This window comes from Pseudonaja textilis, chromosome 2 (genome assembly GCF_049901715.1).
Source record: "Pseudonaja textilis isolate UNSWEBS1 chromosome 2, rPseTex1.2, whole genome shotgun sequence".
Lineage (NCBI taxonomy): Eukaryota > Metazoa > Chordata > Lepidosauria > Squamata > Elapidae > Pseudonaja > Pseudonaja textilis.
Genome location: NC_141991.1, coordinates 80,848,390 through 81,115,042, shown reverse-complemented (window position 1 = coordinate 81,115,042; position 266,653 = coordinate 80,848,390). Strand labels below are relative to the sequence as shown.

The window sequence follows — 266,653 nt, the reverse complement described above, 5'->3', positions numbered from 1 at the left end:
ACTTTGGAGAAACAGCTTTGAATAAGTAAATCTAATTCAACCTGAATCCTACTCAATATGTGTGTGTGTGTGTGTGTGTGTGTGTGTGTGTGTGTGTGTGTATGTATGTATGTATGTATGTATGTATGTATGTATGGTATTCAGCTCTGTTCGGGTATTTTCCCACGTCATTATAGTTGTGCTTTTAAAGTTGTAGCAACGTTTCGGCAGAATCTCATTTGCCATCATCAGGATTGTGTATTGTGTTCATCTGTGAGTCAGGCTTTCACAGCCCTTTCTGTTTTAAATTTGGTGCTGTGTCAGAATGGTTTTATTTTACTCAGTAGGTGGCACCACCTGGCCAGTCTTGTCTGAATTCAGAGAATACACATAAAGCTGAATCAGATCAATGTTCAGAAGGTAGACCTAGAGAAAATATCCTGTGCAAACGATGGCCAAGTACAATTTTTTAAACAACTTCCACTTCACCCTATGAAACAGGGGCTAAGGGTCTGCTTGAACAGTGGCTCTCTGTGGCATTTGGACTCTGAATCCCACAATACCAGAGAAATTTCAACAAAACTGCCCTTCCTCACTTTAACCTTGCCAAAGATTCTGAGCCAAATTTAACAAGTTCAGGATAAAAGGCCAGGGAAATAAAGTGATCTTTAAAGTTGAATTTGCATCATAGTCATTGCCATATCCATGATTTTTCAGGACACAGGCCAGAAGTAATTTGGCTCTGCTGATCTGCCATTCCTGTGGCCCAGTTGCGAACAACTCAAGGCCTACTAGTGGAGCATAGCCCAGAAGTTGGGCACTCTGTTTTAGAGATCTCCCATCCAGAGGTGGTATTCGGCAGGTTCTGACCAATTCTGGAGAATCGATAGCGGAAATTTTGAGTAGTTTGGAATACCACCTCTGACTGGCCCTGCCCCCATCTATTCTCTGCCTCCCAAGTCCCAGCTGATTGGCTGGGTCTTCTTTTGTTGCCCTGCACAGGAGAACGGAGCTGGAAAGCAGGTTAGTGTGATGGGGAGGGAATGAGGATTTTGCAGTAACTTTCCCCCAGGAGTGGGGAAGGAATGGAGATTTTACAGTATCCTTTCCCTGTCACACCCACCAAGCCACGCCCACCAAACAAGTAGTAAAACAAATTTAAACCCACCACTGCTCCCATCTAAAGTGATTCTGCTTAGCTTCTGATCCCAGACAAGGTCACCCAGGCACTACTACCTGATGAGATATTATGCATCAGTAGATCAGCAGCAGGAACAACAATTTAAAAATCCAATTTGGTATACAGATAATCCTCAACATGTGACAGTAATACTTGTCCATGTAGTCATATGTTGTCAATCTCATATGCAGTATCTGTGAAAATGGCAAACTTCACCACAGAAATAATGCAATTATTATGCGGATATGCTCTACATTAGAAATTCTGTTCTGGGACTACGATATACAAAAGCTGTCTTAATTTATTGTACGGTAACATCCCAAGGAGTCTGGCAGCAACTTTGCTGACTAAGACACTTCGTTAAAAGATGTAATCTTTTCTGAGTTTCAGCTACATGAAATGCATAAAATGACCAGATTGATATAGGATTTAACTGGGGTGAGATAGGGGAGAAAAGGTGAGGAGAAAGGAAATGCAGATGCACGTTCCACAGTAATAGTTGTTGTTTTTTTAATCATTCAATTGGGTCCAATTGTCGGAGTCTACCTGCACAAGTTCCTGAAGTTTTCTTGGCAAGGTTTTTGAGAAGTAACTTGCCATTACATCCTTCCTAGGGCTGAGAGAAAATGACTGGCCCAAATTCACCTAGCTGGCTTTTGGCCTAAGGCAGCACTCGAACACTATCCCTGTTTCTAACCTGCTGCCTTAACCACTACATCAAATATGAAACAGAATAACAAACACGTTAATAATTAACCACTGATGTATTACACCAAATTAAGTTCAATTTACTCATTAACATTAACAATTGCAATGTGTTAAACACAATGTATTTAGAAGTCATTACATAATCTCCATCTGCGTAACTGTCTTCCTCTGCCTTCCCACCTATCTTGTCTCAATTAAATCCTACATCAACTTACCCACTTTACCTCTGGCTAGGTTGATGTAGGATTTAATTTACTTTTACCTAGCTACTTTATCTGATGAAATGAATTTCAATTCACACACGCGCACACATGCATAATTGGGAAAGAAATTTTTAAGTAGCAACACACAATCTAGGTGTGGTTTCCTCAAGTCTTGAAATTGATAGTCCGATTATCATTCCAAGTAAAAAAGTACACTTTACAAACATTACGTACAGGATCATATCTCCCTATAGTTGTGATGGGCAAAGCAGCCGATTGTTTACATTTCAGAGAAGTTGGGTGGGCTGATGCTCAGAAGGGTTGTTTTTCAGTGGTGGCACTGACCCTGTGGAACAGTTTCCCATTTGAGCTTAGATCTGCTCCTTTCTTGGCCACTTTTTGGAATTAGCAGAAGTAGTTAAAGACTGAGCTCTTACAGAGGGCAGTTGGATCCTGACCTCTTGGTTTGGCATTGCACTTGAATGTTCATCATTTTTCATTCTTTTATGTATTTCTTCTTTATAATATTGAAAGCTGCAGAATTTCAACCAAGAAAAGATCAGGTTGTTATCTGAAAATAGTCCTCACCATAAAAATAAGATTAAAAAAAAGTAAGGCTGTTACTTCATGGGCATGTCCATACAGTGCAGCTGTTATAATCATGGCTTAGTATTTTTGCCTTCCAAAATGTTTTTCAACTTCAAAGAGTTGCTGAAGTAGCTCTGGACCTCTGTTTTGGCAATTGCTGGGTCAGGTTGATCTTTGTGGCTATTATTTTCAACAATGAACAGGAAAAATAGCAACATACTTATGTAAGAGTGGTGTTTCCTGCCCTTGTTTTGCAACCTCTGGGGCTTTCCCAAGAAGTCATCTTCACCTCAAAAGCTTAGAAAAATGAAATGGAGACAACGCTGCCCAGGGTGATAACAACTGAAGCATCATAATGTTAAGAGTTATAGTAAGTGGTAAAAAAGTGACTGATTCTGATTAACTCGTGAAACTAAAAAGAGATATAATTTACTGTAGGAATCAAAATTAACTTTATCAACTGAAAAGATTCAGGTCCCAGAGCTGCCTCTAGATGGCACTCGGCTTCAATTTAACTCATTTGGAGAATTTTGAAATTTTTTGACTGCCCACTATAGCAAAGGCTATGCCAGATCTTTTTCTTTTGTTACATTCCTTTTTATCTCAGCATGCTGAGTTTTTCATTCTATTTTTGTTGATCTTTTAGCTAAGACAGAAAAATGACCAAACAACATGGGATAGTAGGTGTTTTTCAGAAAGGATTTGTCCCAAACTGATGGATTTTCCCCTTGACTTTGGAACTTCCAGCTGCTTTCTGTCACACCCCATGGATCCATGCCCAACACTGACTCACCGCAACCACAAATAGGCAGTGCAGTTAGACCTGTAGCCGTTGGCAAGAGGGATCTCTGGAGCACTGAGCTTATCCATAAGCCCTAGCCACTGTTTTTTTATGGCATTGTTCATTAGGTTCAGCCCATAGGTAAGGCCACTTGAAATTGTCTTGTTGTATCAGCTTTAAAGTACCATTGTTCTGCTAAACTCTACCCAATTATTGATGCTGATGCAAATGTGGCACCTTCATCTACACCAGGAATCTCCAAACTTGGCAACTTTAAGACTTGTGCTTGCTGGGGAATTCTGGGAGTTGAAGTCCACAGGTCTTAAAATTATCAAGTGTGGAGACCCCTGATTTATGCCATAGGTAGATGTAGGGACACTTCATTTCTTCTATTGGGATCTTCAACTATGGAATAATTAGGGGATTGGCTCAGCTCCTCCTGGTCGCTTTGGTTCTCACCTCCTGTCATTGAGTAGTGGCCCTTATGGTCTTTCTGGGTTGACCTACAGAGGAGATCAAATACTTGGCTTCCACAGAGGCATCTGTGCACATAAAGCCTGGACATTGCTTTCTAATGTCTTTTCAAGCTTCTCCAGTACTCAGGAAATGGAGTTACGGTAGCTACATACATCTACAAGCATATGATTTAGTGCTGTTTTGAAAGAATACTAGATCTATGATAAACAAATGGACTTAAAATGGGCATGAGGATGAGGTCCACTAGCTGTGTGTTTCTGGTTAACAGATAATCCAGAGTTGGAAGGGACCTTATATGTCATCTAGTCCAACCACCTGCCCAAGTGGGAGACCCTACACCATTTCTGACAAATGGCAGTCCAATCTTTTCTTGAAGGTCTCAAGTGATAGCGCTCTCACAACTTCTGAGGGCAAGCTCTTCCATGGTTGATTGGTTCTGTCACCAATGAGCGCATTACATATTTCCTGCTGTATCTACCACCAAGGAGCTTTTCATAATCATAATTGTTACTCTCCTTATGGCATTGTTGCGTATGCAATGGAGAGACGTGATTGCCTACTTCTACACTATTTTTACCTACACCATGGAGCATCGATGTTGTTTTCAGAAGGAGCTACTTCTTATCAATTTGGCTTATGGTTGCAAACAAAATTTGATACTTTGATATTTTTAAGTATTCTTAGTCAAAACTGCCATTCTCTTGCAACATTTGAGACAGGACAGACTTGTCTCTGTTGTCCTTGGCAAAAGGCTTTCTATGTCTATATTATTTTTGTTATTTCTGAGGATTCACGTACAAATTGTTGCCTTAGCTAGCCAACTATCTCACAACGAGTATATTGCGGTTCCCGTTGCTATTTTGTGTAATGCAACATACTTTCCAATGATGTCTAGGATGAAAGGGGTTAGGGGCAGTGTTTCTCAATTTTGGCAACTTTAAGATGTGTGGACTTGGAAGTTCACAAATCTTATAAATGCCAAAGTTGAGAAAACAGTAGGTTAGGAGGAAGTGCTGCTTCTTTTCCCAATTCCTTCTTTGCAGCACAAGCTTCCATAACAATAAATGTTATTACTTAGGTGTAGACCTATCAAAACTGCAACTTCTTCCTGGCCATCCAGTGGCCATTTCCAGGCACTGATGCCCACAAGGTCAGAACTGCAACTGGTCTGCTTGGTCTCATGCAACCATTCTCTTGCAACAGCAATCATGGGGGGAACGAGACAGGACGAGACTTTACTAGTTACTGATGGCTTCATGATCCCAGCCCTCCTTTTCTGCCCCCAATTAGTCCCTGCCATGTCTTAAATCAGGCAGCTCAATTAGAAGAGCTTTGCAACCTGGAGAGGTTGCAAATACTTGAGAAGGGGGTTGGGCTAGATGACCTCTAAGGTTCCTTCCAACTCTATGACTCTTTGAGGAGCTTTCACTAGGGTAACCTCCCCCAAGCCCATCCGTTAGGGTAGGGGGCTTTCAAACTTGGCAACTTTAAGACTTGTGGATTTCAACTCCCAGAATTCCCCAGCCAGCTGGCTGGAAGACCCCTGCCTTAGGGCTTGCCACGTTTTAGTTAGTTAGGAACTTGATAAGTTGCCATTCCAAGAATCTGCCTTCCCTGCCCAGCAGGCAGTTTCTTGGGAAGGAAAATGAAGGCTCCCTCCCCTCTAAAAAAAATCACAGGTCCTTTTTCCCTTGACTGGTGACTGGAGCTTGTTAAGAGACTGGACCACCGTTCGTCCAGATCTCCTGCTTGAGCAAGTTCAAACCTTTTATTGATTGAGCCTCCCTTGGTGCAGCCCACCCAAGAACACAGAATACGGGACACAGAAGGTTGGACTAAAAGACCTCCAAGATCCTGTTGAAAGAAATATCCTTCTGGGTTCAGTTCCAAGTGGGGAAAAAGACACTGGAAACATGGAGGCTGTTTGGAAAGATGGTTCAGTGGTGGACAGCAGGACCACATGGCTTGAAGCTCCAGAGTGAAAAGGATGATCGCTTGCTTCAAGGTGAGAAGAGAAGGTCAAGAAGGGCTGATATGCTGAGCTTGCCTGGGTTTTATAACCTTTGTTGGGATTTGAATTGAAGCTTGTTTCTAATTGCTTGTCAGATTCCCATGGGGCCATGGGGGGGGGCGGCAATTCTGTAGGCTGTCCTGAGTTCCAGGCTTGGTTGAGCCTTGCTGGATGATGATGCACTGAAAAGGGCTTTTAGCAATTCCTATACCTTTACCTGGAGATCTTTGTTATGTAAAATATTCTGGCCCAGGCCTTAATGGCCCAGCCATGAACAAAGGCGGGGGTGAGCTTCTGCTTGTGAGGTGAGTTTCTGCTTCTGAGTTTCTACTCTTTTTAGAGGAAATATTCTGCCTTTTTAATATTTCCTAGGATATTTCAATTTTCTAGGAGAGGGGTGGGTGCTAACTTCCTACAGTCCCTCGGTAGGGCTCTGTTTATTCTGCATTCTCCAATGACTGCTCTGTTAGCCCTTAGAACCGGCGGAGAATTACGGCAAGATCGCCGCCTCGAAGAACCCTTCGAGCGTTTTCCCTTCCACACGTAAAAATCCCCTACTCCACCTCACTCACCCCACCCCACCCCAAGGAATCCCAAGTTCTTTTAATCATTGCCCTCTCAGGAAATTCCCTCTTCCTGAGCCTTTTTTTTTTTTTTTTTGCTACGCGCATTTCTCTCTGTGTGGCGCTACTGTCCTCTAGTAAGCCGAACAACGACGTCGTCGGCGATTCCGGGAATATCCTCGATTTCATTTGAGGCCACGCTCCCTTTGCAAGAAAGCGAAACTTAAAACGCCTGCCTTGCCGGAGAGGGAAAGATAGCGCCGCCCCCTCGCTCCTCCCATTCCTCCCGCTTTGGGATTCCCTGCCTGCCTGCCTGCCTGCCTCTGAAGCGGGAGCCGCCAATCGTGACTGCCGCTCGTTGGGGGACTTCCTGTAAATCAGCCGACTTGTAACCAGCGGAGAGAGGGCGGGCGGGGCCGCCAACGCGGAAGTCCCGAAAGTAGCCCGGTTTCTCTGCTCTGCAATAAATCGCCCGCGCTGCATCCAGAGCCCTTTCCACGAAATCGGGGTGGGGAGTGTGGCGGGAAGAAACCGAGGGGACGCAGTGCTCCGGCAGCCACTTTAGGGTTGTTTACTTCAAGCAGGAGGAGAAACTCTGAAGGTGGCTGAAGTGGGGAGGGAAGAAGGAGGAAGGGAATGAAAGAGAGGGCGAAGAGAGATGATCATGATCATGATCATGATCATGATCATGATGATGATAGCATCCATTCAGTCGTGTCCCCGACTGTTGGCAATTTTATGGGCTAGGTCAGAGGTCTCCCACCTTGGCAACTTTTAAGACTTGTGGACTTCAATTATGCTGGCTGAAGAATTCTGGGAGTTGAAGTCCACAAGTCTTAAAGTTGCCAAGGTTGGGGACCCCTGGCCTAGGTCCTTCCACATCTTCCAGTTGTTCAACTGCTTCTTTGAGTTTTTTTTATGTTGTGGCTGGTGTCAGGTTTGAAGGTGTCCAGTCACCATGTTTTTGGGGGGGCCTGGTTTCCATTTATTTATTTATTTATTTTTGATTTGATTTGTCAATCGCTTACAAGATAATAGGTATAAGTATAAACGTAAGAAAGAATACAGGGAATAGGTATGAAAAAATGGGGACAATAAGACAGGGACGGTAGGCACGATTGTACACTTATGCACAATTTTACTGCTAACTGTTCCCAACATAATTATTTTCTCCACATGGCCAAAATAAGTGAGACACAGTTTTGTTTTATTTTTCCTTCCAGTGAAGAGAGGGAGGGAGAGTGGGAGAGAGCATGCATGCACACACAATGAATTGATTTATGGTGTTTATATTTTCCTAACCCCTTGAATCAGATGCTCAAAGTATCTCCAAAGCACACTTTTTAAAATGAAATGGCTCTGCCTCATTCATGTACTTTTAGTGCTGCTTCTGTCCAAGACGAGACTGCTTTAACATTTAACCTTCTTCCTTCCCTCCAGCTTTTCAGGTAATTTCCTAATCTTTTAAGAAGGGGAGGATGGACTGGTATGTACCATGGGTGGGCTTGTGCAGATAGATACCATGTCTCGCTGGTTGGATCCCATGCTGGTTACAGGAATGTTTGGGACCTTGCTGAGTTGTCAAGATCAACAGACAAATTTCAGCCCAAGCCAATGTTTTTAACTTCAGTAAACTTCACAACCCAACTCACAGGGTGGTAGTTGTGGGGAAAATTGGAGGAGAAAGGAGTATTAGGTATGAGTTAACTATAAAAACAATAAAGGTGGGGGAAAAAGTGCTCAGCCTTAATAAGTTTAAAATGTTCATTCTCTTATTCCACAGCATATTTTCTTTCCTCATATTGTGCTTTTCACACACACCCCCATTCCAGAGCAGGTAATTCCCATTTTACTACCCTCTAAAATGCCTTTTTGGGGTGCTGTAATTGCTGCTATGGCATGAGGAGAATTGTCTTTTGCCATTTGTACCTTATGCAAATATGGTTGATTTGCCTATCAGAAATTATCATTGTAGATTATAGCCAGCCAGCCCAATACTGTGGTTTGGCAATGCCATAGTTTACCAAAAGACACCCTCCCATTCCCTTCTTTTCTACCAGGTGTACCTCTATTATTATTCCTTGCAATCAAAGCATCACAGCAAAAAAAAAAAAATCCCTAGGAAAAGAAATTTAATCATTTCAATACTCCAGATGGTCACCTCTTTGCACTTTTTCTTGACTGTTTTATAACTGATAACTGGGCTTATGATTCAAGGGGTTAGAAAAATCCCAAATGAGAGCCACAAAGGTGTGACTAGAACTTTAGGCCAGTCTCTCAGCCCTGAGAATGAAATAATGGCAAACCACTTCTGAAAAGTTTGCCAAGAAAACTGCAGACTGTTCCAGATAATCTGAGAATTGGACATGAATGGAAAGGAGGGGTGGAATCCCAAATACATTGGCAGGCCATTTCATTGGAGGTAGCTATTTACACACGCACACACATTTCGGTTTACTGTTATAAAACCTGTAATGCTTATAAAAAAACCATTTGTTTTGCATTTTTTTTAAAAAAAGAACAATCCATTAGAGGAAGAAATATTGCACATACATTGTTTCATACATTAAAAGTAACAGCTGGGAAACATAATATTTAAGAACGAACTAGATCGGTATTATTGTTATATGCCAATAGTTTTCCAATCAGAACAATTCCTTTCAGCCTTATATGGCAGTCAGTCTCATTCATATACAATAAATGTTAATGGCTTAATGTGGATTACTTCAGGTCACACTGCTTCCGATTAATCTGTGTGAACCTCCATAAAAGCAACATTAGATAACTATAAGCAAGGCTGTTTTTATGAACTTTTTATGACCCTGGAAATGATGTCCAGAGCAGATGAGAATCACATTGTAATCTTTTAGCAAAGTCTTTCCATTTGTTGACTTACTACTGAATACTCATTATATCTTCAGGACAATAAGTTATAAGTATGAAACTACTGAATACAATCCCCTAGTAGTGGCATAAATAAGGGATCTGCTGTTTGAAAGCAAAATTCTAGAGGAATTAGCTGAATACATCCTTTTAATGAAATACACAATTTAGCTTTTATTAAATGTATTCTGTTTTTATCCCTCGTTTCAAGCCTGAACTACAAATAGTGTCCTTTATTGGTTTGATCATTGCTAGTAACTACTCTGTTTTCTGATTCATTAACACTCTACTGTACTCTTTTCCCCAAAAGAGGCATTTTTAGGTTCCCAAGAGAAAATTATTTTAATTTAATTGTATTCTGCAAATTGCTAGTCTTTACTGTTCTTCAATATATCATTAATTACTTGTGAATAATAAATATATTGGTTTAAAAGTCCAAGAATTACTGTTAAGTTTTCAAATAAGAATAAATATGATCAACAAAGTATAAATCACCATCTGAAATTATGTTCCCCAAACTCTTGTCATTACTACTGGTTGAGAAAAATAGTGCATAGTAGGGCAACAATTTAGAACCAAGGTACCTCAAAGGTACAAAATATATCTGAAATCTGGGACCCATGATTCCCAAGGGAATGAAATTTTGGAGAGTTGAGGCTGTTTTGGGCTCCTCCCATGATCAGGATGCTGTTGCAGTCAAGTAATGATCATTTTGAGCATTCTGTGACAGTTTCCTAGCCAGTTTTCCAATCCCTCACTCTCACACCAGCGACAAGGAGTTGTCTTAGCATGCATTGCTTAAAGAAGCAGCAACTGTAAAGGATACTTGCATTGCTTTACGTGCCTCCTCTCTTACACACAAACATGCACATGTGTTTATATTGCATCTTGGTTCAAGAACTCAAGGCACATGCATAATGTTCCATTCTCCTGGATTTCTTCCCAACAACCTTGTAAGGTGGATTGTGATGAAAGTCACCAAGTGAGCCAAACATTAGAGTGCGGCAAGGAGGAAAGATGAAGAAACAGAATAAAAAGACTGCACATCTACTGAACTGCAAGGAAAGATATAGGTAGAGACTAAGGAGACAAGGTAAGATAGAGGAGGAAAGGGAAGATCAACTTATGAACAAATGGTAAATGAATTTCTGTGAGAGTTCCTTCAACCACAAGTTGTCAATGGAGAAAGGGCAGGGCAAAATGCACGACCTGCACAATATAGTGTATGGTAAGAGACATTCACCACATAAAAGACTTTCCAAGCCTAGTGCCCTCCAGAAGTGTTGGACTGTGATTTCCAGTATGCTTAGCCAGCAAAGACCATGTGTAACGTTTTGGGCAATTCTAGTATAATTCTGAAGTACATCAGATCATAGAAGACTGCTCTAGTCTAGACCTTGTTGGCCAAGCTTCCTTTGTTGAAAGTCAACAAAAAAAGACAGCAATAACCAGAAAAGCATGTTGCCACCCACTGACTTCTCAGAATCCTCAGAAATTAATAACTCAACTTATCTAAACAAATATAACCAGAAAAACACTAGTCAAAGATTGACAATGAAATAGTCATCCAAATTAGAACAATATCAATGTTAAACAAACATACCACTTTAGATCATCTGCAGTGAAATCTTTCTTAATTTGTGGCATAGAGTATGACAACCAGATTTAGGCTTGAAAAATCTGCATGACAGTTAAATGCAACAAAGAGTCAGAGAACTAGGAACCCTTTGTTGCAATCCAATAAACAAACAAATAAATCCTGTGGTTATCCAGATTTTTTACAGCTATAATCGGATAGCCTTCACACAGATGTAAACATTCTCGAACTCCTTGGACAGGCAGCTATGTATGAAGCAGATCATAGATATGTATAGTTTATTTGCTATTATCATCTCCACAAAGCAAGCTTTATAATGGGCTCAATCCTTATTCGGGTAATTTGATTTACAATACATCAATGTAATCTAGCTGCATTCCAAACACATTGAATTGCAATGGTGATTTCATGCTAACTTGGAATAAGTGGAAGTGTGTTTCAAAATATGTGGAAGCCACAAGGTGAGAGAAAGGTGGCTTTAAAAAGGCCACACCGACATATGCCATTGCTTCTGGACTACTTGGAATACCAAGGGGAAAAAAGGAACATTTCTTTTTAAGAGTTTGCTCTTAAAGATTACTGAGTAAAGATAGTATGAGTAAAGATACTGTGCAGAATCAAAAGCAGTGTAACTTTAGGGCAGACCAAAAAAAAATCACTCCAAAAGGGGTTGCTTCCCAAAATGCACAACCAATTTATATTAAGGAGCTGTGCAAGGGTTAGATTCATGGACTTGGATAGCATAGATCCAAAGATCGAACCATTTTCACTGAGGGACTCTGGACCAGCTACTCTCCTTCAGCAATCCCTATTTCACAGGGCATTAGAAAGAACCGTAGTATGTGGCACTATATTCACTCTTTAGAGCTCCTGGACGGCAAACAGGATAGATACCTAATGTAAGGACTGGCAGTACACTTAAGCTAAAAAAGTGAGCCAAAACAAAGACTTAAACGGAGGCTTGCAAATTAAAGAAAGCAGATTTTTATTCTTTGATCAAAGTTAAAGAATCTGGGAAGAAGTTCCTAGCACATCACAAGGGACATGGGAGGAAAATTCTACAAAATACAGAATGATGTCTTGTCCTACTTATACACGGAAAAGTCTTTGTTCTTAGTTCTCTAATTACCTTGTAAATTTCTAGTCATGTAATCTAACTAAGATTTATGTCTTCCTGCAACAGACAGATCCCAGTTAGGCAGTATTTACCTTTCTTCATTAAGGAAAACAGATGGATTCAGATTGATTTTGATGGGACAATCTTGTATCATGAGTTATAATTGTTTTACAAGTGAAAGGTTAAAGGAATATTTTTCACAACAGCAAGATACGAAATGCCTATAGAGATAAATACTTCTACATATATAAGAAAACAACTGCCTAACATCAAGACATGCCTATAGAGTAACTCTCTACTTAATGCTATATTTTATTTATTTATTATCCTTCATTCCTGTTTTATTTTAAAGGATAGAATCCTTTCTATCAGAGTGAATGAGGAAAAATAAAGGCATTGTTAAGAGGCAACAGAAAAAGATTCCTTCAATGGCTCCCAAAAGCTTTCAACCATGAAGGTCTAGCAGTCAGGGGAAAAAAGTTCTGGAAAGAAATTTACAGTATCCAATTTTGCATGCCAATTATTTTCAGATGTTTATATCACTGTCTGTGAGTTTCCAAACAGGTGTTACACAAGCACAAACCCCGAAAATTCTTCACAGCCATGGTTCTTGAAATTACAGGCTGCCCATTTTCACGGGATGATTACTGTACCTGTCCTAACTCTTAGTCATTGTGCAGTCCGGGCTATTTAGTATTTATTTATTTTTTACACACAATGAGCCCTCGGACTTCTACTCATGAGACCATCAGTGCAACATCTGGGCAACTGGGCAGCATCATTTGTGAGTTATAGTCAGGGCTTTGGATTTGGAGATCTCTTTTCTGCTGTCTCTTCAAATGAGGGAATTGCCTGAGGGGGGTGCTCCTCCCCCATGGAGATATGACTTCTTGTGCCTTAGTGCAAAAATCAACCCTAGGAGCAGCTTCATGTGGAGGTACTAGGAGAAACTTTGCCGAATTCTGAATGGTGTCTCTCTCTCTATATATATGTGTGTGTGTGTGTGTGTATGTGTATGCAGCTACTTTTCAATACAAACATGTTGAACAAATTTCCCACCCATCAGACAGAAGTCCAAAGTGTTCAAGACCAAGGTGTTCAAAAGTTGCTGTGGCAACCATTCTCAAATACACAATCCTTACATGAGTACATTAAACTGGTTGCAATATAAATGAGACAACAAAGAAAACATTACACTGAATTTCCCCCAATAATTTTTCCAGTTGTCTTTGGGGAATTGAAAAAGAGTCTTTTACTGGTCCATCAGCTTCACTTGGGATCTTCAGCTGGAATAACATAAGATGACACTCGGGCAGGAAAAATAAAAAAAACTGGTACTCCTGCAATGAGGAAAAAAAATCACAAAGTCTATTCATACCACCAAGACCACATCAGCTTTTGGTAATTTTTATTCTCAGCCAGTCTTCTCCAGGAAACACTTTCCACTCTTTTAAGTTCATCACCCTTTGTCTTTTGTTCAGACTGCTGCTTCAGTGGTCAGCAAGATTTGGTAGGACCTGTCCCAGGCTTTTATCAGGACCCAATCACCAGCCTGGAACTTATGGACAGCAAATTCGAGAGGTAGGGTTTGAGCTAGAAGTCCTTTGCTTCTGAAGTGAGATAAAGAAGAGTAGAGGCCAAGTGTACAGCTCTTTACAGACATATCTTTAGTTTCACATTGTGTGATTTCCCCCATTCTGTTCAAGTGTAGTAATCCAAACATCATTTCAGAAGGTAAAGTATCCCTTTTTGTACAGGTTCAAATTCAGAGCCAGGCCATGGGTAAAGAGTTGGTCCATGGCATAGTTGAATTTGCATTCCACAGAACGTGACATTCCCACCGAATCCGCACACTCCATGATTGATTGAAGCGCTTTTGCAGAAAAATGAGTTGCTGTCTATAGCTCCTACTATCCCATATCTAAGTATTATCTGTTCCAGTATAATTTTAGCTCTCGTGGCTGGATAAGCCTCAACCCAACCCAGTCAAGTGATCCACTATCTTAAAAAAATAATTAAATCTTTCCACTTTTAGCTATTCCCCCAAGGGAATATAATTTAAATCAAGTCTAACCTAGGCTATAATATAAGTACCCCAACCCAATAATGTTCAAAATCCAAACCTCCCTATAAATATCTTTTATCCTTGACAGGTAGGGTCTGACATTTCAGAGAAAAATGCCACTTCAGTGTTGAAAAACCCTCAAAAGCCATTCCCTAATTTGTGTAACACTAGGCTCTTCTTCTAGTAGTTTAGCATTAAGTCTTCATTCAAAATAAGTGTAATTATCCACCCATTCACAGCTTACAAAATCCAGCCAATACTCATCCCTGTAACAACTCCTAAAAAGGGCAACAACTTGTATTGCTGACAAACAAATAAACATGCCACAGGATGGAGCACCTTGATTCCTAAGTATGTAAAATCAGTGTGTCAGACTCAGATTCCATTCACATGGAAGCAAATTCTCATTAAGTCGAAGACATTTACAAATGTAAGCAAAATATTTCAAAATCATTTCTTTTTAGATAGGTTTAATTAAGCATTTTTAAACCTCAAAAATTTTCAGAAGAAAAAAAATCAAAATTGTATATAGAAAAGAAGAATATATTTGCATAGCTTTCAATATGCAAGCCAAAAATAGTGTAGACTGCAAAAGGCAGGGATCAGATGTCACTCTTTTCAGAAGAGATTGGGTAACCATTTGTCTAAAAGGGTATAGGTTTCCTGCCTAAGCAGGGGGTTGGACTAGAAGACCTCCAAGGTTCCTTCCAGTACTGTTATTCTAAAACTTCTAAAAACCTTTACCCCGCCTTTCTCAGGCTGGCTCTGCAGAAAGGGAGAAGTGGGGGATAGTTAAAAGGAGAAGGGGGGTTGTTCCCCTTCTGCTTCTCTCTTCAACCTCCAAGGTAAAAAGAAAAAAAATCCCTGTGCAAAAGAAGGGGGGTTAAATTACACAGAATTCTCACCTTCCTTCTCCACTCAGTCTTTCTCTCTCTTCAACTAATCACACATTTCTCTCTCTCTCTCTCTCTCTCTCTCTCTCTCTCTCTCTCTCTCTCTCACACACACACACACACACACACACACACACACAATTCACTCCCAAATCCTTCATGGGATCTTTCTCACTTCTCTTTCTTGCAAAATCTTGCAACTGTAAAAGGGAATTTCTCTGAAGGGGGGGGGCAGACACATACATATACCATTAAATATCACTCCAGACTTGTGGAGGTTTTATCCTTTAAAATTTTCACTCTTCTTTCCATGGGCAACCTGTAGCTCATTCTTGAAGCAATGGAAAACTCAGCAGTTTCAGTCATCCATCCATCATCCACTACCCTAAGCCCAAGCTGAAAAGCTCATCACAATCAATTCAATTTCATTCAGTTCTATATGTTATTATGCATATAGGTTCACTCTACCCACTTCAAGTTCTGCCTTCTTGGCTTGTACACAGAGGGGGCAGAAGTCAATGCTGAGAGAATATACTTTCATAAAGAGAGGGGGCAGGATGCAGTTCATTGACTCTAAGCCTTACAAGGAAAATGGAGCTACTGCAGAAGCAGAGTCTCCTCTCTTAGAACTTAGATCTTAGAGACCTGTGGTGTGCCTTTCCTTGCCCGATGTTAAAAGAAAGGAGACACTCATTGTAATGATGTATGGAAGCACATACATCATAAAAAACAAAACGTAATAACCCACATTGGAAGGAGGGAAAAGAATTGGATGTCAACGAGGACATTGTTGCTGCAACGAACGTCAGAAGAGTATGCCTGCTAACGCTTATCCTAGCATTGGTGCAGCTTGCTTTACTAGCCAGGTGCCAAGAGGAGGAAAAAGAGGGACTGAAAAAGAGATCAGAAACGGAGGCTTCAGCGAAGCAAATGAACGCAAAGCATTCCTTTTACATTCAGCTAAAAATCAGGTGAAATCTTAAAAGCCCCAACACCTCTTTGTTTAGGAAATTGAGAGATAAAGACACAAAGCATCCAACTAGAAAAGGTTAGCCTTTACACTGTCACAAAAATAAAATCCCACTGTTGCTACTGCTTGTGATGAGTAGGGAGTCAATGTGAAGGAAAAAACTTGATATAAGGAACACAAACATTTCAAAGTAGTGATCGTATTTTCTCCCAAAAACATTTAGCATCTTACCCTTAAGCACACAGAAATGAAAAGAAGCAACAGGGGAAAAATAATGCAAGACTTTTCTAGCTTTGGAAGTTGTGATTCACCTTTCTCTAGGAAAAGGAAAGATTTAAAAATTTTTTAATAGGGGCAGGAAAATTCCTCTAAAAAGGAGAAGTGGAGGCTCAGGCAGCCCCCACCCTGTCAATAGGCCCATTAAAGCTGAAGCCAATCTATTTCCACAACAAACGAAGGATAAAATTACAGCAACATCCAACCACACATGGGATACAGAGGAAAAAAGCCTACAACTTAGCTAAGACCCCCCCTCCCCTGGAAATCAAATAGATGGCAAAATATAAAACTTGTGAAAAACAGCAAAAGCAAACACCCAAAGGAAAAGAAATCAACAAAATGCAACCTGATTAATTATAGGGAACGAGCAGCTACAAAGGGCCAGGAAAAACAGAGATTGGACTATAAAACAATTACTTCCTTGCCTTCTGCCCAGATCCCAGGATGGAAGAACTCAATCTCAAGAGGCAGGGTTTAGACACCATAAAAAACAATCACACATGCACACAAATCCAAAGGGTTCACATACAAATCAGAGGACTTGGAGGTAAAAAAAGGAGTTTGACTTACAATTCAGGGAGGCTAGCTTCAGGAACATCACCCGGATCTCTCTTTTATTATTATTATTAGTATTAATTTTTTTTTAAAACTTGTCTTAGTGAACTTCTCATGTTTACTCAAAGTTAGATTGTTATTACCTGTCTCTGTCCTGGGGATGTTCTGTCTCTTCTCTTTCTAGTTTTGGATCTCCCAGCAGGCTTATTTTTTAAAGATCCAAGATGTATAGAGACCTTCATTCACACATCATTTGCCAGGGCCCTCATGAGCAAGTTTGAACTCTACTTTTCTTTTTCTTTTCTTTAAAAAAACAACTTAGATTGTTTCAATAGGTTTTAACGTGTCCCAATGAGCTAATACATAGTTCAGAGGGGAACACGGTTTCTTCATTCCAAGCAGGCTAGCAGTATGGTTGCCCATTTTTTCTGATGAGATGTTTCAGGCTTGTAGATTTGGAGTCTGACCAAAACTCTTCCTGGGGAATCTCTCCCTAAGGAATTTCTCGGAGTGTGGCAGAGCTCACCTTTCTCCTGGGGTTTTCTTGGACCTTTTCAAGCTTGTTAAAGAGATCTCTCAGTGGGGGGAATTTCTCAGGCTATTCCTTTGCTCAGGCTCTGACCAACTCTTCCTCTTTCTCTAAGGAATTTCTCGGACCCTCCCCTCAGGCTCAGAGTTTGAGTCAGGCCTCCCCTCAAAATCTCAAACTTCTATTTTATTCCACCAGTCACACTCCTTTCAAAGCGATCCTCTCTGGCTGATTTTCTCCCGAATAATCAGAAACACAAATTAGATCTCCACTCTCAGGTCACAGGCAAAACTCTGGTAGGAATTTCCTGCATTCACTCACACACATACAAGGAATACTCCCCTCCTCCCCTCTAAAGAAATTTTCTATTCACTTGGAAGAGCTCAGTTCCACAACCCCTGGTGCAAGCCTCTTTGGTTAGGCATTCGGGGTAGGCAAAATCAGAGTCTGCCAGCAAATGACCAGGTCAAAGTCACTGAATAAAATTTTCCAGGGGCACTTTTGACTTCACCACTGGTCCCAGCTGGTTCCTTCCGTCTGCCACAGTGAAGGCCACTGAGCCTAAAAGCAGCTCAGTTGAGGTGAGGGGCTGAATGCAGCCACCTTGAAGGAACATGCCTTCGAGCCCCATGGTTGGGCGCCAGGATGTAAGGTCTGGCAGTACGCTTAAACCAAAAAATGAGCTGAAGCAAAGACTTAAACGGAGGTTTGAAAATTAAAGAAAGCAGATTTTTATTCTTTGATCAAAGTTAAAGAATCTGGGAAGAAGTTCCTAGCACATCACAAGGGACATGGGAGGAAAATTCTACAGAATACAGAATGATGTCTTGTCCTACTTATACACGGAAAAGTCTTTGTTCTTAGTTCTCTAATTACCTTGTAAATCTCTAGTCATGTAATCTAACTAAAATTTAAGTCTTCCTGAAACAGACAGATCCCAGTTAGGCGGTATTTACCTTTCCTCATTAAGGAAAACAGATGGATTCAGTTTGATTTAGATGGGACAATCATGTATCATGAATTATAATTGTTTTACAACAAGTGAAAGGTTAAAGGAATATTTTCCACAACAGCAAGATAAGAAGTGCCTATAGAGATAAATCCTTTTACATATATAAGAAAACAACTGCCTAACATCAAGATAAGATATGCCTATAGAGTAACTCTCTACTTAATGCTATATTTTCTTTATTTATTATCCTTCACTAACAAAATAAAATTCGAAATCTATACATTGTTTTGTAAGAAATATCACTGATCAATGGACTAGAACAGGGGTGTCAAACTCTTGGCCTGTGGGCCAGATGTGCCAGGCACGGGCCCTGCCCATGCCTGGTTTAGCAAAGGGGGAAAAGGTCAGGATACATCATGTGATGATGCCATGACAACATGAGTTTGACTCCCCAGTACTAGAATGAATATGCTTGAGCCCAGCTAAATTCTGTTTTCCAAGATCATCTCTGGGTGCTAATACTATTTTTAAGAAATTAAAATAGTTCAGAAAGTTAAGGTACAATGGAAGGTGGTCACATCATCCTAATAAAGTAGAAAACGACTGCATATTTTATCTTTCCGGTAAATGAATGTTTTCTGACTTGTGACATATGGAAACTATTTTGTGAGAGTGCTCCCAAGAGCCACGATTTGTTGTTCAAAACTCCAAATCTTGGCATCCGTCTCACAAAAATGTGAAGATTCCTCACTACAAAATCATTTCTGTGCGTATAAACCTATGTAGGTTTATGTTAAAGTTTGTGTCCTAATATCATAGCATGATATTAATGTTCCACATGTTTGAAGTAGGCTTTATTTTGATTTCCTTTTGAATGCTGCTACAATTTTCTTTCATAAACGTTTATACTTTTATTGGTGGCTTGTTAAATCTAGCGAAGTTCATGGATCCTCAGTAGGTTGCATCTATAGGCTCCTGCACACTTCTTCTGAAGTTAATTGGATGATTTACTTCTGAGGAATCATGCTTAGGCTTGAAAGGCAAAGTTGTCTTTCTTTTTAAATGTTTGGATGTTTATAATTTCTGCAATGGAAGACAAAACAGCAGAAGAGCATAAATTACCATTCTGGCAGTTGTGGTTTCCTTTTCTTTACAGTGTGTCATGATGGAGAATGCATGACCTGCCAAAGCCTTTCTTTCAGTGAAGCTACAGAGCAAGGGAGGTGTCCTTGATCTGTCCTTTATGAATGTAGCAATCTAGATAAAAAGCTTGATCACCCATGTTGGAAGACCATCTTCTCTTTTATAGGCCATCATGATCTGTGCAATCAACTGATAGTGCTTTTCGTTTTCATTAGCTTCGCACAATACTTATTCACTGACTGCAATCTTACAATGCTTTAAAAGAAAAAAAAGGAATGTGAATGATCCATGTTTGGGCTTGCAATCCATCCATTTTCACACAGTTGACCTTACATGGAAGAGGCATCCATTTTTGAGATGTCTACTTATTCCCGACATGGAAATTTTCATTTTCTCCCCTTGGTCTTGGTGAAATTTAGTGGTGATACAGAATTCTTGTTAAGCAAGTAAAATTCAGTGGAAATGTTGCTTTTATTTTAGTTATGTGCTACTTAACTTCTTTAAAAGAAAATCCCTGTAATTGAGCAATGGTTTTCAAAGAGTAGGTACAATTCTGACAAATTAATTACTGTTTAGTTGCAGTTTTCTGAACAATTGAGGTGTAAGCCCTCAGTCATACTGATCAATGTCAGACTTCCAATTTAACATTGAGAAAAATCCTATGGACAGTAGGAATAATCACTGTGTAACTTTAGAATTGCTGATAAGTGTGCACATTGCAACTAGTTTTCTTGGGGCAATTTTCCTTCAAAAAATAATCATATTATTAAATAATTTATTTATTGGAAAGCTTGTTCTTCTTTATCAGTGGGGAGAATTGACCATAAATTATAAAAAAGATAAGAACTTGGGAGTTTTGTGGCATCTGAAGACTAATTTATTGTTATATGGTATGTTACTCAGTCCACACTGATCCAATAAATTAACTTTTCAGATGCTACACTTTATTTTTCTCAAATTCCAGAAAAAGAAGAAAGGTTGTTTGATAAATTCCAGACATTCTGTACAACTCTGTTCCCCCAAATGTCAAATTGTTATCTGATTCCTTTGGCTAAAACAACTACCTTGGTATTCTTTCAAAACATTTTTTCTAAAAAAAATATATCCTGAAATGGAAACCCCAATAATTCAGCAAAGTAGAAACTGTCATGCATACTTCACCTTCTCCTCATCTTCATCTTCATCATATCTTCATTGATTGCAATATATTATGCAATATAATAAACTTGCACAATAAACAACGTGCAAAGGAGTGTACAAATGGATCTTGTCTTGCTACTAAAGTTAATCAATCCCAAACTTATTGGGATAATTGGGATAAACATTTTTATAACGTTCTTCCACCAGGCTTCACAGCAAAAAAGAGAAATAGTTTGACACAACAATTCATTATTAGGGTAGGGAAAAAACAGTAAGACAATAGAATGGCAAATTGAATTATTTTGCTCATTTATCTAAGTTGATGAAGATATTTAGCCATTTGATATATGAATTTGGGCTTAGCATCCCATAAAAAATAATAAAGATAAAATCAGACCTTAGTGCCACTCATATTTGGAAATGAAACAAAAGAAGCAAAAAAATAAAAAATAAAATGACAAGACAAGGGAAATATTTAAATTCCTCTGGAAAGAGCATTCTGTAGTCTAGGATCATCAAGTAAAAGGCCCTTTTATTGTTCCCCAATAGTCCAACTTCTATGGGGTGTGGGGGGCATGAGTAACAATACCACAAAGGGCTCAGAAGGAGAACAAACTTTTGGAGCTCAGAATCCAGCGAATCCTTAGACTCAACTGGAACTCAGGTTTAATGATTCACCTTATATTAAATCTGATAACCAAATCTCAGCCTGGAAGAATGATCTAAAGCTGGTGCAATGATCATTCATGTTTTAGACAGATAGTCTTGATGGAGAGTTCCATCTCTCCTCAAAGATAGTTACACCTGGAAATCATAATTAGTATAGGAATGGCCAAAGACAGACCCAAGGGTTTCAAGAAAAGACACAACTGATGGAAACAATTATCATCGCTGTTGTCAGAGAGGGCAGTAAAGCACTATGGGGCAGAACATAAGTGCTATTGCTACTGCCATTGGTATAGGAATAATCCAGAACATTCATATAACATTCTTGTATTAACCATTCCCAACATTTATTTATATGGCATTATTTTTTAATATTGTAAGCCATCCAGAGTGATAAAATGGGTGGCCAATATATTGGATGGATTGGTTTGGTGGGTGTCAAAACATCAGACAATGCCTTTGATTCTTCAGATGTGCCCCCCTCTGAAAAAAAAAAGCAATTCTCTATGTCTCCCCCCTCCCCCATCTAGGCCCACCTGAACAGTGGCACTCTGCAGCAGTGCCAAGACTGGGCCTGAAGTAATTGACTGGGTCTCAACTTCAGCCCGAAAACCACCACTGCAGCTCAAAAGGGATGCCTTGTGGCATTTTCCATGGTGCGCAAACCTTGGGAAATCATGCAATTACCTCTGTGGCCCAACGGTTCCCCCGAATCTGCCCTGCGCCACTTACTTTCTGGCAGTGTTTTCTTTCTATTAACAGGCCCTTGTGGTTTACCAGAGACTGCCATGGTCACATGCGGCCTTCACTCTCGAAGCTGCTTTGGACAATGCTCATCTTCAACCATCAAAAACTGTGTAAAACATATCCTGTTCTCACACGATTTCTGTATTTTTGCATGGCTTCCAGAGTGTCTGAAAACTGCACAAGAACTATGGCATATCACCAAGAACATTGTGGCATGTCCCCTTTGATATGTATTCACCATTTAAGCTTAACTTAGAATGTTCAAAAGCATATGGAAAAAGGTAGCGCTTGGAATAAATAAATAACCTTGTAGCGCTTGGAATATGAAAGGCCACAAGGAAAAGCATTAAAACAGCTTTGCCTTTAGACACTCTAAGGCCTCCAAGGTCTCCAACCTTGGCAACTTTAAGACTTGTGGACTTCAACTCCCAGAATTCCTCAGCCAGCTTTCCAGTGGTCCCCAAAGCCTCCTTTCCCAGCTTTTGCAATGTACTTCAGTTCTTACAATTTGAAGGAAGAACATCACAATTCCCTTGGGTATAAACCCAAATGTCAGTCACAAGTGGATATTTTAATTTGCTCCTTTCAAAACTAGCATGATTTGATTGCTTATTGTACCCTATGACTATTATTAAGTGTTGTACCTGATGATTCTTGACTCTTGACAAATGTATCTTTTCTTTTATGTACACTGAGAGCACATGCACCAAAGACAAATTCTTTGTGTGCCCAATCACACTTGGCCAATCAAGAATTCTCTTCTATTCTAAACAAAGGGAATGGATATACTTAACAATCAGCATGAGAATCATCCCTTCATTTAGGAAAGAGAGATTCCAGGAAAGATTCACCGGCTCATTTTTGGATCAGACCGATTTCCTCCCAGTCTCTCTAACAGATCATTTCATGCCAGGCAAGCAAAACTTCCCCAGAGTTCACATAATTTATCTCACAATGCTGCAATCAAGCTCCTTCCTCATTGCTTCCTCTTAGCAGTGCTGTTTATAAGAAATGGAAACAGCTTTGAGCTGACTGGGGTGAGGGAGGGAGGGAGGGAGAAGGGCGGGAGAGACATAAATAACAACGCTTCTCATAGCTGGAGCTTTAGGATATTTCTTATGCTGAGTCATTTGTAGGCAGGCGTTTTTTTATTCTCATGGCCGATACAAGCCCGTATCTTACCCCTGCAGTTTTTGGCAGGAAACAGATCTACACAGCAGTGAGGAGGGATGTCGGCGTTGTTGAGAACACATTCCTCATTGCTGTTTTAGCTTCTCTCTAGTGTGTCTCATTAGTTGTTTCTGGAATCAAACTCAACACACCAAAGAAGCAAAGATGTTATTGATGAGAAGAAAGAGGAGAGGAGACTCCACCCCCACACCCCCACAAGATCTTCGTTAGGCCAACCTGAACTACACCAAATGGTGTACAAACTTTTCTAAGGAAGGAAGAGAGAAATTAGGAGCGGTGTTTAGGTCATATAGCTTAGAAATCTACATGGAGCATGTGAATAATTAATTCATTAAAGTTCTAATATATAGTTCTCCAACTATATATCCAGGCAGCATGGCCATTGATACTCAATTTTAGGAAGCTGGTTTAATGGCATGTTTAATGACTGAATCATATCTGCTAAATGTCTCGATACCTTGCAATTAATTTGCTTATCACAAATCAGAATCCTCGAATTTCTATCAGCATGATTTTCAACCAAGGGACAAAATTTCATGGGACTGGAAGAGAGAAAAACTCCCTGTCTATTTTCTCCATGCAGAGTGGGATTTTATGCTCTAAAATATATTCGTTATTAGTTATACATTCATTATTTTGCTTTATCCTGGCAATCCTTTTAGATCTTGTTAGCTGGTTTTGTTTACTGAGACTAGTTTTAGGAGAGTCCTTTAGGTCCTTGTCTGACCCTGGCAGTTTATTTATTGATTAAAATTTCACAAAACAAAAAGCACAAATGGCAGAGATAACAAACCCAAATGGGAACAAAGAAAAAAAAGAATGGGGTATGTGTTTCAATTATGGTTGCCAAAACCTTGGCCAAAGAGCCAGGGCTTCGGGGCCCTTTGGAATACCAGTAGGGTGGGTTCTTCAAATCTTAGGGAGAAACTCATTCAACAGACCAAGTGCTGTTACAGAGTAGGCAAACTTCTAGGATTGTAACAAGTGACAATGTTTAATTGAAGGAACTGGGAGTGCACCAGCCCTGCCAGATCAAATTGGACAGACGGGTACAATGGACAGTCCCTCAAGTAACCAGGCCCCATGCCACATAGGCTTTCATAGGTACTGACCAGCATGTGGAATTGCACCCAGAAGCAAACTGGCAACATGTGCAGTTTGTAAAGCAGAGTTGTCTCATGGAAATACTGAATCACGGCTATCATAGCCCATGCTGGAAAGGAAGGAAGGAAGGAAGAAAGAAAGAAAGAAAGAAAGAAGGAAGGAAGGAAGGAAGGAAGGAAGGAAGGAAGGAAGAAAGAAAGAAAGAAAGAAAGAAAGAAAGAAAGAAAGAAAGAAAGAAAGAAAGAAAGAAAGAAAGAAAGAAAGAAAGAAAGAAAGAAAGAAAGAAAGAAAGAAAGAAAGAAAGAAAGAAAGAAAGAAAGAAAAAGATGAACTGGTGCACATATCACTACACCAACATAGATCAAGTAAAATGTTTCAAATTTCTAGACATTGTTCTTCAAGCTTCTTGACAGGAAAACCATATATGTTAATTACACTTCCTCTAAGATATAATATAATTTACAACAATTTTAAATTTCATTGGATGTATGGGATATTTTTAATCTGTCCATCTTCAAATTATTTGTGCTGAAATTCACCACACAATGCATATATGAGATGCAATTACACCTTTATTGTAACTTTAGATCCCTTGAAAAAGTACAATTAGCTTTTTTAAAAAAAAAATGTCACTAAAAACTCCTCTGAGATTGGAAGCTGGACTACTGATAGCAGCACCTGTGAGAGATGGGTGGGGTGCTGAAGCTGGTAGAATAAAGGATGACAGGGTAATGCAAACAGAATTGCAGCATTGTGATGCAAGCCCAAGTCAAGCCTAGGTTTTCATGTGCATGCCCCAAAGCAGGAAGGGCTTGGCAATACCACTCTCTTCTGAGAATCAAAGCCAAAGTTTTATTGTAAATAAATAACATAATTAATTAACAAAGCAATATTGTTTGTTTAGTTGTTTCATTTGGTGGAAGCTTAACTTCTCTAAGTAGTGTGTCACTAATAGCATTGGGGCAATGACAGGTCAAAGTGATGGAAGAAAAATTACAGGCAAACTGTTCTCCTATTGCTTTTTGCATGACCATCTATCATTGTCAGGATGTGATAAAGCAGGGGTATCAAACTCAAGGCCGGGGCCGAATCCAGCCCAGGGCAGGGGTGGGATTCAGTTTTTTTAACAACCGGTTCTGTGGGCGTGGCTTAGTTGCTTAGTCGTGTGAGTGGGTGGGCATGGCCAACTCGATATCACTCACATCGAGGGGCGCATCTCCTCGCCTGGCCACTCATGACAGTGGGGATGTTGCAACGGTCATAAGTGTGAAAAATGGTCATAAGCCACTTTCTTCAGTACCATTGTAACTTTGAATGGTCACTACATGAACTGCTGTAACTCAAGGATTACCTGTACAAAAATACAAAAAGCTTCTTTGCTTGCAAAAAGTTGTCCTAAATACCAATCATTAGATTAAAAATACCTGCAAGCTGGAGTTACAAATCAGGCAGGGTGCCAGAGCACCTTGAGGAATGAAAATAGTTAAAATGCAGTGATAACTATCAAGCAGCCAACTTTTGCTCATAAAGTGAAACCCTGTAGCAGAGAGGTCATTTAAGCTCTCTAGAAAAAGCACACCCAGGAAAAGCAATCCTTAGATCCATTTGCACCACTTAAAGATACCAGCTGGTCTCACTCATCTCACAAGATATCCTAAGGAAATCATCCAGATTTAAGGAAAGGTTATATGCCCCCCAGAAAGACAGTAAAAAAAAAATCAGTGCCAAGTTTGCATACTGCCTATTAGAAGTATACCCCAAAAGGACAGTGCCAGATAGTATTAAAACAATGAGGAAAACCCCCTCCCCAGATAGAAAAAGAAACCACAAGGCAAGAAAAAATTCAAACACAATACAAATAATTAAATCACAACAGTAGCTGTTGCTTGTTGAAGCTGAATAGGGAAAATTATCCCATCAATTAACACAGGATTAAATGTCACCAAGCACAGAATTAACCTTCACCAAACACCAGTTTTAGACCAAAACTCAGAAAGGGTATGTAAACTCATGTTTGAATGTTAATCTTTCTAGCTAGCCAAGAAGCCTTGCTGAATGTCACTCATCTTGGTTCCCTGTCATTAAAAGCTTTGCTTCATTAGTCAATTATTTCTTCAAAGTGCTGATTGTCCAGGGAAGTATTTCCTCCCAACAGTGTAAAAATCTGAAAACAACCCTTCCCCTTTAAGAAAGCCAAGCCTGACAAGCTCCGGAGACAGCAAGTCTAGGCTGTCTGCCAAGAATGTAATAAGGGTAGCTAAAAACAAAACAAAAGGAGATTGCTTCTAACTACTGGTTCTCCAAACTGCTTAGAAAGTTAACAAGGGGTTCTATAGAACCGGATAGAACTGGTAGAATCCCACCCCTGCTGCAGGGTGCTTAGATCTGGTGTGCGGCGCCATCCTGGAAACAGAGGAGGACTGGCCCACGGTGCCTCTGCCAGCAAAAATGGAGGTTTGGAGGACTGCAGGCTCGGTTTTCACTGGCAGAGTATTGCAGGAGACTCTCCTAGTTGAAAACAGAGCTCGCAAGCCCCCACCCCCACCCCCGGCTCCATTTTTGCTGGCAGAGGCTGTTGCAGGAGGTTGTTACAACTGAAAAAGGAGCTTGGGAGCCTGTTTTCACTGCCAGAGCTCTTGGGCCACTACAGGCACTTCCGACACGAGTGATGTCAAGCTGGTCATGCCTACCCTGGCTATGCCACCCCCCTCTCCCCCAAGGTCAAACACAATTCTGATCTGGCACTCAATGAAATCAAGTTTGTGATAAGGCAAAACATGTAATCAAATAGTAGATTTGGGATATATTCACATTCGAAAGACATTTGAAGATTTATTAACAAGAATCTCAGAGGTGTTGTCCTGAAATCTATGCCCCAAGTCTTGTTAGGTATTTTCTACAGCTCACTTTAATGTTCAACCCTGGGAACATCCAAATCAATTGCACTCTGAGAGCAAAGATACATCCCCCTGCCCAAGTGGCTTCAAGGGCTCTCACAGAGTGCTAACTGAGGAGATGACTGCAAAGAAATACAATCCTTCCATTTCTTCCCCCCCACCTGCAAAATCCAGTCAGAACTTATTCTTCCATCCCTCCACCACACAGTCTCAACTGTCAGTACTTATCCTCCCCACCCACCCAAATCATTGATGAAGTTTCTTGGATGAGAAAGGAAATATTTTGTTCTTCTTCCTCAAGGAAAAAACAGTCAAATTGCCTTTTGAAAAAGTATTTTTGAGTTCCATTCCTGGTTATTTTTAGAGGATTAGATGCAGTAATCAGCCACCCTCACTCAGGATCTGTTTGTGCAAATCAGGTTAAACTAGAACAGTTTTATATCATTTTTTAATGTTGGGAATATTGTTTTCAATTTTGGTAAAGGTTAATCTTTATTTTAAAAGTGCCCAAGCCAGACATGGAGTATAAAATGTGGACATAGCATAGATTTGACATTATTGCAATCATTATTCATTTTATAGCCTTTGCTTAAAATCTCTGACATGGATCTTGTCTTTTTTCTGGTTAGAGACAGACTATTTCCCATGTTATGTAAAGTTAGGGTTGAGGGATTTTTATTTTAATACTGCATAACTGGCTTACATTTGTACTTCCTTCAACTGAATTACATTTGCCACTGGTTGATCGCTCACCCTGTGATCAACCTTCTAAAACTCTTCACAGACACATTAATCTTTTAATCATCCTGAATAGTTCGTCTTTTTGAAAACAGTGAAACTGCAAACAACCACCTTCTGTGGTTGCTGAACTAGGAATCTGGTTTCAGAAGCTCCAAAATAATTTATACATGAGGTAGAGAATTCAAACAACCAGCAAATAATTGTATCTTCATCTAAAATTGAGTTCTAAATATCTTCCATGCTGCAATTTATGTTATTCATGTTTAATGTTTTTAAGACAATTGGAGGTTTCAGTCCAAGTGACAACTCTCTCTTCCTGTCACCTTCACAGACATCTAATTACTCACTTACTCCCCTCCCCCGTGTGTGTGTGTGTGTGTATGTGTGTGTGTTTATCTATGTATGTTTTGGTGGATATCACAAAGCAATGGTTTTCAGTGCTTCCGAACAGAAACTTGAGAATTAGATTAGAATATCCATAAACCAGGAGACCGTGAGGTCTTGTCCCACCTTAACCATGAAAGCTAGCTGGGTGATTTTGGGCCAGTCACTATTTCTCAGCCCTACCCACCTTCCAGGGTTGTTGTGGAGAAAATAGGAGGAAGGAGGAGCATTAAGTGTGTTTGCTGCCTTGAGTTACTTATAAACTAATCAAGGCAGGATAAAATCTAATAAATGAACCGGGTGAAGGAAAAACATGACTTTCCGCATTTCTACCCACACTTATGAAATGAATGACAGCACTGTAAATATGGCTCTACAGTAAATATGGCTCTGTAAATATGGCCCACAGTATAACACTTTTGATGCAGAACTTCTTCACAACTATACCGCCCTTTGCAGTATAACAGCAAAGTCCTTTTTGAACTGAGTTCAGCTGTTTTCATAATAGAAATGATTAGTATTGGTAATAGATAAATAAATAAAGGTGCTATTCTTATTCTTATAGTAATGTTGATAATAACAATAACCGTATTCACACCATTGCAACATAGTACCTGTCTGGGGGAGAAGGGTACTTTGGTTTTTATTTATTTTTTTAGGGATTGTTGTGAGCTGCCTAGAACTCATTGAATGGTAGAAGTCCTGCAAATAAAGAAATAAACTGTGATGCACCAAAAACTATTTCTCAACAGCCACCAAAAACAGAGCTAATTTCTAGGCTATCTCCTGTAGAATGCAAAGCCGCCAATCCATTGTGCTCAGAGGAAGGCTATGATGCTTCAAAAGAAGAAATGCAAACAAAGCAAAGCAAGAAATGAGGCTAACTTCCTTTCCTATCTGCCACAAGTGAAATGTTAAGTTACAGTTAATCAGGTGATATGCAGCCTTAACCAAGCAGACTTGATGAAAGTATTACTTTTTGACCTCCTTCTTGGGATGCCTCGGCCGTCATTTTAACGGTGCTGTGGTTTGTGCCACGTGACCTTTATTTTTATTTCTGTATTTAACATGTATGACTGCCCATCTCAAGCCAGGGATTCTGGATTGTGAACAATTATGAAATCACTAAAACCAATTTACAGGACCAGTACAAATAAATAAATAAATAGAGCAGCAGCTGAGAAATTTGATAATCCAGCATAGGTTTTTGTTCTGGACAAGCCTTTTCTTTCTTTCTTTCTTTTCTTTCCTTTTCTTTCTATTAAATATGAATACTGCCCAACTCCTAGCCACTCTGGGTGATTCATTAAGTAAAAAACACAGAGAGAAATAGCAATAAAACCCTAAAGACGAGGGAACAAAAAGTTAACAAAAGCGAGTAGCAATGAGAACATGCATACACTACTTAGAAGAGTCTTCAATCAGCCTAGCCAAAAGGCAGGGCAGAATAGCCAAGGCTTAAGGCTCTGCAAAATGTCAGTATGGTGGGGCTGCCTGAATTTAATACCAAATCATACGAAGGAACAATGTCTACTTAAGATGTACATTTACAAGGATTCAAGACAGCTGACAGCAGCTTAGGAATGAATGAAAGACAGACTGTTTTCCTAGTTCTCCACACCCCTACTCTACAAGAAAGTGAAAAAAAAAAGAGAGAACATGTTTATTTAATTATGATGAGCCGGCCTAGATAGAAAAGAACACTTGGGGGTATAAAACAGTTCATCTTGCCCTATAATATGAATCTTCTGGGTTAGACAGTAGATCTGTGGATGTGAATGAATTTTTAAAAATATAGCTAAACTAAGCAAACTGTATAATTATTAAAATAAGATCCTACTGCTTCTAGACAAGTCTTGAAGGTATATTTTATTACACATGCTTTAAACTTGTACTTCCTCTTCAGTCACTTTTCATATGCACCGTGAATCCAGTAAGTTACAAATTCATGTTCCCAGCTTTGCTTGACAGGTGTGTATTAAGGACGAAAGGGTTCTACAAAAATTATATCAATTAAACATAACAATGACAGAAAGTACTAAATCCATTCCAGTAAAAAAGGTAGTTTGCTTTTGCCAATCTTTTCTATCATGACAGTCAAGTGATTTCCTGGAATGGGACACCACACTATAGAGCTGTGAGTAACATATAGTCCATAGTCCAGTATCTCTGACAGTTGCTGTGGTTAGATATTTTGTCACCATTCCCTAACCTTCACCCTTCAAGATATGTTTGGACTAATGCCCTACATTTCTTACATTTTGCTGACATATTATATCATTGTCGTGTGTGTGTGTGTGTGTGTGTGTGTGTGTGTGTGTGTGTGTAGGACTCCAACATGAAACGGAGATAGGATCAACCAGCTTCCCCAAATCTGGATTCATTCCAAGTTCATATTGAGGGCATCCTAGAGAAAGGATAATGGAGTGCTGGAGGTTCAGATACATATGCCTTCCCTACCTTGCCATCCTCTGAGCACGCTGCAATGCTCAGGACCCCAACAGAGTCCCAGAAGTTTGGAAGGAACACTGGATTAGGAAGGGTAATATGTGCATGTGGGAGTGGGGTGAGGAGTGGCATTCTAGGATTCCTTCTTGGAACTTGTTAGGAAAGGCATATGGTCTGATTGGATCCTGCAGGTTTTGATTGAAGAACTGGATCCCCCTAGTCTGGTTCTCCCTCCTCCCATTATACTTCTGCCCCCCGCCCCTTTTTTTTTTAACCTAGTATTTTTCCTTTTCCTCCTCGCCCGGTGCTGTCTGCTTATAGCCCATATCTTTCCTGTTCCACTGAACCCTGAGGAGTTCCATACATTGCTCTACTAAGGGCACCCCTGAGCCAAAGCTAAGCAAGCTCCATACCCTTGGAGAAATAAACCTATTTCATGAAATGTTAATCCTCGTTTCTTGCAGGAATCCAAATAAAAGTGTCCTGGGCTTTGGAGGGTATTCCAGTGTCTGCTTAAAGGCAACCAGCAAAGGGAAAGGCTGCTCTGCTTCCAGCACTGGTGATCCACTTCTGAGCCAAAGTGACCTGATCCTAAAGAAAAAAATTGTGCATGTTTAGGAAAAGGGTTTTTGGAATTGGGGGGGGGGGCTTCTTAGTTTTCTGTATATGGCTGTGTTTTCTGTATATGGCTGTCTTTTCCCAAGATAAGGCAGCCATATGAGGAAAATAAAGACAAGAGAACCCACGTATATTCTACTAAGAGAATGCATATTCTGTTACATACAGGAAGGTCAGCTTTCCCCAAACTGGTGCTTTTCTGCTTGGGTTGCAACACACGAGATCCTGAGTTAGAGATTATGGGCTTTGTAGTCTGGCATATCTGAGGGTAGGAATTGGTTTTGAGATGATGGGAGGCATGAAACATTCTTAAGGCAGCTTCCGATGTTCCAGCTGCGTCCCAGGATGAAGTTCAGCTCCGGCATTGGACTGTTATCCTGGAGGTCCATTAAAATGAAATAATAATAATAATAGTTGTTGTTATTTACGAGGTCCTCCCCAAATAAAAAGAATAACTTCGCTTAGCTCAAGGTCTGGGAATATGCAAATATGCCACTTTGTTTTCATAGTTTTGAAGCTATAAATGATAGGTTTTATCAGTCACTTGGCGGGCTTTGACCCCGAAAATTTGTACGGTCCAAACGTTTGCGCAAGCCCTATCCTCTCCGACTGCTCACCCTCCTGGATGGGGTGGGTGGTGGTGAGTGGGCTGAGACCCACCCAGCTCGAAAACCACGAGGTCGTCACCCTCATCTGAGCACGATTCAATCCCGCCCCCACCCGACTTCAAGGCAGGCCGAGTCGCAGCCCAGGCAGGGGCAGTTCGGGTGGTTACGTGCGCGTGGGTGTCGGGGGCAAGCAGGAAAAAGATTAGCGAATCCCTGAGAAAACGATCCACGTGCCCCAGCGTTTTGCATTCCAAAATAAGAACCAAGTGTTTCCTTCCCTCCGTGCAACGCAAGCCAAGGCGCCGCCAGAGTTTGAGAAAGGGGCGGGGAAGAGAAGTCGGACTTCCCCTCCCGCCGCTGGTTTTCAATAGCCTGATTTCTCAGAAATCAGGCTCCTCTAAACAGCGGGCTGCCTGAAGCGCTGATTGGCCGCGGCGAGAGCCCTTTCAGGGCGCTGATTGGCTAAGCCGGCCGCGCTTGTGTCTCTCTTTCTCTCTCTCTCTCTCTCTCTCTCTCTCTCCCCCCCCGTCCCACCTCCGACGGGGCGGGGGGGGGATTCCCGGTGACTTGTAGAATAATACAGGCTGCTCCTGGACAGTCGCCTGCAGAAACGGGGAGTCTCTTGAACTGAGCGGAGCTGGAGCTCGCAGAGGAAGACGCTGTCGATCGCTCGGGTGCTGCCGAAGGGTGTGATCCTCGATCAAGTCCTGCAAGGTGGGTCGCGCCTTAAAACCCCGAGGCAGGCATCGCGCAGTTCGGGGCAAGTTCCATTGGGCAACGCTCCCCTGAATAACTTTCATCCACCGGAGCGGCATGAAGAAACGAGGCGGGTGGGGTGGCGGGAGCGCTCTTAAGACCCACCGGGGCTGGGATCGGAGGTTCAAGTGGATCCGACGGGGTTTATTTGATTATTTATTTATTTTAGCGCCGCGATGATCTGCAGGTCCCCTTCCCGCTTAGCCCGAAATCTAGCCTGGGGACATCCGAATCCGTTAGTCATTTGCAGTAAGAATTTCTTTTTAAAAACTTCCTGGCCAGTTGGGACCTATACTCCAGAGCCGAGAGATTCCCCCCGTTACAAAGCGCGTTAAAAGGGCGGAAATGTTCTCAAAGTACACGGGGTGAGTGGGTGTCCCGCCACAGGCTTAGAAAAGTCGGCTTGGGTGACTTTGGGCCAGTCAGTCTGTCTCAGCCCAATTTTGTTCGGGGGAAAATAGGAGGAGGAAGGAGTATTCAGTATTTTCGTTCGCCTTCACTTATTATTATTATTATTATTATTATTATTATTATTATTATTATTATTATTATTATTATTATTATTATTATTATTATTATATACTAATACTGATGATGATGATGATGATGATGATGATATGTAACCTCGCCGTTTGTAAGCGAGAGGAGTCAGGTGTTTGCAGAAGCGCGCACGCACGGCGGCTTCAGCAGAATTGGTGCAACTATGCAGTCGGCGCTCCGGCTACTCAGTAAGGGAACTCTTGCGAAGTGAGAAAGGCGCGTGCGTTGTATTGATTTTAAATTGCAACAGTAATAGTTTGATTTGCAAAGTTGCAAAAAAAAGTTAGTGGCTTGGTTGACTGTATCCGAGTTTTACCAAAGAGAGAATTGTGTGGCCGTGATTTCCAGTAATGGGTGGTGTTGCTTCTTTTGTTCTTTGGATCAGGAAGTAGAGCTTTGGCAAGAGAAGAGAAAAGAAAGGGGCCGAGTGAGGAGAGACAGTTCTGGGTATATCCTTGAGTGCAGTCCAGAAGTTCCAACAGGAGAATAAATTTTAAAACAAACCAGAATCTTGGAAATAATTTTGGAAAAGACTGGATAAAGGAGTAGAGATATCCATTGATTGCTTGTTGTATCTTATGATTATTACTAAGTGTTGTTATCTTATGATTCTTGAATGTATCTTTTCTTTTATATACACTGAGAGCATTTGCACCAAGACAAATTCCTTGTGTGTCCAATCACACTTGGCCAATAAAGATTCTATTCTATTCTATTCTATTCTATTCTATTCTATTCTATTCTATTCTATTCTACTCTATTCATTAGGTTGTTCTCTTGAAACCCTTGCAGGGATGAATACATGTGAGACAAACTCGTGGAACAGGAGAATCATAACACACCTGGCAAGAAAGGATCATGCTTCAAACCTAAACATTTCAATTTGACCATTCCAACTTTACGGATAACCCCCATTGAATTCAGCATGGAAGTTTTTCCATGGAAATAAATATATGATTTGCAGGTGTCTCCTTAAGCATCCTAGGGCAAATGCATGCAGTGCAGAGTTTTGCTCCTGTAGCAGGTGCATGAAAATGCAAAATTCACCCTTTGGAATACCTTAGAGATCAATGTCACACACATGGAATATGCTTTGCCAGAAGGAATCAGACACCAGCCAGAGCTGAATTAAAAATCTTGAATTGGCTTGGAGTAGGGACCTTAGTAAGTCCATGCTATATCCTTACTATTACCGGTAGTTGAAACAGGATTCAAAAGGCCAATTGTAAACCTCTAGAAAGCAGTTGATAATTCTTGACCTTTTTCTTCATAAATGCTCTTGTTAAGGATTTAAACAATAAAGATGAGATCCTTTTTATTAAAGTTGAATTAATTGTGTCTCCCCCCCCCCCCATGAGCTTGTGCAGTCTGAAACCACCTGGTCCCGATCCAAATCTTGCAAACAGGAAATCATCAAGCCTTGTGTTTGCTTGTGTGCCAAATGACAACATTCATGCTGTTTTATAAAATTTCCCCTAACTGTAAGGGATCTTTTCAGTCCTGATTCTTACTACCATGCGTAAAGGGCACTTTGCATCTGTCAGGCATTTCAGGGAAAGTTCACTAGCTAGAACTATCATTAAACTTAAAAAGAGTTGTCCAAACTGAATATTAGGAGGTAATATTAGGAGGTAATTAGGAGGCTGCATTGAGAGGCCAGAGGCCAATGTGATAAAAGCTGGACTGAGGTGTGAGGTGTGGCGGTCTAAGCCCCATTCTTTTTATAGATGAGTGGAACTTTTGGTGCATTTTAGTTATTTTGACAAAAGAAGAAAACTTCTGTGGATACCTACATGCAAGCAGTGCATGTATATACATATACGTGTGTGTGTGTGTGTGTGTGTGTGTGTGTGTGTGTGTGAAACCCTAACCCTGCAGCCTTTTCCTCCCTCCCTCCCTCAACCAGGATATAGCATAAGGAGCTATATTGGAGCTGGGGAGACTCATTGGAGACTGGGCAACAGTTCCTGGAGGGAAATTGGGTGCCTGCATTCTTAAGTATTATATGGGGCTTGATCCGGATATTTGATGAGCTGATTCTGCAATTTATTGCATCCTAGAAAGCCTGCTGATGCATCCATGAAGGGAAAAAACCCCTCATTTGTAAAAGTTTTGCTAAAGCTGTTTGGAAATCACAGGGGGGAGAGAGGGGCAAGATAGAGAAAAGCCATTTCCATTTTACCTTTGGAAGACGAAAATTGCTTTCCTTTGTAGCTTTTTATTTTTAAAAACTACCTGTAGGAATTTAAGGGGTAAAACAAAACACAGGTAGGAGATTCTCTCCCCTTAACCCTGCCTGCTGTTAATAACCCTGAGCCATTGTTTGATGACTCAAAGCTCTTCTCTGAGAGCTCTCCCCTACATATCTTGGTTTATACATGCCACCAGTGCTAATAATGATACATTTCTGATATCTTCACATAGCCCTTCCTGCTATTTTGATCAATTATATATTAAATTCTGCAGCAGAGGAGCAGAAGCAGCCTGGTGGCATTTTCTGGATGGACAACTGTCTTTTTGCAAGTCTATGCTGAAAGAGGAAAAATAAGAGACCAGGTGTATGCAAAGGCATTGGAGGAGGTGTTTCAGAACAGCAGAAGGAGCACCTCCTCACAAATAATCAAAGCATCTTTTCCCAGATTCGTATGGTTGTTTTGGAAGATGCTTTTGGCTGACCGGATGTTTCAGTGGGAGAATAGGAAGCACGGGATAGAATTCCAAGTTTCATTTGACCTAACATTAGTAATTAGGGAGCAGTCATTTCTAACTTTTGTTAAATATCAAAAAAAGGCTTGTTAGTGGCTTTCAAAGCATTTGTCAACTGAATTATTATGGTTGGTCACACAGTCAGCCAGATGTCTGATTTGGCATTTTTATTTAAACTGAGGCCTTATCAAAAACCTGGGATAGGCAGATGTTTTATTACTATTATTAGATTTATACCTAATTTATATTTAAATCACATTAATATATCCCATTACCTCATTTTATTATGTAAGTGGCTCTGGGCAGTTTACAGATTAAAAATCATAAAACCATATAAAAAAATACAACCAAAATAGAATGAGAAACAAATAAAAGCAAAGTAAAAGATAAAAGGCAGAGAGAATGCCTTCAAGGTACCATCCACTCCAAGGGTTCATGGTCTGAATTATATATAATTCAAAGAGGGGAACTTACCTAGACTCCTGTTTCCTATTTTCTCACAACAATCCCGTGAAGTGGGTTGAGCTGAGAGAGAGGGACTGGCCCCAAACCACCCAGATCACACCTAAAGTGGGACTAGAATTCAGTTTCCTGGCTTCTAGGCCAGCATCATGACTGCTAACCAGATTGCCCTTTTATATTATCGATGTAAAAGTATCATAACAGTCTAATTTAATATTCATGATGTGACAATACTCTTAAACTTTTTCTTAGGATCTTGTATTTTGTGAAGCACTGCACACGCAGATAGTGTTATATGAATAAAAGCACTGGTTTCTTTATTAGGGGAAATAGATTTAAATAAATAGTTTTTGGGAAAATACATTGTCCATTACAATATGAACCACTGGTCTCCATGATATTTCTAGAAGTTAGAGATTTTCGCTTGTGTTTATAATTCCTGACTTTTTCTTTTTTAGAGCCAGAATGCCACAAACCAGGATGCGCATGAGACCTTGGCTGGAACAGCAGATTAATTCAGATAAAATTCCTGGGCTTTGTTGGCTCAATAAGGTATAGTAGAAAACTTACATTTTTGTACTATTTTTAAAAAGGCTAGCTTTGTGTACTTTCCTTGTTTCAAGTTTAATGCAAAGTTATTATAGAACACGAAACATTATTGTGAGGAAAGTAGTAAGGCTTCAGTGCAATAATTTGTTGTTTAAGAATAACTACCCATAGGGGGAAAAATGCCAAGATCAAAGGAGCAAAAATATTGAAAAGAAATTGAGAATGCAAATTAAATAAATATTTAATGTATTTGATGTTATGTTTAAAATTATTTTTAACATCAGTCTGAGCTCTACAACTGAGATAACTTGATAATATGCTCTTGTACTTTTCTAGCTTTTTAAAATGCCAAATAGTTGAGATATGTAAGAAGTTCAGGCAGAGCTAATAGGCTTACTTCTCTGTGGTTAAGAACATTTACATATGTTATAGTAAACAGTAGGGAAATAAATCAATATATCTTTGTTTATTTTGTTTTATACAACACCTGGTTATGAAATGCTATGCTATTGAATTGAAAGTTATACAAGACAAATGCTAAACCAAATAAATTATCAGAAATGTAGGTTTGTTTATTACTTGGTTAATTTGGGGGTTGTTCTTCATTTTCAGTTTTCTACCGTTTTCTTGATTTTGTTTTCTCTGTGCAATTCAGTGACGCTTACTCAGAATTGTATTTTTTTTTTCAATTTCAGAAAGATAAAATATTCCAGATCCCTTGGAAACATGCAGCTAAGCACGGGTGGGAACTGGAAAAAGATGCCTGCCTGTTCAAAAATTGGGCTATTCATACTGGTAGGTGCTGTTTTGTCCTGGTGATAGCGAAACATTTCTAGAGATTTTCTAGAGGCTCATATGGCTACTGTATTTGAGGGAGGAATCATATTAACATTAGCCAGAGGGATCCCTTTCCTTGCCCTGCCTCTTTAGGTTAAGAGCTTGTGGTTTCTTCTTGAGTATTTGTGGTCAGTATACTCATAGGGAGTTGTATGCTGTAAAAGTTTTGGGTTTCAGAATGCACTGGAGCCCAAAGGCAGTGCCTTCTTAAAGCCTGCAACCTTTTTAAAGCTTGCATGAAAGTCTGACAAACAGATCTTGCCTCTGTTGGAAGTTATGATTCCCCTCTCTTCTAGGAAAAGAAAAGAAATCTTAAAACATTAGAAGGGGAAGGAAAATCCCCCTAAAAAAAAGGAGAGGTGAAAACACAAGCAGTTCCATTAGCCCCCACCTTTGCATGGGATACAGAAAAAGCCTACAAACTAGCTAAGATCCTTTCCCATAGAAATCAAATAGATGGCAAGCTATAAAAACTTGTGAAAAGCAAATCAAAAGGCATGACAGGAAACTCAGGATATTGCAACCTAATGCAACAAGCAGCTACTATAAAACAATTACTCCTACCAAGATCCCAGGAAGAGATCCCAATCTCAAGAGACAGGAACTCGTCACGCACACACAAATCAAAGACTTCAAGGGTTCACACTTAAAAATCAAAGGATCTGAAGGGTATAAGAAAGGGGGTTCTCTACTCACAAGATTAGATTAATCCCAGGAATGCTGTAGGACTTCTTACTTGCCTTCTTCCTATTAATAAACTGATGCTGACTTCCAGCGCAGCTGACCAATCATTTTGCAGTAACATCTCCCAGCCGGGAAATTTGAATCCACAAAAGGAAAGAGCTTTGCCTTTTCCTTAAAGAGCAAGGCTTCCTTTTCCTTTCCACACCTCTGGACATTCCAAAACATCCCCTCTAAATAGTTTTTGAAGCAAGTACAACAGCAGCATTTACTAGTTAAAACAACTGGAAAGACATTTAGGATCCCGCTGGCTGAATATAGCTTTTACTTTGTTTATTGCATACCTAGTTTTATGCCATCTGTCTTTTTACAGGGAGGTACAAAGAAGGTGATGTAGAACCTGATCCAAAAACATGGAAGGCAAATTTCCGATGTGCCATGAATTCTTTGCCTGACATTCAAGAAGTGAAGGATCAAAGCATTAGCAAAGGACCCAGTGCTGTTCGAGTTTATAAGATGCTGAATCCCCCAGTAAAAGCAGAGAAAAAAGGTATTACTCAAAACATATGAAGGATGGGTATTATTCCCAATACTTGTAATATAGCATTTGATTCCAGTTTTACCTAAAAGGCAGCCAGGCTGTCAGTTTTATGGTAACAACTGAAATCCATAGGAAAAATTTCCAAGAATGGCTATGGCTTTGTGGCCAACAGAATTTTGCACTATTGCAAACTTGGAGAAGAAAATGTTATAAGATGGATTACGCCTGAATTGTCTGGCTGTTGCATTGTCTGTCATCCACTCTCTCTTAAAATGTGTTTATTCTAAGCCTGTGTTTTTGTTTTGTTTTTTCCAACAGAAAAAAAATCAAAGTCTCCAAAAAGCAAGAGCCCAAGAAAGGTATGTGTTTAAAAGATTTGTATGACTACCCACCGAAAAACACAACTCTAGTTAGCTGACCACAACAATAATATCTAGAACTATAAAAATCATAAAACGTATCTTAGAAAAACATAAACTATGTAAAACCTTACATACAACGTATGTCTTTTCTTGAATAGCTTAAGTAAAACATGCATGTGAAATATTAAAAGGGCACAAATTTGTGGGTATTTGCAAGGTAGAAGTCAAAATCTGCAAAGTGACTGGCCCAACCATGATAGAAAGTGTGCCTACCATCTTGTAGATTTGAACCCTACTCTTCCCTGAAGATGCCACTGTTCAGCTTTCATACAAGGGGTACTTCCTGTGTCTCTACATCCCTTGAAAATTTTCTTACTGAGAATAAGTTGTGGAAGAGAGAACAAGATGGCTTTTGGCATTCCTGTTGAAGGAAATGCACGTAGTTCTCGATTTACAGCCATTCATTTAGTGATGTTTCAAAGTTCCAATGATGCTGAAAAAAAGTGATTTATGACTGTTTTTCACACTTAAAATGGTTGTAGTTTCTCTGGATCATGGGATCAAAATTCAGACACTTGACAACTTGGCACCTATTTATGATGGTTTGCAGCTTCGTGGGGTTTATGTGATCCCTTTGTGTGACTTTCTAATAAGCAAAGTCAACGGGGAAGCAAGATTCACTTAACCAACTGTGTTACTAACTTAACAACTGCAGTGATGCACTTAACAGGTGTGGCAAGAAAGGTTGTAAAAGTCATTTAACGGCTGTTTTGCCCAGCAACTGAAATTTTGGCCTGAATAGTGGTTGTAAGTCGAGGACTACCTGTAGAAAAGCATTTTGGGACTCGGTTGACATATTTTTAGTTTCTTGATCCCTTTTTATCAGTTATCTAATTCTTTAAGAAATGACTTCCATCCCTTCTGCCTAATTTTATTGCCAGTGTTGAATCTTTCAAAATAAAAATCTATTTGGACTCCCAGCTTGCTCACTGTCCCACTCTCATATCTTAGCTATAGACAATTGCCATCTAAAGGCCACTTCATTGCATGAAAATTTATGCAAGAAAAGAAAAGCTCTCAACAATTTACTTCTGCCAAAAGCTGTGCAAGGGGATAATACTGATTACAATGAAATAAACACATTCACATGTCTTGACCTTAAAATGGGTCCCCAACCCCTGGTCCACACTGGGCCACGACATATGAAAAAACAGGCTGTGCAAGTGAAGTCCTATCCGCGGGATGCAGGCAGCCTGTGAAACCACGCCCCTTCCGGTCTGTGGAAAAACTCTACTCCACAGAACTGGTCCCTGGTGCCCAAAAGGTTGGAGGCTGCTGCCTTAAAAGACATAAAGTTGACATTTTGCCATAATCCAGTCCTTCATCTTTTGCAGTCAGTGGACGATATTAAGGAAGAGACAGTCGAAGCAACAAACAGCATTCAGTTGCATGATGACCACAGTGGCTATGTGCTTCCTAGCTATGCAGCAGAGGATATGGAAGTGGGGAGCACATTTGGTAAGAAACAATTTTAATCGGTTGTGTGGGTCTCACAAGGAAAAAACGGACCTGCTGAGTCCATTTTTCAGCTTGCTTGAGTAGAGAAAAGCTAGGCTGTCAGGGATGTTAAGGAATTAAGACATTTTTCTTTATTTATTCTATATTGACAAATTCCCAATAAACTATTGGACTTCTCAAAACTAAAGAAAATGAAATGGTGGGATTTATATGACTGGTTGAAATGGGGTTGATTAGGTTTGTGTCTGAGTATGTTGTAGGAACTCAGACATTGAATCAGCATTTGTGTAAAGTTGTGATCATCGGCTTAAGGTGCAATATCAGTTATTTGTCTGGTCATAGCATCTCATGTTTTGTTCAGGATGGTGCTGTTGTTAATTACTTTGTTTGTTTGTGTGAAATATATATTTCTTGCATTATAAATATCATACTTTCAATGGACGTTTTTAGGTCTTCCCTGTGACTTGAACAATGGTGCCTGCTCATTGGATATTCAGGCCCCTGACAGCACAAACAACATATACAGACTTCAGGTTTCACCCGCTTCTTCTTCTTCTGAAGGTTAGCATTTAATTGTTCATAACCAGCTGATTGATCATAATTGGATTGAGGAACCAGAGCCAAGAAAACAGCAGGGTTTAGGTCAACTGCCCACGTGGATTGGACTTTCAGCTCCAGTAATCCCTTAGATAATACAATTTTCAGCTTCTTGGAGCTGAGATTCTGATTAAGGAAGGATGTTTAGGTTGTCTGTCTACTCTCTACCTTCTTTTAAAAAAGTCAAAGCTGCTTACATAGTCTCATATTGGATGCATTCTTGGTTAGAAATAGGTTTTATGAGGGTGATGTAACGATATAAAAGGGTTTTTTATTTAGTTTATTACAGGCCTGACCCAGTGAAAGTTAAGCCCATGTAAATCTCATTAATGTTATTAAGAGAATGGAAATATATACCTAAATCTTTCCCGTTGAAATAAAGGGCTTATAAATACTTAATTACAACCTGCCTTTTGCAGTAAAAGAATTCTAGATATCAAACCAGTGTGAACCGAAGACAGGCATTACTTGCATGAGCATAAATTATCCAATGCTTTATTTTAATTTTGTCATTGACTAGGAAGGTGTTATTGTTGATAATAGAAAACTGGAAAATAAATATTTAGGAAACAAGATTTTCTAAGATTCATTGGGTATGTTTCTTTTCTCTCCCCTTCCCTTCCTTGATGACTTCGTATAACCTTACAATAACTGATGAAGAGGAGGATATTCCACTGTATGATGTAAGATTCTCTCTCTTTTTAAATGATTTTGGCTTTGTAAATAATTTTGGCATTGGGACAATACATGAAGTCTAAGGGCAGTAGGGGGTATGTGGGCATGCAATGTGTACAAGAATTCCCATTTGTCTTAGTTGGGAAGGGATACTTTAGGGCAGGGGTGTCAAACTCGCGGGCTGTAGGCCGGATATGTCATGCACTGGCCATGCCCATGCCTGGTTTAGTGAAGAGGAAAAAAAAGTCCTGATACGTCATGTGATGCCATGACAACGCGAGTTTGACACCCCTGGTTTAGGGTGTCTTTCTTTGCTTCTGAACCACATTAGATCGTAAGAATCCACGAAACTTAGAAATATGGCTGCAATCTTTGTTTTGTAATCTGCATCTTAGAAAGGTGTTTTTGAATTGAACTAGAAAAAAGTTCAGTTTGTTGATCTCTTTTATCTTTCTTCTTGGGCAGATCTTCAACAGCTCTGAGTGGCAACAAAACAGCATTGGTGGAAAAGGGTTCCTGTTAAATGAAGCTGGAATCGGAAAAGGGTTCCTATTAAGTGAAACTGGAATGCAGAATCTCTCCTTGGACTTTAATTTGCAAGAGCAAGATACTGCCTTTGAGATACCAAAGCTAGGTATAAACATTTCACCTACATCTTCGGATTACTGAAATGTATAATGTCTTTCTTTATCTCATTAGACTATTATTGAATAACAAATCTATGTCATATAGGAGACAACTGAGCCCAAAATTTCTGCTGATAACAAGCAAGGCAATTGTTAAATAAGTCATGCCCCATTTTATGATCTTAACATGGTTGTTAGGCGAATAGCTACAGTTGTTACACGAATCATGAGATGATTAAGCGAATCTGGCTTAATCATCCCTATTGATTTTCCTTGCAAATGAATTCAGTTCCAAGACTCCAGAATGGCTGCAACCATTATAAATACATGCTGGTTGCCCAGCAACCGAAATTTGATCACGTGATTCTGGGGACGCTGCATTGGTCACAAGTGTGAGAACTGCTCATAATTCACTCTTTTTTCATTGCTCTTGTAACTTTTAATGAATGGTTAAAAGTTTAATTAAATGAATGGTTGTAAGTTGTGGACTACTTTTATAGGCCCTTCAACTCTGATGGTTCTATTCATTAATATCTTTAGGCCAGCATTATAAAAGTCATACATGGTCTATTGTCATATTGCCCGATCATAACAAGGGTTCTGGAAGCTACATGTATTGCATTTCATAGAAATAGTGCTGGTTGGAATTATGATTATACTGTATAGGTTAAGATCTTCTACCCATACTTAGTTTTAGACCTCTATCCACCTTTTCCAATTTAACAAGAGCTCTTTTGGGGGAAGAGAAGATCATCACACACATACGTGATTTTTGGTAGTTTCACTGAACTTGTGATAGATTCTCTAGTACATTTACTAGTGAAACCACATTCTAAATCTTGATTTCTCCCTTTTTCCACAGAATTAATTTCATACGAGACAAAATCCAGTGGAGAATGCGCTTTGTTGGACATTCGAACACACTTTGTACCCTCTATATCCTGTGGCATTTAAACCTATTTGTCACTAGGCTTGTATTGTTTTATTTTGAATCAGTTCTATGTGTTTAAAATGGAAAGGTGCAAGCACTGGGTGTACAGTATATATGTATGTATCTTTGTGAATGAAACTAGGTTTATGCCTAACTTGCCCTATGAGCCAATTAAGGCTTGAGCCAATTGAGGCTTGTTTGCTGCTTCTTTCACTCTGTTCATCCATTAGTAGGATTAGATTATAAATAATTTTAAACATGGAAAAAAGTAAAGAAACAGAAGCTTTTCACTGTTGGTAAATTGATATCTATTTAAAGCCCATTCAGAGTATAAGCTGAAAACTATTATCTGGGAAATTAGTGATGCCCTGGGGGCAGGGAAAGTGAGCCTCCAACCAGATATTTCTTGGTTATATTTTTCTTCTTCAAATTTATCTTGGCTTTTAGTCCTATCTTAGCATGTTAAACTGTGAAAAACAGATAATGTTTTTTATAACACATTCCACTGGTTATTTTGGACTTGTTTTATACTATTGCTATTTTCTCCAGTAAAAAAATATGCTTTGAAGTTGATAGGCGAATGTATGGATTATTTGCACTGTGCTTTTCAAGATGTCAACTGAATAGGTATTATGAAGAGTGCAAACATGCATCATAGGGTTATATCAACTAAACCAGAAGATAAAGAAAAGGATTTGTCAGAGTGCTAGGCTGCAGCTTAAATTCTTGTACATTATTTTCCTTGTACATTGTTGTATATAGATTGTCTTAATTAAAGATTATTATATATGAAGATATGTTTAATTTTTTTATTACCGGTTGCTGACAAAGAAATTAGAAAAATATTTTCTTAGCTTGACTAGAGTTTCGATATACAAGACTTTTTAGCGCTGCTAAGACACTGAAGAAAATAAAGACATTTTGTTCAATGAAAAGAAATACTCATTTTATCTCAAACAATAGGGTATATTTACCCATTCCTTTTATACTTCCTTGAACTTCTGAAGAATGGTGTATACAAATAAATTGATTTTCAACTAAAGAAATCTCAAAAAAGGTTTATTCCAGTTTCGTTACTCTTAAGATTAAATCACATAAATCGTTAAAAAAGATCTTGAGAATCAGATTTGGGAACCAAATATGGATTGGAAAAAGGTATGTCTATTTTGATCAGTTCCTTAAAAGTGTGTAAACAACAACCATATTATGCCTGTCCATTTGCGTTGAATTAATGAAGTCTTCAATTTGCCACAATTGAGCCCAAAATCTCTGTTGGGAAGCAAGAGGGTTTTGAAGTGAGTGTTTTGGCTTCATTTTGGGACCTTGCCACAGTTGCTAAATGAATCACCACAGTTGTTAAAATAGTAACGGTTGTTAAGTGAATCTGGCTTCTCTGTTGACTTTGCTTGTCAGAAATTCACAAAAGGTGATCACATGACCCCGGGGGACACTGCAACCTTCAGTAAGTATGAACCAGATGCCAAGCATCTGAATTTTAATCATATGACCATGGGTATGATGCTACTATACAGGTGTGAAAAATGGTCATAAGTCATCTTTTTTTCAGTGCCATTGTAGCAAGTCAAAGACTACCTGTACATTGAAAAGAATGTGTAGGCTGAATATCCAAGGTTCTTTTTCCTTCTGGGTTAGTGTAGTATATATACTGAAATTTCTAAAATTACATACATATCAGTAATGACTGGATTTCCTACAATTCATTAAAGATACTCTCTTCCATAATAGAAAGCTTGTTTTGTCCTTGGCAGTTAGTATGTGTGTAAAGTAGAGGCTTCAAACAATGACAGGTTCTATTCACAATGTATCTAATAGCTTATATGATGAGTTTATGTTAACTCATCCATAACAGTTCTTCCCTCTTTAGTTGACTGTCTTGGGGGAAAAAAATCTGTCTAAATATTGAGGTTTGTTATTTGTGTTTTTAAGAGTGATTTTCATTTTGTAATTTAAGATTTCCTACTTAACCTTTTAGATTAAATAAAATAGAAAGACACATTTTTCTACCGATGGCTCCTCTTCTGATGTTTACTTAAAATAAACTTGACTCAACAACAAAATTTTATTATATAAACTTTATACTTTATTATGCACATGTTATTACATAGAATATGATTTGCAAGCTCGGATGGCTCTATTGCTTCCTGCTAATTGTAACAAGTTTATCTCATATATACTATACAATAAACTACAGAAAAATTGTATTGCTATCAAGTCAGTGGCTGCTTATAATCTGGTAGATTTTCAAAATATAAGTTTTCACACTTCCTTCAACATTTGAATCTCTGGATTCTGCTGAGGTTTTTATCACGTGTATTGCTATTACAGAGTACAGGAAAAAATGTAACATTTTTGTTCTTTATGATGTAAAAACCACCCAGAGTTACTTAGTGAAATGGACAGGATATAAATTTAAGAAATAAAAAAAAAATTACAGACAAGGTTAAGGTTATTTCTGTTTAGATTGGGTGCAGATCTCACTATCCATTCAAACTACGATTATACCTAAATCCATCCAATGCATACTTCTAAGTTGATGATTCCATACCATCTCAAACAAGTAAACATGACAAGTAAATCACATAATATCTAATATACCTGTCAAGGTTAGAAAGTTGTAACAATCAGCTGTCAGTTTTTCAATATAGGATTTTGCAGGCCATCTACTGCAAGGATGTCAAACTTGCGTTCTGTGGGCCAGGTGCATCATGCGCTTGCCATGCCCATGCCTGGTTTAGTGAAGAGGGAAAACGTCATGATATATCATGTGACACCGCCGTGATGATGCGAGTTTGACAGCACTGATCTACTGTTTGGGCCCATTGGAAAGGACTAAGAAAATAGAAATGGATAGAAATGGACCCAGAGTATAGAACTAAAAAAAACAATAGCTGATTTTTTTCAGTAAATGTTTATTTTGATCTGCCCATCACTCTGATGTTCTGCAGAACTTGGGTAAAACCTTCCTGGAAACCTCAAATTCCATTGCAGATCCTCAGTCTCAGTTTGAGAAATGCTGCCTCAGTAACTCTTCAGATGTTTGCTAGGAAATACATCTGAAAAATCCATCTTTCTCTTGGAATCCGTGAACTGCAGAGCTACAGCCAATTTATTTCAGAGTCAATGGTCAACTATGGGGAACTCCCAGCCTACTGATTACTCAAGCTTTCCACTCTTACATTTAAAAAAAAGCACTTGGGAGAGCTAGTTTATTTATATGCCACCCAATCTCGCTATCCAAAGTGACTCTGGATGGCTCATGGTTTAGAACATTCACCAGAAAACTAATGACTGATCATAATTTACCAATCCTTCCAGAGATGCCTCGGTTTTATGTTTTAATCATGTATAAATAAAACCTGGACTTCTGGTGGTTTCCAGCACAAAGCATGCTGTGAAACAAGAATAAAAGAGGGAAACACAATAAAGCCCCAGAAGCAACACAGAGACAACCACTCCAGTGATGGGATTCAAAAATGTTTACTACTGGTGTGGCTTAGCGGGCATGGTGTGGCTTGATGGGAGTTGCTTGGTGGGCATGGCAGGGGAAGGATACTGTAAAATCCCCATTCCCTTCCCACTCCTGGGGGAAGGCTACTGCAAAATCTCCATTCCGTCCCCACCCCATTAACCTGATTTCCAGCTCTGTTCTCCTGTGCAGGGTAACAAAAGAAGACCCAGCCAATCAGCTGGGACTCGGGAGGCAGCGAATAGATGAGAGCGGGGCCAGTTGGTATTTGCCAGTTCTCCGAACTATTCAAAATTTCTGCTACCAGTTCTCCAGAACTGGTCAGAAGCTGCTGAATACCACCTCTGAACTGCTCAGTTGGTACCCATCAAGAAAGAAGGGCTTTTTTCTAACACTTTTGTTTCACTCACAAAATCAAAAACCATTTCTACTCCATAAAGAAAAAAGTAAGAATTAGATTTATCTTCATTGTGAGAACCGATTAAATCACTTTCTTTACTCTGTAACTGAGCCTTTAATTAGGTGGTGATGCCCAGCTTGAACTACCAGAACTGAGCCCCATTTAGTGAATGAAAAACTATCCAGTTCAAGCTAGAAAAATGAAATATCACATCTACAGCAATACTCCCTGCTTGTTTCCTGTTTGAAACAAAAATATTCCTACAATGCCAGAGGATTCATGTAAAGTAATTAGTAATTAGGCAGTAATGCAGTGTTTATTATTGGGTTGTCATTCTCATTTAGAAGTCCCCACAGAGGAACTTCAAAGTCTTACTATTGCTTTAAAATAATTCTGGATATGCCTAGAACAGGGGTATCAAACTGGCGGCACCCAGTCCAGATGGGTCACATGCAGCCACGCCCACTCCACATCCACAAAGGGAAACATGTCGGGATATGTCATGTGATGGAAATGTGATGTGGCAAGTTTGACACCCGTGGCCTAGAACAAGACCGCAAAAGGTAAGTATGCATCAGTGAAGTACTTGTTGTCTACAACAAACCAGCAAGAATTTCAAGCTCTTTATGATTTAATACTACCAAACAAACACAATCAAGAACAAAGAAGTACTGCAAGATTGGAGGATGTGAAGAAATCTGGCCCATAGAGTTGCCAAGAGTTGGACACGACTGAATGGATAACATCATTGTCATCATTGTCATCATGCACAACAGGATTTGAGTGCAAGCTTAAGCTCTCTGCCCATTTTTTTTTAAGTTTATGTGCCCGACTGAATCACTATTTTGCTGGTGGGAAGTTAATAAACCTCAGAATTCCAGTGAAAAAGTAAAATAGAACCCACAAGCTTAATGTCTACCCACAACTCTGTTTTAAGACAAAATTCCTCGCTTGCTATTGTCTGTACAAAGAAACTTATTTTCTCATTAAGGAAAACAATGAGTCATGGAAAGCTTATATGCCATGACTCACTGATTTCTACACTGAGGAATCCATTATTTTCCCTGCAAAATTTCACAGTTCCTCAGGATATGGATATGGATATAGATATGGATATATATATATATACATATACATATACATATACATATACATATACATATACATACACATACACATACACATACATACATACATACATACATACATACATATACATACATATATATATTCTTAAGTTTTCATGGGTATTTATATGTATGGTATTCAGTTTTGTTTGGATATTTTCCCACGTCATTATAGTTGTGCTTTTAAAATTGTAGTGATGTTTCCAAAGATAAAATTGACCTAGAAAACCAAGGCATATATGAAGTCCCCTGCGCATCATGCCCTGCCACATAATTGGATAGACCAATAGAAGAATAAGTACCCGCCTGGATGAACACAAACATGCAGTAAAAAAGCTGGAACACACTTCCTTACTAGTCCAACACTGAAACACTGAATAACTGAAAAACTTAATCACAAGCAATTAGTACAAAAGAGATATCCAAAATTTCCATATACCTTTGCAATACACAATGGAAAAATGATATTGTGCTCATTAACTTAAATTTTAGTGTCTGGAAATCTTTAGAGTATCTTTTAAAAGGCAGCATATGAATATATAACTATGTCTTGCCATTTGGAAACAATAGGTGAAGGAGGTAGGGAGAAAGAGAGAGTCCAGGGAGGCAGGGAGGGAGAGAGAGAAAGAGAGAATTATTATATATGTTTTACAGTAGATGTATACAACTTCTGCCTCCCGAAGCTTTGTACAAGTGATACATCCCAAAGTGGAGGATGTCAGGCCCTGTATATTGGTGATTTCAGGGGTTTTAAGAAATAAAATTTATGTCTGAATTCTGGAAAAAAATTAAAATAAACATTTTGCCCTTTACCGTGAAATGTAAAAAATTAAACAGATAAGAACATATACTATATTTGATCTTAGCCAAAAGGCCGAGAGAAGTGTCGAGGAAGCCTGGTGGTTCAGTGGTTAGAATGCAGTGTTGCAGGCTAACTCTGCCCAGAGCTTGGAGTTCAATCCTGACTGGCTCAAGGTTGACTGAGTCTTCCATCCTTCTGAGGTCAGTAAAATGAGGACTCATTGTTGGGGGCAATATGCTGATACAGTAAACCACTTAGAGAGGGCTGTAAAGCCATGTGAAGCAGTATATAAGTGCTATTACTATTGCTATTTGTAAACTGCTCAGATATTGCTTTAAAGCACTGTGGTGCAGTATATAAGTCTAAGTGCTATTGCTATTGGTTAAAATGCAAAAAGGAGGAGAAATGTATTGGCCACACATACACTGGAAGACTGTGGCAATATTGCCAATTTTTCTGAATTCCTGGTCTAGAGTCAGGGATCATCCAGGATATGAGGTGTAAGTGGACATTGAGAAACTTTTTCTCAAAACAATAGGAAAAATGACCATCTGAAAATTGATTGGAAGATCTAGGAAACAAAAGGACATTTTTCACACAACATGTAATTATTCTGTAGAGCTGTTGGCCATTTATCTGGAAGCAGTGGTGGGATTCAAATGTTTTTACTACCAGTTTTGTGGGTGTGGCTTGGGCCTGGCAGGGGAAGGAGACTATAAAATCTCCAGTCAGAGGTGGTATTTGCTGGTTCTGCAAACTACTCAAAATTTCCGCTACCGGCTCTCCAGAACTGGTGAGAACCTGCTGAATACCACCTCTGCCTGGAAGGCTTTAAAACAGGATAGGATAAACTGATGAAGGATAGGTTCTTCCAGAGTCTCAAAAATCAGTCTTGCTACTAGGACAAAAGCAGTATGATTTCTGACACCAATTGCAAAGAAACAATGGTGGAAAAGGACACATTTCCATGCAGTGAGCCCCTGAGAAGCATCAATTTGGTCACTGTGAAGATAAAAGTGCTGGATTACATACTCTTCCTCACTGTCTAGTTGTAGTTCTCTTATGTTTAAATTAGCAGAAAGGCATGACAGCATAATTCTCTCAGTCTGATAGCTAAGCTTTGTTCAACCTTATTTGAGAGGCTTGTGATTGGTATTCTCATTATATTAAGGTGGAACAATTAAAGGACAGTGATTAGTGCATTCCCCTCTATGAGTTTCTCCTACCACCCAGCTTTATTTGCTGGGAGATGAATAACCACTAATCACTGTCCTTCGTGCTTGAAGGGCCAGACATACACAGAGACTGGAGCAGAAGTTTCAGCAAATATTATCTATTCTACACTGTGACATCTCACTTGGCTATTTCTGTCTTTCACGCCCACTGACATCTTGTTCTAGTCTTCTCCAACCTGATGTCCTCCAGATGTGATTGTTTAATGTTCCAAGAATTCCCAGCCAGTATGGCCAATAGACAATGGCCAATACAATTGAAGAACAGTAGATGGAGAAATGATCATTTATTCAGTGGTGGCCATGTGTTGCATGAAAGCTGGCTGGGTGACTTTGGGCCAGTCATTTTCTCCCAGCCCAATTCACTTCACAGGGCTGTTTTTGAAGGGAAATAGGAGGAGGAAGGACTATTAGTTAGGTTTGCTGCCTTGAGTTATTTATAAAAATAATGAAAAGCGGATAAAATATCCAAAAAAAAAAATAATTAAGTGGATTTGAATACTACACATTCACTTTCATTCTTCTTCTTTCTACAACCTGCTTATCCCAAATGAATTTTGTCCTGAAGAATCCTCTCAATTTTCCAAGACAACCTTTGAGAGGTCCTGATCCTTCCCACTAATGGAAGCCAAATGGGACAATTCTTATAGTAAACTCTGCTCAGGGTTGAAATTCAAAATTTTTCCCTACCAGCTCTGTGGGCATGGCTTGGTGGGCGTGGCTTGGTGGGACTCAGTCTCTAAAAGGCGGGCAGGCATGGGGTGGGTGGGATTCAGTCTCTAAAAGGTGTGGGGGCGTGGGGGGTGGGACTCAATCTGTAAAAGGCGGGCAGGTGTTGCGGGTGGGACTCGGTCTCTAAAAGGAAGAAGACGAGCAAACATGGACATGGCCAACTGATTCAAATTGTCCCTACCACCTCTCCCAAGGTGGCATGAGGTGGTGTGAGGTGGTTGAATTTCACCCCTGACTCAGCTACTGAAAATTTCTATGTTTCCAGGCAAGCTTAGCTGTCCCAGGGCATTTCTGTACACTTATCTTCTGCACTGGCTTGCATTGCCATACTATTCTCATTGTTCCTTAGAAGAATAAAGTAGTCTGAAAGGCCATCCCACTATTAATGGGTAATAGAAAACTCACTGCTCTGACAGTATCTGCTCCACCCTTCATAATTTCTTGTTCAATTTGTTGCAAATAATTTCCTTGCTGAGTCTCTTTCTGAGGACTATATGCCAGATACGGCAAAGCTTCCTCTAGAGAATAACTCCAAAATAAGAAGGAATGGGGAGGTGGTTCCAGAAAGAAGTGAAAATATCCCAGGATGCAAGAAGTAAGATGAGGGGGAGAAACTACAATTAAGGGACTGACCGGTTATGAAAGTATTTTCTTCTCAATCTGTTAAGTGCCTTGAAAGAAAAATATGTGTCAGCACTAACTGACTAACAATAACTAACACTATCAAGACAAACAGACCAATATGTCTGCATTACACAATCCACCCCCTGAATAATACAATTAAAAATTCATAGAATTTCTTTTGAAATGATTCATCAAGGAACTTTAAATAACATAAAAAAAAACCCAGTTGTCATGTCAGGACAGAAACACTTCCCAAATTTTGCATACTTGGCTTCCTGGTTAGTTTTATGTATGAATCTTCAGGAGTAAACTGCAGATTTTGCAAGCCCTATCAGATCACAGAGAAAATGCAGCATAGATAAGAAATTGTATCTACAGTATATTTCCAGATGTTGTATAATTCAGAACCATAATTCAGTTTCTGACATCTACTACAACTAGATTTCCAAACCAGCCCACTTTGTGGGAACATGGTCACACAGACATTGAAATGTAACCAGAGATCCATGGGAGCTACATCTATGTTCCGAAGGTCTCAACAGCAAAACATATGAGAACCATTTGGAGAACATTCAAATATCTAAATATGAGCTGTGTGAAAAATAGGAACAGAGAAATTGTAAAAGTTTAGAGACCTAACCATGTATGAGAAATGGTTCTCTGCTTAACAATAGCAATAGCACTTAGTCTTATATACTGCTTCATTGTGCTTTACAGCTCTCTCTAAGCGGTTTACAGAATCAGCCTATGGCCCCCAACAATCTGGGTCCTCATTTTACGAACCTCGGAAGGATGGAAGGTTGAGTCAACCTTGAGCATGGTGAGAATCGAACTGTTGGCAGTCAGCAGAATTAGCCTGCAATTCTGCATTCTAACCACTGAGCCACCAAGGCTCTTAAGCTGTGTTGTACTAAAGAACCAGTCAACACTTCCAAAGTGATTACAAATAAAACAAGGTCCGCCAACTTTTTAGATGTTTATTACATAAATATCACTTGCAGAACTGTTAGTAGTATTTTTAAGAACACAGTATATCCATATAATTTTAAGTCAGAGAAATATCTTCAATGCTGCATCAACTATCACAGGCTCTCATGAAAGACTTGAAAACTATAGAATGAAGAGTTGGGCTCTGCAGCTAAAAGTCAGATTGAAAGACTGCATAGTAGAGCTGGGAAGGACAACTCAGGCTCCCAACCACTGAGAAGACCACAGGAGGAACCTGAAGACATGGACCTCTTCAGAAAGGGCAAGTGAGTCCAATATAAGGGTTTTGTTTGGTTTGTTTTTTAGATTCTAAAGGAAGGAAGATTTAGATTCTGCAGGAAGCATCCATTTAAAAGGTAAACTGCTCCTCTTTTTATACTCGCTCCACCACCAATAAGATGGAAACACAATGGGACTGACTTGAGGCTATTTTTGACAGTTTGAGAACATTGATGGAAAAATGAGTTGATTTCCACAGAAAACTTTCACCCCTTTCCTTCTTAATTCTACAAAAAAAGGAAAAAGAGAGAGAAAGGGAAAAATAACCCTTCCCCAAAGATTGATTTTAAGTTTTTTGGGGGGAGATGTGAGGGTGGGTATAAAAAGGAGCATGGGGGTAGGGCTTTGAGGAATTCCCCATATATAGCAGAAAAAAAGATCCAGATGAATTGATCTCAGAGTTTAGTTATCCAGAATGTATTATAAAAATAATTCATAAATAGTACTATATCCTTGGAAAATGGCATTACATTAGTTTAAATTTTCTAGAATTCACTGGTTGATACATTTCATTTGTAGTATCATTCTGATAGCAATGGCCACTTAGTTATTGATGTTGGTGAAAACTATTTTGGAAAATTGGGGGAAAAAATACTTAGCAATTGTTGGTAATTAATTCTACGTAAGTTCATCATTTAGCGTTATCAAGACCTAAACTGTTGTGCTATGAGAAATTCATGTTACTCCCCAAAATATTATTACCAAACACTCAAAAATGGAAATAGAACTTTCTTTGGAACACTGATTGACAGATGAATACAACAGCAAAGAGCAGCAAAATCAGGGAATATAAGGGTTGGAAGGGACCCTGAGATCATCTAACCCAACCCCCTGCCCAGTGCAGGAAAAGCCACTATGTCATCCCCTAAGAGTCTCTGCTTAAACATTCTCTTATCAAGGAAACCACACCTTTTCTACAGTAAGTTTGTTCCATTGTTCAACAGCTGTTAGGATTTGTTTTTCAAATCAAATCTCTCCTTAAATTGACAAGTTGCTTTTTTTTAATGTTTACTTTTATGCCGTAGGTTCATTGCTTTTCTTTATCGCAAATTCCTTTTAAGGTGGGTGATCTATCATTCCACTAATAAACAAGGAAGTACAATAAAAAATAAATCAATAGGAATAGATACATGTACTTCCCTATCATTAATCCAATGTCTCCACATCTACAGGTAGTCCTCAATTTACAAACACAATTGGGACTGCAACGTCAGTCACTAAACGATGTGGTTGTTAAGTCATTAGGGGACACTGCCTGATTTTACAACCTCTGCCATTTCCCGGAAGCCAGCTGGTTGCAAATGGTGATAATCATGTGACAACAGGATGCTGCAACCATCGTAAATAGATAACAGTTGTCACGTGTCCAAATTGTGATCACATGACTGCAGGGATGCTGCAATGATTTAACATTCTTTATTGATTGATTGATTAGCCCTTGGGCCATATCAAAGTGCAAAGTTCCAGAAACAAATTATTACTAAAATTTGATAAAGCAATTTAAAATGGAATTGGATAAAATACAGTCTAAAATGAAATAAAATACGATTTAAAATGAAATTGGAATAAAATACAGTCTAAAATGAAATTGGAATAGAATACAATAGTTTAAGATATAGATAAAATATGATAAAATTATATTTCAGTGTTACCCCACAGTCCCACATATGCAGATCTCAACTGAACCAATGGTTATAAGTCTGAGGGCTGGTCATAAATAATTTTTTTCAGTGCCATTGCAACTTCGAACAGTGAGTCAAGGACTACCTGTCATTACTAATATTTAGTTATTAGAAGAAGTTAAGAATTTAGTTCTCAACTCTAGTCACACAATATGATAGCTATTGTGTGTTATCATTAAGTTTTATTGTACAGATAAGGAAAATTATATTTGGGGTGCAAATAATGCTTATAGTTTATTTTAAAATAATATTTTAAAACCTTGGTTTTGCAGGTGCTGAAAAGTGCACCCAGGTATCAAATAAATGACAAGAGGACATAATAAGAAATAAAATATATAGCCTAGATAGAATAAATTAATGTTAATAAATAGAAATCTTTGGAGATACAGGGAAACCCAATTATATTTGCAGATTTTTTTCCCTGAAATAAACTCTTTCTAGTGTTATGATAATATACTTCCTTATTTTCATTAAAAGGATGTCACTTACGTGGTCAAACACTAAAATAAACATTTCAAGCAAATTTTCATGTTTCCAACATGATAATGCATTATTCATGGCCCCTGTGCAGAAATGTGATACTGCTGCCTTTTTACCACTTCATTCAGCACATGATAGTTATTTTTAATTAGTTGCAGCTTAAAATGCCTCTATGAATTAATGCGTTTGGATGTAATTGAAAGAATATATAAGACAATTCAATGGTGTTTTCTAGCAACTTATTTTTCACTTGAATTATTCATCCAAATATTAAAATTCATGGGCCATTTCTACCATACAAGATAAACAATATTAGAAATCCAACAAAGGTATTATATATTATGTAGTATTATGGTATAATAACTTTCTCAAATATTTCTCAAATGTTCATATGAATAAGTCTAAAGCAGATCTATTAGCCACTACAGTTATTCCCATTCCCATCATTATTCCAGGCACTTGAATGTACTTGTGATGGTTTCCAGCAACAGCTGGATTAATGCTTGACCACACTTTGAATACTGCATCCAGTTTTAGTTGCTACAATGTAAAAAAAGATGTGGAGACTCTAGAAAGAGTACAGAGAAGAGCAACAAAGATGATTAGGGGACTGGAGGCTAAAACATATAAAGAACGGTTGCTGGAATTGGATATGTCTACTCTAATGAAAAGAAGGACTAGGGGTGACATGATAGCAGTGTTCCAATGTCTTAAGGAGCTGCCACAAAGAAGAGGGAGTCAAGCTATTCTCCAATGCATTTGAAGGCAGAACTAGAAGCAACGAATGAAAACTAATCAAGGAGAGAATCAACCTAGAACTAAGGAGATATTTCCTGACAGGGTTGGACTAGAACACCTCCAAGGTGCCTTCCAACTCTGTTATTCTGTTAATGCCACATATGCATAGAGGCCTGTCCATAATTTTTTGGCTTAAGGAATGTTATACAAATTGAAGAAAGGAGCAAGAAATAGCGAACTACAGAAATTAAAGCATGTGGGAAGCAAAATGCATGTAACAAAATATATTCTATACCCAGGTTTGCCTGTTTACTTACCTTGCCTTTTGTCTTTGAGACTACTTATCTTTTCTTTTTTTAAGGATCTTATCAATTCCTCACAACCACAACATATCCAATTTTTCCCCCTCTTCTACACCAGACTTGAGAGGAAAGGGCTACATTAATAACTGAAAAATCATCATGGGCTGCAAAGAAATAACTGTTGTACCAAAAAGTTGGAGTTGACAGCAGCAGTGAAAGCCGGGAGACATTGGAGGTTTTCAATTGCGGATATTTTGGATACTAGCACATTTATTGACTTTTCAAAAAAAAAAATATGCCATTGGGCTGTGCAAGGCTGTTTGGCAGAGCACACATGGCCCACAAAACATCTGTTGTGCAGACCTACTTTAAACCATTCTTATTTTCTACATTTGATTCACACTTAATTTTTCTGTTATGGTCAAATTCCTTCAGTCTATTCCCTTGGAACTAACCACACACTTTTGTACTCAACTCAGTGTAACTCATCCATTATTCATTCTTGATCCTAACCTGTCTTGTTTTACCCTTTTCACTCTTAAATAACTCTTTCCCACTGCATTCGGCTGTTCGGTTTCTTCTGAGAGACCCAACTCTTATTTCTGTAAATGTGCAGAGAAACGTTCATTTACATATACAATTACCATACATCCTTCATTATATAGGACAGTCCCTTTATTTCAGAAAGCTAATTTTTAGAGTTGTAGTCCCACCTGAAGTGTAATGCCAGCTGGGTGACCTCGGGCGGGCAGTGTCTCTCAGCTGTAGGAAGGAGGCAATGGCTAAACCATTTCTGAAATCTTGCTGAGAAAACTACAGGAACTAATCTAGACAATCAACACTTAGTGAAGGACACCCTTTCCCTCAATTTCTGCGTTTTTGCAAAGTTTTTGCATAGTTTTACTCTTGATTTTTTTTTCCTTTGTGAAGCAAAGTTATTGATTGCTTTGATTAAGGGAAAGAACACAATTTGTTTTGTTTCTACTTGGAAGCTGCTTTTGCACATTGTCTTTGAGGTGGAGAAAATTGAAACTTTGAGTTTTGCTGATTGGATAGGTTTGTTGTTATAGAAATGACTAGTATATCTTTTCTTTTAGGTACCCTGACAGCATTTGCACCAAGACAAATTCCTTGTGTGTCCAACCACACTTGGCCAATAGAGAATTCTATTCTATTCTATATTATATAAAAATAGAAAGTTGATGTTTTATGCTATTACCTTATTTTATTCCACCAAAAGGAATCAAAAGTCAATGCGTTTCTTTTTCTTTTTCCCTTTCCCCTGCATTTTTGTCTTCCCCTTTTCCTCCCTTATTTTCTCATTATTTTCATTTTTCTTTGTATTTCTGTATTTTATATTTTGATCAATTGATAAAATATTTGAAGTTGTAAAGCAAAGTTAAAAATAAATATTTTTTATCCCTGAACCTCTTTCAGATTTTCCATTTTTAGGTTTGTCCTTTATTTTTTCCAAGAAAATATGGTCACCGTATTTATTCAGGTAATCCTCGACTTACGACCACGATTGAGCCCAAAATTTATGTTGTTAAGTGAGACACTGGTTAAGTGAGTTTTGTTCCATTTGATGATTTTTTTTTGCCATAGTTGTTAAGTGAAACCGATAATTTAGTAACCCGGTTGTTAAGTGAACCTGGCTTCCCCATTGACTTTGCTTGTCAGAGGGTCGCAAAAGGTGATCACATGACCCTGGGACACGGCATTGGTCATCAGTAGGAATCAGTTGTCAAGCATCTGAATTTTGATCACAAGATCATGGAGATGCTGCAAAGGTCGTCAGGGTGAAAAATGGTCATAAATCATGTTTTCTAGTGCTGTTATAACTTTGAACAGTCACTAAATGAACTGTTGTAAGATGAAGACTACTTGTATACAACCATTTTGTCTTCTGATACTTTTCCTCACAACAGCTGATGGACAGGCAGCTGCCTTCTACTTGCTGTCTGTCCATCAGCTGTTGCATGCCTTAATATTTCTCCAATTATTTTTCTACCTTTAACAAATCTTCTAACAAAACACCCAAATTTTCAGCAATCACACACACACACACAGAGTAATTATTCATATTAGTTTTATTTTCCCTGTCAACTACAACCATTTTGCTTTTGAAACATTAATTTTCAGGTCCTTACTACAGTATATTGTTGGCTATTTTTGTTTTGGGCTGATGGGGTGGAGGGACAGATCTCTGGCTCCGTGACCCCTGAGAGCATTACTGGTTTTTTGCCACTTCTTGCCAACATGTGGGTTTTCATGGCTATACTCTTTGCTGTTTTCATTAGTGGGAGGGGAGCAGAATTGGCAGCGCTCCACATGCTGTTTCTGGGCACTACCAAGCCAGCAACTCTCACCCTCCAGTGACAGTCACTTGCACCACTAAGCAAGGATAGAGTTCCTACTTCACCCAGCTCCCCCTCACCCAGGCCTGCTACTAGCCTGACTATGCAAAGAAAAGGCATAGGATCAGTGGTGGGATTTCAAAAAAAATACTACTGGTTCTGTGGGCGTGGCTTGGTGGGCATGGCAGTGGAAGGATACTGTAAAATCTCCAGTCAGAGGTGATATTTGCCAGTTCTCTGAACTACTCAAAATTTCCACTACTGGTTCTCCAGAACTGGTCAGAACCTGCTGAATACCCACCTCTGCATGGGATGAAGCTGAAGGAACATCCCAAGTATGGCTCACAACCTATCCTCCATATCTGTGATCCATCAGTTGGGCTCTTTCTAAGCACAAGTTGAGTGAGCTTTGAAAAAATGCTCGATCCATGTCCAAAAATAGCTCTGTGGTGAGCTTGGAGGAAGAGCCTCGAATATAGTGAGACAAAAGTTCCCTTTGGCTTAAAAATGCAGTGTCTTTAGAGAACATATCCTGTTGTTCTGTTGGCACCAATTCAGGCAAAGCAACAGTTATTAAAAGGAAATTAACTAGAATGTGTGGCCAAAATCCAGCTCAAAGGGGTTTTTGGCAAGGGGGTAGTGTATTAATTTTTTAAAAAATGCCTCTAAGGGGTCACTATTGATGTTACCTAGTGTGGGTAATGAAAACGTATGCAAGAAAACAATCAAGCTCAGAGAGCACCAAGGACCTCTAAATTAGATGTGATTCCTGTCCTAGCAACCTACTTCTACTTTCAGAAGTAGTTTGCTGTAGCCTTCTTCCTAAGACAGGGAGAAAATGACTGGCTCAAAGTCACCCAAATGCCATGGCTAAAGCAGGACCAGAATTCAGGTTTTCTTATTCCTAATCTAATGCCTTAACTATTAGACAAAATTAGCCTTCATGGGTGCCACGAAGCTCATCAATTTGGACTGGCAATACTCAAGAGTGCTTTGATAGAATATATTACAGTAATACTGTTTGGCACTGTACAGTATTCACCTTTGTTCAGATGATGCCATTATGCTATTAAGTAATATATTAATTAATGAGGTGGATTAAGTGAGGACTTTGCACTGAAAGTTTTTGTTTACTAGCTCAGATAAGATTCTCATGTACAGAGCAGAGGTGGTATTCAGCAGGTTCTGACCAGTTCTGGAGAACCAGTAGTGGAAATTTTGAGTAGTTTGGAGAACCGGCAAATACTACCTCTGACTGGCCCCGCCCCCATCTATTCTCTGCCTCCTGAGTCCCAGCTGATCGGCTGGGTTTTCTTTGGTTGCCCTGCACAGGAGAACGAGTTGGAAAGCAGGTTAGTGGGGTGGGGAGGCAATGGGATTTTGCAGTATCCTTCCCCTGCCATGCCCACCAAACCATGCCCACCAAGCCTAGCCATATCCACCAAGTCACACCCACAGAATTGGTAGTTTAAAAAAAATGATCCCCCCCCCCCCACTGGTCATGTAAGACTCTAAGATAGTTAGATATCAAAGGTTGCAATCTTTTCAACTTACTTGGAATAAATCCCATGGAATTGCTACTACTAAATAGCAGTCATACGTATGTAGGACAATATTGGAGGTTCTTTTGCCTTGCACATTTTAAAGAACATATTCTATGCTAGGTAAGCAAACATTGGAATTTCCCCTGCCTTTCCCAATCTTAGTTATTTGCTAACTCTCTCTTCCTCCACCAGGGTGACATATAGGACAATCTCCCTTCATTCTATCAATTGAAACAACTTTGTAAAGTGTTTTTGGCTGAGGCAGATTGGCTGGTTCAAAGTCATCCAGGGATCCTTCATCGCTAAGGGAAGATTTGTACTTTAATCCATAGTTAGCAACTATATCATCCTGGCTGTTTACCCTTCAATCTCTGTGTGTATCCAGATCTGCTTCAGAGATTCTTTTAATCTAATGGGGCAGATTTGGAGGATGTTCAAAAATGGGGGGAGAGAAAGGAATTCTTCCTCAAATCCTATCAATGGACAGGGGGTACATTGACAATTGGATTGCAACCCCCAAGTCATAAATTTAATAGAGAGATACTTTTAGGTGTAGAACCTCTGTTTTTAAGTGGAATGTTAAGGCTCATGCTGAGATTTGGACAAACAACAGACCCATATTTCATTTCATTTAAATGCCATTAAAACCACAATAAGTTATCCTCATGTAGTTCATCATTTTACACCTTACAATTTGATGTGATTTCAGAAAAGTTCTTGGATTGGGAATCTGCATGAAATTCTCGTCCTCAAGCTGCATTCTGTCTACTTGCTCAGGTAAGTTTATTAATAAAATAAATTTCACTAAACAGTCTCTCTCTCCAGGTCAACACTCAATGAACCTCCAACAGATGTGGTAGCTCAAGAAGGCATCCTTACTAGACATTAGCTGAATGGCAGATACTCATGGGAGAAGAACAAATTTTTGATCATGAATATATATTTCTAGAAATTGAAGTTTACAAATGACTTTAAATAAAAGAATTCCTGGAGGATGAACATATGCCAAATAAAACAGACTATAGAAGTATAGATACATGAATTATGTTATGTTATGTTATGTTATGTTATATAACATGTTGTGTCGTGTCGTGCCGTGCCGTGCCGTGCCATGCTATGCTATGCCATGCCATGCCATGCCATGCTATGTTATGCTATGCTATGCTATGCTATGCTATGCTATGCTATGCTATGCTATGCTATGTTATAAAAAAGATGAGACTCTGGAAAGAGTGAAGAAAAGAGTAACAAAGATGATTAGGGATCTGGAGACTACAACATATGAAGAATGGTTGCAGGGATTGAGTATGTCTAGTCTAGTAAAAAGAAGGACTAGGGGTGACATGACAGCACTGTTCCTATATTTGAGGAGCTGTCACAAAGAATAGAGGACAACCTATTTTCCAAAGCATCAGAAGGCAAGGCAAGAAACAATGGAGGGAAACTAGTCAGGGAGAGAAACAACCTAGAACTAAGGAGAAATTTCCTGACAGTTAGAACAATTAACCAGTGGAACAGCTTGCCTTCAGAAGTTGTAAATGCTCCATCACTTTTAAGGAGACTTTTAAGAAGAGACTGAACAGCCACTTGTCTGGAATAGGGTCTCCTGCTTCAACAGGGGGTTGGACTAGAAGAACTCCAAGGTCCCTTCTGTTATTCTGTTATTATTATTCTGAATTTTGCATACTATGTGACCTGGCTATAAAAGTCTATACACCATACTTTTGAGTTGCATGAATTTAGTCAATTTGGTTTATTCCAACTTGGTTTAAATCATAGTTGTTATAGGCAACTTGGTTTAAGTCATTTTGGTTTAGCCAAGTTGGTTTAAAAATCAAGGGTCTTCAAACTTGGCAAGTTTAAGACTTATGGACTTCAACTCCCAGAATTCCTCATATTAATTGAAATATACCAATGCAGAAAATACAGAACCCAAATTGGTAACTGCTTATGTCAGACTTATAACTAAGAGAGAAAATACCTCAGTTTTCCACTTTATTTAGTCCCTGGTTTCTTGCATTAAAGAAATGACAATTTGGCTTTATTTTTCTAAATACTTTATTATATTTTGTATAATGGCAGATACAGTGGGAGGATGACATAAGACTAACATTAGTTATAGATCTTTAAGTAGTTAATATTCAAATAGGTAATGTCTTGTGTTCTCTAGTTGTTCATCTCATGGTGAGATTCTTTATAGCGGTTCCAAAGGTCTGTCAAGAAGCTCAAATAGTTATAGAATTTATGTCTTTGGTGAAATGAACAGATTGCAAGGATGTGTCATGACTGCTTTTTTATCTCTTCTCCTTCCCCAATTAAGTGCAAGAGCAGCTTGTTAAAATAACAATTAGGGTTGGGGCACCTCTTACAAATCAAAGTTACTATACGGCATTTCAAAGAAAGATGCTATAGAGTGTCTCTCCATTTTGAATGATATTTCAGCATCCCTTTCTTTCTCTTACCTCATATTCTTATCAGTTGTAAAATAATCCCCTCTTTGTCCACATGGTCCAATCCTCTCTAATTAACATTCTTCATGAGATCTTTCTAAGCATGAGGCTCATCTGGGTGCAAGAAACTAATGATTCCTGTAACCCTTTAGCTTCAGAAATAAGAAAACACTATTATTTCCTCTCTAATTACTAGAATGTTTGTGTTTTAAAAAAATCAAATGCAACATGCCCTAGGGCACATTAAACATCTCTCCCTAATTCTGGCCCAAAGATGGCTTGCTTGACCATTCTTCAATGGCATGTCTGGTTAACATAGCCTTCATTTCGTCCTCAGCCTATAATCAAGGTCAGTTAATTTTGGATTTGTCTGATCGGATATGACAATGTGCCGTCCTCTCCTGAGAGAAGTTTTATTATATTCACAATTTGCATCGTATTTAATGAAACTATGGTAAAAATGCAGAAGAGGCTGGAATCTGCTCAGATCTATTGGTTGCTTTCAGGCCATGTAGGAATTTATCCCTCTAGCTTCTCCCTCAGGCCATTAGGAGAAGCAGCTTCGAGATCTCTAAAAAAAAGTTATAGACCAGAATCTCTCTAAAGCAGCTGTCTTGAATATGCTGGTCATCTTAGAGAGGTCCTGGTCTACCACATTCCCTAATGAGCTTGTTGCTACAATAGTGATAGTAGGTAGACCAGACTTTTTCTTAATGGTAGACCAGGACTTCATACAGTGACCTGCCTATTAGCCCCACATCCAAAAGCAAGTTGCTCTGTAATGTCACATGTTTGGTATCCGACAGGCAGGTCACATCTAGTCACTAGAATTGCAATGTTATTTAATCGTTCTGACAAATGGCATGGTTAAACACACCGTACCATCCATCCATCCGAACTCACTTCACAGCCCACAGCCCATAAGAGGTAGAGCAATCTCTGGATGTTTTCCCCCAATTGGGTAGGGGGGGAGTTCATTTGTCTCTGCACCATAATGTGCCCTGCACTAATTTATTAGAACATGTTCACTCTCCTTACTGAGACAAAGTTGAGACTGGTTACATAGATTGATCAAACGATGCTAGCATATTCTTCTGCTACTCCACAGACTAGAGAAAAGCACATTAAACTGACTGTCTAGATGTGCCCCTAAGCAGCAGATTTAGGTAACAAAAAATATTCTCCCTTGGTTTGATTTTGTGAGGAGGAACTACAAGCAGATAGACCAAGATGGAGTAAGACTTTTTATGTTTGTCTGGTGAATACAAACTTTGAGCAAATATCTGAATTAGTAAACTTAACAACATTTCTTAATTTATCAGGCATTTCCCTTGATTTGTGAACTTCCTCCAGTCCCACATTTTGACAAAAAGACCTGAAGAAGGTACTTCACAAAGCATGTTAGTGTGAATGAAGTATTTCTCTGAAGTACAGAGAAGGCTCAACCAGGCTATTTCAAAGTCCTTCCCAGATTAGTTCCATAAGTGTGCATGGCCACTACATTAAATATTTTTAAAAAAAGTTTTTTAGGCTTTTTAGGCTTCCAGGAGAGCGGTTTTTGTTCACACCAACCCACACTGCTTTGCAAAGCACAAACCTTTAAATGCTTTGCAAAGCCCCATTTAGATATAATCTTTGTTTAAAAGATATACAAGCCATGATCCCATTCATCTAGCATTGAAGATGAATGAATGAATGAATGCATAATTCTTAACATTGACCGAGAAGGCTGGAGAAGATAGATAATTTAAAAGGGGATGTGATATCTCTGACTTCCATGACACAAACTAGTAGACATAAAGTTGAAATATTTTTAAGTATTCAGCTGATTATTTAATCAGTTAACTATTTTTTTCTCTCTTGGAAGTAAATTAAGTAAAAACATGGTCAAACAACATGGTCCAAAGCATGGGTGTCAAACTCACCTTGTCAAGTGATGTTTCACAACATTTCCACACTTCGCAGAGCTGGGGTGGGCATGGCCTGCGTGTATGATGCATCCAGCCTGCGGGCAGCTAGTTTGACATCCCTGTTCCAAACGATGGTATATTTTTATTGGTAAGAAACAGCTTTAGAAAAGGGCTTGATTTTATGTCAGCTTTCAATCTTCATATAATTCACACCTATCCATAATCAGGCAAAGCTATTTTGGCAAGGTGGTTTCACAATTAATATGTTGTGGTTTATCTGACTAGCAATTTCAAAAGAACTCCAACTAACATTTTCTAAATCTAAGTACTTGTGATGCTCAATATTTTATTCAATCAGTGAACATTTGTCACATACTTTTAAACAATGCTAAATGAATTATTGAGCAATATTTATGCAGTTGTTTCAATACGTTCTCCTAGAACCCTTGATCCACTACTTTAAAGAAGATAGTAGTGCACAAAAATGAGATAGAAATAATATACACAAAAGAGAAATTTTGACAAGTGTATTTCTATTTGATAAACTATATTTGCTGTGGAAAACAGTAGAAAAGGTGTAAAGGGGGGAGGAGATACTTAGCTTGCTATTTGTATCACTGAAGCCCCTTTCATTTTACCTAAAGATGAAGCTAGCTCTAGTACAGGCAATCCTTAGTTAACCACTTCATTCAGCAATGATTTGAAGTTATGACAACACTGAATGAGGAAGTTACTGATTCTTGAAGTTGTGGTCATTGCAGCAATCCTGCAGTATTTTGTAACCTTCAGCACAGGTTTCCAACAAGCAAAATTAGCGAGAGCAGCTGGCAAGAGGTCCCAAATGGCGATCACTGAACTGTGCAGTATTCATTTAACAACCACAGTGACAACTGCCTTTGTAAATATCATGTGATATTGCACTTTATGATGGGGTTGCTTAATGGTGGGAGTTGCCAATCCCAAGTGCCATCGGTAAGCAAGGTCACTCATAGTAGCCCATCAGTAAAGAATCATAGAATTGTAGAACCAGAAAAGATCACAAACATCACCTGGTCAACCTTCTGCAGTATGCAAGAAAAATCATTTAAAACCATCTGGAGAGGTAGTTTGTCCAGCCCCTTCTTAAAAACTTCCAGAATGGAAAATCCATAACCCCCTAAGTAGTTTATTTCACTATTGCACAGATCTTACCAGTTTTTTTTCTCTTACATTTCATTTTTCATTACTATTCATTTATCTTTCAGTTCAGAACCAGTGTGGTCTAGTGCTTAAGGCACCAGGCTAGAAAGCAGGAGAGTTCTAGTACTGTCTTAGGCATGAAAGCCAGCTGGGTGAACTTGGGCTAGTCAACGGGTGTCAAACTCAATCATGTCACGTGACATATCATGACCATTTTTTGCTATTGAGGAGCCAGGGTGGACATGGCCTGCATGTGAAGCATCCTGCCTGCAGGCCGCCAGTTTGACAGGCCCAGGCTAGTTACTCTCTCTCTTAGCCCAACTCATCTCACAGGGTTTTTTATTTATTTGTCTGTTGGTTTATTTGTTTATTTAATTTATATTGCTGCCTATTCGCTCGTGACTTGAGGCAGTTTACACAATGTAAAACCATATTTAAAACAAAAAATAAAAATAAAAAACAATAAAAACTAACAAAAAGAATCAAATTAGTAAAGTACAGTAGAACAAAATTTGGATTTTTTTTAAAAAAATTATGGAGATAATAGGAGGAGGAAATAGTATTAGATATGTTCGTTGCCTTAAGTTATTTATAAAACTAATAAATGTGGAAAATAAATAGATGGATAAATAAATAAATTCAAATTCAATATAGGTTACTGTAATATACACCTATTATTTCTTGGCCTAGTTCCTGAGGCCACTGGAAAAATGTTTTTTGTCATTTTCCTATGGTTCTCCTCACTGACATATCTTTTCCTTGGTCATTTTTTTTTCCTCCTGATTAAACATCCCAAGTTCCTTCGGACTTCTCAAGGCATGTCCTGAAGTCTCTGTATCACTTTTCTTGCCACTTTTCTTGTATATATGTGGAAGGCCATCTTGAAAAGACTTGATTCTTTTTACAAATAAGTTAAGGAGGAAGAGATAAAATCTGAAGGTGGGGAATTGAATTGAAGAAAGGCTCATGATGAAAAAAAATTGAAAATTAAGTCTTAAGGTCAAATTTCCACAACCCATCAACATAGCCTGATTCAAAAGCATGTAATCCTATTGTACAATTTTCTTAAGCACAGTTCAGTATTTTTTTAAAGCAACCTTGAAGAGGAGTCATGAGGAAAAAAAGGGGGGAGGCAGAACGTTGCTAACATTAACATCCTCTCTTTTTTTAAAAAAAACACCACTATTTCCTGAACCACAGAACACAGCATTGCCTGATAGAAAGGTGATATAACACTTTTTTTCATTAAAAAAACATACAAACATACCCATACATTATTCACTTTTGAAGTAAGTAAAGAACAAAAAATATGAATCCAAAGAAATTAAATACAAAAAGGATATAAGAAACACAAGAAATTAGGAAATTAAATATAGCTGAATCTTGATTTTGTCCTATTCTCTAGAGCTCTCCAGACCTTTTTATCTATGCTTCCAACATGTCCATAGATCGTTATGTATGTTGGCTTTTGAAGCTTCTCATCTCTCTGCTTTTATGGTTCTCCAGGGGTCTCCAATCCTGGCAACTTTAAGACTTGTGGATTTTGATCTTCTGGGTTGAGCCCTCCTCGCTGACAGACCGTAGATCACGACTGTCTGCGGCTATGGTCCGTGCTCTTTCTTTGGAGAGCTCCGATCATTGTGATTAGGGGCTGAAGCTGCCTTGGAGGGGTGGTGGAGTAATGGGAAGCTGCAAGCCAGGTTGAGAGGAGCTGCATCTCCCCTCCTGGGCTTGGTCTTTTTCCCCACAAAGACAACTGAAGTGGTGGTCCAAAATGGCCACCCCGAAGAGGAGGACTCAGCCTGTTTAAGATTTGTGCAGGAATAAAGAAAGAGGTAGATAACATCTGAGCTGGGACAATTGGGTGAAACAACTAACCAAAAGTACCCCAGGATTAAGGTAACATTGAACTTTTAAGAAAAGAAAAGTGAGCAGCGGAAATATAAAGGGACAGGAAAAAAATAAGAAAATAATTTTGACAGCTAAGCGGGGCTTCGAACTGGGAAAGGAAGAAGCCAGAACTAAAGACTTAATTAAATTGGACTAAAATATTTTGGCAATAAACAGGCATAAAATAAAGCTGGACTTAAGATTGTCAAAAAATAATAATAGTAAAATTTACAAATTGGAGACTGGATTATGTTGGAATATTGAGGTTCGAAAAACCCTAAATAATAAAATAGGGGAAAAAAGGTGAAGACTTTGCATAACGGAGAGTGCCACTTTTGACAAAAACTTAAACTCAAACAAAAGGGAAATCATCCTGTTTCTGTATGAACTTATGTTGATATAATGTTAAAGAAATATTGAAACAAAGTAAGAATATTAGAAAGTGAAAATGGAACCAGAATAAAGAAAGAAGCAAGGAGAGACTGACTGTGGGATTGATTGATGTTTTTGGTATACACCCTAGGTTGGACCAATTGAGAACTTTAGAAAACTTAAAGAAGAAAGAAAGAAAGTAAAAGTGTTTTTTTGTGGACTTCAATGATTATAAAATATAAGAGTGTGTAATGATAATATCTCTTTGGGAATTAAAATTGAACTTTAAAAATATGACAGAATTACTACAGGAAAGAGGCAAATCACTTTGCTCTGTGTTAGAAGAAATGAAAATGGTGATTGAAGAACAAGAAGAAAGAACTTCAGAGGAGGAGGAGGAGTCTCAAAGAAAAGCCGTCTTAAACAGACAATAAACACAGAAAAAACTACAAAGATGAGGGGAAAGAAGGATGGCTAAAAAGTTGAGATTTAAGAAGATAATCAAAAAGGGGAATACCTGTGAAATCAGGAAAGATAGAAAGGTGGAGCAGAAAAGGGGAAAGGAAGATATCAAGAAAGAGAGGGATATAAACCGGAATGAGAAAAGATATAGGAAAAAGAGGGGGAGGAGAGGTAGTAAGAAACAGGTGCAGGAAATAAAGAGACATGGAAATAGTAAAATGTTGAAAAGAAATTGTTTTTTCAGAGATAATGGTTGATGAATTAAAAAGGGGATTCTGTAGAGTGACAAGGGGTAACAAGAATATATTTGGTATTAAAAATATTTAGAAAATAGGGTAATATAGATTATTAAAGGAGGGATAGACACTGATAAATCCTTATTAGATGAATATACATTTTTATTTTTATCCTTAAAAGAAAAGTTAAGGTCTATTGAAGAAATTGTAATAATTGAAATGAATGTGAAGATGTTTAAAAATGAGGTCAATATCAGTGACCAGGAATTAAATAGTCAATCTTTCCCTTTTACCTCTTTGAAATTAGAAATAAAATTAGGGGGAGGGGGAAATATAATGCGGAATCCAAATGAAAAGATGTAATGATTATTATTGTAATTACTTAAAAATAAAGGTTTATTGGGAATTAAGATGAGGGAATAAAGGTATATTTTAACTACTGAGGTGTCACACTCAAAGCAGTAAAAGGGGGAAAACCTATGCTTGTTTCTTTTTCTTTTGTGTTAAAACTTGTATTAATCTAGAATTTATAGAAAGAATGTGTGATAGAAAGAAAATATGACAAATTAAAGAACTATTTAAATTAATAAACTAATACAGACTATTAAAAGGAAGGAGAGACATTGGTAACTTTTTTTTTAAATTAGGCAAACATATATTGTTATTTTTGTTTTTAAAATAAATATCAAAGGATTATATTTGAAATAATTGAAATGAAATGAAAGGATGTTTGGATTGTGATCAATGTAAGAGACTAGGATTAATTTGCTTGTTTCTCTCCTTTCTGAAAGTTTGGAATGGAAAAGGTAATGATAGGATTAAGTATGCATATATGAATTTATAACTATTGTCATATTTGTATGCAAAAGTGATGACCCGGAAATTTGTTGTCCACTAAAATGAGCTTTTTGTTTTTATGTGAAAAATTGAATAAAATTTGTTTAAAAAAAAAAAAAAGACTTGTGGCAGGGAAAATCTGGGAGTTGAAGTTCACTAATCTTAAAGTTGCCCAAAAGGTTGATACTCTTTTGCCCCTGGGCAAAATCATATTCTGGTGCCTCCTATAGTTCGGTTGATCTTCCAATTTTGTTAGGAATTTTTAAAAGGCGCTCTCTTGTTTCTTTTTTCCCCCCCTTCCCCCCACTTTTTTTAGCTTTGTGCCTCTGATTTTTAGCCCTGGACAATTTTTTTTCTTTTCTCAGAAATTTCCACCCTATTTACTGTGAATCGCAGTAAATATCTTTAATCACCTCAGCACCCATTAGTGCAAAATTATATTTAACCTTCAAGCAGGCACAATGACACACAACATACTACTGTTTACTTTATTCTGTTTTTCAGAAATCTTTTCAGTTTGAGTGTCATCTACAGTTTGAAACCTCTAAACCGAGAATTGGCCCCGGAGGATGTCTTGTGTTCTACCTAACCAAGGCTTTCTCAGTTTTCTCCTTCTTTCAGATGGTTTGAGATTTATTCCTCATTCATTCTCTTTATAGGATTTAACTACTTTACCTCAATATATTTCTTTCATTCTGATTACTCACTTCTGTGTCCATTCATTCAGGACTCATTCATTCTTGCTGCCTGGTTGAATGTGCACACTACTGAATAACCTCATTACCCCTGTGTTCATTTAACTTTAGTATTTTTCCTGTCATACCAAATCATCACAATCATATAACAAAGTGGGCAGAAGTATAATTATACACATTTTCACTTAGTAACTCCTTATGATGGACCACAAACTATTCACTAATCTTTCATCCAAGATTTGTGCACCTTAATCTTTCTCCATCCGTTAACCTATAATGAATGAATGAATGAATGAATGAATGAATGAATGAATGAATGAATTCTTTATTGGCCAAGTGTGATTAGACACACAAGGAATTTGTCTTGGTGCACATGCTCTCAGTGTACATAAAAAGAAAAGATACATTCATCAAGAATCTTAAGGTACAGCACTGAATAAAGTCATAGGGTACAAATAAGCAATCACATCATACAAGGAAACAGTCAATATAAATCATAAGGACACAAGCAACAAAGTTACAGTCATACAGTCACAAGTGGGAGAGGATGGTGATAGGAGTGATAAGAGTAATAGTAATAGTAATGCAGACTTAGTAAATAGTTGGACAGTGTTGAGGGAATTATTTGTTTAGCAGAGTGATGGCATTTGGGAAAAAGCTGTTCTTGTATCTAATTGTTCTGGTGTGCAGTGCTCGATAGCAGCGATCGCCACCAGTGGGCCACTAGAAAATTTGAGTGGGCCACAGAGAAATCTCACCTCCAGAGCACTTCCTCAAAGCAATTAATCCAGGCTGCGCAGAAACACAAGGCTGTGCTGCCCACATGGCCACCCATGTGGAAACCCTCCCCGCCCACTCACTCCTTACCTGGCAAACTTACTTGCTAAATTGCTATTTTGCCTTTTTCCGACCATCAGCTATTCTACTGTACTGGGAGATTTAGATTAGCTAGGAAGCAGGAAATGGTTGGATTCCTTGCTTTCTAGCTAGTCTTTAGATCTTTGGCTCTGCTTTTAAGCACAGCCGAACCTCCCTTAGGACTGAAGGTTCTATTATTCAGTGCAGACTCACGGCAAGCAAATTTTATGTGACAGCTTCAACTGCAACAATACAAGAGCACACAACAGATACAAACTCAATGTTAACCACTCCAAACTTGATTGCAGAAAGTACAGCTTCAGCAATAGAGTGGTCAATGCCTGGAATGCACTACCTGACTCTGTAGTTACATCCTCAAACCCCCACTCCTTTAACCTCAAACTAACCTCTATTGACCTCACCCCATTCCTAAGAGGTCTGTAAGGGGCGTGCATAAGTGCATCATCGTGCCTCACGTCCCTATTCTAATGTCCCCATTTAATCGTACCTATTTTCTGTATTCTTACTCAAGTTTATACTTATACCTATTATCTTGTAAGTGATTGACAAATCAAATCAATCAATCAATAAATAATAAATAGATTCAGGTAGCTGATGGCAGATAGATAGATCACTGAATGATTCAGTGAGCAACTCAATCTGCCTGCCTGCTTTGCCTAATTTTGGGTAAAAGTTGTTCTTTTTTATATAAAAAAATTCAATATTGACATACATGGTGTGTTGTGATTTAATTTTATGAGTTTGCTTGCAAGCAAATTTTATGTGACAGACTGAGCTAGCCGATGGCATACAGATAGATTTATGAATGAATCTGTGATTCTGTGAGCAACTCAATCTGCCTGCCTGATTTGCCTGATTTTGGGTAAAAGTTGCTCTTTTTATATAAAACATTCAATATTTATAAAAATATTTATAATATTTACAGAAAAGCCATGCCCAGCCAGTCACATGACCACCTAATCACACCCACAAATTAGGCCATACCCACAGAATCAGTTAGTGATTTAAAATTATGAGTTTGGTGGTCCCTGAGGTCCAAAAGGTTGGCAATCCCTGCTCTATAGCATTGTTTTGAGGGTAGGAGATGAAACAGTTTATGCAGGATGTGAGGGGTCTGTAAATATTTTCCCAGCTCTCTTTTTGACTCGTGCAGTATACAGGTCCTTGATTGAAGGTAGGTTGGTAGTAATTGTTTTTTCTGCAATCCTAATTATCCTCTGAAGTCTGTGTCTGTCTCATTGGGTTGCAGAACCAAACCAGACAGTTATAGAGGTGCAGATGACAGACTCAATAATTCCTCTGTAGAACTGTATCAGCAGCTCCTTGGGAAGTTTGAGCTTTCTGAGTTGGTGCAGAAAGAACATTCTTTGTTGTGCTTTTTTGATGACGTTTTTGATGTTAGGTTTCCATTTTAGGTCTTGCGCAGGGGTGGGATTCTACTGGTTCGGCTCAGTTCTATAGAACCGGTAGCTCTGAAGAGCAGTTGACACTGAACCGATTCTCTCCGAAGATCTTATTTTCTTTGATTGGGCCCACCCGCCCACCTGGGCTCTAGGCTGCCCTTTATTCTTACCTTAGTTGCTTTGCATGGCACAGCTGAGAGACGCGCGTCAGCAGGAGATGGCGATTGCTTGCAGGAGAAGTTGTTTTGCAAGTACTGTGCATGCAGGGGAAGCGTGCGCATGTGGGCTAAGGAATTCTGGGAGTTGAAGTCCACAAGTCTTCAAGTTGCCAAGATTGGAGACTTCTGGTCTAATATTTATACATGGGTCTTTTTTTAAGTGCAATTTTTAAAAATATATTGTTGTAAAACCTATACCTATATTATTACTTTAATACAGTGGTATTTATACAGGCTTGGTTAAATATTAGGTCTACTATTTAAATAATTTAGACAATTGCAGATATTGTACAAAAAGGATTTATCAATCTTAATTATGCTGTAAATGTTGGCATTAATGAGTATAATGTTATAACCCTTCAGAACTGAATATAACATTAAAAAAAACAGTTCAAGTTGGCATTGAAGTATTTGTTGTACAATAATGCATTTTGGCCTTAAATTTTGATATTAAGTAATATACATGGAGGAGGAGGAGTTTAATTAGGAGAAGGAATGAAAGAGAAACTCCCTAATGGTGAGAACAATTAACCCGTGGAACAGCAAGGAGGAGGAGGAGGAGAAGGGGAAGAAAGACTTTGAGATCTCAGGAAAAAATGCCAGAATATATACTGCATGGAGCACTGAATGAATATTGAACAGAAGCTCTCTAAAACATGGTTATAAATGCATCAGTGAGAACAATCGAAGTGAAGCCTTTTCTGGCAATGAACAGTTAGCCAAAAGCCAGACTAATACAAACATTATTTAATGTAGTAGGATGGAGGAATTGTTGCCAATTATAGTTATACTCCCCCACTCTATTCCCACAAACTATTATGTCCTCATCTTATGACTAATATTTTTACCCCTATGGCAAATATTCTCCCTATTTGTATTCAGTTTTGTGGTGTCTTTAATGAGTAAGAATCTCTTATTGCTTTTTAATTGCTGCCAAATGTTTTGATACATAATGCCTCCACAGCTGCATGCTTCCTAGATGAAGCACATGGCTCACTTCAGTTCAAATAGCTGGACTCCTTTCAAAAGTAAATGTTGGCTTTATCCAGACTTAATATAAAACCAGTCTACTACATTTCCAGGTTGCATAATATGCTTTAGTGGAAGCATTGCTACTGCTAACTGTATTGCTAAACAGTGTCATCAATTTTTTTATTGGAATTCCAGTTGTTATTCAGCTAATAAACGCCAATGAATGCAATAGCAATTCTATTACGACTTTGAAGTTAACATTTATTAAACTTTATTTTGCATGAATAAATAGGCTTTCTTCCTCTATTTCTCTTCTATACTGTCAATAAAATAAGAATGTTTACTGAAATAATAAACTAGTTGACAAGCTTTATTTTTTTTCACAGTTTTATTGAACACTTGATGTCTTTGTAGGATGTTATCTGAGTATATACCATGATTGCTCAACGTGTTTAAACCAATACCTTAACAAGACTTTACTCAAATCTTCCAGTGTTCTAGGTTACATGCCATGCTGACTCATAAACTACAAAATGGGTTAGGTACCTGTCAGACTAAACAATGTTGGCTACTTTACAGTACAATATGTCATGTGACTAGGTTATTAGGAATTTCATGTAAACTTGCCTCTCATTTCAATTGTGAGGGCTTTCAGCATAGGAGTCATCAATTAAAGTACAAGAATAAAATATTAAGCTGTCCTCCTTTCTTGAAGTATTACAATGGATGGAATGCACATTAATTAAGACCTGATGTTTCACAGCAATGGATTGGGAATGAGAACAGGATAATAGAAAGAGTAGACCTTTGGGGAAAGAGAAGTCTTGCTCCTGGAGAGAAATATCTCCAATATCAATGGTCTTCTGTTTGCAAAATACAGTATGTCACATCTCTCTCTCTCCTTCTGCAACCAGAAAAGGAAAGGATGGATTCTAGTCATTGCTGTTATTCCAGCAGAAGTATTAGTCAATGTAGGCTCTGGGTAGCCTCAGCCAACCAGGGTATGTCTCCTAGGAAAGTTAGCTTTTGTCTGATTTTTATTAACTGGATTTTAGCATAATGCCAGATTCGTTGCTCTTCTCTTCTTTCAAGATAAAAACTGGCTTAGTTTGACATAGTGAAATGGCTTTGCCTCCAGAAGTTGTGGGTGCTGCATCACCAGAGTGTTTAAGATGATTTTGGACAACGGTTTGTCTGAAATGATACTGTTTAAGGTTTCTTGCTTGAGCTTGGACTAGGAGTTGGACTAGGCAGTTTGATTGACAGACTTGAATATTGGGCACTATCTAACAAAATGAATATTGGGCACTATCTAACTTGAATACTGGGCACTATCTAACAAAATGAAGTTGAAATGAACTATCTAACATTGGAAGTTTTTAAAAAGAGATTGGACAACCATTTGTCTGAAGTGATGTAGGGTTTCCTGCCTGGGCAGGGGATTAGACTAGAAGACCTCCAAGGTCCCTTCCTTCTATTCTATTCTGTTCTGTGTTCTATTATGTTCTATGTTCTATTCTATTCTCCTCCACGGTTCCTCTACTATTCAATTACATTTGAGTGCAGCTGGGTTTACACATTACATTAAGGTTACAACCTGAGTAAGTTACAACCTTGTGTTCATTCAAACATACAAGACAACTCTCTTTCCATCCAACATTTTAGTGTTTGTGGCTTACTTCAATTTCAATCTTGAATTCTGGATAGACTAAGTTGGTCAGTTTTTTTTGTGTGTGTGTGATGCTGATACTCAAGAGTTTCTGAACTCAGTCAATTTTAACACATACTGTATGGACTTCTGCCCAACCATCCCTTCTCATCTTCTGCAGAGAAGATTAAAGATCATGATAAAAAGAGAAATATTTTTTTCTATTGCTTAGATTATAATGAAAATCTGTGCCACTAAGTCAGTGGGACTTTGATGCCTGTCATCTTTTCTGCCTGGGCTCGACCCCCACCCCCTCCAAGCAGAATTATTTTACAAGTTGACACAATAAAGAATGAGCAAGCAAAATAGCAGGTTGGAACACAGGCAGCACAGATCAGGGCTATAAATTTATAGTAGCTGCCTCCAAATTTTATCTGGAATGGCCCGGATGTAAATTCCATAAAACAAAGATCCCTGGAGGTTTGTTTGTTTTTTTTCCTGAGAACTCCCTATTTGCCAGAGCAACAGCTGCTATGATCTGTCTTATCCCTTCACTAAAAATATGGACAGAGCAACCTTGACTTTAAGGACCTTATGTGCCTTTGTGTGTGTTCTTGTGTTTGCTCATGTGTATTAAATCACACAGATAGAAAGGATAGAAGATAAAAGACAGGCCTTCTGCAAGCTATCAGATGAATGACTACTTTCTGATTTGATGCTCTCTGGGTTTCTGACCCGATGCCTTCCACATGCCAAAGATAGGCAATTGACAGCTCTGGATCTTTGAAGTGATTACTTCCAGAAGTCCTTTCCAGCATGGCCTGGGGTATGGGAATTTTAGTCCAAAGCATTTAGAAGCCACAAGGTATCTAGTCATGTTTGACCACGTTAACCAGTTACTGCCTTAAAACAAAATGTGAAGCGGCATCTTTTGGTGGTAGTGGAGTTTCCAGTGGTTTCTATCGCAAAGTAACCACATCAATAGATGTAAAGAACTGAAGAAGTTGGAAGAGAAATGAAATGTTTTCCAGGAAAAAAAGAAGAAAACTCAACTGTTTTTTAAAAAGCATCTTTGGGACAACCATGATCTGGATGATTGAGACTCTCCATACATGTAACCATATCAGTACCATTTCTGAATACAGCAAGGTAAACAGCCTTAAGTAGTAAAACTGCAACATTTTCAATGCACTCCAGGATCTCTAATGATACAATACAATAGAATAAAAACTTTATTGTCATTTTAAATGTACACTAATCAGCATACATTAAAATGAAATTTCATTGCATCCAGCTGTCAAAAGATAACCATTATGCATACGCCCACACACGTACACATATATGACACAGAGAAACACCACAGTCTAGTTTGAATGAATACATATACATGGCGAAAAAATGAACCTGCAAGTATACCAGATTGATGACATAGGGAACAAAGCTGTTACAGAATCTGATAGTCCTGCTATAGCTACTTTGAAACTTTTTTCCAGAGGGGAACAACAGAAACAGACCGTGAAGTGGGTGTGTGGGGTCTCTAACAATGCTTTGAGTTCTAAGCACCTAGTGCTTATAAACAGTATTCACATTGTTAGAGATAATGCTTCTCAGTTGTCCTTACCAATTACCACTCTCTATATGGACTTTCTATCTGAGGCACTGCTGCCACCAAACCAAACAGTGATGCAATTTGTTAAAATAATCTCAATTGTGCCTCTGTGAAAACGTGGCCAGGACAAAAGGAGAAAGATGTGCTCTCCTCATCTGATGCAGGAAATGCAAGCATTGGTTTGCACACTTCACTGAAGATAACTTACAAAGAGACCAAGTCAGATTGTTAGTTATCTGCACCCCACAAATACTTAATAATATGATCACCTCCACAGCTGCAGCCTTGATACAAGTTAAATATAAGTTCAATAGTTGCAGAGGAACAAATGTCCTTTTTGGTGAAACAAGGACATTATGGCAAAAAAAAAAAAAAAGCTTATAAGCATGAGATGTATTCTGACCATGCATTAAAAACATGTACCTTAAATACAGAATTCTCTTCTAGATAATTTAACTAAGCTCAGAGCCTTTCAAATGTCATAAGTTTCTGTTTCTTTGGTTAAAGGAAGAGGTGACATGACAGTGGCTTTTGAGTGATGGAAAAACCTATGTAGATTTTTTTTTCCTCCCCTTCATATGCGGTAGTCACGGTAATGAGTTACTTTTGTCCTGTACAGCTTCTCAAAGGTTTATGCAGAGTTCAACTTCTGCTTTTCAAACCAGAGGATTATTCTTCTGATACTTCCTCAGGAAGTAAAAGTGCAGACAGAGGTGCCATTTATTTTCATTCTGTTCAACACAACACTTTTATTAGGGCTAAGCCTATCTTTTACTTCCTGGACTACAGTTTCCATAACACCTTAAGATAATGGAAACATAGTCTTCTAAAAGGCGGCAGGCTGAGTGAGTTGGATTGTCAAGTCACATGGATTCTTTTCATATTTGCCACATCTCTTTTACAGTCTCTGTATTAAGCACCTGCACGTACCCTGGTTGCTGCTTGGGGCTGATGAAAAGGCTCTATTTGCATTGTATCACAGGTTCTTTTTCATGGTTAAGATGTCAAAAAGTGGTATCTATCTTCAGTATACAGGGCACAGCTCTGTTGCTTTGCTTTCTCCTCTTCCACTAGCATCCATTAGCTGGCAGGAAAACATCCTTCAGTTAGTTTTCTGTCTCTGCACAGAGGTGGATTTATAAACTGTACAGATGCAGATAGATAACTCAACAAGACGTCCATAACAAATTACATTTATTGGTTCATCAGGTATCCTCATAACTCATGTTTGTGACGAAGTTCTTCTTTAATGACCAATCCTTTGTATATCTGCCTTGTAGTAAAAGATGGTTATCTCCTAACCCATCTCGTAGCGATAGAAAGAAGCTGCCATGAGTTAGAGAGTTCAGGCAAAGAATGAGGAAAACTCCCCCAACCCATCGAGGGTCAAACTAATGACCAATCAGGATTACAGATGTGGCCATGTGACATGAACTACATTTCCCAGGATACCTTTAACTACATTTACCATGATGCATTCCCTTAAGGGGGCAGTTCATAATTCCTAAGTAACTGTCCAATTCCCATAGACTGGCTGGGACAGCACAGTCAGTGTTCTTAACACAGGTAGGGCTTGAAGGAATAAGAAAGCTTTGATAGACAATTCGAGACTTTGAAGACTGCAAACTCTGAAATTCAGAGCCAACCAGCCTTCCCACCACTCAGGTTCAGACGGAATCTGCATCCATGAATGAGGCGTGGCTCTTGGTAACATATAGAGGCAAAATACACTGAGGCAAAAGATACAGAGAATCTGCTATTTGAGATACAGATTTTGGAGTTCTTTTAAAATGAAGGATACAAGCTCAGCAGAAATCTGTAGATTTAATAATAGTCATAGGGTACAATAAGCAATCAAATCATCCTAAGAAACAGTCAATATAGATCGTAAGGATACAAGCGACAAAGTTATAGTCCTACAGTCACAAGTGGGAGGGGATGGGTGATAAGGAATGATGAGAAGGTTAATAGTAATAGTAGTGCAGACTTTGTAAATAGTTGGACAGTGTTGAGGGAATTATTTGTTTAGCAGAGTGATGGCTTTTGGGGGAAAAACTGTCCTTGTGTCTAGTTGTTCTGGTGTGCAATAGCGTCATTTTGAGGGAAGGAGTTGAAATAGTTTATGTCCGGGATGTGAGGGGTCTGTAAATATTTTCACAGCCCTCTTTTTAACTCGTGCAGTATACAGGTCCTCGATGGAAGGCAAGTTGGTAGCAATTGTTTTTTCTGCAGTCCTAATTCTGCAGTTTTTTCTGCAGTCCTAATTACTCTCTGAACTCTCTCTCTGTGTCTGTCCTGTTGGGTTGCAGAACCAAACCAGACAGCTATAGAGATGCAGATGCTGAGCGTATTGGTGCTACCATATAATGCAAGTGAAGAAAAAGCATTATGGACTTTTGCTGATCAGGACTGAACAATGACGCTTTAAGGATTTATTTATAAATAAGAGATAGAATATTAAAATTGTAACAAGGGTGGAAGTCCTTTCTTTATATCTTTTATTTTTCTTTATTATTTTTTCTATTTTTTTAATTTTCTGAACTTTTTAGGTTTTTATATTTCCTATTTTTATTTTTTTTATTATTATAATTGTTAAAAACATGACTATTAAAAACAGAAAGGAAATCTGGCAGCTTTTCCTGTTGCAGATAAAATTGTTACTATATTCAGAGAGCCTTGGATTCCTCCCCCCTTCCCCTGCCACCATGTAACGAAGCAGAGACTGAAGCAGAGATGTAGCTCAATGTCTGCCTGAAATGTTTCTCACAGTTGCTACCCTTAGAAACAAAGTGGGGGAGAGTTCTCCAACTTGATATTGCCTCAAAGGATCTTGTGGCTTTGAGCTGGAAATGAGAACTCTCAGGTGAAAAGCCAATTTATCGAAGTTAGACAGAGTATAAACTTGAAGTCTTCCTTCATTGTATGTAAATCAGAGTCAAAAACAAACTGTGAGCTATTTTTAGTTCAGCCAGTCTTTTTCTCAAAAAAAACATATGTCTCATAAACTCTTTCCCCTTCCTTTTGACCTCACCGGAGTAATATAGCCAGAACCAGGATGTCTATGGAGATTCTCAGTCATCCAGGTCATGGTTGTCCCAAAGGTGCTTTTTTCAAGAGGCAACTGGACTTTCTGGTTTTTCTTTGAAGGCATTTTGCTTCTCACCCAAGACGCTTCTTCAGCTCTGAATGGATGGTGCACTCCTGTGGAGTCCTCCTAGTGTCCCATGGCTATATACCCTTATTTGATTCACCTTAATCCTGAGAGAATAATCTTGAGAGACAGGAGGAGCAGCCACAGCTTAGACAAAGATATCTCAGTCCAAGAAGAAATGGGGACAGAGAAGGAGTCACAGAAAGGATCTCCTTTCTTCCCTGAAAAGTAAAGGGGGAGAAGGCTTTCAGACTTGATATTTTTGTTACTATAACCTTACTATACAATAAAGGTAGTGTCAGTAGTCGTGGTTTTAGTTTCTTTCTGGCCTAGCTCAAAGGACTAATTCTCAGCTGAAAATATTGGCACATGGGCTTCATAATATTGCATATTTTGCCTACTATTTCCCAATATTAAAAATACCAGTACTGTCACTTTGAATAATAAGTTGTCCTTATACATGCAATACCATTGTTTCTCCATATTCAGATAGTTCATTTATATTCATTCAACAAAGAATTTAAAATTATTTCATTTCCCCTGTGAATCCTCAGCTTCCTTATATTTCTTTTAGATTCTGCTACTGGTCTGATAACTTTTATAATATTGGTTCTTGTAATATATTCTTAATAACACACCAAAACCTGGGCAAGCAAAGGAAGAGCTATATACCTATGTGCAATTCTGTTTGGTGACCACAATAAAAATATTCATTTATCCATTATATGCCTATGAGATTGTCCTGCAGGGCTTTCCTTGTTATTGCCCTTCAAGTCAATCTTAGCTCCTGATTACTAAATGGATGGTGCATACAATTTTTTTATTGGCAACATTTAAGAAGTGGTTTGCCAGCATCTTTTCAAGCAAACAGGAGAGGACTGGCCCAAGCCCATCTCTTGTATCTCACATACTATCAGAATTCAGGCCTCCCTGCCAGTAGTTCAGAGCCTTTAATCACTATCTGCTCTGTCTTACATATTGGCAAAAAAAATCAGAAAATAAAATACAAACTGAATAGTCAAGACCTTGTTGAGGATCCAAACTCTGTCAAGGACCTTGGAATACTCATCTCTAATGATCTAAGTGCTAGAGCCCACTGTTAACTACATAGCCAAAAAGGCATTAAGAGTTAATCTTACGTAGCTTTTTCTCTGGTAATATTACACTACTAACTAGAGCGCACAAAGCATTTGCTAGACCTATACCTGAATACAGCTCATCAGTCTGGAACCCATATCATGTATCTGATATTAACACAGTTGAGAAAGTCCAGAAATATTTCACAAGAAGAGTTCTCCGCTCCTCTACTCATTGCAGAATACCTTATGCCACCAGACTTGAAACTCTAGACCTAGACAACCTAGAACTACGCTGCCTTCGGTTCAATCTAAATATAGTATATAAAATCATACATTGCAATGTCCTACCTGTAAATGAATATTTCAGCTTCAACCATAACAATACAAGAGCACACAATAGATACAAATTCAAGGTAAACTGTACCAAACTTGATTGCAGGAAATACGACTTTAGCAACAGAGTGGTCAATGTTTGGAATACTCTACCTGACTCTGTGGTTTCTTCTCCAAACCTCTAAAACTTTAACCTTAGACTGTCTACTATTGACCTGACCCCTTTCCTACAAGGCCTGTAGGGGGCGTGCATAAGCGCACCAACTTGCCTACCATCCCTGTCCTATTGTTTCTTTTTATTTTTCTTATACGTATCCATCAGTGGTGGAATTCAAATTTTTTTACTACCAGTTCTGTGGGCATGGCTTATTTGGTGGGTGTGGCTTGTGGTCATGTGACTGGGTAGGTGTGGCTTAGTGGTCGTGTGACTAAGTGGGCATGCTTGGTGGTCATGTGACTGGGTGGCCATGGCTTGGTGGTCATATGACTGGGTGGGGGTGGCCAACTCAATGTCACTCACATCAAGGGGTGCCTCACCTGGCCCCTCCCCTCCCAGCCATTCCTTGTCACCCAGCCTCAACTTATCTATAGTTCTGTAAAAATGTTGTTCACCTTTTTTTTTTAATTATCTGCATACTATAGATGTACTTTCATGGACCACTGAAAGGAGGAAATGGCTCACATGCTTTACTCAAGAGTGTGATAGGCAACAGGCTTTTAAGGGGCTGCCACAAAGAAAGGGGGACAATGTATTTTCCAAAGAAGCAGAATGCAAAGAAGAAGCAATGGATGGAAACTGAACAGAGAGAAGCAACCTAAAACTAAGGAGAAATTTCCTGACCATGAGAACAATTAACCAGTGGAACTGCCTGTCTCCAGAAGTTCTGAGTGCTCAATCACTGGAAGTTTTTAAGAAAAGACTGGACAGCCATTTCTCTGAAACGGTATAGGGTTCACCCCAAGGTCCCTTCTAAGCATTATTCTGACACCTTTCCCAGGATCTCTATTCAGAGTTTGGCATCCTCAGTTTTCTTGACTGAGCTGGGAGTTGGACTAGAAGACCTCCAAGGTCCCTTTCAACTCTTGTTAATCACATGTGTATTTTATGCTCTGGACTTTGAATGCATGTAAACCCTGAAAATTATGTGGTAGCCCTGGGCAAAAGAAAGGCAGAAAAATCACTCTAGGTGTAGGGACAGTGTAAAATATTAACACATGATAAATAATGGAACAATTAAAAATAATAGCACAGAGTTTTCTCTCTCTCTCTCTTCCTATTTTTTTTCTTTCTTTCTCTACCTTCCCCTCTCTCTCTCTCTCTCTCTCTCTCTCTCTCTCATACACACACACAAACACACACACAGAGGACTTAACAGACAAGCATTTTGAAAGCAACTCCTTTAAATTTCTCCAAGGCTGGAGTGGATTCCCACCCACCCCCCCGCGCTCTGTCAGACTGCACTCCTTCTCACTCCAGCACTCACAAGGGGAAAGCGATACTTGCAGCATCCATGGGGAATCCTTGGAGAAGTTTTTAAAAGACCTGCTTCCAAAATGCATTTCTTTTACGTTGCAAAAGTGCTCCAAGGCTCGATTCACCCCCACCCCCTCTGCACTCTTTCTCACTCCTGACACTTTAACTCACATGGGGAAAGTGATACTTGCAGCATCCATGCCTTTCTTCCTTTTCCCCAGGGAGAAAGAGGACATGGGGAACAGAAAGTTAGAAGAGCGATCGCAAGTGAGCGACCGGGCGACCGGGTTGGGGGCGTGGCCAGCCAGGGATTGCCACCAGTTCAGTGACCCATGCCAAATAACAGCTACCGGTTCACCCAAATAGGTGCAAACCGGTCGAATAGCACCTCTGGTATCCATCTCATGTATTCATAACTATGTTTATACTTATACCTGTTATCTTGTAAGCGATTGACAAATCAAATAAATCAAATAAATAAACTATTTTAATCTTGCCCAGTGAATTAGGGATTGTAACTTCAAGAAAATCTTTGGTAAAGATTTTCTTGAAGTTACAATCTTGAGTGTTACTCAAGTTATTATAAAGCTTTTTGAGCAAGATCTATATCAGGCACGTCCAATACTTTGGCTTACCTGGGTTGCCCTGAATGAAGAGAAATTGTCTTGGGTCATATATAAACTATCTAATATCCTTAATTTTATATATGTATAAATAATGTTAAAAGTTTATGATGATGGAGCTGCATTACTCACTATCCACCATGTATTGAACATGCCTGGTCTATATAATGCCCAATAGTAGTCCTTTTCATCTAATTGCATTTTAGAAATGCTTTGGCATTACTTTTGATCTGGGTGTGATGTTTTTATTGGGTGGCTTTGTTTATTTTAATGTCTTTTTCCCCCTGTTCTCTGAGTGTAACTTTTACTATAAACTACCCAGCTCTCCCAAAAATCTGGGGAAAGTTGAAGAAACTGGAGAAAAGGATAACCAACAACAAGAAGGATGGTTTCAATTACAATGGCCATCAGCGTAAAGTAGACATTACTTGAGGTCTGGGAACAAATTGTTCTGAAGAAAATCTATCTCCAGGAATTGACACTGAGTTGTCTGCACATAATCAATCAACCAACCAACACAAAGTACTACAGTATTGAGATGAATAAAAGTATAGCAATTTAGCTTTTTTTTTAAAAAAAAAATCTTAATATAAATTTTCTACTGGGAATCTTCTATTAAAATCAAATAGAGTTACTTCTAGGCAACTATATTTATATTCCATGGAGGTTTATTAATCTATTTAACAATATATGTTTGCTGTTTGATATGTTTAATAACCTATTTATTAAATCCACAGGCTAAAGTGGATATTGTGGCAAAAGGCATCCTACCATTTTTATGATTTGGGGAGCAAAAAACGCTCAGCATGCACCAAGCCCAACAAGTTCCAACCTTGTTTTCTTCCTTGGGTGGAGTTGTGTATCTGTGAGAACTGAGCAGAAGGAAATACCAAAAAGATAACACAAGGGCAGAAGACTGAAACACTGTTGACTATGTTAGCAATGAGGAAAGATTTTTCAAATAGGTTGTCCAGATAAATAATTCGTGAGAAATGTGGGCTTTTTTTATTTATTTCCTGCTTAATTCTACAGTGTCTGCAGTCATTGCAATCATTTCTGCAATGACAGGCAAGCAAATGTCAAATTGCATCATGCCTTCCCCAAGAGGCTAAACATCTTCTATAATCTTGGGCAGCAATCAAAACAAAATTTGGACTCCTGACAATCCAACAAGAATTTCATGGTTTTTAAATCAGTAGGGACCTCCTGCATTCAATGAATCCAGAGCAAAGTGTATGTAGGCTAAGTGTCCACTTTTTGAGCAGACAGAGTGGTTTTGCCTCCACTTGGTGTCTTCCATTTCAAATTCCAGTACAATATAGTGTCTGCCATCAAGAAGTGATTTGTTCCCCAATAACTTGATGATCCTCTCACCAAGCTTCTCTTCCCAAGATGTTGTAAAGATCTAGAGGAATTTGAAAGCACAGAAAGTTTGATTGCTGGCTCCAATGGGAACTTCTTCCAGTTCAATACTGTCAACGAGTTAGACATTATGTCCCGCAAAGTCATAAGTTTCTTTAGTCTCTTGTAACAAGTAAAGTCTTCCTCAGACTTCATCAGCACATATTTGTAGTTTTCCTGGCAACAAAATGGAAATAATTTGCCATTATATTCTTCCAGGATGGGTTTTTTCCCCAATCCCCCAGTTTAGTGTACAGCCCTGGGATTTTGTCATGTCTTCCAAATACTAACCAGGTCCAATCCTGATATGCTTTGTCAAAATCTGCCAAAATCGGATAGAAATTAGGCCAATGCCACTTGGATGACACTGCCACATGGACTTTGATCCCTAATATCCATGACGTGTTGCCCGATGTTGAAATGCTAGTTTGAAGAGAGTTCTGACCCCTTACTGTTACACTGTACATAATATATATCCATTCATTCATTCAATCAATCAATCATTCAGTCATTCATTCAGTCATGGTATATATTTGCCCATCTTGTGGCTTACAATGCTAGGCAACTAAGAACAATAAAAACACAAGCAATAACAACACTACAAAAAAGAAAAAAAATCAGGAGAAACCAGATGTTCAATCCATCACTATGCCCATTTATCATCATCCTCAGAATCCAACTTCACTGTCCCAATGCCTGCTGCCTCAAATAGTGTGTAGTTTAATCTCTAACCTCCACAGTTGACTTCAGTTTCCTTGAAATACAACCTAATCATGCTTCAATGCCAAAGGTAACAAAGAAAACAGGTCATGAAGAGGATGTGTAGCATCCCTGCTCAAGTATCGCATATGTGCTATGTCCTGGATAGAAGGAAGTGAACTACCAATAATCTTTTCTGTCTGAAGCAGTAATGCTTCCAAACCAGACAGTAACGCAACATGACAGGATGCTCTCGATTGTCCTTGTATAGCAGAGCTCTCCAAACTTGGCCATTTAAAGACTTGTGGACTTCAACTCCCAGAATGCTGGCTGGAGAATTCTGGGACTTGAAGTCCACAAGTCTTAAAAGTGGCCAAGTTTGGGGACCCCTGCTCTATAGAAAGTGGTTATAGTACTTACATGCATTAGGTTCTATCACCTTGTAAAATAAATGCTTAATCTTTGCACAGAAAGCCACATAACTACCCAGGAGATAATTGAGCATCGATTAGCAGGTTACTAAATTCTGATGCATGTCTCCAAAGTGTGGGAACCGTACTAGGGACTAGGTTCTTCAGCAGAATATTAGGAGCTACTTTGCCAGATGGCTAACATCTGAAACACTTTCAGATACTGACTTGACAAAAAAACAACAACACAGATGTTGAATAGAAAAGATGCCATCTGACACCCAGGCCACATGTGCAGCAAGGAAATTTGAGAGCTTAGATTTTCTTCAAGGCCAACCTTTCTCAAGAAGTGTAAAACTCAGTCAATCCATACCAGTTTGGGAGCATTCTTTCATCTTTGCCAGATAACAATGTGGAGGGCATATTTCCTCCTCCTCCTCCTCCTCCTCCTCCTCCTCCTCCTCCTCCTCCTCCTCCTCCTCCTCCTCCTCCTCCTCCTCCTCCTCCTCCTCCTCCTCCTCTTCTTCTTCTTCTTCTTCTTCTTCTTCTTCTTCTTCTTCTTCTTCTTCTTCTTCTTCTTCTTCTTCTTCTTCTTCTTCTTCTTCTTCTTCTTCTTCTTCTTCTTCTTCTTCTTCTTCTTCGCAAATGGAATTCATCCTTCTTATCTGAGCACAAAGGCACAATCAGTTTGGATTTTCACACGTTTCCTTCCTGCAGTTTATAAGTGAACTGGTATGGAAATAAAATTAGTTAGGTTTCTAAGTTATAGGAGAATGGAACCTGAATGCCAGTTAGTGATCTAAGGTCTCAAGCCTAAAAATGCTACTTTGCAATGTGAGATGTGCTTGCAAATTGAATGTACACAGGAAGTTATCCAGTGATTTCAAGCCCAACTGACTGAATAATAAAAAACATACAATTCCCTCCCCACCTTCTTTGCAGATAGTAATTCCCTTTCCACTTTCTTTAACTATAACCTTTTAATGGTGCCACGTTTTCTTTAACATGTTACCTAATTTGTTTGATTTGTATAAAAACAACATTAGAACTAATGCATTCAATGAAAAGTTATTTCAACAAACATTTCAGTATTTTTCTTTTGCCAGGTAATACTGATTACTAAGATGAGCTTTTCTCTGTACTTTGTTTTTAATCTTCAATCAAATTAAATCAAATCAAATATCAAATCATGCATTGTATCCATAATGCCTGGACAGCAGGGTAAAACCTATAATGTGGAGATTCTGATAGAGATACTATGTATCTGTAGGTGTATGTATCTGTGTATGCCCACCCGCATACACACACTTTGTATGTTATATACATGTATATGTGTGTGTTTCATTACTTTTTTATTTGTGTATTATATTTTTTAAAATCCCTCCTTTATTATTTCTTTTAATAAATAACTCAAGAAGGCAACTTTTCCTAATATTCTTTTCTCCTCCTGTTTTCCACACAGTAGTCTTGTGAGGTGAGGTTAGCTGAACTGAGAGAGAGTAACTGGCCCAAATCATCCAACAGACTTTCATGCCTAAGGCAGGACTAGAACTCGCAGGACGCTAGCCTTGGCACCTTAACCACTGGACAATCTCTCTCTCTCTCTTTCTCTCTCTCTCCCCCTCCCTCCCTCCCTGCCTGCCTCTCTCTCTCTCTCCACATACATAAATATAAGATATATAATAAAGAATTAAAATATAAAAATGCAAGCTAAAGAGTAGAATAATGGTAAAGCAGAGTAACATACAATATTAGTAAACAGATAAAAGCCTAAACTGTTAGCTCCAGGTAAGACACTAGAACAAATGGAAGAATAGCTGGGAGGAATTAACTGAGTTCTTACCAAACAGGAGAAAAGCAAATAGAAGGCATGTTCTCTGTTTTACTCATATTATCCTACTCTAACATTGTTCTACTATTTATCATATTGATTTATTGTGTTTATACATGTCTTTGTTTTTCTGTCTTTCTGTGTCTATCTATCTTCTGTCTGTCTGTCTATCTATCTATCTATCTATCTATCTATCTTCTGTCTGTCTGTCTCTCTATCTCTATCTCTGTCTCTATCTCTATCTCTATCTCTATCTCTATCTCAATCTCTATCTCTATCTCTATCTCAATCTCTATCTCTATCTCTGTCCCTCTCTTCTGAAAAATCTTGCCAAGAAAACTGCAGGGACTTGTCAACCCACCCTCCATGAATCAGATATGATTGAATGGAAGAAAGATGGATGGACTGACGGAAGGACAGACAGGCATACACAAACACACACATTCACTTTGTAGGTTTCATCCATGCTATTTTTCCTTGTGGGTATAATAAATGCTTTGACTTGATTTGAAGCTTCTGCCCTTGCTCTTCTCTTTCAATGAGGCCCTGTGTCTTTATGCTTCATCTTCTATCGTTCTGTTATCTGTATTTGCCCTATCTTCATGCTTCTGGTTTTGAGTTGGTTGCAATTTGAGATTTGAAAGCCAAGGGGGAAAAAAACCCCAAAAGAAAGCAAAACCCCAACCCAACCCACAAGACAGACAGATAACAAAAACCTCTACATTCATCATTTTTTCGAACAGTATACTTATAATTGACAAACAAGGCAGACTATTTCTCTTTACAGAGAAATCATGTGCTCTGTGTGGTTTCAAAGGACCTCTGTTGTCCAATTTCTTGAAGATTGCTCAGAATTGGGATAGGCAATTTAAAGCCTTCTGCCTTCCAACACCTTATTTGCAGCTCCCAAAGAAGGCAGAGCCATCTCTGAATGGCCAGAGATTAAACATTTGTACCTTCTTTTAATGTGAATGATTGGTGCTGAAGACACTCAGTGGGATCCTTCCTCAAAGTCTTTGGGAAGAAATAATAATTCATTTTTGGCATCACCTTTTGGGATTTGCTTCCTTGGTAGAATTTAATTTTATTTACAGTGGTACCTCAGCACTCATTGTTAATTGGCTCTAGGAGGCATGATGAGTGCCAAAAAATTATGAGTACCGAACAAAAATTTCCCATAAGAAATAATGTAATGAGTCACAAGGCAGCTCATACTAACAAGTTCTAGCTTGTATGTTGAGTAGCAAACAAATGATGAGTACTGGGACAAAGTTTTCACATCAAAATGCATTGAGTACCAAATTTGATGAGTTTCAAAGCAGTTGAGTATCAAGGTACAACCATATAATATTCATTGTTTTCCTATTTAAGAATCCCTCTAACATTCCAGGGAGCAGCGCAATAATCTTTGCAATCAAGATTAAGTGAGGTACTAATACCACTCTATAAAGCCTTAGTAAGACCACACCTACTGCATCCAGTTTTGATCACTACACTATAAAAAGATGTTGAGACTCTAGAAAAAGTACAGAGAAGATCAACTAGGATGATTAGGGGACTGGAGACTAAAACATATGAAGAATGGTTACAGGAATTGGGCATGGCTAGTCTAGTGAAGAGAAGGACCAGGGGAGACATGATAACAGTGTTCCAATATTTGAAGGGCTGCCACAGGGAGGAAGGGGTCAAGTTATTTTCTAAAGTGCCTGTAGACCAGTCAAGGAATAATGGATGGAAACTGAACAAGGAGAGATTTAACCTGGAAATAAGGAGAAACTTTATGACAGTGAGAATAATCAACCAATGGAACAGCTTGCCATCGGAAGTTGTGGGAGTACCATGAGACTTTCAAGAAGAGATTTGACTCCCATCTGTCAGAAATGGTGTAGGGTCTCCTGCTTGGGCAGGGGGTTGGACTAGATGACCTACAAGGTCCCTTCCAACTCTGATGATCTGTAATCTGTTACAGTCATAAGCAATGGGGACAGTCCACTTCATATTTATCCTGATTTCAAGAATGGATGGTTAAACACCATAATATGGCAGTAGGGAAATAGCAGCTTCCTAAATGGAACACAATGGCCCCTAAATAATCTGGGTAAGATTTTGCTTCCTGAACGCTTTTGGATATATCTTATAGATATGTTAATCACAAAAATAATCTGTAATTTGACCTATCACATACCATTTTACACAAATCTCTTTTTGCGATTTCTTCTTATATACAGTATATTTTAAGTTTACCAATTAAGCTAATAATTTCACTAATTGTCTAAGCCAACTCATTGTAAGTTCACTAATTACTAATATCCATGAGAATGGCATCTCTTTATTGATTTGTCAGTGTTAAGCCTCAAGACTGTCTTGTTACACAGAAGCAATGTATACTTTTTGGTACCTGTTGATTGTGTTGCACACATGAAAGAAACATATGAAAACATGAAACTGTTCTTGAAGCACATCTGGTACACAAAGTACAGAAATACAACAGGAGTATCTGTGGAGGTTTAAAAGTACTGGTTCTGCTGATTAGAATATAGCTCAGATACACCAAGTACTGTTGTGTCATATGTGAATGGTACAACCATGCAAGAGAGTCACATTACACTAAAAAGAAATGGCCATTTTGAAAGAATTTGATTTCAGGATAGAAAAATGTGGCATATGAACCACTTGTTCACGCAACAAAGATATTTTTGCCTCCCCTTCACATAATACTTGGACTGATGAAAACATTTATAAAAGCAATGAACAAGGAAGGTGAAGTTTTCATCATTAGAAAGAAATGCTTCCAAGAATAACTGATGCCAAGATTAAGGAAGGCATTTTTGTCCACAGATCAGGTATGTCATCAATAAGAAGTGGTTCAAAGATCCATTAGTGGAGCCAGAGGAAATCACCTGGAAAGCATTCAAGGATGTTATTGAGAATTTTCTTGTTGACTACAGAGCGCCAAACTACATACACCTGATTGATAAACTTCTTACAGCATACAACACCATGAATTGCAACATGTCACTGAAGATTCGTTTTTTGCATTCACATTTGGCTTTCCCCCCAAAAATCTAGGTGCAGTCAGTGATAAACATGGTGAATGGTTTGACCAGGATATTGCCACAATGGAAAAACAATATCAGGCCAACTGGAATATATCAATGCCATGCAAATAGAAACCAGCAACTCATACAGAATGTTGGAAATGTTATGTGACTAAACTTATTATAAACATTAAATGTTAATTTCATATTTCATAAGATTCCTATGTGATACAGTCATTCTGATATTATATTTGTATTCAGTTTGAAGAGGTCTGCCATAAACACCAGAAGTTTTTCAGGAAGCAAAACTTTTGAGGAGAAAAAGCTGTTGTCCAGTAAAACCAAATGACATGTTTACAGCTGTTTGTTCAAATATTACCAGGATAAAGTCCACAAAACAGCTTTATCAGATATTATTCCCAGGTTGAAAATTAACCTGGCTCATTTCCAAGGCGATCCCCTTACAGGGATGCTGCAGCCAAGTGAATGATATGGAAGGATAGAGTTCGGCTGTAATTATCATTTTTCCTTCAGCATCACAGTCAGCGTGAAATGTGATACTTTCCAGTGCACTGACTTTGGCCACATCCTGTAGTACAAAAACCACCACCCTAACTGCCACAGATACAGTTGTCTTGATACTGTATTACCAGACTACATAGTATTTTGCACAGCTTCCTTGATGTCCCACTGATTATATGGACAAATTATGATCTATCTGACAATTGTATAGAAGCAGACTGCCATTATTACCTGCCCATTTTAAAAAAAAAATCAACTTCCCTACAACCTGGGAATTTTCAAGTAATCCTCATAAAAATACTAACTAAATCCAGCCCTGTTTAGGATTGGTTTGATTTTGTTTTTAAATTTTTGAGATAATCTAAAATAGGCCCAGCATACTTTGGCCTAAAGAAATAAATGCATGCAAATGTTTTTAAAGAGTCCCATAACTTAGGAGATATTTTCTCACATTAAATCACCATTTCTTAGCTATTTTAATTTCCCTTCTTGCCTACAAATGTCATTTTTGATAGAAATATTGAAGATGGCAATTCAAAGATTTTTTAAATGCTTCCAAATGGGTTTCTTGTTTTTCTTTTCCTGTTTTCAGTTTTTTGTTTATTTTTCAACACTGTGTTTTTCATTCCTGTTCCTGTGTTTTATCTGTTTTATTAAAAGAGGAAGAGTGATTACTCAGAGTGGTGATGGTAGGTCTTTTTTCTCAGTGGGAAGTCCTCTCAACTCTGTGCCTCTTTTTTTAAAAAAAACCATGGTTAAAAACACAGGCTTGACTTCGAAAGGAAAAATGCAAACATACAGCTCTGCCTAGTAATAGATTTTACATTTAAATTTGGATCTTTCATAACTGGGGGATCGTCAAAGAAATAAAATTGTTCAAATTTTTTATTTTTTTTGAAAAAGTGATCTTTTGTCACAGCAGATCAAAATGACAAACGGCACACATCGGCTACTTCAGTTACATTTGTGCAAGCTAAGGGAACTCATATGAGGATCTTCCCTTATGAGGAATCCAGGTTTTGCTTTCTTCCAGTGGGAATGCCATCAAGAAAATGTCCATTGGGTAGGAAAAGCTTTCCAAATTCTTTTTCCTGATGAAATTGGGAATCCTCTGCCCGGAATCACCTGAGGAACACATAGGATTTTATCTAAAACGGGTTCCCAAAATGTCAGGGAACTAGCATGCCCTCAACTTTCTATTGGCTGTCCAGGGCTGTGTTTTAATTCTTGTCAGGTCACACGGGAAGCAGCCTCTTTCTGATGACCTCAGTTTTTTCCTGTTCTGCCTCGAATCTGTCACCATTTCAGGTCTGGGCAGAGCCTCTGTGCATGAGCAAATATTAGATCTTACTACCGTGCTCTATTTGCACTGCATGTTTTCAGCTATAACCTCCCACACTTACTTCAAGTCAAAACCATCACCTCGTTGTGGTTTCTGATCCTTTTTACCCCACCCAGGTACTTCCCACCCACCCCCACCCCCCCCACCCCCGGAAACTCAAGGAATTGGTTAGCTAATCACAGGTGCTTTGAATAAAGACAATAAACACAGTTGCACACTTATCTGCCAACCCTTGAATGCTGTTTTTTCTGTGTGTGCATATTTGTTTTCTTCCTTTCTCTCAAGAGAAACCAGTCACGCCCAGCAATGCTGTTGCAGCTCAGCTATTCCTTCAAATCACATGACTTGCCCTCCAAGAGGCATGTTGCCAAGTGAATGCCTGAGTCAGACGAGCTGATATCATCCTTGTGGCTGCAATATGCACTGAGCACCTCAGACTAAAAATAGTCCAGAATCTATTGGGAGTGCTACAGTCCTCCATGTCTTTCTTTGCATTTGGACTTGTTATACACTCAGCAGTATTTCTTAGAACCTCTATCATCTTCTTTTCACTCTGGTTTTCTTCTAGCCAATGGAAAGTAGGGATGGAGGTAGTCTAAATCAGTGGTTGCCAACCAGTGGGCCAGGGACCACTGGTAGTCCGTGAGAACATTTTGGTGGTCCACAGAGAAATGTCACCCCCAAAGCACCCCCCAAAGTAATTAATCCAGGCTGTGCAGGAACACAAGGCTGCACCACCCACATGGCCCCCAAGAACACAAGGTTTGCGTCGCTTGCATTGCGAACAACACATGGTAGTGAGGGGAGGGAGGAAAGGGCGGGCGGGGGAACTTGCCCCACTCACCCCACATGCCTGGCCTGGCCACCGGGTTGCTTCTTTCCGCTTGTTTCTTCTTCTGCTTTTGGCTGCATGCAAGGAAAGCAGCAAAAGTCATCCTTTCTCTCCCCCAGAAAGAAACTCCCCAGAAATGAACTCCCCCAGAAATGGGTCTTTGGGACCTTGCAAGGCCTCTTGCTCTAAGAGGCTGCACTGGCAAAGACTCTTTTCTGGCAGAGTTTGGAAGAGAGAAAGTAAGCTTCTGCTGCTTTCTTTGCATGAAGTCAAAAGTCTCTCTCTCTCTCTCCCACTGAGAATGGAGCTGGAGATGATATCCCAAGATCCCAAATAAAGAATGATTGATCGGTAGGAAAACAGGGTGGAGAATTTTCCTGCAGACTTTTGGGGGGATTTTCCCAGGGTCTCTGGTCTGTGGGATTTAAAATTATGAGTTTGGTGGTCCCTGAGTCTAAAAGGTTGGTGACCCCTGGTCTAGATAATATGGAGCATCACCATTATTTTTCCTGTTTTTTAAAAAATAATAACCACTGCACTTTTTATAACAAGTTGAATAACACCAAATCCTTTAAAAATGATTTTTATCTTTTCCTCCTTTAATCCTTCAATTAAAAAGGTCTGTTTGTGGGAAGAAGGGAACTTTGCTATGCAACATGGGAGGGGGACAGGGCAATTGATGTGTTTGTAACTGCTGCAAAGAAAATGGGAAGTTGCTTCTTTAGATATTTTTCTTTTTCTTGCTTCTTGTTATTCTTCACTTTTTCATTTGCCCATTTATAATCTCTTTCTATTTCTTCTTCTGTGCTTCTGTAGTTATATTTTAAAAGGTGCATCAAAAAACCCACCATGTATACACATATTATCCTCTCTAGGTGAATACGTTTTTAATTCCCACCCCTTGCGAAACAGTGTCTCTTTAAACTACTAAATCTATTTGCAAATTATTGACCTGTCTTCTATATGTTATATTAGTGACAAAGTAGTTAACAAGAAGAAGAGGAATACTAAAGCAAAACAAAATTAAAATTTCAAATCTCTCTGCTAACGTTTTGTTACTGTAATCCACTTGTAGAAAGTTTATCACTGAATCTTATCTGTCCCAAACCATCCTAAATGTTATAAATGATTTATCCTGGATTGCTTCTTATGCCATCTCTTATCAATTGTTTAATTAAACACAATAGATTCAGTCTCCAGAATAAGTCTATATTTTGATCAAAGCTCAGACAGAAGCAATTACCATTTAACTGTAATAAATTCATCCACTAAAACATGGATTTCATTTGTTGCTTTGAAGTTTAACTCCTACAATAGCAGGACTGTGACTGAAAGGGTACGTGATAATTCCTTTCTCCTACGAAGACTGAGAGAGACTGGATGGTAAAATCATCTTTTAATAAAATTTATTCAGTCATAAAATCCTTACTCGGCATTATGAATAGGGAAACAGATAACCTCCCCTCTTAGCCTCAAGTGAATTGTTAATTCTCGAGTGAGAAACTTGACAGAGGGAGTTGTTCTAAGTTGAAGTAACACAGCTTCCTCATTTGATACCAGACTGATTGCAGTACAGATAGTCCTTGAGTTATGACCACAACTGAGCCCAAAATTTCCTATGTTAAGCAAAACAGTTGTTCAGTAAAATTTTCCCCATTTTACAACCTTTCTTTCCTCAGCTGTTAAGCGAATCACTCAGTTGTTAAGTTACTAACTCAGTTAAATTACTCTGGTTTCCCCATTGACTTTGCTTGTCAGAAGATTGCAAAAGGTGATTATATGCCCCTGGGACATTGCAACTATCATAACTACATGCCAATTGCCAAGGATCTGAATGACCACAGGAATGCTGCAACAATTACAAATGTGTGAAATGGTCATAAGTAACTTTTTTCAGTGCCATTGTAACTTTCAACAGTCTCCAAATGAGTGGTTGTAAGTTGAAGGATACCTGTTGACACTTTGATGGACTGGACTAGAGCACATTGTTTTCAAAGATATAAACTGTTGTACATACTTGACATTTGTTTTCTTGGATGGAGGGAAAATGTAAATTCTTAGTCTTCAAAGATCATGTATAAGCCTCCAGCTCTTTTTCTTTTCTTTTCTTTTCTTTTCTTTTCTTTTCTTTTCTTTTCTTTTCTTTTCTTTTCTTTTCTTTTCAGCAGAACAGTTTTTGTACCAATGTTTCAAAGAAGGTCATTTAAATAATATTCAAGTAAAGCAAGTGAACAAGCTGAGGTGGCTCCATTTTCCCCATTTGTACAGCAGGGAGTTGTCTTGAAAGGTTTATCAGACAATTTAAATGAAAGTCTCCTAGATGGGCATGTTTCAAATGCTAGAGTGTGAAATTGACAATTTTAGAAGAAAGAAAAGATGATATGAAATTTGGCTGGGTTGGGCCAGACACTTTCTCTCAGCCCAACTCACTTCATGAGGTAACTCTAGTTGTGGGGAAAATAGGAGGAGGAAGGTATGTTGGATATATTTGCCACCTTGAGGTACTTGTAAAAATAATAAAGATCAGAAAATCAATCAATCAATACTAAAATATTCCAAAATTGCATTAAAACATGCCCAGGATTTCAATAGGGCAATTGTCAAGGTTCCAAGTAACAGTCCCAACGAAATCCAAACTTCTTAGGACAATTTGGCTCAGATTTGATTTTTTCCCCCACAGTTCCAGCATAGCTATTGCTGCCTGCCTGCAGCATAGTTGTTAGGTCTTCCTGTGTACAATCCCAGCTAGCAGTATACAGTATCTCACAAATTAACCACAACTCTTTCAATATGTACTATTCTTCACTATATGTTGTCTGCAAAGATACAAACTCATCACAGACATAGAAAAGATTTTCTGAATGAGTCTCAGCAAAGATGGAAACTGACTCTGTTCACCTGCAGTAATTTTTTTTTGAAATTTGAAACTTGAACTTTGAAATGATATTGGTGCCTCTAAGAGCCAATCACATCTCAATGTAACAATATTGTGACCACCCTTTAAAATCTGCTGCCCTCCAGTCCAAAGACACATTGTACCTATTCCCAGAAAAGCATTTCAAACGCATATGAAAAGTAACAACTTTTGGAGAAGGGTATGGAAATGTAAGGAACATTTCTGAGATGTGTCTCTAGATATCTCAGAAAGAAAGCACAAAATATACAGTATTCCAGATATTTATCTTTCTTCTGAATTTAATGAGGTTATTTTAATCATTTTCCAGAAATAGATGACTTAACATATTGTATGCCTTTGAATACACACCTTTTCATCCTTGCTATCTTTATTGTCCCCAGGCAATCATTAACTTGCTAACGAAAGTCCATTCTATGATACTATAAGTGTTTGGTAATGCCTACCACCCACGCTAACAAATAAAGTGCTGGTGCTAAGATATGATTGCTGGTGTTCTACATGCAATATGGTTAATTTGTACTTCCTGCCACTCCAGTACACAGGGATCCCTATACCAACAGATTTTTGTGCAATATTACACAACTGTAATATTCCATATAGAAATACAAATAATTCAATTTATAAGGCCACCTAACCAAGCCATTTGCTACAACAATAACTCACTTCAAAATGACAGATGCAACAAGGCAATCAAAGCCCTGCTCCTTTTAAACTTGTGACTCACATTTTGCACATATGTAAAATGGGGTGGGGTTGATTGTCCACCATTTTGAAGTTCGCATTTGTTGAAGATGCACCTGCATCTTATTTATTGGGCCTATATTATAGGACTAGTTGGTACTGACCAAAAGCAGTCTATACCAGCGGTTGCCAACCGGTGGGCCGTGGCCCACTGGTGGGCTGTGTTAAAATTTAGGTGGGCGGCAGAGAAATCTCACCCCAGAGCACCACCCCCCAAAGCAATTAATCCAGGCTGTGCAGAAATACAAGGCTGCTCAGCCCACATGGCCTGTGGTAACCCTCCCCACCCACTCACTCCTTACTCAGCAAACTTGTCTGCTAAGTTGCTAGTTTTCCTTTTTCCAACCATCATCTGTTCTGCTGTGTCGGGAGATTTAGATTAACTAGGAAGCAGGAAATGGTTGGATTTCTTGCTTTCTAGCTAAGCAGAGCTGAATCTCCCTTTGCTTGCAAGCAAATTCAGTGCAGACTCATGGCAAGCAAATTTGAGACTGAGCTAGCCGATGGCAGATAGATAGATCACTCAATGATTCTGTGAGCAATTCAGTCTGCCTACTTTGCCTGATTTTGGATAAAAGTTGCTTTTTTTAATAAAAAAAATCAATATTTACATACATGGTGTGTTGTGAGTTAATTTTGTGAGTTTGCTTGCAAGCAAATTTTGTGTGACTGACTGAGCTAGCCAATGGCAGATAGATAGATTTCTGAATGAATCTGTGATTCTGTGAGCAACTCACTCTGCCTGCCTGCTTTGCCTGCTTTTGGGTAAAAGTTGCTCTTTTTTATATAAAACATTCAATATTTATATAAATATTTATAATACTTACATACAAGCCATGCCCAGCCAGTCACATGACCACCAAGCCACACCCATAATTTAGGCCATGCCCACATAACCGGTTGGTGGTCCCTGGGATTTAAAATTATGAGTTTGTGGTCCCTGAGGTCCAAAAGGTTGGCAACCCCTGGTCTATACCATACTTCAAAACTTCATAAAAATGGAAGTGTACAGGAACCAATACAAAAGTAGCAGCCCATGGGGAGTACAAGAATTAAGACAACAGACATACATGTGGATTCACAAAATGTCTCTGGGAAAGAGCAAAAATTCCTGATGGTCCACTTGACAAAATCTGTTGGAGCCAAATGGACCTTGGGAGGACTATGGTGACAGGGAAGGCTGACCTCTGGAACCCTGCATACCAATTCTGCCAGTTCTTATAGGACATGCAGAACAATTGGAAGTAAGTGGCTTCCATAATGATCCAGGCCACAAGCCATGAATGGCTTTGTAAATAACAAACAGCTAGTTGAATTGCACTTGGAAAGGAATTGGTAACCAGTGCAGCTTGCAAGGTGTAGCATTGGCATACTAATATGCTTCTGACATTGCTACATTCTAGACCAGCCATACTTTGCTATGGGTCTTTGGGTTGGAGGAAGCTCCCTGTACAGAAGTGCAGTATTCTAGATAAATGTGGCACAAATAACTGCTTATAAATTCTTTATGCATTTATACGGAATGTGACAGATTTTTTCTAGACGTGTTCGGCTACAATACTACATCTGGATTCTAAAGACCACTTATGTAGTATACATTGTATTTGTTATCTTAATATGTAAGTCTATAGAACGGTGTGATATTTAAAGTAATCTTTCCCATTCCGATGCTGATGAGGGATTTTGGAAATTGGAAGTCCAAGACTCCCAGATTGGTGAGAGGTAGGAATAATAATAATCAAAGAAGCTCCTTGGCAGCTTTATTTCAAAAATTTAAAACAGTCTAGATTTCTAAATGTGGTAAATTATGGTGAACAGCAATATTTCAGGTGGCCGTGGATATTCTTGAAGAAAGAAATCCTTTATTCAATGAAGCAGACAGTTCCATGGTTTTGGCCAATGAAATTTTATTTCAATGTAGCCATATACTACTGTCCTTCCATTTCAATCCATACCTATCAATGTATGATGCACTGTTCTAATGTACAGCTTTTAATAACAGTTATGGAAAAACTCTGAAAGGAACTCTTTGCAAAGCATTGTACGAGCCAAGAAAACCTTCCTGAAACATTAAAGCAACCATGTCCTTCAACAATTTTGGTTCAATTGCATTAACATGACTTCTAATTACCTGTCTGTGCACTCATGCCTCTTTGCATACAGAAGTGTTGCCTGTACACATGAATATTCATGTGGAGACAATCAGAGGCAATGTTTACATCAGTCAAAGAAAACTTTCCGAGATGAAGCCACTTTTAACACTTTGAGGGGAGGTGATTAGGTTGCACTAATGCACCCTGTTCTGGAGAGCCAAGTAAATTCCTGCTACTATGTTAGCAATATCAGAATGTAGAATTAAGCAGATGTGGCTGTTATACTACCTATAAAAATGCTTGTGCTACTTTTCTATTCAAAGTTCAACCACTATTAACAATACAGTGTAAAGGAGGGGAAAGGCAGAATATTTTGTCATATGCTACTTTGTGGGATTGGATCAAGGCTAAGCAAGTTTGCTCCCACCAATCATGGCCAGGTTACAAATCCTCCAAGGTGATTGAGTTCCCCAGGCATCAAAGCCACAGTCTATAATACGGGTGTCAAACTCACCACATCACATTGCCGTCATGTGACGTTTCTCAATGTTTTTCCCATTTGTGGAACTGGGGTGGGCGTGGCCTACACGTGACGCATCCGGCCCGTGCGCCATCTGTTTGACACCCCTGGTCTAGCACTTTCTTCTTTCAAAGAGTGACAGCTGCCCTGTATAGAACAGGTAACAGCCAGAAGTTTTCAGTGACAAAGTGCATAAGATTGGATGATAAGAGGTCAGTGACTGAGGAATAGGAAGATAGCTTTATTCAGAATAACCCTGAAATAATCACTGGACGATAGCAGGTGTTTTCAAATGTGGCCCACAAAGCAATTTTGTGTGGGCCCAGATTATATTTGCTGCCATTTCTAATTGTCTCAACTAACCCTGGGAATCTTTAAAAAACTAAGCAGGGTTGGAATTGGAAAGCTGTTTCCAAAAATGCTGCCAAGAAAATAATAAGAAAGGGTAACTGTATGTGGGAAAGTCCTTGGGAGACATAGATCCTACCTATGGTGAGATAAAAGACAGCATAGCCCACAACTGGATAGTCAGTGGGGCAAGAAGCTCAGGAGGGTCCTCTCTAGTCTTCCAGGCTGTAAAGGAGTCAGTGGGAGAATTGCCCTTTCAGACTTGCAAGATGCAGTTAATGTAGACTTACAATAAAATAGAATTCGCTTATCTGGTTGCATTTCCTGCCTTCTGTACCTGGTAAGACTGACAGGAAGTGTCAACATAGCTACTAGCAGTCAAACCTAACTCGACAGCGACACTGCTTTTTAATCCAAATGTTTTACTTTTCTCTTTCTCTCTCTCTCTCTTTTGGTATAGAAAATCTGTTGAGGAGGGCAATGCTAGAACGTTAGAACAATTTTCCTATAAAGGAAAATATATGGCTGACACATGGAAAAGTTATCCTTGTGGAGAAGAAAGTGATACTTTGTGACTTTCCCTGTCTTTTCTACCATTATTTTCTTTTCTCCCCCATTTAAATATTTACAACATAGTACCTAACAAAATAAAAGCATTTGGGTTTTGTTTCTGTTTTGTTTTAAGCAGTGAGGATCTATCTATTGGTCAGAATGTACTCCACACCAAATTGGATTTCATTCTACACACACATACATAAACGCACATAGACCAGAGGTGGTATTCAGCAGGTTCTGACCAGTTTTAGAGAACTGGTAGTGGAAATTTTGAGTAGTTCGGAGAACAGGCAAATACCACCTCCGACTGGAGATTTTACAGTATCCTTCCCCTGCCAGGCCCATCAAGCCACGCCCACAGAACTGGTAGTAAAAAAATTTGAATCCCACCACTGACATAGACACGATACTTATACATATATAAAGAGGTACCTTGGTATTCAACTGCTTTGAAACTCCTCGAATTTGGCATGCAACACATTTTGACGTGTACATTTTGTCCTGGTACTCATCATTTATTTGGTACTCAATGCACAAGTGTCAGTGTCAGTATCGGCTGCCTTGTGACTCACTACATTATTCTGTATGGGAAAAAAAATTGGTATTCATCATTTTTAGTACTCATCCCACCTCCTGGAAACAATTAATGATGAGTACTGTATACAGACAGACAGTTTTTAAATTTACAATCTCCTTTCTTCACATGACATGCATAATCTTAAAGAATCTATTATTAATCACAAAACAAGGAATGAATTATTAGACCTTGTACTTGGCAAAAATATGAATACATGCAACATGTTTATACATGGGTTTTATCTGAGAAGTTTCGTGCTACATTTCTAAGACATTAATGTTGGAGTGCAAATTGTCTATGTGCCAAAAGGATTAAACATTGTAGACCACATCCATAGCATTCTAAGCTTTTAAAAAAGTATCTAGTCAACAATTGCTCAAGAGAAATTATGTGTTTCTGCAAAACTACATGCTACTGCTGTAATTACTTCAGGTAGCCCTCAATTTACCATCACAATTGAGCCCCAAATCTCTGTTGTTAAATGAGACATTTGTTAAGTGAGCTTTGTCCCATTTTACAACATTTCTTGCTACAATTATTTTGTGAACTACTGCAGCTGATAAGTTGGTAACCTGGTTGTTAAGTGAATCTGGCTTCCCCATTGACTTTGCTTGTCAGAAGGTTGCAAAAAGAAATCATATGATCCTGGAACACTGTGATGGTCATAAGTATGAACCAGTTACCAAGCATCTGAATTTTGATCACATGATCATAGGGATGCTGCAAAGGTCATAACTGTGAAAAATGTCACTTTTTTCAGTGCCCTTATAACTTTGAACAGTCACTAATTGAACTGTGGTAAGTCAAGGATTACCTGTGTTTGAAATCCAGGCTACCAGATGAATCCTGCAGGAATAATATAATTACAGAATGTAAGGCCTGGAATAGATCTTAGAGATGACCCAGTCCAACATGAACTCCAGTGCAGAAAGTATATACTATAGCATCCCCAACAGTTTTCTACACACCTTGGTTTAAACATCTTCAATGGAGAATCTACCACAGATTCTGGCAATCTGTTCCATTGTTGAACTTAGCATAAGGGAATTTCCTGATCTCCTTCAAAGCCCACTTCCTTGTCATTTAAAGCCATGGTGTCTTTTCCTATTTTCTAGAACAATTCTGAACAATTCTTCCCAATCTGGCCCTGACAGGCTTTCAGATACTTGAAAGCAGCTACCATGTACCCTCTGCGGTCTTTTGTTTTCCAGGGCAATTATGCCCAATGCCTCCAACCATTTCACTATTTTTTCCTTCCAAGCCCTTAATCAACTTGTTAATATCAAAGGAGAAATTGCATAAAATCTTCATAGGTTAATATTTAATGTATATTTAATGGTTAACTTCTTTTGTGATTAAAAACTGCTCCCCGCTTAGAATATCTGTGGAATGGGACTGTCAGCTTTGGAAGGTTTTCTGGAACGTTGACAGGGACAACTCATCACAGCCAATTTACCACGGTTAATTTGCTATGGCTAACTCATCACATCCAATTCACCATAGGACAACTCACCATGGAACAATTCAACAATTCAATTATTTAAATCTTTTCCTCAATTTATCAAGGTTGAGATCTGTGACCCAAGCCTTTTACAGCTGCTACATGAAACTCCTGCAGCTATTATTACTTGGATGAAAGAAATGGATCTCCAACAAGCTACTGCTAGAAACACTAGATAAAGTTCACCCCAAAATTATTCTAATTTTTGTCATTCACATTTCCTTTTGTTCCTCATATGGCATCCTTTCTTTAATGATTATATTCCACAGTTGTTTTGATACTAGTGTAATTATATTAATATAATTATATTATACTCCATAACAAATTGTCCGTCCCACGGTGAGTTGTCCTGCAGCTAGTTGGCTATGGTGAGTTGACCATGGCAAGTTGGCCGTGATGAATTGGCCAGGATGAGTTGGCTGTGGCAAGTTGCCCCAGAACTGTCATTTTGTTGTAGGCTCGGTTGCTTCTCCCCTCCTCCTTTTAGTCAACCAAAGAAGCTAGCAGAAACTGGTCTCCAATTGACCAGTTTCTGTCAGCTTCTTTAGTTGGATAAAAAGAAGAGGGGACCAACTGAGCCTACAACAAAATGACTGGAAGCACTGAAGGGACAGAAGCGGTCATCTTTTCTTCAATGTATCAAGGTTGAGATCTGTGACCCAAGCTTTTTACAGCTGCTACACGGAGCTCCTGCAGCGATTATTACTTGGATGAAAGAAATGGATCTCCAACAAGCTACTGCTAGAAACACTAGATAAAGGTCACCCAGCTGCAACGAAGCAATAATACAGCCAAATGCTAGCCTTTGTTCCTCTACGAAGGATAACCTCTTGATACAGGAAAGGGTAGGACTAGGACAAGTTTCAGCGTGAAATCTTTAGCTAATATAGGCAAGCTTCAAGGAATTAAACCAGGCTCTTGAAAAGTATTCTTTATATAAAGCTTGCAAGTAGATCACAAATGCCTGTGTTTTCATGCAATTGCCTTTACAAAAGCCTGTGTTTGAGTTTGCCATTCCTGTTCCAAAACTGTTTGGACACATTTAACTGCAGTTAATATATCCTTCCTAGAAACAGTGGTGTTAAAGAGGCTTGACCACAATATATCTGGGCAATGATGACTTTAGTAGCTAATGAGAAATATGCAAGGACTATCCAACACGGTGATGTTTGATCAATGTCTGCTTTTCTGTGTTCAGTTTGAACAGTCATGAGGGATTCTTTTTGCAACGCGGGTGAAGGAAATGTTGGAATATAAACCGAGATGGACTGAACAAAAAAGAGACCATCAAAAGAGGATTGTGGAAAACATTGGGATAAACTGCCCTTATTTCTGTTCAGTTGGGAGATTAGCAACTGGCAAATTAAAGTCAACTTGGGCAGGCAAAAACACCCTTTTTTCTTGTCTATTTGGCAAACTGGATGATGTCTCATTCAATTATTTCGGAGTTTGGAGAAAAGGTTTGTGAAAGGCTAATTGTTCTTTTTTTAAAAAAAAAATCAAAGACAATTTTGACTGAGGATACACTTGATTGATATTTTCCTAGAAGTGATTGAATTCTGTGACTGCTTAGGTCAATTACAGATAGCCTACATCAGAAGCAAGATGGGCTCTGCAACCTTGCTAATTCTTTGGGATCTATCAACAGCTTTCAACAGACATCTACCCAGGGTGGGATTCTACCAGTTCAGACCGGTTTGGGTGAACTGGTAGTCCCAGTGAGCATTTGGTCCCATCCACCTGCCCCTGCACTTCCCTGTGCTTTATTTCATTGTTTTCGAGAACAGCTGATTCCGTGACAGAGCAGTTGGCTACGGCTCAGCTGTTTTCTTCACAGGGGCTGCAGTAGAAGGTAAGTATTAGAGCTGAAAATGGGCTTTTTTAAACGCTGTGCGTGGGTGCAGAGCATGTACTCACCAAACGGATTGTTACACCAGTTGAATCCCACCACTGTATCTACCATTGTATCTTTCTGGTCTGTCTGTTGGAGGAATGGGCTTGGTCCCCAATGGTAGTAGTCTTTAGATCAGGTTATGCCAGGTGGTGGTGTCAGGTGCTACTGTTTGACATTTAGGCAACTATGGAGTCCTATCGAGTTAACAGATAAGAGATAACAGATAATCAGAGTTGGAAGGGACCTTGTAGGTCATCTAGTCCAACCCCCCACCTAAGCGGGAGACCCTACACCATTTCTGACAAATGGCAGTCCAATCTCTTCTTGAAAGTTCTTATCGTGCCCCCTAGGCTGCATAACATTAACAACAAAAACCCTGGAGAAATTCATCCGCAGCTTTAGACTGAGATGCTTGAAGGCATGCTGATGAGAACCATCCCTATTTCCTAACTCAAAGAAAGCAATCAATTATTCTTCCTTTATGTTTTCTAAACTTAATAATGGGCTAGATCAGGGGAAATTAGATAAAATTAAAACCTGACAAGGTAGAATTTTTATTGGTAAGGGCAAAAGCTAAATTTAGACATTAAAGAGAAGTCTGTTTTAGACAAGACTGCAGGCTTGCCCTTTGGGAATGCTGACAGTGTATTTCTTGGTAGCATTCATTGTGGGGACTACAGTCACACAATTATAGCTAATGGACTATTTCCAACTTTTCTTGAGCTGGTTGGACTTAGCTACAATTATCTATGCTTTACACCCTGGATACAATTGCAGTCCATTTCAACTACTCTAGCATGAAATATATGGAGCTACTCTTGAAAAGCACCAGGAAATTGCAACTAGGGCTACATATAGTGGCCAAGCTGCTGAACAGTGCAAGGTATGTGCAATATATGGCACCTATATGGAAATATCTGTTCTAAGTAACAGTTTTCTGCCATATACAATTTAAAATGCTGCTGCTAACCTTAAATGGCTTGGGGATTGGCCTTAGGCATTGTCTCTCCCACTGTAAGCCTGCCTGAATCCTAAGTACAGCAGAAAAGCCCTTCTGAAGATTTCCCCACATGGTCTGACTAGTGACCATATAGAACAGGGCCTTCTCTGTAGCTCCAGGCTATGGAAGACATATGCTTAAGATGTTTTTTCTCTTAATATTTAGAAGTGGATAAAATTCCATCTTCCCCCAAGTTTTTCATTATTAATTCCTATAATGATTGATTTCAGTTTTGGCTTTGATTTTTAATTGCTTTAATTTATTATGTTTTATCTATTAAACATTTTGTCAATGTAAGCTGCCGTGAGCCTTGGAATTCAGAGAAAGGTCGGAAATAAATGTAATGAATACTATGAGCTCGAATCTGGTTTAAATACAGCTTATATAAAGTGGGTATATTTTAAAAATATCTTCTTTATCAGCTGCATATTTTAGTGTACAAACATTTAAATTATATTTTGACTGATTTGTACTTTCCTCCACTCAGTTATTTGCTCCAAATAATGAAATGCCTGAATTCAATTATTTGTTGCTTCTTTCTTCCGGCAGAACTTCCTGCTTCTCAAGATCAGTTAAGTAGGAAGCATAAGAAAATAAATCATATTGTCCATATGAAAGTTGAAGAAAAACTTTGCTCTACTTTGCAAATGTGCGTGCGGTTTTTAAGGATAAAAATTTTATTTAAACCACGTCCCATCCCAGAAATTTCAGTTAAAGAGGTTTCTTGAATTTTGGGGTGGGAGAAAGACCGGGACTTAGAATGCAACATATTTAAATAAGGATATTCTCCTAAATAGCAATGTTGTAAATTATTCATTAAATTTATATCCTTGTGCTAGTTTCCCCTTTTGCAAGCGTCTCTATTCCTTTAAATATGATCAAACAGAAAACAACTCATTCAGAACATACATATACTTCAGCAGAAAAAATAATTTATGATGTTGAGGCCATTAACATTTTCAGTGTGTGAGCAGCTCCCAAAATTGTCTATTCCTGCTACAATATATAAAAACACAGAGAGACCCAAAAGTATTTTGGAAAAACATTTGAGACTGAAAATAACACTGCTAATTACATTTTTAACTATGAAAAATGAGAATGAGAGTGAGGGAGGGAGAGAGATTATTTTTATCCCCACAATTGCAACCCTGTGAGATGATTTGGGCTGAGAGAAAGTGAGTGGCCCAATGTCCCCACTCCAACCAGCTTTCACCACTATACCAAATTGTTTCTCTCTCTCTCTCTCTCTCTCTTTCTCTCTCTCTCTCCCTCCCTCCCCCTCCCTCCCCATACCCCAAAATGACTGGGCCTCTTGCAACAAAATACTACTACATACTTGATATCATTAATAATTATGAGAACTCCTGTGATGTCATGGAAGATCAATATCCCAATATCTATGAGAATTTGTTGCAAGGTACAATAAACTAAGACATAAGAAATTGAACAATAATGACTGTTTTATCTAATCTATATGTTTTCTTATATTGCAATCTTGAATATTCTTCTCTGTGTTTTCTAGAAAACAGGTCACAATCAGGCTCACATTTGAGCAAACATGTATAAATTTGCCCTGCTTTGATTATAAATATTATACAGTACTCAGATGATACTACAAAACTGATTAGGGTTAAGGGTTTTCATTTTTTTTTCCTGAATATTTTCATCCTATTCCTAAAACACAGACACAGAAAGTTGTTATTCTGGAAGAATGCTGCCATCTTTTGGTTCAAAATGCACATAAACCAAAATTAGTTTGGTCATATATAAAATATACTACAGTAAACACAAACTCTGAAACAGTTTTCTGTAGAAGTTGGTATTTCTGAATTTTACAGAACCCTTTTTTTATATTATTCAGTATTAGATATTATATTTGATATTTTTATATTAGATATTCAAATTTTTTAAATGAAGCAAAGTGTTTCAAGTAGCATGGCACAACTATAGTAATTCTTTTTACAGCTTACTCCAGTTTACAACCAGTCAAATTGTAATTAGGTTGTATTAATTCCTTAGCTTAATGCTCGTAGAAGAGAGGGGTGACTTTAAATAGCTGGGTATATTTCACAAAGTGTTAATCTATCTACCCATCTTACTCCCTCAGTCCCTCACTCAGTGAATGTATGAGAAAGTCAGCATCTTAATAGCATTTAATTGAAACAAATTCAATTGGTTTTTTTTGTCCTGCCCCACCTTCTTTGGGGAGTGTAACATATTACTCAAAGGCCAAGTTCATTTTTATTTTTAAGTGCTGAAAGTCAATTCCTTTTTGGTCCTCCTGTAGATTTGATGTCAACTTACGTTACACCACACTTAATTCTCCAGAACTAACAGAATAGCCTTATGTGATGTGGTACAAATAAAAACAAATCTGTTATATCATGTTGGGTTGCATGTTTTGTGATGAAATGCAGGCAATAATTGTTCAGAAATTGGTTGAATTTAGTGAGCAACTTTTAAATTCAATTTAGAGCTTCCCCCTTACAACAGTGTCATTATAATTTCAGGTTAGATTTCTTCCAGATTGGATGGTTGTATGAAATAAGGACTATACTTAAGATTCTGGAAAGCCAAGTTGTTCCAGCTGAAGCAATACAGAGATTCATCTAAATCAGCCATCTTTAAGACATCACTGAAATCCTTTGTCATTTTTCTACAACTATCAAATATGCGCTTATTCTAGAGTTCTCAGGACCTGCCCACCCCTGAGGCATTCCATGCTCTATTTAATAGCAATAGCACTTAGACTTATATACTGCTTCACAGTGCTTTTCAGTCCTCTCTTAAGCGCTTTACAGAGTTAGCTTATTGCCCCCAACAATCTGGGTCCTCATTTTACCAACTTCGGAAGGGTGGAAGGTTGAGTCAACCTTGAGCCAGTCAGGAAATTAAGTCCAATTCAGCAGGTTTCTGAATCTTAAATTAAGGATAATTGTCACTATAATTAGATTTGAACTGCCAAATTGCAGTCAGCCAGTAGTCAGAAGAAGTAGCCTGCAGTACTGCGTTCTAACCACTGCGCCACCATAGCTCAGTGGGTTAACAACCCATATAGTTGTTGAACAACTTCATTGGGAAAGCAGGGGTGAGGATCATTAAGGAAAGTGATCACATGATCACCTCACTTAACAACCATCATGACTTGAGACCATAATGAGCAGATTCCGTTACGGTCATGATTGACATGTCTATCAGTGTTAAACATCTCTTTACAAAAGAACAAGAACAGACAAACACTTCTAAAATGCAGAATCAAGAGGGTTATTAAGTGGCAATGCTACTGAGGCTAGTTATGTTTGCAAATAAATTATTACTTCCAAAAGTCTTAGCGAGCTATGGACTTGAGAGGAAAAAAATGGATTATATGTTTACTTTTATTGGTAGAACCAACCCCTTTTTTTTTGCCATTGTCATGCTTCCATCAACGTCAGGCTGCAAACAGACATTTTAATGTCTGCATTAAATTAAGATGCACATGAGGAACAGTATGCACATAAACACTTAGAGTGGTGCTTAAATGTTTTGAGTTTTCAATGTTTCTATATAAATGTGATCTAAAACACAATCTTTTCTCTGCACAAGTCCTAAAACTAAGATATTTAAGCACTAATATTTATCCTTAGCAGGATAAAACTATTTCAAGTCAAGAGTTGCTTTGGTCTGTGGTGTAGTGGGAGCCACACTCTCAAAAGTCAGGAAAAACAGTTTTGCATGATTCATTTCATGAAAGCTAAAGTATTTAAACAAAGACTTAATACGATTGTTCCTCAGGTATACTTTATAACAATTTCTCCCTTCTGGCACACTAAAAATTACATTGCTATTGACTTCTGTGGATAAGGGGGTGGATTGGAGCCACCACAAGAATTAGATACAGATACAGATAATCAGAGTTGGAAGGGACCTTGTAGGTCATCTAGTCCAACCCCCCACTCAAGCGGGAGACCCTACACCATTTCTGACAAATGGCAGTCCAATCTCTTCTTGAAAGTCTCAAGTGATGGCGTTCCCACAACTTCCGAGGGCAAGGTGCTCCATTGGTTGATTGTTCTCACTGTCTGAAAGTTTCTCCTTATTTCCAGGTTAAATCTCTCCTTGTTCAGTTTCCATCCATCATTCCTTGTCTGGCCTACAGGTAATTTAGAAAATAGCTTGACCCCTTCCTCCCTGTGGCAGCCACTCAAATATTGGAAGATCGCTATCATGTCTCCCCCGGTCTTTCTCTTTATTAGACTAGCCAAGCCAAGTTCCTGCAACTGTTCGTTGTATGTTTTAGCCTCCAGCCCCCTAATCATCCTGATTGCTCTTCTCTGTACTTTTTCTAGAGTCTCAACATCTTTTTTATAATGTGGTGAACAAAACTGCATGCAGTACTCTAGGTGTGGTCTTACTAAGGCTTTATAGAGTGGCATTAGTACTTCCCTTGATCTTGACTGTATCCCTCTGTTAGTACAATTTAGGATTGCATTAGCTTTTTTGGATGCTGCTGCACACTGCTGGCTCATATTTAGCTGGTTGTGCACTAAGACTCCAAGATCCCTCTTACAGTTACTGCTATTGAGCCTGGCTTCACCCAGTCTATATGGGTACTTTTGGTTTTTCTTGCCTAAGTGTAGGACTTTACTTTTCTCTATATTCATTAAGTGGCATATGGCTTTGGAGCTACAACCTGTGCATTTCTAAATGCAAATCATGGTTTGTTGTGATGTTTCAATTGAATCAATATAAGTTGATAACTGCCCCTTATATTCCCAATATTCTCTAGACCTTTAAGAAACGTGCTGATTAGTAATAATAATCCCAAAACAGCTAAAGCATCTCTTGAACACCATCAGCATTGACAAAATCACCATCACTCAATTGCAAAAGGTAGCTTTACTGTGTCACCAACCGCAACAATAATAATGCAATATCTTTTTTCTAAAGAAAAAAAATCATAAATAAGGTCCTTGATATAATGTTTCAAGGCATATTGCAGTGCTATAAGGCAGTGGTCACCAACCGCGGACCACTGACAGCCAGCGAGAAAATTTTGGTGGTCTGCAGAAAAATTATTTGCATTTTTTATATTGCACTAAATATTATGTATCTTTTTAAAAAAAAACCCATATTAGTGGTCAATGGGATTTAAAAGCATGAATTTAGTGGTCCCTGAGGTCCCTGCTATAAGGCATTCTTCAATAATCTTTTTAAAATGTGTGAAGGAATTATTTGACATTTGTTAAAGAGAACTTTAACCTAGCCCATTGGAACAGTTGAACTTTGCTCTCATTTGCTTCTGTTTATTGATAAATAGCCTGCTATAAACATCTTTGAAAATAAAGATCAGATTTCTTATGGGCTATATAGGAGATATCCTTTCTTTGCGGTCAACACATAATCAAGGCTGAGCTTTCCATCAGCCTGCTCACGTGCAGAGGAGAATTTTTTTTAATCCAAATCTAGCAGCAGCTTTAGCTTATGTGAAATACGTTAGTAGCACAGCTTTTATTAAGAAACAAATTGCCTCGTCCCTTCACTAACCAAAAGTAGCCTCCAGAAGTCTCTGTGTGTATTTAAAAAATAAAATAAAAGCAGGGCAAAGGGAGAGGAGAGTGGCTGGCTATTCTTGTTCACATCTCTTCCGGGGGGTTGTGACGCAAATGTCAACGTTTTCCACTTACAAGCTTCTCTTTCCCCTGCATTCTTCACTGTAAGTGAAAACATAGCTTTCAAACATGTACAGTGAAAATTTTTCTGTAACACATTGCTCCCAAGAGCCAAATAGATAAGGAAACATTAATCATAGCTACATCATCTGTACGAGTTAGAAGTATCTAATGGTCCTTTATAAAAATATTTGTATTATCAAAAATATTGATAATAAGTCTATTATCACAAAAACACTGCAGATAAAAAGTAGACTAAAGAACTGAGGACTAGTTTACCAAAACAATACATCAAACATCTTCCTTTACAATTAATTTTAGATCTACAAGATGAAAAATACAGATGAAAAAGTTTCAGTTTTAGCGATCAGGGTCAATTAAAAATCAGAAAGCCAACTCCTCAGTTTCACAAAAAGATTGGTTGGGCTCAAACAAAATTAGGGTGGGAAAAGCAGGAAGGAAATAAAAGCCTTTTCATTATAATAAAGAGGTCCCTACCCTTTGACCTCTTCTCTCCTTTCTATTTTTCATTATTTCTGGGTCTAAGCAACTTATCTTTTCCGAGTTTCTTCATGCACTTTACAAAATGGTTTCCAACTTGTTTCTTCACGAAAGTATCAAGTTACCCCCAGTGCACTGCTTCTTTTCTTCAGGAGTCTTCAAATATCCTTCAGTGGTCATGCAGAAGAATCAGGAACAACTAGCAATCTTAATCCAGGTGTTACTGGCAGATTTGATTACTTCTAAATATTTAAAACAACATCTTTCCTATTTGACTCTCTTCCACATTCAATTCTGTCAACTGCAAGCCTCCGATTCCTAAATCAAAGCAAGACTACAATTGCTTTCTCTTTTATTTCTGCAATGTTTTATGTCCGGGTTTAGAAAGAGAAAGTAAAAAAGGTGTTCACAGAGAGGTGACTGTTTGAGGAACCTGGGTTAATCTGAGCTGCAACTCTGAACCTAATTTTAATATTGTGATACACTGTTCAGATCAAAAAGGAAGCTGCATTTGTAGAAATAATTCTTGGTGGGCCAAAGCTATTATTTACTATCTTGATTCTCTGCTGACTACAATTGAAACTCTTTCAATTGCATCATTATAGGCACTAATCTGCATAGAAGTTTATTGCATGAATGTAGATTATTCATTTCCATAGTAATTTACAACAAAGGGCATTGACAATGCAAAAATTTTATTCTACTTTCTACACAAAGGCAACTATTAAAATAAAAATCAATCTTCATATCATACCATATTTCCATACCTGCATTTCTAGTCTCATTTTAAAAGGTCTCTCAAAACCAGATGGAGAATCTGTGCTTTTGCAGAGTCCTGAAAAGAACTCTTAAGCATTGCGTAATACATGAAGATGGTCTGCTAGCAACATCTGGATAAACCAGTCTTGCTCCAGGCCTCCATCCTTTTCCTGGAATTCTCCACTAACACTTAAAACAAGCACTGTACATTTGGAACCCATAGGGGGAAAATAACTTGTCTTGCTTGTTTGTCTTCAATCACCCATGATACAAAATGTGACCCATAAAGTTTGATGGAAAATGATAGTGGAGAAGAATATTTGTAACTCAGGGTTGAAATGAGGGATCCTTGGTGCTCTCTGAGTTGTTTTATTGCAGATATTTCATTACCTAGACTAGATTAACATAATCAGTATTAGTACAGGATCCACCACCACAGTAAAAAATATAAATCCCAAGGTACGAATAAAATTCACAAATTGTAATGTTTACAATGTTATTGCATCTAGAAAACTCTGTACAGTTCTGGCTCCTTGGCCACTAAAATGATACAGAAAAGAACAATTACAATTATCAAGAACTTTGGGAAACACTTTTATGAGGTTTTCAAGTTTGGGATTTTTGTTTATTTGTTTAGGGCAAATGTGAGAGATGTAGAAAACATTTTCAAAAGAGTAACACATTTTTCCAAGAAATAAATTCATTTTTATTTTGAATTAATGTGACATCCCAATATTGAAATATTTTATAAATAAATCATTTTAGAATTACTATTTAAAACATCTGACAAAATGCAACTTCATATACAAAGGCTACAACCCTGGGAATGTTTTTAAGCACATGAACCTGTCAAGAGGTTAGTTTATATTCTGCTATATTTTAAAAAGAGTATGCTATTATTTTCTTTATAAACTCTCTTGACTCCTGTTAGTAGCCTGCCAAGCTACAAGGCTGACAACCTGGTTTTCAAAGGAACATTGCAGGATACTTGTTGAAGAGATGAAATCAAATAGTCTCTGAGGAAAACTAAGGCAAAAAAGGCTTTTAGAATAATAATATTGAAAACCTATCATGTATTGCTGAGCAAGATTTCATTACGAGGTTTTCAAAACAGGTCAGATCAAGCAAGTAGTTTTAGCATGTTCTGCATAGTGCTACAACGTCAACTAGGAGATTCCTTTACAATTAGCACAATAGTTACTGTCATGATAAGATGCTATGCATATTCTTACTGGGAAAACAGCAAGTTCAAGGAATTGGGTAGCAATTGGAGTACAGACAATCTACAATGCTTCCACACATTTATTTGAAATATTTATATCCTCTGTATCTACTAGAAGCAAAAGTATTTATATATTTCAATATATTTATGTGTCACTTTTGCTAGAGTTTTAAAGCAACCAACAAATCATCACAGCAAAAGTACAGCTTGATAATACAACAGATTTCTTAATCTGTGTAAAATTCATTGCAGTATGCATCATAAAAATCATTTAATTCTTTTAATAATATAATATGCAAACCAGAGTCCTGATTGGAAAAAAAAGCATATAAATGCAATTTATAGTTCCTAGAATCTATGGTTAATGTTTTTGTGTAGATTTGTTCCAACAGTGTGATCAACAACCTTGTTTATAAATGCCATGATACTCATTTCAAATAGTTCTTTGCTTACTCCAAGGGCAACAATTAGGGAAATTGAAGGACCCAGATTGGTACATTCCCATTAAATTAATACATTCTGCATTATAAAATATCTTTATTACATACCTGTATAACTATTTTATACACAAATAGTACAAAACTAAAAAAATTGGAAATACAGATGAGCATGTGTTTTAGCATCAGAGGAAATTTAATGAACAGTAAAATGAAAGAGTTAAAAATGCAATTTTTGATAAAAAAAATAAACATGTCTAAATAAGGCAAAACATTATTCCCTATAAACAACTGTATATAGCTATCATTTAAATCTGCAGTAAAGAATTTAATTCTGCAAACAAAACTAATTTGCCAGTGTTTTGCATTAGAACATTTGTCTTTCTATTTCTATTAAATGTGCTCATAAAAAAGAATCAACTTCAATTTCTTCTCCTTTTACTGCATTCAGTTATTTGCATAATTATTTTAAGGTCTACTCTACCAGTTTCCTCTATATCATTTCAAGCTTATTTTTTCTCTCAAGAAAAGGTGTAGAATCTCAAGGTGGAGTGACAACATCCAAACTCTATTACCTATTTAATTTTTTGACAGTATGTATGGAAAAAGTGATATTAAAACACTTAACTTGTACCATGAAGAATCTTTTAAAAATGCAGTCTCACAAAAAGGATAGTTGTTGATGTGTCCTAAAAGTGAAAAAAATTCTATATCCAACACTGTTCCATGAAGCAATTTCTGGCAAAAAAAATCCCATACTGGGATAGATTGTATCTACAATCTCAAAATGAATGTATTTTTAATAAATATATTTCCCATCTTAGGAAAAAAGTATGTAGGTTAGTCTTTTCTGGAAGAAAATTAAAGGAAATGTCCAAGGTATAATACTGTGAACAATGCAGTTTCATCAGAATGTTGTGGTCTTTAGAATAGCTGAATTCTCTTCTGTATGCTCTGTTCTATCTTGATGTTTCTGTGATTTTATATTTTTAATTCTGTAAAAAAGGAAACAGAAAAAAAGACATTCTCATAACGTAATCCTCCAGAATAATTCAAGCATATTTCAGCTTCATATTTAAGAAATATGCTTGTTCTTTACTATGCAGTAAATGTTTCTACATGCCTAGCTTCAAACCAACCAGTGCACAAAGGCATAAATGATAAAATGTGCATTATGACGTCAGAAAGATATTCATCCCTATAACATTTATGCTGAAACAGTAAAAGTAAAATTGTGCTGTGGTATAATTTCATTAAACTCTATTTTCACCCCTCTATGGAAGTCTATGGCTGTGTCATTTGGGAAACCTAAGGTAGTTTATATAGGCTTATCATATGACATAAAAGTAGCATTCTAGAGACTTCTGGAGACTCAGGAACTCAGGAACCGAGTGAGCACGCTCTGATCATAATACAAATATTTGGTTGGCTTGTTATGTTTAAACACATGACTTACCCAAATGTCAACTAACCTCATCTTTTTCAGCTGCGAGGAACTTAGACCTAATCATGCTTTCAATCTGGGATAAATAACTACTGAAAACGTTGTTGGGAAATTTCTATATAGCTTTAATTTAACAGAACTATGATTTGGTCTCAAAAAGTTAGAAAAGGAACAATTGGAATTTCTCTTGCATATCATAACTCTGTTCTCCAGGAATTTAATAATAATTTCTTAAATGTTAATAATTTATAATTTACTAAACTTGTATGCTGCTAATTCTCAATGACTCCCTGAATTTAAACTCAAATATTTCTTCCATTATATTATTCTTCATGCCATTCTTTTAAATATCCTAATAATATTTATGGTAGGAATATATTACAATATTCTAGTATTTTCTGTAATAAATTTCAAATGCTTTTCCAAAATAATCTGCTACAGTATAAGGTGGAATTTTTGCTTATTTCTACTCTGCAACATCCTTACCCTTTAACTTTTAGCATCTGTTCAATAGTGTCTGGGAGTGGAGTTCCATAAGTTTCCGGGAGAAACAGGGTCAGGATTCCTGCAAGCACCGTTAAACTTCCCATTAAGATGTAGGGAAGAAATCTATCGTAGGCACCTAGTAGAAAGGACAAGTAGCAATGAGTTATTCCTGTTAAGTTGCTTAACAATTCACATTTCCTAATATTGTGGCTTTGAGGCATGGTTTATATTTATAGATTTATTTGGATCTGATCTGGAAGAGGACTTCCTCAAAATGAAGATCAGAAATTGAGATCTTCTTCTCCATCTCTATACATCTTTCCAAGCAACAACATGTTATAAGTGTGTACATCAGAGACCAGTAACCGTTTGCTGTAATACTAAAAAGCAGGGCATATGATCTCGAGTTAACAGAAAACAGGCAACTTACCAAGATACACAAAATAAGGTGAGAGGATGCTGCCAATTCTGGAGGCCATTGAACTGGCTCCAATTCCCATGTTTCTCACAATAGTTGGGTACATCTCAGCAGTGTACACATAAACCATTGAGAAGGAGGCTGTGATCCCAAATTTTCCAATCATCATGAGGATGATGGCCAGAATACTGAGCTCTATAAGCAAGAGCCAAACAAAATGAAATTAAAGCTGCCAGTAAAACAATAAAACAATAGCCTGCCTTTGTTTCACTTCTTCATTTATACCATAGATAACCCTCACTTACTAAGTGCCCCATTCGGCAACCGTTCAAAATTATGATGGTGCCTGTCCCTGAGTAACTCGATCGCCACAATCACATGAACACCATTACAGTCAGTCCACATTGCCCTGTGCCTGACCTGTTGTTTTTATTTTCCCCCATCCACTGCAGAGCAGAGATTGGAGAGAAAAGGATTACAAGGGAGTAAAGCTGGCACACAGTGAAGAAAATACTGGCTGTTTGCTGAGCATTCTCACTGTTGCCAGTGCCACCACATTGCCTTCAGTGTGTATTTTCTGTGTGCCTGCTTACTCTCTTATAATATCTTTTTCTCCAATGAATGTAAATAAAACATTAATTCCCTTATTGTTAATTATCCCAGTGCCCGAGTGACCATTCAAGAGGAGAAGTGATTAGGAGTCTCATTAGTTTAAGCCAGAAACTGATAAGCTTTGAGCCAACTATCTCAGCGCTGTGGGTAGAGTGGGAGGAGAGGGAGGGAATGGGTGGGGGAATGGGGAAAAGGAAGGAAAGATTCGGGAATGGGGAAAAGGAAAACACAGTCATGGTCATGTGACCACTTAATAGTCATTTATCTTAGTAATGGGGTTATCAGTCCCAACTATTGATAGTTAATGAGGAATACCTGTATTTTATTATAATTATAGTATATAACTATTTTGTTCTGCTTCAGGCAAGAATCTACTTTACCAGATACATCTACTGAAGTAGATTTTCTATTATATATTTTTTCTAATTGTGACATGGTACATCAGATGAAAATCTAAGATATTATTCAATTGCCACTACAGTAAAGAACAAATAATCAGAATTATAGCACATCATTTTATATCACTAGAGAAACAAGATGAACACAAAATGAAATAGATCTGCAATATATTTCTGTGCATCATAGCATTATTATGGAATACTGCTTTTTAAAAAAACCACCTTAGTTGGCTATCCCCATAGCTATAAAGTGTCAAGGAAAACAGCCTTACGTGTAGGCACGAACTGAATGAAAAGAAGGACACAGCCTCCTAAGAACAAGACTCCTGCCATTGAATAACGCCGGGGCAGATGCTGAAGGAGCAGCCAAGAGATAGTATAAGCTGGAACTTCAATTACTGCTGAAAGGAAACAATTGAGGTAGATGTCTCCATGCAAGTTAGGGGTATCCAGAGAGATTCCAAAGTAGCCTATGGAAATCACCATCCTGAAAGACAGATCTAGGTGACAATAAGGATATAGGGGCAACGATACTATTCTGCATGGGATTTGTGCTGTGCCGTACAGGTAGACTGTGCAACCAATGGATATATAAGACTGTTCCAGCGCCCTATGGCCACATCAAATTATCTTTATGCACTTCACAGCCAGCTTCCAAAAAGCAGAGTCAATGAAAAAGCCAGTAGTGAAATTGCAAGTCATGCCCACATGATTTCTCACCCAACGAACGTAAGTGATTTGCTTAATGATCACAGGGGAAGAGAGGTTGTCAGTCTGTTGTGGTCATGTGATGTTTTGATAGTGACTGTATCACTTGGTGACAGAATTGCCAGTCCCATTATTATTATATTAATTATTATAATAATTGTTAAGTGAGAACTACCTGCATCTCTATTAGTGTTGGAATGACAGAATATTTATTATGTTACACACTATGAGGCAATTTTCCATTTATGCACTTGTATTCTTTACTTTAAACTGTTGGTGCTTTGTCATTCGCTTCCTCCAGGTATTTCATTATTTTATCCTCAGAGACTTCTTCTTTTTTGTATAATTTCCCAAAGTAATTAGAAGTGATCTCTTTTTCTTCTCTATCTCCTCTTGCATATTGCCCCCTCATCCATTAATTGGTGTATCAATCTTTTTCTTTCGTTTTCTTAAGTTTGTGGGCTAACCATCTCCCTAACTTGTTTGCATGCTCAAAGTAGATTTGTTTAGTCATTTTCAGACTAATCTCCAATTTTTTCTTGTTCCAGTAAATTTAGTTTATGTTTAGTTGTTAATAACTGGTTCTGTATTCTTTGGTTTTTGGGGTTCTTTTGTAATTGGGTTTCTAAATCCTTAATTTCTTGTTGTAAGTTACTTTGTTGGGCATACTTTCTTTTATTTCTCATAGCATTGTAAGAGATTGTTATACCTCTTATATATGCTTTTAATGTGTCCCATATATTTTGTTTGGTTAGATCATTATTATTTTCCTTTAAGAAGAAGTTCAGTTCTTCTTTCAATTTATTAGTATATTCTTCTTCTTTTATTAAATGAGTGTTAAAGTCCATCTTTTCTTTGGTTTTCTTCTACCCTCCAGGTTATTTGAATTGGGTTGTGGTCAGCCCAATCATTTGGTAAGATTTAACTATCTTTGATTTCATTAAATAATTCACCGTTTATCCAAGCCATATCTATTCTTGTCCAAATTTTATGTGGGTTAGAATAATAAGTAAACTGTTCTTTTTGGGGATTTAATTTTCTCCAGATATCTACCAGATTCATTTCATTCAACATATCCTTACATGGCTTAGAGAATTCTCTATTTCCTTTTTGTTCTTACTCCTATTACTATGATCCTTCGATAGTCAGCAATAGAGTTAAAATCGCCAATCAAAATAATATTACCATTTTCAAATTCTGTTATTTTTGATGGAGATGTTTAAAAAATTTACCTTGATCATCATTTGGGGCATAGATTACTACCAGTAAGAGTGTAATGCCATTAATCGAAATTTGTACCACCAGAGTTCTTCCTTCAGGGTCCGCCCAGATTAACTCCGCTTTTAAGTCATCTCTCACATAGATTGCAATACCTTTCTTTTTGTGTTTATCAGCTGGTGCTGTAAATAATTTTCCCAGTTTCGGACAATCTAGGAATTTCTCCTCACTTTTCCTAATGTGTGTTTCTTGTATGCAAATTATATCAACATTTTGTTTTATTAGTTTGGTTAGAATCCTTTTCCTTTTAGCTCTTGAATTTAGGCCGTTTATATTAATGGAAAGAATTTTCCTTCCTTCGTCCATTTACTTAAGTCTGCCTCGCTTTTTGTCTCGTAACTCTACGGCTCTCTTCTTGTGATTGATATGAAGTTGTTTCTTCTCTTTCTCGTAGAACAAATTGGACCACTGATGCTGGATGTATTTAATGAGGTACTGTTAGCAGCCAAGATGCCGGACTCGTGGAGGGGAGCCTTAATTTCGCTGATCCCGAAGGAGGACCTTGATCATAGACTTATTAATAATTATAGACCAACTTCGCTCCTGAATGCAGATTATAAATTATTCTCTTCTATAATAGCCAATAGATTAAAACAGGTTTTAAATACTTATATCCATGAAGATCAAAGCGGTTTCTCCCATTTAGACAAATTAAGAATAATTTAAGAACAGTGATAGACATTTCAGAATACTATGAAGCCCACCCAGAAAAACAATTTGCATTTATGTTCTTGGATGCTGAAAAGCATTCGACAACTTAAATTGGCATTTCTTAATTCAAAAAATATATAATATGAATCTTGGCACCAGATTTGAAAATGTCATCACTACAATTTACCACACTCAACAGGCAAACATTCTAATAAATGGGAACAAACTGGCCCGATAAAAATAGAAAAAGGGTAAGACAGGGTTGCCCTCTCTCCCCTCTGCTTTTCATATTAACTCTAGAATCTCTTCTGACATACATTAGGCAAAATTTGAGAATTAGAGGTTTGAGGATCAAATCAGAAGAATATAAAGTACAGGCTTTGCAGATGATTTGGTTTTTTTCTGGAGGAGCCCATAGAAAAAGGACACAACTTATTAGAAGAACTAGAACGATTTGGAGAAGTTGCGGATTTAAAATAAACAGGGAAAAACAAAATTAATGACTAAAAATTTAACAGGAGACCAGAATAAAGAGCTAGAGACAACAATGGGAATACAAGTGACAAAAAAAATTAAATACTTAGGAATTTGGCTAACTCCACAAAGCAAATCGTTAAAAGAAAACAATTATGATAAACTTCTCCAACAAACTAAGAAAGACTTAGATTTTGGAGCAATTTACAACTTTCCTTATTGGGCAGGATTGCTTTGATTAAGATGAATATTCTGCCAAAATTTCTATATTTATTCCAGACAATACCAATTAAACTAAATAAAATTTTTTTTACGGAACTAAACAAGATAACATTGAATTTCATTTGGCAGGGGAAAAAGCTAGGATTAACGTAAAAGCCCTACAAGATTTGAAAAGCAGAGGAGGGTTAGCCTTGCCAAACTGGGAAATATATCATACGGCAGCCACCCTCCTATGGATAAAGGATTGGGTGAACCTAACCAACAAAAGAACACTAGTATTAGAAGGCCACGATATGCAGAAAGGATGGCATGCCTTTCTGTGGGAATCTGGGAAACCCAGGCAATCATATTTCCATAGGCATCTTATCAGGGACTCTTTATTAACTAATTGGAAAAAAAGTACGTAAAAGATTTATTTAAAAATACCGATTTGGATATCCCCAATGGGCGATAGTACACCCTAATAATTTGGATATAACCAAAATGATTAAGTACGAAAATTTATTAGACCCACAAGGAAAATTGAAAACACGACAAGAACTGCAAGAGCGAGGATCTATAATTGATCAGTGGGTGTACCTACAAATTCATAGTAAATACAAACAAGACATTAAGGAATTCGGAATCTACAATAAATTACAGACCTAGACAAAATTCTACTAGGACCAAGTAAAAAATATATCTAAATTTTACAAATATTTATTAGAAACAGAACTAGAACAAGAAATTGTCAAGGAAATATGATTAGCGATGAGCAGAAATGTGGGTGGAGCATTACCTAGCAGAATGGGAAAAGATCTGGAACAGGAACATTAAGATCACAAAATCAGCAGCTTATAAAGAAAACTTATATAAAATGTTTTATAGATGGCACCTGCCCCCTTCGAGATTGGCGAAGATGCACCCCAACCACGAGCCCCAAGTGTTGGAAATGTCAACACATAGAAGGTACCTTCTTTCACATGTGGTGGTCATGCAAGGAAACCCAGAAGTATTGGCAAAAAATTAGGCACTGGTTAGAGGAAATAACCATGGAACAAATTGAGTACAAACCAGAGTCCTTCCTTCTAGGAATTTTTGATAAACAAATATCCAAAAAGTCAAAGTATATTACAATCCACATCTTAACGCGGCCAGACTGGCATTTGCCCAGTGCTGGAAACTACCCTCTATCCCCACTGATCTTATGGTTATTCAGAAAATCTTACAATGCGCGAAATGGACAAACTAACACAAGCATTAAAAAATAAAGAATCTTCAACCTATTATAGCAATTGGAATCCTTTGTACATTTGGCTTAATCAAAGATAGATCACCTCTAAGAAAATTAAGGCCGAGGCCTCCGAGGCAGAGATAAAGAAAAGCACTGCCGATGATAGTCTGGAAGAAGAAAAGACCTTACAGACAGTCACAAAAATATGGTTTTATTATAAATGTTTTCTCTACTTCTGTTATCCCCACTTTCCCCCCACCCACCCTTCCCTTCCCTTTCCCTCTTTCCTCTCTCAAGCTTTCCTCTCTTTCCCTCTTGGCCCATGCCAAGACTTGTTCGTCTTTTTGTTGTATATACTTTGTAGCTGTGTTGTCGTTGACTTTTTAAAAAGTAAAACTAATAAAGTTTATTAAAAAAAAATAAATAAATAAACTGTTGGTGCTGTTTTTTTTATAATTGGCAAAATTGCCAGTAAATTTCAGAGAGCAACTATTCTTAAAATTTCTTTCCAGGGCTGTGCTCCATTCATACAGAATAGAAGACTACCTTTCTCCCTTTGTCATGCATAAAATCCAAGATGAGCACACGACAGAGTATTGGATATGTATAACTTTTGAGAAAAGATAACATAAATTGAGGTGTGTGTGTGTGTGTGTATGTGCATGTGTGTGTGTTAATATAAATTATTCTTTATTACAGTCATAAATCAGCACAAATAAATAAACAGTAATTACACATAGATCTATATCTACAAGAAATCCTTAGCCTAAATGTCAGCTGAGGTATAAAATGGAAGGTTGTGGGCATTACATGAACAACAGAATAAGGTGATTTCTAGAGGCCAGTCACATTTACAATTTACTGAAATAGTGCAACTGCAAAAAGTGGCAGAATGAGTGCTTTAGTGTTCTTTCAAGTTCCAAGTCATTCAGAATACCCATAACTAGCTAATCAAGACAGACTGATATAATAATTGGCTTGTGGAGAATTTAAATTTGCTCCTGGAAACAGTTCAACTAGGAAATCATTTGAGACTGACATAGTCATATTAGACAGAGACATAAAATCTCTAGAGTAGGTGATATTTTGAAAGCTAATTTTCAAAAACAATGGTACTTGGACTAATAAAAGTTAAGATTTAGATTGATACATAGATTTCCATGAGCAAGTCTAAGAAGTGCCCCACGCCTTTATTTATCTGTAAGTAAATAAGAGTAATCCCAATTGACTTTTTGAATTCTGGTTTCTGGACTTTGGAAAATTTTTAGGAATCAGTTTATCAGTTGCTTACCATAGAATCACAGACATGATAGTGATTGTTCGTATATTTTGGGTTCTCACTAGGTCCAAAATGCTGCAGGACTGCTGAACTTGGGCATTCAAATCTTGCAGCTATATAAAATAATACATGCGTATGAGAATCAAATGATACCTGTTGGCTTATAAGCAGATAACCTGCAAATAATACTTATTTGAAAAATACAGTATGCTAAGTAAACTGCTGCAAAATTATAACAAATGGCATCGAGTAATTTTCACATAAGAATCAATAACCAACAATTTCATTAAAAGGGTCTGGAAGACTTTGGACTTAAAGGACAGAATATTTTAATTCATGTTATTTTTCTTCAAGCACAGGAGTGTAGCAATACATTAATTCACAGATTCAATATACATGATTACCTCAGCAAGATCAAATATTACTTCGGGGGCTTCAACATGGTTCCTTTCTGCAGCTTTACGAATGATATCCTCTGCTTCTTTAATCCTTCCTTGAGAGAGTAGCCAGCGAGGAGATTCTGGAATGTACCTGCAAGTATTTTAATGCGATGTCAATAGAATAACTAGAATTGCAAACCTGATATGATACACATATCTGTCATGCTTCTGTTGGAGTCTGACTCCGAGGAAGAGGAGGAACAGCCAACAGGGAGTGGAAGTGTGGCTCCGGAGGTTGTGGAGGAAGCTGGGGAAGGGCACAGGCCGGCTGGGCAGTCAGAGGAAGACCCAGGCCCATCCCCCATCTTCATCCTAGGGCATGCAGGGAGGAGAAAATAAGGGAGAAACGTGAATGGTGTGGTCTACAGGTGAGGAAGGGGCCCTGATCCCCTTCATGGGCTGCAGCTGTTAAGGACTATTTAAAAGGACAAATTGCACATGGCCCAGTGCTGGAAGCAAAGCGTGAAATAATTTTAGTCTTTCATTGCTTATCTGAGGTTCTGGTTTCCTGCCCAGTGTGTGTATTTCAATATCTGTGGACGTCTTCAAGCCCTTATCCTTCCTTGTCTCCCTAATTGCTTCAGTATGGTTTGTGTTGGTTTTTTCTACTTATAATTTATATATATATTGAGTTTGAATGGCATTTCTTCCTTTTCCCAACTGTTTGTGGGGGAATTTTTTTCTCCAGTCAATGATAATTGGAGCTTTGAAGCCAAGTTGAAGGAATTAAAGGGACTTCACCTGTTTTTGTGACTTTGTTGCTTTTGTATTCCCCCTGGGTCATCACAATCATCAAATATTTTTCCCACATTATCAAGCAAATACTATTTCAGGAAAAAAGATGTCCCTTAAGAAAGCCTTTAGTTAGCTATGAATGCTTGGGTTAAAAATGTATATACCCTCACATCAGAACTCCATCTTCAGGCTGGTCTGCCGCTGAGGGAAGCTGAGGCTGCATCAAGATGACCTGGAAGGAAACTAGTTATTTTTCATTAGCAACTGCATTAAGTCCTCTTCTGAGTGAATGTTTTATGTCACATAGAAGAGGACCCAGTTACATAGCTCCAACTGGTTCACTGAAGGATTGCCTCTTCTATCCAGCAACAAGGCTCTGTGCCACTGGGGCTATTTCAGTTTTGACTGCCAGCGAAAACTGGTTAACTGGGCATCCAGGAAGTTTTCCCACAATGTCAACAATCCCTTTTCTGGTCCAAAAATTACTGAAAGGACTAGCTGTCCTTAATGGAGAATAGGGAAGAGAAGGATAACCAGGATGCCTCTTCTACTGACTTTTCTTTTTTCTTATAAAACCTAACTTGATTGCTTTGCTGATTTGCTAATTAGGCTTGAAAAATGCAGAGATGCTGTAATGTGGAGGTTTTCCCTTATCCCAATAAGATAATTTGTTATTTTACGAATGTCTGAAAATGTGATTTTTCTGGTTTACATCAGACTATAATTCGAAAAGCTTTCAAAGACATGAAAATGACCCACCATACACAGTGGGCAAGAGCAGTAACAAAAGTAAAGAAACAGGAGTTCATGTAACACAGCATGACTTGTTCCTAATTTTAAAGGTAATGTGATGGAAATGTTACATTTGTGAGTTTGGAAAAAAATGAGTTCTCTGACGAAAGGCTAATATAATAATAGAAACTATGATCAGGCCTGTAGGAACACTTCTCCAACACACCTTGGCTCTGATTGATGGAATTAGTTGCATCCAAGCATTTGAGATGGAGTGGCTAAATATATTTAAGCTTTTTCTAGAAATATAATAACTATGGACTAACAGATATTTCAAAATTTGGGACGGGGGAGTAGGATTCTAGAAGTATTTGAAAGCTTGGTGTATCTTCTCCAATTTTTAAGAGTGCAGTGGCACCATCTTGTGGTGTAATATTTTATATGCTTTTAATAAATTGTCCACACAGTTATTTAATGGCAGAATTGTTACACAATAGCTTTTTTCTATTTTTTTAATACTGTTTTTTTGGAATTAACTTTAAACTCAGGAGAATCAGATTGAAGATCCTGCTGAATAAACATTATTACAATATATCTTCCTACATCAGATTACTGCCAAATAATAAACAATATAAAATATAAAATCATAGAACTGCAAGAGATCTCAAAAGGCCATTCAAATCTGTATTCACAGTACATGCTTAGTTAATTAGTTACAACATACAATGCATTTACAGCATAGATTTTTTTAGAAAAGTTGAGTAAATGGACCCATTTGGTTAGTTTCCAATTCATTATATAGGTAGTCCTCAACATACAACCACAATTGGACCTTGAATTTTGGCTGTTAAGTTCTTGTTGTGATTTAATTGAGAGCCCCACATGACTGCTTTGCTCAATGATCACAATCCTCACTCTCTCAGTTGTGGTCATTAAGCAATAGCATGGGCCGTTAGCAGATGGAGTGGAAGAACTGTCAGATGAAAGGGGGTAGGCAGCTCCCCTCCATGAGGGCAAGGGAACATCTATGGTGGGCCAGAGAAATCAAGCTCAGATCCCAAAGATTTGAGCTTCCTTTCTCCAGTATACCACAGGCCTTCGTCTGCCTGTGCTAGCCTTTCTACCCTTCAGAAATATTGCATTTGCTAGCTTTCTAGCCAAAAACTTCATGAGAGATGGCACTCTTATCGTGATTTTTCTGACTGGTAGAAGAATCCTCTTTCTATCCTTCAGAACATTGTGTTTGTTAGCTGTCTGTCTGAACCTCACATCTTGGAGGTTGGCACACCTCTTAGCAGCTGCACAGAAAGACAAAAGTAAGTGGACCTGGATCTGGTGGGGTAAGGAAAGGGCTTACACCTTCTGGATGTGGTGGAGCGAGGCCTCCTGTGTCACAGCAGCTTTGAGTGCTGGCGGGATGGGTGAGGGGGGCTGAGATAGGAGGGAAAAGACATATGGGTAGGGGGAGTTGCAGTGTCCCCACAGTTGTATTTGAATTTCAAAATAAATCCTATGATTTATTTTTTTGTGTCATCAACCAGTATAGTGTAGAAATATATTAATACAAAGGTTATTATTAGATACAAAAATTTAATGCAGAACTGTTTTATTACTAGATGGATTATAAAAATGAACTGTATATCAGAAAATACAATATTTCAGCAAGATTTTTATACTTTAAAAATATGCAGTGAATGAGGACTGAATATCCTGGATAATGACTATGGCTTATTATTATAAAATATGCTACTAAGTCCTTTCTAATAAGGTGAGCATAAACCAAATCTGGATGAATTCCAGACTGTACAAGACCAAATTTGAGAGAAATGCACGTTTCCCAAGTCATTCTCTCTTGTGGGTCTTTTTCTTCCTCTGAAACTTTAGGGGAATGGGTCAGAAATGTAATGCAGTAATGCTCTTCATTTCACAATTGCATTCATTTGCATTGCATTCAAATCCTAAATCTTTCTTAACAAAGTAACCCAAAGAGCAGTGGTGGGATTCAAACTTTTTTACTTGGTGGTTGTGGCAGGAGAAGGATACAGTAAAATCTCCAGTCAGAGATTTGTCGGTTCTCCGAACTACTCAAAATTTCCGCTACTGGTTCTCCAGAACTGGACAGAACCTGCTGAATACCTCTACCTAAGAGGTTAACTTATTTTTGTTTCCTTGGGAATCCAGTCCAATTTAGCTATATTTTTTTAAACAGGTTACTTATTAGCAAATAAGTAGCAAAATTATCGCTTAGTACTACTATTTCTTATTAATAATTCAAAAACCAATTATCAAGATTAGCTAGTACTATTCAATCTTAATTATGTCAATTATCACAATTAACACAAAGGGTATTAGTTGCCATTAATTGGGGAGGGCAATGGGGACTTCAAAATAGTAAACACTCACCACCACAATGGAAAATAAAACAGCCCAGGAATAGTAAGAGCCATTAACAGCAATCGCCAGTCTCGAATGAAGTAAGCACCCAGTGGCAGCATCATGTAGCCCAATGCATAAAATATGCAGACACCTAATGTGCCATATATAATGCGGATAGATTTGCCAAGAATTTCTGCACCTGTTCAAACAAGGGAAAATGAATGAATTCACATGTTACTATACAAACCAATTCTTTTATGTACTATATGGGAAAAACTGATAAAAATACATTGAATTGTTGTTTTTTCTGTGAGTTTGTATGCAGGTAGTAGTCAACTTACAACCACAGCTGAGCCTACATGGCGCTAAGTAAGAAATTTGTTAAGTGAGTTTTGCCCCAGTTTACGACTTTTCTTGCCCCATTTGTATAAGTGAATCATTGCAGGTCTTAAATTAGTAACATGGTTGTTAAGTGAATCTGTTTTTTTCACCGACTTTGTCAGGAGGTCTCAAAAGGAGATCACATGAGTCTGGGACACTGCAACTGTCATAAATGTGAGTCAATTGTCAAGCATCCGAATGTAAATCGTGTGACCATGGGGATGCTGCAATGATCGTAAGTGTGAAAAATGGTCATAAGTCACTTTTTTCAGTGCCAATTGTAACTTTGAACAGTCATTAAATGAACTGTTGTAAGTCGAGGACTACCTGTATGTCAACCATTCCTACTTGAAGGAATGCAGAATCAGTTCTGAACTGGTACTTTGGAGCCAGCCTGGACACTCTTGCTCTAGGGTGTAACTTTTCTGTAGTTTGTATTTTTTTAATATACTTTTTGTTTTATTTTATAACATATAAAGATTCCATTTTTAATTAAACAGTGTGTTGTCTGGGTACAAATATTTTTAGAAAATAATAATCACAATGTTTGAAACAATATTCATTACATTGATTTAGTTTAATAACAACAACAACAACAACAACAACACTTGGGAAGTGTTCAACTAGTGATTTGTGATACGAAACCCAGCATAGTTATCTCGTTTGCTGTGTATACTGTCATAATAATAATAATTCACTATCAAACAAGGAAAAATAGTGAAAACTGAAAGAATTAAGATGCCCCATGAAAATAATAGTAAGAGTCTGGATGAAGATGATTACTACAAATACCTGGGTATCTTTCAAGCTGACAACAATTGTGACAAGCACACTGAAGTCAAGAAAAAAATTAGAGGTGAATACATTGAGAGTGAAAAAGATCTTACAGTCCAAACTTAATGGAAAAAATACCATCAAGACAATCAACACCTGGGCAATACCAGTTATTAGATACACAGCTGGCACAGTGAACTGGACTCAAACAGAATTAAAAGCAATGGATAGGAAGACCAGAAAAATAATGACAATGACTCATGTTCTTCATCCTTGCAGTGACATTGACAGACTCTACCTACCAAGGCAAATAGGTTGGCATGGAATGTTGCAAGTACACCAGATAGTTGAAGAAGAAAAAAGGTCTTTGGAAGAATATCTGAAGGACAGTGAAGAAGATGCACTGAAGTTAATATGCCAAGAAGGCTTGCTGACTACCAGGGAGACCAAACTGGCCTACAACAAAGAACAAATGAAGAATAGAACAGAGGCATGGGAAGACAGCACTACATGGCCAGTACATTTAAAAAAATAGCAGGAAAAGTAGATAATAACAAGACCTTGCAATGGCTAAGAGCAGGAAAGTGAGACTGAGGGATTAATTCTGGCTATGCAAGACCAAGCCTTAAGGACAAATGTGTACAAAGCCTGAATTGAGAAGACAGGAACAGACAGTAAGTGCTGCCTATTCAAAGAAGCTGAAGAAACAGTGGACCACCTGATAAGCTGCTGCAAGAAGATTGCACAAACTGACTACAAGCAGCTGCATGACAAAGTAGCAACAATGGTGCACTGGAAGATCTGCAAGAAATACCATTTGCCTGTAAGCAAGAACTGGTGGGACCATAAAATAGAAAAAGTCATAGAAATTGAAAAAGTTAAATTGCTCTGGAACTTCAGAATCCAGACAGACAGGCACCTGCCACATAACACCCCAAACTTAACAGTTGTTGATAAGAAAGACAAAAAAAATCTGGATAGTGGATGTGGCTGTGCCTGGAGACGGCAGAAGAGAAGAGAAAGAACTGAAGACGATAACAAAATACAAAGACCTACAAATAGAAATAGAATGACTACGGCAAAGGCAAGCAAGGTAATAGTAATAGGCACCTTGGGTGCAGTCCCAAAACAAATGGAGCACCACTTGAACACCATAGGCATTGACAAATTTGCAGTCAGTCAATTGCAGAAGGCAGCTTTACTTGGAAAAGCTTCCATCCTGCAGCAATACCTGTAACACCATCAAACATCCAGATTTGCCTATCCCAGGTCCTTGGTAAGGACTCAAGAGGTAGACAAAAATGCCAAACCCAGTTTGAACATCTGGCTGACTGTACGATTAATAACTTGGGGGGGGGATCACAAAATATTGCAATTATGGATGAAACATATAACAGTGATACCTATTGTCACCTGGGTACTTGGTACCTTGTCCAAGAATTTTATAAAATACATCAAGAAATTGCACCTTCCCGCAATAACAGCAGTGGAACTGCAAAAAACTGCACCACTCGGAACATTGTACATTTTAAGAAAATACTTGGTTGATACCTAGGATGCTGCCAGCAACCCATATCAACCATCAGACCCAGTCAATGATATTTGTGTTACATTTTTAAATGTTCAGTTGACTGAGTTTCATGTTTGATGAGTAGGAGACGATGATGATAATAGTAATAATAATAATAGTAATCATAATAATACAGTTGCTTTTTCATTTTAACAAATCTCCTTTATATCATTAGTCCTTTTCTTTCATCTACATGTTTCTAACTTCTGTTTTTATTAAGCTAACCATTGATAAAATAAGTCCCATGTCAAAAAGTATTGTTTCTTCCTTTTCCTTAATTGTAAGTGTTAGTCTATCCATTTCTGCACATTCTAGTATTTTTTTAAATCACATTTTCATCTATAGGGATCTCTTCTCTTTTCCATTGTTGTGCAAATACAATTCTGGCTGTAGTTAATACATGTAAAATCAAATATGTATTCCCTTATTATACTTATCTGGTAAAATGCCAACAGAAATATTTCTGGTTTTAAATCTATATGTTGCTTTATCATTTTTTCCAACCATGTAAGTATTTTTGTCCAATATTTTTTTGCTTTTGGGCATGTCCATCACATATGATAATACGAACCAGGTATCTGATGACATTTCCAACGTTTAGTGGACATGTCCTTAAACATCTTTGCCAACTTTGTGGTTGAAAAGTGCCGTATATAAAACATTTTATAAAGATTTTTTAATATGCAGCTGATAGCATTAATTTATAATTCCTGTCCCACAGTTTCTGCCATTTATCCAACTCCATTGTATAACCAAAAAATTTAGCCCATACTATTATTTATTGTCTCTTTTACTTGCTCACTTTCCGTTTTGATACTTAATAGATACCTTGTAGTTTGTTTTATAGGTGCACAGAAAACTCTGCATTTTTTGTTCAGATGGAGTGTCCTGTATGCAGTGATAGCAAGGTGTGAGCATGCATTACCACCAAACTATCACTGTCTTAACTAAATAAAGATTCTCCAGAACCTGCACAGCTACTGCATAAGCCCAAGAAAAGGTCCTTTAAGCAGTTGTTGACAGATATATTGATGATACCAGTGCTGGATTTGAAACATGTTTTCCCACAGATAGATGCACTCACACACTTATATAGGGACAAATAAAGAAAGGGTAAGTCATTTTTAGAGAAATTAACACTCTTCGGAAAGATTCAGACATGGAAATAGAGGAAGAAAGGAGGCTCAGGGGCACACCTACAAACACATTCACAGGAAAGAGATAGAGAGGAGATTGAATCACAAAGATAAAAAGCATTTTCCAATAGGAGAAGAATTTCTCCTCTCATGTAAAACCACTGAGCAAACTGTTAAAAAAATGTAATATTAAATAAGGAGAAATAATCTACCATTGCTGAAAAATGACGGGAGAAAGGTGAGAAGCTCACCAAATGGCAAGTGTATTGCAATAATCAGGATCATTAGTGAGGAATAAAATTGCTCCCTCCAGCTGACATACGCTGAATGTTGTTAATGCCCTTGCAGGAAGGATAGTGCATGGTCACCAACTTGGGGATCTTGCCCTTAATATAGAGCAGAATATGTAAGAAGGGACAGATCATGAACAAAATATTAGAAGAATTGAAAGGATATCTCAAATCAGATGTTTATTCCAGTTGAACAATACAATATACAATAAACATACATATTGAACGCAAGTTTTAAACAAGAAGTTGGTTACCGGTTCTACTTTTATCAGATCCATTTTTAAATTATGTTCTGCTTGATAATGTTGGAAATAATACTGTGGAGAAGACAGAAAGAAATTAAAGATGCCCCTCGCTGAGCTAGCGAGTCAGGCTATTGAGAAGGTCTGTTTGCATTAAGACAATCACATACCAAGAACAAAGGCTGCCACATAATTAGATATTTGACCCATTCCAACAAAAACAAAGAGAATAGAAAACATCTCCCAGCTTGTTGAGAAGACCTGGAAAAAGCTAAAAATAGTCTGGATCCCCATCGTTACAAACAGCACATGCTTCCGACCAAATCTGTAATGAGACAAATAATAATAATAAAAAAAGCAAATCAGATGGCTATTATGAAAATAATGAACTAGCAGAGACCAGCTAATTAGCATCAGAAAAGGATGTCAACTTTCAAACATATGAACAATGTTATACTTCAAACACATGAAGACAGCATCTTCAATCTTCTTATGAAATTTCAATAAAGTTTTAAAGGAAGAAAGATGATGATAAAGATTCTTTGTACAAGTTTGTCAGAATGTTTGTAACGTGACTGCAGGGTTATGAGACAACCCAGGACCAAAACACAGCACACAGAGGCTTAGACATTTAACAGTGGTTTATATACAAGACACTTATATACAGAAATATATGTGGTAGGTAAATACTGACAAGAAATCAATCTTCTTAACTCTGCATGGATAAAATCTACTATGAAGATAGGACACAAGGAGAGACAGGAAATCAGGTCAGATATAAATATAGAAGAAGTGTCTATATAAAGGCAGTCATTAGAGGGTGTGTTTTCTCTCTCCTTGTGTCCTGTAAACATTGCAGAGTTCTCCATGTAGAGTTAAAAAGTTTGATTGCTTGTAAAGTATTTGCCTACCATGTATATTTCTGTATATAAGTGTCTTGTATATAAACTACTGTTAAATGTCTAAGTCTCTGTGTGCTATGTTTTGCTCCTGGGTTGTCTTACAATAGTAGTCATGCTGCAAATGCTCTGATAAAGTTTAAATCTAATACATACACAACAGTGGTCAGATTCAAAAAATTTTACTACTGGTTCTGTGGCTATGATTTGGTGGGTGTGGCAGGGGAAGGATACTATAAAATCTCTAGTCAGAGGTGGTATTTGCCAGTTCTCTGAACTACTCAAAATTTCCGCTACCGGTTCTCCAGAACTGGTCAGAACCTGCTGAATACCACCTCTGAAACACAAAAAATATGAGGAAACAACAGATGGTTAGATTTTAGCCCCTTAGAGTGACCAAAGGAGTGGGAAAAGGGAAAATACATTCCTAGAGGTAGCCTCTTCACCCTGGGAACAGGTCATACTCTGAGGTCAGGCTATTTTCCCTGCTTGATTGTTTGGAAAACAGAAGAAACATCAACATCTATGGAGATTCTCAATCATCCAGGTCATGACTGTTCCAAAAGTGCTTTTTCCAAAAGACAATTGGGCAGCTTCTTTGATGAAGAGCAAAATGTTCTCAAAGAATGAAGAAAAAAATGTGGAAAAAATACCCTTGGGACAAGAAATACCAACCTTTTCTTCAAGTCTTTTGTGGACTTTTGTGGACTGAGTTGCAAAACAGTACCGTATTTTAAACATTTTTTTAAAAAAATAATATTTTATTTTATACATACAAAATATTGTGAATTGCTGATGTAAATGGCATACCTATAACTATAAATGAATAAATGTTATCTTATTAGAGATAAAGATATAGTGCTGGAAAAAAATAAATGTAATCCTGAACACATGAGTTGTGCATGAAAATAATAAATACAGAGCTTACCTGTCTGAGAGCTGTCCAGATATAAAGGATCCCAACAGCACACCCACAAACAATAAGGAGACAGTTAATGGTGCTTTCCAGTCATTGTCACAAACAAGTGACCACTGGGGAAAAAAAGAGGATTAGCATTTTAACTTGTTTGTAACATATCCATTTTTAACTTATTATAACTTATTTTTTTCTCAATAACCATTCCATAATCTATTACATTATAAAAAATGTAAAAAGGTTTACAATTATTTATTATTCTCACTGTCATATAAAAACAATTCCCTTAAATTGTTATCTGTTAAGGCCTTATATTATGCCTTTACAAAGTAAAGAGAGCAGTTATACAAATAGTTGAACAAATATTTATCAGAATTTTGAGGGGTGGTGGAAATCAGCCATATATTGGTAATTCACATAAGGCCTTGGCTTTTAACTTCTGGTTGCTTTAAAAATGTTTAGTAGGAATACTGACCAAAATATTAGAGTAAAACAGCATTGATCGGCGCCGTAAAAACGGCAACAACTAGTACAGTGTGAAGTTTTTCCATTCCTCTTTACAGGCAGCTATTTGTCTACAGTACTCCATTGTATCACCATCTTCCTTTTTTCCATTTCTCCCCACTAGCCAACATTCTGTAAACAATGAGTAAATTCAAACTTCATTAGGCTATATATTTCAGTTTTCCATGATTTTGGTTTATTTGAGTTTTTATTTTTATTTTGAACAGCCTCTGGTACAACTATAACTAGTTATTTTGACTACGTAAGGGCCAACATTTGAAGCAAGACTGCTATTTGTGTAGATGTCACACAAAAAAAGTATATAGTCTGCTGGTCACTGTGAATAAGTAGGATTTTCCAAGTACACTTTGAAAATAAACACTAAGTGTTAATGCTAGGTTTCCTCATTGTTTTCATAACAACATAAGGAGTTAATTGCCAGGCATAGCACGCAAGCAGTGTTAATGATAACAGAAATCAGTATTACATTTGTCCCACACTTTCAAGCAGTTTTTAGTGGTCATTTTAAATCAGGTTTTCAAATGTCCAGAAGAGCAGAAGCCTTTTATTATGTCTACCTAAAAGCCTTTTATTATGTCTACCCAAAAGAACAGAAAATGAACCAGATGGCTAATTTTTGTGAACTGTCTACATTAAAATCACTTTTGAATGACATTTACTTGGCAGACACAGATCAATCAGATTAGTGCAGATAAACAAAGGGTCAAGAAGAAGAAGAAACAAAACATGAAATGCTGTAACCTGAGGTTACATTAACTTGAGGCCAAATTTTTACAATATTATATGACATATATAACTTATTTAATTTTGGCTTTGCACGTGGCGTGAATATAGCCAATGAATTCACAAAGCATGTTAATGGCTTCATATGTTCTAGAACAGGGGTCTCCAAGCTTAGCAACTTTAAAACGTGTGGACTTCAACTCCCAGAATTCCTCAGCCAGCAAAGCTGACTGAGGAATTGAAGTCCAAAAGTCTTAAAGTTGCCAAGGTTGGAGACCACTGTTCTAGAAAGCCAACCAACTGTAATTTATTCAATAAAACAAACTGAAGCAAACTGAATTAAGCAAATTCAATTAAACTGAAAGTTGGCTTGGTACAACATGTGAATTCAATCTATATTCCTAGTGATTATGAACTGCAGTAGAAAAACCAGCTTTTATAATGTCACAAATTATTATCTATTACCACATGAATAAAATGTAAATACTGAATATTCCAGAATGAAACAAGCAAAATGGGTCAAATTCTACATTGTTACTCGATTCAGTTCCCCAATTTCGAAGAATAGAGGGAAATAATAAATATTTCTCTGACAAGATTTTACAAATACCTTTCAGAACAGCAGAACTCCATCACTTTTATCATCCTGGGAACAGAAACCAGCTGACAGGGAACAATATTAAATACCACTAAAGTTATATTTGCACAGTGAGGTTCTACCACTACCATGCAAATGCAGAAATATATTATGACAGAGAAATGTTGCTTGGACTGAATACAGTACTGTATAGTATATCAGCTCAGGCTAGAATTATTTTCATTCTCTAATGCTTTCCAAGATAGGTTACTGAAGTTCACTGACCGAGGCTGCCCACCTCTTATAGTACTATATTTAATATTACTTTTTTAGACACAAGACACAAGATATAGGCTATTGTAGTAAAATAAAACTTAGCCAATAGTTCTCAAACATTCAGTTACTAACACCACTGGTGTTCTGAAGAGACTTGACCTGGCTCCTTTCCTGGCATTTAGCAAGGGTGAGTGAAGCCCCCTTGGATACTTTTTTTTTCCTTCCTGTTCCTATCCAATTTCTGTCATCTTTGCTGTCTTTTACTTTTTCTTTATTTGTTGTAATTGTTTAAAAATGTTTTTACTTGTGAACTGCCTAGACATGGTGGGAATTGGATGGTACACAAATTTAATAAATTAACAATTCAAAAGGGCTAAATTTAAGGATGACACACACAGGAGTATGCAGAACAGTCAGTCAGCCCATCAATCAATTTTACTCCAGTCTCAGGGCCAATCAGAACACAAGATTCGTCTTCTGAGTCAAGAATTCAATAATGACAGAGAAGGAGGAGAACACTGAATCGTTGGTCATATTTAGTACAGTATGCAATGGCATGACACCAAACTGTGAGGTAGATTACTCAGCATGTGATATTCACTTAGCCTGGCAAATACTTGCGGATTATATTTATAATCTCCAACCACATTTGCTTTATTATAACCTTTTAAAAATAGCAATAAGGTATTTTGTATTGAAATGTGATATTTGATCCCCCCCTAAAAAAAAACCCTAGGGAAAAATACTCTCTATGCATTAATATAGATTTTGTGAAACTATGGACTCACTTGGATTTTGGAGAAATGTATTTGACTTCCTTGTTTATCTGAAACATGTTTATTTGTAGGTCAGTTAATACAATCTAGTAGAACATTACTTCTGCAATGAAAAATGCAGTTAAAATAAATTCACCTTTTGGAACTGAAGCTGAAACAAATTTGTTTGACTATAATGTGAGGTAAGGAAAATCTGTTGCATCCTGTTTATTTATTTATTAAATAAATTACCAATTTTTTAAATCAAATTTATACAGCTGCCCAAACAAATGTATGGACCATTTAGCCTTTATATCAGAAATGGGCTATATGTGACCCTCCATTTAATGTTCAAGTTCCATCAGCCTTAACTAGAATACTAATTGACAAGATAGAAGATACCAAGACTCCTAAGCAGTCTACACAAAGAAAGGAGACTTGAAAATGGTTAAGACTATCTGTTTTTGAATGAATGAATGAATTCTTTATTGGCCAAGTGTGATTAGACACACAATGAATTTGTCTTGTTGCATATGCTCTCAGTGTACATAAAAAGAAAAGATACATTCATCAAGAATCTTAAGGTACAGCACTTAATATAGTCATAGGGTACAAATAGGCAATCAAATCATACTAGGAAGCAGTCAATATAAATTGTAAGGATACAAGCAACAAAATTACAGTCATATAGTCACAAGTGGGAGGGGGTGGGTGACAGAGTGATGAGAAGATTAATAGAGATAGTAATGCAAACTTAGTAAATAGTTGGACAGTGTTGTGGGAATTATTTGTTTAGCAGAGTGATGGCGTTCGGGGAAAAACTGTTCTTGTGTCTAGTTGTTCTGGTGTGCAGGGCTCTATAGCATCATTTTGAGAGTAGGAATTGAAAAGTTTATGTCCAGGATGTGAGGGATCTGTAAATATTTTCACAGCCCTCCTAATTATCCTCTGAAGTCTGTGTCTGTCTTGTTGGGTTGCAGAACCAAACCAGACACTTATAGAGGTGCAGATGATAGACTCAATAATTCCTCTGTAGAACTGGATCAGCAGCTCCTTGGGCACTTTGAGTTTTCTGAGTTAGCGCAGAAAGAACATTCTTTGTTGTGCTTTTTTGATGATGTTTTTGAAGTTAAGTGTCCATTTTAGGTCATGTGATATAACAGAACTAGAAATTTGAAGGTCTCTACTGTTGATACTGTGTTGTCTAGTATTGTAAGAGGTGGTAGTATGGGAGGGTTTCTCCTACAGTCTACCACCATTTCTACGGTTTTGAGTGTGTTCAGTTCCAGATTGTTCTGGTTGCACTGTGAGGCTAGTTGTTCAATTTCCCATCTGTATGCGGTACTGCTAGCTGGCTTAGTTTAGTTAGAAGAATGTCTGGAATGATGGTATTGAATGCTGAACTAAAGTCTATAAGGAGGATCCTTGCATAGGTCTTTGGAGATTCAAGATATTGTAGCACATCTCTAATGATTTATTGAAGATTTGGGTGAAGATGGGGGACAATTGGTCAGCACAGACTTTTAAGCAAGGAGCTATTTTGTCTGGGCCTGGTGCTTTTCCTGGCTTTTGACTGTGAAATAGATCTTGCACTTATTTTTCTGTGATCATCAGGGATTGTGAATCCAATGGGGTGGAGTCAGTTGTGAGAGATTTGGCTGTTGTTGGTGTGTCTGAGATGGGGGTTGTGGAGATAAGTGGCTGTAGTTTCCTTTCAAACCTGCAGAACACATTCAGGTCATCTGCCAGCTGTTGATTTCCTTCAGCCTGGGAAGGAGGTTTGATGTAGTCAGTGATATTTTTGAGAGTCTTCCACATGTTTGCTGGTTCATTTGTTGAGAACTGATTCCTTAACTTTTCAGAGTAGCTTCTTTTTGCTGCTCTGATCTCCCTTGTTAATACATTTCTGGCCTGACTGTTCAGCATTCTATCACCTTTTCTGTAGACTTCCTCTTTGAAGCGATGTAGCTGCTTAAGTTTAGCTGTGAACCAAGGTTTATTGTTACTTTATATTCTCAAGTTCCTGGTTGGTACACATAGGTCTTCACAGAAGCTGACATAGGATGTTACAGTATTTGTGAGTTCATCTAAGTCTGCAGAGGTATCTTCCAAAACATTCCAATCAGTGCAATCAAAGCAAGCCTGTAGCTTTAGCTTTGCCTTCTCAGTCCAAGTCCTCACTGATTTAATTGTTGGTTTCGTGGCTTTAAGTCTTTGGCTGTAAGCAGGTACAAGGTGAATCATGCAGTGATCTGAGTATATCCCACAGCTGCACGTGGTAAAGATCGATAAGCATCTTTTAGTGTTGTGTAGCAATGGTCTAAAGTATTCTTGTTAGTGGGAAATTGACATGCTGAAAATATTTTGGAAGCTCTTTCCTTAAGTTGTCTTTGTTAAAGTCTCTAATGGGAAGAGAATCTGGATATTTGGCTTCAGACTCCATAATCTGGTCAGCTAGAGTTCATAATGCCTTGTTTACACAAGCTTGTGGGGGAACATATACAGCTGGAGAAATAAGGAGAACTCACATGGAGAATAAAATGGTTTACAATCAATAGTTATATCCTGAGACCAGCTGTTGTTGATATATAAACATAAGCCTCCTCCCTTCTTTTTGCCTGATGACTCTGTAATCCTGTCAGCTCTTATTATCTGAAACACTGGGATATGCATGCTGTTGTCATCAATTTCTTCATTTAGCTAGGTTTCAATGAAGCAGAGAGCTGCTGAGTTGTAAAAATTAGAATTGCATCTATTTAAAAGGAGTATTTCATCCATCTTTATTAGCAAGTGAACATAAATTGGTCAGAAAGGTTGAAGGGAGAGGGGTTTTTCCCCCCACCCCCTTGCTCAGCTTATTCAAAATTCCTGCTCTTTTACCTCATCTCTTTCTCTGCCGCCTCTTTCTCCATTTGTTTGTTGTAATCCATTTCTCTGGGGAAATTGCTTCTTCCTGTGTTAGAATCTCCTCCAGGTTTGTAAAGGGGGAGGGGGAGGACACAGAAAGCTGCTCCTTAAAGAAACATTGCTTAATTCTTAGCAAATGGTCTTGTGAGTATGAAATCCATAGTGAATCGCAGAGAATAATAAAAAAGAAATAGAGAGCATTTCACCGAGGCAAACTTTGGCGGTGCCATCTTGGAAGTTTTCTCCTCTCATCCCAAAAACAGCTGTTAAAAAGCAGCTGCAGAGGCTTTTGTGTAGAGGTGTGGGATTTTGGTTGTAAAGCTTTTAGACTATTTTTCATCTGTTTTCGGGAATTCTGAACTGCAGAATGATTGTAAACTGCTTTCAAACACTTTTGGAGCAAACTGAGCAATGAAAAGAGTGGTCAACTGGAGATGCCTGCTAAGATTTTAGTATTCAACATTATTTTTCTTGTTTATCAAACAGCTTCAAAGAATCTCATAACTATATTTTCTATCTACCCCATGTCTGGAATTTTCTGAGAAAATTAAACAAACAATTTAAACATCAGAAAAGGGGGGGGGGGGAGGAACCCAAGAATCCGGTTGAATATTTATTTATTTATTTTATTTGTCAATTGTTTACAAGATAATAAGTATAAGTGTATACATAGTTATAAATACATGAAATGGGTACATATAAGAAAAATAAAATAAAAATAAAAATAAAAAGAAACAATAGGACAGGGATGGTAGGCACGTTGGTGCGCTTATGCACGCCCCCTAGAGACCTCTTAGGAAAGGGGTGAGGTCAATAGTAGACAGTCTAAAGTTAAAGTTTTTGGGGTTTGGGGAAGAAACTACAGAGTCGGGTAGAGTATTCCAGACATTGATCACTCTGTTGCTGAAGTCGTATTTCCTGCAATCAAGCTTGGTGCGGTTAACCTTGAGTTTGTATCTGTTGTGTGCTCTTGTGTTGTTATGGTTGAAGCTGAAGTATTCATTGACAGATAGGACATTGCAATGTATGATTTTATATACCATGCTTAAATCAGACCGAAGACGGCGTAATTCAAGGTTTTCTAGTTCTAGAATTACAAGTCTGGTGGCATAAGGTTTTCTACAATGAGTAGAGGAGTGGAGAACTCTTCTTGTGAAATATTTCTGGACTTTCTCAATTGTGCTAATATCAGATACGTAGTGTGGGTTCCAGACTGATGAGCTGTATTCGAGTATTGGTCTAGCAAATGTTTTGTATGCTCTAGTTAGTAGTGTGATATTACCAGAGAAAAAGCTACGTAGGATTAGGTTAACAACTCTTAATGCCTTTTTGGCTATGTAGTTACAGTGGGCTCTAGTACTTAGATCATTAGAGATGAGTATTCCAAGGTCCTTTACAGAGCTTGGATCATCAACAAGGTCTTGACTATTCAGCTTGTATTTTATTTTCTTATTTTTTTTTGCCAAAGTGTAAGACAGAGCATTTATTTGTTGATATTTGAAGTTGCTATTTGTTTGACCATTCTGATACATAGTCAAGATCTTTTTGAAGGGTAGCAGCATTGTCTGTGGTATTGAACAGCTTTACATCATCAGCGAAAAGAACGCAGTTGCTCTTAATATGATCACAGAGGTCATTTATGAAGAGTATGAAGAGAGTTGGTCCTAGAACACTGCCTTGGGGGACACCACTATTGACAGGTACAGAATTTGATAGGACGCTCCCAATTTTGACCATTTGTTGTCTGTTTGACAGGAATGCTTCTATCCAGTTATGCAGATGTCCAGAGATACCATAGGATTTTATTTTTAGTAGTAGTTTGTCGTGTACCACTGAATCAAAGGCTTTACAGAAGTCTATGTAGATTGCACCTATTGTTTTGCCCTGATCAAGTTGTGTAGTCCATATGTTTTTGCAGTGTAAGAGTTGCAGATTACAGGATAGTTTTTTTCTGAAACTAAATTGTTTATTGGAGAGTAGGTTGTTTGTTTCTAAGTGGAGGATGATGGATTGGTTAATAATTGATTCCATGACTTTACAGGTGACGCAGCATAAGGAGATTGGTCTGTAATTTTCAACTAGGCTGAGGTCTCCCTTTTTGAAGATGGGGATGACCGTGGCTTGTGACCATAGGTTAGGCAAGGAACTGGTCCTGAAAGATTTTTCAAAGATTATGCTTAGAAGTTTGGCTGTGGCAGTGGGTAGCTTTTTTAAGAAGTAGGCACATATTCCATCCGGTCCAATAGATAGAGATGGTTTTAGATTGCGAAGTGCTTTTTCAACATTGTCTTCTGTAAAATTGATATGTATTAGATCATTGTAGTTGTCTGTGGTTTGACTAGGAAATACTGGGCATGATCCATTGCTGTTTACAAATACTGAGCCAAAAAATGCGTTAAAGATGTTGGCTTTAATGGTGTCGTCGTTGCAGTCTTTAACATTAGGTCCTATCAGGGGTGGGATGGACCTTGAATCTTTTAGTTTGTTGTTTACAAAAATTGTAAAAAGCACTGGTGGAATTGGTGCTTAGAAGGTTTTCCTCTTGTTTAATGTGATAATTGGTGCATTCGGTCTTTATCTGGTGGCATAAATTTTTGTATCGGCTTTTGAAATTGGCAACGTGACCAGATTTGTTTTTCCGCCAGAGTGATCTCTTTTTGGATTAAAGTTTCCTTATTGTTATGGGTAATCTGTTTTTTTGTTTTGTTTTGGGAGTTGTTGTTGGTACATATAGTTTGATGACTCTTTTGACTTCAAGTAAAAATATGTTGTAATGGTCTTCAACAGTATTGCATCCAGTGAATAGAGATTGCCAATCAAGGGATGAGAGATCGTTGTCTATAAGATCATAGTTGCCTTTTTTGAAGTTATAATTGGGGATTACGTCATTGTGGTGGTTTTTGTGTGGACGTATGTTGACACAAAAGTCAATCATATTATGTTAATATGTTAATAAGTAAGACAGGTCAAAGAAATGAAATAAATACAAACATTTTAATCCTGGTACAGGTAGTCCCTGACTTACAACAGTTCATTTAGTGACCATTCAAAGTTACTTTTATTGATTTATTATAGCTTTTATCTTGCTTTAAGTAATATAAAACCTGTCTGAATATTGTTGCTTTAGTATGAATCTAGAAAATGCACTGCAATATGTTAGTGGGGAAACAACCAATATATTTTAATAATCCAGCTAGAGTTAGAATCTCCACAGGATAAGAGCTAGTAAGATGGGCTAGAAAAATCATAGGTTAATTGGAATCAACAAAAATATTTGGGACCGCCTATGGTTGAATATTGGAACAGGAAGGTGAAATCAAAAGGCCAGAATCAGAATAATACTCAAAGGCAGTTTACAAGGACAAAATATTGTTATTGTACTCACACAACAAACAGTTCAAACTGAGAAGTTTGCTTTTAAGTTCAATTGACAAGATGAGGTACTTTTTAAAAAAACAAACATAAGCCAGTTGTCTACTTTATGAATTATAACTCCACGGAGCAAAAGGTAACATGCTTGCTGATGGTTGCTCTTTTTTATGTCCTTCCTTGGCATCTCACAGGAATTAGAATTTAGAATTTCGATTAACAAAGCATTTGTGTAATCTCCGAGCAATGGCATTATTTAAAAATGTGTATCTTTGTGTTTGTTAATATTTATAAAGACTACCAATAATGCCAATAATTAATCTGAGAAAGTCATTTTGAAAATGTGTAGATTGTTTTAAGGATTCTGGATTAGTATTATTAGGAAAAAATGAGGTAACAAAATCCAGGTAGAATCATCAGGATTCTTAACTAAATATATAGCATTTATTTTCTTGAATAAGCCCTAAGTTTTGAAATACTTAAAAATAATACTTAAAAATACTTAAATAAATATAGGCTATATGAAGATAACTAACACATGACATTAGTTGTTCATTAATAGAAAGTATGAAGTAGATCTCTGTTAGGAAAATATTAACAGCTTCATTCCACTGAGAAGTTTACATATTATTCTAAGTATATCAGTGAATCTAGCCCATGAATTACTTAGAAAATCTCTTAATTCCCAAACTATGCTTACATGGATTTCTTTGAATGATTGTAATTCCATAGATTGAAGGCTTTTTCAACCTTGAGATTGTGTTTATGTTACATTTCTAAATCCTAAACAGACTTCAGATCACTTCAGAAGGGGCGTTGGTCCTACCTGAACGCTTCTTCTCGGGGAGCCGAAGGGAGAATCCAGGATGGGAAGTCTCTAGTCTCATAGCTCTGCAGACTGAGTTGAAAAACTGAGGACACACCCCCTGGTAACAGTCCCCAGTTCTGAACAACATCAAAGCGAATCCAGCTGCTCCTCATCCTCTAACAGATAGCCTATTTGATACTGTGAGAAAAAAACATTTCCTCCCTACTCCGACCAGACAGACTACAGGGAGGGACTGGATTCTCCCTTCGGCTCCCCAAGAAGAAACGTTCAGGTAGGACCAACGCCCATTCTCCACTGAGCCGAAGGGAGAATCCAGTATGGGACATACCAAAGCTGGCTGACGGCTGTCCTACGGGGGGGAACTGGATTGGCTGGAGGTCCCCACTTCTACATGAATGCCTGCAGGACTCATCTTCCAAAGGACACCTCTGCTGAGGCAAAGGAGTCAATTTTATAATGTCTTTTGAATGGGGTCACAGATGACCAAATCACAGCTCTACAAAAGTCCAGAACTGAAGCCTGCATTGCCCAGGCTGCAGTGGTCGCTGGACTCCTGGTTGAGTGTGCAGTGATTCTCCTGGGCACAGGAAGAGCCAGGAACTCATAGGCCTTCGCAATACAGGCTCTAAGCCAGCGACTCACAGTAGATGGTGTCATCCTGCGACCCAAAGTTGACGGCTGAAAGGAAACGAACAGGGCTTCAGTCCTCCTAAAAGAGGAGGTCCTTTTAATGTATATGGAGGGCCCTCCTAACGTCCAAGGTGCCCCATTTTTTCTCCAGTGCATGGGTAGGCCCCGGACAGAAGTCAGGCAAAATCAACTCCTGTGAGCGATGGAATAAGGAGTTCACCCTGAGCAGACAGGTAGGGTCCAACCGCAGAACCACCCTGTCTGCATGGAAAATGCACAGGTCCTTTCTGATGGATAAGGCCGTCAACTCCGAGATACGCCTGGCTGAAATAATGGCCACTAAGAATGACACCTTGCACATGAATAGGCGAAGACTGACTTCACGCAAGGGTTCAAATGGGGGAGAAATCAGTGCCTACAGGACCCTAGGCAAATCCCAGGTGGAGAAACGGTGGACCACTAGTGGCTTCAAATTAGTGGCTCCCCTAAGGAAGGCTTACACCCTGGGGAGTTGGGCTAGAGTGGTTGAGTCCTTGACCCAAAAAAACCAAGGCCAAGGCAGCCACCTGTCTCTTCATGGTACTGGGGGTGAGACCTCTGTCCAATCCATCCTGCAGAAACTCTAATTTGCCACACATAGCAGTAGGTTCCAATAGGTGACTGGCACCCAGCCACAGAAAATCCTCCATGATGCGTCGTATATCCTGGTCATGGAAGGTCTTCTGGCCGCCTGGATGGCCTGAATGACCCTTCTGGAAAACTACTCCTGTTTCAGGAGCACCAGCTCAAGTGCCAGACGGTCAACTGAAACCAGGCTGGATCTGGATGCTCAATCGGGCCCTGGCTAAGGGAGATCCTGTGCAGGGGAATTCTCCAGGGTCTGGCAACCGACTGGTCCACCAGGTAGGCGAACCACAGGTGCCTGGGCCAGTAAGGGGCTACCAACAGAACCTCCGCCCTGTCAGTACCTTTCTGATTGTTCCCGGAATCAGGGGAAGGGGGGAAGGCATAGAATAGCCCTTGGGGCCACTTGCATCGGAGAGCATTGACCCCTTCTGCTCCCGGTGCTGGGAACCATGCAAAGAACCTCGGGAGCTGCGAGTTCTCTGGAGATGCAAAGAAATCCAGAATCAGATGGCTGAACCATTCTGTCATCTCCTAGAACAGACTGGGATGCAGTCGCCATTCCAACTGGTCAACTGTGGGCCTGCTCAACCAGTCTGCTTGCACATTGGAAACTCCCGAGATGTTTTCTGCTTGCAGGGACAACAGGTGTCTCTCCGCCCACCTGCACAAACAAGTCGCCTCCTGCATTAGAGATTTGGAGGGAGTGCCCCCCTGCTGGTTTATGTGGGCCTTGGTGGCCACATTGTCTGTGAGGAGAAAAACCTTTCTCCCCATACCTCCTGCCTTAGATCCTTGAGAGTTAAGCAGGCAGCCCTGAGCTCTAGCCAATTTATGTTGTGGGCAAGCTCCTCCCATGACCACCTCACCTGGACTCCCAGGTGGGCCCCCCAACCATACAGACTGGCATCAGTGGTGATGATAATCCTCTGGGGCTCCGTGATCTATGGCTCGGGACTGCCACCAATGGACAGAATGAAGAACCAGCAAGGGGACGTGAACCCTCCTTGGTGAGTCACCCCTGCCTGCCTCTGGTAGGGGAGCAGGAACCACTGCAAGGTTTGGGCAGGAAGTGGGCCCTGGGACAATCCCGATGCATGATATCATCTTGCCGAGAAGTTGAGACAGCAAGATGATAGTCACCTCTCTGGCAGACAGGATCTGTGATGTGACGTCCCTTATACTGTCTCGACGCTCCTGTGAGAGAAAGACCTGGCCAGTTAAGGTGTCTATGATAGTCCCCAAATGCAAGAGACAGTTTGATGGTGCTAGGTGGCATTTGTCCAGGTTTATCGAGAACCCATGCTCTCGAAGGATCCTGATTGTCGACATCATATCCTCCTCCGCCTGGGGTCTGGAAGAGGATGCTATCAGGTTGTCATCCAAATAGCATAGGATCCTTATGGGTAAGGATCTGAGGTATGCCTCTACAGCCGCCAGGAATTAGTAAAAGTCTGTGGGGCTGATGACAGGCCGAACAGGAGAGCCCTGTATTGAAAATGGTGGCCGCCATAGCAAAACCTCAGGAACTGATGGTGGTTGGGGTCTATGGGCAAGCCAAAAAAATCTCCCTCCCACAGGCCCTGTAGGATAGAGTGGAGGGAATGCACCTTGAATCTTCAGTAGATTAGATGCCTGTTGAGCCCTTTCAAGTTGAGGAATGCTCGCCACCCTCCCCCGGCCTTTGGAATCACAAACCAAATTGAATCGAACTTCTATCTCTCCTGGTCTCCAGGAACCAGCAGATGGTGGATTACCGATTCCATGAGATCCCTCTTTGAGGGGTCCCTTGAGATGGGGCAGCACACAAAGGCACGGGGGGGGGGGAATAAACTCCCAAGAGAGACCTGACCATAAAGTTGTCAGGATCCAAGCGTCCATTGTGATCTGTTCCCACCTCTGCCAGAACAGTCCCAGACGGCCCCCTGTGGGAGAGGAGGCTTGGGTGTCACTTGTTGCATCTAAAAGGTCTGTTGGAACCCTGAAAGGACCTTTTGTCATCTTGCCTCTGATGCCCTCTGGTGGCAAAGGCCGGTCTATCGGCCTGAAATGAGGATCTTTGGAAGAAGGGCCTACTTTGATGGGGAAAGATTGTTCCAGGTTCCCCCTGTTTAAAGGAGGGCTTTCTGTAGTAGGGTGGAGACCTGTAATCAAAACGCCTCCCCTGGGAGGGCATGATCTTTCACTTGTCCCTGGTTTCCATCAAAAAAAGGGATCCAGGGCCTTTCCAAAAAGCCTCTCTCCCTTGAAGGGAGCAAACACCAGCTTCCATTTGTTTCTGGCATCCACCTGCCAATTTCTTAGCCAGGTGAGCCTACATGCTATTACAGATGAGGCCATGGCTCTGGAAGAAGTTTTGGCTGACTTGAGGGTGGCATTAGCTGTCGATTAAGCTGCGGCTATTATCTTATTTAAGTCCTGAGGCAGCCTGAGGTCCTCAGGTGGGATACTATACTGCAGCTGCCACAGCCACCCATTAAATAAGATAGACTCAGACCCACTGGGGTGAGTGTACCCCCCAGGGGACTCCCACTGCTTTTTAATCACATTCATAAACATCTGGGGCACAGGTACAGCGTCCACCACAGATGCTTTTTCAGTGAATAGGTAATTTTCCTGATCCTCCCCCTTTGGGGGAAGATCCCAGGTGACCTTGTCCCTTTTTAAAGATGAGCCGCGCTCTTAGCCTTAACCAGCAGAGTCTTTGAGAGAGAGAGCTTGAAAAGGTCCTTAAGGAAGCGGGGACCTGCTACTTCCGACTCCCCATTTGAAAAACCCTCTCTGCAAGGAGGTCCCTCTTGGAAACATAAGACTGGCTTCTTTCTGAAGGGGATGCAGAACTATTTCTGAAGTAGATCGGCTGTTCTGCAGAAGCCTGCCCCTGCCCGAGGAACGCCTCTGTTGGTGTCCAAACCAGGCAACCAGCACAGCTGGTTGACTTAAGTCTGAAGTTCTTGTCTAATTGTTTGGGAGATCCAGGCTTGCATGAAGGATGGCATCTCTTGCCTGTGGGTTTCCTCAGGCCGCAACCCAGCCACTATAGAGTAAGGTGGCTTTTTTATTTTCAGGCGCAGGTCTGGTTCTGCTGAAGGCTTGGCTTCCAGGTGCAGCAATCAAAAATCTTTGTGGTGGCTCAGAATTATTATGAGTGGCTTTTGCCTTGATCTGGAGCAGTGGTTCTCAAACTTTTTCAGTCTACCGCCCCCTTGGTGCTACAAACTCATCCTCAGTGCCCCCCACTCAGGGGTGGGATTCAAATTTCTGTGGGCCTGGCTTAATGTGAGGGCGTGGCTTGTTGGTCACATGATTGGGTGGGCGTGGCTTGCTGGTCATGTGACTGGGTGGGCATGGCTTGCTGGCTGGGCATGGCTTGCTGGTCACATGACATGGTAGGTGTGATTTGGTGGTCATGTGACTGGGTGGGTGTGGTCAGGTGACTGGCAAACCAAATACAAATGGTCCTCACTTAATGGCCATTTGTTTAGCAAGTGTTCTAATTTATGACTGGCCTCCCCAGAGATACCTGACCCATTTTTGGAGTTTTGACAGCCACGCAGACACATACACACACACTCCCTTCTAACCCTGCTGGAGAGGTCATTGCACTAGAATCAGCAAAGCATCTCTGATTAGATTCTAGCAGTGAATAAAATCTAATCAGAGATGCTTTGCCGATTCTTGTTGATTTATTTTATTTGTATCTCATTATTTTATGCTGCTGAATTGCATTGACATGTGTGTCCCATCTTGTGCACAACCCAGAAGCTTTTGTGATTCTTTGCAGGAAAAATTACCGACCTCTGGCTTTGCTCTACTTTTCAAATATGCCGACACTGCAGCTGCCCCTCTGCCCCTTCTGCAGCCCCCTGCAGCTGCCCCTCTGCCCCTTCTCCAGCTGCCCCTCTGCCCCTTCTCCACCCCCTGCAGCTGCCCCTCTGCCCCTTCTGCAGCCTGCACCTTGATCCCCTTGCACCTCTCTCCCTACTCTGCTGAGGAGCTAATAATTCTTGGCCAGCTCCCCTGGTGGCCATTTTGAGCATGCCAAAAATAATTGTCACTGACAGGGAGAGAGAAAAGGAAAAAAAGGGGCAAAAGAAAAACAAAATTTATTTGATCTAAAGTTGTCTGCTTTGGTCACAGCAGCTGTCCACCACTTCAGGAGGCTAATGCGGCCCAGAAGTGGTGAGCTCAGCACAGCTCTGCAATTTAAGGCAAGAGTCAAAGCAAAAAGGGAAAAAAATGGCTGACTGTTTAAAATTGCTACAAGCCCTGACAGATCAGAGGCTTGCAAGCCAGTGCTGGCTGCAATTTGGCAGGCTCAAGCGTCTCACAGCTGCCACGGTGCTCTGGTGACTGGACAGGGGGTCAGGATTCAATCCAGATGGCCAGTACCCCCACCCCACCCCAAGGGACAATCATGGAGACGAACTGCAGAATTGTCCCGAAACGTCTGAAATGGCTGCTGATGCCGAAAAGGGGAAGAAGCACCTTGCGGTTTTCACGGCTAACACAGATCAATAAGAATAGACCGGGAGAAAGTGAGTTGAATAAGACACTGACTCCCGCTCCCCCAGCCCGGGCCACGTGGTCTCTCAGGGGCACCTCCAAGCCAATTTACAATCACAATTCCAAAAACCAGTCTACCAGCAAAGAATTTTTTTAAAAAGACAGTCAAAAAAAAAAAGCAAAAAAAAAAAAGTGCTAACCGGCAAGCCAGCTAGCTGTCAAACCTGCTCTAAGCCTCTTGAAGAAAAAAACCAAAACTCAGCCCAGGGGGTGAAGATTCTTCTACAATCTGAACTATTCAGAGCCCTTAAAGAGTGGTCTGAACATGCTGAGACCGAGTGAAGAACTGGGGACTGTTACCAGGGGGTGTGTCCTCAGTTTTTGAACTCGGTCTGCAGAGCTATGAGACTGGAGACTACCCATCCTGGACTCTCCCTTCGGCTCAGTGGAGAAGAATGTCAGATAATGAGGGAGATGTATTACAATGTCTGAAGACAATTCTGCTGAGAATGGAGCTGAACATCTACAGCACAATGAGAAGTCAGTGAACGGATCAGTTCCTTAGAATTCCTCCTGATAAAGGAGAGGTGCTCCATACAATGGTTCTGTGGAAGAAGACAAGAAGACAGTTGAGGGTTTTAGAGCACTGGGAGATGAGGAATCTTCATGGATTGAAGCCATCAAAAAGATGGCTTCACATACTTCTGTTTCATAATCACTTCGGGAAATTGCTTGTTAACTGTGTTTGTGTGTATATAATAATATAACATAACATATAATTAACATACAGTAATATAATACAATTAGAACTGAGTAGAGTAGACTAGAGTAGAATAGAATAGGGATATATAACGTAACTTAACATAATATCATTATCTAACCTAACCGAATCTAACCTAACCCAACCTAACTGAAGCTAACAGAACAGAACAGAATATAATGACAATACAGTACAATAATATAATATAAAGAACTCTTGGAAAGGCAAGAGTCATTACAGGGGTGAATCTCCTTCAATCCTTGATGAAAGCAAGTTTTATGCAAGGACTTTAAAAAAATATTTTGGAATAAACAGCAAAAGTGGATTAGAATGTTGATCTGAAAAGTTATAAATAGATTAAAGAGCCAGATGGATTTGAAGTAAGATTTTGAAATTAATTAGGAGAATATTTCCTGGGAAAAGATTATGGATTAAGGAAAAAGATGATAAGATGGGACTTTGATATTTGGACACTTGAGGGAACCCAAAGAAACTAGATTTAAAATGAAACCAGCTAAGATCTTAATAATTGAAAGAGAAATGCAAACAATAAACAGGAAGAATGCTTTGGATAACTTTGTTATCTTCGTCTTACAAGAGAGATGGAATAAACATATGAAAAAAATCCTGACAAAAGACAAATAGAAACTGAAAAGCAATCACCTTTGGGACATTATATATGCTGTTTCTGCCAACTCGTAATGGATTTTTCTTGATCAGGACTTTTGTTGATGAGGATTTTTCAGAGCCTCCTTACAAATTTGTTTTTAGATAAGAGGTAAAATAAGAATATATGCTGGTCTCCATTGTAAATAAGGCTTGGAGAAGTTCTCTGACCAGGCAAAGATGGGTTGTAGGGAATCTAAGTGGAAGCCACAACACAACTTGATTGGAACCCTGAGATCCAATTTACATATCCTTTCTCTAAATCCTGCGGTGTTAAGATGGACAGAGCTTGGAAAACTGGGGTGACATCCTAATACTGTACATCTGGAAGAATTTTAGATTCCTATCATTTATCCTTCAGAACCAATGGATATTTACCATGATTGGATAGATGCTTGTGAGGCAGTAATTAATACAACTGTTAGAGGAACTTATTGGAAGTTAAGCAATGTTTCTTAATTCAAGGGTAGGACTATTAATGTCATAATATATTGGAGATACAGCTAAAATGACTAGGAAATTGGTGACTTTACATTTAAATGCAAAATTAATATCAGGAATGTAACTTGTTTTAATTTGGTACCTAAGAAACTCGTATTGAATACATAATGAGAAGGGATTACAACTGCTTTTTTCACAAAAATCACATTTATTTCTATAATATTCTGTACTTTTGAAACAGTTTTAAGAAAGATATAGGTGCGGTTTGTTACAGAACTGCAGTCCAAAAAAAATAGTATTTAGTTTTTAGAAATCGAAGGGTGAGGAGTATGAACAGGTTTAGAAAACTGCCCTGATTTGTAGATTCATCCAAGTAATGTTTTGGTTAATGATAGTTTACTGAATAAACCACAATTGGCTAGCTTCACAGAACATGCTAAACCATAAATGAGTTTACAAATCAAAATTCCAGGTTCATATAAGAAAGTAAGGTGTAATGAGATGTGATCAGGATAATTGTCTATATTGTGTGAACCGAGGTATTGTGGTTTATTGTGACACTATGGTTAAGCAAAGAGTAGCTTAGAACAGTGTAGAGGGCATGGAAGGCTTGTTCTCAAGGCAAGATCACTCTCTGATAAAAAATGACAAGAAAAGCTAAAACATGCAGCTCAGCTGGAAACAAATTGGCAAGAATGAATCAACAGATTAAAAGTTAAACAAAGGTAAGACTAGAATTGAAAAACTGGGTGAAAGGTTATATGTACAACTTATGCAACTTCTCCAGGAACCTAACAGGCTATATTTTAAAAGTGGTTAGAGTCAATAAAACTTTGCCAATGAAACATCAATTATAACAGGTTTTAGAAAGTCAGACAAGGGGCAAATAAACTTCTGCCAAACTTGTGACTGGTGACGATACTCTTATCTCTGAAGCTATTGTTTTTCAATCTTTTAATGTAAACCACTGAGGATTAATTAGTAGTATTCATTATTGCTTTACTATATTTTATCATTGCTTCTCTTTTTATCTTTTTGTATGAAGTCAGGACCATGTAAAGAAGCATGCTACACATAGAAACACTAACAAACACACACACACACACACATACAATTATCAAATCCCACCTACTAGTTATTGAAATAGTGACTCATTCATATCTCAGCTCATTCATTGTGACTCATTCATATCTATATACTACTAAAACGTTTGTATCAATTTGATTATTTGCAAACCTTCAATTCGTGAAATGGTGTGTCATAGGGAAGGCAACTTTTTAATCAATATCCCTCGAATGGTCTAAGAATGTGGGATCCATGAGTCCTGTTGGATTGAAATTTGGCAAAGTTGTCCCTGCTACAGTGCTGCAGTCATGTGATCTTCATTTCCAATACTCCCTGCCACCTTCCTACAAGGAAGTCAAAGAGGAAGCTGACAGTAAGTCAGAAGTTCCTCTACTCCTACTGCTTTTTTGCCTGCCCATGGTTATTCTGCTTCTCTGTTTAGGTATGAAAGTGTCCCTGAAATAATGACCCAGCTTGTCACTTATTCAATAAAGCTGAGATACCCAACATCTGACCTATAAAAATAAATAGGGTGACACATCATATATGTCTAATGCAACACCTAATGGGATGGTGGAGCATTTTGGAACAAATTCAGAAAAAACAGTGTACAAGCATAGCACTTGTTTGTAATTCTTTAACGAGCTGAATTCTTTCTCTTTGTGGTTGCCACATGATTCTGGCAAAAGATACAGCTCTTTAAAGGGCAGCAAACAGGCATTACATTCATCTGTGCACAACAGAGCTTCTGACTGCCCTAATACATAATATTTAGTAGATTTTTATCCCATCTATATCACTTAATAAGTAACTGTAAACATATCTAATACTCTTTCCTCCCCACAACAACTCTGTGAAGTGGGGTGGGCTGAGAGTGACAAGACCAAAGTCACACACCTGGCTTTCATGCTTTAATTCCCACAGTCTTCTGGTTTCTGGGCCAACATCTTAATCACTATACTAATCTGGCTCTCTGTAATTTAGGAGCTCATATAGACTAAAAGTTGAGCTTACTATTTGGTAGCCATAAATGGGATTACGGTCTAAAAGGATTATTTTGATAAAGGAATGCGCAATATTTATGTCTCAGATTTAAACATACATTCAGAGAGGAGTTGTGGCAATTCTATTAAGTATGCAATCTGTGCAGTTTCCTGGAGAAATTTATGAAACAAGGCTTGTTTGAACATTATCTGAAATTTTAAACAGAAAAAAAGGCTTCAAAAATGTGGGCCAATGTTGAATGGAAGAGTTAATATTGCGAGTTTCTACAGATGAAAAAGCTGATGGCTTTTGCTTCTGAATTGGAATTTGTCAAAAATATGTTTACAAAAAGATACAAACACCATGATTAAATGGCTGGTATTATCAGGTTAATTTTAAAAATATTGTACTTCAATAACAATAGTTATTGAATTTCCTCTCTCCAAAGTAATTTCTTCTCAGCAGTCGTCCGTGCAAGTTTTTCTCCTAAGTTGACATCGCCCGGTTGATCTTGATCTCTTGGGAGGCCGTCACGGTGCCGGCCCTCTTTCCTCTACCTCTCCCCCCTCCCCCTCCCCAAGGTCAGCACGCACCTGCTTACCTCGTTGACAATGGTGTTGTCGTAGTACTCTCGACTGAACTCCCAGCCATCCAGGCACTCCTCCTGCCCCACCTGGCTGAGGTTGACATCGCGCCCGGGCTCCAGGTTGCCGGCCGAGAAATTGAGCAGGGCCTCGAGGCGGTAGCGACTGCACTGGCTCCGTACCTGCCGCCCGCCACGCTTCTCCAGGGGGATGCTGGCGTTGAGCCACGCCGCGCTCAAGTTGACGTTAGCGGGCACCCGGCACCAGTGCTCGGGGGTGGCGGCCAAGAAGACAGCGGACAGCCCCGTGTAACCGTTGGGGATGATGCTGGCGCTGAGCAGGAAGAAGATGAGGCGCTGAAAGGGGCCCCATTCGCCCAGAAAGGCGGTAGCCTTGTCGTAGTCGAACATAACTGGCGACTGGCAGTTGCAGAACGGCTGCCAAGGAATGGCCGCGGCGCCGGACGCCGCTCTCGTCAGCACATGCAGCAGCTCTTGCTGGCTCGGGCCAAAGGAAGGAAGGGCGAAAGAAAACCTAGCCGGCCGCCGGCAGTGAAGGGCAAGAAGCGGGGGCCGGTTTAGGAGGCTGGTTGTGGGTGTGGTTTGTACACAAAGGGCTGGAGCGCCGCGTTCAGCCCGCCTATGAAACCGGGGACGCGTCTGTCTGCAAGTTCCCGCGCGGAAGAAAGGGAATAATTCCCTCCCCCTCAACTTTTTAAACGGGTTACTTGTACCACGTCCGCCTTTACTTTGACAGGAGATTGTGTAAAACAACGGACATGCGGACAGCAGGAGCTCAAGGGAGTGTGACAGGCAGCGTGGCTTGAAATGTATTACCTAAACACATTATTCAGGTCATAAGCAACCGTATTTGCTTAACACGTACAAAACTAGTAGAATAATAGATCTGGTGAACCACCTTTGCCTCATCTGTCCCTCTGCCTCTGTTGTTTAGCCCTGGATTTCCAAGAACAGTACAAAAGTTAGTTTCCCAGTTTCCTTTCTTGCACAGTCCCACAAACTATTCCATTTTACTTGTTTTATTGTGGTTGAAATGCTCACACCAATTTATGTAGACTTAGCATGAAGCCATGATGTTTATTTTGTTTATTGTTTCTGGCATCTCATAAAATATAAATCGATACATTATGGCTTTGCACTATGACCACCATATTATGCTCACCAGATCATATTTAAATTATCAGTTGTCATATGGAATTCATATGGCAGCCTTTTTCAATCTAATTATTTTAGTTGTTAAGTTAGTAACATGATTGTTAAGTCAATCCGGTTTCCCCCTTGACTTCGCTTGTCAAAAGGTCGCAAAAGGGGATAACATGACCCTGGAACACTGCAACCATCATGAATATGAACCAGTTGCCAAATATCTGAATTTTAATCATGTGACCATGGGGATGTTGCAATGGTAAGTGTGAAAAAGTCACTTTTTTCAGTGTTGTTATAACTGAATGGTCACTAAATGAACTGCTCTAAGTCGAGGACCACCTGTATTGTCAACTGCATTGGATTCCTGGTGGATTATATAAATCTAGTAGAACATAAAATCCAACAATAAAAGTATATCTAACTGCAGATTCTACTACGTAATAGGCAAATAATAGGGTGGCACATTTTTTAAACAAAGTGAAATAGTTGTAAATATAGGTACTAACTGAATGAATGTCACTAAGGAATTTCCACAAAACCAAAGTTGGTTTTATGGAAGTCAAATCTTGGAGTACCACATATCTAGCAAAAGTTTTTAAAGATGTTTCTGTTAGTTACTTGACCAAAGGTTAACTATGCACAATATGGGTGTGTGTGATACATGGCAATAATCAGGAATCCAGATGAGAACAACATTCTAGATAACTAAAAATGTGTGCTATTTCTTCTACTTTGGAGATGTTTTCTGACTTGGCCTGAATTCAGAAGTTAAATTAGGTAGGTCTTGTTATCCATGAATGGAATGTCAAAAAAAAACCTTATAGAAGACAAAGGCAAATCACTTTGATGTGATGCCAGAAAAGCTTGTGTAGACATGTTCATGAATTTATGATAAATCAAGCTTGAGGTAGACTGGGGGTATTTTTAGTGGAACAAAGGTAATTAGAATGATATGAGCAACTGATGAGTTGCGGGTCCCAGTACCAGGATGAATCAGCTGACGACCTGCACCCAGACAGACTGTCTGGGTGGGCTCCTCTTGATGGCAAAGATGACAGACACAAAGGTTTCTTTTGGTGAGAGGAAAAGAGCCCAGAGCAAACTTTGCCCCTCTCTTTTATTGTGCAGCAAGCAGGGGGTGGGTTTAGGTTACATGAGGTTAGACAGGAACAGGAAACACTGCCATATATGGTTAATCCTTATGCTATAGCTGACTCAGGATTTTGTACAGGAACAGGAAACATTGCCATATATGGTTAATCCTAAGTGACTCAGGTTTTACACGTAGCTGTTCCTATAGTGTCACCCTATATATGTATTGTATGTGTATTGGGTTGTCTGTGTACGTGACTTCCTACTGATGTGTCATATCGCAACATCTCCTCTGTTTTTATCTTGTTTTTAGGGCTATTTACTCACTATCCTCACTGTTATGTCCAGTCTAGGTCCTCCGACTCATCCTGTCATAGGTTCATGAGAATTCGTGGTTCCCCTTTGGCAGCATCTTTGGTGAACTCGTTATCAGAGTCATCGGAATCTGAGGAGAATTGCAAGAGGGCCTTTTTCTCTATTAGCGCATTAATTTGTTTTTGCTTTGAGTATAAATCCGAATCAATTTGGCCAAATTTTCTTTTAAGGATTTCTAAGAATTTACCTATCACACATGGTCCAATGGTACATGCCAACAAGAGAAGGATAAGTGGACCAGCTATAGCAGATAACAATGTTGTTAACCATGGGGAAAGGTTAAATAGTCCTTGATACCAAGTATGTTGTGAAGCTGGTGTCTAGTTCTTTCATGGAATCTAGGACAACTCCTGAGCTATCAGCATAGAAACAACACTCTTCTTTAAGAGCAGCACATAGTCCCCCTTGTTTCAAAAACAAGAGGTCTAGGCCTCTGCGGTTTTGTAAGACCACCTCAGATAAAGAGGTAAGAGAAGTTTGCAAGGCAAGAATGGATTTTTCAACCCTTCTAAGATCTTCATCTATGGTGGCACTTAACTGGCGAAGATGCTGATCAGAAATAACAAGGCCAGCTATACCTGTGGCCGTCCCAGAAGCCCCAATCCCAGCAGTACAGTTAGCATCAAAGCAGTTACTACTTCTCTTTTTGCCCTAAGGTTATATTGTCTAGGTTCTAGTAAAGAAACAAAATCTTCTGAATTATATACATCAATTTTGGGAAACAATTGTACCTGAATACAAAATGATTTTTTTGTCAATAATACATAATCATTTCAGCAAAGTCAAAATGTAATTTGGGGAAATAGGAAGAAATCATGGTGTAATTAGTTGTAGAGTTGAGTATTTGTCCATAAGCGTCCTTGATGACCCATGTGATGTTGTGTGGTTTGTGGGCGTTAAGGCTGGTGGATGTCCCATCAGTCCAGCGACACGAACAGCCAAGCAGGAAGAAGAGAAGTGCTGTCATCTTTTTTGGATGATGGCTCCGCTGGTTGTGGGCGGTGATATGGGCGGACACACCTTGCAGGAACCCAAAGAGTTCTGTCAGGAAGCTGGACCGCTGCGTAGCCTCGACCCCAGGTGATCAATTCGGCAGGTCCTTTCCACGCAGGATCAGGTAACTGTCTATAATAGACTAGTGGTCTCGAAGTGGGAACAGGTGGTTTAGTAAAGTGTCGAGATGCAGCAGACAGGGGAGGGGTGCCAGTGAGATTGAGGAAGTTAAGCGTATACAGACAAACATTTAACACATTTTGTAATACTGGGAGGCTAGGGGGGGCCTTTAAGGCCTTTTGACCCCATGTATCGTTGCAATGCCAATTTTAAGGTTTGATGAGCCCTTTCAACAATAGCTTGCCCCTGGCTATTGTAGGCAATCCCAAACTTGTGGATAATGGACCAGTGATAGCAGAACTCAGAGAATTGAGAGCTGATATAGGCTGGTGCATTATCTGTTTTTAGATTTTTTGGCAGTCCCAGTACTACGAAGGTCCGAATACAATGATTAATAACATGCTTTGACGTTTCTCCCCTTTGAGGGGTTGCCATGATGAAACCTGAATAGGTGTCAATAGATACGTGAAGGTATTTCCAAGGGGCGAAAGGTGAGAATTGAGTGACATCCATTTGCCATGTCTCACAAGCCTCTATGCCCCTGGGATTAATCCCTTGAGGAAAAGTTTTTGCTTGCAAACTGCAGAGAAATGCCAAATTGTTTAACCAGAGCCTTTTTGTTTTGATGAAAATAACTATGACTTTCCCCTGCTGATAGAGGGGAAGGTTGAGGCATCTTAATACTGATTGGAAGTATTTTACAAGCAGTATCAGCTACCTGGTTCCCTTCAGAAAGGAAACCTGGGAGATGTTGATGACTACGTATGTGGGCTACGAATAGAGAATGGGTCCTAGATTGAATGAGCATTTGCAGCTGAAGCAACAGTGTCATTAATGATGGTTGTATAGAAGGAGATAGATATGCCTCAAAAATATGTAAGACCAATTGGGAGACATATAGACTATCCGTTATGATGTTAATTGGTTGTTCAGGAAATGTTTTCAAAGCCAAGTTAAAAGCAGCCAATTCAGCTTGTTGTGCTGAAGATTGGGGCTTTGTCAATTGCTTGTGCCAGTTGCCTTGATCATACCAGACACAGGCACCATGAGTTTTAGAGCCATCAGTGAAGATTGTGATGGCTTGAGTTAGTGGAAAAGCAACTACTGGAGAGGAAAAGGTAATAGGTACCGTTTTTATTAGCTGCAAACGAGGGTCAGAAGGAAGATGGCAAGAGATGGGACCAATCCAATTTTCCAGAGCGTCCTGTAATACATCAGATGTCTGAAAAAGGGGTCCCATTGAGACAGTTTGAAGGGAACATGTATTGCCTGGAGATCATGGCCGAGTAGGGCCTTAGCTCGGTGACGCCCCTTAGTACAGAGCAAAAGGCGAGCTGAAGGGCCCGGGAGGTAATAGTTGCCCTAGGAGTATGGGGAAGGTGAAGCCATTCAATGATGCACAGCTTCTTTGTTTTGGGGGCTGTTTGGAAGAGAATAGCTGTGAGGAGAGCAGGTGTGGGCAAGATAGCCAAAGATAGCAAACAGTTGGGGATGATGCGATCCACCCACACTTGCTTTAAGGTATTGTTGACTTGGGCTAGTGCCTCCAAGTGCTGTCTTGTAAGATGGACCACATCTGAAGGATGTTTCAAGCCCGTAAGGGCATGGAATAGAGGGAAAGGGTTGCAGTAGTGACAGAAAGATAAGGCCGTGCCCAATTGAGCGTGCCAAGATATTGTTGAAGTTGTACAAGGGTTGGAGAGGAAGGGAGAGTCAGAGAAGGTAAGGCAGGAGTGGCAGCAGAAGACAGGAGTTTGTGACCAAGATATTGAAAGGGATAGTGAGATTGTATTTTTCAGGGGCTATGTGGAGGCCTGCTGTGGTCAAGAGTTTAGTGAGGATGGGAAGGGTTTTTGCAACTGTGCCTTTGGGCCTTCAGCTGCGACCAAGATGTCATCCATGTAATGGTATACAAGAAAGGAGGGATATAGGTTGCGATATGGTTGAGAGCCATGTCAACATAGTGCTGACACATAGTGGGAGAGTTTAGCATCCCTTGAGGAAGGACTTTCCACTGATACCTTTTGGTGGGTCTGGAGTTATTCAGTTCTGGGACAGTGAAAGCAAATAGAAGCCTATCTTGGGGTTGAAGAGGATGGAAAAGAAGCAATCCTTAAGGTCAATAACTAGAAGGTCAAAATGCTGTGGGATAAGGTTTGGATTGGGAAGTCCACATTGCAAAGCACCCATTGGTTGAATGATAAAGTTCACTGCCTTTAAATCTTGAAGGAGACGGTATTTCCCAGATTTCTTTTTTATAACAAAAACTGGGGTATTGTAGGGGCTGGTAGAAGGTTCAAGATGACCAGCACTTAATTGTTCAGAGACAAGAGCAGTCAGAGCAAGCAGCTTCTCTTGGGGGAGTGGCCACTGATCTACCCATACAGGAATGGATGATTTAAGGGTAAGAGGGAGAGAAACAGACATGATGAGAATCATGAGGAGGGGAAGAGGAAGTGGGGATGGAGGAGGGGAGAATAATAAGAGTGGCTACGATAGTGTTAGCAGGTAATGAGAAAGGTCTATCACCTACTGCTGTAAGAGAGAGGCAGTTAAGAGCGGATGAGTCATAAAGAAAGGGGCGGCGATCACCCCTTCCATGATCAAAGAGGAGTTTGGGATGAGCAAGATGGGCGTGTGAGGTGAGAGTGGGCGGGGAAGTGTAACTGTGAGAGGGAGGGTAAAGACAGATCCAGGATCCTCATAGATGATAGCAGTTGCAAGCAGAACAGGGAAAGCTGATTGGGACGAAGTAGATGCAACCTTGGAGGCAGGGCTAGTTGCTGGCCCCGAAATTAGTTTCGAGGGGCATTTGGAGAGGGATGTGGATTAGAGCGACATTGGCTAGCCCAATGGAAACCTTTACGACAGCGAGGGCAAACTGTTTTTGGCTTGACAGAGGAAGGAGGAGGTCCCCTTCCCTTGGGTGCACTGCCACCTCCTGGCGAACGGCACTGAGACTTAAAATGACCAGGTTTGCCACAGTTGAAACAATTCCCTGCACGAGGGGTGGTCATGGCAAACGAGGAGGTAATGGCTGAGGCAAGGGCAGTGGCTTTATGCGCCTCAGTTCCCACGTTCTGACATGCTTTAATATAGTCAGCAAGGGTCTGATGTGGAATGGACTGAAGAGGTTTCAGGATTTGTTGGCAATCATCATTAGCATTAGTCACTGCAAGCTTTGAGAGAAGCTCAGCTTGCGCATGGGGGTTTTCTATCTGCCGGTTAAGTGCATCTGATAGACGGTCAATGAAAGAGGTATAAGGTTCAGAAGGACCCTGAAGAATTTTATGAAAAGACAAAGAGGGTTGAGATGGGTCAGGAACCCTACGAAAGGCATTAAGAGCAGCATTACGCATGATAGGATAGCCCTCAGTAGCCATTTGAATCTCATCTTGTGGGGTGATCACAGCTCCTTGGCACAAAGGTGATCCAAGGTGACACCCTGGGGAAGCCCTGCTGTTGCAGCCATGGAGACGCCAAGCGATAATCGTTGTGCCACGCTGCAAGCTGGGAGGACGTCAAAAGCATTGAAGCCATTGTTTGCCATTCAGAAAAGAGAATATTATGGTTGTTAGAGATATTCTCCAGCATGGCACGCACATAGGGTGACTTTAGACCATAGTTGGTGGTGGCAGATTTAAGATCTTTCATAAGATTCCATTCCATGGGGGCATACTGAGCAACTGGATTGCCTCCTGCCACTGGGGCTTGGAGGATCATGGGAAGCAAGAAAGATCTTCTGCATTAATCTTCCCATTAGCTAAAGCTTCCTGAAAGGTGTTACGAAGCAAGGGGAGGGGTATTAGAGGGGAAGGAGTCAGGTTTTGTAAAGGAAGATTTTGAGGCTGAAATGCTGTAGGGAGGGGGAGGGGGGAAGGGGAGAGAGGAATGCGAGGAATGTAAGGCTTTTGTTGAAGGGGAGGAGGGAGGGGGAGCGGGGGCGTTTGGAGACAAAGAGTAGGTGGGTGGAGTTTCTGCTGGAAGAGGAGAGGGGGATTAAGGGGGAGGAAGGAGAGGAATGTAAGGCTTTTGTTGAAGGGGAGGAGGGAGGGGGAGCGGGGGTGTTTGAAGACAAAGAGGAGATGGGTAAAGTTTCTGCTGAAAGAGCAGGGGGGGAATTAGACAAAGGAGCTGCTGAAAGAGCAGGGGGGGGATTTGAAGAAGGAGGGAGGGAATCTTGTTGATTCAAAGTTGAATCAGGAGAAGGATAAAAAATATCAATCGCAGCCATGAGCGCTCTCCAGGTACAGAGAATATGTGGCGCTGCCCGAGGAGGTTGATGGATCCATTTCCCAATTTTCTCCCATGTGGAGCGTTTAAGAGTGCCATCCTCGGAATAGGCTGGGCAATGTTTTTGAAGATAGAGCAGAAAAGAGATTATAGCTTTCCTTGAAAGAGGAAAGACTGTCATGCCATTAGTTCTTTGCAGAGCATTGGCCTTCCTGACTAAAAATGAAGTTCATCCACATGCTTGGACAGAACTTTGGAAAGTGGGGAGCCCATACTTACGAATGCGCTTGCTGTTGCCCAGTGGGTAGTACGGGAGTCAGGCGACGTCTCCCTAGAAAAGGAGCACGTTGTGAAATCACGTCGGGGTCACCAGTTGATGAGTTGCGGGTCCCAGTACCAGGATGAATCAGCTGACGACCTGCACCCAGACAGACTGTCTGGGTGGGCTCCTCTTGATGGCAAAGATGACAGACACAAAGGTTTCTTTTGGTGAGAGGAAAAGAGCCCAGAGCAAACTTTGCCCCTCTCTTTTTATTGTGCAGCAAGCAGGGGGTGGGTTTAGGTTACATGAGGTTAGACAGGAACAGGAAACACTGCCATATATGGTTAATCCTTATGCTATAGCTGACTCAGGATTTTGTACAGGAACAGGAAACATTGCCATATATGGTTAATCCTAAGTGACTCAGGTTTTACACGTAGCTGTTCCTATAGTGTCACCCTATATATGTATTGTATGTGTATTGGGTTGTCTGTGTACGTGACTTCCTACTGATGTGTCATATCGCAACAAGCAACATGGCAGTTTCATCACTTAAGCCCTGTCCCTTTTCCAAGCCTTTTTCTGTAGCCTCACATGTATGTACAGCCCAAAGGAACAGAATTTGCATTTGTTTTTTTCATTCTTAGCAAAAGCAGCAAAAATCTATGGATCCTGCTGAAGGAGACTTTTCCTGTAGTGGATGCTCATTTTCTTTGAACCTTGAGTTTTACCAAGCGAAATTTAATGGGATAAAACCTTAATTTCTACCTCAAAATATAATCCTCACCTAAAAAATGTGTAAAAAATGTGATCTGGTCAAGAATATACAAAGCTTTAAATCATGTTTTGCAAAGTACAATGGCTTGATAAATTAACATGGAAAATCAAAACCAAATTATATTGTGAGTGTGACCGAGTATGAGGCATAAAACTTGAGGCAGGTAACAATGTAGACAAAAATAATTACAGTATTTTTTGGACTATAAGATGTTCCAGACTATAAGACGCACCTAGGGAAGAAAACAAGAAAAAAAAAAAATCTGCCTCCCAGCAACTTGCCTCCTTACGGCAAACAGCCTGGTCAGCTTCAGTACAGCCTGATTTAGCACAAGCAGCTAATTGGCGGTTGGATCGGCCTCCCAGAATACTGTTCCTCCCAGATCAGCTGTTTCAAGCTGTGGGGATCACCGCCACCCATCGCCACTGCTGCACATCCCATTTTCGGCCTCTCTGCACCCTGTTTTTGGCCTGTTCCAGGTGGCAGGGATCGCCACTGCCTGGAACAGGCCAAAAACGGGACGCACAGAGGCCAAAAACGGGCACACTGAGGCTGAAAACAAGATGCATGGAAACCTGCTTGCTGCAAGGAGGCAAATTGCTGGGAGGCAGAGGCCGAAGGGTGGGGGCTGGTGGGTAGGTGGGACTTCAGCAACATTCGCTCTATAAGATGCAGACATTCCACTTTTTTGAGGGAGGGAAAATGTGTCTTATAGTGCGAAAAATACAGTACATATTTGTGCTTATCTGTAAAGCAAATAGTGACTGGGAGAGGATAAGGAAGTTTTTTTTAAAAAAGTAAAAAGAATTCTTACTAGTCCCATATTAAAACTCAAGTCTTCTATAGATATTTTAATTAAAAATAAATCAGAAAAGAGAATCATACATTGGTTGAATAGTTCTTTCTTTTTTACTTACTTATATTGCTTTATTTTTACAAATAAGTCAAGGCACTGAACATATCCAACACAGCTTCTTCAATTTTCCCCACAACAATCCTGTGAGGTGGGTTGGATTGAGAGTGAGTGACTGGCCCAAAGTCACTTTTCCAAGACCGACAGTAATATTTCAGATTATCTCTCTGCCAATGTATAAATATGCATTCAAAATATATGTATGCAACCATATTTACTATGTAACATCAGACTGTTCAATTCCATTGTACTGTTGTCACCTTTACATCTATCAGTTCAGAGGTGGTATTCAGCAGGTTCTGATCAGTTCTGGAGAACCAGTAGCAGAAATTTCGAGTAGTTCGGAGAACCAGCAAATACTACCTCTGACTGGCCCTTCCCCCATCTAGTCTCTGCCTCCTGAGTCCCAGCTGATCGGCTGGGTCTTCTTTTGCTGCCCTGCACAGGAGAACAGAGCTGGAAAGCAGGTTAGTGGGGTGGGGAGGGATTGGAGATTTTTGCAGTATCCTTGCCCTGCCACGCCCACCAAGCCATGCCCACAGAACCAGTAGTAAAAAATTTTGAATCTCACCAAAGTTGTAGCAACGTTTCGGCAGAATCTCATCTGCCATCATCAGGCTTCTGATGGCAGATGAGATTCTGCCGAAACGTTGCTACAACTTTAAAAGCACAACTACAATGTGGGAAAATACCTGAACAAAGCTGAATGCCATACATGTAAGTACCCGCGAAAACTTAAGAAATATATATATAGTGTGTGTGTGTGTGTGTTTATGTATTCCAGTTACGTACTAGGAGGGACTCAAAATGTATTGCATTAAGCAATGAAATATATTACTAAATTTCAGTTAAATTTAACTCTTGCTTGCTATCTTGGAGTTGACCATCTGATGAATACCTGAGGCTTCACACAAGCCTGTATAGAGACCAATACTTGAGGCTTCTTCAAGGCTGTAGATTTTTTCTTTGAACATACTCCAGGAAGGGAACTTGCCACGGCATGTGTGTAATTACATTAAAATAAACATTAACCAACTCAGAAGCGATTTATCACTAACCTCAAATATGGGTTTCTGCCTATGAAGGATAATGCTCATAGGTTAAAAGGTAAAGCCTCTCTCAAGTTGAGCTCAGCTCTTGATGACTTTATGGAGATGACCTTGGGTTTCCTTGAAACAATATAGATATGTTGTTTTATTTCTTCTACAGCTCCTGAATGACAGAGGTTGCAAATGAAGTCTTTATAAAGGCTTTATAGTATTTCTCAATCAAATGGAGAATGGTTACTTATTGCATGTTTGCTTGGATAGGAAACAGATGAACTTGTATGCACTTCACTTAGCAAGATATCATTCAGAAGACCTGAGGCTGCAGATGTATTTCTAAACAAACATTAAACTTACATCTAGCTAACCTGAAGGAGAAAGCTTTGAATTGTTTAATAAAACTTTAGAGGAATGTGTTCAAAATATGTTGTCTTGGTATATAAGTAGAAATGTAAAATGTTTCCACCCTGAAATTTGAAAATGGTATCTTAACCTAAAACTAATTGGATCCAAACTTGCTTATCATTTTGAGATCACCAAGGGACCCTCATAATTGTCTCCAAAACTGTAATTCAAAGTATATCTTTCCAAGTGGAAGATATTTTTGAAATATTAACTTTGAGAAGACTTTTAGAAATTAAGAAAATGTGAATAATTTATTTTCAATTATTTGTCCACCTTTTTTATTAAAAGTAAGAATGTATATTTAAAATGCAAGTTTCTTAAATCTTTTTTGGTGCAGCAGACTAATCCAGTTCTTCTGGAATGTCATGATAAATTGCCACATTTATCACATAATAACTAAGTGAACCAAAAATATTTAACAGCTTTGATAATTGCTCAAAATATTTTGTCTGCTTTGGGATATAATGGCTGCTTTATTTTCTTATTACTTGTGTAAGATAATCTGTCCCAAGTTTGAAATTATAATGCAGTATTGATTGTAGTGCCCTCATAACGGTCCTAAAGTGATTCTTTCATACTTATTGATATATCTGTATTATTTAATACTAAATCAGCATCAACTCTCAGGCTAAGTTTCATTGGTTCCCCAACATCTATCTTACACTATATATTCATGTTTCTTATTGATTTGTTAGTTCTTTGTACTAAATAAGGACAATGTTATCAGTATCTGAAGGAAATGTATTTTTTATATTACTATGCACATAGAATTTCCCTTTTTTACTCTTCAAGCACAGAAAACTCAGCATAAGTTTTGAAGGTTTTGTTTATGTTTTTATTTGCAATGAAGAAAATAAAGAGATACTATTACAGGGTGATGCATGACAGATTCCATAAACTTTATACAAATTGGCACAATCCAAATGAACAGTGAATAGTCCAACATAGAACATAAATTTGTAAGATAGAAGTTCCTCTCTGCCTTACACTTTGTCTCAATCTGCTCTGAGGATCCTCCAATAGAAAAGACCATTGTACTCTTTTCCTCCTCCTAATCACAAAACCAGTTCTTTCAGTCGGAGAACCTGATTCCATTCAATATTCAGTACATTATCAGTTACAGTATAAGTGCAATGCAAAACAGGTCTAAAAGCTGTTAGAGGAGATATATGGAATAGATAACTCACACTTTGGTTAACTGAGAAACTTCAGTCTTTTTTTTAAATAAGAAACACCAAACATGACAAGGCACTTTACAAAATTAACAATTAAATGGAATTTGTTCAGCCTGACTTATAACTTGTAGCCTTTTATTGAAACCTAATAAGAGCCAGATTCCTTCCTTTTTAATGTCTTTCAGAGCAGTAGCAAAAAAATGGAGCTATATTGAAGTGTTGATTCCCTACTTGCATGACTGATAAATACGTTTCACTGAATGAAACAAAATTGTGCATACTGCCTACCAGGAGACATGATTAAAACTTTGGCTAGCACCACAATTGTTTTACAGACAAAAAGGAAGGATTAAAATGTGACAATGACTCGCCTTCTTCCATTCCAAATGGTCCTCCTTCCATTTCCTGTTTTGGGAAGATTGAAATCATCTGAAAAATCCCTGAGAAAAGTCTATATTGTCAAAGAATGTACATTTTACTGAAAAATATTTTGATGCAGAAATTATAGGATCAATACTGCGGAACTTAATGTCAAAAATCCATGCCTGGAAGTTATAAATCTTCAACTACCTAGCAGTGAAAGGCAAAAGGAAATACAATTGTTGCTTTCTTCAGCAGGCTTTCTTCAACTACTAAATTGGACCACATTAGATGAAAGCAGCTATATTATAAGAAATTAAGGAGGTTAAATCAGGAGGTTAATCGGGAGGTTAAAATGTCTTTACAACTTGCCCTAGGTCAGATAATACTGTAATAATCTTTAGAGAAGTGATCCCTCCAAAAATTAAAAACAAACTCACAATCTTCTAGAAAGTGCAGCTTTTCAAACTGGACAGTGTTGAACTAAAAATCAAGAGACTCTTTAAACAATGAAAAAACTAGCAAAACTAGATTCTCCAAAAAAGTACCACAAATATTGTTTTAGAAACAGTTACAATTACAACAAGGTAAAACTGTATAGAAATCCATTATTTTGTTTAAAATATTTATACATAATATGTTTATACATATTGCCAGATTACAATACATTATTAAACAATTTTATCTGACAGATTTTTGTTGAGAAAGTTATTAGCATGAACTTCTTTTTTCTAAATGATGTTTAGGAATCCTGCCTGTTTGCCGTAGGTAAAAACCTGAGAAAACACTGTAGATCCAGAGTTATAGCTTGTGATTCAGAACCTGACAATCTTACAAATAAGTAACTTGAATGTTAGAAGAGTCATGTTAAAGACTATGTACCAGAACCATAAAAGAATTGAAAAAGAAATGAACATAGCATACATTAACATGTTAACATCACTGCACAGATTCATAAGGCGAAGGGTTCTCCTACAAGGAACAGAAGGTACTAGTCCTAAATTTGTCACTTGAAAGTCAGGGGTTGATTTAAATGCTGCTTTGTTCTTTTGCCATTCTTTTTCAAGGTAGATATAGATGATCCATACAGAATGTGAAGTTATTAGTTTTTAGTTTCAAAGGAGTGGTTAGAAAAAGCTGCTTTTATAAAGAATTTCTTTGCCATATTTAAAATTTGTTAAGTAAAATTTAAAGCAGCCTTCACAGAACTATTACAGATAATGTCCAAGATAGTCTTGTCCATCCGATGTATTACAATATAAACTCCGTCATTCTCATCAATAGCATTATCTTGGGATCATCACATTGGAGAAAATTGGCCTAAGGTCATAAAACAAATTATTCTGGACTAGTAGTATTATAACAAAGCATGCTGTATTCAGATTAATGGTATAAAAACAGCATATTGTGCAGTTTTGCTACAGTTAAGATTCTGACATTAGTGGGTTACATACTTTTTAATGAATTAAATCTGATTAATATATTACTAGGAATGGTACTTTGGCAGTAAAAGCAGGAAAGCCAGTTTGCTCCCATGACGCAGGCAAAATCTGAATTACAGAAGTTTACATTTTCATAGAATGCTATTTTAAGCTTTACAAACCAGAAACAAGAAAGATTTGGTTAACAAAAGATAAAGAATTTCAGTGTTAAATGGGCAACAAATTGCAATCTACACATAAAGACCCAACTGTCTGAATACTTGATTTTAATCACTATCTTATCATATGACTTTCAGCATTGGATTTGCTGACAAGCTCATGCAAGCCATCATCTTTAATATTTACTTTATCACCTAAAATGTTTTTAAAATCCAGTTTCATAAAATAATTTCTTCTGGCAGGCTGACTTACATCCAACTTAACACCTAATTTATATTTCTCACTGAAGAAAATAAACAAAGAGCTGTATCTGGGCCTAGTGAATGAATGAATGATATAAATAACTGGAATGCAAAGTGTGGAGAAACCCTGCCTACATATTGTGTGCATTGCTCTTTCTTTGACAGGTAAATTTCCTAAAAGATAGGAGCCAATGATAGTTAATTTTTAATTTTGGATTTTCAGAGCTATTTTCTGGTTGACAGAGGAAAATATAGTTATAATTTATTTCTAATATGTAAATTAATTTCAAAACACGTGCTTCACTTTTAAAAGTATCTTTTTAAAGTTTAAAGTTACGTTTTATTATAGTCAATTTTTTCCTTTAAAGATTTTTCAAGTGAGCCTTAGAAAATACAACCCTATCCACAAAAAATTCTGTCATTTATTTTCTAAAGAGTAATATTATAGATCTTAATCCACACTTTAAAATACTTAAAAATGTTCTGAGTTCAAGAAACACATAACTAAATGTTATATAAAGTATAAATACACATATAACAATAAAATAATACCGGCACCTCAAGAAGAGATGAAAATATTCAAGACCTCACAAAAATGCAAATCCCAAACCAAAGGATAGAAATAGTTACTGATAAAAGTAACTTGTGCCAACACAGCAATTTAACACAATTCCACATATTTGGTACATCAGTGTTTTGAGAACCGCAGGATCATTAGGAAAAGTCTAATAGTGTTATTGACTTTCATATATCTTTAGATAAACCACACATTCCTCCATTCAACTGATATGATCAAAATGATGTCATATCCTTAATGGGCAGTTCATTTTGCTCTGAATTATCTACCTTGTAGTCATGTTTTCTTTTGCTTAACCTAAAAACAAATAAAAAATAATGTACATTAGAAATGATGGCAGCAAACAATTACTTTTCTTACTTTCCAAATGCTGTCTTATAAAAATATATTTTGGCATAAATGTGAACTATTAAGGAAGGAGTGGCTCTGATTAACAGTCCCAAAGACAAGTAGTAGGAAAATATTTCCATTAAACTGAATGAAAAACATACTTTGGCGAACCTGGCCTTACAAGAATGGGGTGCTAAAATGGAAGCCTCATTCTGTAATTCCTTCTCCAAATACCATAAAAAATCCAGGCATAGGGGTGGTGGCAGCTGTCTGATACTGCTGAAAGCCTCAATCCTCTACTTCAGGCCCAGCCACGGAGCTACTGCCAATGAATGCTGTTCTGCAGGACAGCCAAAAGATCACAAACGGTGGCGGGGGGCGGGGGAGGGAACAGGAAAGGTGCAGCACCCTGTGGTCATACAGGAAAGTGCCTGACTTCTGATCATTTGACTATCGGAGCATTCAACAGCCGTAAGTTCAGGCACAGGTCATAAATCCTTTCATTCAACACCATAATTTCAAGTGGTCACTGAATGAATGATTGTTAAGTCAGTCTATCTGTATGATACCATTTTCTTTGTTATCCATGATATCCTCAGGAATCTTCCCAAACTCAAAAATTCAAAATTATCAATGTTCTTTATATACTGCTCCTTCGGAGCAAAACTTTTGCTTCCATATGGCATCACAGGGGGGAAAAAACATTGTGTACACATTTCTGAACTTTTTCGATATATACATATCATGACATCTGTATATATTCTCCAAGATACTTTTCTTTTCCTATCAAGTGCTGGCCTGTGGTATATTTTTCGACTGTTGGTTCCCTTGCTATTGCTAGTTAATTTTAAAAGGAAGAAGCTGTCACTCCAATGGCTTCAATCACTTCAATGGCTTGTTAATTCTATTCTATGGTATCTGTTGTCATTAGTTTTATCTGCTTTATATTTAATCACAGACCCATTTTTTCATTATGCATCTTTATTTTCATTATTAGAGCTTAACAATAATTTGATTTTCATTTATCACAGTCCTATCATCAGCACAGATTGATGTATCTTCCTCCAGTTTTAAAATCACATTAATCTTCTTTCATCCAGCTCTCAAAATATATTCCATGTAAGTTTGAATAAGGAGAGAGTATATTCTCTCCTTATTTTGTTTCATCATGTTCCATACAGCCTGGTTTCCTTTCCTGTATGTAGATTTCTTATGAGGACAATGAGTTTATATACTGCAATAGATTCATTTGACTGCCTACCCAACAACTTCAGTGACTCTAAATGTTTTGAGATTCCCGTTTTCCTAAGAACAGTCTCTAGCTTGATGTAGTTGTACAATCAAAAGGCTTTCTATAATCAATGAAGCACTTATTGACTTCTTTTTGGTATTCTTTGGCATTTTCAATTATCCAATTGCATAAGTAATAATAATGTCTCTAAAAGCAGCTTGAGCATCTGGTATTTCTCTTTCCAAGTTGGGCTATAATGGTACAATCCTTAACACAATCCTTACACAATGGTACAATCCTTAATATGTGAAATCAAGGATATTTTTACAACAGTTTGTAAATTCTGTTAAGCTTCCCTTTCCTGTTATTGATGGAATGACCTCTTCTCATCTGTTGGACCAGTGTGTCAATTTCCAGATTGGGTGGCATAGTTTGATTAGAATGTTTACTGATTCTTCTCCTGTTGTTTCCAATATTTATATAGATATTCCATCAGTTCCTATAATCTTTTGATTTCATAATGATCAGCATGCTGATCAAAATGATCTTTTGGCAGAAGCATTTCTTATAAATATAAAATTATTTTTAAAGTATCTTAGTCATTAGCATAACATTCAGAATTTTAACCTTTCATTTTTGCTTGATCCCTCTGAATCAGTTACTGTCTGTCCCTTGGCATTCTTTAGCATACCAATTTAAGGGTGAAAACTTTACATCTTTTGAATGAATTGCTGTTGTTTTTTCCATATCTGTTTCCATACACAATGCCTTTATATGAAATATAGTAAGGAATTCTATTTCAGTAAAATCAAATTACCCTTTAATTTGTTGCATCTCATCAAATGTCTCTGGCAGGGGTTTCCCATAACTTTCTGGTAAGAAGAGGGTGAGAATTCCTACCAATAATGTTAGGCTGCCCATGAAGATGTAAGGCAGAAATTTACCATAAGCACCTGGTAAAACATAAAAATAGGTTAATTACACAATGTTACAATATAAATTCATAATCCCTTTATCTATTTGATTCCTGCCCTTTCCTCCTGGATTTTATCTGGATGTATTCCTTTTAACCTTAACAGCAATCTTTCATGATCTTTACTTTAAAATTATATTATTTTGCACTATCCAATCTGCACAGTGTTTTGCTATTTTTGTCATGTGATTTTACTGTACAGGTTTTGCTCCTTTGAATCACATTTTATGATACGTTTTAATTGATTTTTTGCTGCATATTATCTTGGTATTAGATAGAAGGTATGATTTAAAGAAGTCAGACATTTAGAGTGTGATTTATCAGGTAAGATTTATGAATGATTGGCAATTAATGTCTATATGTTTGAAATCCATGTTTCAGCATTGGATATTATTCAACAAAATATTTCTTGGTAATTTTGTTAAGAATTGCTTTTTGTTGTGCCTTTAAATCAGTGTTGATTCCTTGACAATATTTTAGAAAGGGCTTACCGTTGCCTGCTTCCAAGGCCTGAAAGAGTTACTGGCCTAAGGTCACCAGGCTGGCTTTGTGCCTAAGGAAGGACTAGAACTCCTTCTTTCTGATCCTGGTACCTGTAACCACTATCCCCAAATAGTCCTCTACTACTGGTAATAATTATTGGCCATGAATTACAATCCACCATTGGAAAAGTACTAGGAATCAAGTGCTTCTAGAAGAATAACGATGGCTTGCATCGAATATCTAGATCTTTTGAAAGACAGTGTGAGTTAAGCCTAAAAAATAAACACAGAACTAATGAGACCACAGAAAAGTTTACGGAGTATTTCTCCATTGTCTCAAAGCTAAACTAGGGAGCATTTTATTTTGAGCACATTTAAAATGATAAATTTCTTACCCAGGAAAACGAAGTATGGTGCAATAATGCTGCCCACTCGGGATGACATGGAAGAAGAACCCACTGCCATGTTTCTTACTATTGTTGGGTAGAGTTCTGCAGTGTACACATAAAGCATGGAGAAGGCTGACGTGATCCCAAATTTCCCCAGCATCACTAAGATGAGAGACAGAACGTGGAGATCTGTGGGAAGAAGTTAAGGAAGAAACAAACTTCAGTGATTCTTTTATTAATCAACTTTGCACAAATCCTACTTTTACTTCAAGTCACCATCATTTCAACCATTGTCTATGCACTGCAGGATGAAAGCCTCTTCTGCGGAGGCTGCGGAGGCTATCAAGTGGGATCTATTCTATGACTTCTTTGGTCCACAGGCCATATAAAGCTGGAAACCTCCTTAGATATGCTTTTAAGGCCTAATTTGTATCATGCTATGAATTCTCAGAAACTGATATAAAATCTTTGAGAATCGTGATACTAATATAGACTTCTCCAGAACAGAAGTGGGTATGCATGCAAAGGTGACTGTGGAAGAGTGAAAGATCACTTGATCAATCACAAATAACCAAAATATCTTACGTCTTCATGGCTGCATAACACAAAAAAGGTACTAGCAAGCTATCAGAGGCTAGGGAGAAAAATCACTGCTGGAAAAAATTACCTACAACATAGCTATCCAAACAATATTGCTTCATAAAGATGCTACACAGGTGAAAACACAACTGCAGTTATGTGAAACTGCAGGCATGGTGGTCTAAGAGCACATAATTCACTGGTAGCCTTTCTAGCCATTTTTTGCCACTCATCTACAGTACATTTAGTAATCGAGGACACTGGAATCTGTTAAATCTATCACAGATTCAAAGACTAGTCTTCAAAAGGTAAAGGGATTTTATGCACCATAAAATCTGAAGTAGAAGTCATGCAAAATAACTGCTCAATATTTTGCTGGCCTGTGACCATAACATTGCTCGATTTGATTTGTTTCTTTAATGATGCTTCTTCTCTGAAGGAATGGCTTGTTGGGCCTGAAAATAAAAATTATAGGCATGCAAAGAAAGAATCCTTTAAATCCAAAGTATAATCAGATAGATATGAAGGAGAAGACACTTGGTTAGAGATACTGTCAAGACAGGCTACATGAAAGTAGGTATCTACAATGTGATGCTGTAAAATTTATTTTTATTTATTTACTTAGAAAATGTGTATAGTTGCTCCAGCATAAAAAAAAACCTCTGGGTAATTAACAATAGCAAACAAGGTTAAATAATTATAAAACATTAACCAAAGTACCATAGAATAAACTGAGTTACACAGCCATACCTATGTTGGGTTTATCTATTATCCTGGCCCAACACCTGGAGGAAAAGTCAGATTTTCATAGCCTTCCAGAAGACCAAGAAAGTCATGGCCAATGACAATGCAAAAAAAATCAACACTGGATCTGAAAATACTGTTGAATATGTGAAGCAAGAATTAAAGAAGGATCAGAAAAAACAGGCATCCTGGTGCCAAAGTGAATTGTTGAAAACTTGGCATTCTGAACAAAAGTGAATGTAGAAGAGTGTTATAGAATAGTTATAAGTAGAAGACTGCTAGTATGGCAGCTGCAGAATAACCAAAGGTACTGCAAGAGTATTACTGAGGCATCTCAAACGTGAGTTGAAATCACTTGGGGAGTCATGAGTAATTAACAGGATCTAGCATGGGGAAAATGGGAATGATGTTAGAATGTTATTGCTACCATGTAGTAATATTTGTAATGTTTTCTTGTACTGTGCTAAAAAGAGTCAGAAGTCAATGCCTTTTTCTTTCTTCCCTTGTACCTCGTATTTTCTTTCCCCCTTTTTTCCTTCCCTTGATTTCCTATTTTTATTTCTCATTGTATTTTATACATAGATAAAACAATAAAAAGTGTTGTATATACACACATACAGTATTTACATACATATAAAATAAAAGAATGTTACTGCTACCAGAACTGGATTGTAATGGCCCTTAGTGGATAGCTGCAGAATTGCAAAGTTTAAGAACTTTTGCATTTAGAGATTCAAATGTAATTATTAAAAGTCAATTATATATTTATTATTTTGCTCAGCCTTAAATCCAACGAAGGCCAGTAAGAAATAACAGTACCCAAAAGCTGAGCAACCATGTTTGGCTTTCTACCAAATTCTTGCTACCATTTGGACATTGTTTAAAAAAAAATATTGCAGTGTATTTTGTAGATGTGTGGTGCACAGAGGTCACAAAAATAAACTGATAAACATTCCTACAATGTTCTGTGAATGCAGATCTCTAAACATACATAATCTTAACAAATTTTCCTGGAATAGAAAATTGAGAATCCACATGATATAGGTGTAAAAAATAATTATTTAACACTTGTTCCATTTCCACATACAGTATTGACAATTACTACAACACAAATGAAATGAAATAACACACACAGACATCTTACCTGGAGGTACTAACTGTATGAACAAAATAACTCCTCCTCCCAAGAAGAGGGTGCCAGCTATTGTATAGCGCCGAGGTAAGACCCGCAAGAGGAGCCAAGCAATCACATAGGCTGGGACCTCAATGACTGCTGACAGAAAACAATTGAAATAGGCATCTCCATGCAGATTGGGGGTGCTGAGTGACAAGCCAAAGTAGCCAATAGATGTAAACATCCTGAGATAAAAGAGAAATCAGCAAATATAAATAGCCACAATCTGACACAATCAGCCCAATAGCAAAACAGACTTATTTCCTATTTTACTATTTTAGATGGCACTTTTTTGAATTGGAATGGCATTAAAATATGCTTTGGGAAATTACACATACAACCCTCTGGACATTTATGTTTTGATACTGTTTTACTGTTTTTCAATAATTTATGTAAACATGTATCTTAATCAAATGGGGCTAAATTCATAATATCCCTAGATGAAATATAACCTAGTCCTTCTAATGACAACAGGGAAAAGCTGACTATTCACCCTAAAGTATTCTTAAGTGCTGCTTTATGGGATGTACCTGTTAGAGGGAAGCCATCTAATTTTACATGCTGCTTGCTCATATGGGAAGACAAGAAGCTCCTCAGGATTCTCAATTATCCAATTCAGTATATGAGATAGCAAATAGCACTTAGCCTTATATACCGCTTCACAGTGCATTACAGCCCTAAGTGGTTTAGAGTCAGCATATTTTCCCCAACAATCTGGGTCTTCATTTTACCGACCTCAGAAGAATGGAAGGTTGAGTTGAGCATTGAGCCTAGTGAAATTGGAACTCCAACTACTGGCAGCCAGTGATCAGCAGAAGTAGCCTGCAGTACTGCATTCTAACCACTGAGCCACCACGGCTCTTGATGCTGAAAATTTAACTGAACTGAGTGTTAAATATTGATTCCTTCTGTTCAGAAAATGTATACGATTGCAGAAAGTGTTACACAATAAATAGTGCCTACGCAATAGCTTGTATCTGAATCTCTTGATAACCTATAGTATAGTGACAATGTTCATTATTATCTGGTGCCAAAAGTGCTTGCATTAATAGTAGCTTTTAAAAACTAATGTCCAATGTTAAATAAGCAGGCTCATTTCTTGTATTTTACCTTTGCTGATAAAGTTCAGTATTTTCAATAATATAAAATTATTTTTAAAACATTGTGCAAAGAATTGACTGGACTAAGACATCTCTGGTGCTTAAACGTAAATTGTTTCCTTTTTTTCCTTGACTTTTCATTGTTCAGTTAAATTGTTTTTTATTATTATTTTTCTATCTAATCTGCAGTGCTGGAAACAATAATAGTGTGATATTGTTTAGTCTGGTGTTGTATCTAATCCTGTTGGTTAGTCATTAGCTTTGTCTGGTTAAAATGTTAAGGTAAAGAAGTAGACAAAAGTGTTCTGATGCAGTTTAGTTACTGAAGGGTTTCTGACTGCATGAACTCCATTGCTCACAATTCCAAAATCCCTCCATACTTACACGCATCAGCAAACAATCTAATAAAAGGTCCTCTAGGTGTAGAAAATTATTTATAAAAACGTTTGCAATTTTCTGATCTACATCACATTTTAATGGCAATTCACATGTTAAGGGCAGCTGAATATGCCAAGCAGGGCAGCAACATAAATCAAAATATAAAGTAAAATCTCATTGGATAAATAAGGATTGGAGTGTCCCAAACAGCCTAACATGCCCTGAATAAAAAACAGATCATCGGGTGTCTGCATTTAATGGGCCTCTGCATTAAATGAGCCTGCTGTTGGAACCTTACCATAAAAGAAGAGACATAAAAGTCATAATTGCAATGTTTCGTGATCTGAACAAGTCCAAAAACACACCCTGATGTTGCTTGGCTTTCAAATCTTCTACCTTAAGAGGAAAAGAAAGGAAAAAGGGAACATTCCAAAACCAAGCAAGTAAACAAACATAAATGTCCTGGATAGCACACAAGGCAAAGAAAAGGAAAACCAAGCCGTTGGTTAAAAGAAGATGGACTGACTTATTGATTGCTTTCATTTTGACAATTTTGTGTATTTTCATTCTCATTCTGCACAGATTTTAACCTGTTTTGGAGATCAGCTCAAAAGTGAACTATTTTACAAAATTCTTTATTGTATGAAAAACAGTCTTATATTTGAGAATTAGCCTCAATTAGTAACAATCAATTAACAAGGATTGTGGGGAATAGAGACCTAATGAATCATATTTATTGAACACATGACACATACTCAAGCAACAAGAGATCCATAATAAAAACAGCCAGATATGAAATAAAATACTCAACACTTTGATGTGGTTCCCAGTTTCATGAATAGTTTCCTTAGGAGGTACAGCTACTGTAGCTCTAGACTTATGACCATTCAAAATTATGGTGCTGAAAAAGATCTGGTTCTTGCATTTATGACTGGTCCTCACACTTATGACTGTTGCAGGATCTCCATGGTCATCTGATCCAAATTTGAGAGTTTAGCAACCAACATGTTTTAGGGGTATTCAGCAATCTTCCCAGTTGGCTTCCAACAAGTAAAGTCAATGGGGAAAGCTGAATTCATGTAATAGCCAGGTGATTCACTTAATGACCATGATGATTCACTTAATAATAGCAAAAAAATCATACAATTGGGCACGACTCATTTAATGACCACTGCACTTAGCAATGGAAGTTCCACTCCCAATTGCAGTGTAAGGCGAGGACTACTGTAGCTTCCTACATCAGAAATATGTTTGTAAACTGTCCCGGGAAAACTTTTACCTTTAAGATAAACTCATAACAAATAAAAACAACACCTGACAGATTAGCTTATTTTCTTCATTATGACTGCAACTACAAGTCATTAGCTCATTAGAAAAGACAGGTAGTGTTGTCTGTGAAACCAGAGCAATTAACAAGTAGAGATGACTAGATACTCAACTACTATAGTAATGCAGTACAGCTATTTGATTTCATTTTTAGAGCAGAATTAGACATTCTTGGGGATTTTCCATTCTGGAATTTGGTTTGGGTGTGCCAGTGAAAAGTGTGTCCCTAAATTCTAATAAATAAAAAAAACTCTTTGTTTTTTGCATGTCTCTGGTAAAATTAGAGAACTTTTGAGCATAAAACCAAGAGTTTTCCGTAACTATAAAAACTGAGTTTGTAGCCTTCCACAGAAGTTCATTTCTGTTTTCTTCTATAATCTTTATTTTAACAGTCTCGATTGGGTTGAACTGGGTTGGGAGAAGAGGCATATCAAAGTAAAATTGAGTTAAAACCTCTTGCAAACTGAATCACAAAGAGACACACAACAGCTAACCAATGAATTGCCTATCTTGACTTTCTCTTAGCATCATTTTCTACTTTATTGCCACCCATAACCAAGAATATATAATTGACAGAGAAAATAACAACTTCATACATTAGTTGGTAAATAATTACATTGGAGGTGGTTGATCAACCTTGTTCCATTTGACTCCAAAACTCATTACTCTTCCCAAGTTTGTTTTTTAAAAATAAATTGAGTCATACCATGTGGCCAGAGCCTTTTTTTAAAACAATGCTACAATGGAATAAACTAGTAGTATACATATATAACAGCCTTTATCCTCAAGACTTAAGATGAAAATTAGCTACACTAGGTGGACTGCTTGACTAAATGTTTGGGAAGGAGGGAAAATACATTTTGTCCAAAGTCCATTTCACAATTATGTCAGTGATCCGATCAAGTTCAGTTATGTGTGATTCATTATTTATCTGCAGCTCACAAGGGGAGGGATGTGATTTTTCCCCTCCCTGGAAAACAAAAAAAATGATATAAAGCCATCCTGAAACTTTAAATACAATGGGCAGCATGCCTATCCAAGCCAGAAATACAATCTAGGGCAATTAATGGCTAAATGATAAACCCTGCCAATGTGATTAAACCACAACATTTGAGCGAGAATAGAACTATAGCTGACAAGTAGAATAATAGAAGTGGAATAAGCTCCAAGCCGCCTCTGAAATATATTAAAATGCCTGCTGTGGGGGATAAAAGTGGAACATAGGCAGAAAACACGAGAGACAACGTTATATTTAGAATCAGGAAGGTTTCTTGATCTTGGCTGTGTTACTGAGCTAGCTAGATTTTTATACTTGTTAAATTTATTTTCAGGCAAACATTCATGGCATATTATCTGCTCTTGTTCTCTTCAAGGACATAGCGGTGTTTTATTGCACATATAACTGGGTTTATAATGCTCACCTGGAAAAATTGTTGATGTTTTTGAAGACCTTGCCATATATGAATCACTAAATGGTTCTTACTGTTAATAAGTAATAATTGACTCAGATATAAGTACTAGTGCATGCAAACTATCACTTGCTCTACCTTAAGAGTTATGTTTTTTAACATGACCAGGGGTACAACTGAGACCTGCTGTTTATCTATTTGCCTTTTATCTGTTTCTCTAACTATCTGATTAGCTTTTTATCCCACTTTTATTACTTTATAAGTTACTCAAAGCTGTGTTCATACATAATATGTCCTTCTCCTATTTTCCAATCTTGTGAGGTAGGGTGGGCTGAGAGATGGTGACTGGTCCGAAGTCCCCCAGCTCAGTCACTATTATAATAGTGGGCTACAGCAAGTACAACAAAAATATAAATATACAATTTTCTGAGTCTATGGCTTCAAATAATTGTTGATGACTGGTGACTGCCTGGACAAATGGTTTGTCCTTGCCTGCTTTCTAGGATGGAGAGTGAGTGACTAGGCTGGGGCTTTATGCCTAAGGTGGGACTAGAACTTATGGTTTCTAGGCAGGTACCTTAACCACTCTACCAACTCCTAATACTTACGTCTACTGGATCTAAAATTAGTGTTGGAGCTGGAATCCTGTTTGTTTTTGCCGCCTTCCGAATAATCACTTCAGCTTCTTTGAATCTTCCTTGAGAGATCAGCCACCGAGGAGATTCAGGAATAAACCTGTAACAAGTCCAAATTATCTTTTAGCTTTTCTTTTTTTTTCATAAATTGATGCCATCACAGTGACTGAAAGGGTTTTCACTTAATTGTGATATGAGACGCCAAAGGTCTGGTCCACTTGTATATAGGAAGCATAGAAAGGAATGTGTCAGGGAGAGCAACTAACTAACTAACTCACTGCATTGTGTTTTCTTTAATGATCGGGGAGCTAAATTCGGGAAATCATAGAAGAAGATGTAGATGTTACATTTTTCTCATTTCAAGGCAACTCTTTTTGTTTAAAAAGACTTCACATTTGATATATACATCCAAACATTTGAGTAAATACTTGCTAATTCTAATAGAACAATTTATGTTAACGTGTCTATAATCCACTGAACTGGGTAGGTGGACTATGAATGTGTTTATAATAAATATATTTCCTTGGAAGTGAGAATAATACAGACAGTGTATCTCTGACATGATGGTAGCTTAGACTGTAAGACACCTGGGATCTATATAAATGCTATATAGGAGCTAACATATGTTAATACAATGTTCTTCCTTACATCCTAATTCCTTTACTTGATTAATAATTCCACAAACGATTCAGATACATTGTACACCTATCTATTTGCTTTCTATAATTTGGAGAAAATTGAAATATATGTATAAAAAACTGTAATACTAATTCTCTGCAGTGAGTATTCAAAACTTCAAGGAAAATTTGGTATATTAAAATAACAGGTGACATCTCACTCATTTGAATACAATCTGTTATATAAATCCACCCTAAATATATCACAATTTATTTTATGCAAATAGATACATTAGGAGCCGTGTGTTGATTTCACCTGAAGAATTCAATTAACAAGGTCTTGTCTTTAGGGTCAATCAATCTGTGTGTCTTCTTGATGATAGTTTCTTTTATTCCTTCATAAGAGTATTTTCTTGGAAAGGAAATTATTAAAATGTCCAGAAAAATAGATTATGAATCTAATAACCTAGTGCCTCTAAATATTTTGATGCCTATTATAAATATTACTTTTTCAAAAAGTTAAGAATTATTAACAAAATTTTATAGGGACTTCTGGTTTTACTGAAAAATTAGTAAGAAAAAATATTCTCAATTTATATGCTTGACAAATGCATAATCAATATATTCATGAAGGAGTAATGCCCTCCCTTTTTTGAAGCAAATTTGGAGAGAACTCACAATCCCTACTTCAACTAGAGATACAGATAGTCCTCGAGTTACGATGACAACTGAGTCCAAAATTTATGTTGCTAAATGAAACATTTGTTAAGTGAGTTAGCCCCATTTCATGACTTTTCTTGCCAGAGTTGTTAAGTGAATTATTGCATTTGTTAAGTTCATAATACAGTTGTTACATGACTCTGGATTCCCCATTGATTTTGCTTGTCAGAAGGTCGCAGAAGCTGATCACGATATTGGAACACTGCAACTGTCATAAATATGAACCACTTGCCAAGCATCTAAATTTTCATCATGTGACCATATGTATGCTGCAATGGTTGTAAGTGTGAAAAACTGTAATAATCACATTTTTCAGTGCCGTTGTAACTTTGAGTGGTCACTAAATGAACTGTTGCATGTCGAGGACTACCTGTAGAAACTTTGAGGGATTTTCAAACGAAAATAACTTCAAAAAGGAACAGAGGAGGAGGAAGGCATGTGGAGGACTAGGAACAGGAGTGAGCTAGAAGTTTGCAACCTCTGAATAAAATGGGCTTTCAGAGAGAAAGGAATTTCCCAGTTAAAATGAAGCAAAAGGATCAGCAATTTCGAGAGACCCTTATTTTTGTAGAAGTATGCAAATTATGATTCTTTGATTTGTTTAATGGGTTCTTAAATATCTTTGTTTTGTTGGATAACGATATAGGAAGTTCAATGTCAACTTTCATTCATTTATACTTCAGACTGGCCATAAATGTTTTGCTTCTAAAATCCATTTGTTAGCAATGATAAGAACAGCAATAGTATTTGTTGTTAACCAGTGCCATCGTGCGTTCTGGTTTGCATCTAATTTTACAGTTCTTTTCTTAATAATTTGGAAGGCATGTTAGAACCATGTATAATTGAGGCATCTGGGTATAATTTTAAAATCTAAAGTTGTTACATTTTATACTTTTCTTTAAAAAATAAGTCTGACCCATCTCTGGTAAAATTGGTCCTTTTTTGGGTGATGTTGTTGATGAAACCTCAAGTCACTATACCACACTTCCAGGGCTTATAGTATAGAATTTTTTTTCAAACCCTTTTAGTTGCCAATAAGTCAGCAGATTGTGGGAAGCCTCTCTGTCTCAAAAACAGGATTAAAGAGATAACACCAAATAAGGTGTTCCCTGGAAACCACGTGGCGGCAGCAGGAGTTACCAAAGCAGTGCCCAAAAGTCAGGAGGGCAGAGCTAGGATTTGCTGGGAAAGCCAATTTGAGACCTCCAGACTTTCATCTTACCAGCTCAACTTTGCTACTACAACACAACATGCAAAGTACCAGATCTTTAAATATAATTCAAAACCGAATTAATATTAAGTGGGATACCAACAAATTATAATGCTGATAAACACTATAAATGTATCTATGATCTGAGGCTTTCTAAAAGATGAAACACCTATGAAGCACATGGAAAATCTAATTGTCCACTAACACACTTGTGGATCTGATTTCAAGCCACAGATTTTGTTCACTATTTTTAAAATGGCTGAATTTCCTGCAAGGATTTAAAGTCCTGGAGCATATCTTTTAAAAAATTATTTAATTTATATGTCAATGTTTATATCTAAATGCCCCTCCTCACAACTTAATAAAACAAGTACACTAGTCCTAAGACAAACTACTGAAATAAGCAGTACAAAACACAATCTCCTATGTATGAGGATTCATATGTGTTCAGTAAGTTCAAGCTGGCTTACATCTAGGCATGTGTACAGAAATGCAATAAAAGTACTGAATTTTTTGCTTCAAGGATGGTAAGAAAATTTGGATTGCATTTAGCTAATATATATATAGTAGCTAGGATACAGAAGCCTGATGATGGCACATGAGATTCTGCCGAAACGTTGCTACAACTTTAAAAGCACAAGTACAATGACGTGGGAAAATACCCGAACAAAGCTGAATGCCATACGTGTAAGTACCCGCAAAAACTTAAGAAAACACACACACACACACACACACACATATATATATATTCAAGCAAACAAAACCAGACCCAAAAGAGTTAACTGCTTCTGTTTTCACAGTCCTTGGCAGTCTTCCTGGAATCTGTCTGGCAAGTCTGAACTGTCCATAAATCATGACGCTGCGGCCAAAAGAGTCATATGCAATCTTTTCACACCAAAATACACTTTGCTTCCAACAAGGATTACGAGCTAGTACGCTTCCTTATATCCCCTGAGCGGGCGTGTCATTCTCACTAATTAATCACTGGCTTGACGCTTCTTTTCAAATTGTGATTGACGTTTCAATCTTCTTCTAGTCCTAGCATCAAGCCAACATCCGTCAGTGTCGTCATCGCTCGAAACCTCTGGCACGTTCTCCTGATTGTCAGTTAACAGCTGAGGTGTAATCAGGGAGGGAGATTCAGGGGAGGGAGAGAACTCCGAAACCTCCAGTAAAGCAGGCTCATCTCTCAGAGCCAACTCCTCCCCCTCTTCCTGACTCCCCTCTAGGTCACTTAATAATGCAGGCTCGAATCTCAATGCCAGATCTTCTTCATCACTCGAGCCTACATCTGCTGACTGACCAGGTTCAAGTCTCGGAGTCACAACATACACACACACACACACACACACACACACACACATAATTTAATACTATCAATTTTCAAACAGGCTAGAATTGAAGAAATTTTAAAACTTTATTTTATGAACCTGATTTTTTTTCTTGTTCAATAGTAGTCAGAAGCAGAAATTTGTGGTATGGCTCTATTCTTATAATCTGTGTTTAAAATATGTGAATCTTTTTTATTTGATTCAACCTTTGATCCATTAATTGATCAAAGCAGAACAGAGCACAAACACAAAACTCTTATTTCATCCAAATGTTTTAATATTCATGAACCACAGGGTTGTTTGTAGAGATATATTATTGATATGTCTTTTGTATGCAGCTTCTTACTCATAGGAAGGAACAATATATTTACAAGGGATTTCACTAAAATAGTCTCCTTGATCTACACTGCTCAAAAAAATAAAGGGAACACTTAAACAATACAATGTAACTCCAAGTCAATCACACTTCTGTGAAATCAAACTGTCCATTTAGGTAGAAACACTGATTGACAATCAATTTCACATCCTGTTGTGCAAATGGAATAGACAACAGGTAGAAAGCATAAGCAGTTAGCAAGACATCCCCAATAAAGGAGTGGTTCTGCAGGTGGTGACCATAGACCACTTCTCAGTTCCTATGCTTTCTGGATGATGGTTTGGTGACTTTTGAATGCTGGCAGTGCTTTCACTCTAGTGGTAGCATGAGACAGAGTCTACAACCCGCACAAGTGGCTCAGGTAGTGCAGCTCATTCAGGCTGGCACATCAATGCGAGCTGTGGCAAGAAGGCTTGCTGTGTCTGTCAGAGTGTAGTGTCCAGAGTATGGAGGCGCTACCAGGAGACAGGCCAGTACATCAGGAGACGTGGAGGAGGCCGTAGGAGGGCAACAACCCAGCATCAGGACTGCTACCTCTGCCTTTGTGCAAGGAGGGACAGGAGGAGCACTGCCAGAGCCCTGCAAAATGACCTCCAGCAGGCCACAACTGTGCATGTGGCTGCTCAAACGGTCAGAAACAGACTCCATGAGGGTGGTATGAGACCCCGACATCCACAGGTGGAGGTTGTGCTTACAGCCCAACACCGTGCAGGACATTTGGCATTTGCCAGAGAACACCAAGATTGGCAAATTCGCCAATCTGGCGCCCTGTGCTCTTCACAGATGAAAGCAGGTTCACACTGAGCACATGTGACAGACGTGACAAGGTCTGGAGACGCCATGGAGAACGTTCTGCTGCCTGCAACATCCTCCAGCATGACCGGTTTGGCAGTGGGTCAGTAATGGTGTAGGGTGGCATTTCTTTAGGGGGCCGCACAGTCCTCCATGTGCTCACGAGAGGTAGCCTGACTGCCATTAGGTACCGAGAAGAGATGCTCAGACCCCTTGTGAGACCATATGTTGATGTGGTTGGCCCTGAGTTCCTCCTAATGCAAGACAATGCTAGACCTCATGTGGCTGGAGTGTGTCAGCAGTTCCTGCAAGACGAAGGCATTGATGCTATAGACTGTCCCACCCGTTCCCCAGACCTGAATCCAATTAAGCACATCTGGGACATCATGTCTCGCTCCATCCACCAATACCATGGTGCACCACAGACTGTCCAGGAGTTGGGGGGTGCTTTAGTCCAGGTGTGGGAGGAAATCCCTCAGGAGACCATCTGCCACCTCATCAGGAGCATGCCCAGGCATTGTAGGGAGGTCATATAGGCACGTGGAGGCCACACACACTACTGAGCCTCATTTTGACTTGTTTTAAGGACATTACATCAAAGTTGAATCAGCCTGTAGTGTTTTTTTCCATTTTAATTTTGAGTGTAACTCCAAATCCAGACCTCCATGGGTTGCTAAATTTGATTTCCATTGATAATTTTTGTGTGATTTTGTTGTCAGCAGATTCAACTATGTAATGAACGAAGTATTTAACATGAATATTTCATTCATTAAGATCTAGGATGTCTTTTTTTTGTGTTCCCGTTATTTTTTGGAGCAGTGTATAAACCACTATCTATAATATTTTGACATGTTATTGGGAAAAAGAGGGTATTTACTGGTTAGAATCTTTACAGACCAAGTAACTTGTAGAATTAAAGTATATTAGGGTTAACAGACAATTGCTGGGCTAGAACAATCCAAAAAAATTGCTAGACAGAAGCAAACAATAGGATGCAGGAGGGAGAGTTCTGTATTGTTTTGTTATCAATCTACAGTAGTTGTTATATGGAATTTTTGCAAACTAGATCTGGTAGCTCTGGCTAAGTGAAATAGATTCCCATCTTCTAGGTCTCCCCTTTATCCCACCATTAAAAGTCAGAGTTTTTAATATTTGTTTTTGCTCTATATTACAACCATGTAAACCAACTTTAGAAGTGAACTAAATTTTTAAGTGGAAAATTCAATTAAAAGCCAGAAGTACAATGGCTAAGAACAACAACAAAAAGGGGCGGGGGGCGGAAAGAGAAGGAATTTGGGTTATATACAGAGAGGTGTTAAAGTGCACAAATCTAAGACTGAATAGACCAAGAAGAGAATAGGAGGGAAGAGGCCAAGCAAGACAAAAAGAAGCAATTTTAAAAGATGGAGGAAAGATAATACCTCACACTCGATTCTTATCAATATCTCTATTTACATTATCAAAGCATACAGCTGTGGCAACAACTTCTTTCTGAAATAGTAATCAAAAAGTAGCTCCTGTCATTATCAGAAAATTCATATTCTTAAATAGAATTTTCTTATTTTGATCCGCAGAAATATTTCTCATCTATCTCAGATAAAAAATATTTTTTTTAGCTAGATTCTCTTTTTGTCACTCTGCATGCAAAACTGGAACAGAAAGCTAAACTTTTCTACTTTTGTGGCTTTCTAGTGATACCATTGATAACCTTCACAAAACTGTGGTTCCTGAATCATAGAGCTAACTGTGAAGATAATTAAGCAATAGAGGCCAATAAAGTATAGGAAGAAATTTTTTAAAAAGGAGAAGTCGTCTCTATAGAACAATTGCTATGTGAAACAACCCATGTAGGAATTAATCAAGTTTTTGATTAAAATAATTTGCAACATTATTTCTGCAAAACACAGTCTAAAACACAGAGACATTTAAACATTATAAATCTCCAAATACACTTCTAATACATTTTAGAACAAATCTAGTATTTGAACAAAATGACTGACACATTGGAAAACAAAAATTGAGATCTAAAACATATAGATGTTTGTTTTAATATCAAGTAATGTGGGAGGTTGTATATTCATAAGTTAGAAACCACAGTATTTCCTTTGAGCTAAAATTGTATAATGCCTATGCAGAAATAAGGATTATATTCTTAAATTCCTTAATAACGTTGTAGCAACATGTAACTTTCCAAAAATTTTAATCTCTAAAACTGATATATGTTTTAGTGAACTATACATTTGCAAGCTATCTTTTAAATTACAAACAAATTCTTTAAAATGACATATTAAATACTGACAGTAATACGATACCAGAATCTAGTACTGAATCATTATTTCAGGCCAACAAATCAAAATTTGTTGAGATTTGAAAGTTGATGGAGTTATGCGAGCAGTGCCAGATCTTTAAGATACGAGCGCTGTACAAATCAGAAATCTGGTACTACCTTTTAAGTCTAATAAATTTTATTATAAAGCATAAAATTTTGCAAGTGGACCTCAGTTTATCAGATGCTTAGGCCTTATAATAAAATTGGTTAGTTTTAATAGATCTTATCATATACTTTCCAAGTTTTAGTTATCGTAAGGTAATATAGTTCTCCTTCAAAATGTTTTAGAAGCAAGAAAAAATGTATATAATTTCATAGCTTCAATAGTTCTTGGCACTAACAATTGGAAGTGGGTTCTCTTGATGCAATAATTAGTTTTAATAGTTTCATGAAGTTAATTTATTAGAATTGTTCTTAAAGATATAAACAGGACTGAATATTCAGTGCATACACACTACCTACAAATATTCTGCAGCTGCTGTTAAAAACGCCGGCTGTTTTCGATTATCAAAAAATTCTGTTGATACTTTAACAGAAAAAAGTGGAACTAAAGATAACTGGGAAGGGTAAAATTTGAGCAGGAGAACTCATCTTACAATGACTTACATTTTTTAAAAAGTATTTTTTAAAAGTTGGAGGTCAGAATAACATAATCCAGGATTCGCACAGGGTAAATCCTACAGAACCAGTCAAATCACACTCAAAACAAAGATAATTTAAAAGGACATTTAAAACGATCCATTGCTTTCTGCAATCAAATGCCAAAGGTGGGAAAATATATCTATATCAACTCAAGGCTGTAAAATGCCCGCTGGTTATATAACAGTGTAGGGTGAAAGTTATTAGCTACAGAGAGAACATTTCTGAAGCTGAACAACTTTCAGAACAGTTAAACTCACCACCACAGTGGAATGCAGCACACCCCAGGGACAGTAAGAGCCAGTAGCAGCATCCGCCATTCTCTGATGAAGTAAGCAAATAGTGGCAGCAACATGTAGCCAATTGCAAAAAATATGCAAACTCCTAATGTAGAGAATATAACACGAACTGATTTGCCAAGAATTTCTGTGCCTGTTTAAAACAAGGAGTGTGGTTAGCATTTAACTCTATTTTTAAAAAATTACCCAAAATATGTTATTTTGCAGCTTGAAAAATAATTACAATCTTTTAAATGGAGCCATGTCCTACAGTTTTCAAGAGAGGCATGGCACTAATTTAGCCTAAAGTTGAACAAGATTAGCTGGAAATTCTGATGCATAATGGGCACTGATACATAATTTAACTTTAATTTAAGTTCAATTACACATCAATACACACTGTGCATCTATTGATATATTTAGTCGATTGATATATGTGTTATATTTTGAAGAGAAATAAGAGAGGTTATTGAAATGTAGCCATGTCACTACTGAAAACACATTTTAATATGCCTAAGGGAGTATTCAGACTGCTTTAGTTTGAGCAGGTCAGTGGTTCAGTTAGTCCATGGTTACACTTTCAATAACCATCAATTTTAATTCTACATTGGAGTATGGAACTGTAGTCTCCTGGAGACAGTTAAAACTACAACTTTTGCAATTACTGACTACTGATCATACTGACTGGGGCTGCCAGAAAGAGAAGTCCCACAATTGGAGTCTTTATCTTTTTAGACAATCACTACACAGTCTGATATTACTGCTAAATGTAATGGTTAAGATGCTAGATTAGAAACCAGGAGACCAGGTTTTCTAGTCCTCTCTATATAAGCCAGCTGAGTGACTTAGACCCAGTCAGTTTCACTCAGCCCAACGTTGTTGTTGTTGTTGTTGTTGTTGTTGTAGTAAGAAAATAAAGAAGTGAGCATTATGTGCCTCACTTTAACTAGTACAAAATTAAGCTGGGGTATATATCTAATAAACAAACTAACAAAAAGTATCCAACTCAAGCATAAAAGGAGGGCCAAAGTACCCTGGATTAACCACTGAGGAAAATAAGCATAGGCTTAATATACCAATTGAAGAAAGGCATCACAGAGTTTTATCCCCCACGCAAGCCAACATGCCCTTAACTCATCCACTGCTACATTTGACTTCGGTTTTCAGCACTTATTAAGTGTCTTAAGCCAATTAACCAATGGAAGGGCCAATGGACACCATTATTGAGCAATACTTAGGACATTACGTGCTTTACTCCAGCCCTGCTAAGAATCGCTGAGGGATCAAACTCATTATTAAATTTTGCTAAAAAACTGTACAACTTATCAGCCAAAATCTTTTTTGAAAAACAAAATTAAGGATGCATTCTACAAATTAGGGATAGGACAACTCCATTTTCATTCACTCTTAATTGTTTAACTTTTTAGCAAAAATTAAAAAATTAACTGTTTTTGAAAATTACTTTTATTTCTATGTACTTTAAAGTTTGTTTAAGTTGATTGATTAAATTATTTAGTTAACCATCTTATGATATAGAAGACAGCCTTATCTATATGCTAAACTATACAAAATAATAATCTCAGCAAGCTGAGCCTAAATGATTTATTAACATCTTTTCATTCTATCTATCTATCTATCTAATCTTCATCCATCCATCCATCCATCTTTAGGAAATTAACTCCTTCAAAAGAATAATAAAAATGTTCATATCAGATCATTTCAGAGATATTAAGTCAATGACTATGCTCACTTGGACCAGTTGTTTAGGGAATATTACATAAACATTAAAATGAAAGAATTAATAATTTATAGTATCAACAAACGTAATCCCTATGGTTGGACTGGAAAGCCATGAACAACCATACAGAATACGTGAGACATTACATTCACTGTATAGTATTTAAAAATATTTTAGAATTCCATTTAATATTCATGAAGCATTTCCAGGAATATAGATATTGCTTCCTATATTTTAGTGTATGTCTAACCCATCAGGAAATAATGTGGTTCTGGACTGGGGGGAAAATCAAAGTACCTCACATAATCATCTACTGCAATGTACTTAAGCCAAATAAACAATAGCACACTTGGTGTCATGGTTCCCTTTCCTTCTCCATTGAAACTGAAAGGAAACCTTTCAAAACCTTTCAGTTGTTTTTTCTAAACTACTGTGAGACTTTGCTCACACACATGGAAAACCATTCCTATATGGCAGGGCATCAGGAAAAACAGAACTGTCCTCTGTTCAACTATGATAAAAAGATATTGAATGTCTTAAGAATGTTCTCTTTCATTCTCATTATGAAATATATTATTTGACATTAAAAAGAGTACAAACTTAATAATTTCTGGAAACAATTTCTTGGAAAAACACTACAAAACAATATACTTTTCAGATATGGTATAGGGTTAAAGAAATTGGTATAATAAAGTTTATGTGCCAGTACAGTCATAAATCTGTATTTGTTCCAGATAAAAGAAACCAAAGATAATTATCTACTACTGAATGCGCTTATAAAATTGCACAACCTGACCTCTACTGTATACTAAAGATTCCAGATTTCTGAAAGTAGCATTGCTTCCTTAGTTTTGCCTGACTTATACTGATCTTGCCCTTGTTCCAGCACCACCAATCTGTTTATAGCAGTGGTGGGATTCTACCAGTTTCCCTACCGGTTCGGTGATCGCACACCTCGCATGTGTGCGGTTTTCCAAATACCAGCTGAGGCTCTGCCTTGCCGATCAGCTGAGAGGATAAAGAAGAGAAAAGCACAGGGATGGGTGGGAGGGCCGAACTGGTAGCATTTCACTACCGGTTTATAGATGTACCTTCCTATAAATATTACTGCACCCTATTGAATAGCAATTACTAGTGACTCATGTGTGCATACTCAGCAGGCATACAAGAGGTGCTGAGGCAAGCACTGTAAAGTATTATATAATTAATTATAAGGAATGGTAGGGAAAAGTGTTAACAGGATGGGCTGCTTGGTTGGGATTTTATCCTATATACTATATGTATTTTCTCCTATTTGGGGAAAAGAAGAAGATATCACACATCTGCTTGATTCTTGATTCTGATGCTTGGTATTTAAGGTCATCAAAAAACAGATGAATAATCCATGCAAGGGATTTGTTATTAAGAGAAATGTATTGTTTCACAGTTTATTTGATAAATAGAGAATAAAAAAAAGTTTAAATGTATTTTATTTAAATTCACTAAGGACGCTTTAAAAATGCCTCCAAATAGCTACAACTGAATAAACATTTTACTTAAACAAATATAAAGTGTGTTAATATGTATATTTTCAGAAGGTGCTAAAATTCATTTAAATGTTTTTGTTCATTTTTCTGTGAAAGTATTCTAGAAATGTTCATATTTCCTTTTCTTTGCAATCTGTTCCTGTGAAAAAAATAGTGTCATACAATTCAAGGAGATAAAATTTGGCAACAGCCCTGGAAAAAAAGAACAATCATCAATTTGCCCTTTCTATATTATAAATCCAAAATGTATCAGATAAGCATGTTCTATGCCTTTATTCATCCCAAAGGGTTTAATGCATTTAAATACATTTTCTGACAAAGTTTCTAAAAGGCAAGATAGAATTTTTTAAAAATGCAAGTTTAAATGAATAATTAGCACAACTATAACCAACTTCATAAGGTCAATATTGTTTAGAATTAAAAACCTTTCTCAAACACTTCCAAGTAATCCAGTCTGAGGGTAATTGCTTGTAAACAACCACAATCTGGTAGCCACCTGCAAATTACTTCATAGAAGACTTATTCTGCATAGTAAGCCATTGACTTCACTATCCTCTCTCTGTCCTCCCTTCACCTTTTCCCTGGCTCCCCATCAGTTACATAATTCTGTAGAACTTCATGAACAGGGTTGTCACATTTTGGTAAATATTTACAGCTTAAAAATCCATAAACAAGAAGGGAAAAGTTGATTAAAAAACCTTGTGTCATTCAAATTTTCCATGGGAAAAATAGTTTTAAAGGACAAACAATATTTTTAAAATATTCCATCATTAAATATTAATATATAAATTATTAACATTTAAATATAAATTACTAAAATGTTTATATTTTAATAAGTAGAAGCTTAATTAGTTCATAACCAAATTGGAGATTAAAAAAAATTGCTCCTGCTGTGATTCAAAGTTTATCTCGTTTACCTCTATTAACGGCAATGGGAAAAATGCATTATTTTGATGACTTTGCTTAAATTTAGAGCAGGGGTCACCAACCTTTTGGACCTCAGGGACCACCAAACTCATAATTTTAAATGCCATGGACCAGAGACCCTGGAAAAATCCCCCAAAAAGTCTGCAGGAAAATTCCCCACCCCATTTTCCTACCGATTGATCATTCTTTATTTGGGATCGCAGGATACCATCTCCAGCTCCATTCTCAGGGGGGGTGGGAGAGAGAGAGAGAGAGACTTTCAGCTTCATGCAAGGAAAGCAGCAGAAGTCTTTCTTTCTCTCCCCCAAACTCCGGCAGAAATGAGTCCTTGTGAGACTTGTCGCACTGGCACAGCCTCTTGGAGCAGGATGCCTTGCAGACTCATTCTGGCAGAGTTGGGGAAGAGAAAGAAATACTTTTGCTGCTTTCCTTGCATGTAGCCAAAAGCAGAAGAAAGAAGCAGAAAGAAGCAGCCCAGTGGCCAGGCAGGGCCTGTGGGGCAAGTGACCCCCCTCTCTCTTTCCCTCCTCCCCTCACTACCTCATGTTGTTCACAATGCAAGCGACTCAAGCCTTGTGTTCCCAAGGGCCATGTGGGTGGCGCAGCCTGGATTAATTGCTTTGGGGGGTGCTTTGAGGGTGATATTTCTCTGCGGACCACCAAAATTTTCTCATGACCACCAGTGGTTCCCGCCCCACTGGTTGGCAACCACTGATTTCGAGGATTAAGTATATCTGATTAGGAAATAATTTCAGCACTGTTCTCAGCTATAATTTTTCTCCTATTCCACAATGTGGTGGTGATTTCCTTTCCTATACAAAAGAGCAAAAAAATACATATCATTGCTCTTTATTCTTTCATTGTAAACACTGTTATTTAAATAGGGATAGAGTAATATTCTTTACTTCCAATAATATCCTTTCCGAAATATCACCATTCAACATGAGAAATTTGGTAATCCTTGGTAGTAATCTGGTGGTTGAGAGCATTAAAGAAAACAATGCCACAGTAAAGAGAGTCAATTCAATTCTCAGGAGCATGTTTTAGATCCAGCTAAGGAATTAATAACTCTGAACTCACAAGGCACCCTGAAGCCAAATAATTACCATCAGGCTCCAGGAAGGCAACAATCTGAAACTGGTAACCTGCATAGAGCTTAGTATGATACTACGTAGATCTGCCTGCATAAAAAATATGATGGGGATAGACTTTACCTCAGACCTTATGGCAGGGGTGCCCAACCACCGGGCCACGGCTCACTACCGGAGCCTGTTTGGACCATGTAAGTGGCTGGCTGGCGCACGTGTGTGCACAGCTCAACTTGCATGGGCAGTGGCCCGGCACACACAGCTCAACTTGCATAAGCCAATTCCCCTCCCCACCCTTGCTGGGCTACCAAAGCTTTCTAAGAAGTGCCATTAGTCTCTTGACAGTCTTCAATATCATACTGAATTTCCTAACTTTGAATGCTGGAAGATGGGAGTCCCTGTATCTGTCAACCGTTCCCAGTTCATGTTATTCAAGACTTGGTGGGGAGGCTACATGCAAAAAAATCAATGATAAAGTGGCTAAGGGAGTTCAGAAGAATCCTGCTGTTTATGATAAAAATGCCCCTTTTTCATATTTATGATGTGGCTACTCACCTATTTCTCAAATATTCCCTCTGCTTTCCCTGTTAAGTAAGTTCTGGCTTCTGATGATTAACAAGGGTTTCAGAATAGCTAGTGAAAGTTACTTTTGTAGCAATCTGAAATCAAGTTTTGAAATGTCTATGTTTGTCCAGACAAGTCCACAACTTGCCTCTGGAAGTTGTGGCTGCTCCAACACTGGAAATTTTTAAGAAGATATTGGACAACCATTCGTCTGAAATGGTATATAGGGTTTCCTGTCTGAGCAGGGCATTGGACTAGAAGACTTCCAAGGTTCCTTCCAATTCTGTTATTCTGTTATATTTTGCTAAGCTATGTTAAACCTCAAAAACAATATAACCATACAGTGGCACTGGGTCATTTAAGTCGCTGAATCAGCTAGCTAAATTGACAGAAAGTATTTTCTTTCACTTGGCAAATTTATTCTCTTTAACTTCTGAACTTTCTCAGATTCTACCAATTCTTAGCCTTTATTTTAATTTAGCTAATTTTCCTAAATATGGTTTTGATACTTATATGTGGAAATATTTTAAGCATGGGCACGTTTCTTGTGAAATGTGATTGCTCTGACATATTGAAACAGGCAAATAAAGTTTAAGAGTGAAAATAATCTTACCTAATATGAAGGCCACAACGTAATTTGAGATCTGCCCCATGCCAACTATAAGAAAAAGCACTGTGAACATTTCCCAGCTGATTGAGAAGATCTGGAGGAAGCTGAAACCTGTCTGCACACCCATGGTTGCAAATAGAATAGCTTTTCTGCCAAACCTTTTGGGGAAAAAGAACAAGCAAGCCAAAAGATTATAAATGAAATCAGAATATAATTGTTGTTTGGTTTTAGGGAGATTGAATAGGTCCACCCCAAACTCCCCTTTATTTTCAGTAGACAATAGATCTCAAAGAGATATAGGCACATTATCATGTGAACAAATTTCTACTTTAGCAACAGAAGTTTCTGTGTTATCTATGCCTGAATTACCCAAACTTAGTTTAGAGGTTATTCTAAACTAAATTACCTGGATCAAATAGAAAAGGATACAGTGGGCAAAGGAGTTCTTCTAACCAAATAAAGGGAAAAACTAATTCAAGTTGAAAACAACCTGGAGTTAGAAGCGTGGGCACCCTAAATCCAGTTGCTAAATAGATCTTAATGTGAGTCTAGTAACGGCAGATTGAGATGCAAATTTAAATGGTAATCTATCCATTATGTTCACCCAACTAAAAAAACCTCAAACATGGAAACACAAATTTAACAACCAACGCATGCACACACGCACACACGCACAAAAAAAACCCATTTCTGGAGAACTACAAAATATACAGATGGAGAGCATTCTGTACTACTCTCTATCTAATGTGAATGAAACTCGAGAGTAGCAAAATACTCAGTTAGTAGCATCATGTATAGTAGCATCATGTATTTTATAAGTTAATAACATTAACTTATAAAAACTGACATGCCTTTCTTAGTAATGTATTGAGATGAACACATGGTGGCAGTATATTTCGTATGTTGAGGGTTCAATTATCCAGCATTTCCAACAGTCAAGTTAATCTAACCTCCCGAAGCATTTTGCACTGGAACTTCCATCTCTGTGCTAGATGGGAATGATGAAAGCTGTAGTGTGGTCCATCACTTCTGATAACACTAGGTTACAAAAGACTGTGCTATGCTAGGCAGTCTTAAAAAGGACTGGTTGGAACTTAGAAATAAATAGCACATAATATACTGTGCTTGGTTTGTATTAAGAATTGCAGGAAACTGATTGTCCCCACCCCCCACCAGAAACATAAAGGGAAAACTATATATTAGATTGAAACAAATGTACTAATGTCCAGAGGAGAACATTTTTTAAAAAAAGAAAAGTGCAACAGGGAAAAGGTTAAGCATATTTCTTATTTAGTCATCTGTCCAAAACCAGTATTCAAGGATTCTTCTTCAATCAGAACAAAAAACATCAGAAATGTTTAATGCTTTTTTATCTTCACAGCGTCCTTATAAAAAGTGACAAGCAGATTGTGAAAAACTTTTGACACTTGATTGCTTACAGCAAAACTTCTGATTGCTTACAGCAATCTCTTTTATCTGATTTTAATTGCTAGTACCAATATTGAAATGCATGCATTTATCTCCCACATGGTACACATATCTCATACAGATGTACAAATATCTCACACTTATAGGCGTATAGAATGCTACCGAATATGCATAGATAGCTCTGTTGTCTACTAACCTATATTCCCATGAACGTTTGATTTCAGTACATATTTTCAAAGTTGGAATTAACCATCAAATTAAGTATGATTCTGCATCCTCTTAACAGAATTACAAGAATAAGTTTAAAACCCCCACACACCCCAATGCTATTTTTAAGTATGTGTACTTTACTTGTCTGAGAGTTGTCCAGATATAAAGGATCCAAGCAGCACACCCACAAAGAACAAAGATGTAGTTAGAGGAGGTTTCCAGTCATTGTCACATACGAGATTCCACTGTCAGAAAACAAAACAAAGCAAAGTTAAGGTCATTTTGCAATTGTTTAAACTGTTTAAGAAGTACAATAACGCAGTATGAACTGGCAGTAGAAAGCTAGGAAAAATAATAATTATTGAACAAATAAAGAGACCATTCTGAATAAATACGTTGATGGATTACTGCATCTTATAATCAGCACCTAAATGGATTTTTAAAAAACAAGTTCCTTATTAAAATTTATTTGCCTGTTTTACATCTGTGAAGATGAAATCAATATTCCAGGAATCTAGGCCAAATGTAAATAAAAGTAAAGTAAGCAGAGAAATGCTGAACCACAGATTTTACTACTACAGAGCTTGAATTACAACCTTGCATGAAACTTCTTGGCAGAATACATACAGCTGGAAATATCAACCAGAGGTCAAATCAGTTGGAACAAAGTGGAAAATATCAACTCCTTTCTATTTTGAATAAATATCCTGCTTGGATATTTTACCTAGAGTATTTTCCACAGATGCAATAAAAAGTACTACAGGAGGAAAAGTTTGCTTCCAATTTCCACAACTTCCCAGATTCCAGATTAAAATAAAAAAGAATCGGAATAATATCTGATATCAGGATGGAGGATATCAACCAAAGAAAGGGAACGGTCTCACATATTAATTCTCATGTAAAATTGTTTAAAATAATAATTTGTTAATCCATCTGCCCTCCCTTATGTGGATACCTGTGGATAGTTTGAGAGTTGGTGTACCTACGTGTAAAACCAATACTCACAAGTGGAAACTCTTAGTAGATAACAATATGCTACGTGAAGGTGGAGAGAGAGACACAGAGCCCAGCCCATCTGCTGATATGTCACCTTCTACCAGAAACATTTACTGATATTGACTAATTTTTGGCCAACGACAAAACTAGGAAGGTGGTTTTAGCAGTTTAAAGTTTGACCTAGACTAGTGATGGTGAACCTTTTTGGGCACTGAGTGCCCAAAGCACGTGCACATACCCAAAATGCAACACAAGTGTGTGCCCTGCCTCCACACAATGGCCCCGCCCCCCGCACATGCGCGGCAGAGGCCTGAAAACCAGCTGACTGGCAGGGGACACACACGCATGCACGGTGGAGCTGAGATGGGGCAATGGTGCGCGTGCCCATAGTGCCATAGGTTTGTTACCATGGACTTAGACGCAGAAGAATCCATTTGTGCTAGGGAAACAGGTAGAGATCCAGATCTTACATATGAATTTCATATTCATGTTCTATAAAACTAATATAGAGCTATTTATGAAGAAAGATTGTGCAGGGCAGCAAGTGTTAACTAGTCTCTGTCTCTCCTTACAAAATCTCTCTTTTAATTTAAATCAATTCGGTAGATTGGGTGAAAATTTCCTGCCTTTGGGAGGTTAGGGACCTAAAAACATGTAGCCAAAAAAAAAAAAAAAATGAAGAGAAAACAATTAAGGGACCAAAAAACAGGAAAAAAACAAAACAAAACGCCCACGAGCAGACTGGACAGTGATAAACATTTTAAAAGCCAACAACAGGAAATTAAAAGCAGTGTTGTCTGGAACAAATCTTTAGTCTTTTCTAAAAATATTTAGAGAGGCAGCATAGAAGAAATGGAATTCTACAATCATGGTGCAACCACTTATCGGCATGCTATTATGAAAAGGATCACAGGTTGTAATCATTCTCATCTTATGTGTTGGGGTGGGTTTATACCAGGAGACCTACCTTTAAAATAATCCAATGCTTCGTCCTTTAGGATGTTTAAGGTCAACACTAGCCCTTTAAACTGGGTTCAATAGTTATTATCTGGGTTCAGATCTTATACACACACATACATTATTTCTTTCCAAACTCTCTAAATGATACCTTTTTGTTTTCTACAGAGACATTACGTAAATCCATACAGCTAGTATTTACAGTGTGTGCTGATTTTATCAACAAGATGAAGAAACTATCTGCATACGTAAGGTTGATCTCTGATCTTCCAAGCAGTTTGTTCACATTCTTGGGGTAGTATCATAAAAGAGACTATCACAGAATGGGTACATGCCCTGTTAAGATTCCCTTCTAACTTTGTGTTAAAGTTTTGAAAGGATATTATTGTATGAGCTTCTACAAAGAATAATCAGTGCAGGTGGACAGTTTGTTATGAATTATATTTCCACCGGTAAATTGCTTCATTCTCAAGAGATAGTGGGGGATGAAAGCAAGAATTGGGACAAAATAATTTCCATTTGCTGCATTAGTCCTTTGTTTAAAAAAACAAACACCCAGCACAACCTGTTTATACCACATGGCTTCTGGGCAAGGGTCAATGCATTGTGTCAGCATCATAGCATCTCCTATAGGCCTCCTTCCTCTTATACAGGCATCAAGGCATTGTATGCATTCCTCAAAAGTGTGCAGGTTACATCACAAGTCTACTTTCAACATTCTCAATAAAGTAGCAATAGCTTGCCGGTAGCCTTGGCTGACACCCATGTAGTTTATTTTCACTTTTAAGGAAGCATAAACTTTGATATATGGGAAAGTATGATATTTAAATATCAGCAATATGAAACCATCCCTCTTCTACTTCTAGTAGTAAATAAAGATATAGTTTGTTTTAACTTTTAAGGAGGCATACACTTTTACTTTATGGGAATATATTATATTTAAATATCAACAATATGAAACCATCCTACTTCTCGCAGTAAATAAAGACATAGACTTTCGAATCAACTCCTAACTTTCTATCACGTTATCAAGTGTCTGGCTAGAAGAGATGTGTATCATCATCTAAAATGAGTGCATCCCGGTATCATAATCTACTTACTGTACTTTTAATATGTTTTCCCTTAGTTGTATAAGGTTGATTTGTCCTATACGAGCAGATCTCAGAAAAACAAACCAATGGTACATTAAGCAGCATTAATCTGAAAATGAAGCAAGGCTATTTGATCGTTTTAATTCTTTCATTTTGAACCGTGAAAGTTTCAAATAAACAGCAGACCAAATAATTGAAGTTGGCATATATTGTCAAGGACAAATGGAAAAGCCTGTGAAATGCTGTGTTTCACAGATTCAAACTTTCATCTTAAAATTATAAAAGTACATCAAAATTATTACTGGGCTGTGTGAAACCTACACAGATTGCACATTTTCAGTAGACAAACATGATCCTTTTCCAAGTCTTCTACCTGAATGCAACCCAACAGCAATTTGGTCAGCTTGAAAGGTAAATTTTAAAAAATCCTAGATATGAGTTCAAATCTAAGTGGTATTATTGGCATCCTATTATTTGCTGACATTCCCACCACCCAAAACAATCCAAGGCCATTTACATGTCCATATCCATGCCCTTGCAGCCACCAGGAGACAAATATATACATACATACATACCTACATACCTACATACCTACATACATACACACACACACACATACACACACACACACACATATATGCCATTGAACTAAAACAATTATCCCTATTTTAGATCTGATTGTTGCCAAGATGAAGGCTGAAGTAGAAAACATGCAAAGCGAACAAGTGTCCACCCAGTTTTGTAGGTTTATTTGGCCAGATTGTTAACTTAAAATGAAGCCATTTACTCTGTAGAAACAAACGGAACATAGAATATTTATTACCGGCCTTAGCAAGAGATTCAAGGGTAAGCCTTGGATAAATAAGTAACTTTCTTACAGATACCAAGAAGTTCTAATTGCGACAAAGGTCAAATTATACAAAGTCTAAGAATCTAGCTCTCTCTACATTTCTGTCCTAAGGTTTATTCCTGATTTTTTTTTCTCATATCTTATTGACTTTACAGCATCAAGTACTTGCTACCCAATCCATGGTGGCACCTCTGTTATGTCTACCAAATAATATTGTCTGCCTCAGAATCCTTATTCCCTCCCATGCCAAGCTAAAAGGCTTTATAACTCTTTGTATTTCCAAACTCTTAATGCCACTAGGTGGCTGGCAGATTGAAATGGACACCTGAATAAAATATCTTTAAATCACATTTTCATTAAGAAATGTAAGGGAATTAAAAATACAAGTTCTTTCTATTGGGAGCACTGAAAGTCTGCAAAGAGAAGGAAAACAGCTTTGATGCTTATGGATTTTAATTTAAGGATTACATTTTATTTTTATTTAATTAAATTTGATTAAAAATATAGAACTTATTTTAAATGTACTAAATCTTTATCCAGAGCCTGTGTGTGCACTATATTTCTTTTAGACTTCCAGACTAATATGGAAGGTTTCTAAAGCTATGGGCATTGTGTAGCAATTTCATCTTTTCTTCTTTAATATACACAATTTGTACTGATAAATACAATAGTTGGAAAAAGTGCTGGGACAATATAGGAATGTTACAAATGGAGGTCAGCACTACCGTGTCCAATTATAAAATACCCTAGAATTTATTTTTGCTGCCACCGAGGCTATGGGCTGCACAAACAATGATAAAATTAGTCTATTTATTTTATTTTAAAGCAAGAGTGGTGAATTTTTGGTGCTAAAGGGGGTCACTTAAAAAATAATCCAAAGACCTCAAATAATGTGATGATGATGCAGTGACCCCTTCCAGCAAGGACAACTTCTGAAGGTATTTAGATAATCCATATGTGAAACCTAGATGCCTCAATGTTACCTTTTTTTCAACACAGTGCAGCTGGATTTTTGTGACCCATTGCCAAAATGTGGAGTCCAGGGGTAATGGCTGTGGAAAGACTGCAGAGAAACTAGGGATTACATGATACTTATGTGTTTCCAACCATGTTTGAATAAATGCCTCTGAACTCAAATATCTACTGAAGTTGTGTGGACAAGGTCAGCACATAATTTATTTTTTAGATGGCGCGGGCTTTCGTTTTTGCTATTAGTTACATCAATTTTCAAACCACTCCAGTGTAGAAAAAGATATAAAATAGGATGGGAAAATGATATGTTTATATAAGCCTTATTTAATTAATCCTAAAAAACAGGAAAGCTGTCAGGCAAAAGGAACCTAAACGGCATTGTGATCTGATCAGAGAAACTGATCATATTATTCTCAAACAGTGAAGCTATCACAAATTAATTTCTCAACTGTGCTCTTTCTCTTATATGTGCTCTTTCTGTAATACTATACTGTTTGCCTCTAATGAATTTTCCATTGGGGACAGCCTATAAATAACACATCATAAATAAAAATAACAACATATTTAATGACCTTTTAGGTTTTGTCTAAGGAGATCATTGTTAAAACCCTGTGGGATTCCAATAATTAAACATGGATAAGATGCTATCAATCTCACAATGATATATACATTCTAAGTACAAGTTTCTTTTCAGACTAAAGCCAACCTTTTCAAACAGTACGCATGGCCCTCCCCTGTAGGAGATAAGATATAGACTCTAAGCATTTCTGAATGAGAAGCATGTCCATGGCTGCCAGTAAATAGGAATACACAGCCATGCAAATTCTCTTCACCGGAAATGCCATCAAATCAGAATACACATCAAGAAGGCTCTAAGTCAAGAAGCGGCTCAGTGGGAAATAGTTAAGAAAGCTACTTAATTCCTTCTCTCTAGCTGGAGCAGTTAGCAGAATTACATATTTTCTTCTAAGCCTCTTAGAGATCATTACTTTATCTGTCACGGGCAAAAAAGATTTTCTCCTACTCTCATATTACACAGAATTTCAGTTTGCTTCCAGGAATGGGTGGCCATAATATTACAAAACACCATTTTTTTTTACATTTCTACAAAATAGAAGAAGTATAGATGGGAACATTTCCTATAAAAACAACTTCCATCCAAAATTTGCTATCCTTTTACCTGCCTCTGTATATCTTTGCATGCACTTCATTCATCTTGCACCAAATAAAGGGTGTGTGTGTCTGTGTGTGTGTGTAAACAAATAGCAAAGGAAGGGATAGAGCTAGAGTAAGGAAATTTTAATGTTTTGCAATTAGCATACAGCATAATCTATGTCAGAGGCCCCCAAATTTTGGGGAACCAGGGTCCAGTTCCATAGAGAAAGGCAGATCGGAAGGCTATGGTTTTGCATGTTGCCTGCATACCACAGATGGGGCTCAGCTTTTTTGTGCAGTCTAGTTTCTGACATGCTGTGGCCTGGTGTTGGTCAATGGATTGGAGGTTGGTGACCCCGATCTATGTGATCTGTTACAATGTATAAATGGGAATCTGTAATATTCTGTATAAATTCTTAGACATCTGCATATTTGATCTCACCCAATATTGGTAGTCCTGGAGTTATAACAATTCTTTTAGTGTCCATTCAAAGTTACAATGGCACCCAAAAAATGTCCATTTTTCACACTTACGACAGTTGCAGCATCCTTGTGGTCATATAATCAAAATTCAGACCCTGGGCAACTGACTCATAGTTATGACGGTTATAGAGTCCTGGGGATTACCTTTTGCAACTTTCGAGAAGCAAAGTCAATGGGGAAGCCAGATTCACTTAACAAAACATGTAACTAACTTAAAAACTACAGTGATTCTTAACAACTGTGACAAGAAAGATATAAAATGGGACAAAACTCACTTAAGAAATGTCTGTCAATCAAGTTTTAGGCTCAATTGTGGTTGTAAGTCAAGGAGTACCTATATCAGAGAAACAATCCGTTATGTCTCCATATCTTCCAAATACTTGCCAAAGCTTCACAAATTCCAGATTTTTTAAAAATGCTTAGATCCCTATTTTGTAAGTATTGTATATAATCTAAGAACTCACTCCTAAAGAAGAAGCCATATAATCAAAGCTGATGATGTAACTAAAAATTGCTAAGTATCTTGAAACACAATGTATATAGAAAAAAATGACCAGAATAAGTAGATCTTCAATATAAAGAACTTATTCTGCCAGGTAAGATTGTGTAATGAGAAGATAGATGGAAATTCATGAATATCTTGTGGGGAAGATATATGAGCAAAATAATATGTATTATTATGTAACAGTAGTGGAATCACAGCAATATAGGCCTTCATCTTAGATCATAAATAAAGGGCTGATGGCAAAATTGATTTTCATCACTCTCATATCTGCAAACAGTCACTGTGCTAAACAAGGACTACTTATACAGAGTTAGAACAGAACTTGGAGTCATCTACTCTGACCTTAACTGTACATAAGATCTTTTTTATAAATAAAAGGCATTTACAACATCTTGGATGATCTGTCATCCAGCCCACCATCACCTAACATCCAGTAATTTGTACCATGGTCAAACAGCTCTTACAATTAAGAGTGTTTTTCCTCCTCGTTTAGTCAAATCTACTTTTTTATAATTTTCATCCATGGATTCTAATGTTAAACTATCTGGAGCAAGAAAAAGTGAAATCTGCAATATCTCTTACATGATGAGTCATCAGGCAGTTATCCGAGAGGCTAATTTCTCAAAAGACTCCAAAAATAAGATTACAAATAAGAGAAACACAAAAATATCTAGAAAGAAATGGGTGAGTACTGTTGTGGCCTGCCAGCGGTTGGCAGAACTGGCAGCAAAGTCAGGCAGTAGTGAGAAGGTTGGGGAGGAACCTGGGCCAGTCTTGGAAGCTGAGGAAGGCTCGTACAGGGGATCTGTATCAGAGGCAGAGATGGGGCCAGGGCAGACTGGCAGTCATCAGCTGCCTTTGGGTTCAGATAGCAGTGAAGCTGGGGAGCAGTTGGAACCAGTTCCCAGCCTGCGCATACGCAGAGTTGCTAAAAGAAAGGAGCAATTAAGAACTCAGGGTCGACGTGGGAGCAAGGCCACAGGTGGATGATGAATGGCCCCTTCCATCAGGATTAAAAGAGAAGCAAAAGGGAAGTGGGCTTTTGCAGGAATCAACTAGCTCATACGTTCATTTGTTGATTCCAGCGTCATGAAGATTTGTCTTGTAACTCAACCCTTCCCTGCCAGCACTGAGTGTGGAACTATTTATTGGGCACTGTTCCAGGATTGATAAAGATCTGAGCTACTAAGTGTACCTTCGCAAGACTCTTTGACAAGCTGTTTGCTGACTGTGAATGAAATAATTCACATTATTGTAAATAAAGAGGTTTTTGCCAGGACTCAGAATTAACTGACTCCTTTTTGGTGAGGCCTAGGACAGAACAAGTACAAAGGAAATGCAAAGCACAAGAGCCAATAATAACTATAGGAGCCCTAATGCTAAAACCCATATGCATCCTATACAAATAATCATGACATGAAAATGAGAAAAAACTCTAGATGTTACAGGTGGTCCTTGCTTAACAACCCTAATTGAGATCTGAATTTCTATTACTAATTGAAATAGTTGTAAGATGAAACATCACAACTGCATCACTTAGTGACACTAATTCTGATAGTTCTGGTTGCAATTGTTGGGCCAGGACCACACTGTCGTTAGCCAACGACCTCCTGCTTTTCCTGCCCTGCTGCACTCAGTTTCATTTCAACTCCTTCCATCTATTTATCTCCCACACATTCCTTTTGGCTGCTCTGCCCAACAACCATGTTGCCTCCAGCTGTCCATTGCTGTTTGATTCTTGATCTATTTAGCCAAGCAACGAGATGACTTTTCCCCAGAACTGTATTAAGGGTTAGCTAAAACCAGTTCATGTCTAATTAATATATACTTTGACCCTGTAGGAACAAGTGCTTCAGAACTTACGGAAATGAGAATATAGCATTTGACTAGGGTTCTTTAAAGCAGCCATATCTTTCCTGGTTGTAATGGTATATGGGCATGACCTTAACAGACAGAAAGAAGAAACAGAGTTAAGATAATGGTCAAATAAAAGGCTACTTAGCTCACAGCAGAAATATGGGCAGAGCAAACAGTTCACAAGGAACCCTCTCCAATTTCTTAAATTATAGAGTTGTAATGAAATATATGGATGACCTTGGGGGATGAAGGGAAGAGATGCTATAGGAAATAATCAGACATGAGAAGGAAATACCTCCAGTGGTTTAACAATCCGAAAAAAGAAACTGATCCTAACTGATCAAGCGGTTAAAAGTGGCAGCAGGGAGTTTGTGCCCTCAGACTTGCAAGATTTTGTAAATGTAGCCTTGTGATAAAATATAATTAGTAAATCTAGTGTGTTTCCTGCCTGGTTTATTTGGGAGAACTGAAAAAGGGACATGGGCGGGCAAGTAATGTAATTTAGACTTGCAAGATTCTGTTAAACGTAACCTTACAATAAAATAAATTACTTCATTAAATTCTTCCTGTCTGGTCTACTTCACAAGGCTGATATCTGGATCACGCAGCTTCTTGGTTTCTTGTGGGTTTCCTGGTTTACTCATAAGCTTCTGCAGTGGAGTCAGGGTGAGATAAGGTGGAAGTGGAGAGACAAATGACCAAGAGTGCAATGCAACTCGATGACTTAACTACTTGCATCTGATACCAGAATCTACTACAAAGGATTAGGGTCAGGATGCTATCAAGACAGCCCTTCTTCAATGACTATGGGTTCAATGACTTGTTTGAAGTTACAATGGCACTGAACAAATGGTATTTATGACCGATTCTCAAAGTTAGGGCAACTTCGATCACATGAGCAAAATTTGGGCGCTTAGCAACCTACCTGCATTTACAACTGAGTGTGTATCTGTCTTTTGGCTGCCCTGTACCTCACCACGACTCTCTGCCCTATGCTCTGCTGTCCTTGCCATCCCTTTGCTGTCGTCTACTTCTCATTAACTGAAGGAATACACTAGCCTGGCCCTTCAGGAGTGCAGCTGAGTTGGAAGTTGTTGCTGACAAGGTAGGAGGGTGTGCAAAATGCCCAGATCTCTGCTGCTCCTGCTGCCCCAATTGACCTTTATAAGGTCAGGATGCTTCAGGAAGGCCACCAGCAACTTCGAGAAGGCCAGTCACAGCCTTGGGAAGAAGGCCTTACAGGGCATGCCTCATCAGCAGTGGGAAAAGACAGCGAAGGTCAGTTAGGCGGCAGAGGCTTCAGAGCACAGGTCTTTGTGACTGCATTGTTACATCAACAAAAATTCTGGGAGCAGAATTTTTAAACAAAGGCTATCTATACAATGAGCATAAGTGCAATCAACAAAAGATAATATGCATACAGGGTTTCATAAAATAATATGCTGACACATTTCAGAAACCTATTTTATTTACCTTTCCTTGAAAGAAAGTGACTATTTTTTAGCTTATTACATTTCCTAGTGATTTAATACTTAACACAATAACGGTGGTAACAATAATTCCAACCAAACCAAATTATTTTCAAAATCTGGTCTTTTAAAAATTAGCATGTTTCAAAAAAACATTTGCCTAAGATTTACGTCAATAGCAGAGGAGTGCACTTGTTATTTTAAAAGGAACTGAAGGAATCTAAAGTATTATATTTCTGTTAATGTAGTATCTAATTCAACTTTTTTTCCAAAGAGTCAACATGGCTAATGCAAATATAAATTCTTCCTCTTCTGACTGCCAACACTCCTTGGATAGAAAAAATCTACTGCAGTGTTCCTGAACTTTCAAAGGCTTTTGATAAAGTCCCCCATTCAAGATTCTTGATTGCCCCTAACAGTCATGGAATAAGAAGAGAAAGTCTCTTCCATGTTGCTAAATAACTCAAGAATAGAAAATATAAGGTAGGAATAAATATCAATAAAATATAGGTTGCATAATGGAGAACAGAAACAGCAGAATCACTTAAGAGTCTACCAACCATGTATTTTCATTTGTTCATAAACAATCTGAATTTGGATGAAGAATAGAGTGACTCAATTTGTAAATCGGGCATTTATAGCAAAAAATCCAAAATTATTTCTATGTACATAGGAATTGAGCTGGTAGTAGTGAATTAAAGAAACTCTCTTCAGTGGTTTGGTGTTTGCTATTTGGTAGTGAATAGTTCCGAGTGATGAATAGTTCTGAACAAGCGTGTAGCTATTGTGAAAAGGCAATTTTAGTGATCATTAGGAAATAAGTCAGAAAAAAAGCTGCCAACGAAAGAATTGTTCATAAAAATCTATGTTCCCAGAGCAGTGGAAAGGCTTTGGATAATTTTGGCCAGCGTACCTTAGTCACAGTAAAACTTTGAACTAGGTAAATAAAAGGAAACCACAATTTAATCTAGAGTATTTATCTCATTAGACTTTAAGGTTTGAGACTCTTTAGCTTGTGGGAAAATAATGTAATGAAAAAGTAAATACTGCATAGCTCCATAAAAACAAGAAAATGGACACACACACACACCCCGCACAAGTAGAACTTAGAGTCATTCAATGAAACCACAAGGTAAGAGATCTAGGAGAGTAACTTTCTCTTCATATAGTAGATACTTGACATGCATCCATGACAACAAGACAAATGATAAACATCACTTTCCAGTTAAGTGTATACTCACCTCCACTGGCTCCTGCAGCAATATCCCGTCTAGGAAACTGTTTTTAGTTTATGTTGCCTATAGATTAATTGCAGATTTTACTAATTACAGTTTTACTATGGACTTATTACCGGGATGATGACCAGTTATCTTTGCCCAGATGAACACATCAAGTATTACAATAGATTTAAGACTAAATGGTGATTTTCTTTGTTCTGTTGCTTGGAGGGAAATAGAAGCTAACAAAGAAGTCAATAAACTGTGTATATGGGTTGTCATATACAACATGGCTGTTACTGCAGAGACAATCAGCACCTCAATAGTAATTGCTAAGAAAACTAGGTGAGAACGTGCTACTACATTTATATGTAATCTATGAGTTTTCTGTTGGCATCTTCCTGGACTCGTAAGGTTGGGCTAGGCCTTTGGAACGATTCACACAACTACATCCTTAATTGCTTCTGTGGTTTAAAGCTTGCAAATCTAGAATTTGAATTTGTCAATGCTACTAGTTTTTAATATACAGTAGTTTGCTCTGATAAAGTACAATCTCCCACCAAAATAAAACAAAAACTGAACAAGACCAATTGAACCAACGGTACAGTAATTTAAACTTCCAACTTGTTGGGACTGGGTATGATGATAATAGCAAAGTCTTCAGAAATCTGAAATAAAGATACTGTACCCTTATTAATGTTGGTGGAGAGTTGGAATTGGTCAGATTTTAGTTTACAGAATTACAGAATCATCTGAGATCAGTAGCTCATTCAAAGCAGAAGAAAACAACTCTTGTTGCATTCTAAAGACTAACTTAAGTTTTCACATTGTACAGCGTACACCTCACATTATGAAAGGGATATAAAGTTATTTACAGCTTGGATAATATGAACTTAATGATGGAATACTATCTTTAAAAAATCAATTTGTTTAGGATACAATAATGGAATCCACATAAGCTAATGTCCTACATATAAGAAAGCCAGCGTAGAAACATGAGAAGTTGAACATGACCTGGTTTCTGTATTTTGGGTAACAGATAAAAGATTCCAATCTTGGGGGGGTGGGGGTGGGGGGGGAGAGAGAGAGAGAGAGAGAGGATTCAAGTTTTAAAATGGTAGACCTGATTTTTCCCCCCCAGCTGGTAAACTGTTTGTATTTTCTTTCTTTCAGGAACTACACATATGTCCCATAATCACCCTTTCATCATTCATTCAAATTATTCAAGCTATGGAATTTATCTAGCCTGAGGGAGCATTGAAGGACTTGATGTGAACAAGAGATATTTTTAACAGCTCTCAATTCGCCAGAGTATCTTGACATGTTTGCTGGGGTGTCTTATATGCCCTTATGTATGCATTGTGAGGACTGGAAAATTGTAAAAAGAAAAAACAAAAACAAACAACCCAGAGTTTGTTTCAGCTGCCTGTGAGATTATTAGCCATGAAGACAGCACTGGTGTGAGATAGAAGACTGCAAGAATTAGGCTGTGGGTACTTACCAAGATAGGTTATCGCTCTTTTGAATAAGCAGAAATTTCTCCACTAGCACCATGTTCAATACAGTGCAAACTATTTCTAAGAGTATTTCTACTTCCATCTACTTAGCACAGTATTTCTATTTTTGACTCAATCTATTTAGCACAGCATTTCGCTTCTCAAACAAATGTTACTAATTAGCTCACTTCTTTGCCCAAGAATCTTACAAGCCACAGTTGCATAATACTGTTAATACTAAATACGTTTCTACATTCATATATTCAGATTAAATTACTGCATGTGCAAAAAAGGTAAAACTTAGATGTAACTCTGAAAAATCCAAGTTGCCAGTGAATCGTCAAAATTCTATTTTATCATTTTATTTATATCCTGCCTTTACTTTTTTACAACTCAAGGTGACATCCATAGTGCTCCCTCCTCATAACTTTCCCCACAACAACCACCTTATGAGGTAGGCTGGGCTGTGAAAGAGTAACTGGTTCATAACCATTTAACTCTTAATATAGCAGTTAATTGTCAGGGCAGAAGAAAAAAATATTACCTAACATGTTTACATAATAAACATTGCATTATGTACCATGAAGGCATTCTCATTCTCTTTCTGTTTCTTTCATGCACATATTCAAGCACAACAGAAGGGAGATGTTTCTATTTATTTAACATTAATTACACAAGCAATCTATGTATATAGGCAAAGTTTAAGGTGTGACATCCTAAACTATTAAGAATTCACAAAAAGGGTTTTAGGAAGTTCTTCAGCTTCTGAGAAGCTCTTTATCTGCTAAGAATTTAGTTACTCTCTAGAGCACAGAAGGACATATTCCAAGAAGCAGCTAGCCTTCAACTTTTACAAGCATTTATTGACAAAAAAAACTAAGAAGCAAAAACAGGGACTTATCCCACAATAACATTCTCTGCAGATGAATTACCAAAACAATCTTCCAGGAAATGAGAGTCTAATTTCTAATAGGACAAAAGAGGTCTCCTGAGGTTTGAGCTAATATTTCCACCTGGATCAAGTTTAACAACTTGGATATATTCAAAGCTTACCAAATGAAAAATAAATAAATGAAAATGCATATTTTTCCCAGACCCCCTCCCCCAAATTCTAAGTGTTTAAAGTTTCAAATTCTGCCTATATAATAATTCTACTAATATAATTTAATCACTATTTATATAATATAAATAAAGTAATATTAGTATATTATAAAATACAATAAAGTAAAAATAATATAATTTATATAGTGATACAGATCTCTGAGGGAAATAAACTCAATGCTTTTTTATTATACGTATTAAGGTTTTAGGTAAATATTCAACTATGTTTGGGGGAGAGTACTTCTACTTATGAGTTTGAATTGTCAAATAAAATTGACAGAAATACTAAAAAAGATATATTTAACAATCTCAACAGCCATGATGACTATTCAGCCAATTACTGGCATATGTGACAAAGCCAAATGGTATTTTAATATCTGAAGCTAAAGGGAAAAATGACCACCTCTATTCTACCCTCATCTCATTCAAAGCTGAGGAAAAGTTCCAACTTCAGCAATGAACCAGAGAGGGCAGTAGCAATATTTTTAAAATGTGGAGAGAAGTGAAGGATATATCATCACTATGGGGTAGAAGTTTGATCCAAAATATAGACCAGCCCAGAATTAGAGCTCTCTGTGCATTACATCAGCTCCCAACTGAATATGATTTTTGTATGCTTTTAAATTATGTTGTCTATCTCAAAAAACAAAGCCAGGCTGAATTTTATTTGGACTTGAATGGGAAATCACCAGGGCACCCCATCTTGTAGGCTAGACTGGAAAAATTGAATAGCATCCTGGAGAAGCCAATGCCAAACTACTTCTGAACTGCTGTCAAGAAAACATAATTGTGTCAATGAAATCACCAGGAGTTTAATTCAGCTTCAGAGAGACTACAACTCTCTCTGCTTTAAAAATGGAGTGCATTTTTTCTTCTTTTATTTTGTAAAATTAAGGGTGAGAATGGCCACTGAGTGTCTGTTTTCAGGTTGTTTTAACGTGTTTTAAAGGTGCTCATAGTAATGATTTACCTTCCTGGGCCTCTTACTCTTATCTCACCCTTAAGATCTTCCAATGATGGGCCTGCTCTTTCTTGGCTGCCAGATGGTTTCCTGAAATTTGGGAAGTTGTGTTACAGTCTCCGACCCCTCAAATACTGCTGTCTGCAACAATCCTACACACACTTGCTAAAGTTCACTGAACTCAATAAAACATTTTTACAAGCTTGACCTGCAAATCTCTTATCAGTATGGAACATGTAACTTTGCAAAAATGCTAATTTCAAAATACAGCATGTTTGATCTATATATTCAAAATTGATGGAAATTAAAAGGACTGAGTACAGACAAAATCCAAGTTTAGTATACTTTTAAGTTATGCAGCATATATACTCAATATTCTGGAGGCCAAAGAGATAGGACAGGTAGTCCTTAACTTATAACAATTCATTCAGTAACTGTTTAAAACAGTGGTCCCCAACCTTTTGGGCACCAGAGACCAGTTCTGTGAAGAGTTTTTTCCACGGACCGGAGAGGGCATGGTATCACGTAATGAATGCATCCCTCAGATACGGGCCATTTTCTGTCATGCCATGGACTGGTGCTATTCCACGGACCGTGAGTTGGGGACCCCTGGTTTAAAGTTACATTGGGGCTGAATGAAGACACTGATGACCCATGTCTGAAATTAGGCCACTGCAGTGAACCCACAACGATGTGATCAAAATTTAGTCTTTTGGCAGCCTGTCTGCCCTTATGATCTCAAGGGTGCTGAAACTCCCGCATCCACCTATTTCCCTATCCAACTCTCCTCTTCCCCACCCCCAATCTATGCTCTTTGGGCCGTGTGCAGTCATCCGAGCTCACGGCTCAGGGTCTGCGTTCAGCTTTTCTTTCCTCTTTTTTTGCAGTGCAAAATCAGCCCCAGCCCAGTAGCTAGGCCGGGCCTACCTATCAGCATTGGGAGCAAGAAGATGGAAAAGGCGAGTTGGGGTCGTGCAGTGTGGGGTGGTAGGGCAGAGGTGGTATTCAGCAGGTTCTGACCAGTTCTGGAGAACTGGTAGCGGAAATTTTGAGTAGTTCAGAGAACTGGAAAACACCACCTCTGACTGGCCCTTCCCTCATCTATTCTTTGCCTCCCGAGTCCTAGCTGATTGGCTGGGTCTTCTTGTGTTGCCCTGCACAGGAGAACAGAGCTGGAAAGCAGGTTAGTGGGGTGGGGAGGGAATGGGATTTTGCAGTAACCTTCCCCCAGGAGTGGGGAGGGAATGGAGATTTTACAGTATCTTTCCCCTCTCATGCCCACCAAGCCACCCCACACCCACCAGCCATGCCCACAGAACTGGTAGTAAAAAAAAAATTGAATCCCAGCACTGTGATAGGAGGTCTTGAAGTGAAGAATAGTGGGTTGGGGCAGCCATTACTTCCCAGAGAATAGCAATCTGTGTGGTTGTGGGGCAGTTTGCTGTCCTTCAAGGCAGGAGAAGCAGTAGCCCAAAGGACAGAGATGGAGGCGAGATAGTCAGGTAGGGGACTGGTGAATTACCATTTACTCGTTGGCATAGAAGAAAACCAGATATTAATTATTTGCATACATTTGGAACCCCAGCATGGGTTCATATTCTCACACAAGCAAGGCAAAAGGGACAATATAGAGCTAAGAAATTGTATTTTGTAGGTTATGGAGCTAATCATAGATTATTTAAATTTTGGGAGCCAGGTATTACCAATATATATTGGAGTGCAAGTGCTAAATTTCTGGAGCATGTTGGCTGGTGAAAGTTTAAACAAGAACATAATAATAAAAAAGGGGGCTTCCAGTTTGAGTTACTTTGGCGACAGACATAAATCCGTGATCATGCGCAGTTTCGGTCTGGGCTCGCTGCTGGAGCGCCTGGAGCCGACTGGTTTCGGGGCTAAGCCACCCCGTAGAGGTGGTGAAAAGGGGGGAGACTGCCAGCAGGGTTGAGGAGAGCCGCATCTCTCCTCCTCAGCTGGCCATTACTCCCTTTCCTGAAGGCGGTTGTAGCAGTGGTCAGAAATGGCCAAAGAAGAACTAGACCGGAAAAGAATGTGCAGGAGGAAGATAAGAAGTGAAAGTTTTGGCTGACTGGGTTAAATTGCAAAAGCAACAACTAAGGTACCCTGGAATTTAAACTTACAAAAAAATAACATCGCTCCCAAAGAAGAGTCAGAAGCAGCGAAGGAAAGTGAAAAGGGAAAGGTTTGGCTTTTTTTCCCTTCTCTCCCTTTCCCTATACTGACAATTAAGAGACTTAAATAAGAAATCGGAAAAATCCACTTTGACATCAACAGGCAATTAAGCTGAAAATGAAACAAAATGTCAAAGGGATTATAAAGATTTCTGGACATTAATTTTTTTTTTCATAAGCAGGAAGGGAGAGAAAAAGAATAAAACAATAAAAGGGCAGGATCTGGAAAGAGGGAGGAGACTGCCTGGAATTAAAAAGAATATACAGTAAAACTTCAACAAGACTTCTAAAAGATACATTTTAACTGAAACTTTGAAACTAAACAATAGAACTCCAGGAAGAGAAAATGAAAAAAAAGAGCAAAAAGAAACAGCTTGCGTGTATTTGGATTATTTGGTGATCTTTGGATTCTTGGTTATTGCATTTGAATGACTAAAATCAATCGGGTGGTTGTTTAAAAATTTATAAAATGGCACTACTTCTGGATGAATTGAAAATGGAACTTGAAAAGTATAAAGAAGATGCACAAGAAGGGAGGGGTTCTTTTGGCTTCGTTTTTCAATTCTTAGAAATGGAGATTTGGAACTATGAGAAACAACAACAAACATCTGCAAAACAAGAAGACCGGGAAAAAGAAGAAGCCATCTTTAATGAACAAGTAATTCTATGTGGAGAAGAAAAAGGAAAGGGAGGAAAGAGAATTGAGAATTTAAGACGTAAAAAAACAACCATAGAAAAGAAAAATAATTCCAAAAATAAGTATAATACTGGAAAGCAACAGAAGAGGGGAATACAGAAGAGAGAAATAGAGGTAGAGAGACAAGGGGGTAAAAAGGGGAGAGAGAAGAAGAGAGAGAAGAAGGAAAGGAAAAGAAGTTACAAAGGACCAGAACAAGATATAGAGAAACAGGACCTATTTATAGAGATAATGGGTGGAATACAACTCCCAAAATCCCGAGTCAACCAAAAAAATTCTGGGTTGCTTAAAAGACTATTGTATAATAGGAAACCACTGTACTCAGTTCTTGCAATTTGTTTTTTTTATATTGTGCAAACAATTCTTGCTTTGTACAATAATTATAAATAGCATTCTGCAAAGTATTCAAATGAAGAGCTTCACAATGTGAAGGAGTATGAATGAGGCATCTGTGCAAATCATTAAAACATCCGTGTGAGGTAGAAGGTTCACAGAGTTGTTCACTTCTTTCGCAACCATGTGTATGAATAACTATTTTATTTCCTGTGAAGAAAGTACATTATGCTTTGCACATACTATTGGTGACATACCATAGATCAGGGGTATCAAACTCGATCGCATCACGGGCCAGATTGTGATGTATTGTGACGTTTTTTGCCTTTGCGGAGCTGGGGTGGGTGTGGCCTTCATACCTGGCTCACGGACCGCCAGCTTGACAAACCTGCCATAGATGATTTCAGTAAGGACCATGACAATTAAGAATTATGAATCTGTTCATTTAAAATTAAAAAGAATGTGTTGTTGTTGCAGCAATGAAGATAATGATTACTTTCACTACAAAGTAGAGCTGGATTCATGAACCTGGAAAGGCACTTGCTTTCATGCTTCTGGTCTTTGAATCTATGAAATTATTTGCAACCATGCGGGATTCCACTAAATTTCTGTTTCTGAAAAAGATGAGTGCTTTAATAAATCACCAAAAGGTGCTTCCAACCCACCTGTTTTAAGCAGAATCTTAAACACTGTGCATGTAGTACACAGGATGTCGTCTAAAATCCAGAGTCTGCTACTCATTCAAATCGGACAGAAAACAGAGTTTCATGTATTTCAAGATATTTCTTTCAGTTCAGCAGAACTTTAATAGATTTTGCAAGTGGGAACAAACATGTATGTATTTGCATAAATGTAGAAACCAGACCATTGTAATTTGTCCCCAAAACATAACTTTAAACATAATCATTTAAGATTGATGTGAACTTAGCCGATACAATAATGTTGATCCTGTTTTTCAAGACTCTAGATCAAATATTGTTAAATACCAAAACAATGCAGCTGAAAATAAATATAAATATGTATATTTAATATAAATATAAAAAGGTAAATAAATATTTACCTTTTATGTCACAACCTAAGATAGTCACCAGATGGCCTTAGATAGGTCTACATACATGTTATTAGGATTTTAAAAAGCAAGAATTGCTGAAGGTAGGAAAGAAAAAAGAGGATATAATATGTTCTATACATAGACAGTGGTTTTATGTCTACATTTCCTTCTTAATACTGAAGTCCTTTCATAGCACAGAAATTTACATTCCATTGTAACTTGCAAAAGCAAAAGGCAATACCTGATCATAACTGAGAGGTACCCAAAACTGCACATGCTGTTGGATTCTTTACCAGTTATTTCCAGGTAGTTTTCAAGGGACCATCAAGTGCATATCAGCAAAGAATTAAGAAGGAAGCATAAAATTATATCCTTATAACTTGACCAAATAACTAACCAAATTTGAAACACTTAGCTAAAGATGGTGAAAGGCATAAATCTTGATATTATTAGACGCATATTTGTCTAAAAATAGAACTGGTCTCCAAAGAAATAGTTTCTAATTTGAGTGTTTCTGGTCTTTTCTCCAGGATGTGGATCGTACAATTAGGGAACTGCCATTTTGTCACCTAAATCATTGACCGTTCAGTGGGGTCTATACCTCGTTTCCTATGTGATTTAACATCTATCTAAAACTACTGGAGAAGTTCATCCAAAGTTTCAAAGTGAGATTTAATAGTTTGCTGATGACACACATTACTGCTCCCTATTGCCTAACTCCAGACAATCAGGGTTGTCTAAACTTGTTATCTTGGAAATAAACCCATGCAAGATAAAGCTGTTGTTGGAAAAGACAACACTAGAGTTGGGGATTAAGCTGAAGCATGTTTTGAATGGAACTGCAGATTCCTTAATCAGAGCTGTTTCAATTATAGTCAGTATGCCAACTACAACCATTTCTGCTGCTACCTGATCATTTATTTATTCATCAAATTTATATGGCTGCCATCTCATGAAAAGTGACTCTATTAACATATAAAATGATTATTAAAATTTTTAAAAATATTATGTATGTCTCACTTGATATATACCTTGATGTGTCCTTTCCTTTCCCTTCCCATTTCTTTCCATTCCCTTCTCTGAGGTTACTCTTGATACTCTCCTCCAAAAAACCCCCAAATTAACTGGACATAAATCTGCTACTAGCAAGATAGCATGTTTTAGCGAATATAGCTTGCACCAAAGAGTTAGGCCCAGGAGTCCTCAACGTACAACACAAATTGGGACTGGGATCTTGGTTGTTGAGAGAAACAATATCGAGATGCCCATGTGACTGCTATTCAACAACCACAATCCTGGTACCAGCTGTAGCTGTTAAATGAGTTCAAGAGTCATTAAGCAGATGGAACTCCAGGTAACGAGCACAGGGTGCCTCAAGAAGTAGGGGAAATCCTAGGAAGATCCAACATGGAGATGAAAATCCTCCTTACCAAAATCCAAGTAGGATTTTCAGTCCCTAAACGAAGAGGCACTTTTGTGTGGCCTGCACCAGGCTTCCTAAGTCCACCTGAGGCACCCTGCACTCCTTATCATGCTTCCCCTCTGCTCGGATTTTGGCTCCATCTTGTCCCTGGGGGCTGCTGAAAGAGTCCAGTTTCCCACTGTGCACTGAAGGGAACTCCTTAAGTGGGGTGCAAGAACAGAGCTGAATATCTTCAGAATGGCCATTGGTATGATTACCTGAGAACGCCCTTTCTACCTACGCTGCAAGAGAGTCCAGGATGGGGTATGACTCCTCTCTCTGATGTCATCGAGCTGAGTCTGCCACTATATAAAAAGCCAACCCCTAGCTGGCTCCCCAGCTTTTAGGCGAAGATTACGTGACAGACATCATGTGCATCTGGAAGAGAAAATATGACAATGAAATCACTCCCTCCCCACGCCAGGACCAGATGGCAAAGGGTGGGGCTGGACTGTCTAGCAGCGTAGATAGAAAGATCGTTCTCAGGTAATTATACCAACGCCCATTCTCATCCACACTGCAATGAGAGTCCAGGATGGGACATACCAAAGCCTGGATATCCAAGTGGGGGCCCTTGTCTGGTCCACTCACTCCGACTGTGGGACAAACTTCTATAAGACCCGTAGTCCTAACACTGCCTCAGAGGAGACAAACGAATCCAGTTGATAGTGGCATATAAATGGTGATGGGGACACCCAGATACCCGCCTTGCAGATTTTCTCAAGCGACACTTAAGTATTCCAGGCAGCGGAAGTAGCCGCACTCCTAGTGGAGTGATTTGTAATGTTCCTGGGTAACGGCAGGGACAAAGACTGGTAGGCTTTAGAGATACAAGTTCTAGTCCACCATCTACTAATGGTAGATGAGGAAGTCTTACTCACCAAAGATGAGGGCTGGAAAGAGACAAACATAGCTTCAGACTTCCTAAAGGCCGCACCCATCGGAGGTCATTTAGCCTTCTTCACTTCCAGAAGGGAGGAGTTGACATCGGACGACTGGGTGCTCAGGACAGTGAGGTCAGGCCTCCAACTGGAGTTCCTCTCCCTGCTCCCAAGGTTTTTTGTCTCCTGCCTGATATCTAGGGATAGCTCGACATGGGCCATGATGGAATTGGCCATTCAACACCTTATGGACATCAGAGCCATTCAGCCGGTTCCATTGGATTAACAAGTTTCTATTCTCACCTCTTTGTGATCCCAAAGGCCTCGGGGGTGGCGAGCCATTTTTGACCTCAAAGTTTTGAATAGATTCATCCTGTACAGGCGTTTTAAGATCAGATCTTAATTCTAGAGAGCGTTCAGGAGGGCGATCTCCTCTCTTCAATAGACCTTACAGAGGCTTACCTCCATATTCCTATCTGGCCTCATCACTGCCAGTTTCTTCATTTCTGTTACTAGAACAGGCATTTCCAATACCTGGCCTTTCCTTTGGGCTTTCATCGGCCCCCTGGGTGGGGAGAAGGGGCATTCACTTTGAGTGTCGGAAAGAACAACCTCCTCCTCCTCGAAAGGGCCGCTTACCTGAAGTCTGCTGCTGTCTACCTGCCGCCTCAGAACGCTGTTCTGATGAGGGGAGAATGTCATCTGGCCCCTGGAGAAGTGAGCTGAGAACCCGGTCCAGTAGGAAGAAGGACAATAGTAAGGAACAGGATAGAATTCAGACTTCCTCCCTGATGAGGAGAGAACCACCTGGATTCCACCAAGACGTCGCCAAACAACTTGTCCCCAGTGCAACGGGCGGAGGCCAGCTTCCACTTTCAGCAGGAATCAGACTGCCAATTTCACAGTCAAAGGAGCCTCCTGGCCACCATCGGTGAGGCCATGGCCTTTGTTGCAAATTTGGCTGAATTCAGTGTAGCATCTGCCGTGAATTCTGCCACTGCAATGAACTTGTTCAGGTCCTGATGTGACCTAAAATTGGTGGGAGGAAGCCGATCTTGCAGTTGGCGCAGCCATTGCAGAGATGCCCTCGTGAAGAAAGAGGCTGCTGTGCAAGCCCAGACTGCCCAAGGCGCTGCTTGGTGGGTGCGCTTGAGTGTTTGGTCTGACCTTTTGTCCTCAGCCTTGAGGACGTCCTCTGGCTCAGTGGGGGTTCCTAATGTTGAGAACAAGGCAACCACTGGGGAATCCACAGCTGGAACCACAAGAGCGCTGGCCAAGGAAGGACCCATGTTGTAAAACCACTTGTCGTGCAATGACGGCCAAGGCCCTGCCCTATAGGAGGCACACTGTTCCTTAACCAAGTCCAGAAAGAGCAGAGGGGATGGAAGAACCTCTATATGTACCACAGGCTTTGAGAACAGGGAGTCACCGTGGCTACTGGAGGTCATTTGGGGTTCTGGAGCCACTTCCTCCGGAGTTAACTGGGCAGTGACAAGGGCCTATGGAGAAACGGTTGAACAAAGAAGACTGAAAAACCGCTGCTGAGGGAGTTTGATCTGATCTAAGCCCCACTTTGTCAGATAAATTAAGAGTCCCTGATCTCCCCTTCCTCTTCCTCAGACATGGAGGAACAACTATGTTCAGAAGGGTTGGTGTAATCTCTGTCCACATCCTCTCCACAGTCTGATTGGGCCAATGAGAAACCGAACTGGGGTTGCCTGGGGAACCCTCTCTGAGCCGGGGGGACCTCTTGGGAATAGACTGGAGCCAAAGAGTGACCGCCTCCTAAAGGGCGAAGGAATTGCTGAAAACCCTCAGCTAGGCCCTGTCTGATGGCCTCTGAGACCATGTTCCTGATATCATCAGGCCTGCCCCCTGGGATGATCCTATCAACAGGCAGTAGCATCTTACAACCTTCACTGCTGGCTTCCCCACTGACTTTCTAGGGAAGCTGGCAGAAAAGATTGCAAATGGCGATCACATGATTCCAGGGCATTTGGCAGCCAGTGCCAAGTGCAAACAGGTTACCAAGGATCCCGATCATGAATACATGACCGTGGGGATAGTAATGCCATGTTTTGGGTGACCATCATAATTTTGGACCATTGTTAAATGAACAGCTATAAGTCAAGGACTACCTGCATTCTTGAGTGAAAACTGAGTTTTGGTTGTGTTTGTGGTAAACTAGCCCAATGTACTAAAACTGACCAATGCTTTCTTTATCGTTAGAAGGAGTGTTATAAGAGGACAGGTACACTTAAGGCTGGTAACTAGTTTACCTCTTCTCCATCTTACTGAAAAGCGATTGTTTGAGAATCCTAGAAATAATAGATATGTTTTAGAGTTATTGTTTCCAGTCACCTTTTTAAAAAAATTTGTAAAGCTATAGAACAGTGTGGACATAACCTTGAAGAAGGAATACGAGAGTAATTATGTAAATACCAGCTCAACCCAGAGAAAGAGGAGGTGGTAATAAAGAAACTCAAGGTTACCCTGCCTTGATGATCTTTGATATATCAAGCAGAGAGAAATTCTGATAGGTTTCATGATTCTATTACAATCTGCTGACCTGATGTACCTTGAAAGGTTGACATATATTTAGCTATTAATTTCAATGTAATTCAAAATGCTAATTATCAGCTTTAAAGCTCTATCAGGCATGGAATCAGGTTACCAGATTGGATAGGGTAGGCAAGCTCCAGGTCTCCTCCCTAAAATGTCGCCATCTCATCAGACCTCTAAAGCAGGACTTTTATGGGACTCCTTTTACTTATGGAATATCTTCCTATAAGAAATCCACCAGGTCTCACTCTTATAGTCCTCCAAAAAGCCATCCAGCCTTGGTTTTCTAACTAGGTGCTCGGGTAGAGTGAGTGTCATTGGTGCTGGTTGCTGAGGCGCCACAAGAGAATTACTGAGGTACTAGGCTTTGGTTGTGTTTAACAATGTTATTGTTTTTATAGTTCAGGGTTTATATTGTTGTTGTGAGACGTCCGGAAGGTGGCAGAAATGCAAATCTTATAAATAAAGCAAAAACAAATTTATTTTTGTGATAGTTTTTTCCATTATTATCATCACTATTTGGAATTCCATATAGTGAAATTACAGTTGGGATCTCTGATGTCAGGAGAAATTGTACCTGCAGCTTCTCCTCTGACTATAGGGATAGCTGTGGACTAGAAATCTATATGCTTTTATTTGTATTTGTATCTTTATGTTCAAAGTTACTGAAATATTTACAAGTCATAATCAAAATTAGGTCAGAACAAATAAAAAATAGACTCCTTGATTCCTTGTGACATGCACACAGTATATAAGAGATTAACTTGCTTTGGAAGTCTTCAGATAGTGAATGACAACTTAGAAAATAAGCCAGATCCAACGTTACTTTTGGTGTAGAGGTGGATTTAAAAAGTCTCTTATCAATTAAGCCCATAAATTTTACATTAAAACACCAGAATAGAAGTTACTGAATCATCAACGGTTGCATTTATTAGATGATACCTACTTCATTCTGATCAAACACTTGACAAACAGCACATATATATATTGACTTTAACCAAGTGCCTTCTTCCTACACAGAACAAGATAACATCAATGCTTCTGATATCTTTGTCAATTTGTACACCAGTGAAGATATATCTACTGCAGATCTGTACCCATCATTGTTTCCCCTTGTATAGGAATAAGACCCTGAAGAAACTTGGCAGCATCTCCATTGATCCAATCCGGAATCTTTAAAGTCCCATTATATTCTCTCTAGGAATGTCTACTGTGAAAAAGCTTTAAAAACATAATTATGAAGATGGAAGTGTTGTGGTTGTACCATGCCACCTCTTATTAACTTACCAAGATATAGTGCTCTGCAGGATGACAATTTATATATTCATCAGTGTATGATCTAAGAGCTGGGGAACAGAACTACCTACCGTACAAAACCCGAATTCTCAAACTAGGACTACCTGGCTTACTGTAATAGTGGGAGGAACATGTGGGCCTGCATACAGATATAATCAGATTCCATTTATGACCCTAGACACCTTGAAATCACACCAATGAATTTCAGCCCATTTTAGGTAGATTTAGCAAGAACACTGTAAACAGGCATGACTACTGTAAACAGGTATGCAAGATGTCATGAAACAAGGGCCAAATGTTGGGAACAGTACCGTTGCAGAGAAACCCATCCAGTTACAACTTCACATGTGTGCACATGCGCTATAGAAGAAAATGTAGAAAGAAATGCTGCGAAGACAAAGCTGCCTTATGATATGATTTGATACTCTAGTGGCAAAAAAAAAAAGTTTGCACAAAGGTGCCTTGGAGGTGAGTGAGAACAAGGATGTTAATAGCAATGGTTTACCTCCTAGAGACATTTCTGTTCTTTTAAAACTTTTTAAAAAAGTTTTAGATCACTTTTCTGGTTTTTAGGGAAGTAATCAGAGTGAGTTTCTCTCCCAGAAATCTGCCATGTACAACAAATCCAACAAAATAGCAATGGGCAAGGTAAGTAAATAGTATGGATATATTTCAAACTAATAATTTATTTTATATGATGATGAAGAAACAACAGGTTGTTAAAACGTTTAGAGTTGGCTGTGTCCATCAGAACAAAACTCAGTACTGTTTTATTGTTCCAGACAGCCATGGGAGACAATGGCAACTCAAGACCATGTACAACACCTCAAGAGCAGCTGAAGGTGGTAGTAGTGCTGGATACTGCCTGCCAAGCAAACTTCCATAAGATCTGACCAAGGTATGATTTTCAATCATTTTTCCCCAGAACAGTATATTGTGAAATTTAAATGATAATCCTTCCCCCTATCAGCCTGTATGTGTTAAGACAACGCAGAATAGGAATAAACAATCATTTGAATTTTTCCTCCCCTACACTTTTCAACACATCCTACAAAGCTCTCAAGTTGAGCTCAACCCTTGGCAACTATACTTATGACATTATCTTGGCAGAATGACAGAAAAGATTAGTCACTGCCCCTTTCGGGCATGTATTTTGATTTTTCAGACCTAGAATTCCCAGATTATCTCCCATGCAAGTAATAACTAAACCATTTAACTTCTAACGTCTATTTAACTATTTAACTTCTGCAAACAGCCAAAGTTCCCACTCTGTTGCTACCTGTTACTACATCTTACATCAGTGTAACTTCTTTTCTCTATTTAAGTCATGGTCCGATAAATAAGAATATAAAGAAACTCAAAATACTGAAATGCATTTGGTTAGCATAAGGATAATTGCTGTCAACCTTTTCATGTCAAATACTAATGCTCTACTTCAGGGGTGTCAAACTCAAGGCCCAGGGGCCAGAGCTGGCCTGTGGGGTGCTTAGATCTGGCCTGCAGGGCCGCCCTGGACATAGCAAAGACCAGCCTGCAGTGCATCTGCCAGTGAAAACGGATCTCACGAAGGCCGCATGGAGCCCTCCCGAGCTCCATTTTTGCTGTCAGAGAGTTGCAGGAGGCCGTCGCAGCTGAAAATGGAGCTGTCAGAGTGCTCTGGCCACCACAGGTGCTCCCAACATGAGTGAGTCAAGCCTGCCATGCCCCCTGGCCATGCCCCCCGCAAGTCAAAGAGAACCCTGATGAACCTCAATGAAATTGAGTTTGACAACCCTACTCTACTTTAAATGGGACGTAGAACAATGTTGTGTCCATTTAATGGCCCTAACCAAGAATGTTCCTGGGGTATGTAAGAGCCAACCACTTTGAAATGGCAAGCATAACAGATTGATGCATGTTAAAAAGAGGTGAAGTGCAAGTATCCAGTCATACTGCTGTTTTGACACTGGTGATTCTCCCTGCAGACCAAGCTATTCACACCATTAGAAATAACAGCGGTCAATTGTGAAAAGGCCCTTCGACAATTGGCATATCTTTGTTAAGGTTAAGACTTCTCCGTTCATCTGGAAATTTATGAAGTTGATGGTCTCTGGATCTATGGTTGATTATTTTTCTGTTTGTGCGTGTGAATAAGTAGCATCTGTTCATAAATGTATACTATATACAAAAGCATCATGTAGTCCTGCTCATATATGTACGACTGAATGGGAAAATGCTAGTTGCAATAAGGTTAAGATTTTCAATGCCCAAGTAAATAGAAACGCGGGTATTATTGTATAACATCAATCTGCCAACATTATGACGGATAATATCCTATACATTTTTTCAGACAGGCTTCATCATGCACTCACAGAATATCACAAATCGCTAATGTCCAGTTACTTCACAGGCATTACAAGGCATCGCTATTTCCAAATCCACTATTCCTGAAAGAGGAGCGACAGAGGGGGAAAAAAACCCGTGACAAAATTTTAAAAAACGCCGAGCGATGCCAGAACAAAAACGCCTCTAACGAAGAGGACTTTTCCAAATCGCCAGAAGGACGTTCTGTTAAGGAAGGATCTCGCAAAGGCTCAGCTCCGAAACCCTTCCCTTTTCCAGAGAAATTGGCAATAATTAATCGGGGCCGCCAAAGTCAAAACCACCATCACTGTAGCTACGCGATCGCAGGCGGGCCACGTGTTCTTACACACACACTCCGGGCAACAAACCATGCGTTCTCTGTCTATGTCTCTGTCTGTCTGCCTTGCAAAAAAAAAAAAAAGAAGCCCAAGTGGTCCTTTTTGGAGACAGAGACATACAACCTCTTGCTGGGAAAGCCTCGCAACAACATGGTCCCAGTAAAGCCCCCCCCCACTTCACCTTTACTCCCCGGCCCTTACCTACTCCATTTTCTGCCTCGGCGGTTTCCTATTTTCACATGGCCCTATCTGCATCTCTCTCGCCGCTTTTTCCGGTCCGCGCTCGCCAGCCTGCTGCCCACCTCTCCGATGCCTTGCAGCCCAACCCCGGAACAACACAGGCGGGCCGCGACCTCCGGTTCCTCTCCCCGCCATCCCTGCCCCGAAGCATCGGGCGACTCGCTTACCTCCGTGACGATGGTGGAAAGATAAACCTCCTGGCTATACTCCCAGCCATCCAGGCATTTCTCCTGCTTCACCTGGCTGAGGTTGACATCGCGCCCGGGCACCAGGTTCCAGGCAGAGAAATTGATGAGAGCGTCGAGGCTGTAGCGGCTGCACTGGCTCCGCACCTGCTGCTCGTCGCGCTCCTCCAGCGGGATGCTGGCGTTCAACCATTCCGCGCTCAGGTTGGCGCTGGCGGGCACCCGGCACCGGTGCTCGGGGGTGCCGGCCAGGAAAACGGCGGACATGCCGTTGAAGCCATTGGGGATGATGCTGGCGCTGAGCAAGAAGAAGATGAGCCGCTGGTAGGGGCCCCACTCGCCCAGGAAGGCGATGATGTCGTCGTAATCCCGCATAGCGGCTACGGGCACAAAGGACGGCCGGCGGAGAAAGAGCTACACCCCCCACACCGGGCGCTAAACAGCGGAGCCCGGCCTGCGCCCTTCTGACTGGTTCTGGCATCCCTCCGGAGATGAGGTCTCTGCCGGTCAGACTCCGCCTTTTTCGCTTCGCCACCCCCCCCGAGCTGGTTTCTCATCGGCCCCGCCTGGGACAACCTTCAGCCGATCGGAGAAGGTTCATCCTGCCGGAAGGCCAGTCACTTGTGAGCCCGCCCGGTGGCGTCCTTATGGCGACGCCTAGGTTTTAGGCGGGGAAAAGCATCGAAACGTTTGTAAACAAGGCGGCTGTGTGCGGCGGTGGGCCCCGAGAAAGAGAGGTTACCCGCCCCTCTTGCTATTTCTTCAGCTAAAAGGACTCGCGTGTGCCCGCGTAGGTTGTGCGGGAGAGAAATGGACAGAAGCTGAAGTTGCTGGTCGGCTTGGCCTGGTGGTCTAGGCGGACTTACATCACAATTGAGCTAGTAGTTAACCTTTGGTCTGGGTTCACCGTTCACCCAGTACCTGAGGTTAAAATTGTGGCTGGCTGGTTTGCTGGAAATCAGCAGTACAGTAGTAGCCAGTAGGACAAAGATCACTGAATCGCCAAGGTGTTTTTTTCAAGAGGCAACTGGACTTCCTTGTTTTTCTTGGAAGACCTTCAAGAGAACTTCCTTGTTTTTCTTTGAAGATGTTCACTTCTCATCCAAGAAGTTTCTTCAGCTCTGATTGTAAAAAGCACCTTTGGGGCAACCATGACCTGGATGATTGAGAATCTTCATAGACATCATTGAATCTCATTTTGTCTTGTGTGATGGCCCCCAGCCCTGGTGCTTAGTTGATGATTCAATCTCTCACGCAAACCCCAAAATAGTTAATTGCACAAATCTTGGTTTAAATTAAACAGTGGTAAATGTGCCGTGTAAAAATACTCTGTTCATCTCTCATTTTGGAGAAATGACTTTAGAATTGCTTTGTAAAGGGTGTGCCTTGGTATTATGTTCTAAACTGTCCATAATTGTTTCCACTTAATATTTGCAAATATTAACTTAAGTATTATCCATGTAATACAGAAAATGGTTCTCACATAATTCACTAGCTTTTGTTTAACCTCAAGAACAGTACGCCATGTTTTTCAATGCAGTGCCTTACAAATGAAGAGCCAGCATCAAGCCATGCTGCTTCCTGTATCAACTTCTTATATAAAACATTACCTTCTTCGTTGCCAATTATTTCAGCCTGTTGATGTTCTTGATGACAACTCTGAGTTTTTTTCTATAGTTAGTGTTTATAAACAATGAAAAATTTAAGTCTTTCAGCTTCCAATTATATGATTTGAATTATAATTAGAACAACCTAGTTAGTTGAAAGGTGATTTAGGTGAGACGTCTAGGTTGATAGTACTGGGTGATTTCTATTTATTCTGCCTGGGCTACTTAGGCTATTCAGGATTTCATAACAAGCATGGTTTTCCCCAAATCATCATACACCTAATACGCAAAAGAGGCTACACGTTAAACTTATTTTACACCACAGAATGGTTGAAATATGGTCTGGTAGTAGGAGATATAAGAATTTCACCTTTTTCATGGACAAATCTCTTTCTAGTGATTACAGATTGACTGGTACTACAAACCTCCATAGAGTGATGGGACCAGTTAGATTTATCTCATTATGAGAAGGACAGGTAGTGATGCAGTTGAAGAAATTAGTGTGACTTTTCCTTAAATCTAGTCATTGGACAACTTGCCAGGCCTCTAATCTGCTCCTTTAGGGAAATACTATGAGGAAATTATGTCGTTCCATACTATACAAGGCATACACCAAAAGAGAAGGTCAAAGAACATTTGACAAGGCAGACCGAAAAGAAGATGGAGAGACAAAATCAACGGCACAATACAACATGAATTTACAATGATTGAGGCTGCCAGAAGAGCAAGAACCAGAACTTGGTATCTCCATCGCCACCCGAAGCGGTAAAAGAGGAAGTAAAGAAGAAGATGAGCTGACTGATGCAAAAAGATACAGAAGAAGTAGAGTATCTTCATCTTTTTCAGTCAGGGTTCAGGCACAGACATAAAACTGCATTGGTTACTGTCATTGATGATATATGGTGAGGCTTCTTTGTGAGAAACAAAATCCTCACCCAGCAGTTTAGGTACCAGTATCATCAGTAATACCCATTGATACATTTTTACCCTAGGGTGCCCAGGAGATTAATGGAAATCTCAAAGTCTGAAAACTATAAAGATCTAGATGGGAAGAAAGAGGTAGATTCTAGGAAGATGAAGATGCAGTAATCAATTGACTTGGGGACAATATTAACTCTGGATGGAGTTGTGCTCCTCTAGAAAGACCTAGTGCTCAAGCAACATTCTTGGACTATATCTCCTGCTAGAAATAGGAAGTGGCATTTGGCCAGGAGGGTTGGTATACCATCCCTAGAGCAGAGAAGTGACTTTTATTATATGGGTGCACTACTGTCCTGTACCTGGGACTGGCCTTAAAGGCCAAGTAGGACCTTGTAAGAGTTGTAACTAGTGTTAGAGGCTTGCATTTGGCTGGGGCAAACCTAAAAGGAGAAGTTTAGTTATGGTTTGTTTCTGTTTACAGTTCAAAGCCCTGGTGACCATTGTTGCTTGGAGCTAGGTCATCCTTGAGACGATGTAATCCAAATAGAATCTGCTTTCCCAAGATGGCCCTGTGGAGAGTGTCAGCTGAGAGTCCTTGTCCATATGAGATGTTCAATGAGAGAAGACTTGAAGAGGAGCATTCTCTTTAGGAGCTCCCCATCTGTAGAAGGCCCTCCCATGAGATACAAGAATCATATCTTTATTTCAGGAAACTTTAAAAAACATGGCTCTTTGAACATGGATTTGAGGATCAAAACCTGAATCCCCAATAGCTATTCTTGATAAAGAAGACCTTCAAACATCCATGGGCATTGTAAATTGCATGACACCATTAGCTTCCTTTGAGAGTTTAGTCTTTGGTTTTTGCTATCTTAGCCGAGATCTTCCCAAAGAAATTTTAACAAATGCTGTCAGTCCCAGCTCTGCGGCAGTGTCTAGACCAGGCATGTTTACTTGGTTTCCAAAAAACAAATACCCAAAGAATGAGACATCTCTTTTTGTCAAGCGTAGGAGCCAAATATGAACCAAGTTTGTCTCCCTCAAGCAATGAATTTTCGGGAAATTTCTACGCCTAATTTATGGTTTTCCTAACACAGATCCAAAGAGCAGCAGTCTCATATTGTCCCATTATTTTAATAACTATGTGGTGGAATTGTGGCCATTTGTTCACACAACACAAGTTCATCTCACAAAGAAAACCTACAAATCTTCCATATGTATCATGGTTTCAGGCAAGCAGCAGAACGTTTCTCACAAAAGCAGATAATAATGCAGCCAGAAAACAAAACAAAATAATCATAAATGTCTTTTGCTTATTTAGTAGAGTAGAATAGAGTAGAATAGAATAGAATAGAATGGAATGGAATGGAATAGAATGGAATAGAATTCTTTGTTGGCCAAGTGTGATTGGACATACAAGGAATTTGTCTCTTGTGCATATGTTCTCAGTGTACATAAAGGCAAGTGTGTGTGTGTGTGTGTGTGTGTGTGTGTGTGTGTGTGATATAGGATTACGTTTGGCTCTAAGTCAGACTAAACTGTATCATTAGAATAGGATAATAGGTGATTTTGGGCTGATGTTTAGCCTATAAAATCCTGCTGAAGATATTAAGCCTCATCCCTGGGCTTCAGAAAGAAAGGGGCATGCCTGAACAGTACCCTGGCAAGTAAATGAGTTTGTCTTGCCACATAAAAGCAATGTGGATTTTATGAATAATAAAATATTTTCTTTTAATAATAATTTTTTTTTTATTCAAATCTGTCCATGGTCTTAGAATATACAAATTGGATGGAAAGATTCCCTTCCCTTGGCTTACTATACTTGTCTAGCCTAGACCATTTTAATTTAAATGCAGTCTTGTTGGAAAGATGGTGGGGAGCAAACCTTCAACATTACTTTCTGATTGGTTGTGTAGCAGCAAATCTTGCTTACAAATCAGGACACAAGACCACGAAAGGTTGGAGAATGCAGGTTTTTTATTTGCGCAAAAGGTTCAGAGCATTGGCATGGCAAATTCTGAACCCCTGGCTCTTCCTGAGGCATCACTTTTATACATGTCATGACCTCAGCTTAGCCCGGGGCGTTACTTTTATTAAACTATACCATAAAAGGAGAATAACATATATACCAGGAAAAGAGAAGTACATATAATTACTCATTTTATCTTACACCATCTATTATTTTCCATATCCACCCTTGTTTACTGTAATATGGTTAGTTCCTTGGTTCATTAACCTTGAGGCTTTACACAATATTGTATTAAGCAAAGCTTTGGGGAATTGGGGGACTTCTACTAAATATAAAAGTGCTTTATGTGTAATTTTCGTACTGCTTCATTCCCCTCTTTGAAACTACACCCAAATCTATTGATTACTGTGCAGTTTCACACAAAGGGGCAAGTTCTTCATAAGTATTCACCTGCTCATTTACCCATAGGGCCATAGCCCTAGCAGTAGCCCTTTTCTCTACTGGCATAGAAAGACTATTTGAGATTGTCTTGACAAAGATAGGGAGGATACATGGTAAAATTACACATCCTGCAGCAATCATACCAACAAGTGCAACTATAGCTTGCAAGCCAGGTAATTTTGGAAACCAGGTCCCGAAAATATCTCCAAGGTCAAACGCATTCCACTTTTGTACAAGTACATGTGCTAGATTTTCTACACATCTAGCGTGTTGCTCAATTATTTCACCAATATCATCAAATTCTAAGCAACAGTTGGTGAAATTGAACTTACCACACACACCTCCTTCAGCTGCCAGGAGATAATCCAAGGCTAGGCGATTCTGATATATAGCATCCCTAAATTTCTTCTGTTGAATTGCTAGGGTGCGCAAAGACTGAGCTGTTTCATTGGCAATTAGTTCTACAACTGCTTGGAGTCTAATAATGCGATTTAGCATGTAAATTGGGGTACGGTACCTCCAGGTGCCGTCAGCCACCCAAGTAGCCGGCCTATAGTAATGGATTATTCGTTATGGGGGCCACTCATCATCCTTCCAATCGCCTATTTTATAATCTGCCTTTAGTTTTCTACTGTTCCAGTGATCAGCATTCATTACTTGAGGTATGTTCAAGGGTAACATGAAGAAAGAAGGGTTTATAATTCCCAAAGTACATGCTCCTCTCCAGTTAGAAGGGAGGATGCTATAGGCCACATCACCACATATCCAATGTACTCCCGGAGGGGCTTCAGTAATGTTATTCAGGGAATATTCAGACCAGAATTGGTTTGTACGATTGGGCCAATATTCCCAAGATTTAGTAGAACGGTTCCATTCATGAACTTCCAGGCACTCTGTTTCCCCTACAGAAGGCCCTGTTCCTTGTGTGTTGGCTAAGCACCACTGGGCTATGATGGGGTCAGTTAATTTCCATCTAGAAAGTGGCTGATGTTTTGGCATTGCCAATAGGTTGTAGGCAATTGAATAATTCCATTCCTGTGCCTCCCATGGCCACTGGTCCCCAATTTTTGTACCCCCACATATGTAACAGTTAGTGACATTAAGTGTATGAGCTATGGTGGAAGCTAGCTCCAGAAAAAGGTTTCGTGCCTCCTGTGAAGGTTGGAACTCAATGTCTACCTCCTGCCAAAATTCAGAAGAATACCTGTAATTGGGCTTAACAGGATGTTTCTGAGTTTCTATAGACAGGTGGATAAGACCTCCAGGGTCAGTACCTTTTGCATATACTCTAATCCCCATCACCGGTCCAAACCACTTAACCCAATACTGCAGGTTAGGTATGGTAATGTTGACCCAATTACAATTGTATAGTGTGCAAGATTTTGATTGCATTATCCTTGATACCTGGAGGTGTTTCCCCTGTCCCTTATCTGAGTTGTAGGTAGCCCACTCTATACAACCCCAATGTTTGCAGTATAGTTCAGCGGTGGTATAACATTGATTGTGATTGCATTCTAATCCGATTAATGAGCAACCATGGGGGTGACTCTCGGGGCATATGTAGACATCATTTAGTGCATACGTTCTGTGCCAAGATAGGTCAGTGCCACTGGAAAAGGGATACGTGGCTACCTTGCAAATGTCAAATATGATGGTGGCCGGACTTGTGGGTGACAGTATCCATGTCTGGGAGATGATTGGGCCAGTTGCGTCACCTCAATTTCTGGCTACCAACCATGTTTGGGCCGGACTCACCCTGTGATCATAACATTCATTCTTTTGGGGGCACATAGAATACCAGGTTCCATAATAGCAGCAAGGGGTTGCCTTTTTCACACAAGTATAATGGGTGTGATACACCAAAGTTGTGATGATTGTTCTCCCTTTTAACACAATCTTTAGACATACAGTACAATTGTTAGGGCATAAGGGATCCTGAGCGACTGGGACCTTTGATTTCCCCAGTTGCATTTTTACGTTTGTGTTAGTGATTGGAGCCTTTGATCTCCCAGACTGTATCTTAGGGCGGAGGTTAGGCAGAATTGACCTCTGTCCCGTGGAAGGGGTAGGTAGAAACTGCTCTTCCTTATAGCATAATACACGCACCGTCTCATTGCACCTTTTATATGTAGTGAGTCTTCTTTTACCTATACAGTCTGGTGTGGAAGATCCTGTACATGTGCTTTCGCTGTGTTAGCATGTTGGTAAGTCAAATTTCTTACATGAGGGTGGCTTTCCAATCCTAGCATAAAAGGATCCCCCACTATCTATGCACTGGTAGCATTGATTGTCTTTGCCCCCCCCCACTACTTTTGTACTGCAAGGTATGCAAACATGTCTAATCGGTACCCAGGGGGTACGCAGGAGATGGCACCTTATGGTATTGTTATACATGCACTGCCAATATCTGGTCCACTCGTGCTCACACTGAGGGAGATTAGTAGTGGAACAATTAGGAAACCTGGTTACACTATAAGTAAAATGTCTTCCTGTAGGCAGTACCATAAAACACAGGTCGCATGGCCTAATCTCTGTGCCATCTTCTAGTGGTGGGGGTTCCTTATACTCAGAGAGGTCTGGTGAGTACCATTCATCTACTGCATCCTCATCAAGGGGTATTTCCTTATTTGTGTTACTGTTCTTATCCACTAGTAGTTCATATAGGTACAGGGAGTTATGGGCAACACTAACTACTAGCAAGATAGTTACAATCCAAATGGAAGGCATAAGACCTCTGCGAATGCATGCAGTTTCCCTCAGCCTCTGATTAGCCTCCATGTTGTAGCCAGATACACCTCCTACTATCACCAATTCCCCCCTTTCCAAAGACTCTTAGGTCCTAGGTTTTCCTAACTTGCGATCAAAGTTTCCAGGGGAGACCCGTGCGATCAGCATTAGCTTCCGGAGTAACGCCTGCAGGGGTCTTTTGGTCATCATCTCCTGTTGGTAGAGGGACGGCTTCCAGAGCGTCACCATAAGGGGAGATGGTTTCCTGTTCGTCTCATGTTGGTAGAGGGACAGCTTCCGGTGTGTCACCACAAGCGGAGATATTCCTCGAGACCTTCTGCAGAGTTACTTTTAATGGGTAATCCAGGTGGGATTCTACTCTCCAGTGGGTAGGTGCAGCTAATTTATCTCGGGACCATTGAATCCACGGTTTTATCTCAGCCACCTTAATGGCAAGGGGAGAACACATAACAACAGTGTAGGGCCCTTTCCACTTCGGACTCAATGTTTCCCGTTTCCAATCTTTAACCCAGACCTCTTGTCCCAGGTGTATGTTATGTGGAGAGGTCACTAAGACATGGGGTTTACAAGTTAATACATATCGCTGTAATTTATGGACTATCTTGTTAAGGGTTTGGAGTTGTTGCAATCTGATAGTATCAGAGATTTGTACAGTATTTTGAATATCTAAGTGAACTAGATTGGGGACTCGACCATATAACAATTCAAATGGAGAAAGTGAGATTTCCTTTTGGGGGGCACACCTAATAGCAACCAAGGCCAAATTCAGGGCATCTGTCCATTTAAGATGAGTTTCCTGGAATATTTTGGCAAGCTTTTCCTTAACAGTTCTATTAACTCTCTCTACCCTACCTCCAGAAGGGGCATGAAAACTACGGTGGAGTTTCCAAGTGATACCTAATACCTTAGCTAACTGCCGAGTAGCCTTGTGAATAAACTCGGGGCCGTTGTCTGACGAGATTCTAGATGGCAGCCCATACTGGGGGATTATGATGTGGAGTAGTGCCCTAGTGACTTCGGTGGCCTTCTTAGTGCGGGTAGGACTGCACTCAGGCCATCCCGTATATGTACATACAATGACCAATAGTGCATTGTAGGGGCCACAACGGGGCATGTCGGTGAAATCGATCATCAAGGAATCAAATGGGTAACAGCCTCTGGGTTGATGACCTGAGGGTGGTTGAATGATATAAAAATGGGATTTTCGTCCCATTGAAAGAATAGTTCTATAATAAGAAGTCAGTTTTCACAGGAATCTGATAAAAATGTGAGACTTCATCCTCAGTCCACAACTTGGAATGACATAATTAAACATTTGGAGGGGCAGCTGAGAGGTGCAGCCCCCACAAGGAGAGCAAAGCCCCCTTTCTGCCTCTGCTTCTCCTAGTGGCAGTTGCCCCAAGGCCCCTCAGCTCAGACATGCATACACACATACATACACACACACTGCCCGCCCGCTCTTCTGTCTCTTTGGAAGATGCAGGTGGGGGGAGGCTTCCAGTCCGGCCCTCCTTCTCTCCCACAACTCCAGGCAGCCACACCTGGCAAAGGAGAGAGAGGTTTCCTCTGACTTAGGAGATATATGAAATAACAGGAGACCAGATTGGGGGGGGGGCTCTACTTTTTTTCTATTTGAGGGGGTGCGGTTCCTCCCCATCCAGACCTTCCCAGCCTCCAAGCACCATGTGGCTTCTTTTGAATCCCAGCAATATTAAATCCTCCTGCTTTCCCCCCAAAGGATGAGAGAGGCCCCTCCTTTCCCTTTGCTCTGCCCCACAGTTAGGATTAAGCATTTACAATTTTGTTATAATAAGCAATATATATATATATATATATATATATATATATATATATATATATATATATATATATATATATAGTTAGTTAGTTAGTTAGTTAGTTAGTTAGTTAGTTAGTTAGTTAGTTAGTTTTCGTGGGTATTTATATGTATGATATTCAGCTTTGTTCAGGTATTTTCCCATGTCATTATAGTTGTCCTTTTAAAGTTGTAGCGACGTTTCGGCAGAATCTCATCTGTCATCATCAGGCTTGCGTATTGTGTTTGTCTGTGAGTCAGGCTTTCACAGGAGGTTACACCACAAAACCTACAGCCAATGACCCAGGAGATTACAGTACAAGACCCAGGATGTCACAACAATAGAACTCAGAAGGTCATTACACAGCCCATTACCCAGGTCATTACAACCCAGGAGATTACAGCACAAAACCCAGGATGTCAAAACAATAGAACTCAGAAGGTCATCACACAGCCCATTACCCAAGTCGTTACAACACAGGAGGCTGATAGACACACAGCCAGTACCTCAGCCACCCATGTTCTTAAGAAAAAGCTAGCCAATCTGCAAACATCAACTCCATCAACCAATCAAGAAATGACAACACAGCCAACCTCCCTAGCAGTATATATAGGGAGACGGCAGCTCCGATCATGCTTTGCTCACACAAGCACGAAGCCAGCTTGAAGATGGCGAGTGGGACCTTGTCGAAACATTGCCAAGATAATCTCAATCTTACACAGGAAAAGACCTGAACCCGCCAAGACCTGCATACCTATACCCGTGAAAATCTACGAATATATCTATCTGTCTGTCTGTCTGTCTGTCTGTCTGTCTGTCTTTCTTTCGGTCTGTCTCTCTCTCTGTCTGTCTATCTATCTACTACACACACATACATACATACACACACACACATATATATAAATAATTTTTAATATTAAATTTATATTTAATATATAAAAAAATATTAAATATATTATCTTTTTTAAAAAATTCATATTAGTGGTCCTCGGGATTAAAATGTATGAGTTTGGTGGTCCCTGAAGTCCAAAAGGTTGGCAACCCCTGCTCCAGGACATCTAGTTTCTAGCTGCACTATCTTTATTGTTTGATTGTTTTCTTCTTGTGTCTTTTGCTCCATTAGAAAACAACAAGCTACTCTTTAAGAAAAACTTCTACAAAGTATCATACTGTGCATAAAATTCAAAACAACAAAATATTATGCAGAAATGTTAAGTATTTTTAAGCAGCCGGTAGAATTTATATATCAATCCCAGGGGTGTTTTAACTCCGTTACAGGCCAACTGAATAGGTTGCTCAAAGATCTGTAATGTTAACATCAAAGGGATTAAACTGAACACAATCCTCTAAATGAACTCAGTGCTGAGAAATTATTCTTGCCAAGCAACATAGTTAGGCTTAGAATGGATTTAGGCCTAATACCTATATCTTTTTTATTTTGGTATACATCATAATATAACAAGATACCCTGCTGATTACCAGCTGAAATTTCAAAACCAACTTTAAGGACAGTCTCTTATTTAACCAAAAAGGCTGGAATTTAAAGTGAATGATTTGAATCTGTATGACTCATCTTTTTTTCAAGAAAATTATTATTATGCATCCTGTGGGACTTTTCACAATAGCTGGAACTGGCTGTTGGCCTTAGAAAACCATCTAAATTAGTTACAGATAAGATAAATCCTGCAGTGAGAACTATCAACCAATGAAACAGCTTGCCTTCAGAAGTTGTGGGAGCTTCATCACTGGAAGCTTTCAAGAAGAGACTGGACTGCCATTTGTCAGAAATTGTATAAGGTCTCCTGCTTGGGCGGATGTATGTGTGGACTAGATGACCTACAAGGTCCGTTCCAACTCTGTTAATCTATAAGACCAGACCAATTTTTTGTGCTTTCGTGGATAGAAAACATCTCCAGCTAAAATAGCTTGTATGATTATCTACATCAATTCACATATGCCATACATGCTCATATTAATCAGAGTGTATTTTCTAAATATAAGAATCCTTGGTAGGCTAATAATTACATACTATCCACCCTGCTGGGGAAACAAATTATGGGACACAGAGCTCCCAAATCTTTTTGTTTTGCTGCCAAATGATCCTGAAATGATAGTGCTAGAATCTAGCAGCTGTCTGCCAATAAATGAAGGTGTGGTTTTTGCCTCAGTTTTATGTTTTAAAACAAAACAGGCAGGTGATTCATTGGAAAAACTTGACACACACACCTTAAAAAAGAAAACAGAACATCTCTGAAAACTGTTCCAAAAATCATTTGTTTCATGTGATCATGTAATTGCCTGCCTATTGCGGCCTTCGACCAAATCAAAAAATTACTTAAGAAAAAGTAAATTGCATTCAATAATGGGTTTGTTTTTTTTACATTATAGCATTCCAAAAGCTAGTGGCAGCAATCTCATCCATATACAGTAGTCTAAGACTTACAACCACAACTGAAGCCAACATTTCTGCTGCTACGTAAGATAGTTGTTAAGTGAGTTTTGCTCCATTTTACGATTTTTCTTGCCACAGTTGTCACTGCAGCTGTTAAGGTAGTAACACGGTTGCTAAGTGAGCTGGTTTTCCATTTGACTTTGCTTATCAGTAGGTTGCAAAAGGGTATCACATGACTCAGAGACACTGAAACCACCATAAATACATGCCAGTTGCCAAGTTCTTGAATTTTGATCATATGACATATGTGGGATGCTGCAACAGTCGTAAGTGGGAAATAATTACAAGTCACTTTTTTCCATGCTGTTGTAACTCGGAACAGCCAAACAGTCACTAAATGAATGGTTGTAAGTTGAGGTCTAACTGTCTATAGATATATGCATTTTTGTTGTCTTTACATCAGATTAGATCAGGGTTCCCCAGCCTGTGGGCTGTGAGGGGTTTCCAACTGGGCCACGGAACCGGCCAGCGAGTGTGCATGCACATCACTTGCATGAACAGCAGGCGGATACACGCGTGCGCTCTGCTTAAGTGAGTGGCAGGTGCTTGTGCAAATCTCTTCCCCTCTCCCCTCTGCTGGTCCACAAAGCCAAATATGTTGGGGAACTCCTGATTAGATCATCGTTCAGTGCTCCAGATGGCTAAAAGACCTTTCTCAGGCAGAGTGCAGAGGCTTTAAGAATCCATTCATACTTGCATATTCAGGCATAGCTCTAGTAATATGTGAAATGAGAATGCTTCTCAGAAAAAAACAAAAACAAAAAACGCCTATCTATTCTAGACTCAGGTCTAGGAGCCTTGTCCCTAATCTCAGATAGCAGCTGCCTGCTGACTGTGGTTAAGCAGTAGTCCTAGAAAATGCTGTATGTAGACATTCTCAAGGATATTGCTGCTGGAAGGGGAGGGTGACAATTTATGCCCAAAGGCCTGAAAAAAACTGCAATACCATTTCTGTGGCGTCTCAGTCTCATTATGTACATTGCTACCGAATACACTTGGTTTCTTGCATGGACCTCAAGCTCAAACTGGGTATGTATGTATTACGTATGTATATATTATGTGTGTGTGTGTGTGTGTGTGTGTGTGTTAGCACTCACCCCTCTTCTAGAAGAATGAAATATTCTAACAAATATTACAAAGGCAGAATATTATATTTCCCTGGATGAGAAAAGGAGAAACATGATTTTGAAGACAAAGAGCAGCTCCCTGCTCCCAGCAGATATTTGGTGCACATTAAGACTGGGCCAGCCTATCTGCAAGACAATTAGACCTTCAGGTCCAGGGTGATAAGATTAAGACATGACCCTCCAGGACATCATAGGATTATCTATCAGCAGAGTTCACCACATGGTACAACCAAGCCTCTTCATTATAACATCGCCCTCTAAGTTTCAACCAAACTTGACTTCAAGACAAACATGACCCCTGCATAGCCCCATGGGAGTCTGACAGCAACCAATAGAATATATACCCTTACTAGAGGAACAGGGAACTTAAAGTTCAAAGCCCAGAGAGGGCATAAACACCTCTCACTCTCCACTCCATGTGTTCAGCTGCATCAGGGCTACAAACCCATGTGGTCCTGTCCCTCAATAAACCATCTTTCCAATCAGCCTCCATGTTTCCAGTGTCTTTCTCCCCACTTGGAACTGAACCCAGATGGATATTTCTTCCAACAATTGTATGTATGTGTATATATTATATATAAAATATTTGTTTTCTTAAGTTTTCGCGGGTACTTACATGTATGGTATTCAGCTTTGTTCGGGTATTTTCCCACGTCATTATAGTTGTGCTTTTAAAGTTGTAGCACCGTTTCGGCAGAATCTCATCTGCCATCATCGGGCTTCTGTATATATAAAATAATATATACTATAAAGATAGAGTATATCTGTCTTATACTAGCCCTGAGCCAACTCATGATATAGCTAGGTTCTGCACAACTGTATGTGCACATATTAATTAAAAGCAGCTGATTCTCCTTAACTATAGTCTGCTGGGTGTAGCTGAGTCTTAATCCAATTTTAGGCCTGGCTTTTTCATTAACAAAAAATTATTGCATTCTAAGTGAAGCTTTTTGCCTTTAAATTTTCTTTTCATCAAACGTATCATCTTATACCACCTATCAGAGTAGAGGAGGATGGAAAGAATGAAAGGTTTACTTTAAAGCAGTCTGGAAGGACCTGATATGAGGGAGAAAGGCCTGCAGGGATCCCCTGGGGATGGGGAGAATAGAGGGGAGGTGGCTGCAGTGTCCCTGCAGTCGATCATAAGGGGCAACAGCTGCAGGGGCAGCAGCATCTGCAACTTCAGGACCAGATTGTAAGTAGCTTTTGGGAGCTCGACTGTGGCTTCAAATGGCCATTAAGCAACCCGTGGTAAGTCAAGGAGTAGCTGTTCAGGCAGACAAGTATATATATGCAGGGATTGTTCCCCAAAGGGAGAAAAGCGATTGGCCATTGTTTTCCTGGAACAGAAAGGTGAAAGAGCAGTTGACAGATGAAATAGCCTGCAATCTGGATTGAATAACATTGAAATTTTCCAAAATCATGTCTGGACAGGATTTTCTTAAATCAGTTCTTAAGCCAGTATAGAGTCAAGCCAGCATTAGCATAGGACAAGAGCAGTTTGAATAGTAAGTACAGATATGCCCTGAGAAATATTATCTGTCTTAAAATGGTGGTGGGAAATAAGTATACCCAGTTGCAGGAGTTATCCCTGATCGAATATGTAACATTTTCATGGGATATTCACTAAGTAGTATTTGAATCTTTAAGCTTTAAAACTGGCTTTCATAGAAAACATGAAGCAATCTTGCTATATCTAATTAAATTTCCCCAGTATCTGATGATCAGTTTCACAAGAGCCAGAGCAATGCAAATGCAAGTGTAATTTTTGAATTTTATAACGGTAGTTCTCTGTTTAGTCACAATGTTATATACTGATTAGGAAAATATTTCGATTTTGCAATACCTCTTGGGCAAGCTAGAATGTGGCTACATAAAACAGACAGATGTGTTTGCAATATACATTCACTTTTCAAGTATTTATGCTGCTTTGAGGCATAGCATGAAGTAACATTTGCCTTTAATATGCACACAAGGTCTAGCAATCTTCAGCAGAGCAGTTCATTCCCAAGGCGCCTATTAGTGGCACAGGTATACTTGCACAACGTGGCCAAGTGAAAGAAAGATAACATTTCTCCATCTCAGAAATCCCGTTTGCCCTCTAACCATATTAGGGAAGTGTGGCTAGAAACTAGACGTCCTGGAGGAAGAGGAAGGAGGATTCTTCCTCATTCCGCTAAGTCAAGATAATGTGTGTATGTGTGTGTGCAGACAGACAGGAGGCTGGGTAAATGTATTGTTGGAAGAAATATCTTTCTGGGTTCAGTTTCAAGTGGGGAAAAAGACACTGGATTCATGGAAGTTGCTAGGAAAGGTTTACTGATGAACAGGATCACATGGCTTGGTGATCCTGGGCGGAAAAGAAAAGGGAAGAGATGCTGAGAGTCCCTAGGTTTTATGCCCTCTCTTCCTGGGTCTCAGGAACATTATTCTGATTGGTTGCTGTCAGAGGTCATAGCTAGCTTTTTAGGTTGTCTATGTGCTAAGTTTGGCTGAAGCTTGGGGGTGATGTCTGAAGGAAGTAGATCTTTGTTATGTAGAATAGACTGGCCCAGGCCTTAATGGCCCATTAACAAAGGTGGGAGGATTGAGTTTCTGCTTCTCTGAGTTTCTACTTCTCTTTTAGGGGAATTATTCTGCCTTTTTAGTATATCCTAAAATATTTCATTTTTCTAGAAGAGGGGTGGGTTTTAACTTTCAACAGTATGACTGTACAACACATCAGTTTATGCATGAATATTCATGTGAGCATTTTCCAACCATCTAACATGACTTATGCAAAACAATTCTATCTTGAGGTTTTGGAAGGGGAAAAAATACTACAGGTAATGTTCGGCTTATGACCACAACTGAGTTCAAAATTTATGTCGCTATTTGCAATAAATGTTGCTACATGGACCATTGGCTTCAACTGACAAAAATAATACTGATTTTTGTAGACTAAAAATATGCCAATTAAGTTATGTAAATGCTATTAGCACATTCTTTATGATTGAAAGTGTATGTTTGCATGTTTACAAAAAAAACCCTGTTGATTTTTTTTTGAGACCATTAGAGGGAGCAAGAAAACAACAACCCTACTCCAGGGAATTTCAGCAAAATATGCCAAACAACACACACTTCAGTAAAAAAAAGAAAGAATGAAAGAAACATCAGACTCGGTTATATCTCTAGAAGGATTTATTGAAGTAAATTGGAGAAATATACAGAGTTATCTATAAAGCTTCACAATCTGTCATATTAAAAAACCCAGCAGTCAAAAAGCATTAATAGCATTGACTAGATTAAAGGCTACTTTGGCAGCAGGTTAGTTCAGATGCCAAAAATGTGCCTGATCAAAAGTGTGCTGGCTGGCTGAAACAAAAACAAAAAAATGGGGCAGCTTGAGAACTGATACTCAAAACATTCTCATCATGCATCATGCATCATGCTTTTGCTGATAGTAGGACAAAAGAAAGCTTTTTCATCCAAGTCCTAAAAGCAAGCCAATTCATGTGGGGAAAAAACTACAATCTTTCAAATAGTCTGATCTAAAAATCAGGCTGGTTTTTACAACGGAAGTTAAATTATGTACCAGTCCCTGGATTGGACTTAAGGCCTGATTTCATACTTCAAACACAGCTTCAGGGTTTGTCGCAGGATCATTGTTGGGGTATCAAAAGGTCACAGTGGCATCCATATCAGCACAACTAAAGTTCTCTCTCCCCCCCCCGCCGCCCCCTTTTTAATGTGTAACAGAGATAAAAGCAGAGCAGGGCTTTTATTAAATTGGCGGGAGTTTTTTTTTATTTTTTAAACCTCCCCTATGGACATCTCTGGGCTGCTTCTTTAATGCCAGACCTGATCCTATTCATGCTTCCCTTGACAGCATGTGGTCAAAACTGTAACTTTTAAACTTTTGGATTGAGTGGAACGAATGGCTACTCCAGTCAGAGGATTAAATTACATCCAAGTTCAAACAGGTAGCTTTGAAGGGATTTTTGTCATTGTCGTCAACTTTACCTGTCTCACAAAAACAATTCAAAGGAACCTAATAAAATAATTTCTAGGGTGGGTGGATAAATGCAGTCATAAAAGGAGAGACTGTCTTTCTGATAGTCACGTCCCAAATTGTAGGGTTTAAAAGGCTGATAATAAGAGTGACTCTTTCAAGACTCTTGATCCTTGGAGTCTTTCTAACATCCCTTTAAGCCATAAAAATGCCTTGCTAATAATATATAAAGGACAGGAATACACTATGCTATCTTCATCTTATCCTCAGCCCACCATAAATACAGCTTACATTTTTCTTTAGTTCTTCTGGAGTTGAAGTGCTGTTTATCTCTTCTTCAAATAAATATTTTTCTGTGGACACAAACTACGATGCTGGGGATGACCCAATCAAGAATCAGTTGCTGGTCCAGGTATGATCCATTTTATTCACTCATTATCTTCTTCCATGGCCCGTTTGGCTTGGACTCCAGGAGAAGCCATACTCTGGCTTAGGAGCAAATTGAAAACAACCTTGGAGCTACTTCTTTTGCAATCCATAGCTTCATTTGTAGTCCCCCGATGTCTCCTGCTCTTTATTAGTTCACTCTGGCATCTTGAATCCAAGTCCCAGGTATGGTATCTGTTTTGGCTGAGGAAGAGCTCATCTATTCATTTCATGGCATGTTGTTCTCCATGTCCCCTCATAACAGGACAATGTGCTTGGTGATGAAAAGGGATTTATACCTGATTTGTTTCAAAAACAAATTATATTAAGGAACTGCAAAGGGGAAGCAGAATGTGAAATTTGGACAACAGCTATGACAGCAGAAATATTTCTGCAGGCACTAGCAGCGTTAAAAGAGATATCACCTCTTCTCCACTACCAACTTCTCTTCTTTTGCATCACATTTGAAGGCTGAAATTGACCAGGCTGCAAGTCAATTGTATGTTTCCATATTAATCTGTCCAGGGAGGAGGGAAGAAAAAGAAAGCCATGGTTTTCTCAGCAAGGTTTTTTGGTAGGGCAAATGCATCTCCCTGGAAATGAAGACCTACTGAGAAAGAATCCATTCCTTCTATTCCATCTATCTTTGGATTTTTCTGCCATTGCTTCCTTAATTCTGGCCAAAAAAAACAGGAAGAATGGAGGAACCTCACTATCTCCCAACACAACACAGAAATATTAAACAATTAGTTTGCTTCTCCCATTGGAAGCTGGACCAAAACATCTCCCTACCTCAAGAGAAAGTGGAGAGGTAGATCCACTGTAGGGATGACCTATCTTCACAGTAGCAAATCAACGTTCGTTTGCTGAGCAAGGAAATACGTCATTCATAGGCACCCACAATGGCTGGAGAAAGTGATGAAACATGCATCATGATTCATGAAACAGCTTACATACTTGGATCTGGCATTAGGATGGTTATGTTGTGATGTCACTATGCATGTTTCATCCTGTCTCCATCACAGTAGCTAGTGTGGACATCTATGCATGTAGATTATTCAGCCCCTTTAGCATTTATAGATGACAGGATTTTGTTGGGAAGCAAGTTTTTTTATTGGAAGATAAAAACCCTGCTACAAATGCAACACTTGCCCTAAAACTGGAGACAGATGGGTCCAAGCCTCTACAACATCCCACTTAAGTACTCTAGCTTCCCTTAGTCCCACCCCTATTACCCCATGCCCACAATCCCTATGATAAAGCCATCGCAACCAAAACCAACTATATTAGAATGAAAAGACAATTCTATCAGTAGCCAGTCTACTACATTCTGGGAGCATCCAGGCCCTGCATCATCTAAGGCCACAAATGATGCCATTTAGCAAAGTTTAAATGTTCACACTCACCCAGCGCAGTTCACAAATTTGGGTGTTCACAGATTGGCTGCTCTCTCCTCGTGAACCTGCTCTACTGGTAGATTGAAGGCCCCAGTTGATACAGGTCACCAATTCTAGTCCTATGAAAGGGTGGCCAGAGGCTAGAGGATGGGAGGCAGCTACAACAGGGTTGTGGGCCAAGGTGCTGGCCAGAATGGGTCTGGTTTACCAAGTGTCGGCATGATGGATGCAGTTGAAGCTGATGTTTCTTCTGACCTTGTGAGGCCAGATCAGGAAATAGACACCACAGGAACAAATGCAACTTTACTCATTGTTTTATAAAAAGATAGAATGTTCAAAAGCTGAGTGAGTGTTCCTTTCCTTCTTTTTTTATCCAAGAGAATCAGCCTGGAAAACTTTTGAGTTTCTTCCTCCCTCCTACTGAAGACTAAGTTGCTCTTTTTGTAATAGCTGCCAGATTGTCTTTGAAACTATCTCTGTACTCCTCTTCAAACCCCTTAGCTCAGATAAGAAGTTGGAGGGGTTAGCATAGTCATCTACTAAGTAGCTCATGGGTAAATCCCACAGTAATTGGTTTAGTGTTCATAACCAATGATTGTCTTATGTGAAATTGTTCCATTTTTGTCATTATATAAATCTGGATTCCCAACTTTTTAGAAGTTGTGGACATCACCATAATTCCTTTGAAGTCACCTTCACTACTTCATGTAAAAGCCAAGGTAACCATTTTTCTGTTTAAGATCACCGACTACCCATTTGTCTTGTCAAATCGAAATACATGAGAGATGTTTCCATAACCAGGTTTCTGAGCTTTTTGTCTTTGTCACTGCCTTTGAGCCAGAAAACAAATGGGCAATGCCTCAAAAAAGAAATTATATGTGTGGCCTGGTGTTTATTGCCAGAATCACCTCATTTACTGTTATTTATTGAGTAAGATGTCTTGGATACACCAAGATCTAACCAGTAGATGGCAGCGTAGCATTACAAGTTTTGTATCTCTTTGCTGCTGTCTAATGACTCCCCAACAGGGTGTGCTGTAAAATAGAGAGACTTCAACTCTCTTTTATTTCAGAAGGTAAAATAATGCCTACTGTTATGTTAGAATCATGTGCTTCCCTTCAGGGATTCTCTTCCATTGTTGACTCAGTCCAGCTGCTTGCAGAAAAAGAATAGTTTTGGTGAATTTTTTAATGACCAAGGACCATGCTAAAAAAATATGATGGCCTGAACTCCAGTGACTAGGGCAGTGCCATTATGATGCCATCAGTTGGATTTGGGGTTTGTTGTAGCCTAGAATCGTCTAAAGATATTGCAAAGTGAATTCAAATAATGTGTCTTATCTTATCCCTTGGTTATTTTCTCTCCAGAACAGTGTCCAAGTGACTAATTTTCAGTGTGGTTTGAAGAAGAACGCTAATAGGATTTTAGTGTGTCATCATATTCAGTGCATAAAAGTATGAAAACACGCATAATTTTCTGAAATGCTTAATTTTTTGTAATCACTGTACATAAAGCCTAGAATACCTTTCTCATACAAGCTTTGTGCTAAGCTTGACTAGAATTTCTGGGAAGTACAAACCTAACATATCTGGAAATTGACAGATTGGGTTTAAAGCCCAAGTTATTTATGCAAACTTTTTGTGACTTTTAAGGCAAGACAGCTAAGGAATTGTCAACTCAGTAAGAGAAATGGTAGAGAATGGCTTATTTTTCCCTCCCTTTGACCTTTGGAGAGAAGGCCTGATTTTTCAGTTTTGAGGGCAAACATGGCTGGGCTTCTGTGGCTCCCTATTATCCATTCCTTTGAATTACTGACCACTTCTGTAACTGCTTCACATTTAGAACTTTTTTCTAAAGAATCTTCTAGTGAAAAAGAAAAAAAAGTGTGAAGTTCTTAGAGCAGAAAGGCAAGAGGTGATCTAGACTCCTATTACTGTGCCAATCCTCCCAGAAAATCCAGCTGTTTTTCATTTCTGCAAGGTCATTTGACAGTTATCCACCTCAGCTTGTAGCATACAGTTTGTTTCTGATATCACAGGGAGAATGAAACCTCCTTGTGACTTTATTGGCCTAGAATTCAAAGCAAACACAATGGGGAAAAAAAACAAAGATCAGCAGTATTTAAGGCAACCTGATTCAGCTGAGATTGAAAATGAAATTTAGGTGCATGCAACATTCCCCTTTTCTATAAAATGGGGGCAAATTGCTTAATTGTTCTTATATTGCCCAGAATCAACCCCATTTCTGATTAAGGCAACACTTGCTTATCTTACTTGTCCCGTAAGCAATTATTTTTACTAACCTGAAAGATGTAGAGACATAAGTTGAGGGTAAGGATATTCTTGTATTTGCTAACAAGAACAGAAGAAGCCACTGAAAATCAAGAAATGAACAAGAAGTATAAATGAGCAAGGATATTACTGTTGAACAGGTGTATAAGGTCTTGAAAAAACAGCTGAAAGTTTAGCCATAATTTATGGGAGGAAGTTTGCTTGAAGAGGTTTTATTTTTTTCTGCAATAATAGCCAGTACTTTTTTAAAATAAAAATTATTACTTTTCTTGTTAAATCAACCCCTTCTCCTTTCTCCTCTCTATCCTGTTTCATCCCAACACTTTCCCTTCAGTTTCCAGTATAGACATCTTTCTTTCCCCCTTGATTTATTTTCTTGTTGCTATTTCTACTGGAAGAAAGAAAAAGAGCATGTCTATGTAATATTTTGTGCTTCTCTAAGTAACCCTAGTTTGTATACGAAGGGATATTAGGAACCATAATGCAGATTAGGGATTAAATAATTGTAAATGTTAGGCAACTAAGTGTAATCATTAGTTTAATAACTGGATTTAACACTATTAGTTCTAACCCAACTTAATGGTTGACTTTAGGTAGATACGTGGATATGCACAGACACACAAGCAGGATGGGCTGCTGGGAGTTTGCAGGGGTTCGGGAGAGTCCCTAGCTAAGATTCTGTGCAGTTTGGAAAACCCCAAATCCCACTTCTGGCTGGCCCCGCCCTTCCCCTCCCAGGAGTCCCCACATGGCCCGTTTTGAACGCAGGTAAGTGCAAGGCGTGTGTGGAGGCTTGGGGAGGGTGAAAAACGGGCCTCCTGGGAGTTCCAGAAGACCGGAAATGGGCCTGTTTCCAGCTTCCAGAGAGCCTTCGGAGCCCAGGGAGGGACAAAACACCTGCCACCACCATGGTGCAGGAGGTAATTAGGCCATTACCGCCATGGCCACACCCACCCAGCAACCAGGCAGAGAACCCCTAAAAATTTTGAAGCCCATCCCTGCACACAAGCATGGTGCATGGACACATTTGTTGGTTATGGGCAAATCTGCAGTTTGCATCCTAAGTGGATATACACTTAGTCTAATTTTGCTTCTGTGTACTCTTTTTAGAGATGATGGTTGAAGTTTTCGTAAGTTCAGGGACATTTTCCTTTCACAATAATATTGTGTTCTTTGTCATTGTGCAAGGTCAGTTGAATAACTAATCAATCTTGAACAGGGTAGCCATAATTTTAAGGTTTAGTTCTAACTGAACATGAATATAATGGTGCCATAATATAATAATCTTAACAATATTTAGATAAAATAGATAAGTTTGTCATTTTTTTTTTACTGTGAGCGCACTGGTCCACTTTAAAATTGAAATTCTGTTGCCTCTCTCAAGAGAAAGTATATATCTACCCAAACACATATGTAACACACATATACAAATGCTATATACATACATAAATATACCTGTAACCCCCCCCCACACACACACACACGATTGATATATATACATATATATGGCGTTCAGCTTTGTTCGGGTATTTTCCCACGTCATTGTAGTTGTGCTTTTAAAGTTGTAGCAACGTTTCGGCAGAATCTCATCTGCCATCATCCGGCTTCTGTATAGGTATATCATTCTGATACATACATGTAAGTACCTGCAAAAACTTAAGAAAACATATATATATATATATATATTCATAGATTTTCACAGGTACAGGTATGTAGGTCTAGGTATGTTCGGGTCTTTTCCCGTGTAAGATTAAGAGTATCTTGGCGACGTTTTGGTGAGGTCCCACTCGCCATCCTCAGGCTGGTGCTTTCGGCCGTGCCAGTGCAAGCCGAAAGCACCAGCCTGAGGATGGCGAGTGGGACCTTGCCGAAACGTCGCCAAGATACTCTTAATCTTACATGGGAAAAGACCCAAACACAGCTACACACACACACACACACACACACACACACACACACACACACACATATATGTATCACTGTCCATTTTGAATACATAGTGGGAAAAGGAAACTTGAGAGTTCTATGAGTGCTATGTGGAACAAAACTGTGACTAAATAAAAAAATATATTTATTGGAATCTGATGATGCTCAGAGTCAAATAAATATGCAAGCAAAGTATTGCTGTGAGAGTGTATTGGCCAACTTCGTGGAAGTGAGCAGAGAAAGTTTAAGTCAGCTTGGGGTGTCTAAATTTAAGAGAACTTAAGTCAGCCTGGGGTGATTTCCATTTCCTTTGATTTAAAGCAACTCTTTGGAGGTGAAAGCCACCTTGTGATTATAAGGCTTCGTATTCTTTCCAGCATGTCTGCTGTAGCCCACTCCAAAGCATTGTTATGATGTCATCTGAATGGAATGGGATGGAACAGTCCAGCTCAATAACATCACAAAGGCTGTTAAGCAATTCATTCCACCCTTATCTGGATGTCTTTCATTCCTGTTTTGTCAAGATAGGGGGATGTGGTGTGATCTGATCTTAGCTGCCAAGTGACCTTGCAATTATTTTCAGCAGACCTTTCCATTTGTGGTGGAGGATGATGTTTTCTGAGAAGGTTAATTCCACTTATAATCCTGCATGCTGACTTGGAGCTCTTTGAGAAGATTGAATTGTTGTACATTTATGAAAACATAACAGAAGGCAGACTGGGCCATAGTCCAGAGGGGCTGAGCTCTGATAGCTTCTAGCTTATGTTATATCACCAAACCCAACCTAACTGGTAGCTGCAAGAAAACATACACTTGGCTCCACTGGAACTAACAGTGCCATTGTATAAATCAATGCAGTCCTTCAAAGTAATTTCATAAAATTGTAGAACTGGAGTTAGCAGTTAGGATTTACTTGAATGACATCTTCTATCTGTAGTCTATGGCTTTCTTGTGGTCTGCAAATGAGGTCCCAAAAGATCTGGGGCACTAAATTTGGACTTCCAACAAACTTAAAAAATGGAATTGAATTGTGTCACCACAACACATATGCAACAATCTACCCATGTCTAATAGGTTTTTAAAAAAAAGTTTTAGCAAATTTTAGACATGACAGTTTAAAAATGTATGGCACCAAAACTGGATACAATTCTAAAAAAGGAGTTTGACCATGAAAATAGAAAATAACTGGCTATTCCCCTTATTGTAGTTTTGTTGTATCATGTCAGTCAATTGTATTTTCTTTTGTCATAGATTTGTAATGTGGTTCATTAACATTTGTTGTGTCTGGAACTTGATGCTGTTAGAGATTCTATGCAGGAACCACAGGAAAAAAAAAATGATACAACTCAGAGGCATTCAGACAAGCTCAAAACCTGCAGCCAAAGACTCAGTGTGTGGTCTAATAATCTTTTTAATCGCTTCAATAATTCCAACAAATGTGAAATGTTAAAACTGGAATCAGAACTAGAAATAACACAAAGAGGACATGTCTATCACCACTTCAAACTGGGATAGTAAATTTCATTGGTTCTTTTTGTTTCCTGGTAAAATTGATTTATTCATGAAAAAAACAACGACCTACAAAATAATGAGATATGTCAAGGGGGATTTAAATATTGCAGATTTTGTTTCTAATCATGTCTCCAGTCAGTTCAAACAACAGCTGCTATTTTTTGAATAATTTCTGACTATGAGCGATAAAAGGAATTGACCTTAAACATTCCTTCAAAACTGTTTGCCAAGAAGTAGTTGGGCAAACAAGCCAGCCAGAAACTTCATCACAAAACCACCAAGAGGAAGCAGAGGTGGTATTCGGCAGGTTCTGAGCAGTTCTGGAGAACCAGTAGTGGAAATTTTGAGTAGTTCGGAGAACCGGCAAATACCACCTCTGACTGGAAATTTTACAGTATCCTTCCCCTGTCATGCCCACCAAGCTATGCCCACAGAACTGGTAGTAAAAAACATTGAATCCCACCACTGAGAGGAAAGTATGTTGAATGGACTGTCTTGAAGTCATGGACAAGACTAGACAGCTGTGTCTATGGTATTCAGCCACCTAGGAGAGGTTATGGCAATTGTGTATGACTTACTAAATGATCAGGAATGGGAAGTCTCAAAATCTTATTCCCATCTCTGAGACAATTAGTTTCTGGACTTGAGTGATTCCTGAGGTGTATCTTGTGCAGACATGAATAGCTTTTATTGGATTCTGTATAATGTGTTGTTTTCATTTATGTGGTCTATGAGAGTATATTTTAATAAACCAAACTAAACAAATCAGTTTGCACTTTATGTAACTATGAAGAGAACAAGAATGTCAGGGTTCACTAAAAGGAACAGTTCAGCTCAAGAGTCTTCAAACTTGTTTAAGACTTGTGGACTTCAACTTCCAGAATTCCTGAGCTAACATGACTAGAGGAGGAATTCTGGGAGTTGAACTCCACAAGTCTTAAAGCTGTCAAGTTTGAAGACCCCGGAGCTGTTAACCCAACTTTTTTTACTTTCCAGTACAGGTAGTATGACTACAATTGAGACAAACATTTCTGTTGCTAAGGGAGACATTTGTTAAGAGAATGTTGTCTCATTTTACAACCTTTCTTGCAACAGTTGTTAAGTGAATCTGGCTCCCTCATTGACTTTGCTTGTCAAAAGGTTGCAAAAAATGATCACGTGATCACATGACACTGCATCTGTCACAAGTGCTGAATTTTGATCACGTGTTCATGCAACAGTTATAAGTGTGAAATATGGTCATAAATTTTTTCAGTGCTGTTGTAGCTTTGAATGGTCACTAAACTGTTGTAAGTGATGGACTACCTGTATAACCAGATTGAAATGACGTTAGTGACTGGTCACCAGGCTGGAATAATGCAAAAATAGTTTTACTGTCTGTTAACCAATCTGATATCTAACTCATTTTTCCACTAATGGAAAACTTCCTTTTCTTTGTCCAAGTTATACCAACTTGTGTTTTTCCAGTGGTTTGGCTGCTGCTCACAGAAAACGTTAATCATTGAGGCTTTGAGATTTCTGATGATAATGCACTTGAATGCCTAACTGCATCTTCTACCTCAACACGCAAACAAAACTTTGCAGATAACCGGGAGTCCTTGGATGATATACATGAGGTGAAGTTTGAATTATTCCCACTGCCTCCCCCCCCGCCCCCCTGAGGGCAACTAGAGATTATTTTCACTTACCTGGAGCACATCTTGCTCTTGATTCATCATACACAATACACCCTCCCACCTTCAATATTGCTGCGATGTGTCTGAAAAGCAAGAACACTTTAAATGACTGTGTCTACATCTTCTCAAGAAAGAAAGGATTTGGAGGGTCCAGACCAAAATCATAAAACCATGCTACTTTATTATAGTTTTCTTAAAACATTCAAGTGCTTCCTGAGAATGTGATTATGTGGGGTGTCCCACAGTAGCATGGAGAATGAGAGAGCCAAAATTATTCTCCTCAGCAGAGAAGCTAATAGCCAGACAAGATGACAGGGGTCAGTACCAGCCATTTGCCGTTCCTTTTCACAGTCAGAATGAGCAGCATTAAAAGAGCCATGGCAGATTTGATCAGAGTTCACAAATGAGAATTTTAAAATGAATTCTGGATTTTCCCCTACGTTTTGATAAATGTAGGAAGAATAGCCTCCAAAAGCCTGGGATGAGATGGGAGATAACCAGGCTGAACCTGAGGGAGGGTTCAGGCCAGAGGTGGTATTCAGCAAGTTCTGACCAGTTCTGGACAACCAGTAGAGGAAATTTTGAGTACTTCAGAAAACCGGCAAATACCACCTCTGACTGGAGATTTTACAGTATCCTTCCCCTGCCACGCTCACCAAGCCACGCCCCAAAAACGGTAGTAAAAAAATTTGAATCTCACCACTGGTTCAGACACGTTGTAAGTCACAAGTAGTTGCATGCCTACAAGAGATCTAAGTCCAGCCCATCTTGAATGCCTCTCTTATCTCCTGCTCATTTCTCTTGACAGCCAGTTGGTCAGATTCTTGTAGAGAGCTTAAGCTTGCAATAAGTCTTTATACTCATTCGAACTGCCTGAATCTCTTGAGTTCTCTGGCTTTGACAAAGAGAAGCTTTCTGCTCCCATATTTGTGCCAGTAGCATTTGACACCATCCCATGTGCATCTTCTGATACGCCTCTTGAAATCTCTGCTATTGCAAATCACATACAGGTAGTTTTGGACTTATGACCGGTTGCTTAGCAACCAGTCAAAGTTACAACAGACCTCCTCAGGGTTACCTATGACCTGGATTCAAAGTTTTGCCAGCTGCCCTGTCTCTCCCAGGGTCATGTGGTTGCAGTTAGGACATTCTGTAACTGGCTGTTTACAGTGTCCCACAGTCACACAACTGCAATTTATTATTATTATTTTGCTGGAAACCACTTCTGATTTCTGACAAAAGATGCCCATTGCAGACATTGGATTTGCTTGACAACTGCCGCATTCACTTAATGACTGCTGCAAGAAAGATTGTGAAATTCAATGCAGGCATTTATTGACCTACTGAAAAACCACTAATGACTTACAACTGCAAAGCCCAGCTTAATTATGGTCATAAATCAAGGACTACCTGTAGTCCACCTTTTACTGTATATCAACCAGAAAGCCTGTGCTAGGAAGAAGGGGAGTAATTTAAACTTCATTTTAGATTGCACAAAGAATATCTATTTTATTTTTCTACTTAAAGAGCTTATGTGGCCATCTATCTCACATAAGAACCCCTGCAAGATAAAAACAAAGAGAATCTTTAAAACAAGTTAATAATATGAAAAAAGTTGTTGATTGCCAGTTTGACACAGAAAGCTAGAGAAAACCTGTTTTTGGCTGCTTGTGCTTTTTTTCTTTTTTTACTTATTCACTAACTCTGGAACTGGCACAAGTGATTTGAATTTCTGTGCTGAATGTTACCAGTTTCCATTGTAAAGAGTCTGAGGTATATTAACAAGCCTCATATAAGTCAGAGTAGGGGAGTTAACAGACTGGACCGGAATCGTTAAAATATATTATGGATTGGGAACTCCCAGGATTGGCAGAATTTTTCCCATATGGATAGATCACTATATATACCCAGGGATTCTGTCTTTGTCCCAATCTGAAAAGTAAGAAAGCAGACTCCACTAAGAGTCATTCTGTTAGCTTGATGAATGGTCTGCTGTAAATAATCTTTATGTCAGGCACTTCCTATAGAAACTGCAGATTGCCTGGAGCAAGAGAAATTATGACCATCAAGGCTCACTAACTGATTTTTAAACACTGAGCAAAGAAATATGTCTTTGGTCCAACATGTCCAAGGGAGACTTCGTGCTATCTTTAGATTTAAAATTGGCCTTTGATGCTGTTCGTAGGGATAAGCTTTGGAAGAACTAGAAGTCTCCTCAACATATCCTTGGCTGCTTGCGCTGATTAAACCGCTCCACAAGGACACTTATATTTAAAAGGTATATAACAATCTAGGACAGCTTGTCTTCCCCTGTTGCTGTGTAAAACACGCTGCAGCAGAATGTATTTTCGCTTTGTTGTTTAATTTTTTGATCAGCGGGACAGAACAGATTTACAAAAGAAAAGCACCTCCCCTGGATAGTGGGTTACCTAATGGGAGTGTTAGTCTCTACAGATGCTGTTGGGGTTTTTCATTCAGGATAATGAGAACATTGTGAGCCTTTAGCAGCCTAATTGGAAGCAGAAGATCTATTGATAAATTATAAGATGAAAATACTAGTTTTTGTTTTTGCTAAGTGATAAAGTAGGTATACCCAGTACTGGATGTTAAAAAATGAAGAAGGTCCCATTCCCAGCCTTTAATGCTAGATTTACTTTGATGAAATTTGAAACAGATAGGTTGTTATCTCTCTAATCCTCATGGACTTTTGCTGATCAATGCGGCTATAAGGATTTGTTTATGTAGGTGAGAGATGGGATATGAGAAGAAGAGATTATTTGCTATATTTTAAGAGAAGTGATACTATAAGTTACTAAAATTGTTTATACTTGTAATGAGGGTGGAAAGTCAGTCTATTTTTCTTTATTATATCCTTATTTTTCTTTTTCCATTTTTCTTTCCTGCAGTTTTTATATTTTTAATTAGTATTAATTTATATCTTTTTCACTGTTTGAAATTACTGTTCAACTATTTTTAAAAAAAAAAAAGTCATTCTCTGGCTGGAATCTGGTATGCTGTAAATTGAAATAATAGGTTTTAACTTTTACCTTTTGATTAGTGGCTAAAACTTTCCTCAGCCTCTTCAGCATCCTTGACCTTGAATAACTCTTGTCTGTTACGTGGGAGGATCTTAACAGCTGCTGCCTTTTGCATACTGTGTAATACCACCGGGGATAGGCAGAACTGAAAAGGTCTTAGTCCCCCATTACAAGCATACAGATTTATCTATGTCTTCCAGGTGCACAATCCATCATAAAGAACACCTTAGTATTTGAATGCCTAAACCTGAAGAGAGCTTACAACTTAGTCCTCTGTTCAAATAGTCATCCAGGCACCGTGGAAGAACTCTACGTGTTCAAGGGCTATGCAAAGCCCTTGAAAAGAGCCTGTTGCAAAGAGTGTTGGAGCAAATGAATTATTTCTCCTTGAGCATCCTCTGGAAAGCTCAGCTCGGCTCCTTTGAAGGCTTTCCTTGGCGATTTCTGCATCTATAGACATTGTCTTGGGATCCTGAGACCCAAGGAGGTTGCATCCAGGCTTCCAAAGCCCATGATTGTTTTAACACATGAAGAGGATGTTTTGCCTTCACCAACGCCCTTTGTGAGTGTCCTTTTGAATCTTTGACACAACCTTTTGGTCACTACAGTGCCCTATCCATCAGTATTGTATTTCTGACAGGCAGGCTTCAGAATATTCAGGTTTTGAAGCACTTCAAATGACACTGAGTTTCTGCTTCAGTGTTTGTGATTTATAATTTTAAATGGACAATATGGTTCTACAACACCCAGTGAAGGAAAAGGCCAGCAAAGATGCAGGAACACATTTTTTTCTCTTCTTAGAACAGGAGAACTGGATTACTAAATGTTGCTAGATTTTGCATAATTGCTGTGAGAGAAAAAGTCTAATTAAGATATGGTAGGGGATAATAATTGAAAATTTTCTATTAATATTCAAACTCAGAAAATTCCACAGAAAGTATTATTCTTCTTGTGATGATACTGAACCTCCTCTCCAGTATGCTGCTCAGGGGCAGAACAGGATTTCCTGGAAGTAAATGCTCCCAATAGAAGTATCCATGTTTCCCCTGACTCATCTCATTTGCATGCATCGCACCCGGCCTCCTTTTTGCTGTCAGAGGCCTTCAGGAACTTCTTCAGCCAGCAAGGCCAGCAAGAGTCAGGAAAGGCCTTTAGGAAAGGCCTTTGCAGCCCATAACAGAGCTCCAGATCATTCCTGAGCGCTGTTATCGGCTAGAGAGGCCTCAGGAAAGCCTGAAGAAGAAATGGGCTAACCCTAACCCTAACTATCCAAAGGTAAGTAGTAGGGCAGCTCCACCCCACCCACCCCGCCATTCCAACCCTAGCTTAATTTTTACCCATGCACCCAGGAGTGGCTGGGGTCTTAATTAGGGCTTATTTTGGGGATAGGGCTTATATTGGGCACATGTGTAAAAATCAAGCTAGGATTTATTTTCTGAGCAGGTTGTATTTTCGAGAAAACACAGATAGCACAAAAAGTTTGGAAATCATTGATTTGCACTCAGAATAGCATGGTGAGTTTTATATAGCCCTAATATTCCAGCGATTAATTGACATAATAAATGAGTTTGTCCAGGTATTTGTGTTGTATATATATCCAGATATATAATTAACTAAATTTAATATAATGGAAATATTACATCCCTTGTTTTGGAAGTGATATTTAAATTGTTTTGCCTAATTAAAAAAATCCTTCTGCAAGCAATTCAGTCCACTAATAATAGGATCTACCCATCTGTTTTTGGGAGAGCAAGAAAAATAAGTCAGCAAATTAGTGACAACTAGAGAAAAAGACAGTCATCAAAGAGCGTATAGGTGTGGTGACTGAGCCCCTTTTCTAAGACATCCATCTTGTGGCTTTTAACAGCTTAGCCCTGAAGGGATGCAGCCTGTGACAAAACACAAAACCGGTTGTTCCTTCATGGTTTATACAGCAGGCAAAGTATGCTCACATGTAATTAGTTGTGGGATATAGCACGTCTCATCTTGTATTAAATATATATGGAAATCTAAAATGTGGTTAGCGTTGAGGAGAGAATTGGAGAGATCATGAATGTTCCTAAAAATGATTTGATGGCTTCTTGCTCGCTTTTAGCATCTTTTCTGCTCTTTTACCTCTATGATAAGCCCCCCATTGAAAGAATGGTGATTATTGTCCTGGAAGTCACTATTGGTTCCTTGAATTCATTTCCCTTGATCAGGGGAATCTGATGGAAGCCTGTCAGTCCAGTCCCAAAGGTGACCCTGACGACACAGATAAACCTCCAGGTAGCCTTAACAACTCTCTAAAAAGAATGCAAATGACCAGCTGTCCGCAAGGACTATAAATCCTCCCATTTCCCACCGTCCAGTCAGAGCTGAAGAAGCTTCTTGGATGAGAGGTGAAATGTCTTCAAAGAAAAACAAGAAAGTCAGGTTGCCTCTTGAAAAAGCACCTTTGGGACAACTAAGACTGGGATGACAGAGAATCTCCATAGACTTTCAGTCCAGTCCTGTACTTGTTGTTTAAGTCACTGAAATGTCTTGCTTTCCTACAGCCACTGGGCTCTTTAGTACAACTGGGGAAAGCCTCGTTCTGCGCAACTCTTTCAGACTGGCAGGTGGGACATCTGGTGTGCTTGTGAGCAGCCAGAGGTTCCTATGGACCCCAAACATAGTGTATGCCTAGATAGCAAAAGCCAGCTTATCTCTACTTTATGCTGGCCTCAATTTGCATTACCTTTTTATGCAAACTGGCATCTCAAAGGGGTGAGCCCAGTTTTTTAAACACTTTTCAGCATATGGGCTTCAACATGGCTGGGCGCATCAACACCGTACTGCTTGAAAAGGGAGGAGGAGCCTCCTGTGATAGGTTTTGCGTGAAGTCTTCTTCTTTGAAGAAATGGATCAGAAGACTATGGATTTTCAAAAGAACCCCCCCCCCCAAAAAAAGAGGAACGCTCAGGAGAACAACAACTAAATGATGAAGTCCCCTGGATGTTCCACGAAAAGGGTCAGTTTGTAAGAAAAGTAGCTACCAGGAAAAAGCAACCAAGACTCATATGACACCTTGGTTTGTGTTGCAAAAAAATCAAGACTCATGCGACACTAAACAGTAGTATGTGTGTAGCAACAAGGGATTTTGTGGATTGAAATCCTGATGGTTGTTTGTTGCTTACATCTTAATAACCAAATTAGTCTTTAAATGTGTCAATGAGCCAGCAAAGACCAGCTATTTTTAAAGCAAATACAATTTCTAGAGAGTAATAATTTACAGAAAAGGAAGAGAATTTTTCCTACTGTACTTCTTAAATTATGAAGGACAATCTATGTTTTGCCTTCTGGGAAGATAACCTTTGAAGAAAAAGTTGTGTATTTGTGTGCTCAATTATCTATTGCTTAGATTAAGGAAACACTTCTTTTAAAATAATAAAAAAAATGGATGGGAGAGAATTAGACAGACACAAATGTGGGCCATTTTTGCATTATTTGTGTTATGTCTTGGGAACCGGTTGGGGCTCCAACCGGGTCCGCTCTTTAAGCAGGTTCAACAACCGTTCCTATTGGCTGGCGCCGTTTGACAGCCGGCTATATAAAGCCGGCTGTCAAGCCAAGCCAGCTGTTGTTCGCAAGCTAGTCTGCCCGTTGGCTGGCAGACGCGACAACCACTGTTCCTTCAATAAACTTGTTAATTGCATGCCCTGGTCTAAGCCTCTCCTTCCTTTCGAACTACAACACTGGCGACGAGGATGGGATGTGAAGGCTAGCCAGGAGCATTTTCCCAAGGAACAGAAGCCTGTCATCGGAAGCCGCAGCCGCTTGCCGTTTTGCTTACTGAGCCTCGGACTCAGCAGCCAGTCATCGCGAAGTGAAAGTGTTAGAGCTGCTCAGGTTAGATCTGCCGCGGTTAGAGAAGGCCGGGCGCTGTCAGTGAAAGTCGCGACGGTTAGAGCACCACGGATAGTGAAAGTCGGGCGCTGAAGCCGCAGCCGCCCGCGCGCGCGAAAAAAAAAGGGCGCGAAAATTCTAACGGCTGTCACTGAACTGCAGCCTCTAGAGCAAGCTACGGCGCTGAGAGCCTCAGCCGCCTCGATCACAAAAGGGCACTAATTACAGTAGCTGTCACTAAGTGAAGTCTCCAAGTGAAATTGCGAGCGCCTCAGCCGCCTCGCCAAAAAAAAAAATTATAAGAAAAAGGGCTCGAATTTTAAAGCGCTGTCAGTACAGCACCACAGCCACAGCCGCCTAACGCTCGCAAAAGAGCACGAAAATTCAAGCGCCTCAGAAAAGCCGAAGTCCTTGAGTGAGAATAGGGCACTGTAGCCACAGCCGCTAACGCCCTCAAGCAGCATCAATCCAAGACAACGAGCTCCCAGTGAGGTAGACCAGTCTACCAAGAGACTGAGGGGTCCAAAATGAATGTCAATTCAGTATTCCCCCCTTTCAAACCTGATGAGGAAAAGTGGGATTCGTATAAGAATCGCTTCAACCACTTTATCGATGCCATTGGACTGGCTGAAGCTTCGGAGCAGAGGAAGAATCCTACTTCCTCAGCTACTGTGGGGCTGTAGTATACGACACCGCCACAGCACTCCTGGCCCCACGAGAAATCGGGAATGTCCCATGGGCAGAGTTGGTGGAAACGCTATCCAACCACTACTCACCAAAACCGTCTCAGATTGCTAGGCGTTTCGCCTTTAGGATGAGGAAGCAAGCCGAGGGGGAATCCATAAATCAATATATGGCAGCCCTGAGGACAGCAGCTCTACAATGTGAGTTCAAGAACTATTTGGACGACATGCTGCTCGACCAACTCGTCTGTGGGGTGAGGGATCTAAAACTCCAGAGGCGTTTGCTGGCTAGAAGAGACCTCAACCTCCCCCAGGCAGTTGAAGAAGCCTTAGCTGCAGAACTTGCAGCACAGTCCGCAGCTGAGATCCAGGGCACCGCTCCCAGACCCAGCACTTCCTCCGTACACTCTGAAGAAGCGGTTAGTGAGGATGACCCTGCAGAATACTCCGATGTGCATCGCCTCAAACCAACGAGACAGCCGCAGGTAGGAGCGAGGCCAAGAAACAACAGTGGCCCAAAACAAACTCTTTTATGCCTGACCTGTGGAGGTTCCCATTCCCGGGCATCTTGCAGGTTCAGAAACGCCACCTGCCACAACTGCCACAAGAAAGGTCACCTCGCAAGAGTCTGCCAGGCAGCGCGCACCTCTCCACAAAGATCTCTTTCCTCTCCTGTTCCCCAAAGGCAAGTAGAAAAATGCCATACTTGCTACCAAGCCAACCACACACTTTACACCCCCAATAAAATTACACTTTCTGTCTTACTAGAAGGTAATCCCTGCCGCATGGAGGTAGACACGGGTCAGCGCTCTCAATCATATCTTGGGACACGCTTAAGAAGATCCAACCCAGACTGACAAAGAACCAGCTTCAAAAGTGCCATCTCACCTTGAGAGACTACCAAGGAAAGAACATCCCCGTCCTCGGGAAAGGCAAGTTTCTCGTGAAATTCCAAACCTTCAAAGGCCATTTGCCTTTAGTGGTTGTTAATGGTGCCCTCCCTAGTCTTTTGGGGTTGGATTGGTTCCCCTCTCTCGGCCTTAGTATAAAAGGAGTCCATGCTGTCTCAACTTCTGATGTTGACTCCTTATTTACAGACTACTCTGACGTTTTTAGTAGTGAGTTAGGCTGCTATAAGGGCACTCCCATCTCCTTCTCAGTAGACCCACAGGCAGTCCCCATTCGCTTAAAACCACGTAGAGTACCTTTCGCCATCCGCCCCAAATTGGACGCGGAACTAGACAAACTACTAAAACAAGGGGTGATAGAACCCACAGATTTCGCTAAGTGGGAGACCCCAATAGTCACCCCGCTAAAAAAAGACGGTAATCTAAGAATTTGTGCTGACTACAAGACGCCAATCAACCGTTATCTACAGGTTAGCGCATATCCAGTCCCAGTCATTCAGCACCTGTTACACACATTCGAACCTGGCACCATTTTCGCCAAACTGGACATGTCACAGGCATACCAACAGTTCCCCGTGGATAACCAAACAGCTGACTTACAGACCATAGTTACACACAGAGGGGCATTCAGATGTAAGCGTCTCCAGTTTGGCGTAAGTGTAGCCCCAGGTATTTTCCAATCACTGATGGAGCAAATCCTCCAAGGTCTCCCCGGCGTAGTGCCATATTTCGATGACATCTTAGTCACAGCCAGGGACAGACCCCAACTCATCCAGAGAGTCAGGGCAGTATTAGAGAAGTTCAGGCAGCATGGCCTCAAACTAAAACGGGAGAAGTGTACCATCGCCACTAGACAGGTGGACTTTCTAGGCTACAGGCTAGATGCCTCAGGCATCCACCCGGTGGAATCGAAAGTCAAGGCCATCCACGAGGCGCCCACGCCTACCAACAAAACCGAGTTACAAGCCTTCCTGGGGTTATTGAACTTCTGATTTCGCCCCATTTAAAACTCGCCAGCTAGAGCTCTCTAAGTTGCAGGGATGCCTATTGTGGGGTACCAGAGTGGTCATACCAACCACCCTTCGCATACCCGTCCTGAAGATGCTGCACGAGGGCCATCCAGGAATCGTGCGGATGAAGGCGTTAGCTCGAAGTTACGTCTGGTGGCCCGGGATGGACGATCAGATCGCCAAGTGGGTAAGCTCGTGTCGACCCTGTCAGGAATCTAGGGCAGCCCCGCCAACCGCCACACCCACAAAGTGGGAAAGTGCCAATGCCCCGTGGTCACGGCTTCACATCGACCTGGCCGGGCCAATGCACGGCAAGACCTTCTTGGTGGTCGTGGAAGCCTATTCAAAATGGATAGATGTGGCCTTACTTCCCACGACCACCACACAGGCAGTTGTTAAAGCCCTGACTCACCTTTTCGTAACTCACGGACTCCCTGACACACTGGTCTCCGATAATGGCCCCCAGTTCACCTCGAACGAATTTAGTAGGTATGTCACCAATCTAGGCATCAGACACGTCCTCACGGCCCCCTTCCACCCCGCCAGCAACGGGTTGGCTGAACAGGCAGTCAGATCAGCCAAGGAGGCGTTAGCCAGGTTCGGCCAAGTGGATTGGCATTCTAAACTGTCTCAATTCCTCCTAAGCCAGCATACCACACCGTGCACAGTTACGAACAAATCCCCGGCTGAGCTGCTGATGGGGAGACGCCTGAGGACTACCTTAGACAGGCTGCACCCCCACTACTGTCCAGACACCCCTTTGGGGTCTGACAGTCTGGCCAGGAATTTCGCAGTTCAGGACCTAGTGTTTGCTAGGAACTACGCGGGGGACCCACTGTGGGTGGCTGGGAAAGTCGTGGCTGTCACAGGTCCGAGATCTTATCGGGTCCAACTTGAAGACGGTTGTGTGTGGCGAAGACACCTGGACCAGCTGCGGAGACGACGGAGCAGCCTGACCGGCCCAGACCCGTCTCCACCAGATGAGCCGCGGGCGCCACTCCAAGGTCCAGCTAGTGATCCCCAGAGTGACCACCCTTCACCAACGGAGCAGAGGGAGCAGGCAGTAGACCGGTACTGCCAGCCGGGAGCACCACCGTTTATCCCCAGCGAAGGCAGAGACTTTTCCCTGGCTCCAGTTCCTGCACCGAGCCCTGTTCGCCCCCCTACGTACCCTGACCAGGGGTCCGCGAACTTGTCTTCGCCCAATGACTCTCCTGAGTTACGTCGCTCGGGTCGCCAACACAGACCACCGGCGTATCTCAAAGACTATATGTGTTCCCATCTAGGGGGAAGGGGTGTTATGTCTTGGGAACCGGTTGGGGCTCCAACCGGGTCCGCTCTTTAAGCAGGTTCAACAACCGTTCCTATTGGCTGGCGCCGTTTGACAGCCGGCTATATAAAGCCGGCTGTCAAGCCAAGCCAGCCGTTGTTCGCAAGCTAGTCTGCCCGTTGGCTGGCAGACGCGACAACCACTGTTCCTTCAATAAACTTGTTAATTGCATGCCCTGGTCTAAGCCTCTCCTTCCTTTCGAACTACAACAATTTGGGCCTTGGGAAAGGCCAAGAATCATCATGTCTATTATCTGCCAGCTTAGGTTGGTACCAGTAGCTCATCTGATTTGGAATAAAATGGGTTTAAGGCCCTGGTATGGAAACTATCTGAAAACTTTGAGAAAAGTTAAACACTTTGAAAAACAAAACATTTGGCTAATAGAAAAGTGATGGAAAGCTTGAGGTTTCTTATGAAATTAGAAATGCGATCAATCCAAATTCCCTCCAAGTCTGATCAGTACCTCACACATCTTGTTGTGCAGTGAATAGCAAAACTTTGTAGTCTGAATGTCTGATATCACAAATTACACTTCAACTTCTTCCAGCTGCCGAGGATGGAGAGATTTGCTCTTTCCGTGGGTGATCCAAGCTTAGACCAGGCAGATACATGTAGTATTTTCACTGCATGTATCTTGAAATCAGTCCCACTTGCATTATGTCATCTTAGTCTTAGATTCACACTAGACAACAATAACTGGTTTGCTCCCAGCACAGGGGTTTGGAAAGCCATCTTTTTGGAGCATTAGAAGCCTTGGAGAGAAATCCTTATCCGATGAGCAAGTAATCATCTGGCTTGCTGAGCTGACCAGGGAAAGTATGGAGTTAGTCAGGAAGAAAAAGCACATTATACAATGACTTCATGTGTACATGAGAGCAAATGCAGCCCAGCCCACTTTTTACAAAGCCTTTAATCTATTTATATGACAAGACTGCCCAACTCAGGAAATCTGAACCTCAAAGTCTAAATGTTTCAAAGGAGGAACATGTGCTGAAGGAAAGGGGTGGCCTGGGGATTGGATTTCAGGGCTTTTTTGTAACCCCGTACTTTTCTCCAGAATTAAAACAGTTTACACAGCCGAGTTTTGAACTGGGCCTTTCGATACCATAGTTACGGCTTTTGTAGGGAATTGTGTTTCATGCAACCCTCTTCAATTTTGTTGTGTTTGAAAATGGTGACAATTAAATCTGGCTGAGCTGAGCTTAGTCAGGAGTGTAAACAGACAACTAAATTAAAGCCACATTTTGCCCCAAATTGCTTCCATTCCACTTTTGGAGGAAGGATCACATTTTCGACAAAAGAGTCATTAGATACTGAAAGACAAGCGGAGAGTGTCATACAGAAAGTCCTTGATTTACAATAGTTTGTTTAGTGAACACTTGAAGTAACAACGGCACTAAAAAAAAACTGACATGACTGTTGTTCACACTTATGACTGTTACAGCATGCCCATGCTCATGTGATCAGAATTCAGATGCTTGGCAACTGACTCATATTTGTGACGGATCAGAGGTGGTATTCAGCAGGCTCTGACCAGTTCTGGAGAATCGGTAGCAGAAATTTCGAGTAGATCGGAGAACCAGCAAATACCACCTCTGACTGGCCCCACCCCCATCTATTCTCTGCCTCCCGAGTCCCAGCAGATTGTCTGGGTCTTCTTTTGTTGCCCTGCACAGGAGAACAGAGGAGGAAAGCAGGTTAGTGTGGTGGGGAGAGAATGGGGATTTTACAGTAAACTTCCACTGCCACAGCCCCAAGCCACGCCCCCTCAAGCCACACCCAGAGAACCGGTAGTAAAAAAAAATTGAATCCCACCACTGTGACAGTTGCAGTGTCCCCGGGTCATGTGATCACCTTTTGCAGCCTTTTGAAAAACAAAGTCAGTAAGTCAGTGGGGAAGCCAGAGTCGCTTAACTGTGTTACTAACTGAACATATGCAGTGATTCACTTAACAACTGTGGCAAGAAAGGTCATAAATGCCCCTTTAACAACTGTCTCACTTAGCAGCAGAAAGTTTAGGCTCAATTGTGGTTGAAGGTTGAGGACTCCCTGTACAGGTTTTCCTTATTGCATCTCTTTAGGGTAACACTCTTATGTTCCTTATCAATATCATTCATCCTGGGACTGGGATGTCAGACTCGATTTCATTGAGGGCCGCATCAGGGTTGTGTTTGACCTGGGGGGGGCTAGTGGGCGTGGCCCTGTTGGGCAAGGCCAACTCGACTTCACTTGTGTCGGAGGCAGCTGTGGTGGCCCAAGCGCTCTGCCAGAGAAAACAAGTTCCTGAGCTCCGTTTTCAGCTGCAATGGTCTCCTGCAACCCTCTGCCACTGAAAATGGAGCTCCATTTTCATTGGCAGAGGCACCATGGGCCGGTGGTGTTTTGCTGTTTCTAGGGCAGACCCCTGGGCCTTCAAGGAGCACTGGAGACCAAGAGTGGCACTGAGGTAATATTCAGTTCCATAACAGAGAAGGAAAGAGAAAACTTCTGTCTGTCGTTCATGCCAAGAAAGACCATTTTAACAAATGGGTGCCAGGCAAAATGTGCATCTTCATCCAATACTCTTTGGCTAGTTCATATTGTAAGATGGAGTCCAGTATCTCTTACATTGACAGTCCAGATAATTGATTGCTTTGCATTTGTGTCAGAAGCTGTGCTTTCATGGCACAATAAACCATTAATTAGCCAAAAAAGGTTTTAGCCTTTAGCCAAACCCACTAAACTGAATCAACTATAGTGAATTAAAGACAAGGATGCTATACAAACACATAATTGAATGGAATGGAATTGAGTCTATAGTCTCACTTTGTAGATTTTATCTTTCTTTAGCTGAAATGTGTGTTTATTTCTTGTGGCTGAAATAAACGATGTAATGTGCTTCCATTTCATTACCTAGTCCAGACAGCAATACGGCCCTCTTAAACTTGGTTGGTAATGCCCAGAAAGACAATGTAACTGATGCAGAATACCTTAACATCTCGTGAGGAAAAAGACAAAGTCTTGATTTATCTCCGAGCCAAGTATTATTTTGTTGCTTGTGTATAAAAAAATCTGAAGAGCAGTCGGGCACCAGCCAAGCTTACAATGATGACAAGTCCATTTTAAGCTTGTTTCAGCAGATGTTTTATAATGCTTGTAGGATGGAAAGACAAACGTTTCCTTGTTAAGGTCAAGAATACCAACCAAGTACATTGTCTGGAGTCAATATATTTTTCTGCTGTCCTGTTACTTTGCCTTTCACATAGCCACTTAGAATGAATCAACTTACAGTATTTTTCAAAGCTTGTTTTAACTCCAGGTCTAATTGTATAGAAGGAGGCATAAGAAGCTTCTTTCATCCATTCTGTTCCACAATGCCGTCTATGAAGGAATTATTTGCCCATTCAAAAGGCTGATTAAAGCTGAAGAGAAAGGACTGGATCAGTGTGGACTGGATCTGTTATGTCGCGGGAATGAGATTCAGGACACCAGCATGATTCCAATCTGTTTTATTTCCGCATAGGACTGAGCCCCGAAGAAACCGTGGCAGCCCTTGTTATAGTCGGGCTGCTCGCGGCTGTGGCCAGTGACAGCTCTTCAAAATACCCGCCTCCACAGACCGACCAATTGCAGGTAAGTATGCTAATACATAACAGGATCAATGAGCACTTGAGGTTGGAGTATTTTCTTTCTTGTCTTTTG

At 39.0% G+C, this 266,653-nt stretch overlaps 3 protein-coding genes, 2 long non-coding RNA genes and 1 other non-coding gene across 14 annotated transcripts; 1 reads left to right on the top strand and 5 right to left on the bottom strand.

The window, feature by feature from the left end:
* The first annotated feature begins 32,415 nt into the window (after positions 1-32,415).
* On the top strand, positions 32,416-44,591 carry IRF1 (interferon regulatory factor 1). Of its 3 annotated transcripts, none has more exons than XM_026696450.2 (10): positions 32,416-32,731; positions 36,940-37,033; positions 37,726-37,825; positions 38,922-39,098; positions 39,408-39,448; positions 40,846-40,969; positions 41,420-41,530; positions 42,227-42,249; positions 42,707-42,875; positions 43,730-44,591. In XM_026696450.2, the coding sequence occupies exons 2-10, from the start codon at positions 36,947-36,949 to the stop codon at positions 43,819-43,821; spliced, it is 924 nt and encodes a 307-aa protein (XP_026552235.1). In that variant the 5' UTR covers positions 32,416-32,731; positions 36,940-36,946; the 3' UTR covers positions 43,822-44,591. The 3 variants fall into 3 exon arrangements, with proteins under 3 accessions (XP_026552235.1, XP_087780554.1, XP_026552234.1); XM_087924428.1 differs by having other exon boundaries at positions 32,549-32,722; positions 42,215-42,249; XM_026696449.2 differs by having other exon boundaries at positions 32,550-32,731; positions 42,215-42,249.
* A 1,360-nt stretch (positions 44,592-45,951) lies between these two features.
* Positions 45,952-112,735, bottom strand: LOC148126932 (uncharacterized). 5 transcript variants are annotated; one of them, XR_015741730.1, is made up of 4 exons: positions 112,362-112,735; positions 105,236-105,406; positions 101,673-101,821; positions 45,952-46,545 (listed from the first exon to the last, which is right to left on the bottom strand). It is a non-coding gene; the product is annotated as an uncharacterized LOC148126932 (long non-coding RNA). The 5 variants fall into 5 exon arrangements; XR_015741732.1 differs by lacking the exon at positions 45,952-46,545 and adding an exon at positions 64,903-65,050; XR_015741729.1 differs by lacking the exon at positions 45,952-46,545 and adding an exon at positions 84,926-85,569.
* LOC113433871 (U2 spliceosomal RNA) lies at positions 49,502-49,699 on the bottom strand. The gene has a single exon (XR_003373722.2). It is a non-coding gene; the product is annotated as a U2 spliceosomal RNA (small nuclear RNA).
* A 1,070-nt stretch (positions 112,736-113,805) lies between the features above and the next one.
* LOC113433733 (organic cation/carnitine transporter 2-like) lies at positions 113,806-155,273 on the bottom strand. Its single transcript, XM_026696451.2, has 10 exons — positions 154,695-155,273; positions 134,469-134,572; positions 132,812-132,966; positions 128,276-128,447; positions 124,370-124,496; positions 123,978-124,078; positions 118,413-118,627; positions 117,143-117,325; positions 116,713-116,848; positions 113,806-115,777 (listed from the first exon to the last, which is right to left on the bottom strand). The coding sequence occupies exons 1-10, from the start codon at positions 155,085-155,087 to the stop codon at positions 115,690-115,692; spliced, it is 1,674 nt and encodes a 557-aa protein (XP_026552236.1). The 5' UTR covers positions 155,088-155,273; the 3' UTR covers positions 113,806-115,689.
* An 11,599-nt stretch (positions 155,274-166,872) lies between these two features.
* On the bottom strand, positions 166,873-227,452 carry SLC22A4 (solute carrier family 22 member 4). The gene is made up of 10 exons (XM_026696452.2): positions 225,818-227,452; positions 197,290-197,393; positions 195,514-195,668; positions 189,040-189,211; positions 180,739-180,865; positions 177,694-177,791; positions 175,888-176,102; positions 173,427-173,609; positions 172,394-172,529; positions 166,873-170,312 (listed from the first exon to the last, which is right to left on the bottom strand). Exons 1-10 carry the CDS (start codon positions 226,208-226,210, stop codon positions 170,231-170,233), a joined length of 1,665 nt encoding a protein of 554 aa, XP_026552237.2. The 5' UTR covers positions 226,211-227,452; the 3' UTR covers positions 166,873-170,230.
* Positions 227,453-242,082: 14,630 nt separating this feature from the next.
* LOC148126931 (uncharacterized) lies at positions 242,083-253,101 on the bottom strand. Of its 3 annotated transcripts, none has more exons than XR_015741734.1 (4): positions 252,837-253,101; positions 252,149-252,219; positions 247,034-247,104; positions 242,083-243,633 (listed from the first exon to the last, which is right to left on the bottom strand). It is a non-coding gene; the product is annotated as an uncharacterized LOC148126931 (long non-coding RNA). The 3 variants fall into 3 exon arrangements; XR_015741735.1 differs by having other exon boundaries at positions 242,089-243,851; XR_015741736.1 differs by lacking the exon at positions 242,083-243,633 and adding an exon at positions 243,975-244,010.
* Positions 253,102-266,653: the final 13,552 nt, after the last annotated feature.

Bases quoted from the DNA above. Each gene is read 5' to 3' on its own strand.
- SLC22A4 (XM_026696452.2), bottom strand. From the start codon at position 226,210: ATGCGGGATTACGACGACATCATCGCCTTCCTGGGCGAGTGGGGCCCC. The intron at 177,792-180,738 runs GTAAGTATTAGG...TTTCCTCTTAAG, and splicing joins TAATTTTAGATCCAGTAGAC to GTAGAAGATTTGAAAGCCAA. The intron at 173,610-175,887 runs GTAAGATGTCTG...TTCTTCCCACAG, and splicing joins CATACAGTTAGTACCTCCAG to ATCTCCACGTTCTGTCTCTC.
- IRF1 (XM_087924428.1), top strand. From the start codon at position 36,947: ATGCCACAAACCAGGATGCGCATGAGACCTTGGCTGGAACAGCAGATT. The intron at 37,034-37,725 runs GTATAGTAGAAA...TTTCAATTTCAG, and splicing joins GGCTTTGTTGGCTCAATAAG to AAAGATAAAATATTCCAGAT. The intron at 41,531-42,214 runs GTTAGCATTTAA...ATAACCTTACAA, and splicing joins CGCTTCTTCTTCTTCTGAAG to TAACTGATGAAGAGGAGGAT.
- LOC113433733 (XM_026696451.2), bottom strand. From the start codon at position 155,087: ATGTTCGACTACGACAAGGCTACCGCCTTTCTGGGCGAATGGGGCCCC. The intron at 134,573-154,694 runs GTAAGCAGGTGC...TTTTTTCCCCAG, and splicing joins ACAACACCATTGTCAACGAG to TGGTCACTTGTTTGTGACAA. The intron at 124,497-128,275 runs GTGAGTGTTTAC...AAATACTTGCAG, and splicing joins TTTTATTTTCCATTGTGGTG to GTACATTCCAGAATCTCCTC.